The sequence below is a fragment of the Canis aureus genome, chromosome 15, assembly GCF_053574225.1.
Source record: "Canis aureus isolate CA01 chromosome 15, VMU_Caureus_v.1.0, whole genome shotgun sequence".
NCBI lineage: Eukaryota > Metazoa > Chordata > Mammalia > Carnivora > Canidae > Canis > Canis aureus.
The window spans coordinates 31,056,132-31,344,489 of record NC_135625.1 but is presented as its reverse complement, the minus strand read 5'-3'; the positions used below and the strand labels follow the sequence as shown (position 1 = coordinate 31,344,489).

The 288,358-nt window shown below is 41.0% G+C and overlaps 2 protein-coding genes and 2 long non-coding RNA genes across 17 annotated transcripts; 1 reads left to right on the top strand and 3 right to left on the bottom strand.

Moving 5' to 3' along the window:
- Positions 1-28,185: 28,185 nt before the first annotated feature.
- Positions 28,186-74,499, bottom strand: ERI1 (exoribonuclease 1). 7 transcript variants are annotated; one of them, XR_013352861.1, is made up of 9 exons: positions 74,201-74,499; positions 69,103-69,281; positions 65,279-65,489; positions 61,069-61,152; positions 59,676-59,785; positions 57,558-57,672; positions 49,026-49,326; positions 31,540-31,603; positions 28,196-28,304 (listed from the first exon to the last, which is right to left on the bottom strand). XR_013352861.1 is itself a non-coding variant. In XM_077848994.1 (9 exons), exons 4-9 carry the CDS (start codon positions 69,153-69,155, stop codon positions 49,084-49,086), a joined length of 816 nt encoding a protein of 271 aa, XP_077705120.1. In that variant the 5' UTR covers positions 69,156-69,281; positions 71,695-71,886; positions 73,476-73,563; positions 74,201-74,498; the 3' UTR covers positions 41,606-49,083. The 7 variants fall into 7 exon arrangements, 5 of the variants coding, with proteins under 5 accessions (XP_077705120.1, XP_077705119.1, XP_077705118.1 ...); XM_077848994.1 differs by lacking the exons at positions 28,196-28,304; positions 31,540-31,603 and adding exons at positions 71,695-71,886; positions 73,476-73,563 and having other exon boundaries at positions 41,606-49,326; positions 74,201-74,498; XR_013352860.1 differs by lacking the exon at positions 31,540-31,603 and having other exon boundaries at positions 28,186-28,304.
- Positions 74,500-125,932: 51,433 nt separating this feature from the next.
- Positions 125,933-155,368, bottom strand: LOC144284450 (uncharacterized). Of its 4 annotated transcripts, XR_013352856.1 has the most exons (6): positions 155,203-155,368; positions 147,557-148,570; positions 147,180-147,475; positions 131,547-131,712; positions 131,285-131,442; positions 125,933-128,483 (listed from the first exon to the last, which is right to left on the bottom strand). It is a non-coding gene; the product is annotated as an uncharacterized LOC144284450 (long non-coding RNA). The 4 variants fall into 4 exon arrangements; XR_013352854.1 differs by lacking the exon at positions 125,933-128,483 and having other exon boundaries at positions 129,905-131,442; XR_013352855.1 differs by lacking the exons at positions 125,933-128,483; positions 131,547-131,712 and having other exon boundaries at positions 129,905-131,442.
- MFHAS1 (multifunctional ROCO family signaling regulator 1) lies at positions 154,547-251,314 on the top strand. 4 transcript variants are annotated; one of them, XR_013352853.1, is made up of 4 exons: positions 154,547-157,542; positions 157,842-157,932; positions 237,820-237,946; positions 243,968-244,074. XR_013352853.1 is itself a non-coding variant. In XM_077848988.1 (3 exons), the coding sequence occupies exons 1-3, from the start codon at positions 154,572-154,574 to the stop codon at positions 248,560-248,562; spliced, it is 3,132 nt and encodes a 1,043-aa protein (XP_077705114.1). In that variant the 5' UTR covers positions 154,557-154,571; the 3' UTR covers positions 248,563-251,314. The 4 variants fall into 4 exon arrangements, 1 of the variants encoding a protein (XP_077705114.1); XR_013352852.1 differs by lacking the exon at positions 243,968-244,074 and adding an exon at positions 248,529-251,314 and having other exon boundaries at positions 154,551-157,542; XR_013352851.1 differs by lacking the exon at positions 157,842-157,932 and adding an exon at positions 248,529-251,314 and having other exon boundaries at positions 154,557-157,542; positions 243,968-244,079.
- Positions 157,750-173,558, bottom strand: LOC144284452 (uncharacterized). Of its 2 annotated transcripts, XR_013352858.1 has the most exons (4): positions 173,285-173,558; positions 172,650-172,729; positions 159,282-159,364; positions 157,750-158,013 (listed from the first exon to the last, which is right to left on the bottom strand). It is a non-coding gene; the product is annotated as an uncharacterized LOC144284452 (long non-coding RNA). The 2 variants fall into 2 exon arrangements; XR_013352859.1 differs by lacking the exons at positions 157,750-158,013; positions 159,282-159,364 and adding an exon at positions 164,236-164,711.
- Positions 251,315-288,358: the final 37,044 nt, after the last annotated feature.

Genomic DNA, 288,358 nt, shown 5'->3' with positions numbered 1-288,358 from the left:
TTTCTACTTGCTTTGAAGAGTATATCAATCTCAGATAATCTGCCCCAGACACCCTCTGCACCCTCTGAACTTATTTGCAAGTTATCTCTATTTTTTGCATTTGTAAAAAATGCCCCAACACCACAGACAAATTTGGATTTGGAAGAAGACTGGAGTTATGTCCCTAATACTAGGGATGAAGTTAGGCTTTGATCTGCTTTTCCTGTGATTGTTCCTGGTTATATGAGAGATTATTTGTCTTCTGCATACGCACACATTTTTAAAAGTATTTTGATCAAATAAAATTCTGTTACATTTAAGTCCTCAGTGGCAAAGATTGCCATCGATAGAAGTTAGAAGTCACCTGCTATTCCGTATTCCACAGACCTCCACTAAATGGTAGAAGATTGCTTTAAAAAATTTTTATATTTATTTATTTGGGAGAGAAAGAGAGAATGTGTGGGGGTTGGGGGAAGGAGGAGGGATAGAGGGAGAGGGAGAAGCAGACTCCCCGCTGAGCAACACTCCATCCCAGGACCCTGAGATCATAACCTGAATTGAAAGCAGACACTTACCTACTGAGCCACTCAGGTGCCCCAGAGGACTGCTTTTTTTATGCAAACCATTTCCAAAAGCCAAACTTTGTTATGAATTAGTGTCAGGTATTCCTGTCCAACTCTTTTTGACTCATCCTCTAACTTTTATTGACTCATTTTTTAGCGTGAATCTAAATCAGAGGTCAATAATTTTCTTTTTTTTCTGCAAAGGACAAGGTAGTAAATATTTTAGGCTTTATAAGCCACATGGTCTCTGTCACCACCATTCAACCTTGCCCTTAGAGCACAAAAGCAGAGACAATACATAAAGGATTGTGGAGGTAGTCCAACAAAACTTTACTTACAAAAACAGGCAGTGGGCAGGATTTGGTCCTCAAGCTGTCATTGCTGATCCCAGATTTAAATCATCTAGCCCAGATCGCTGCACTTCCCTCCACCATCATGGTTTCTGATTTACTAGGTTTTGGGAATTGGCCCAAGAATTTGAATTTACAAGTCTCTAAGTGATATGTCGATGCTGCTGTTTGGAGGCCACACTTGGAGAACTTTTGTTCTAGGATATAGTCCCTTAAGCCTGAAGTGCTCAATAAATTATTAAACTCACACAAATCATCACAATTTCTTCTGAGTGACTACAACACTTGTATGTAGTCTTGTTTTTTTGGAAAATAAGCATGACTAGCTTTTGTACCAGTCAGGCTACCAAGTTAAAGTCAATGGAACCCTCTCCAGTTAGTGCATGAGGGAAGGATGTATTAATGCATGTTATAGTGCTCACAGATTCATTGGAAAAGCTGGAGTAATATCTTCTCGGGTCAGCTTCTGGGAATAGCTCCCAGAACAACACTGCAGAGAACGCGTGTACCACCCATCCCTCCTGATTCCTTTCCCAACTCAAGTCCCAGCTGAAGTCTTGTGCCAGGTTGGTCTGATTTTCAAAACTCAAGTCCCCTCTGAAGGCCCTAGGAGCAAGGGAGGCTGGGAAACACAGATTTAAGGGTTTCTTACTGGGAAAGCTAGCAATAAGATGACTATAAAAATGTGGAGTAGCATTCAGAAGATTTTAGGGTAGCCACTACTCATACAATCCCATTACTAAGAAAGAAAAAGTACCCAAGGAATGGAAAGTTATAAGGCAATAAAGCTCCAGCTCTCTGGGATTTGTTTTAAAATAATGGGGTTGCAGTGAGCAGAAGGGGTGGTTTAGATGAGGTAGTATTGATCATGAGTTGGTGGTTATTGGCCTGGTGATGGGTACACGGAGGTTCCATTGTTCTGTTCTTTCCACTGCAGTGTATGCTTGAATTTTTTGTAATACAAAAGTAAAAATTTAAAAGCCATGAAAGGCAGAAAAAGAATGGACTTAAGGAGCAATGTCTAAAGGCTCGATGGTATGCCCTCTCCAAGAAGCATATACACTGTAATAAAGCCTTTAGATGGGAGTTATTTTCATGGCAGAATCATTGTTTTAACAATATTCCCAAAGGAAAACAATAAGTGCTTTTTTTACTGAAAGTAGGTCAAGGTAAAGCACTATTACTCCAGTCATTGTGTTTGCTTCACCTGGACAAATACACCATAACAGGTTGTTTCATTTCGGGGAAACAAAAAGGGTCAGAATGACTGGGCTACTATATAGGGTCATCAGCAAATGAACATGCAGGACCCTTTTAAATCTGAATTTCAGATAAACAACAAATCCACTTTCTTAATATATGTGTATCCTGTGTAATATTTGAATATGCTTATACTAAACCTGCTCATACTAAAGATGTATTTGTTGTTTATCTGAAATTTCACATTTAAGTGGATATCTCATATTTTATCTTCTATAACTTATAACTTAGGAGATTCCATCCTCCCCTACTCTTCTCCAACCCATGCCACACACCTTACCTCACCCTGAACTAACCAGACTGGACTTCTGTAATTATGACTCTCTGGGTATTTCGCCATTAACTTTCCTTATTTTCCTACAAAGGCACTCTTCCCAACCCTGGATAGGCTCAGGCTGGACTGTTGGCTTGAAGAGGAATAGGTAAGGAGAGAAGCCATTTGCCTAAATGTCCCCAAGCAAATGCCTCCTAAGATGAGGAAGCCAGACTTCACAGCACCATAAATTCTTCGCAATATCCTTTGGACACAACTGAGATTAAGACCCCTGAGATGTGTAGGCCAGTCCTGCTATGGCATCCTTTGTACATCCAGAAGGGCTCCATAGAATCTGGACTCCAAAGGAAACAAAGAAAGAGTGATTCCATGCTCGAAGGCAGGAAGTATCTCGTCATCCAACCTAACTCTGTCTTGGTTTGTCATTGCCAGTTCCAGACTGTTAACACCCAGATAATCAAGTTTTTGCAACAGGGAAGGCACTTTTGTCTTGTCCTGCCTTGGTCACTTGACAACTCATTAGCATCTCCACTGGAAGCAAGCCAGAGGAAGGAAGTGATAAAATATCGTGAGTCAACATGTTACTTGCCAGGAGTTCTGGTAAAAGGGGTAAGATGGTTTAAAGGAAGAGAAATATAGAAATTTCTATTCTTACAGAAATCTCCTTGAAGAAAACAACAATTTCCCAAGATTGTGGGGATTTCTATTTTCCTGCCCCTACTCCAGTGACAAATCAAGGGTCAAGTCTAATAACCTGGATCTCTCCTGATGAAAGTTTCTCTAGACAGGGACTAAATACCCATCCCTGGAATCATAGGAAATATCTACCATTCATACCTTCTGCTTTTGAGGTTAAATGAATTTTAGAGTTCTAATGGGGGAAATATGGTGATTTTTATAGCTGGCTGCAGGTGGACCAGGAGGAAAGCATGAAGAATTCTTCATGAGGTTAGAACTGCTTTTTGTCCATAAAAACAGTATGAATAGGTATGTTTGGTATAAAAGAGAAGGTACTTCCAGTTTGGACTTATGAGAAGCCCCAACAAAGAAGAAGTAATTGTTTGCTTTGTACAGAACAGGATGGTACTAATGGTGATGATGATGGTGATGATGATGATGATCACAATGATGATTTAGCATTTTGCTGAGGTAGGGAAGACAGGGTTTTAGTGGATGATAGAAAGAAAGAGGTGAGGAAATGGGTAACAGAGGGGTAGAGAGATCCAAGCAAACATATCAGTAGGCAGAGAAGGATGGCTAGAGAGAAAATGCCTGTGCCAGGGATGGCTGAGGGACTCTAGGACAGTGGTATCTAGCATCTACTTTCAAAAACTTTATTTTTTATGGATCACTTCAAGCATGTGCAGTAGTAAACAGACTAGTTTAATGAACTTCCATGTGCCATACCCACTTCAACAATTAACTCACAGCCAATCTTATTTCATCTAGAACGCCCCCACCCATTCATTCCCTCCCCTATAAATTATTTTGAAGGAAATTCCAGACATTATATTTCATTGGCAAACTCTCTAGTATAGCAATCAATTTTAAGCAGTAGCCTATCCTGGACTGCACCGTTGTCTCCCTGAATTAGCCAGTGTCCTCACTAAATGCCTGTATAAAGGAAAGACACACTCCTGTGTGTCTCCTTTATTCTCAACACTCTACTACAGCACGGCTGTACTTTGGGCACCAGATGTGTGTGTGGTAGTTTCCCCACACAAAGCAATTCTGTGACAGCAGCTGGGTGTCCTACAACTTAACCCAATTCTGACTCCATCCACCTGGAGATAGTATCAGATCCCACGGGCTAAGGGCTCCACCCCACAAAACTCCATCCCCCCACCAGGCAATGCAGATGCCAAATACAAGTCTGAGTTGTCACCTGTGCTTCTGACAGACTGGCTGTATCTCAGAGGTTCCCACAACACCCCGCTCCCCCGTTAGGTTCAGTTAACTTGCTAGAGTGACTTAGAAAACTCAGGCAAACAGTCTACTTACTAGATTGCTGGTTTATTATAAAAGGCTATAACTGTGAACAACCAGATGGAAGATGTATAGGGCCAGATATGTGAGAAAGGGCTCAGAGTTTCCATGCCTCCTGCTGACGTGTCACCCTCCTAGCACCTCCACAAGTTCACCAACCTGGAAGGTGTCTAAACCCTGACCTTTGGATTTTTATGGAGGCTTCGTTATGTGGGCATGATTGATTAAGTCATTGGCTATCAGTGATTGAACTCAATTTCTAGTCCCTTTCCCCAACCCAGAGGTCAGGGGGTGGTACAGAAACTTCCAACCCTCTAATCATATGGTTGGTTCCCCTGGCCACCAGCTCACCATCCTTAGGAGCTTTCCAGAAGTTACCACATTGGGTTGACTAGGAGAACATGAACCCATGGAAACCTATAGGAAGATCAGGGCAAGAGTGATGGACTTCCCACAATATATGTATGTATGGGTGGTGACCCAAGCCATTCTGTCAGGACATTAAATGAAAGTTCACACTAGAAGACTTCTGGAGACTTGTAGGGCCCATCCGTTCAGACAGCAGACTAGTGGGTTATGTGGTCATTTGAACTTTGGTAAGTTCCTCTTTCTGGCAAGCTAATTCTGTATGCATTACAAATGGGAGTAACAATCAACATTTTGTATTATACAAATAGCTTAAAGAAACCAGAACCTTTTACAGTTTTTTTTTTCTCCTTAGAAAAATGAATTGCTTAGGAAAAATAAAAGTAATCGATAGCTGAACTCACATTAGTGTTTCCAAAACAAAATGGTCACAGGAACTCTATTGCCCAAGTCCATTCTCCAGACTAAGAAGCTAACCTTGCCTTTTAGTACCTCACTATCTCCTCTCAGAACTTGGTGATCCTCCTGGATTGTTCTGCCCTTTTACCAAAAGTCTGCTGTCAGCAGGTTTTAAAAAGCATTTCTTTTTAATGTCATTTGTTCCCAAATTAAAATCCCATAATAAATATTTTTCCCCCCTCCCTGTGAGTTTCACTAACTCTCATGAAGAATTTCCCTTTCAAAGTCCTGTCTTCTTACCTCCTCCACTTAAAGCTCCACTTGACACCTGCCTTCCAGGTAAGACAACACCCTTTAGAGCTCATAATCTTGCCAGTTTTGTCTTTACATTTTTTTTTTTTTAGCCTCCATAAAATTTTTGCTCACTCAGCACTATAAGCCACCCTCTTCTCTGAGAATTGAGGTTTGTGTACTTGTTAATGATCCAATAATGCCCCTGTAGCCTGTGGAGGACAAGGTCCCCACAAGAAAAGGATAATCTTCTTACAGCCCTAGTTCTGAGACTTGAGTACACATCAGAATACTTGGAGGGCTTGTCAGAACAAAGACTGTGGGAGTCTGATGCAGCAGGTCTGGAGTGAGCCTGAGAATGTGCATTTATATGCAAAGAGGACAATGACCTCGTCTCTGGCTTCTAGAATATTTCAGTCTGATGAAAAAAAATCCCTTTGTTTGTGTGCATAGCACTTCAGAATTTTAAAATTGTTCTCATATTTAATTTTTCTTTAACTAAACCTCAGCACAGGAGGGAGGGAAATAGCTCCTGGATTTAGGGTTAGAAAACCCACATTTGAATTCTAGCTTACCAAATATTAGCTCTGTGATTTTGGACAAATTACTTAAGCTCTCAGAGGCCAAATTATCTACAGAATAGGAATAAAAATCTCCCAGGTAGATAATAAGTGTGTTTGTGAAAAGACTTTGCAAGCTGCAAAGTGCTATACAAATATAGAATGTTAGAAAACAAGAGAGCCTGTGGTCAGTGTCAGATAGACTGCCAGAGTACTATGGGAACACAGAGAAAGAAGTGGTGCAGTCAGCTGGGATGAGGAAGGGTTGGATGGAGAAGGCTTCTAGAGAAAGGCCAAGTTTTCACGGGCCCTAAAAGTTTTCAACAGTCAGGGAATTGAATGGGGAAGGTATTCATAGGTGAATGGCACATAGGCAAGAAAGATGACAAATGATACAGCTGGTAAAGGGATTAAAGCCACATTACAGGAAGCTTTGAATAGCAGGAAAAGGAGCTTGAGCATGATTCAGTAGGTGATGGGTAGCCAATTAAATGTTCTGATCAGCAACTCAACATGCTTAGAAAATAATGAACACAGGTCTGCTTACAGGGGTGATTGGAGACAGTGGAGGTAGGGAGATCTATTAGGAGTATTTTCCTTGACAGATTTCCTTACTCTTCCCACCCTGGTTCTATATCCACTTCCCCATATCCCATCGGTGCGGCCTTACAATAAATTCCAATCTTCTCCATTATCGTTATCCTCAGAGAGCCCTCTTCAAAATGCTGGGCAGCTCTGCATTGGTCTTAACCCCACCTTCCGGAGCATTAGAGAACACACTTTCCCTCTTCCTCCTCACATTCCTGACAGCCCTGTGGTTCTCAGCCAGGTTACACTTCTGGTTGCTAAACATGCCTGGGTTTTTCAGCCATTTCTCATTTATTAGAACTTTGGGCCATTCTACCCTTCTCTGGATATAATTTTGTTTCTCCCATATTCAGAAAGAGAAGCACAAGGTCTTGCCAGAGACACTTCGATAATTCAAACTCTTGATGGATGGATAAGAATGTAATTCCCTGCCCCTGCCTCTTTTCCTTGCTGGGTAACTTTATTGGCAATGCTTGAGAAAAGGTTAAGTCCAAGATCCAAACAGGTTCTCCACTTGTCTATGGTGTCACTTATACCTTGGAGCCTTGGTCATAGTTAAATCCTTCATCTCATTCTAACTTGGGTTTGCTCTGATTTATAGTTGAAACTTATATATTGTATATTTTCCCCTTTGGGGAATTTTATGGATGCCAGCCGTGACATTCATACCCCTCGGCTATGCCCTGAAATATGTGTCACATGATTTGCACTTCTTCCTTAAAATTTTCTTCTTTCCTTTTCAAGCAATGATAGTTAACCTTTGGGCAATCATTACACTGCAGTTCCTCACTTTCATTCTCCAAAGCTCAAAGGGTTAACATGTCCATGGCTGAGGTGTGCACACTTTGGAGATCATCTGTGGGTTCACTTAGCCCATTCTAAGTCTCTTTAGCAACAACACAACAGAAATGCACTACCAATAATTTCCCACTTCTAATAATAGGGTCAGTCCTATTCCAAGTTAAGACCATGTTCAATTATTCTGTATAAACAAATCCCATCACCTAACGTTTATGTGAAAGCTCTCAGGAGTTCAAAATACCTTTAGACACTTCATTATTATCGTACACAAAACTCCTCAGTAGCTTATCTTTGGTCCCCAAACCCTGAAAACATTTTCCAATATGTGTCTCCCTCATTTCCTCATATTACATAACATGTGTATCTAAGGAAAAATAAGGACAGATTGGATTTTCACTTTGTGTGGAAACACATTTCACTTTGCTTACCAAAGTGAAAGGTCTATCTGAGCTTGGCTGATGAAACATAATGCTTTAATTTGATAAAGATTTTTCTTTCATGTAGCTTGGTGTGGAGGCATACTCAGATTCATTTGGAAAACAATTTTTATTGACTGTGACTCATTAGAAAGAATGTCATGTGCTGGCATTTCATCACCGAGCAGGGAATCTTTCCCTTATAGGGCCTTTGGCTCTGATGTGACTCAAGGAAGGAAAAATGGACTTCTGTGGGAAACCCACGAACTCAGCCAGGACTACATGAATATATGTAAATATATGGTACCCCTGTCACTCTTTTATGTTACCTCCTGTACTGTTGAAGGAAAAAAATTTGCTCTTATGGGCCTGAAAATTAAGAACATAAGGAAATGGCTGATTTTTCCCTTAGAAGAACTAAAATAAGCCAAGAGGACTACACCCTCGATTAGTTAAAACTTCAAGAATTTAAAAAAAGGTAGTTGTGATGGAGGGAATACTACAGGAAGTGTTCATGTATATAAGGGCACTATAAAAATAAAGTATAGTGTTTACTGAATCATGAAATTTTATTAGATATTATAGGACTTGAATCTTTCATGAAATGAATTATTAAAAAGTGAAAGACCCTAAAACAAAAGTCTTGTGGCATGGATATAATTTCATTCCAGTCTGTCCAGTTCTGATTGCATCAGAAGGAAAGCAGCTGAAGTATGTTTCAGCCTATTTAAGAAATGAGAAGCTTTCTAACACCACAAATTTTTCACAGCAGAAGAATATAATTATTCAGTGACATTTTTAAAAGCCTGATATCTGTGCTTTCAAAATAAAAATTAAATATAGAATGATTAACAGCTTGTAATTTTTCTTATTTTAAAGATTTACATTTATTTGTTTGACAGAGAGAAAGAAAGAGCACAAGCAGGAGGAGCAGGAGAGAGAGAAGCAGGCTTCCCACCAAGCAGGGAGCCTGACGCAGGGCTCCATCCCAGGACCCCGGGATCATGACCTGAGCAGACGCTTAACCGACTAAGCTACCCAGGTGCCCCCAAAGCTTGTAATTTTTGAAAAGCTGAACTGGAAAATCAAAAGAATATTATCAAAATCGTTCTACTTGTTATTTTAGAAATGGCTAGTTTCAATGATTTCTACTATCCTCTGTTTTCTTTCCTGCCCACCAGTACTCACGGGGGCCCTCCTCCTACCTAAATATCCCCATGTATACCTTCTCTCATGCTTACCCTTATTGGAAATATTCAGGGCCATAAGTGGAGATATTTTAATAAGAGAATGGAAAATGCCCTTCAATAGAAAAGAACTCTCAGTTTAGATAATAGAGAATGCCTTGCATCTTTGGGATGATTTGACAGATTAATGCTACTTTAAGGTGGTTAGGATACAGCCTTCAGCGAAGATAAATAATGTTGATTCACTGTTCTTCCCAAACGGAGGACAAAGCTGTGATAAAGTTTATGGCTGAGAAGACAACCAATATCCAAATTGACGGACAGCAAAAGCCAGAGGAAGGATTATTCATAGGTTCCTGGATGAAGGTGTTGGATACAGATGAAAAGTCCCGAAGGTGAGCAGAGTAGAAGGTGAAAATAAACTAAAGGAAACCACAGAGTGACGGGATAGTGAAAAGCTAGACCACAGCATGGTTTTGTACTTCAGAAGAGGCAAAAAGATGAATCCCCTGCAGTCTGAGCTCCATGGAAAGACTTAAGGCTGAGGAGGCTCTCCAAATGCTGGTTTGAGATTTTCAGTTCACCTGAGGACACTCAGCGCTAACCCCAACCCTCAGTTTCTCTCTGGGGTGCTACTTTTGTTGGTAGATCGTTCTGTTCCCTTAGCACACTGGCTCCAACTGAAGGGGAGAACACACATTAAAGTCTGGGGAAGAATGGATCGAAAAGAGTGGAGACTTCTATCAAGTGCTGATTCATGAGGGCTTCAGAGATTAAAGCAACAGCAGCAAATAGATTAGTGGTTTAGGGCTGGAGGGGATGAGGGGACAGAGAGGTGGCAGCTAAAGGATATTCAGTTTCTTCTTGGAGTGATAAAAGTGTTCTAAAACCAGCTGTGGTGATGGCTGCACACGATGAATACACACTGTAAATGAGTGAATGGTATGGTATATGAATGACACAGCAATAAAGATGGTGTGGTTTTTTGTTTTGTTTTGTTTTGTTTTTAAGCCTACAAGAAATTAGAGAGAAGGGTCAATGTGAGGTGAGAGTAAGCCTTAACACAGTAATCTCACAGGGCTAGAAGGTAAAGTCTGGGTATCAATGACCCTGATAAGCAAAAGTATTAATCAAATGCCAAGTAAAGGACCACAGAGAAACTCAAAATCATTATATTCCACATTTCACATCTCTTACGGGAACTGGGTGACTCTCTCATTCTCCAGATACTGCCTTTTCCCAAGTTGAATTACCTTGCCCTGTTGGAGTTCACAACCTATGGGTGTGATAAATGTGTTATACTCCATACACCTGAAAGGAAGGTATTAACCATAGAATGAATCACATGAGAACATTTTCCATGTTTCCCTGTGGAATAGGGACCAATTAAAGAAGCCAATTATGCTGTCCTACCTGGAGAAAGCATTTCTCAGGCAAATGAAATGGGAACTGAAAACTGGAAATGGGTTTTTATTCCTTTATATAATTAGGACACCATTTACAGGACTTGTACTTCTTGGGTGTCCCCCAAAATTCCTCACATAGGCTGACATTATTAGAACTTAAATACTTTCTGCTTTTAATTATATTGAATTCTAAAGAGGAAGCTTAGGCATTCTGTGATGAGTATGCATTCTGCTTCCAAATGTAATAGCTAGACTATAAACTCTAGAAAAGGAAAAGTATTTATCAAACACCAAAGCTCCTTTGAGAAATGACCAAGTCAAGTGTACTGGTTCCCATTAGTTTTATTAAAATGATTAGGAAAAACTGACCTTGCAGATGTCTAGAACCATGAAAGCTTCAGCTTAGAATAATGCCCTGCATTATACTGTGTAAACACCAAAACTTTCCCTTGTGAGTCCAGTAATCTTAGCAACAGCTCCCGTTCCAAACATGCCAAGAAAGATGTTGCTTTGGGTTACGGACACTGGAAAATCAACAGACCAAAACACGCAGAAGAAGTGAGTAGAGAAAGGATTGAGTTGGGTCACCCTGCAGTCTCTGGAGAGCTGCAGAGTAATAGAGCAGATTGCAATGCGCTTGAAAGGTTCTCTTCCCACCCTCTGACTGCCACCACCACCACAGCATCCCTGCTAGGCTCTTCACATGTGGTCTGCCACAATGGCAAGGAAAAGAGAGACTTAAAATGAAGTCAGCCCCAAGATGAGAACATAGCTCACAAACCACAGTTAAAAAAGTTAACTTTGACCTATACGCCTAAGACTGGAGCTAGAGCCCTTCAGATATCAAGGGTTCTCTTTCTATGTGCATTTGCAAGGATGAAATGCATAGGGTAAGTGGGTTAATTGGTCCTTATGAGCATAATTATGAGGATTAATTATGAATGCTCTGTGGGTGAATAAGTAAGTGGTTGGGATAAGGGCCAATCAATTTCTTCCTTTCTGTACATGCTGGTAGTTCTGGTAGTTCTGAACACCACCAATGTCCCACCAAATATAACAAAGTACTTGTACTGTGTTTTATTAAATATGTTATTTCAGTAAAACCATATTGTTCTCTGCATTCCCATCTTGAGTATAACAAATCATTATGATTGTATGACTTGTTTATACTTCTTAAAGTGCCATCATACATGCTTGATCTTCATAACTGAGAGAGGCTGATACAGTAACCTTGATTTACACAACTTCTTCACAAAGATTAACTGAATTTCTTGACCACTAAAGTTTATCCTTTTATGTTACCACAATCAAAAAACAAAATCTTAACTAGTCTGAACAAAATTTCTCAAAAATGCACTTCAAAAAAGAAATGTACATTAAAATTAGGAATAATAAAAATTATTTTAAAAAGATTTTGCCTACTGTAGTAACAAGGACTTCTTATTAAGTTGTGATACCTAGGTTCATAGAGGATGTAAAGGAAAGGATCCTCATAGACATTGCTAATGAGTCTATACATTTTGACATTTTTGAGAGATGACTTGATAATATGGATTCAAAACCTTATAAATGTTCAACTCACTGAGCCCACAATTCTTTTACTCTTTTAATAATAGTTGAGTACCTATCAACTGCTAAATACTCAAGATACACTGATGAACACTCAGACCAGCTTCCTGCTCTCAGAAAGCTTATATTCCCCTGAGGAGAGAGAAAAACAATGAATATGCACACAGGTAAATAGAGAAGATAAAGTCAGATGTGATAAATTCTTTTTTTTAAAAAAGATTTTATTTATTTATTCATGAGAGACACACAGAGAGAGGCAGAGACATAGGCAGAGGGAGACTCCCTGTGGGGAGCTCCATGCAGGACTCAATCCCAGGACCCCAGGATCACGACCAGATCTGAAGGCAGGTGCTCAACCACTGAGTCACCCAGGTGCCCCCAGACATGATAAATTCTAAGAATGAAATTACACCATGGGCATGACAAGGGAGGAAGAAGTTGCTTCTGGTGGTGTCAAGAAAGATCCCTGTGGCAGAGAGGTTCAATGCCCTTACAATATCCAGCTTCCCACTCATCCTTGATAAAAAAGAGCTCTAACTAAAAAATAAAATAAAGCACAAAACCAAACTCATCTTCCCTGGCCTTTTGGAAAATCAGGGTAGCATGTGAGATGTAATGAAAGTCATGAGGTAGACATCCAGAAATAGTTCTTCAAAAGTGAGACAGTATTAGGAGAATCACACATGATAAGATTTCAAAGATATCTGGGGAAAAATTGAATTTCAAAGGAGGTAAATTAATGATAAAGGGAAAAGCAATTCTGGCTTAGCTTTGGCTCTGAAAATATATGTCCTCTGATTCCTCTGCTTTTTTTTAAGCTATAAAGCTTTAAGTTAGATTGTGGACACTTTTTGCTTGGAGGAGAGTGTTGGTGGAGGAATGTTATATAATATAAAGGTGGTATAACATTCTATGCTAAAATGTATAGGAAAATTGTATGATACTTGACAGAAGCAAAATGAGCTAGACCTGGCTTCCAGTACTGATTCTGCTCTAATAAACTATGCATTTGGGGGTATCAACTACATACATCATGGATTCTAGCCTCAATTTAAATCATGGATTCTAGCTTCAATTTAAAATGAAGTAATTGGACTAAGTCATCTGTAAGGCTTCATCCAATTTCTGTAAGGCCTTGTCCACATTTCTTTTTTTTTCCCTCCTCCTATGAACATATCACACACGCACGCACACAGAGTTTAAAGGTTAAATCCCATTATGATCTTTATAAAATGAACAGGTCCATAGAAAGGAAAACATTATGATTATAAAATAATAAACTATTTGAATCCAGAAAACTTAATATAGCTTTTAGGATGATGAAAGAATGTGTCTATGTTCTTTGGGTATAACATATATATTCTCTATGTACAGTAGTTCCCCTTTATCTGTGGAGCAATACATTCTAAGACCCCCAGTGGATAACTGAAACCACAGATGGTATTGAACCCTATATATACTATATTTTTTCCTATATATACATATGTAGCTATGATCAAGTTTAATTTATAAATTAGGAGACTTAACAGCAGTAACTAATAAAAAACAGAACAATTATAACAATATATTGTAATAAAAGTTATATAAATCCATGTCTCTCTCAAATATCTTCTTATGTACTTGCTCTTTTTCTTTTTGTGTTATTAAAATGATAAAATGCCTACATGATAAGATGAAGTGTGGCAAATAACACAGGCATTGTGACAGAGCATTAGGTTACCATCCACCTTCTGATGATCTGATCTGTCAGAAAGAGGATCATCTGCTTCCCAACTGTGGTTGACTAAAGGTAAATAAAATGGCAGAAAGCAAAACCATAGATAAGGGGGGACCACTGTATGAATAATGTCCCTTAAAGGTAAATCAATAACAGAAACCTAAACTCATACAATGCTGTAGTATTTACAAAGCAATTTTATATCATATCACTTACACTTTTTTAAAAATAGGATTTTATTTTAGAGAGAGAACAAGTGCATTTGTGAACAGGGGGTTGAGGCAAGGAGAGAGGGAAAGAATCCCAAGCTGACTCCTCACTGAGTGTGCAGCCTGATGTGGGCCTTGATCTCACCACCCTGGAATCATGACCTGAGCTAAAATCAAGAGTCACACATTTAACCAACTGAGCCACTCAGGCATCCCTTATCACTTTCACTTTTGAGCCTCACAGTGATTTTAAGAAATAGCTAGGGCAATATGAATTATTCCCTTTTGTTAAAATTTTATTTATTTGAGAGAGAGAGCATGAGCAGGAGGAGGGGCAGAGGGAGAGGGAGAAGCAAGCCCCCTGTAGAGCAGGTAGCCCAAAGGGGGGGCTCCATCCCAGGACCTCAGGAACATGACCTGAGCTACAGTCAGAAGCTTAACCAACCGAGCCACCCAGGTGCCTCTGAATTATTTCTTTTTTACAAATGAATAGTCTTGACACTGAAAGTGTTAAATGACTTGCCCTAGTCTACACAGCAGTGGATTGTCCTTGGACCTTTTCCCAGTTAACCAGCACTCATTCCCACCCGCCACAATGCCAAGCCACTACAGTAACTATAGGCTGCAGTGCTTTCCTCATCCCTCATCTCACCTTTCTGTTCTGCTCATTCCATAGCTCAGCTCAAGTCACTGAGAACACCACCATGGTGAGGCAATGCATTTTCTAAACTTTCATAAAATAGAAGCTATTACAGGGATGGATGTTCAACCTGCTGCTTCACTGTCAACCCACAGAACCACATTTATTCTCTGCAGTACGGTCTGCAGAGGGGTCTAAAATTTCTTTTGAATTTTAGATAAGAAAATAAAATACACAATATATGTTAAACCCCTTCATCTAAAAATGATGACTCACATTACACAACCCTCATTTTTGACTAAACACGTGACCCACTTTGAATCTGCCTAACAGTCCAAACACGATGTGAACAGTAAAATAAATCAAATCATTGCAATCACTTATCTGGTGTGTTCACAAGATATCAGGCATAAATCCTATATAAGAACCACAATCAGTTGTCCAGATAGTAAATATTCATTTTAATCCAATTAACTAAAGTTAAGCAGGAATATATGAAGATGGTAAATGATGGACCAATTGCTACAATCTTGTTATCACTTTTGTTTGTCATCTCATTAGAATGGATAAAACCACTGCCCCTTCTGAGTTCTCATGGCCTTAATGCCTGGAGGTCTCTCCATGAGCAAATTTCTTTCTCATTTTAACTCTATAACTTTTTATAACTCTATAAATTCAGAAACATTAATTAAGGTTCTATTGTACATAGAGAGACCTAGGAAGTCTTAAAAAGAACTAGTCCTTGACTCCACCTCATATCGCACTTCATATTTAACCCATCAGAAAGTTTCGTGGCTCTACCAGGGGCCTTCTCACCACCTCCACTGCCAGGAGTGACCCCTGGGTGTTTGCAGCAGTCTCTGAACTAGTCTCCCTGCCTCTGCCCCTGACTCCCTGAAGTCTGTGTTTAATGCAGCACAAGACATATCATGTCACCCCTCTGGCTCAAAACCTTCCAGTGCCTTGAGTCTCACACTGAGGAAGTCCCAAATCCTTACCATGATCCCTAAGACCCTATGGGATCCAATCCTTTGACTCCTGTGACCTCAACTTCTATTCCTCTACATGTTGATCACTCTATTTAGCCAACCTGGCTCCCTTGCTATTCTTGGAACACATCAGGCACATTCATTCGTATCTCAGAACCTTTGTATTGGCTGGTGCCTCTGCCCAAAGCAATTTACTTCCAGACTGTCCTTGGCACCTTGTATCACCTCTTTCAAGTCTCTGCTCAAATGCCACCTCTCAAAAAGGTCTACCCCTATCACCATATTTTAAATTGCCGCATAAAACAGAGAGAGAGGCAAACTAAGAAACAGACTCTTAGCTATAGAGAACAAACTGATGGCTTCCAGAGGGGAGGTCAGTGGGGAGATGGGTGAAATAGGTGATGAGGATCAAGGAGTGTACTTGTGTGATGAGCACTGGGTATTGTATGGAAGTGTTTAATCACTACATTGTGTCCCTGAAAACTAACATTACACTATACAGGAATTTAAATAAAAACTTTTTAAAAAATTGCTGCATATACTCCCATCCTCCCCAGTGCTCTCAACCCCCTTACTCAGCTCTTCTTTTCCCCTAGCACTTACAAAATATCAGACTTTCTGTGTTTAAATAAGAATCCCTCCTTTATATCCTATAAAGGGAGGGATTTTTGTCTTATTTTTCACTGTGTCTAAAACAGTGTTCAGTAAGAGAATGCCCAGAAGAATTATTTGGTGAATAAGCAAATGAATGTAGATGGCCTAATCTTTGTTTTGTAAACCACAAACTAGTTGACAAGTGTGATTATTTTATTAAGATTTATTTATTTATTTTTAGAGAGACAGACTGAGAGAGAATGGGAGCAGGGCCAGGAGCAGAAGGAGAGGGATAAGGAGAGACTGTGCTGAGCAGGGAGCTGGATGCATCCTGTCATGGGAGCTTGATCCCATGACCCCCTGATCAAGACTTGAGCCAAAATCAGAAGTCAGTTGCTTGACTGACTGAAGCACCTCAACAAGTGTGATTTCTAAGTGGGGACCCAAAAAGTTGGTGGATTTCTGAGCTGTTTGCTGGCTCTTCCATGTGGCTGCTGAAGTGTTTCCCAATCCCAGTGAATTCTGCATTCATTGACCTCATTCAGCAATTAGAAGTTATGAGAACAGTCCAGAGCTGAGAAAAGTATATGAAAAGAAGAAATAAGTGGTTAACAAGCACATGAGGGAAGAGTGTTTAACTTCAAGAATAATCAAAGAAATATACATTAAAGCAAAGAGATCATTTTTCAACTATTGTGTTAGCAAAGGTTTTTAAAATTATAATATTCAATGGTGGCAAAGGAACAGAGAAAAATGTACTTTCAGACTGCCCTTTAGAAAATAGAGCCCTTTTGGAAAATTATTTGGTGAATCTGTCAAAAGACTTAAAATATTCAGTATTAATTTGCATATTTTTACCCGAAATGTGGAAAAAAAACTTTATGAGCAAAGATTTTATTACATTTGTATTTACAAAAGCAAAATTTGGAGGCAACCTAAATGACCCACAATAAGAAAATGATTAAGTAAACTATACATGGCTCATCAACTTGATTCCATCTTTAATGACTCATTAATACTTTAACAATATGGAAAAGTCCTAATGTGATGCTATAGAACTCCCTTCCTCCACCAGTCAATTAGGGAAAAAGATGGGAAGGAGGCAGGTGAAATATGGACAGAACTGTGCTGGGTCCCAGGCTGTCTGACCCCATCCTTTGAGTTGCACATCCTCAAAGACTGATGGTGTTTTCTGTTCTCCTGCAGGTGAAGATTGTAGTTCCAATGTCTAGAAACCCTACTATTTCCAAACTCTTATTCACAATCTCTCCTTGCAGTTCCAGGCACCATAAGCATGTAGGCACCCAAAGACTAGTCCTGAGGCTCCATTGTTGCCAAGGGGCATTATGAATTAAGGCCCCAGAGTCATCTCACTCCTAAATACATAAAGAATAAATATAAACAAAAATGTAAGGATAGAAGATAACAAATGTATTTGTAGAACAGTAAAGTTGAATCCTATAAAAAAGTAAATCAGAATCAGGACTAATGGCATATAATGGTATGTCTTGATGGGCATCATTTGGCCCTCAGAGCTGCTTTATGATGAGAGTCGGCCATAGAGATAGTTCAGTCACAGGCTACTGTAAATATACTACAAAATGGCCTTACCACATCAGCTTATATTACTTTTAATACATCTAATCCCACAGCATTGCTTTGACACAGTAAGATAATGGGATCCACTCTGAAAAATTTTGGCAGAATATATCGGAAATTGGATAAGTTTCATCTGTGAATGTAAAAAATGGGAGCTCATGATTGCACCAGGTAGCGTTTTGGGTCTTAGAACTTTGTATGCCACTTGATGTTGTGCACTCATCTTTCACAGATGTATTTTAGAAGGTGACTTTTCCCAAACTAGTGGTGTTCTTCTGGATTCTTTTGGTAGCAAGAGAGAGAAACCTGACTCAAATTTGCTTAGAGATTTATTTTTTAAAAAAAGTAGCTCACAGAATAAAAAGAAGAGCTCTTTGTTCAACCATAGAACCATAGTCAGAAAAGATAGAAAACCAAGAAACTTCTGGGACTCCAGACATGAGAACCATGACTCCAACACCATTAGGTCTCTGTCTCTTTGTCTCTCACTGCCTGTCTCTTTGTCTCTGTTGCTCTCTTTGCCCCTCTCCTCTCAAATACTGTTTACTTTTCTGTGCCAGTTTTCTTTTCTCTTGTTGCTAATTTGCTTCTTCTCTGACACTGTGGAGGGCAAAAGGGTCTTCCCACCACCCCATCTTAAGAGTTCAGTTAGAAATATCCAAGGCTGGGGTGACTGGATGGCTCAGTAGTTTGAGCATCAGACTCTATTTCAGTTCAGGTCATGATCTCAGGGTTGTGAGATCAGGCTGCCTGTTGGGGCTCAAGTCAGGACCCATGTCAGGTTCCTCACTCAGTGCAGACTGCTTGAGATTCCCTCTCTCTCCCTCTCCCTTTGCCCCTCCCCCAGCTCATGCTCTCTCTAAAATAAATAAATAAATCTAAAGAAGGAAGGAAGGAAGGAAGGAAGGAAGGAAGGAAGAAGGAAGGAAGGAAGGAAGGAAAGAAGGATAGCCAAGGTTTACCCTCAGATTCTTACTCCTTGATCAATCATTAGAGCCAAGGAAATGGAAGGAGTCACATAAGCAAAAAAGAATTAAAATATGTAACATTTGTTGAAATTTATTATATGTCAGGTATTTAACACTTTATTTAGCAAACATTTATAAAGCATTTGGTAGGTGCCCTGTTTGGGTACATTATAGACCACTCAATCTTCACAACAACCCTTGGGCAGATGCTGTGTTATTCCCATTTTATTAGTGAGCCAACTGCAGCAGCATGAAGAGCTAAGAAACTTGTCCCAGACCACATGGCTAATAAGTGGTAGAGCTGAAATGTGAACCCAAGTAGTCTGGTCTCTGAGTTTATGCTTTCAACCACACCACAGTACAGTCTCCCCACTTCACGGGGTTTAACCTACACGTGAGGTAAACAGTGTAATTGTCACCATTTTACAAAGAGAGAAATGAGACACAGGATATGTCCATTAAATAGTAGGGTCAGGATTCAAACCCACAGAGTCTGAGCCCAAAGTCCACACTTTGAACCATTCTGCTGTGTTGCAGAGTTGGGGGCCGAGGGGCAGGGTGCCTTGGAGAGGAGGAAGAGGTGTAAGAAGATACTGCATCCATTACATTCAGTACAGTATGCAGAGCCAGTCATGCTGAGAAATCCTGTCTAGCTCCATCCTAACCTGATGAGCCAGGCATGCTAAGCCAGAGAAAGCTGTGCTCAAGGCCAAGAAGAGGTCAAGGTCAAGGAAGAGAAAGCCAACAGAGCCATGGTAGGAGGCCAAGCCTGTAATAAGGGTCTGAGGAAAACTTCCACAAAGAGCGAGTCAGCCTGGGACACTGACCGTTCCCTGCGATGGTGCATGTGAAAGAGTACAGAAAGTTGCATTTAAGAAACAGCTGGAATTCTCTTAGAATTCCTAAGAATCCCTACAGCACTGGTACGTCCTTACCCTAGAAAGTCACAGGACTGTGTCAACTCAGTTTCCCTCAGAAATGCCTTCACTGAGCTATGATTTAACGTCATGCTCTCAGCTTTATCAAGAACTCAGTTAAGTAATGTCCATTTAAGGAACATTCCGTGGTCTTCAGAAAACCTGCAACTGAATACATCGTTCTTACCTTATGTAATGAGCCTAACATTCTGCCCACAATTTAGAGTCAGAGAAATATTTCTCTCTCCAGGCAAACATGTGTGCTTATTTTTATCAGGCAACAGGAGTTATATAGTACAATATGTTTCCCTTTTTGCATGGGCCCCTGTGAACCGTAAGTTAAGTTTTGTGCTTTATTATTCCAATATCATCCTGGGTTCTTGGATGCCTCCTAATGAATCCTGCTTTCTCTTTTTATCCTGAACCATCTTGGTGTTTGGTTTGTTTGTTTTTTTAACTTTTTAATTGTGAAGTAGAGCACAGATGCAAAGGAGTGCACAAAACAAAAACATACAGTATAATGACTATCTCACGATAAATACCCATGTAAGTACCACCCAGGTCATAAACAGGGACTGCCAGCATCCCAAAAGCCTTTTCATCTTCTTTCCAAACACCATGCACCCTTCTCTCCACTCACCCTTCATTTTCCTTCTTCTTCCTTGTTCTAGCAGCTTCAGTTCTTTTTAGATTCCTATTATTTAACCACAGTATACCACTTGATACATGGTTCAGGGCCGCACTTTTTATTTTAATCTTACCTGAATGGAATCATGCACTATGTAAGTCTTCTGTGACTGGCTAATTCCATTCAATATTACATTTGAGTGTATCTACAATCCATGTCATTGTTTATATTTGCAGTTCATCCATTTTCATATCTGTATAGCCTACCATCATATGACTAGATCACCATTTATTTATCTATTTGGCGATTGATCAGCATTGTGTTTAATTTCCCTTGATTGTTAATGTGGTGGAGCATCTTTTTGTATGTTTTTTTCCTTTTCGTATGTTTAGGAGTCATTTGGAAATTCTTTTTTTGAGCCTTCTTTTTGAACCAAAGAGACGGATTCTCACATGGCACCTCCAGAAGGGACATGGCCCTGCCAACACCTTGAGGGGAGCCCAGCAAGACCCATTTTTGACTTCTGACTTCTAGAACTGTGAGGTAATAAATTTAGGTTATCTCAAGCCACTAAGTGTGTGGCAATTTGTTACAGCAACCATATGAAACTAATACGCCAGGAAAGGGAAGATGACCACTTTGATAATAAAAATAGTTTGCATGAAAACAAATGAAATAACACAATGATATTTTTGCATTATGAAGCTATTACTTCACTGCCCATTTTCCATATTTAATAGCCTATCACTTATAATAGAAAAATGATCTTTAAAATTGAAGTAAATATACATGCAGTGATAGCTATAGATCTTTTTTTTTTTTTTAGCTATAGATCTTAAAAGTAGAATTTGATGAGTATTGACAAATGCATATATCTGTGGAACTGACACCCAAATCAAGTTAGAGAACATTTCCATTCCTCCAGAGATGCCTTGTGTCCGTCTCTTAATTCCCCAACACTTCCTTGCCCCCACCATCCAGGCAACCACTGATCTGACTTCTATTCCCATAGGTTAGTTTTGTATCTTTTAGAACATCATACAAAATCTACTCTGCTGTGTCTGGTAAGAATGTTGAATTTGAAGTTAAAGACTCCAGTACAAACTCAGGTTCTTGGATTCATCAACTCTCTGAACTTGACCAAGTATCAGCCTTTTGGAGGCTGAGTTTCTTTCTTTCATTTTTTTTAAAAATAATTTTTTACTTTTTAAAAGATTTTTATTTATTTAAGAGAGAGAGAGAGAGAGAGCAAGAGAGAGAGAGATCACAAGAGAGAAAGATCACAAGCAGGGGGTCAGGGCAGAGGAGGAAGCAGTCTCCCCAGTGAGCAGGGAGCCCAATGCAGTGCAGGGCTCTGATCCCAGGACCCTAGGGTCATGACCTAGCCGAAGGCAGATGGCTAACCGACTGAGCCACCCAGGCACCCGAGGCTGTTTCCATTTAGAATATAAACTGCCCACCTCAGAACTTCTGTCAAGATCACAGAAGATCATCTGATAAAAATGCTTTGTCATTTCCTAAATGATGTACACTTGCAACACTTATTTCCAACTGAGAACAGAAAATGGATGTTAACCATCTTTGGATAATGGGATAATAAGCGATTTTTAAATTTTTCTTAGTATTTTTCTATAGTTCTCAAGTTTGTACATTAACACTCATTTCTTTTAAAATAAAAATGTCATTTTAAAATAAATTAGCACAGGAGTGTTTATCAACTAGGATTTCATATCACACACTCTTTTTTGTTAGATTTTTATTTTAAAATTCTGATTCAATTAATAATTCCGATCTTTAAATATATATAGGTGCAAATCATTGTAGAGTTTTATTCGTTTCTACACAAGAAACAGCAGGAAGTAAGATAATAAGAACCCTACACTATTATTTTTCATTTTATAAGTCTAAGGAAAGCCTGAGACAGCATGAAATACATTGCTGCAATACTATACTTAAGAATAAGCCATATCATTTGGTACAGCATGTGTTACTGTTCAGAATCAAAATCCAGGGGCAAGGTCTATGACCTATTCTTGTTTGCTTCTCCAAACAAGCCAGCACATAGCAGGTGCTCAATGAATACTTGATGGATAAATCTCTTTTCTTTATCAATTATGTCACACTTCTAACTTGATCATCCTGTCATCAGCTACGCCCAAATATCCATGTTCTGATTCACTAGTACTTTACAGCAATTTCTATTTCTCTACTTCTCAAATACAACTTAGAATTGTTTGTTTGTTTGTTTTTTTTTTTTTTTGATAGCAGTACGAATCACTTAGTTTTTATAAAAGTGATTTGGCTTCAAAAAATAGCCTAAATATCTATTTATTAATGATACCAATCAAAGGTCAGCTATTTTATTAGCACTTTATTCTTCATAATTTGAGTGCTATAGCAGATGATTCATCATGGACATAGGACTGCCAAATGATAGACTTGCCAGAGGCTGCAATGAGTGGGTGAAGTGGGAGAGAAGAGGAGACATGATGGATATTCAGTGTCAGGAGGGAAAGACTTCCTGGAATAGCCTGTCTGTATAATCCTTCCTATTGCCACAGTGAAGAAAGGAAGAAAGCAAGGAAACAGGGAGACAACTTTGAAGGAAGTATAATAGGCAACAGTATTTGGAATCACAGGCATTGCCCCATAGAAAAGGTTTAAGTTTCAGACTTGCACGGATTAGTGTAACAGCTCTCACAAACTGAGATCAAAACGATAATGGCAACATTTATTAAGTGTTTACTATTCACTAGGCACCATTTTCAGCACTTTATCAATATTAATTCTTTTATTTCTCACTACCATCCTATGAGATCCGAGCTATGGAGCCCCCATGTAAGAGAGGAAAGGAAGGCCAGTTATTTAGAGGCATACATAGCATAATATCAGAGCTCATGCTATCAGTCCATTACACTCACTCTGTAACAATGCCTGGAAAGTGACTCTGCATTTACAGTTTGAATTGTAAATAATTATAGTCAAAAAGACCAAAAATTCTCATGATTTAGTGTATAGCCTTTGAGAAAAAAAAAGTGATAATTCGAACATATACCCATGGAGAATGTGTAACCACAGTGGATATTTAAGAAGATCAAAATACACAAACTTGGGACAACTGGAGAAGTAGTTGTAGGCAGGGTCAAGGGGGAGACATTTCCCCTAGTCATATTTCTTAAAGTTACCCCCAATGCCCCATAGGAAAGTAATAGAGCTAGCACCAGAGCTAGGTCTAGTCTCTCTACTTGAAGTAAAAATTTAGCAGATAATATATAGTTCACATCATAGTCCAAATTTTGTTCCTCTCAAAACTTTCTGCCATCATTTTAATGTCCTGAATAAAGAATCTACTTTCAAGGCTTATTGAAGTTCAGTATTAGAACCAGGTGAACCAGGCTCATCTCTTGAGCCCACTTCAAGAATTATATCTTAAAGCTTATTTCTACCTGAGTGGCAACTGTGCATCACTTTTGCACCATTATCTCTTTGATCCTCCAAGAGAACAAGAAAGATACCATTAAAATCCTCATTGTAAAGAAGATATGAAGAGGCCCTGAGAAGGGGTATGCCGAAGTCCACATAGCTTGCAAGTCCTACATGTGAGACGAGAACCCAGGCTTCTTCCTGTCTTCTCTAATCCTGACCCATGTTAGTGACAACTGCTCAGATTTTTTTTTTTTTTCAACTGCTCAGATTTACTAACAAGCAACAAACCTGACGGATTTGGCCTACCCCTCTAGTGAGTTATCGGTGAGCAGTGAAATGTTCCAAAAGTGGACTGAGATAAGAAGGTAGAGCTTCTAGAACAGACTTAGAAGATGGAGTTGTCATCTTATGCTAAATGCCATGTTTTAGCGCTTAAAATGTACCAGGCAGCGTGCAAAGTGCTTTGTAGATATTACCTCATCTATCCCCAAAATATCCCTGTGAGGGATATATTATTAGCTCTATTTTACAGATAAGGGATCTGAAGGTTAAACAGGTTAACTGACCAAGGGAACGGTTAGAATCCTGTATGACGGGCCCCTGTGTTCTCCTAGCCAAGTGAGTCAACAGAGACAGGAACAGCAGGCCTGCCCTCAGCACAGAGGCTGACCTTAGCCTCTGTGTGCATGGTTTTCACTCTCCCTCCCTCCTTACCTGCTGGCTTTGAACAATGAGGCTCTTTCTCTGTGGAGTCTTCCTGGTACAGGAAATCCCATCAGGCCTCTGGGAACCTAGTGTTCTTCTGATGCTTTTGTGATATTCCCCTCCCTCAATCCAGAAGGATTTGAACAAGCCAAAAAGAGGTTTACTCCCTTAGCAGGAATGTTTACTGGGACTGACGGTAGGGCAAAAAAATTAAGAAAAATAATGCTTTAACGCAAAAGCTTTAAAAATCAAGATTGATGCCCAAAATAAAGACAGGAGATCCAAGTCTACAATTACTGGCACCACTCACCCCAACCCAACCCTGCCCCATCGAAGCCCTGTTGGATCCTGTCTGTATTAAAATTCTCAACATTTTGTTCATCGTGGATATTTTTTGCATTGATCTTTATTTTTTAAAATATGGCACTAAAACATGATTTATCTTGATGACAGATGAGTTTTTTGTTTTTGTTTTGAGTCCCCTTTAATTTTGTCCTCAAGGCCTCACCCACTTCAGCTTATCCTGGTCCTGGACTGAGTCCAATAAAAACCAGAATCACAGATGATGGGCCCTGATCTCCAGGTGACATTTTTCCCACCTTTCCTTGTCTCCTCCACAGAGCAGCTATCCTCTGTGTCAGCCCCCCAAGTAAGGGACCACTGTGTGCACTCAAGTTCATAGCTGAGCTGCACAGGAGAAGAAAACAGTCTCCTCCACCCTCCTCCAAAGCTGCAGTTTTGCTGTATTTCTTTCTCCTTCTTAAAGGATACTTTTTATGCCATCAGCTGAGTAACTTGCCATGAGGGAAATTCCTATCTTTGACACCCTCCAATCAGTGTTGACGTGTAATTTTAATTATTGAATTCCTATCACTGTTTCTCTAAGGCAGTGGCTCTCAATCTTCAAAAACAAATCCCTATGTCCAGGCTGCTCCCCAGATCCATTAAATCAGTATTTCCAGAGGCAAGAGCCTGGCATTCATAATCGTTAAAGCCTCCTGGGTGATTCCAATGTGTGGGCAAGGTTGAGAATGACTGCTCTAGCAAAAGGGCTCACTTTTTATTTTCCTCCTTCAGATGGCTTTTCCTGTGGTCCATCCCAGAGACAGTATCAGTCAGGGCTCCAGGGTCTGAAGGAGCCGAGCCAGATTCCATTTCTGGCTTTCCCACGTACTAGCTTTGTGACCTTGGACAAGATACTTTTGTTTCCTCAACTATGCTATGGAGATAATAACAGAACCTACCACTTGGACTTATTTGAAGGAATCAAGCTGAGGCATCTGAAACACCCAGCACAGTGTCTGGTGCACATGTGCTTACATGCCCTCATGCACCCACACACTCGGTAGGAACTATTAGTTATGCATCCATCCTGCAGACAAAATGACAAGAAGCCCAGTGAATAAATCAAGGCAGAACTGCTCTGTTGGAAACCAGGGCTGGGAGGAGACTCAGACCCCACTCTCTTTGCCCGGTGTGTTGTGAACCCCTTGGGAATTCTGGGAAAGAATTCGAAGACCACCAGCATGGCATGTAATGACATTCTGAATCCAATTTTACTCTGTGTGGTGGCTTTTTCTGCCTCAGAACCACTCTGGCCCACTTCTTCTTCTTTTTTTTTTTTTTTTAGATTTTTTTTAAAAAATTATTTATTCATGAAAGAGAGAGGCAGAGACATAGGCAGAGGGGAAAAACAGGCTTCCTGTGGGGAGCCTGATGCAGGACTTGATCCCAGGACCCCGGGATCACCATCTGAGCCAAAGGCAGATGCTCAACCACTGAGCCACCCAGGTGCCCCTCTGGCCCATTTCTAATCTCATTTTCAGTGGCAGGCATCTGCTGACTGGGCTCTAGGGCTGCACTGTGGCCACAGGACTTAACAGAGCAGGGCTCCTTGGCCCAAGTAGCCTCGTGGCCTCAGCTTACTAGTGGAGTAAACAGCCACTAAGTGAGAGCACCAACCCTCCCAAAAGATGCTGCTCTAAATTTCCAGTCCCCTGGCTGGATGAATGTCTCTGTTTGGTTTTTATTTTTATTTATTTATTTATTTATTTATTTATTTATTTATTTATTTATTTATTTATTTATTTATTATACTCAGAGAAAGAGAGAGAGAGAGAGAGAGAGGCAGAGACATAGGCAGAGGGAGAAGCAGGCTCCATGCACCGGGAGCCCGACGTGGGATTCGATCCCGGGTCTCCAGGTCTCCCAGGTCTCGCGCCCTGAGCCAAAGGCAGGCGCTAAACCGCTGCGCCACCCAGGGTTCCCGTTTCTGGTTTTTAGGTGTGTGGTGGTGGCCGGAGGGTTGAACCTGTTTCCTGTGCAAGAGTAGAGGTGCCCTGTGCAGGAAGACCCTTAGGGCATCCTGGCTTGGCAAGGATGGCTCCCTTTGGGAAAGAGTAGCTTGCCAGTTTTTTCATTTGAGAGCAACTGTGCTCTATTTGTTTCTTAGAAGTGTTGATTGTTTCAACCCAACTGATCAAAAAATCCCAGCTCGGTTGAGAGACCTCGGCCAGCCTTGGGCTGATCCAGAGAGGGTGAAGCTGAAGTACAGATTGAGATCAGTGTAACTGAGGTTGGCTCTGCCTCAAAAATCATCAGTGCCACAAAATTGGCTATATTTCCTTTTCCCTTAGGGAGGCCCATCTGGGCCCTGCTTGTTCATGTGGCTCTCATTGCTACCTTTCATTTCTGCCAATCAAAATAGCATCTTTTTCTTTTTTTCATAAAGGAGTACTCCTCATACTAAGTTAATCACTGAATAAGCTACTCAACAGTAGGAGTGTTTTGTGTTTTCCTCCCCTGAGCCCATTTCCAGACTCGTTTGGGGAGAAAGTTGAGATAGTGTATATCTCAAGTGTATACACACTAGTGTATAGTGTGTATAAAGTATATGCTTTGATTATTCTTTAGAGAAGCTCTTTTACTTAAGACTTGTGATAGTTGGGCTCTTCAATTGCAAGTAACAGAAACCAACTTGTGGTGGCTTTGCCAGAGAGGGGAATTTATTAGAGTATAAAGGAATACCTCATAGAAGCAAAGACAGGAGGGTGACCAGGCTTCAGAAAGGAATGGGAAACGGAAAGCTCCAGAACACGTCTGCCATTTCTCATCTGTGAAGCTTTGCATGTATGCGGCTTTTCTCTCTCTGCTCACTGGCTTGTACTGCCTTTGTGTACAAGGAGAAATGCTGCTGTCGTCAGAGCACAGTGCTCATCACTTCCATGCAAAATGTGCCCAAAATGTCTCGTGGCTTTCAGTATTGATGCTCAAGAAAAAGAATGTGACTGGTCAGATTCTATCAGCTATGGTCAGTGGACAGATAGCCCAGGGGCTGTCTTCTCAACCAAGGCTCCCAGATCTGGCTGATGACTAGGGTCACTTGTGGGAGTTTATACATATATATAGACCCAGGCCCCACTTTAGAATCTGTAGGAGTAGGGCCTGGGACTCTGCATTAAAAATTCCTCAAGCAATTCTGATGATAAATTAGATTGAGAGCTACTGAGACAAAACTCTCTGATATCCATTAATCTTTCTACGAAGGTCTAATGAAAGACTGCCTCTTAAGCTATCTGCTGTTTGTTGGAGGCTATTACTCTAAGGCTAGAGTGAGCAATTCATTTTAGTGAGAATGTATGTGAGTGGGATGGGGAACTCCCTATCCTATAGAGCACTTGCTGTAGAACCAGTCTAGTGGAAATCTGAGAAGCCAGCTCAGAGTCAGATTTAATATCACTATTCTTAAAGGCTTCATGGTCAGGACTTTTAGACCAAAATTTTAAGAACAATTCTTACCAGGTGAAATCTGGCTCAGTGTTAGCCAAGCAGATGGCACAGGTACTCTGGTCAGTGTGAGAGTCCAGAACAGGTTTAAAAAATCTAGGTCTTCATGCTAGGGAAAAAACAAAACTCCACTGGGGGGAAAAAAAAACCACGTTAGAAAATTAATCTGGGTTTTGGTTCCCATGTATTTGTCTCTTACAACATGCTGTTTCTGCTGCTTGATAAACTATTACCTCTCCTTTTTAATGTCTATTGCTTTGTTCTTTAAGACTTAACTTGTGTTTCCACTTAGAGATGTCTTCTCTGACTCCTAGTCTATTCATCTTTGATTCTTCTCCTTTAATATCCTCTATGTACTGTGATCTTATCATGGATTGTAATAATGTTACTTCTCCAACATCTCCACCTGATGATGGGTAGTTGGCACTTCGGTGACTAAATCTATTTGTATGGGGGTTGGTATGACTGTCCTTCTACTGAACTGATGCAGTGACATGTTTGCTAATCTGGCCCCTGGCTTCCCTTCTGTCCCTCACATCCCCTTTATTTCAAACAGTCAGAGCCACCAATCTCAATGCCATTCTAGGTTCTGGGATCACTCATCCCTTAATCAGAAAATTAAGAAGCCCTAAACCTGTGGCCTTGCATCCAGGATGGCATGCTTGTTAGGACACCCTTTAGCACCGTGATGAGTTCTGAAGATGTTTTATTTGAGTTTTACTCTATGATACTCTAGCTAAATCAGCCACAATTCACTAGGCATGATTCAGGTATTAACTCATTTAGCTCCTACAAGCCTACAAAGAAAGCTTTATAGGGAAAACTGGGAGTACAAAGATGAATCTGCCTAGGCCACACCACCAGTGTCAGAACCAAGATCAAAACCCAGATCTGATCCCAAACCCTTGTGCTTTTAAACACCAGGCTGTACTTTAGGCCCCTTTTGAAACTTACTTCACATAATTAGCTATTTAGCTATGGTTAGAGTAGTTTACATAGTTAGCTATCTTTCCCTGTTTATGCCTTATTTTTTGAATTAGAATGAAATATTCAGTATTTGTTGGTTAAATATATACAATTATGGATAATACATCACTGATCTGAACTAAGTGGCCAACTTCCTATCAGTTATCAAGTACAAAATAATTTTCTAGAAGTATTTATCTGAAAGCTTCCAACAGAACGTGAGACTATGCTTATTTGCATCTCTTCTACTAAACATGGATGAGGAAAAGATTTCTCCACTATTGTCTATAAAACAACTGAACTCCAAGGAAGTCCTACTTCCAAGGTGCTTTTTGTTTTAGGTGTGGCCCCTACATGGTAGGGTCTGAGAACATGCAAGTGCTGTATGAGGACAGAGTGACGGGACCAGCCACAGCCCTTAGAATATTCATAATTGAGTCATCGGAGTCATACAAGCCAAGCCTGAAATTGGGCAGTTAGGGGAGAGCAGTACATACACAGGTCCCCCATACATACCATCCACATATCTGACAGCCCACACAGAACACATTCATCATTCGCCTTAATGGGGGGATTTTTAAGAAGACACAAGAGTTCTAGGGGATATCCAAAATAGGTTGCATTGTTAGTGAGGAAGAAGAAGGGAAATTTAAAATATTAGATTTTTGTACTTCCTCCTTGCTCAAGTATAGTTCAAAGGCTAGAAACCCAATGAGATGCACTTAGACATAAAGCACACTTGAAACTAGTATTGCACACCAGAAACTGTACGTTAACTGGAATATATATATATATATATTTTAATTTTTTATTTATTTATGATAGTCACAGAGAGAGGGAGAGAAAGAGAGACAGGCAGAGGGAGAAGCAGGCTCCATGCACCGGGAGCCCGACGTGGGATTCGATCCCGGGTCTCCAGGATCGCGCCCTGGGCCAAAGGCAGGCGCCAAACCGCTGCGCCACCCAGGGATCCCTGGAATATATATTTTTTAAAGATTTTATTTATTTTTGATAAAGGGAGAGAGAGAGAGTGTGTGTGTGTGTGTGTATGCGCACGCACAAGCTGGGGGAGGGGCAAAAAGGAGGGGAGAGAGAATCTCAAGCCGACTCCCTGTTGAGTACAGAGCCCGACTCTGGGCTCGATTGCACAACTCCTCAAGGATCCTTGAGTCAGATGCTCAACTGACTGAGCCCCCAGGCATCCCTAATTGGAATTTAAAGAAAAACTTTAAAAAAAAAAAAAGGAATAGAAGCAAAGCCCACCTATTCCAACAAATGAGATAAAATGTAGTTGGCAAGGAATCAATAGTCAAATCTTTTCTCTCCAGAGGCTACAGCAAACTAGTGCAGAGCCTTGGAGAGATAACAGATGCACTAGGCAGATATAAGAACCTATGCTTGGGAGCAATAGAGGGAAGGGCTGATTTCAAGCAAGCTCAGGTGTCACCTCCTGAAAGTATAACATTTTCCGCCAGCTTCATTAGCAAACTTTTCATTCTAGATGCAGAGGATAATCACATCTAGACTTCCTCCAAGGGCAGAAAGCCAAAGCACACTGCAATGTGACAAATGAAGCATCCCCATAAGCATAAAGAACAGGGAACTGGCTGCTTTGCCACAGATTTTGAATGTGAGTGATGAGCAGGTGACAGAAGTATAGGCTGGAGGGTAGAGAATGGGGGGGATAACCATATATTATATCTTAATGCATTAAATTTAAGATGCTGGTGACACATTCGTGAAATACCCGACAAGCTGGTAAAGAACTTCTGGAACTCAAAAGAGAGGTCAGGGCAATAGATTTTAGGAACTTTTTGCAGGGAGGTGATAAAATCTTGTGCGTCTCAGGGAGACAGTAAAGCAAGGTGAGGACCAAGGACACAAGCTTAAGGAAATATATACTGTCTGAGACATTCTGGTTATACAATCCCCAAGTTTTTCTTCTTCTTTGTATAGAGATTCCTCTCAGCCTTTAGAAATTCCTAATGCTTATCTTATTCTATTCCTTTCTACCTTGAGCAGAAGTAGTAAATTTTCTCCCCAAACCTGACAGTCAAATAGACCTCTGGAATAAATGCCTTTACTCAGCAAGGCCATAAAAAAATGTTGTAGTACAGTGCAGTGTTTGAACGGATTAATAACCCTTCTCAAGAATAAAGAACTATGGTATCTGAGACAGAAGATTCTTATTGCATTGATCTCTGTAATTTGAGCAAAGTCACTTATAAGAATGTTTTAAATTTTAAGTTGGAACTGTACTACACACTACACCTGATTTTTTAAAACTCTCCTCCTTTCTCTTCTCCCCAAACACTAACCAACAGAACACAGGTTGCCTGCATAAGGAATGCAGGATTTAACACCAATGGTAGGACTTAGGGTTTATTTATTATATTTTACCTGTCTTTCCTGAATTTCTTGAATCACCATCAAGTTAGTGTTTGTAGTTCCCACATTTTTCTCCCTATATACACAGAATGAACAAAAGTCTTGGTCATTGTTCCCTAAGGGGCCCCGTATGCATTTTAAGCAAGCTAGCAGAAGTACAGTGTAATCGCTCAAACACTCAACAGAGAAAGTGATTGGGTTTCAGCTGTCTGCACTGAAAACTGTTTCCTAACATTCCACCTAGTGTGTATGCAGTTTCAACACAGCTTGGGCCTGAATAAGCACTAGACTGAGGTGGGAAGAGCGCTAACCCAGGTGTTCTTGACATTATCTGATAAAGGGAACTCAAAAGGCTTGGTGTTGGCTGGTTGATGGATAAGCTCTATGACATTAATGAGGCAGAAGCAGGCTAGTTTGTTTTACACTCTCCTCCCCTACAAAAGATTAACCCAGTGTTCTCAGTGCTCACTAAGGAAGTCCTAAATAAGAACTTTTATCAAATGTGGACTCAAAAAAAAAAAAACAAAAAAAACCCCACAGTATCACTGATGGAAATGTTTTACAAACACACAGAAATAAGGGTAGAACTTTTCAATGCTCTGGACCAGATGCCTTCATAAGGGGTATATTTAACCCTATGAGGGGTACTTTAAAACCTTTCAAGGGGTCCTTGAGCAAGGATAATTTTAAAGGAATCTTCTTGCACATTTTTACCTTTCATACATAGCCTTCCCTCAAACTGAGCAGTCTGAAAAACAGAACACTGTATTCACAATATTCCTTCCATTCAAAGGCACACTGCTCACCTTCCCAACCTACACCAGATTGTACTGCCTGAGGCATTAAGGTCTAAGTACAGAGTGTTAGTCCTTGGGGCTTCCTGACTTTCCCTATTCTGTATTTCTGTTTAGGGAGATATAGAGATGGGTGTTTGGGGAATTATTAGAATGTGTTCAAAGTCTGGGTATGTGGAGCACCAGGGTGGCTCTGTGGTTGAGCATCTGCCTTTGGCTCTGGTCGTGATCCCAGGGTCCTGGAATTGAATCCCTCATCGGGCTCCCCGCAGGAAGCCTATCTTCTCCCTCTGCTTATGTCTCTGCCTCTGTGCCTCTCATGAATAAATAAATTTAAAAATCTTAAAAAAAAATCTGGATATGTGGTAAAATGGGATACAGCATAAGTAAGAAGGATTTTTATTTAACAAATTGGCCACTTTCTATCTTCAGATTCTTGCCAAGGAAGAACTAGATCCTTCTTGATGGAAGCCCTACCAGCAAAGCAGGAAGTACCTGTAAGAAACACTGAATGCTACAGATTGTCTCATAAGTAACTTTTCCTGCTATTTAAAATACTCTTTAGAATTATCACTGACTGGAAAACAAAGTACCCTTGAGCAGTCAAAACAAGAATAGTTTAGAGATGCTGATCATTTTAATTGTAACTTAAAATATCTTTCAGGATGAATAGAATTTTCATGATGCACTGAATAAGAACTGCAAACAAAACTTTTCATGATCATATCATGAAATACTCATTTCAAATAGTCAATCTCAATTTATTTAATCTCATGAGATGATTTATATTTCCTACCACCATTAAGAGAAAGTAAACTGGATTCTAGTTGCAACATCAGTTAGTTTTTAGCAGCCTATAGTATTTCATAGAAAAGTCTGATCCTATCTAATACATTTAATGTTGTATTTGATTCCTAATTCTACCAAAAGCCAAACACCTTCATTCAATATATGCACACAGCTTTATCGTAAGAATATCTTGCCACCCTACATGCTAGAAGTTATTATAAATAACTTGTAATTTTAGCTTATAGAGAACTGTGATTGTTACAAGTTAAATAATGAGAAGTAGTAAATTGATTTATCTTGTTTCTTAAATTATGTTAAATCTATGTAATTTTAAGCCTTGACTAATTTTAGACAAGAAGTCTTCGGTGATGTTCTTAATGATTTTTATAATATTCTTCAAAATTTCTTAACACAACGTTTGAATTTTCAAGTCAGGCTTCCTGACAGAAGTCTGATTTAGCTATTTAATCATGAGATGGTGGATATTTGATTTGGTTTCATTATATGGTGGACATCTGCCATAAAGTGATTAAATCTGCAGTCCCAAGGTTTTCATGAATTACATATTTAGTGAAATAAATATTATGATGAAAATATATTTAAAGCACTAACTCTATCAAAAGAGTATATCTGAAAGATGTTTTGGAAGTAACAGACTGGATTTCCCAACTGGGTTAAATATGTTAAATCAAATAAAGCTTTTCTAAGTGAAAGAGTAACAGTTACAATTAACAGTCATTTGATTGTCTTGGTAAAGCCCTCTCGGTTTATGTCCCCAAATTTGAGAATAAATACTTCTAAGTAAGAAACTTTGCTAAATGTTAGCTACCAATTTTCTGTTTTCAACAACAACAACAAAAAATGAACAATAAACTAACCATACTGTCAGCTGAAGGATGATTAAAACTACAATACGATTTTTGGCATGGAATTTTAAAAATTGAGGGAAATTGTTTTAATAAAGCTACTTCCATTCCCATCCCTTTATTTAGGGGCTGTTGTCAGGATTTACAAAGATAGAAATGCAAGTTAGATATAGAATTAATGCTGAACCCTCCTTCATTCTAATAATGCCATTTATCCAAGGATATATAAACTAATCAGAAAATAATCTCATTAAAAGTAGACTTAAAAAAAAAGACTTTCAAAAACTTTCCATTTAATAAGTGTCAAATTTTTAAATGTATATTTTGATCAATTACATAAGATAATTTAAACTCAAAATAGAAGAAATTTAGCACAGCTTTAAGATCACAAGAAAATAAAAATTTAAATGTATATATTCATTTTTGTTGCAAAGATGTAGGACAATGTGATCGATAGGACTTTCAAGCATAAAAACACATAGTACAATTTTAAGGCAACCAATTCCAGAAATATGAAAATCGAATCTAATGAACTTGACCCCTTGTCCCTCAAACTAGCCTCCTATTCCCAAATATTGTAAACTTCTCTGGGGAAGGCATGCGCTGGTGGTGGTGGTTAGAAAGTGGTCACCTTGTGATCACTTAGTTTAGCTTAGTGCCTGGTCAGTTTGTACAGTAAGTCTCACTACTTTTACTTTTGTCCTGTGTGACAGTACAGACTAAAACATACACTTTCTCCCTCATTATTATTCTAATAATATGACCTCACGTTTTCACAGTTCCATTTTTTTAGGTCTCATGTAGGTATTATGGTAGGGTTTTGCTGTTGTTACATTAGTATAAAGTCTTGTGAGGGAATTGCAATGAAAATATAATTTCAAGAAAAAACAAATATTTGAAATTTTAAATATTTGTGTTATTTTCTGTAATGGTTAATGGTATTAAATTCTACGATATCTCGACTCTGTTGGGTATACCTGAAAGAGTAATGAACATTTTGTTGTAAAATGTCAATATTTATACTATGCTGGGAATTATATCCCTTTGCCAATATTTAAACGTAGGGACAGCTTTAAGTATAATGTTGATAGTTCCCTTTTAAAACTAGTTTTTAAAAAAGTATTAGGGAGTACTTGCACACAAAAGTTTGAAAAATCACTGCTCCAGACAAAGGAAAAGTAAGCAATGACCTTTTCAAAGCCAAAGATAGTTGGGAGCAGATTTTTTTTAATCAGCATTGCATAGACTGAACTAGGAAGGAGAACTTAGCATTTGTTTGCTTTTCCTGGCACCTAGAGGGAAAGCCAAGTATAGGCAGGGATTAAACAGTACTGCCTGAGTCAGTCTTTAAAAATGTATTTATGGTGCATAGTAACAGGGAAGAGTAGGGAACAGCCCATATCTAGAACTCTGCCCACATAACAACTCCTTTCTCAGAGAGTAGTCAACACTTATGCTCTCCACCCTTTGCAATTTCAGAAAAAGGTACTAATCTTATGGAATGTATTTTACCACCATTAATTACTTTGAATTGAGCATCCCTTATGTGTTAGGTTCTGAGGACACACTATATTAAGAACCTGCACTTGAAGAATTTACAATCTTGTTGGAGAGACATAAAAAACATGGAGATAAATATGAATCTGTGCAATGAGTGAACAAATAGAGGAACGTATTGCCAAAGGTCTGGGTAATCTGGAAGCAAGAAGGCTGGAATCAAAGTTGGTCTTTTAAAAAAACCAATGAGAGCACAAGATTGATAGGCAATTTACTGGGGACTGAAACAGGCTGGTGTAGGTATGATGCAGGTATGACGGTGAGTAGAATAGTGATTAGCCAAGAACAGATGGCTGCTATAAAAGCTGGAAGGTAGCTAGAAACCACACTGTGGAGGGGCCTAAATGCCAGCAGAGATCTGCATTTTACCCTAGGAGAAACAGGGAGGTTTCTGAGATCAATGTGCAACAAGGTAGGGTATTTTATTGTTTTTGTTCTTTAGAAATACCTTCCAGTCTTACCCACATTTCCCGTAAGGAACATGCAAAGCATAGTTTATCCTGCAATATGGTGCCAAAGAAACATAGGGGGTGAGGTCATGGGCTTTGCAGTGAAGCTCTGGGTTTGAATCCTCTCTCTGCCATTTAATTCTACTATTTTGTTCTCTTGTTCAACGGGGGGGGGGGGGGGGGGGATAAGGATTCATATTGTAAATTTGTTATTGAGCATACTATATATGAGTATGCTCAATGTGAGCATGTGAGTCCACAATGATTTTTCAGTTTTCATCCTAAAGAAATTCAAATTTTCCTTGATAACACTTAGAAATTCAAAAGCAGATCTAGCTTAATACCTCAGAATCATCAGCCCTTTACCCAAGTATTAAAATAGGATCCATAAAACAATTACCCCCACCTCTCAGCCTTGTCAGCCTCACTGCAGCCTTCACCTTGAGAACATAGTGAAAAAATTTTATAGCCCTTTCCTTCCCCATTGACTCCATCCCCAACAAGTCTTGCAAACTTGTTACCTTTGATGTTGAGTATTTCATAATTCCATTCAAAAGGAACACCGAATTACTTTCTGACATGTAATATTTAGTACAATCAGATATTGAAAAGTCTAAGCTGCAGCAAGAGAACACTCATCCCATCCAGAATAACCTATTTGTTCTCAGAATATCAAATGAGCTGAGGTCTCTAAGAGGAGGTGGTGTAGCAGAGGAGTAAGGTGCAAAGACTCGAGTTTGACTGCCTAAGTGTGAAATTCATATTAAGTATGGGAATTTCATACTTAATCTTTGCCAAGGTAACCTCTCTATACCTCAATTTTTTCATCTGTAAAATGGAGTTAATGCCTTCCCTACAGGATTCTCATAATAGACTGAAGTGCTTTCACAGTATTCAGTGATAAGCACCTGAACATCTAGCTCTAGGTTATCATGGTACCACAGTTGACTTCTTATTGATGGAGCTTCTACATTTCTATAGACCAAGGAGGTACGAGTAGGCAAACTTTTTCTGCAAAGGGCCAGGCGGTAATGTTTTCAACCTTCCTGGCCAGATGGCCTCTATTCCAACCACTCTGCTACTGCAATCCAAAAACAGCCAGAGAGGACAAGGAAATAAATGAGCATGGTAGCTGTGTTCCAGTAAGACTTTACAGAAACAGAAATTTAATTTCACATTATTTTCATATTACAAAGTAATATTATCCTTTTGACTTTTTTCAACTATTTAAGAATGTAAAAACCAGACTTAGTTCATAGGCTATACAAAAATAGATGGCAGGCTGGATTTGGCCAATGGGTGGTAGTTTACCAGCAGCTCTAGACTCAAAAGTGTATCGGCTTTGGAAGCTTTGTGGGGGCAGGGAAATTTGAAATATGGGTTTGTGGTGCAGAAGAAAGAGGAAACTTCTTAGTATATAATAGAAAAAGAACTACTTAATGCTGCCATTCATTTACTAACACTGGACTCAACCACGTGCAGAACATTCCTGGGATCCCACACTGTTGGCATCAAAGATGTAGAAGTCTCAGTCCCTGCTCTCAAGGAGTTTATATTCTCCACAGTGTCTTAGAAACGAAGTCGGTCTTCAAAATACAACATATCCTATTAGCATTCACAGCATGTAGTTTCTTTGGTGAGCCCGCCTGCAGCCTACACCAAACAGCAGTTATCTTTACTGCTCCCTCTCAATAATTTCACGACCCACTCTTTCCCTCTCCCCCAAATTATTGTTTTGCATGACCATTTGGGGAGTAACATTCATAGTGATGTTACTAAATAAAAAGAACAAGTTGGGACTCCTGCGTGGCTCAGTGATTGAACATCTGCCTTTGGCTCAGGTCGTCATAATCCCAGGGTACTGGGATCCAGTCCCATCATCAGGCTCCTCGCAGGGAGCCTGCTTCTTCCTTAGTCTATGTCTCTACCTCTCTCTGTGTGTCCCTCATGAATAAGTAAATAAAATCTTTAAAAGTATATATATAAAAAAAATTAAAAAGCAGGTCAACTGGTCCTACCTTTATAAAAAATGACCATTTAACCTAGTCTCCAAAGATACATTTTTTTTAAGAGAGATTTTATTTATTTATTCATGAGAGACACACAGAGAGAGGCACAGACATAGGCAGAGGGAATATCAAATTAGAGAGGAGAGTGGAGACTCAACAGAGCAATTACCAATGGTTAGGAAGAAGGTAGACAGAGGGAGAAACAGGCTTCATGCAGGGAGCCCAATGTGGGACTCGACCCCAGGACTCCGGGATCACAGCCTGAGCAGACGCTCAATAGCTGAGGCACCCAGGGGACCCAACATCTCCCTTTTAATAGGTAATTCACTAGAGGCTCCTATGGACTTTCATTTCAATCCAGGTAGAAATCTGTCCCCAGGAGGCAGATTAAACAGGACCATTGTTAGGCAAAAAGGACACTTCAGAAAAACATTTTTTTCACAGCTTATGTTTTGAAGTGCTTTATCCAAAAGAACATGGAACAAACAAAACACAGACAAAGTTGCTCTGGCATATATCTCAGTTCGAAAGATCATTAATTTGAAAATAATACAGCAGAAACCAGTATGCCAATATGTCTTAACAAGTGAATATCAGAAAGCAAAGAAATTAACATAGCTAATGACTAAGAAAAAAACAAAGGGTTGTTTGTAAATAATAATTAATAAATATTAATATCATAATGGTAAATAGTATACATTAAAATGTTAATAGTAAAAAAAATGACAAGAATAAAATATTACTAATATTGCTGATTTTCTGGAATACTAAATGGCATTCGTCTCCTAAGCATTTTTTTTTTGCAAGAATTAGCAATACTGAATACCTCAAGGATAAGAGAACACAACAAAAGTCAAACCACAGAAAGCAGTACTCTTGATGTTTAAGATCATCTCATCAGAACAGGCATGATTAGTCTCAGCAAAATCCAAACACAAAGTCAATCTGATAGAAGGAATATCAAATTAGAGAGGAGGGTGGAGACTCAACAGAGCAATTACCAATGGTTAGGAAAAGGGTGGTGTCTGCAAATGGAGGGGCTAAGAGGTGACTAAGGCTCATCTCCCCCACAAAAATAACAAAAATGATAAACAACTAATTACAAAATGACAAAAACAGGGAAAACTATGTTTCCCTAAAACAGGGAGAACTCTGGAGGACTAAGGAGCAGCAAAAACCCTGCAGAGCTAAAAAAAAAAAAAAAAAAAAAAAACATGGGAAGGGCAGCCCCGGTGGCGCAGCGGTTTAGCGCCGCCTGCAGCCCAGGGTGTGATCCTGGAGACCCTGGATAGAGTCCCACGTCAGGCTCTCTGTATGATGCCTGCTTCTCCCTCTGCCTGTGTCTCTGCCCCTCTCTCTCTCTCTCTCTCTCTATGAATAATTAAATAAAATCTTAAAAAAAAAAAAAAACATGGGAAGCCATCTGGAAAAGCACCGGACTTTTAGCTGTGTCACATTTTAGCTGTGTCACCTCCTCTTGGTACAGAGCAGCTGGGCACCATGAGGGGTTCTCACAGAGATTCACCTCATGGGAAGGAGGAGAGGGAAACCCCAGCAAGCTTCACTGCTGTGGACGTTTTGCAGCCTTTGCTGCTGAAGACCTCACAGTCTTCACCAACACCAATTCTAGCTGCTGTATCTCCTCCTCCCCCAGAGGCCTCAGTTGTGGCTATGCCCTACTCTCAGAGCTCTGGATGCCACAGCACCTTGCCATGTACAGGACCAGAGCTGCTAGTGCTCTGTGCTCTACCCACTGTGTTGCAACTTTGTCTCTGGGACACCTGTTGCTGCTCTGTGCCCTGCTCTCAAAATCCCAGGTCACGCTTTCACTGCCAGCACTGGGGCCAGGCTGTACTACTCAGAGATGGGCCCCCACAGGTCCCAGATCACGGCTCTGAAATCACCATAATGGCTAAGCTTCCACTCTTCTGCAACCTTCCCCCTGGGTCCCAAGATGTGGCTTTAGTGGGCCTCCACTAGGGATGTGCTGCTGTGGCTGCTCTTCCAAGACTGCCTCCTGGGCCCAGAGTTAGAACTCAGACCCACCATCCCTAGGCCATGTTGCTACTGCACTCTACTCCCTTGAGCCCAAGCCACTCACTCCCGCACCCTGTCATTAAGGGCCTGTGCTGCTGTGTCTCCCTCCCCACCACTCCACCTGAGTCACTGAAAGGAGCCCAACTAGCACCCTGGTTTCACAGAAGATCAGCACATACCTGCACCTCAGACACCAGTGCTACTGCCAAGTGCACCCCTGCCCACAGACCCAGTTACTGTGGTGGTTCCATATCCATGATCCCAAGACTCCACTCTACTCCTGCTCAGAGTGCCAGGATGGCAGACCAAGTGCCAGGAGGTATCCCCTCAGCTAGAAAGGACAGCTTCTCCCATGGGCAAAATGGGGGAACTGAAGGACTCCAGGAGCCTTTTCCTCTAAGGATCCCAATAGCCCTCACCACCACTGCCACCCACAGGACCTCTGCAGTCTTGGCCACAGAAGACCCCTTCAGGTCTGTACCAACACTGACCTTGGCTAATAGGGCTGCACAGAGAGTAAGCCACTGTGTTTTCCCAGGAACCAAAGATACTGCACCCCAGCCAGCCAGGGCTCTCACAGCCAGCTTCAGGTGAAAGTTTCCCACCAAAGCCAAAGCCAGGCCAAAAAAAAAGCTGGAAGAGGTCACTGCTCCCACAAAATGTACAGACATCAATGCAAAGCCATCAGAAACATGAAAAAGCATGGAAAGAAGATACCACCAAAGGAACACAATAATTTTCCTGTAACTGAGCACCCAAAATTATAGATCTGAGTTACCTGAAAAAGAATTCAAAATAATCATTTTAAGGAAGCTCAGCAAGATTCAAGAGAACATAAATAGGTAACTCAATGAACTCAGGAAAGCAACACATGAACAAAAGTTTGAAAGAGATGGGAATCATAAAAAAGAACCAAACAGAAACTCTGGAGCTGAAGAATACAGTAGTCACTTGTTTTGCTTTCCACGGTTTCAATTATCTGTGGTGAACTGTAGTCCAAAAATAGGGAACAGAAAATTCCAGAAACAAGTAATTCCTAAGTTTTACATCGTGCCCTGAATGGCATGATGAAATCTCAAGCTGTCCTGCTCCACCCTATTGAAGGCATGAATCATCCCGCTGTCCAGCATATTCACATGGCACAAACTACCCGCCCACTAGTCACCGAGTAGCCACCTCCTTTATCAGATGGGCTGTTGTGGTTTTGAGGTGCTTGTGTCTAAGTAACCCTTATTTTATGAAATAACAGCCCCTAAGGGTAGGACTGGCAAATCAGAGAAGCTAAAGAAAAGCCTTAAGATGCTTCTCGGTGAAAAGTAAAGTTTTCGACTTAACAAGAAAAAAAAATCGTAGGCTGAGGCTGCTAAGATCTCCAGTAAGAATTAATCTTCCACCCATAAATTTGTGAAGAAGGAAAAAGATATCTGTGCTAGTTTTGCTGTTGCACCTCAAACTGCAGAAGTTACAGCCACAGTGTATGATAAGTGCTTAGTTAAGATGGAAAAGGCATCAAATTTATGGGTGGAGGACATGAACACAAAATGTTTTGACTGATGCAGCATGTTGTGCCAGAAAACACTGAGCCTGTAAAGGCTTCAGGAGACCTGGAGGATGAGGAGCCTCTGGCTCTGAGGATCCCAATGGCCCTTGCCACCACTGCCACACCCAGGACCTCTGCAGAGACAGTGGGAGCTTGGCCCCTCCAATGATGGGGGAATCTCCTAAAACAAGTGATGCCAAGCCATTTACCACAAGTAACAGATGGTTATTACATAGATTCAAGAATAAGTTTGGACTAAAAAACATAAAAACTACTGGAAAGACTATGACTAACAATGAAGAAGGTGTTGCTACATGTTTGGTAGAGTTGAAAAAGTTGATTAAAGAGAAAGGATACTTGGGGCACATGGATGGCTCAATAAAGCTCCGACTCCTGATTTTGGCTTAGGTCATGATCTTAGAGTCATGAGATTGAGCCCAGCATCGGGCTCCATGCTGGGTGTAGAGCCTGCTTAAGATTCTTGCTCTTCCTCTCCCTCTGCCCCTACCCTCCCCACCAAAAAAGAGAAAGGATACCACCATCCAAAGCAAGTCTTCAACTGCAATGAAATCAGGCTCTTCTGGAAGAAGATGCCCAATAGAACATACCTTCATAAAAGTGCAAGAGGGGTACCAGGGCAGAAAACATAAGACAAGTTAACTCCTACTATGTGTTAACATTTGTGCAAGGCATAGGATAATCCCACGCAGAGCGTACAAAGCAAAGAACCCGTGCGCTCTCAAAAACGAAAACAAAAATTATCTGCCCATGTTCTGGCAACATAATCAGAAAGCATGGTGACAGCTATCTTTTCTCTGGAATGGTTCCACCAGTGCTTCATCCTGAAAGAGAAAAAATACTTGGAAGAGCAAGGGTTGGAATTTAAAGTCCTATTAATAACAGTGCCAGTACCTGGCCATCTTGAATGTTTGCTATGAAAATGAAAATGTTGAAGTTACATTTTAACCTCCAAATACCTCACTGCTTCAGCCCCATGGCCAGGGCATCATTTGCTTTATGAAAGCCACATACAGGGATCCCTGGGTGGCGCAGCGGTTTAGCGCCTGCCTTTGGCCCAGGGCGTGATCCTGTAGACCCGGGATCGAATCCCACGTCGGGCTCCCGGTGCATGGAGCCTGCTTCTCCCTCTGCCTGTGTCTCTGCCTCTCTCTCTCTCTCTGTGACTATCATAAATAAATAAAAATTAAAAAAAAAAAAAAAAAAGAAAGCCACATACACCTGCCTCGTATTTGATTGCATTCAACCATCAAGTGATGCAGACCCTAATCTGGGCATAACGCAGGGCTGGAAATCATTCACTATGCTGATGCAGTAACATTCATCAAAGCTGCAGTGGATGAATTAAAACCAGGAACTGTAAATGCCTGCTAGAACTTATCAAGTGAAGTCGTGGTTAATTTTCAAGGCTTCCTGGGGACTGATGGAGAAGTTAGGAGAATCCTTCAGCAGCAAGACAAGTTGTTGAAAGAGGAATTACCAACACTCTTGATGAAGTGAAAGAACATACTGAAAGCCATCAACAAGTGTTAACAAATGAAGAATTAGAAGAACTTCTGGAATCACGTGTAGAAGAGAAGATGAGGGGTGCCTGGGTGGCTCAGTGGTTGACCATCTGTCTTTGGCTCAGGTCGAGAGCCTGCTTCTCCCTCTGCCTATGTCTCTGCCTCTCTCTGTGTCTCTCGTGAATAAATAAAATCTTTAAAAAAATAAAAAAGGAAGAGGAATATGAAGAAGAAACTTAAGTAGAACCAGCAATGTAGACAATCCCAAAATTGGCTGATGTGTATCAAATTGCACAAACATTAAAGGACAAAATTATGGAATACAATCCTTAGATGGAATGCAGCATTAAAGTCACCCATATGATCACCAAAGGATTATAACCTCTACATCATACTTTGATGAGTTAGAAAGACAATCATTTCTGATTATAATGTTCTTCTAAAAGATTTCAGCAAAAAAAACCTTCAACTATTGAGGATCCTCAATCATCATTGTCTGTTCCTGATATCCAACCACTGACATCGTTATGGCTCAATGATTCAGGATCATCCAAAACAGATGATCCTCCTTCTGACGTATTGTCAGAAAGACAACAGTGGCTTAGCACTACTACATCACAGCGCTTATATCATTCACCTCACTTCATCTCATCATATAGGCATTGTATCATCTTGTATCATCGCAGGAAGAAAGGTGAATATAGTACACTATTTTGAGACGACATTCACATAACCTTTATTATAGCATATTGTTCTAATTGTTCTATTTCATTATAAGTGACTGTTGTTAATCTTTTACTGTGCCTAACATACAAATTAAACTTCATCATAAGTAAGTGTGCTTAAGAAAAACACAGCATATTTGGGTTCAGAACTATCTGTGTTTTCAGGTATTCACTGGAGGTCTTAGAATGTATCCTCAATGGATAGAGGGGGGACTACAATATGATGAATAAAATAAAAAATGCAAGACAGCTTCAACAGCAGGCTCAAAAAGGCAGAAGAAAAAAATCTGAGCTCTCTTGATACTATCCAGAGGATAAAAAAAAGTAGAGAAAAAAAAGTGTGGATAGACAGCACAGATTCCGGCCAGAGGAGGGACGGTGGCAAGAGGTATGAGCTGGATAGCAGGAGGAAGGAGGAGGAAGGTAGCAAGGACCACCACTGCTGGGAAGAGAGGATGCTTGGTGTTCATGGTTTAAGTAACCCACACCTTCATCTGCAGTGGACATGGCACTGCCCATGGGAGACTAGCCTCCTTGGTGACTCTGCACTCAGCTGGGCACCCAGAACACAGTACTCTGCCACTTCTCAGATCACCATGGGCCAGATGTCCTCCCTTCTTGGCCCCTGAGCTCAGGACAAGGGCCTGATGATCTGCACTGTAAGGGGGGTTGGGAGGTGCAGGACCCTTTGGTGTCCACACTGGTATGCGCACTGTGCTAGGTAGGGACAAGGTACAGAAAGCTGCCTTACTGGGGATTCTCATTTGGGTCTCACTGTCCCACCCCAACATCCTTTGCTAGAGTTGGGCACCAAGGGCTTTGGAGGACTAGGACCCTCTCCTCTGCCCCCAATCTTGGTGTGCAGGTTGCCCTTTTCTTTGAAATCCACAACCAGCAACCATTGGAAGCCCCTGCTCTGGGCCCACAGGACTGGAACTTTTATGTTCTTATAGACCCTAAGACTTAGAAAAGGGGACCTGGATTCTAAGCAGCAGAATATCTTTGGCTCAGCCATTGAATCTGGCTTCACAATTCAGAAAGTAAAATTGTTAATGCCTTCCTCACTAGGCTTCAATGGTGCGCCTTCCCTTTAAAAAGTATCATTCACAGGGGTGCCTGTGTGGCTCATTGGGTTAAGCAGCAAACTCTTGATTTTGGTTTAGGTCATAATCCCAGGGTCCTCGGACCAAGCCCTGCATTGGGTTTCATGCTCAGTGGGGACTCTGGTTAAGATTCTCTCTCTCCCTCGGTTTCTCCCAATTTGTACTCTCTCTCAAATAAATAAATCCTTAAGAAAACTATCATTCATATAAATATTTTTTTAATATTTTTTAAAAAGAGTAAAGAAAGCCTATTTGTACTATGGACATCAACTGAAACAATATTTGCTTTATAGGAGTCTCAGAAGGAGAAAAAAAAAGAAAGGGATAGAAAACTTATTTAAAGAATAATGCCTAAAAACCTCCCAAATCTGGGGAGATATGATCACCCAGGTAAATGACTCATAGATTCCCAAAAACAGTCAACCCAAAGAACTCTTTACTGAGATACATTATAATAAAAAAAATCTCAAAAAACAAAAAAAAAAAAAAAAAGAATTTTGAAAGCAGCAAAAGAAAAAAAGCCTGATACAGCTATCAGCAGATTTCTTAGCAGAAACCTTAGAGGCCAGAAGAGTGTAGGATGATATATTTCTAAGTACTCAAAGAAAAAACTGTCAACTGTCAACCAAGAATACTTTACCTAGCAAAGCTGTCCTTCAAAAATGAAGGAGAGATACAGACTGTTCCAGACAAACAAAAACTGAGAGAATCTATCACCATTTGACCTGCCTTATAAGAAAAGCTAAAGAAATGCTTAACCTTTGAAGTTCAGCTGTTGTCAGCTTGCTTACTTACACAAGACTATCGTAACTGAGATGTACTATGAAAGCCTCATGGTAATCACAAAGCAAAAGCTGCTAAGAAATATACAAATGATAAAAAGAAAGCATAGTACTACAAAAATAATCAACTCACAAAGACAGAGAGGAAGTAAGGAAAAAAGGCACTGAAAAACAATCAGAAATCAATTAACAAAATGAAGATAGTAAGTCCTTACCTATTAATAATTAACCTAAAGGTAAATGGTTTAAATTATCCAATTAAAAGACACAGATTGACTAAATGGATATAAACACAAGACCTAACTATATGTCGCCAATAAGATGCTAACTTAAGCTTTCAGGGCACTCATAAGCTAAAAGTAAAAGGATAGAAAAAGATACTCCATGCCAATGGAAACAAAAGTAGTTATACTTATATGGGACGAAACACACTTTAACTCAAAAGCTGTAACAATAAACAAAGAAGGTTATTATATAACAAATAATGAGGGCCAATTCATCAAGAGGCTATAACAATTATTTATGTACCCAATATTGAACACCTAAATATTAAACAATTATGAATAAATCTGAAAGCAAAAATAAATAGCAATGCAGTAATGGCAGAGGATTTCAATATCTTACTTTTAACAATGGAGAGATCATCTGGACAGAAAATCAGTGAGAAAATAACAGAGTTGAGTGATAATTTAGACCAAATGGACCTAACAGACATATACAGAACATTTTAACCAATAGCAGCAGAATACACATTCTTCTCAAGCACACACAAAATACTCTCCAGGATAGATCATATGTTAAGACACAAAATAAGTCTCAACAAATACAGGAAGACTGAAATCATAATCAACTATCTTTCTGACCACAATAGTATGAAATTACAAATCAATGATAGGAGAGCTGGAAAAGTTTGTAAGTATGTAGAAATTAAACAAAACACTTCTGAGGAGCCAACGGATCAAAAAAGAAATCAAGAGAACTAAAAAAAAAATCTTGAAATGAATGGTACATATACAATGGATTATTATTCAGCCATAAAGAAAAAGGAAATACTATCATTTGCAACAGTGTGGATGAGCCTGGAGAGCTAAGTGAAATTAAGCCTGATGGACAAAAAATACTGCATGGTATCATTTATATGTAGAATTAAAAAAAAAAAAGCTAGTATCATAGAAATATAACCGAATGATGGCTGCCAAGGGCTGGGGATGGAAGAGAGAGGGTAATGTAGATCCAAGAGTACAAACTTTCAGTTAAAAGAGTAAGCTCTGAGGATCTGCTGTATAGCAGTGCTGACTATGGTCAATAACATGGTACCGTATACTTCAAAGCTGCTGAAAGTAGACCTTAAGCATTCTCGCCACCACCAAAAAACAGTTAACTATATGAGGTGATATGATTGTGGTAATGACTCCACAATGTATATCAAATCATCACATTTACATTTTAAATATATACACTTACATTTGTCAAATACTCCTCAATAATTTTAAAAAATGAGAATAAAGCATCACCAAATAAAATATCTGAGTCAAAAGGATACTGACAGCTTATAATGCTAAAGTCTTAAAAAGAAATACAATAGTTTTTCAGTACTTTAGGTTACTTCACAAAAAAGAAAAACTGGCAGAGAAATCAGAAGTCAGACTTAAAAACAAACAAAACAATAGGGCGATGTAATATTTCTTTGCCATTCTCAGATTTCCCAATTGCAATTTCAGTTGCTCATGAGCAACTACAGAAGCTGGCAACAGATAATTATGATTTTTCTATGCCATAAAATTGAATTCTAAGGTAAGGTGGCCATGTGGAAAAAAATCACCTAAAAAATATGCCAGTGGACCTCCTGGCTTCCACATCTCAACAATGATTTGTTGTTCTCTACTACTCTGCCCTGGTCCAGTAACTCAGTAAGGATTTGAAGGAAATCCTTTGAAACTTTCAGTAATACTTTATGGTATATTACATGGTGCTATTTGGGATTCACAAAAATTTCAGCATATATCCATTTCACTACCAAAGTTTACTACATAAACGTAACACATCTAGATTTCCCTGTTTTATTACCTCAGTTTGTCTGAGGGTATCACATTCCCCTGTGCCTTCTGTTACCCACTTTTTATTCTTTATTCTTATTCTACAGCTACCACTCAAAGGCAGAAATTCAATCTTTCTACAGCACTGTGGAGAGAATTCTCAGACGAGGAAAAAGGCCTTTTTTCTATGCAGGGTTAGAAGCCTCTTTAAATTCATTTAATTAATATATAAATCAATAAAATAAAGCAGCATCACAACTACTAATAGAAAGTAAAAGAAAAAAAGCAAATTGTTCCATGAAAGGTATCTGGGGAAACTCAACTGAGAAAATATTTTTAGCTTCTAAATAAGAGTTTTGCTTGCTTTTTCAACTCCATAAACACACGTCTTTAGAATTAGTTAAGAATTATTCAATATTTAGTGGTCACTCCTACATCAACTTATAATAAACACATGATATGTTAAAAAAAGCATTATTTGACTTTATTAACCTTACTTGTAATGTTGAAAACAAATACAAAATTAAATGGTGACCCTTATTTTTAGTCTATTTCAAAGCATGGTCTCTTAGATTTAAGAATTAGAGCAGATAAATGTCAAAAGATGGAGGGGAATCAAAAAATGATGTCAAAAAAACCCCCACTGATATGTTTATGTGTTATAAAGTTTGAGCTACAGAGCTTATATTCCTTTAAATGGTATTTTCTTCTGACTTTCCATTAACCTCACCAGTAACTGAATTTTTAACAAGACCCTATAAGCCACCACAAGTCTTCCAACTATAAATTGAAAAGAAATGTAGGCAGATATGTGTACCAAGTACTTTATGAAATTCACCATGCACCGCTGAACTTCACATACAGAATTCAAAAATCAAAAGGACTATGATATTCTTAAAACCCAAAGGCTAGATAAGGCCTTTCCTGCATTGTAAGAAATGACTTGATCTAATGATGTTAATGTAGAAATACATTATATATTTTAACATCAATAAGATATGACACTCAAGGATGGGGGAAGGCCAATAAGCCTTTACATTTTAAAACCAAAAGGGATACGTTTTGGACACCTTAAATTATAAAATTCAATTCTAAGCAGGAACTGTTACTGTGTAACAAATACTGCTCATATCAAAAGTGCTGGTGACAAAAAATTCAATATGCCCTCCCCACAGATCTGTTCACACACATTTATATAAAGAACTATTAACTGCAGTAAGACTGTAAATGTTTAAGGTGCTTAAAATTTTGCACCGCAGGACTAATTCAGTAAGTATTCATCTGCTACCTCTTTGTAGCAACTCCAGTTAGAGTGAATGATCCATGGGCAAAGGGCAAAAATGCTGTCATTTTCTAGAATGTGGCATTTGTGGAGCTGGAGTGCCCTCTATTGGTAATGAAGAAGACACACTCATTAGCTGTCCTGCGTGCATTTTCTCATTAATTCGGAGTTCACATCCGTCTTGAAGCATACGAACTGCTATTCGGGCAATGTTCTTAGAGTCGTCAAGACCACTGTGAGGCCGCCCATCATAATCCATTCCTAGCTTTTCAAGCATTATTGTCAATTTGGTTTGGCTTCTAGGAACCTGAAAAATAAACAGCTTGGTAAATAATTCTTTCGTATTCTATTAAGTCACTGTGAAAAATAAGAAAATGAAAATTAATGGTAATAGCTAAAGTTAAGCAAAGGGCAGATACTCTTAGTTAAATGAAGCAAATAAATAACTCAAACCCTCAGAGCTTTAAAAAAAACTTAAGTTATAGATGAAAATACAAATAGGTAGAATCATCAAGACATCTAAAGAGTTTGCAGTTTTGTAATGTGACAATCATTTATGAAAGGAAATACTGTTCTGGATTTATAGCAGAAGCTCTACCATTTTTTGTAAGTATATGCTCAATATCCAGCATGGATTCCAACAAAGGGCTTGAACTTATGACCCTGAGATCAAGACCTGAGCAAAGATCAAGAGTCAGACACTTAACCACCTGAACCCAGGTGCCCAAAGCTCTGCCATTTTAACCCAAATATTCTTTTCCATGGTATTTTACTCTAATGTTTTTTTAAAAAAGATTTATTTATTCACAAGAGACACAGACAGAGAGAGGCAGAAACATAGGCAGAGGGAGAAACAGGCTCCCTGCTTGATGTGGGACTCAATCCCAGGGCCCTGAGGATCATGCTCTGAGCACAAGGCAGATGCTCAACCGCTGAGCCACCAGGCGTCCCTTTACTACAATATATTATTTTACTTGACAGAATCCTTAGATAAATACACACACACACACACACACACACACACACACACAAAAGTAACCTTTCTATGACTAAAGATAATGAAGTTCAAGAATGAAAAGAAATTATCATATGGTACTTTTCAACCAATTTAAATACCTGCTCCAATTTGATAAATGTAAAAATCTCACTCCCCGAACTCCAATATGCCCCTCCACTTTTAAGACCACTATTTTATCTTCTGTATATGTTAACTTTTATATTCTATAGTTTGTATAGCTATGTCAACTATACATCTTGGGGCCTCAGCTACTTTTTCTGTAAAATAAAACTAATAGTCATACTGCTTACTCATTAGGTTATTGGGAGAATCACAAATCAAATTATATAAAAGCACCATGATAAACATCAATAATTATCCTAAAACTATAATACTGTAATGCATTCTGGTCCTTTCACTAAATATCATCTAGAAAAAAACTTCCAAAAATAACTTCCAAAATGAACTACTTAGGTGAAATGGACTATTTCTTGATACACAAAATCTACCAAGACTGAATCATGAAGAAAACAGAAAATCTGAACAGATCTACAGTAAGGAGGACTCAACTGGTAATCAAAAACCTCCCAACAAAGAGAGGCCCAGGACTAGATGGTTTCACCAGTGAATTCTACAAAACATTTAAATAAGTCGTAACACTAATCAAACTCTTGCAAAAAATTGAAGAGGAAGGAACACTTCGTAAATTATTTGACAAAGTCAGTATTATCCCCATATCAAGGCCAAAGACACTGTAAGAAAACTACAGACCATTATTATCCCTTATCAATATATATTTTTTAATTTTATTTATTTATCCATGAGATACACACAGAGAGAGGCAGAGACACAGGCAGAGGGAGAAGCAGGCTCCTTGCAGGGAGCCCAACGTGGGACTCGATCCTCGCACCACGGAATCACACCCTGAGCTAAAGGCAGATGCTCAACCACTAAGCCACCCAGGAGCCTCTATCCCCCTTATAAATATTGATGCAAAAATCCTCAACAATACTAGTGAACCAAATTCAGCAGCATATCAAATGGATTACACACCATGACCAAGAGAGATTTATTCTTGGAAAGCAAGGATGGTTCAACATACAAAAAAACAATCAATATAACAAACCACATTAACAGAATGAAGGGAAAAAACACACGATCACCTGAATTGATGCAGAAAAAGCATTGGATAAAATTAAATACCAATTCATGATAAAAAAATACTCAACAAACTAGCAACAGAAGAAAACTACCTCAAAATAAAAAGTCCATATATAAAAAATTTAGAGTGAACATCATCATATTCAATGGTGAGAAGACTGAAATCTTTTCCTCTAACATCAGGACAAGATAGGGATGCTCACTTTCACAACCTCCATTCAAAAGAGTATCAGAAATTCTAACCAGAACAAGTATGAAAAAGAAATAAAAGGGATCTGAATTGGAAAGGAAGAAGTAAAGTGATCTTTGCAGGTGTCATGATCTTATATGTAGAAAATCCTGATGATTCCACCAAAAAACTATCAGAACTAATAAGCAAAGACAGCAAAGTCACAGGACACAAAATCAGCACACAAAAATCAGGTGCATCTCTATACATTAACCATGAAGAATCCAGAGAGGAAATTAAGAAAACAATTCCATTTCAATAGAAAAAAAAAAAAAAATTAACCAAAGAGGTGAAAGACTTGTAAATAAAAAACTACAAAATGTTGCTCAAAGAAATTAAAGACAATACAAATAAATGGGAAGACATCTGTGTTCATAAATTGAAAGATTTAATATTATTCAGCTATCAGTAATACCCAACTTGATTTAAATACAATGCAATCACTAATAAAACATTAACTCAAAATGGATTAAAGACCTAAGCCTAAGAGTCAAAACTATAAAATTCTTACAAGAAAACCAAAGGGAGAAGTTTCATGACATTGGATTTGGCAATGGTTTCTTGGATACAACACCAATAGCAGAGGAAATAAAAGAAAACCTAGAAAAAATAGACTTCATAAAAATTTACAACTTTTGTATATCAAAGGGCATACTATCAAAAGAAAAAGCCCATAGAATGGAAGAAAGTATTTGGAAATCATGGAGTGAAAAAGGACTAATAATCAGAATATATAAAGAATTCCTAAAACTTAACAATACAAAAGACAAACTACTTGATTTCAAAATAGGCAAAGGACTTGAATAAACCTATCTCCAAAGGCATACAACTGGCCAGTAAGCACACAAAAAGCTGCTTAACATCACTCATCATTCTGGAAATACAAATCAAAATCACAATGAGATACTGCTTCACACTCATTAGATGGCCATTATTAAAAAAAAAAAAAAAAAAGAAAGAAAGAAAACAAAACAAAAGAAAAGAAAATAAAAAAGGAAATGAAAAATAAGTGTTGGCAAGGATGCAGAGAAATTGGAACCCTTGTGTGTTGGCTGGGCGAATGTAAAAGGTACAGCCACTGTGCCATGGAATTTCCTCAAAAAATTAAACACAGAATTACCATATGATCCAATTCTACCTTTGGGTATATACCCATAGAAATGAAAGCAGGGACTCAGTTATCTGTACATCTACATTCACTGTAGCATTATTCACAACAGCCATAAGGTGGAAGCAATCCAAGTGTCCATCAATAGATAAATGGATAAACAAAATGTGATATATAAATACAATGAAATATTATTCAGCCTTCAAAAAGAAGGAACTTCTAAAACAATGGAATTATTATTTCGCCTTTTACAAAGGAAGGAAATTCTTACATATGCTACATCATGTATGAATCCTGAAGACACTGGTAAGTGAAAAAAGCCAGTAACAGTAACAGTCTGAGCATACACTAGAGAGATTTACCGACCTGCCTTTAGAATAGCTGTGGATTTCTGCATAAGAACAGGGTCCAGTCATTCATAGAAAAGCAATGAACATTTTGCTGCAGCTTTCAACCTTTTATATGTGTAAGTAAGCATCTACTTATTTAACAATATAAAGAATAAGGGCAGAAGTTGTCTAATTTCAGTGGAAAACAAAATCTGTGTGAGCTTATCTCAAATCCAACCCAGAAGTGAGTATTTGTACAGGAAAAACAAAAACAAAAACAAAAACAAACAGCTTCTGCCTTCTCAAAATATAGTTTATGCTTTACTTTTACTTCAAAAACGACATTTTAATGCACACACAGAACTACAAAGGAAATAAAAAACATGTTTGTATAATTTTGTAAATGCTAAACCTACATTTGAGTATGATCATGCCACACGTAAGTTTATTTTCTAAAATCTTGTCTAAAATTATGTCTGTAACCTGTATCTTTCTTTATTCATATTGTTTTAGCCTACTTATAGAAAACTCAAACCTACTTTAAGTTCAAACCAGCTATTAAACAGAAAAGTATTATGCTTGCCTTATAAATCTCTTAAAATTATGAAAAAGAGATTAATTTTTTAAAAGATTTTATTTGAGAGAGAGAGAGGGAGAGCACAAGCAGGAGGGGAGAAGCAGAGAGAGAGGGAGAAGCAGGCTCCCCACTGAGCAGGGAGCCTTACTCGAGGCTTAAACCCTGGACTCTGAAATCATGACCTAAGCCAACAGTAGATGCTTTACTGACTGAGCTATCCAGGCACCCCTAATTTCAAATGTCATGATCTATCTCCATTCCCAAGAAAGGTTGGGTAAAAAATCATTTTTAGTTTTAAAAAGGAGAAAAGAATACTTTGTACATACCAAAAACTATACATTGTTAGCATCCTATACAGTAAAAATTTGTGATAAGACTTTTAGGTGTCCTTGAATAAGAAAAACAAAACAAAACAAAAGAAGAAAATATTTTAAAAAGAAAAATGTTAAGTTTCCTCAACTTCCACTAATTGGCATTATTGTTGATAACTATTATGAACAGGGGAAAACCACACAGAAAAGAGCAGCCTAATAAATTGGTCAACATCAATAGATCCACAAAAAAATACCATTCTCTACTCAAGAGTGTTGGCAACATTATTGCCTTATGTATCTACAAGTTTCTCAATACTGTAATGTACTGTGAGCTGTGGATATTTTTATGCAGTGTGAAAATTACTTTATGGCTTTATTAATCACAAATAATTATCCTTAGAATAAAGTTAAAGGTTTGAGAAAGACATCCTAATGTAAGGATTCATTGTCACCTGGGAAGTATAGCAAAAAAATTAAAAAATTTTTTAAAAAGCAAACCTAAAGACAACTGCGCCCCTACAAATTTACATGAAACACAGAGAACAGAGGCATATCTGAAATAATATCACAAGACACAATTAGCAAAATGTAGACAGTATGAAAACCTACCAGATAAATGACTTCATTTCTTAATAAAAATAGTAACAATAAATCACTAGAGAGAAAAAGGAGGTGGAAAAGGAATTTAGAAATTAAAAATCTGAGAAAGGAGCACCTGGGTGGCTCAGTGGTTGAGCATCTGTCTGACTTTGGCTCAGGGAGTGATCTCGGGGTTCTGGGATCGAGTCTCGCATCAGGGTTCTCACAAGGAGCCCTGCTTCTCCCTCTGCCTATGTCTCTGCCTTTCTGTGTGTCTCTCATGAATAAATAAATAAAATCTTTAAAAAAAAAAAACAAAAAACAAACTTAAAAGAGATATGTCAACCAACTGGAAATGTGTGGGCCTTATTCTGATCCTGATTCAAAACACAAAAGGTACAAGAAAAAAAAAGATAAGGTGAAGGGGAGTAAGAGGTACAAACTCTCAGTTATAAAATAAGTTACACAGGAATGAAAAGTACAGGACAGCCATAGTCAATAATACTGTAGTAACACTGTATGCTAGTGGATGGTAACACATATCGTGGTGAGCATGGTGTAACATACAGAACTGTCCACTATGCCTGAAACTAATAACACTGATGTCAATTATACTTCAATTTTTAAAATTAACTAATTAAATTTAAAAAGAAAACTCTGACTTTTTTTTTTAATTTTTATTTATGATGGTCACACAGAGAGAGAGAGAAAGAGAGGCAGAGACATAGGCAGAGGAGAAGCAGGCTCCATGCACCAGGAGCCCGACGTGGGATTCGATCCCAGGTCTCCAGGATTGCGCCCTGGGCCAAAGGCAGGAGCCAAACCGCTGCGCCACCCAGGGATCCCGAAAACTCTGACTTTTTGACAACATTAAGGAATTACTGTTGATTTTTTTCTAAGTGTGATAGTGGTATGATGGTTATGTTTTTTAAAACTATTCCTTATTTTTGGGGGTTACTAATGAAATGTTTACAGATCAAATGAAGTAACATTTGAGATCTGCTTCAAAAGAGTAGGGAAAGAAAATAATAATAATAAATATATACTGTCTTAAAATTAAAAAAAAAAAAAGTAAGGAAAGGGGAAAGTGGGTGGAGATACAGATGAAACAAGGCTGGCCATGAGATTATACCTCTTAAACCTGGGTCAAGAGGATTCATTACACCTGTCAACTTTTGTATATATTTGTAATTTTCCATAACAAAAGTTTTTTTTGAGAATTCGCAAAATGAGTGAAAAGATAAATTCACAGAAAAGGAAAAAATTTTACCAAATATAATCAAAGGACTAGTATCCATAATAAATATGTATAAATAATCACAATATGTATAAATAATCACAAATTGTAATCTACAATTACAAAAGGACAGACCACTCAATTTTTTTAAATGGGAAGATTTAAACAGGGACTACACAAAACAAATTCAAATGGCTAATAACCACAGAAAAATAAGTTCAAGCTCAACCTCATGAGTAATCAGGCAAATACAAATTAGAACCTTCATGAGGTGGCATCCCACACCAACCAGATTTATAAACATTTAAAATGTCTGGCAATACCAGATGCTGATGAAGACCTAGAGCAATTATAAATTCACCCACTCTTCTGGGGAGAGTGCAAATTGGTACAACCCCCTCAGAAAACTATTTTTGCATTACCTAACATCAATGATGCAATATCATATGAACCAGCAATTCTACTCACAGGTTTATACTCTAGAGAAATGAGCGCAGAAAGGCACCAGAAATGATGCACAAGAAATGTTTAGAGTACCACTGTTCCTAAAAGCCTCCAAAATGGCCAGCCAAAGTAGGACAGATGAACAAACCCCTGTATATTCACAAAATGAAATTCTCCACAGCAATATAATAAACTACAGCTATATACACAACATCAATGGATCTCAAACACAATGTTGAGGAAAAAAGCAAAATGAACAATATAGCCAGTACAATGCTAATTATACATAGTCAAAAACAAGCAAAAGTAAACCACATGGTATAAGGATACACACATAATATTAAAACTATAAAGAAAAACAAGAGAATGATTTCCATGGAAGTATGGACTATTTGGGAGGGCTCTGGGAGAAAGGAAAGGGATTATGTGAATGGAAGTTATATGAATTTCACTTTAAAACTCCGTTTTTCTGAATGTACATTTCTTAGCTTTAAAAAATGTTAAAAGTACAAAAAATGTTAAGGGAAAGCATCTTTTCTCACAAAACTACTTTAGGATATACTTCACCAAAAAGAGGTTGTAAAGGAAGAAAGCCAACACAAAGTCTAACACATGATAGAAAAGCAAGAAACACATCTCCTAGGATGATTTTAGAAGAAGCCTGAAGAACAAACAGTTCAGATTAGAACAGGATTAAAGGCTCTAGGAAGGTAGTCTCCAAGGAAAAAGGGGGGAAAAAAAAGACAAAAAAAAAAAAAAAGAAAATGGACCGACCACTAAGTGCTTTGAATACTAAGAATGACTTACAGTTTGAATGGAGAGTTAATGGGATAAGAAAACGACTAAAGGCCCTTGTAAAATCTAGGGAGAAGTTGTGAATACTCTCCACTGCTACAAGAACATAAGCAGTAAATAATGATTTGATTATAAAGATAATGTAACTAATTAATTAGGAAGACACACAGAGAGGAAGGACATGCAGATATGGTGGTTTTTTCATAGAACTAAATCTTTATTTATCTTCCATTGCAGGAATTCCACAGATACCTCAGACAAAAAGTTCAAGAAACAGGAAAACAAATCATTTAGAAATACGAAGGTAAATATTAGAAGAAATAGCTAAAAAAAGTTGAAACTGGTTGCCTCAGGAGAATAGGAACCAGTACCAGTGAGGGCCTTAGTGGATGAATGCCACTTTCCATAAACCTTATAACGCTACTTAAAAATTTACACTATGCATATGTACTAACTGATAAAATTCAGTGAGGAATATTTGCTCCATAAACAATTCACATACTGAATATCCCTACAGTTTCAAACCTCTCCTGAAGATCATGTATTTACAGTTAACCTATTCAAATAATAGTAACAGATTGAAAGAAAAATAGCTCAATTTTCCAAATTCATATGATCATCCTCATGTTTGGATTATAAAAAATTACAATTGAAGTATATGGCCTTTTTCTGTGAAAAGCACCCAGTAAATCACAACTTAACATACATACAAAATGTAATAAATTTATCATCAAGGGCAGTATAATCAATAAAATAGAGAAATTTTACCTTGTAAAAGTTTCCATATGACTTTCGAATATTGATCCACTTTTTAGCAAAAGGAGGATATTTGAGCCTGCTTAGCCGGCACTGAATATTCAGGAACTTACTCATATCCCACGAACTTGTAAAATCAAAAACAGGGGTGGAAAAATGGTAAAATAAATGCTGTACTGTTCTTAGTAGTATATTAATTCATTCTATTTATTTTTTATTTACATGTCACCTTTCTTTCTGATATTTATATATATTACCAAGCTTAGAAAAATAACCTCACTAGCTCCAAAATACTAATTCAAAAATAACAAAGAGAAGTAGAAGTCAAGTACATCCGGTTTTTTTTTTTTTTTTCAATTCTTACTAGACTTATCATGATCAATGTCATGGTTCTGATTACTTGGGCAGACTTCTATCTTATTAATTATTTTTTTCATAATCCTGAAATACCTCTGCTAAGTTTACTTTTAATGCCAGGTTTATGGTATTAGGAAGTTCTTTTGGAGTGTGCTTTGAAACAAAACAAAACAAAAAACCAAATGAAAAATGAAAGTAGTTGGTATAAAGTGGTAAGAACACAATTTGTTCTGTTACAGCATATGTTTCTACAACACTAATCAACTTAAATAAGTAGGAAAATACTAATTGTATAATATGGAAATTGTATTGGTTCATACATGGTTTTTCCTAGGGAAAAGAAGGCAATACAACACCTGCACACATTATAACCTACAGCAGGAAAGAAGAAAGCTCTCAACTCAGCTACTGTACTACCAACAGGAGTACTTTCAGGTATATATTAAAAAAATAAAAAATGAGTGCTTGTCCCCAGGATGCTATTGCTTCTGTACATTTATAATATCCTCTGAGGCAACTTCCACTAATTCTGAGCTGCCTGCCCATGCTGTCCAAATTATTTCTGGATGTTTGAGATATGTCCCAGAATGTGAGGTTTTTACAGAATTACATATACTATGTTATGACAGAAACATCTATATACTTTAGCAGGAAACTGCTCATTCACGTTTAAAATTGACAGATTTCTAAAGAGGTCCACCAACATTTCCCCCAATTTCTATTTTTAAACACAATTATAATGTGACTACTTTTCCTATGTAAGGGTCACTAAACCCTTTATGTAAGTGACATCTCAGCTTTAGTGTACAATCTGTCCATAGTTTGAAACAGAAGTTGATTAGGACTTTCTTCAATCTTAATAGTATTATGGTATGGGAGCTGCCTTGGCACAATGCCTATAATCCTTGTTTCAATCTTTCTGATCTTCCCTCTAAGCTTTTCATCTAACAAATGCTTTCTGAGCATACATTCTGAGTTCAGACTACAGTAAGAAGCATTATGGAAGACTATCAAGTAGCAGAAGTCTCTACTCTGAAAGGATTTTTAATCTCTCTGCAAACAAGTCTTACATAAATAAAGTTTAGACATTAGAATACTTAGATGGCCACACAAATGGTATATATAAAAATTGTAAGACATCGAAAAAAAGAAAAAGATAAGTGTGAGTTGTAGTATGTGGAGTAAAACAGAAGAAGGGCTTTGAATAATAATAAAGAAGTAGTAAAGGAAGAGAGCCTTCTAGTAGAGGGAATAAGTGCACAGAGAAAGGAAACACCATGTGATTCATTAGCCAGCATGCACAGAGTGGACAAGAATGACAGGTACATCAGGCTACACAGGTGGGGGTGGGGGGAGTGCGGGGGTTAGATAAGAGAACCTTGAAAGCCATATTGAAGAGTTTGGACTTCTTTGAGCAAGGAAGTGTCATGATAAAAAGTTTCAGTAAAGGCATTTTCGTTTTACATATTAATATTTATCTTTCCCTAGTCCTCCAGTCCTGAATTAGACTATTATCCTTCTTTTCCCTCCTCTTTTGAGCTCTAGGATGCAAAGCTTAAGTAGAAAAAAAAACAAAACAAAAAAACAAAACAAAACAAAAAACCACAAAGTTTAAGCAGAAATAAAAATTTGAAAGGAAAAATATGGTCTCCTGTGGGAGACCCCAGTACTATCAGAAAACAGTTTTTTGTGGTTATCCTAAAAGTTAAATGGATATGAACATCTTTGATCTTAAAAAAGTAGATAAAAAAGATAATTCTCCTAAATACTCACCCATCTGTCAATATGCAATATTTATACTTTGTTCCTAATTCCTTCAATTTCATCCAGTCAATTACTTTTTTTAGTACCTGAGGGAAGGTATCAGCTCTGTCTACCTGATCCTGAGGATATAAAAGTAAAATTTATAAAAATAAGGGTAGCTACATGTAGTCCTACAAATACCCAAATACAAATGTTGAAAGGAAAGAAACAGTAAAAGAAAGCCTCACTATGATATTTTAAATTCTACATGATTTCCTTAGCTGAGATCCACCTAACATTTCGTTTTTAAGATAATTAAAAATTCTTCATAGCCAGGCATTAGGGACACTTTCAAGTGAAGTATATAATCCTCCCAAAATTAAGATTCAAGATCATCCCCAGTGTTTCTCCTTTTTTTTTTTTTTTTTTAAGACCTCAACCCAATGGCTAATTCTCCAGAATGGAGAAAAGGGAAATAGCTGAAAGCTATGGCTCTGTAACGTGGTCTCTCTATCTTAAAGCTCAGATCTTTGCACAACAGATGATATACCAGATTGATCTTCCTAATTTGATCTGTCACATCACTTCCATACTTAAAATCCTCCAAACATTCCCCAAGGCTTTCAGGATAAGACACACAGACTCTTCATGACGTGGCCTCCATCTACCACTTAAGCTTTATTTTCAACCACTTTCTTACTAGCCCATTCACACTTGAATCATCCCTGACTTACAGTTCTGCTGTCCATACCTGAAATGCCCAGTCATTCTTTCCTATTATCATGATTCAGCCCAAGTTCATTAACTTGAGGAAGTCGCGGAACAGCCTTCCATTCCCTCAGTCATAAGCTGCCCATGATACCCAGATAAAACACCAACTTGTCAGTCTTCCTAACCATACTGTGTCACCACTGGTTTAGTCTATCTGTCCTCCTGAATATAAACTGTTGAGTGAGCTGAGGAGACTGATTTGACAATCTCTGTATCCCCAGCACATTGGCAAATAGTGCAGTAGGCACTCATATACTTGTTGGATGAATGAGTAAATGAATAAAGGAACTAAATAAATGAACAAAGAGCCAACCACATTGCACTACAATAAAAAAATTAGAGACCTAAAAAAAATTAAGCTATATATCATGTCAAGTTATAAACAGATAAATTTCAAAACTTACTTTACTAATGATCCAAATTAAACCTTTAGTTTCATCACTACAAGTCCTTAAGAGGAAAGGCTGGGCAAGATTTTACCAGGTACAAAATGTTTTTTTTTACTTTAATATTTTAATATGAAAGATATTTATCAACTAAAAAAAAGTACATTAATTTAATTGCTTACAATAATAATGTTGTTAAACTACTAAATAAACCCTACTTTCAAAACCTCTTTCAAATTCTAGAAAAAGAAACAAAGAATTAGAACCTGAGTAATTCCAGTTAGGTTGATGCAGAAATCAGAAAGTTGTGTGTTAAGCTCTGGTCTCACATACTGCTGGAATGTATCTTCCTACAAAAGAAGGAGAACAAGTTAAAGTATTTTCTATGACTTCAGATACATTATACAAGATACATAATAAAACATTAAGGCACAGAAGGCTGTAATTTTATAGGTGCTCATGGTATAACCCTTTCTAGAATTTTAACAATTTAAGGATAATTCTCCACTCCCGAAGCACTCTAATTTTAATTATGTTTCATAGTTTAAAATTTTTAAAATTATGTTCCATAGTTTAAAACATTTTAACTGCCTGGGTTGCTCAGTCAGTTAAGTGTCCACGACTCTTTGTTTCGGCTCAGGCTGTGACCTCATAGGTCATGACATAGAGCCCTGATTGGGGCCCCCCACTCAGTGGGAAGTCTGCCTGAGATTCTCTCATTTTTTGGCCCTCCCTCAACTTGTGCTCACTCTGTCTAAAATAAATTAATTAATTAAAAAAAAATTTAAGATGGGGCACCTGGGTGGCTCTGTCTTTAGGTGACTGACTTACGATTTCAGCTCAGGACATGATCTCATGAGATTAAGCCCCATGATGTGCTCCATGCTGAGTGCAAAGCCTGCTGTAGAGTCCCTCCCTCTACCCTCCCCACTTGCATGTACACTCTAAAATAAGTAAGTCTTTAAAATTTTTTTTTTAAGATAAAGCAAGTATCTGAAAGCAAGACTTCAAATGAAAGATTAAGTATTTTCTTGAGGATCAAATGTTGATAATTTTGTTTGTAATATCATATGAAACCATAAAGCTTAATAATGCAACCTCAACTTCAATATACTAACAGCTTTTTAAATAATAATAAATTCCTTGAAGAAATGCCAACCTTTAGTTATTACTATTCTCATTTACTCTTGACTACTCCTTATTTATATTGACTCCATTAAACTAAATTCTGAATAATCAAATTGAACTAGTAGTAGTTTAAAGTAGTTAAAAGTAGTTTAAAGGGTGATAATAATATTATATTTTTGTAGCAATTTTAACCTCTTCAAGAAGCTTTCACACTTGCCTTCTCAACTTATAATCACAAGTCTGTGAACTCTTAAGGCCAGTCCTGTTACCATCAAGCTCAGATCTCAAAGTGCTTTTTCCTAGAGCCTAATACTGTCTCCCTAAACAAAACATGCTATCAGTTGTTAAAACTTAAGGACAACCTCAAAGCCTAAAGGCAGCAATCATTAATACCAGGTAGATACAGAGAAAAAGACAAAGAACATTTTTTGTGACAGAAATTCAAATATTAAGAAAAGTAAAGGTTTCATTTCCTAAGAACAAATTCTTACTTCACACTAGTGTATTAACTCAATGACTTATAAAGGTTACTATTGTAAAAGAGTAAAATTAAAGAACAGTAAAGAATGTTTGAACTTTAAAAGTTAGATGCTTTTTACTTACCAGATATATTGCAGAATAAAAAATTATACTTGATTGAATTTCAGATAAATGAAGTATTTTAAGTATCAATATCTTTATAACTTTCAAAGAAAATCTTTCAAAAATATGCTGCAACTTCCCTTACCAAATATTTAGCAATCGCTTAAGTAAATTACATAATAAGTTAACAGGTGATAAGGGGTGCATTGGTAAGCGCGAGCCACTGAAGGGATTTGAGCAAAGAAGGGAAATGATTTGACTTGTATTTTATAAGGATCACTCTAGGGGATCCCTGGGTGGCTCAACGGTTTAGCCCCTGCCTTTGGCCAGGGCATGATCCTGGGGTCCTGGGATCAAGTCCCACATTGGGCTTCCTGAATAGAGCCTGCTTCTTCCTCTGCCTGTGTCTCTGCCTCTCTGTGTGTCTCTCATGAATAAATAAATAAAATCTTAAAAGATATATACATTTAAGGATCACTCTGGCCACTATGTTGAGAATTGGCTGTAGAAGACAAGAAACAGATACTGGTCTGATGGTGAATGCAGTAAATCCAGACAAGAAATTACTGGGGTTCAGACTAGAGTCATAGCAGTGCAGTTAAGTGGCTGGGGTTCTGGATGTATTCAGAAGGCAGAGCAAACAGGAGCTGCTGCTCGCCAGGATACGTGTTGGGAGAGAAACAGGAATCAAGGATGACTCCAAGGTTTCTGAACTGAGTAATTAGAAAGACAGAGCTGCCATCACTCAGAAGGCTGAACATTTAACAGGTTGAGGGTAAATTCCATTTGGGACATGTTAAGAGGTCTATTTAAATATCCAAGTAGAAATGATAAATAAGCAGCCTGGATTTGGGATGGAGGTCCAGGTTGGAAATATAGATTTGGAAGTCATTAGCAAACAGTTTCTAAAAGCTATGGAAGTAGATGAGATTAAGGGAGACGATCTATATAGAGAAGAGGACCTAGGATTAAATCCTGGAGCATCCAATACTAGGAATTATGAAGAAAAGGAGGAACCAGCAAAGGAAACTAGAAAGGGGAACCCAATGAGGTCAAAGACAAAACAAGAGAATGAGGTGTACTGATAGTAACTTGCAGAAGATATTTCAAGGACAGAGTAGTCTAGACCAGGATTAGGTAAAGGTGATACAAATGAGTAATTTTAGTAGAGTGCTGGGACTGAAGACAGTGTGAGTTTAAGAGAGAATGGGAGGAAACAGAGATTTGTAACCTTTTTCAAAGAGCTAAAAAATAGAGTAGCTGGCAGAGAAGGGGGATAGGGTGAAGGTTTATAATAATGTGAAAAATAGCATGTCTGTATGTGATGAGAACAATACAGTAGAAAGTAATAAATCATTAATGTCTAAACAAAAGAGAAGAATTGTGGGCAGCCCAGGTGGCTCAGAGGTTTAGCCCCTGCTTTCAGCCCAGGGCGCGATCCTAGAGACCTGGGATAGAGTCCCATGTCGGGCTCCTTGCATGGAGCCTACTTCTCCCTCTGCCTGTGCCTCTGCCTCTCTGTCTTTCTCTCTGTGTTGCATGAATAAATAAATAAAATTAAAAAAAAAAGAAAAGAAGAATTGCTAGAGCAATGTCCTTAAGAAAGAGAATGTGGAATCTAGTAAAAGTGGAACCTAGTGAATTATACAAACTTATTACCTTCATAGCTGTCAACTTTCCTTTTAATTTACTGACTTTAATCTTCTTTGGACAAGGAAATTATTTAAAATAGTCTAATTATAACTAAAAGATGCTCTGAACAACACTAAGAAAAAAAAAACTATGCATTTTAATACAAAAGCCTTTTCGGAGCACCTGGGTGGCTCAGTCGGTTAAGTGTCTGCCTTCAGCTCAGGTCATGATCTCAGTCCTGGAATTGAGCCCTCATTTGGCTCCCTGCTCTGTGAGGAGCCTGCTTCTCCCTCTGCCTCTGCCTCTTGTGAATAAATAAATAAAATCTTAAAAAAAAAAACACACACACAAGCCTTTTTATACTTGCTCTTAACACGTTGGTGGCAACTGTTGGTGGCACAGAAGTAATTTCTGGATAGATGAGATGTTGATATACCTTGCTCAGATTTTACAAGGCAAACAGTAGTGTTTAGAGAACTCCTGCTGACTTCCTGAACTAATAACACAGTGACCACAAATATCTAAAGCACATGTATTATATGGCTTGAAACCAAGGTTAGGAGTGTCATTTCCACCCTAAACTTTTTACTAGAAAGATGGTCAGTTCTTTTTTTTTTTTTTTTTTTAAGATGGTCAGTTCTAAGTTGATTTCCATAATTTGCCATTTTTAGAGATCACAGCATACAGCAGTCTATAGCAGTGGTTCTCAACCCTGACTGCATGTCAACTGAGAAGCTTTAAAAACATGGTGATGTCAGGGGTTCCACCACAGAACAACTAAATCAGAATCTCTGGGATAAGGGTCAGGCATCTTTTTTTTTTTTTTTTTCCTCACTCCCTAGGAGATTCTGATGTCCAGCCAGATAAGTGTTCCAAGCAAACAGGGGAAAAAAAAAAAAAAAAAAAAAAAACCAACAAAAAAACACTATAATTTTAGCTACTGGAAAAGAAGAGAAATAACCTGAAATTACTTCATTATAGCTTTCCTATTAATCACGTTGATACAAAATACAGAAGAGCAAACAGCCCATTTCTGAATTCTCATTCTAGCTTTAAACCGGCAGATGAGATCCTGCTGAGAGCCCCAGAATAGTTGCTGCTAAGAATAAAACTGAAATATAATAATTTACTTACTATTTCTAAGGTATGGGTATTCAGTAAAACCACAGGAAATTCAATTATTTCATGTATAAACTCAGGTGGGTTACCCTCTTCACAAGTGGCTTCGAAATCAATGATACAAATGTAGTCGTAGTAACTGTCAACACAATTGCCTTCTTTCAACATGAGCTTCTGCTTCTTGTAATAGTTTTTCAGTCTTTTCTTTAGCACATCCTTTACTCCTCTAAGGAAAGAAGAAGAAAATTAACTCCTAGGTGAATTTTGCAATTAAGAATCTGAACTCTTTACATGCTGGAACTTGGATGAACATGAGCAGTCACAGCGTAATTTAGCAGATATCAGCTTAAGCATAAAGAAAGATTTAAAGCTAAAATAGCAAAGAATTAATATCAAGTGTAACACAGCATCAATATTTTCCTTCAGAAGTAACTTTTTGTTTTTGAAGTACTTAAGAACATTTCTCCTATACTGGGATTTCAAACCGTTAAGCCTTGTTAGCATACATCACCTCCACTGCCATACTGCTTTATATACCAAGATGACATTTATGTACTATAAAAACTGAAATTAATGTTCTACATTAATTATTAACTATTAATAGTTAATTAACTATTCTACAGACCAAACACAAATTTCAGAGTAAGACAATTCAGGTAAATGGAACATTTATGCTGTCTCTTTCCTTTCTTTTGGTTTCTATAGGTCAGATAACTAAAATATCTCTATGAATATGAAAACATTATGAGCCTAGCATATAAAGTTGAAAGTCTATTAGCTACTTACCTAAGAAAATTCATTTAGAAGATACCCTAGTGTAAACTACATCCAAAAGAACACTGTCATACTTAGTAGGTTCTCAATGGGAAGGAGGTTTCTTAATTTACCATGGGTAGAATTTAATTCAGGAGATATAAGTATTTCAAAATATATATTCCACAAATGTTGGTTGGAAAAAGGGTTGTTCTAAGTAGATAATGATGGCTGGCAATTGCACTCACGTTTTCAAACATATGTGCTTCTAAAGATTAAAAATCACAAGTGCTCAGATTTCCTTCAGTGTTAAACTTGAGTCCTATTAATGGTTAACAAATACAAAATGCCAGTAAAAATAAAAGGACTTAAATTGTAATTAGTGTGCACTAGACAACTCAGGCATTTTGGTCACATCAGTGATAACTATTAAAAAAAATTTAACCTTTTATTTTCCTTTCTAAACTACCAATGAAAAGGAATCCTATTCATAAGAAATTAACCAAGTTGTTTTAACCAAAAAGTTGTAATGTTTATTTGTGGGCAGCCCCAGTGGCTCAGTGGTTTAGAGCCGCCTTCAGCCCAGAGCGTGATCCTGGAGACCTAGGATCAAGTTTCACATCAGTCTTCCTGCATGGAGCCTGCTTCTCCCTCTGCCTATGTCCCCGCTTCTCTCTGTGTCTCTCATGAATAAATAAATAAAATCTTTAATAATAATATGTTTACTTGCTTGAAATTTTCTAAATTACCAAAATCTAGGACAGAAATCCCTTAACTCCCTTCATACTATTGTGAGTGACTTCTGTGTCATGGGACAGCTCTTGATTACTTTGTCTTAATTTCTCTCTTTCTTGGAGAAGCTATGCTTACTTAAAGGGGTGCCTGCAAACCTCGTGGCAACACAAAAATAACCAAGTGCTCCAGAGAGAAACTTGTCATCTTTAACATTTCCTTTGCTAATATACATGTAAATAATCCCTACTTTTGCCAGTTCTAACTCAGAAAAAGATTCAGAATCTGGTTCTTCTGAATTGTCTCTGGTATGGAGCCCATGAGCTCCATTTGCGGACTCTGGCAAATACCTCTAATGCACAACCCTCCTCTTCATTCTTTATCCTACTTGAGAACTACCCATTAATGCCAATTTCCTGCTAAAATACCTGCAGTGACTCCCTTGTACTTAGAAGTTACAAAGACGTCAACATACAGTTCCTTCACAACTTGGCTACAACCTATCATTTCTGTATCATCTTCAGATGGTCCCACTCCCCCATAGTACAACTAACACTGCATATAAAACACTGTATGAGCTGCTGCCTAATATGTGATATGCTTTCTTGTTTTGTGACTTTGCTTGTACAGCAGCTGATGAAAAAGCAAGATTACTTAGCAGAAAGCATACCTACAGAAATTAGAAAAGTTCTGAGTTCTTTCTGCCTGAATTGGACCTTTATCCCTTTTCTGTTTGGCCTATCAATTGTCACTCCTGATTTCCTAAGACAGACTCTATTCTTTATTTGCATGCTGTGCTTGGCCATACTTCCCAACACAGCACTGGTCACACTGTATTGTGATTGTGTGCCTTACCAAAAGACGGTCTACTTTCCAAAGTGGGGAATATACATATCTATTTTACTTTTATAACTTTAGTCCCTAGTCTGCTGCTTAGAAATCAGTAAGTGCTTGTTGAAAAAATGTACAAACATACAGTTAGATCTCTAACTGCCATGCAAGTCACAAGTAAGCAACTGATCTTCACTCCTAGGAAAGACAAAAATTTTGCTCAGAAAATCCTCACAGGCTCTATCTTCGTGATAGAGTCAGAGGGGGGCAGCCCAGATGGCTCAGCAGTTTAAGCGCTGCCTTCGGCCCAGGGTGTGATCCTGGAGACCCGGGATCAAGTCCCATGTTGGGCTCCCTGCATGGAGCCTGCTTCTCCCTCTGCCTCTCTTGCTTGCTCGCTCTGTGTCTCTCATGAATAAATATATAAAATCTTTAAAAAAAAAAAAAAAAAAGTCAAAGGGAAATGAGGTAAAATTTTTCTTCACAAGTTATCATGCAGACAATCTAGAAGGGACAAAAGTCCACATATGTTCTTTTGAAAAGCAGAGAAGCTCTATTTCAAAGCAAAGGAGGAATATTGCTGAAAAGAGAAAAACGATATAGGGAGACCCAAAAGTAGTAATAGATTTCATCTACTATAGGCAGTCAACTTTTTTCTTGATGCCTAGCAATTCAATTGTCTACCAAAAATATTCATGCTTTGGGACGCCTGGGTGGCTCAGTGGTTGAGCACCTGCCTTTGGCTCAGGGCATGATCCTGGAGTTCCAGAATCGAGTCCCACATCAGGTTTCCTGTGTGGAGCTTGCTTTTCTCTGTGTCTGTGTCTGTGTCTCTGCCTCTCTCTCTCTCTCTCTCTCTCTCATGAATAAATAAATAAAATCTTAAAAAAAATATATGTATACCTTTCTGGATTCCAAAGGTCATTCTTGCCCATGCCCCAAGTTGAAATAAAGTATTTGTTTTGCAAAAAATTACTAAAAAGTTAGGATGTATATATCTCATTGAAGATACACACATACCCACACAAAGTTGGCTAAGCTACATTGTTTTCTCATTCAATATACAGTTACACATAATACAGACTATCATTCTGCATACTCTTAGAAACTAACATGGAAAAAAATATTTCCCTGTAGGTGATTTTTTAAAGAATTACTTGGTTTCAAAGAAACCCACTTTATAAAAATAACACAAATGGACAAAATAAAAAATATATATATATCCAATCTCATTAATAAGGTATAATTGACCATCAATCAAATGAGCAACTAAAAATATTCAAAACACATGTAGTACAAGATAGCTACTCCTATACATTGTCGGTAGATTGTCAAAATATTCAGACTTCAACTCAGCAATCTTAGTCTGTCATCTAAGAGACTGTCAGAAATAATCAGTTACATATAAATATTCATTTACAAGAATATAAATTATAGCTCTATCCGAATGGTTAATAATAGTTATCTCTTTACAGCAGGATTACAGGCAATGGTCAATTTTTTTAAAAGTTATTTTTGATTACCTGGTTTCAAGCTTGAATTCTGAAAGTTTAGCTCTGAGTTCTTCTTTACTCATTCTATTAATGCATCCATTCGTAATAGCAATCTCTTTGTAAACTGGGTCACTGAAATCACTTGCACTGGAGGTAATGAACTTAGATCCTTTTGTTTCTTGACCATCAAATCTACATCGTTGCTTTTTCTAAAAAAAAAAAAAAAAAAAAAAAAAAAAAGATACAGCTTAAAATTAATACAAACATCTTAAAGATTCAAACTCCTGAGGCCTATTCATGATACATGTTCAATGAAAAGTGCATAGAAAGAAGAAAGACGTTTCTAATATAATGTACCCTGCTGCTCTGAGTCATGAGATTTCTTAAAGGAAATGAAGCTAAGTAAAAATAGCACTGGTGTTGGGAGCACATCAAAACAGAGCCCCAGCTGACCATTTACTAGCAGCATGACCTTAGATAATTACTTTTAGCCTCTGATCTTCAGTTTCCTTATCTATAAAATAAAGAATAATAACTGTTCCAAGTGGCATTTGGTATTTGATAATGGTAAATAGTATTTAAGCAAGGTTATTGTAGGGGTGCCTGGGTGGCTCAGTTGGTTAAGCGTCTGACTTCAGCTCAGGTCATGATCTCAGGGTACTTCGAAAGAGCCCCTCACCCTGCTTCCTGCTCAATAGGAGGGAGTGGGTAGGTGTCTGCTTGTCCTTGTCCTTGTCCCTCTCCCTCTGCCCTCCCTAACCCCCACTCATGCTCTGCCTCAAATACATAAAATCTTTTTTTTTTAATTTATTTTTTATTGGTGTTCAATTTACTAACATACAGAATAACCCCCCAGTGCCCGTCACCCATTCACTCCCACCCCCCGCCCACATAAAATCTTTTTAAAAAATTTTTAAAAAACAAAGTTATTAGAAGGATTAAGTGAGATTATGTATATCAGGCTCTAGACACCATACCCACTGTGCCTATTAAAGGAAATTTTACTACTATCATAGACTGGGGAACAGACCTTTTCACAAATGACATTCTAAAATTTACAAACAAACCAATTTTTAAGTGAACTTTTACAACATTATGCGTGTCTGTCCATGACTTCCTTAGAATTTTTTCTTAGATTTTATTTATGGAGAGAGGGGGGAGTGGGAAGAGAGAGGGAGAGAGGGGGAGAGAGAGAGTTTGTAAGGGTGGGGTAGGGGAAGAAGGAGAGAGAATCTCAAGTAAAGTCCCCATGAGCACAGAGAATTATGCGGGGCTTGTTCCCAGGACCCTGAGAGATCATGACCTGAGCCAAAAATCAAGAGTTGGACACTTAACTGACTGAGCCACGTAGGCGTCCCCTTAGAATTTTTTAACCTGATTTCATTTCACGAAGTTAACAGAAATTGCCCAATATAAGGACAAAATGGACTAGATAGAAATCTAGTTCAAAACTTCCTAGAACTCAAAGCAAAGGAGGAAATGTATTTGGTTTTAAAACACACAATTTCTAAAACTCATATGTATACAATTATTCAGAAGAACTACAATTACTGTATCATAAATCTTTCCTCTTTCCTTAAATCAAAATCCGTGTTAAGAAAAAACATGACTCAATTGGTAGTCCAGAATTATTAATTTGCTAATATTAAAGTTTGTAAGTTAATTATTTTCCATATGCAATGTCACAAATATTAGGTATGTTCCAGAATTTTCAAAAAGACTTTGGAACTTCCCATTAATCCATATTAAAATTTGTTAACCTAGTCATAATTTTTCACATTGTCCCCATGTGAACTTTAATGACAGATTAAGAAGGGATAACCAAAAAAAAAAAAAAAAAGAAGGGATAACCAGGGACATGCCAAAGACCCTGACTTAGCACTAATCCTAATGGTTCAGGAACTATTTCTTTTCTCAAAGTTCTCAATTTATTATTTTTTAAAAGACTTTATTTATTCATGAGAGACACAAAGAGAGAGAGAGAGAGAGAGAGAGAGAGAGAGAGAGAGAGGCAGGCAGAGACACAGGCAGAGGGAGAAGCAGGCTCCATGCAGGAAGCCCGATGTGGGACTCGATCCCAGGCCTCCAGGATCACGCCCTGCGCCAAAGGCACGTGCTAAACCGCTGAGCCACCCAAGGATCCCCATCAAAGCTCTCAATTTAATACAACACATGCTTACTAGAAATGTAACACTAGGTATCATACTAGAGCACTCAAGAATTACTCCTGTCTCCTCAGAGGAAAAGATCAGCAATCCCACTGTGTGAACTGTCCATAAACTGAAGAGTAACTATATTGAAGCTTCTTGTTGACAAATGTTTTAATAACTTTATTACACTGATCCTTGACTCAAGCTAAGAAAATAACTAGCTTTCAGTAAGACATTAAATTTATACCATTAAATTTATCACTAGAACTTACTCAGGATAATTTCTCTTTTGTCTTTAAATTGAACTTCATCTTCAGTCAGGTTAAAATTTAGGTCAGCAATGAATAACAGTTTTTCTACCAAAACAGATGGCTCAGTCAATTAAGTAAATTTACTCTTTGACTAAGTCCTCTCTCTCTCTGATTCACTTGCTTAATTCTTATCTAAAACTGTAGCTATAAAAATTACCCACAAATAACACTAAGGCCTATTTTAAATCTGCTGTGAATCTTGATTTCTGTAAAGGAAGATCTGCTTCCTCTCTCAGATCCAACTCAAGCTCTTTCAGGGAAGCTCAGGGCAGTCAAGGTCCGATTTTCTTTGATCAGCCTCTTCTCCCAAATTTAAGGTCTACACCAATGGTTTCCGAATTGGAATCAATCCACTAAGGAAAAGAAGGAAAATATTAGAAACCCCACAGTACTATTAATCTACTAAAATGCTGCCTAGCTGACTAATAATACATAGATTGACAATGGCACCTTCCACATGTCTATGTCCACCTGTCACACCTCACAAAAAGTACCGGACATACAATGAGGAAAGGGTAGACAGATTCCATAGTATGAAAATTCACAGTATTGTGACATTCTGCAATCTTCCTGTGTTCACGTAAATGACTATCTGATTTTTGTTACCCTAAATAAGAAGATATTGGAAATGACCATAAAAATCTTTTACATCAAAAAGAGGCTTACTATCTTGCCTTAAGTACTTAGAAATGGTTTTGGTCTTCAAGTTGAGTTATGTACTTTCATTTACAAGACAGGTATTACAAAACTGCTGTCATTTCGGTAATGAGAAAGGGAATAATAGCTTGAAATTTAGGTTTCTTTTAACAAACACAACTTGTCATTTCAACCTGAAAGAAAATATGTTTCAACAATAAGATAAAAAGGTAAATACTTATCAAAAGAAATGTTTCTCTGTAGCAAGAACATTTTAAAAATAGTTATTTTGGAAATGTCTTCATTATTTTATTGCCAAAAATTGCATTACTTACAAAATAACCCCTGCAACTACATATGAAAAAAAAAAAAAGCCTGAGAAGTGTAATTTAGCTTGATTAAAATTCTTCCAAAAGAATAGTTCTGATGAAATTGGAACCTACTTGCTGAAAAATAAAAATGCAACACCTATTAGTTTACAAAAACAACTGACTTTAGGGATAATGAAAATGTACTTAGCTGAGTTCCAACAGAATACTCTGCTTGATTGAGAATGAAAAAGAAAACTGTATCACCATTTATTAATAGTATCCAACAGTAAGTTTTTAACAAATTCACTAAAACCAATTTGGAACATAGACTTAAGTCCCTAGATCTCAAAGCTTGAAGACTTTCAAATATAATGAAGTATACTCAACTATTTTTTTAAACCAACTTACAGGATGATGTTATTGACAGTATCTCAGACTGAAGAAGAAAGGTGAGTAAAAAAGTGGTTCTTTAGCGAGAAGGGGCATGGAAGGCTTCTTGGAAAGCAGCATCTTTAAGAGAATGCAATAACTATGCAAAGATCCAAAAGAAGAGCATGCATGGCAAAGGGAGCATACAAAGACCCTTAATAGGAAAGACTATCCACATTAAAACAAACAAACAAAAAAACACAAGAGCAGAAAAGTGAAGCCAGGGGCTCTTATAGCAAAAGGAAAGCAATCGTGTGATATGAAGTCAGCAATGGAAGCAGGAGCCAGGTTCTGCAGGGCAGCAAACCGCAGACTAGGAAGGGAAGAAACACACACTTAATGTTATTAAGAGATTATTCTACGGGCAGCCCTGGGTGGCTCAGCGGTTTAGCGCCGCCTTGGGCCCAGGGCGAGAACCTGGAGACCCGGGATCGAGTCCCGCATCGGGGTCCCTGCAGGGAGCCTGCTTCTCCCTCTGCCTGTGTCTCTGCCTCTCTCTCTCTCTCTCTCTCTCTCTCTGTGTCTGTCATGAATAAATAAATAAAATCTTAAAAAAATTATTCTACCTGCTATGTGGAGACCTCACTGTGGATGCAAGACCAAGAGCAGCGAAGCCTCCCGCAAGTACCCATTATTAAGTTGCTCAGCACGTTCCTGAAATGCAATGACCGGTTTTAGCCTTCGGTTATTTACAATCGGCCTCGCTGGTCAACAATGATTTCTGTCAGACAAGATGAATAAATGAGTTTTAAGGCCGTCTTTACACTTTTGCTCGGTAACCAGGATCTACCACGGAGCTGTCAAAATCACCACCGAGAGGAAGTCACGGGATAGGTCCACATGAAAAAGTAGCAAATGGGCAAAAAGTTCCGACCCATGGGCGCGACCACCTTCTGTTAGGGCTGAGAGGTCAGGGGCTTCGGGTCTTAGGAGCGCAGGGCGCGATTTTTAAAACGTACGCTGCCGATTACCTCTACGGGCTCGGCCGGGGGACCGCGGCAACAGCGCGCACAGAAGAGCTGGGGCAGAATTCCCACCAGAACTTATAAAAGCACAGTTCACCCGCTTCTGGTCTTGACTCTACTTCCTCAGGACCAGCGGGCAACCCGCGCGAGAGGCGCCCCAGTGACAACCAAGGCATCGCAGCCGGGGCCGGGGGAGGGCGCGGCCGGGCGCGCGCAGGCTGCGGTTTCTGAGGAGCACCCCAGAGGAGCGGGGCGCGGGCGGGCGGGCTAGTGCGGGCGTCTGGAAGCGCCGGGCACCCACGGCGGGGCGCGGGCGGCCGACTCACCTCGGGATTCGGGTGCTGCGGCTCCTCCCCACACTCCGGCCGGGGCGACTCCAGCCGCGCGGGAGCCACGGCCTCGCCGCCAGGCTGTGTGCTCCGCTCCTGCTCCATGCCGGCTGTCACGTTCAGAAGAGAGCTGCGGGCGCCCCACACTTCCTCTCACTCTCACTCGGCCAAGCCCGAAAGCCTCGCCTTTCTCCGTTGAAAAATTACCGGGCTCGCGTTCCCGCGGCGGCGGCCACACAAACTCGAGGGGACACCTCCCACTTCCGGGAGCGTGTGGCGTCCACACGCCGCGCAGGCGCAGTGCGCGGGTGCGCGCGGCACGCTGGCGCCTCAGCCGCCGCGGGGCGGGGAGGGGGGGGCGGAGGCCCGCGCGGGAGAGTCCGGGCTGACGTGGCGCGGCGCGGCGCGGCGAGCGTGCGGCCGTCGTGTTGCCTTCACGCAGGAGTCTAGTCCCTGGAAGCCCCCGCCGCGGTGCCCCGGCTCGTCGCGGTATCACCAGGGAAGAGGAACGAGGCGTGCGGTGGCTGGAGAGGGGAACTTGGACCGCGGCGGGCGGGGAACAGCCGTAAGACCGTTGGCATTTTCCAGGAGGAGGTTGAGACACGTCCGCTCCTGGGCAAGAGCAAGCGGGTCTGGACTTACTAAAAACTCACCAGAATAGAGGGAACCGCTGTTTTCAGACGCGGAGCGGGAGGCAGCTCTGAGAAACTGCCTGAGAGAAAAGGAGGAACTCCGAGGCCCGCGGGTCTCGCCGAGAAGACCGAGGCCTCACAGCGTGGAGGGGACAGCGATTGGCCTTTAGGGGGCCTGGCGGGCCGAGCTGTTGGAGTCGGTGAAGCGGGCTTCGTGGGGGAAGAGCTTCAGAGTCACGCGGGGGTGCTCTTGCGCCTGTGACTGGACACGTCAGTGGATAAAGGGCCTGTGAAATTCCGCAAGGCGCAGAAAGAGCAGTCGGGAGGAGCGGGAAGCCGGGGCGGCCGGGTGGCTCCGCTCAGGGCGTGACCCCGGGGCCTCGGGTCGAGTTGTTCCCCGCACGGGGCCTGCGTCTCCCTCTGCCTGTGTCTCTGCCTCTCTCTGTGTGTCTCTCATAAATGAATAAATACAATCTTAAAAATAAAAAAATAAAAAGGAACAGTAAGCCAAACAATTCTCAGAGCCTCACACACGAGGAGGCCCCACAGCCAGAGGGGAGGAAGGGTTGAAGACGTGGAATATGCTGTAGAGACACCAGAGGTGTCCTGCATAAGTTGTGAGGTAAACCAGCCCGAGACTGGGGGGGGGGGGGGTGTCTAGAGTAAAGGCTACTGTAGACCCCTCAAACCTTAAAACCCTGAGAGGATCAAGCTGCTCCAGTAACTCACCTGACTGCCTACCAGAGCAAAGGCTACAACAAAACTCAAGAGTCACCATTAAGTTGAAAATATCAGGCATCCACTAGTTAAAAATGAATAGACCTGCCACGTAAGTATAAGAAAGTACCTGAAAATCTCTCAGGCGATAGAAACATATCCAGGAATGACACAACACAAATGGTGGTTTTAGCAGGCAAAGACTTTAAACATCTATTATAAATGCACTCAATATGCTCAGTGATTTAAAGGAGGAAATGATGGGAGAGGAATGAGATTTAAACAAAAAAAAGAAAAAGCGAATAGAATTTCTGGAAATAAAAAATATCTGAGATGTTTTAAGTTTGATCTTTAAAAAAAAAAAAAATCTCTAAAGGGGATGGATAGCACATTTAGCACCGTAGGAAAAAAGAAGTAATGGGGGGATCCCTGGGTGGCGTAGCGGTTTGGCGCCTGCCTTTGGCCCAGGGCGCGATCCTGGAGACCCCGGATCTAATCCCACGTCGGGGTCCCAGTGCAGGAGCCTGCTTCTCCCTCTGCCTATGTCTCTGCCTCTCTCTCTCTCTCTCTATCATAAAAATAAAAAAATAAAAAAAATTAAAAAAAAAAATAATGGGGCATCGGGGTGGCTCAGTGGTTGAGCATCTGCCTTGGCTCAGGTGGTGGTCCTGGGGTCCTGAGATCAGTCATGATACAGAGTTCCACATCGGGCTCCCTGCATGGAGCCTGCTTCTCCCTCTGCCTATGTCTCTGCCTCTCTCTGTCTCTCATGAATAAATAAATAAAATATTTAAAAAAAAAAAAAGGAAGTAATGAATTTGAAGACCAAGCACCAGAAGCAATCCAAAATGACACAATACAGCTTCTGTGACCTATGGACTATTACATAAAGAAACTGTTTATGTACGTTTGGAAGAGGACTTCAAAAGCCTCCATTGTGACCTCAAACTTTCTAATTAAGTACTTCCCAGCTTATGGCAACTCAAGTGGGGAAACCCTGAGGGCAAAGTGTTCCCTGATGGAAACCAAAACTACCCTCTCAAGTAATAGGGACAGCCCTGAGCCAGCAAGACCCCACCCATGATTGACCCCAAGACAATGATTGACTTGACCTTCACTGCCCACCTGTAAATACTCACAGACCTTTGTCCCGCATTTTCCTTACATAAACCTAGAAGTATTTTAAGCACGTTGGAGACCTCTTTGAGATACTAGTCCACTGTCTTCTCAGTGTTGGCCTCACTGAAATTTCCTTCTTGTTTGACCACACTAGTTCCTCTGCCTTTGGCTTTTGTCAGCAGTGAGTGGCCTAACCTGGTCTGTTTGGGAACCCTGCCTATCCCCAGCCAGGTGCTGATAAATATAAAGAAACTACGTCAGGCCACATCATAATCACACTGGTGAAAACAGTGATAAAGAGAAAAATCTTGGGGTGCCTGAGTGGCTCATTTGGTTAAGCATCTGCCTTCAGCTCAGGTCACAATCCCTGGGTTGGAGTCCTGCATTGGGCTCCTTGCTCCGCAAGGGGTCTGCTTCTCCCTCTCCCCCATATGGGCGCGCTCTCTCTCTCTCTCTCTCTCCCTCAAATAAGTAAATAAATCTTAAAAAAAAAAAAAATCTTAAAAGCAGCTAGAGAAAAAAAGGCACAGAGCACATAAGAATTTTCATAGACTTCTCATTAGAAGCTCTGCAAGCCAAAAGAAACGATAACTTTAAAGTGCAAAAACAAAACCAACTGTTAGCTTGGAATTCTATACTAAGCAGCAGGGTGAAAAAAAGGCTTCTTCAAACAAAGAAGCCCAGGAAAGCCACATCCTGAAGTACAGTCATCCCAACTGATTTGAAGACCTGTGAGGAAGAAAAATAAATGCTTATTGTTAAGCCACTGGGGTGTTTTGTTATTCAGTATTATAATAAAAATAGTTTAAAAGTACAGGATCATTTCAAGTTAAATGGCCTTGGGTGAAGACATATAATTCCCTAACAGAGAAAAAAACACACTTGGAAATCTGCCACAGGTATTTTACTTCTGATACCACCTGCTTCCTCCTTAGTGGACGACTATGTTTTCCCTCATAACTACAGATTTACCTTTGTGTTTTTAAGCTAAGTTTTAAGCTTTTTAATTTATAGACTCAAAAATTATAAAGATATCTAAGATACAAGAGAACCAATACTTTCTTTTTGGTCAGATTTATTCATTTTTTTCTTTAAATTATGACTTTGAGTCCTGACACACAACTGCAGAGAACTTGGTGAAATACTAATCTCATCTCTCTGTCACCTAAAAGATGCTGTTTCTCTCTCAAAGGATAAGAAAGTGACCCAGTGGACACTGTCAGGAGGCCATATTATATGAACAACAAGCACTAGTTACGAACTGTTCCAGTTGAGCTTTTTGATATATGTGTCAACTGTTAAGTAAAGATTCATTATCAAGGAGTGATAATTTATCTACATTGCAAGTAAGGTGCTTGTACCTTAGTACAGATGCCTGTGTCTATGGGAATAGGATACAACAACCATTCATTCATTCAACAACTATTTATCGAGCACCTGTTATGTGTCAGGAATGAGCATTGAATAAAATAACAAAAATTCTTTGCCCTAGTGGAATTTACGTCCAAAAACTGGAATTAGACAATAAACAAAAGAAATGAGTACAATATTTACACTACGGAGAAAAATTAGGGAGGTAAGGGGAATGGCGAAATGGTCATGGGGGCCTCAGGAGGTGGTTGCAATTTTAAATAGAGTGGTTATGGGAGGTCTCTCTGATAATGTACTATCTGAGCAAAGACCTGAAGGAGGTGACAAGTGAAGGAGCTAACTGTGAAGATATTGGGTAAAAGAATTTCAGGCAGAACAAGTAATAAGTAAAATGGACCTGAGCTGAGAACATGCCTGGAATGTTCAAGAAATACCAGTGTCCCATATTTTCCTTTGATTGTATGATATCTGCATGTTGGAAACACAAATGTTTTTAAATGTTGACTTTGCTTTTACTTTCCACATAACACTGAGGGAGAAATGTCAATGATCCTAGTGTCTTCTGCCTAAGAAAATATCCCTAGTTGGACAGCTAAAGAAGAAAGCCTCCCTGAATGTTTCAGATATATGACACAAGCCTAAAAAGAGAGGTTTTAAAATTGGTTATTGTCTTACTAACCCCGGTTTAAAAAAAAAAATGTACCTGTCTTTCATTTAGCTACAGTGTCCCTGGATTAACCACTGTCAGTAATAGATCCACATAGGGGTATTGTTAGATACTGGAGTTTGTAAATTGTTTTAGGCTAAATTGAATATGTAACCTTTGCAGGACTGAATTTGTGTGTAAGTCATTTGCCCATTGTTACCTGATACCACAAGTTGTATTTCTTGTTCTATATTTAGGTTTGTATTTGAGGGCCCGTCTCTGTTCCATTGGTCTGTGGTGTCTGTTCTTATACCTTTTCCCATGCTATTTTTATTGCTTGGCTCTGCTATGTGTCTTAATATCTTCAAAAAAAAAAAAAAAAAAGTTCCTCCTCTTTCTCTTCTTTCTCAAGACTGTCTTAGCTATTTACAGATTTTTCGTCTTTCGCATACATTGTGGGACAAGTTTATTGCTTCTCAAAAACCCAACAAAAATTTCTTATTAAAATTGAATTCAGACACTTGTGTGGCTCAGTGGTTGAGTGTCTGCCTTTGGTTCAGGTCATGATCCCTGGGTCCTGTCCTGCACTGGGCTCCTCACAGGAAGCCTGCTTCTCCCTCTGCCTATGTCTCTGCCTCTCTCTATATCTCTCAAAAATAAATAAACAAAATCTTTAAAAGTAAATAAATAAAAAATAAAATTGAATTCACTAGATTAATTTGGGGAAAACTGACATATTAATATTAAGTCATCCTATTAAAAATATAACTATTCAGATAATTTTATATGTCTTTAGAATTTTATGATTTTGTCCATAAAAGTCATATTCTTGGTTAAATCAATTCCTAGATATACTATGATTTTTGTTGCTATTATTAATGGTATACTATTTTTAGCTTAAGTTGGTTATTTATGGTGGAAAAAATACTACAGATTTTTTTTTTAAGATTTTATTTATTTATTAATGACAGACACAGGGAGAAAGAGACAGAGACACAGGCAGGGGGAGAAGCAGGCTCCATACAGTGAGTCTGATGTGAGACATGATCCTGGGACTCCAGGATCATGCCCCGAGCTCAAGGCAGATGTTCAACCACTGAACTACCCAGGCATCCTAATACTACTGATTTTTATAATTCCTAAACTTTCGTGTGTATTTTAATCTTTTTAAATATTCTGTTGGTTTTGGATGACTATTTCTGCAAATAATGTTTTAGCTTTGCTTTTCCTACACTTGGACCACTTTTATCTCTTTCTTTCTTATGCATTGGCCAGGAGGCTTGATAATTTGTCAACAAGAAGGGTACAGGTGCTGATCTCATAGGAATTGCATGTAAATTTTCTCTATTTAGCATAATGTTTTCTGCAGGTTCCAAGGTCTTTACCTTCAGTATTTTAAATGTAATACTTCATTGTCTTCTTGCATGTAATATTGCCTTGAAAATCTGATATCAATATAATTCTTACTCGTTTTTAAATGATCTATTCTTTCTCTCTAGAAGCTTCACGTATTTTGCTTTTGTCAACCAATGTTCTTAAATTTCATCATAATGAGGGTACTTGGGTGGCTCAGTCACTTAAGCTTCCAACTCTTGATTTCGGCTCAGGCTGTGAAATGGAACCTCACATTAGGCTCAGCACTGGGTATAGACACTCTTTGAGAGTTTCACCTTTAATTTGTTAAGAAGAAATATCTTTGAGAGATCAACCCCCCCAGTTCATAATCCATCAGCTCTGGGATTTGGGGTACAAGTAAAGGGTGAAGAAGTCAATGTCTGAACTGAGCTGGACAGCTTATTTTTGTTTTCATCTATTCCTCTCCCCTGCCAGGTGCCCAAATGCTTCTACCCTAATATAAGACATGGGCAGGCTTACAATGGTGCTGCTGGTGACCTCCAGGCATTCCATGGCTGCTCCCAGTTGCCTGCTATTCCAGGCTGAGCCCAACACCCCACCACCACCCAACAAATAAACACATGTCCATCCCACATCATTTCAAAACTACCTTCAGACTCCCAAGGAGTTTCTCTGTTTGTTGTAGGTGTGGTTGTTCATTTCTCAAATCCATGCATTTTTCTTAATTCTAGATTTTTTTTTAGGTTCATGGGAAAGGAAGGAAGCAAATGAGTTATGAAGCAACTTCATTAAATATATGGTATATTAGTTTCCTAGGTCCACCATAGCAAAGTATCCCAGACTGGGTGGCTTATACAACAGTAATTTAACTTCTTATAATTCTGAAGCCTAAGAAGTCCAAGATCAAGGTGTGTGCAAGGTTGGTTTCTTCTGAGGATTCTTGCCTTGGCTTGTAGATGCTGTCTTCTCCCTATACTTTCACATGGTCTTTCCTCTGTAACTGTCTATGTCCACATTTCCTCTTCTTGTAAGCCCACCAAATATATTGGGTTAGGGCCTACTCTAGTGACCTTCTTTTAACTTAATTACCTCTTTAAAGACCCCGGTCTTCTAATACAGTTACATTTTGAAATACAGCAGTTAGGACTTCAGTGTATGAATTTTGGGGGCACACAATTCAGCCCATAATATAGGCATTTAATTTCTATTTTGGAGCTGTAATTTCACATTTGATTTAGCTTACTTCTAATGCTTTGACCTTCTTTCTCACCACCTAAGGTTCTATGGTCCATTATCATGATTAAATCTCTTTGCAGCATCTTAAATTTATTTCCCTAACAAAACTCCCATGATGATAAATCTGTCTACCTTCTGCGTACTTGCTCTGAGTTTTGAAAGATGCCTTAGAGATCACACAACAGTAGGTCAGTGTTATGATAAGTTAAGGGTCACCATGTCATCTGAGTGTTAATACTCCCTGGCAAACCCTAGCATGTTTCTCACCTCATCTTGCCTTTGCTCTTCACAACTCATACTGGAAACCTCTGCTCTCACCTCCAACTTCCAATCTACTTCTTGCTTATGCTCACCTCCTGCTTCATAAAGAAGGTAGAAACCTTCTGCAGAAATCTTAGCTTTCCACCTCCAAATCTTCACCTACCCATATATGATCTTGCTTTATTTAAAATTTTGATATTTTGTTCATCATAGAGTTTTTGCATCAATTTTTGTTACACTAAAATAATATTTATCTTAATTACTGAGTTTTTGGAGCTTCCTTCAATTTTTTGAGTGTCTTATTTGCTTCACCCTAGTTCTAGCCCTGATCCATCCATCCATTCTGCCCTTCTTCAATATCTGAGTGAATACCACTACATGTTCTCTGAATTTTCTTCCTCTCCTACTTGCTCAGGAAGCTTGAATTTTGTATTAACCATTCTTTCTTATGTATTTTCTATCTTTTCCTTGCAAGTAGACCTTTCCTTTCTGTATTTAGATGGGCTCAACTCAAAATTTTCCAACTTAAAAAGGCAAACCAAACCAAACACTTTCCTCAACCTCAGAAGCCTTACAGCTACTGCCCTTTCACTCTCTCCTTCCCCCTTTAGAGTTAACCTCTTGAAAGAAGTGTCTCTCTTTACACACCATCCACTCACTATATAATCTTCCAGAGTTTGGATTCCACCCTTATAGTTCAGGGCCTTTACTTCTTGGGGCCATCAGTTATCTCCCTGTGGTTAAATTAAATCCAGTAGGCTCTTTTCTGAACTCATCCTACACGAGCTTTCAACAGCATCCAACACTGTTGGCTATTATTTATTTGCTGAAACACTTTCTTACCTTGTCTCCATGACAACACACTTGCCTGGCTCCCTTCCTTTCTCTGTCCATTCCTTCTCAATCTCCCTAGTCAGTTCCCCCTCTTGTATTCCATTGTTTAAAGCAAGAATTTTGTCAGGGCTGGATCTTAGACCCTCTTCCTTTCTCTTATATTCCTTTATCAGTATAAACTCTCGCTCTAAGTGTTTTTATCCGTTCCTCTAGCTTTGTTTACAATCCACTTACCAATAATTCCCAAACTTATGTTTCTACCTGAGATCTTATTTCTGAGTACCAGATTCACATAACTAATTACCTACTCACAAACACCTCAAACTCAACATTTCCAAAAGTGAACTCATCATCTTCCAACCAAAAACTACCACTCCTCTGTCATTTCTTTTCTCAGTAAATGGTTCTATAAGTCCCACAGTTGATCAGACCAGAAATATGAGATTCACTTTTTACTTTTCATCTTCCACAGCTTCCTTAATCAAGATGGTTACAAAGCTCAGAATGACCTGGGTTGTTCTTACCTCTCCAGGTTGTTCTTATCTCTCTGTCCTTCCATCCTTAACTTCTTTCAGTAGCTCAGCATTCTATGCTGGTTCTCATCTCAGGGCTTTTCCAGCTAATTTCTCTCATTCTTTAGGTTAGCAGTTAAATTTCACTTCTCCAGAATGTTTCCTACAAGTTCCTAGATTTTGTTAGATTCTGCCTTTTATAAGATCTACTTCCTTCTTTGGCATATTAGAATAAAGATTTGACTCTATAAGGAAAAGATCTTAAATAGCAGCAGGTTAAATGACATAGAATTTTATTTCTCTCAAAAGTTCAAGCTTGGCTCTGTAATGTAAAGATGTCAAGGGCCCAGAGTCCTTCTATCTTGTTACTCCACCATTCATAGTATGTTGAGCTCATCCCCATGTTCCAGGCAGCGTGGCATTCTATATGCATTCCAGCCAGTGGAAAAAGAGAAATTGAAAGGGAGAATGTGCATTTCCTTTTAAAGTCACACCCAGAAGTCATGCATATTGTTTATGCTTAGATCCCATCTATTGAAACTTATTCACATAACCACACACTAGTCACAGAACAGGCTGGCAAAAATATTGTCTTAGTTCTGTGAACAGTTAACTGTGAATAGTTGTCTCAGTTCTGTGAACAGTTAACTGTGAATAGTTGTGAATAGAACAACAACAAATAGTTGTTTCTATTGTTGAAAAGGGAAGATCAAATATTTGGTCACCTGATAGTCTCTGCCACAATCCTGGTGAATACATATATCCATGCACACCTTTCTTTGCACATAGAGCACACTTATCTTTTCTTCAATGGAGATAACCTCCAGATCCTACTGAGCTGGTACATTCAGCTTACAATCTCTGGGTAATGTGCGGTCCTTTCCATCAGGCTCAGATGGGGCTCTTCTTGGTTCAACCACTTAAAACCCAAAAGATAAGTTATCTGCTCTGACTATATCCAATATAAAATAGTAGGAGTAAGACCAGGATAACAGGAATAAGAATGTTTATTTGGAAAAAATAAGAAAAATGGAAAACATAGTCACTGGGCCATAGAAATGACCAATTCTGACTGAGCAGGAACTGAAAAGACTGGGCCCAGATTGATTAAACTCATGGCAAATGCTGTTTCTGCTCTTAGAGAAATAAAGGGGGTTGTCTCTCTCATCTTTATCTTCTGTGGCTCCTATCTGATAATATCCATTTCTCTTATTTTTGCCTGACCACTCCTTAGCTATGTAAAACATTTGAAAGTTTGAATAATTTTATTCAGTTTAGATGGATATGTATGCATATATAGTGTATCATATACAAAGGAAATTACATTTTATCTATACATTATTTAAATGTAATATATATTATTGCACACAGTTATATAATTTATTAGACGATTATTTTTTTTAAGATTCTGTCTTTAAGTAATCTCTAAATCCAACATGGGGATTGAACTCACAAACCTTAGACCAAGAGTTGCATGCTCTCCCAACTGAGCCAGCCACGTGCCCCAAAATATACTTACTTTATATAATATATAAACCATATATAATTTTATACTCATAAATGTATTTTATTTTTATCTATCTGTATGCATGTATGTATTATATTAATTTGTAGGTTAATTCCTTGTTCTAATTGCTTATTCCTTTTTTCTTGCATAATATAATGTAATTGCTTAGAAACATTTGTGTGACGTGGTATAAATCATGTCCTGTCTCATTTTGAAGACAAAACAGAGTCTTCTGCTCTACCCACAGCATGGGGATGTATAGTCTTGCTGACAAGCACTGATGCGCGTGACAAGCCAATGACAGGTGAGGTATGTACAAATTTTGACACTTTTGTTAAATAGACCATCCAAGAAAGCTTATTTTACTATTTTTTATGTCTTTGTTATCTTTAAGATTTTACTTATTTATTTAAGAAAGAGACAGAGAGAGAGAGCATGAGGAAGGGCTGAGGGCGATGGAGAGGGGATCTCCAGTAGACTTTGCTGAGCACAGAGCCTGATGTGGGGCTCAATCTCAAGACCCTGAGACCACGACTTGAGCCAAAATCAAGAGTTGGATGCTCAACTGACTGAGCCATCCAAGTCCCCCTATATGTCGTGGTTTAAATAAACACATCTAAGCCTGCATATTAAAGATTTCAGATTTATTTTGAAATTTGAATTTGCAGAAGGAAATCAATTTGGGGTTTGGTATATAAAATAAAATAGATTTTCTATTACAAAGAACTTCAGATATTTATTTACCATTTGAATTATAAATAATTCATTTGAGAGTTATCATAATCCAATTGAGTCAGATTGGGAAATAATAAAAATACAGTAAATATTAGAAATAAATTGTATTCTAAAAACACATATAATTTATATTTGTATTTTTGTTAACTTCCTAGTATTCTTATATTGTATCAGCCTGGGTGGCTCAGTGGTTGAGTGTGTACCTTCAGCTCAGGCCGTGATCCCAAGGATGGAGTCCTGCATCGGGCTCCCTGGCAGAGCCTGCTTCACCCTCTGCCTATGTCTCTGCCTCTCTCTGTGTCTCTCATGAATAAATAAAATCTAACACACACACACACACACACACACACACAAAACCTCATCAAATTATTTTGAAAATTGTATATTTTCTATTATTACAAAAACAATATATGTTCAGTTAGGAAAATTAAGAAAATAAGAGTCATGGATTCCATTGAGATGTCAAAGCAACAGTACCAAATATCCTCCCTCTTTCTTGACGATGACCCACACTGTACAAGAAGCTAGTTTCTTGAAGCACCACCAGAGGGCGATCAATCCAAAAATTACTCTCATGTATAACCTCGCTTCCATGCTGTGGAGATGCTAATAGGTTTTCAGTTTCAGTTTGGGAAGACAGCAGAATAGAAGAGGAATTGAAATATTTCTGTTTGGTAGAATAATTGTTTAATTTTTTTAAAAGTTTCATCACGACCCTCTCTGGAATCTAATTATACATTCCTGAATATAGCAAACATTTATTGACTGCTTACTGTTGTGATAGGTGCAATTGATAAAACTGGGGCCTAACATTTTATATTTCATACTTTCTCTGGAGAAAGAGGCATACATAAACAAATGTATTAGGATCCAATTTGTTGTGTAACACACAAAATATTTAAATGCAGTGAAGGACAGGATGAATTCTGCTAAAGACAAATAAATGAGAGGAATGTTTCACAGAAGAACTGAACCTTAGAAAATGAGTAGACACATTGAATTGCCAGATTAAAGAAGTGGATTGAACATGTGCATTTAATTTTCTTTCCTCTTGAGCAAACATTAAAAATAGGAAGTATTTTGTTTTAAGACCTAAATCCACAAGGGTTAAGCAAGTAGGAGAGGAAACAATAGCACAAGTTTTGGAAGCTGAAGAACTTATGGATCATTGGTAAGTGATTTAACAGACCTGAGGAAACAAAATCCCAAGCTGCCAGTGGGAAAGCTGAGAAACCAACTATATTTACACAGCAAAATCTGCAAAGGGCACAATTCCTAGGCCCTTTAAGTTAGACTGACAAGTCTAGGACTGGAGGTAAAAGGGAGAGAATACCTAATATCAGGAAGACCGAAGTGAAAGCTGTTTAAGAAGAAATTAGAGCCCTGCACCTTAGCAAAGTCTGGATGCTTATTTTCATTGATGGGGATTAAAGATTTCTTCCCCAACTTGGTCCCCAGGAAACAGCAGTTAGACCTTTACCCTGTAGGTGGGAGATTAGTAGACTCTTTCCTGGAGGAATCGGACTATCTAAAAAGAAAATATTTAAAGATACTGACATTAAGATTTTCCCAATAGCCTCCCCACCAATATCTCTTTATAGTGAACATACAAGCTCACTCTTCCTTTTGACTAGACCACCAAAGATGACCAGAAATCTGATGAAAGTCTGTTATACAAAAGATAGAGACCAAAACAAATAAGTTCAAGCAGAAGAAGCATCTTGGAGGAAACAATTTATTCAAGACTAACAATCACCAATTATAATCAAATCCTCAGAGAGATAAGAAGGGACATTGTATCCATTGAACTAAAACCAAGGCTATGGACAATTTAAGAAAACAAAAAACTAAAATGAGCTCTTGGAAATTAAAAACATGGCAGCAGAAAGACAAATAAGTACTTGTACTATCTTGTGGTAACTACTAGTCTCTAGATTAAAATTCAAATTACCTTATATTTTTTTAAGATTTAAGATTATTTATTTATTCCTGAGAGACAAACAGAGAGAGAGGCAGAGCCACAGGCAGAGGAGAAGCAGGAGCCCGATGTGGGATCACGCCCTGAGCCAAAGGTAGACGCTCAACCACTGAGCCACCCAGGCGTCCCAAAATTCAAATTACTTTAAAATTAAAAACTCAACTCTTTATTTGCAATAGTTGCATTTCAGATGCCCAAAAGCCACATGTGACTAGTTGCTAAATATTGGACATGTCCAATATAGAACATTCCCTGTCACTGCAGAAAGTTCCATTGATAGCACTTGAGAAGGTATGTTTGAGGACTTCTCTCAAAAAGTGGAAGAGGATGACACAGAAAAGGTGAAAACAATCAAAGGAACAACCAAGAGATCAAAAAATTGAATAGTAGAAGTACCAGAAAGAAAAAAACTAGAGGGAAGAAAATAATCAAAGAAAAAAAAACTCAAGAAAATTTCTTGGGGCCAAATAATGTAAATTGTCAGATTAAAAGAGTCCAATAAGTGTTTAGCTCAATAGATACACTCTGAGGCATATTCTTGTGAAATATTAGAATATTAGGGGTAAAAAGAAGATATTACACATTTACAGACAGGAAAAAATAGTAGCATACCTATTAGTAGGAAACAGAAGAGCTTCTAATTTCTGAAGGCCAACAAGTGGAAGCAAGAAAACATTGTAATATCTTCTAAAATCTGAAAGAAAATTATTTGTAATTTACAATTCTATATCTAATCAACTATTTATGGAGCATAAGAGTAGGACAAAACTATATTCAGACATACAAGGTCTCAAAATCTTATCTTCCATGCATCCTTTTTCTACTGAGAATATGCTCCACAAAACATGAGACTAAGCCAAGAAAGAAGAAAACAGAGGATTCAGGAGATCTAACACAGTACTAAGCAAAGGGAATCCCCAGGATGATGGAGAAAGAAGATCCCAGGATGCCAGTATGAGTGAAGGTGAAGAGGAATGAAGGAAATTATCCTATACTGAAAAATTTTTTAGTATTATAGTATATTAGCATTATATATTCTTAATAATATAAGAGGTAAGACCAATAGCACATCTTGGCAAGTTTTTAAATTAAAAAATAAAAAAAAATTATAGATACTAGAGCTCTAAAAACAGAACAAATATTAGGCCATCCTCAGATTTCTCTGAATATTAAATTCCAGAAGTCAGATTATAATATCTACAGCATTTTGAGGGGAAAACTTTATGCTCCAAGAGTTTTTCACTCAACCAAGTTTCCTGTCATGTGTGATGCAAAGAGAAATTTTCAAGTATGCAAGGGCCCATAAAAAAAAATACTTGAATAAGTATCCCAAACAATTGAAAAACAATTAGATTTATTTTATTTTAAGATTTTATTTGTTTATTCATGAGAGACACAGAGAGAGGTAGAGACATAGGGAGAGGGAGAAGCAGGCTCCCTGTGGGGAGCCTGATATGGGACTTGATCCCAGGACCCCAGGATCACGACCTGAGCTGAAGACAGATGCTCAACCACTGAGCCACCCAGGTGCCCCCAAAGTAATTAGATTTAAAATGAGCATTTCATAATGTAATTTTGTTTGTCTTAAAGGCATTTTTTTAGACACCCTCAAAATTACTAAACTCAACACTGTGGAAACCATGTGACAAGAGCTCTTAAATCTTAGCCTGCATAAGATCACTCAAGGAGCTTGGTAATAATGTAGATTTCTGGTCCTTATTACAATTTTTTTACTTCATCAATCTGGGCAGCCTCAGAATCTTCATTTTTACCTAACACTTCAGAGATTCCAAGTAGGTATTAACATTGTCCATATGTTGTACTGGAAATAAGACAAGATAAACTACTCAGTTTCAGACTTGGCTACAAAACAACTGATATTAAAATAAGGAATAGAAATTTAAGTTATATTTAAACTCTGTAATCTGAGGAGTAGTGTGGTTCTAGAAAATTGTTGAGATTAGATAGATGCTAAAATTAAGTTATTTTTAAATAATTCCAAATGTATTGAAAAGTTGCAAATACAGTTTAAAGAATTCTCATATCCACTTCATCTAGATTCCCCGGTTTCACTTCCTTTGCTCCTGCTTCCTTTATCTTCCCTTGCCTTCAATCTTTAGTCTGTGTTTGAGCTAGTGAGTACAAGCTTCAGATGAGGTGCTACGGCACTTCCATGTTCATAAATGTGTACCCAAACAAGGACACTCTCAGATATCTCCTTAAAATAGTGAGTTCATTTCTTTTGGATATATACCCAGGAGTAGGATTGCTTGGTTATATGACAATCCTATTTTTAATTTTTTGAGGAGCCTCTATACCCTGTTACTATTTTCCATGACTGTACCAAACCAATGTATTTGTTTATTTATATCAGTGTGAACTCATGGCTTCCTATTTTATTCAAGGGGTTGTAATCCATTCCTATCGATTTTTTAATATTCAAATTGACCCACATTTGCCCAAGGGATTCCCTTTAAGCCAGTTCCTGTGTCCTTTTTGGCATGTTTCCATTGTTTTTAAAGTCCTTCCCAACTGTGTGCAGCAAAATGTTCCAAGTGCTCCATGTATTTACCTGCCCTGGCCCTGGAATCAGCCATTTCTCTAAGGAGTCCTGGTTCATTTTATTTTTTTAGATTTTACTTATTTATTCATGAAAGACACACAGAGAGAGAGAGAGGCAGAGACATAGGCAGACAGAGAAACAGGCTCCCTGTAGGGAGTGCGATGAGGGACTTGGTACCAGGACCCTGGAATCGTGCTCTGAGCCAAAGGCAGATGCTCAACCACTGAGCCACCCAGGTGCCCCAGTCCTGGTTCATTTTAATAAAGAATAATATTTGGAAACCATGTACTCATTTCTACTGGGATGCCATTGCATGAGCCCTGTCATGAACAGAGCTAGAAGATATATACATAATCTATATAACAATTTCTGTATTTACCTATCTTTATCACTATAAACTATGAATTCATATCAATACCACCAGTTTCATCCCAGGCACCTCAGAATTCACCTCCCCCTCATATTTGTAATCTCTTCTCCTATGGTAAAAACCCAGTTCCCATTATTCTCAATATAGTTGTTTACTTATTTATGTATCCCATCATGGTGTTTCAATTTCCATGAGCCCTACTGTCTCCTCCCTTAGCTATCTTATTTAAGTTTATATCTATGCAGGATCTATCACTTGATTTATTGAGAAAAGACAAGCTCCTCAAAATAATTCATGGGAAACTTAACTTTTAAAAACTTAGCTGTCATTCAATCGCCTGGAAATGTGATTTTCAGTCACAAAATAAGTGATGACCACACCACTATAAAAACATTGAATTAATTTTTTGTTCTAAGTATTATATTGACTAAAGAAACTGGAATTTGCTTACTTAAGTAAATGAACTCCCCAGGCACATGTTAACTGACTGATTATATTCTTATGTAGGTTCTTCTATTAGTTAGAAAACTCTAGGCTCTCTGAGGCTTCGCTTTCTTTTTTAGCCTGTTCAATATAAAATATATCTCTAGCAAATTCAATCCAAACATAACAGGAAAACTAGTTCCTTTGATGTACTCCTTTGATGTACTTATGAAGTACTTCCATTAACAATGAAATAGTACTATTGATATTTTTTGTATGTATTGCCAGTCAAATCCTTTAAAGATTTTTAAATTTATTTATTTGTGAGACACACACACACACACACACACACACACACACAGAGGGGCAGAGACATAGGCAGAGGGAGAAACAGGCTCCCTGCGGGAAGCCTGATGTGGAACTTGATCCCAGGACCCCCCGGGACCCCGGAGTCACACCCTCAGCTGAAGGCGGATGCTCAGCCACTGAGCCACTCAGGCGTCCCCAGTCAAATCCTTTAAAACAGCTCTGAAATAAGTCTGTCAGAGAAGGACAAACATTATATGGTCTCATTCATTTGGAGAATATAAAAAATAGTGAAAGGGAATAAAGGGGAAAGGAGAAAAAAATAAGTGGGAAATATCGGAAAGGGAGACGGAACATGAAAGACTCCTAACTCTGGGAAACAACTAGGGGTGGTGGAAGGGGAGGTGGGCGGGGGGTGGGGGTGACTGGGTGGTGGGCACTGAGGTGGGCACTTGATGGGATGAGCACTGGTGTTATTCTATATGTTGACAAATTGAACACCAATAAAAAATAAATTTATTTTAAAAATTTTTTTAAAAAATAAAACAGCTCTGTGAGTTAGGGCAGGTCTATGGTCCCAGTTGATAGAGTAGGAAGGTTAAGTGCCAAGAGATTCAGAAAGCATTCCTCTCAGGCTTTCACAGCTGGGAATTGACTCCTCCAATGAGAACTATATCCCCTACTCCAAATCTAATAAACTTTTCATTATTCTTTGGAAAAGAAAATATAAAAAAGAAACTGCAGTTATATAACCAAAAAAATTATGTCTGTCCCAATCTATGAAAATATTTCAATTTTAAAAAACAGTAAACTGGGCAGCCCTGGTGGCGCAGCGGTTTAGCGCCGCCTGTAGCCCAGGGCGTGATCCTGGAGACCCAGGATCGAGTCCCGCATCTGGCTCCCTGCGTGGAGCCTGCTTCTCCCTCTGCCCCCCTCTCTCTCTCTCTGCATCCCCCACCCCCGGGTCTCTCATGAATAAATAAAATCTTAAAAAAAATAAAAAATAAAAAACAGTAACCCTTTTCCCCTAGAAAAGTCAACCATGAGGGAATCATTCCAAGAGTGTAGACAGCACCATCCAATTTCCCTCCTATATCTGCCAAAGTGATAATCACTATTCTATATTGCCAAAGGAGTTACATGCCAATCTTTTCACCATCTTCATTGCATGAATACCATAGCCCTGTACACTTGCTTATCCTGTACTGGCTACAGTTTCAGCCACACACACCTTTCCTTAGTGTGGCTCAGTTTGAAAGTATCACTACCTGGAAGTAAGAGATCACAAGCCCATTGCTCTGCTTAAGTTGAACTGTAGTTAATTCATTCCAAATAGAGGAAAATTTATTCTATCTGAAAATAAACTGGAAAAGATGCTCCACAACACCAAATTGATTATCCAAGGTTATTTGTTAGAGAAGGACAATATGAGTAATTCTTTTGTTTTGGTTCTACGTACTTATTTTACACTATCCACGTGTCTTGTTTTCCATCCAGGATAGTTGTAATAACCAATATTTATTAAGCATGATCATAAATGTTCTTCACATACACATATAAAGGATATAAAAATGGGTTTCTTCTATTCCCAGTTTTGGCTAAGCATGAAGACCATAGATACTAAATATCAAAGTGAGTTTGACAGACCACCCCAGAGGGCTCTCAAAACAGAATTCAGCTGAAAACTAGTTATACAGTTCTTGACTACTTCAGCCAAAACTAATACATAAAAGGGTTGAAATTGAGAGAAAAATTCTGAAGAAAATGTATTTGAAGAGAGGTAGTTTCTGGATCCTTTTCCATGTGTATCACAGGAGTATGGTGGGGATGCTTCCTTCTTCATCTCAAGTCAAGAAGGGTTTCCCATGGGAACATCCAAGCTTCGTGTGTGTTCCGTGCAATGAGGAAGCACAGTGGATGGTTGTCTGACTTATATCTGGAGCATTTGGAGGGTAAGAGAGAAGGATGGATTAGAAGCATCATTAACAGAATAGAGTTGCTGCTGTATTAAAATCAGCTTGCACTCCCAGAATGTCAGGGCAAAGGATCCATGGGTGGACCAGGAAGGAGAAAAGGCTGGCTTGGGGTGTTCTTAAATTCTGGCAAAGGGAATGCCTGAAGGAGGAATGAGATCCTATGTGGAGTGAGCAACTGAAAACACACACACAGATACACACACAGACATACACACGTCCATGGTTGAGGGGGCAGCAACCAGGAGAAAATATATTTGCCTCAACATGGGAAGTACGTTGAATTGTCATGGTAGGGCACTCTGAAACACCAAGGGAAAAAAGTCACCTTTAACATTTCCCAAGCTCAGAAAGGAGAAAATCCTCTTCCAAAAATACCAGTTAAATAAGATTTTTTTTCTGCCCACTCCCTTACCTTTCCTCCGCCTTCAACTGATGAGAAACCTTAGTTATCAAATTGGAAGGGGTAACGTGAGGAAATAGAGGAGACTTGTGCCCGGTATCCAGTTTCTCAGTAGAGGACTCCAGCTGGGGGTACTTGGATGAAACCAAAGTCTTTATTATTATATGGAACATGACTTCCTAAGCATCAAAAAGAGGTTATGTTTTGCAACTTAATGAGGTTGGGGAACTTTTTATCATCCAAGGATAGTCAGAAACATTAAGGAACTGCCTGCTTTTTCATTCAAGAAAGACCTCCCACTGAATAAATTTTTTTAAGTAGACAATAAGAAACAAAATAAAGGTTCTTTCTGATTACATCATGCAAAAATTATCCAACATCTTGGTCACGTATGAATTATTACATTGAGTTCTCACAGCAACCCAGTGAAGTAAATCTGTTGTTCTCATTTTACAGATGTGGAAATAAGGCACAGAGAAGTTAAGTAACTTGCCTAAGGCCATACAGCAATAAAGGGTGGAGCTGGGATTTGACTATAAAGCTTAACCTCTTTTTTTTTTTAACTTATTTATTTATTTGAGAGAGATAAAACATGAACTGGAAGGGCAGAGGGAAAGGGAGAGAGAATCTCAAACAGACTCTGCACTAAGCACAGAACCTGACATAGGGCTCAGTGTTACCACCCTGAGATCACGAACCTGAGTTCATGACCTGAGCCAAAACCAAGAGTCAGATGCCTAACCAATTGTACCACCCAGGCACTCCAAAGCTTAAGCTCTTAATAGCCATCCTAATCAGAGTACAAATGATGCTGATGACAGAGCATAGATACACGTAAAGATACAACAGCCTGGTCTGATAGAATACAGAATGATATAGTAAGCTTTGAAAAAAAATCTTTGTTCTATGATCTCATTACTCAATATGTTGCCTTGTGAGAATATGCGTGATCATAATAGTTTGCAATTAGACAGTTCTTTAATAACCTTAAACCCCGGCACCCCCAGGCCTCCCCTCACAGCATCTCCCAGGGGAGATGTGCCTGGAATACAAGATGTGCCTGGGTCAGAGGCAAGGATATTTACATCCACTGTCATGGGAGTGGGGTCTCTCTTTGGACATTCCATCATTGGGGGAATAGCTTTCTCTTCCACCAGGCCACCCAGCATAGTAGCCTCAAACTGCTTCCATCTGGGGTCACTTCAAGAACCAGGATGGTGGCGAAACCATCTACAGGTGTATGGGGTAGCTGAGGGAGCAAAGTTAAAGTCAAGTGTCCAAAAATGGCAGTGATGCCTGTGGCGGTACGCACTATCTCATGCCCGCATCAGTAGTGGGCGACGGGCGACAGTAGCAGTGGTATCCTCATGGTACTGGCTTGTGGTTCCACCAGCTGCCCTGTTTCTTTTGACTCTTGTCTCTAAGCCTGCTCTTGCATTTTTCTCATGTGAATGTGAGCTTTCCCAAATAGCCTTCCAGTAATGTGCTTCCTTCCTAAATTAGTGAAGTTCTATTCTGTTGCTTGCAAGCAAGATCCTGGCTGATGCAAATTAGGGGTATTAGGGGGCCATCTGACCTAGATCTCAGGAGGGAAGACATTCCTCTTTTTCACCCCTTAGATTTGGTTCTTCATATCAAACTGCTCAGAAGGCTGCAAACTGGACTGGGCTCAGAGGGAAGGAGTCCAAGAGGCTGCTCATCCCACTGTTAGGGGCAGTCTCTGGAACTTGTCTCTGGCCCAGGCCAAATGAATCCTTCCCATCATTTAGTCCAGTTCACAGCTTGAAACACTTAAAGTAAAAGCCTCTTCCCATTATCTTCCCTCTCCCTCCCTCTTTCCCCCTTCTCCTCCCCACCAACCTATCTGTCTATCATCTATCTGTGTATCTCTTTCTCTCTCTCTCTTCCTGATTGTAAGAAAGGACAGAAGTGATAAGGAGCCTGACTCTCCCACCCTGTTCTTTTAATCTCAATACCACAGATGATCTTATCACTTTATACCAACCCAGTAAGCTATATCCTAGCCTACTTTGTGGAGTCCTTCAGGCCAGGAAAGCGCTGGCTATACATGCCTGGGATTGGCATTTACAGAACATAGATGGACAGAAATGAGAGGTTCAAGGCTGAGAATGCCAAGAAGACTGGGAACCGATTCATTTATGGACACTGAAAATCCATTAAATCCCCCTCCATGTTCAAAGGAAATGATTTAAAGATTTTTTTTGCTTACATTTTGGAATGTCCACTTCTTCATGGAGGCAAATATATTGTATATGAATTTTAAATCTAATATGTTTTATATTTTATTCCATTCAATAATAAGATGATAATATTAAATAGCAGTTATTTATCAAACACTTTCTATCAAACATGGTGCTGTATCATTTACACATATTATCTCATTTAAGCCTCACACTGCATCAGGCAGGCGCTATAATCTTCTTTGACAGAGGACATTGAGTCTTGGAGAAATTAACTAACCCAAGGTCATACCACTACATAATATTTCAGGATGAATATAACATGGCCCAAGCCTCCTTTGTAGACTTTTACAAAGTATTTAATTACTTTGTAAAAACTCCAGACTGACAAAAGGGACAAGTATTCACTCTTTCATTTCCAGTTGCCAGATTTGTGTTCTCACCCTGACTGCACAGGAGAATTACCCGATGAGCTTCTAAAATTGATGCTAAGGTCCCACTCCAGCCAATGAAGTAAAAACGCCGGGAGTAGATAACACTGTAGAACAAGTTAAGCTAACTGCATAGATTCAGATGGAAAAAAGGAAAGAAGATCACCAATGCATTGAAAATGTGACTGTAAATTCATGATTAGGAGAATGTGAACTAGAGAGAGAAGGGGATAGGGCTACTTAGTCAGTGTTTGGCTTTGATGAGTGGGAGGTTACGTGGTTCAGGAAGCAGATAAGTAAACAAATGTAGAGTCACTGGTTTTCAATTAAAATTTTTTTATTTAAATATTTCATTAAGTATTTTCTACATCCAACATGGAGCTCAAACTTACAACCCTGAGATCAAGAGTCACATCCTCTACCGCCTGAGCCAGCCAGGCACCCTTGGTTTTTGATTTTATAACAAAATGTATTACACGTATCCTAAGCCATGAATTCAGAAGGAGAAAACTGTTGAAACGATAGTTAATTCTCAGAAATAATCTCATTGGGGATAAACAGTATATAAAATAAGACATAACACCAGTAACATTTAACAGCATTTACTGAAAAAAGCCCCACAATGATGAAGGACCAAGTCTCCTCCCAAGGAGAACCCAATGTGCAGGCAGGATTGAGGATGATTGCCTTGCCGCCTTCTTCTCAGTCCAGTCTTCCTGCCCTGCACACCTCCACTTTGCTGTTTGGTATATGGCATATAGGACCTGCCTGTGATATACATCATTTCCAGATGTGCCAAAGGCACCTAGCCTTGTAGAAGGGATGCTGCGCTCGAGCCAGCTTGATGTGGTTTCTACAGAAGGCAGCCGTTCGGAGATGGAGAAGCTGAGACTTGTGTATCTCATGCCCCTCCATTTCATTCAGCTCATCACTGGTCACATATTTGCTACAGCATTATTCCCCATGACTGATCTTCAAAGGCATCACCTGGCCTTCGGGCCAGCTGCACTTCTAAAATGCTTAGAAAAGCTCTTGGAGAGATCTAACCTTTTTTTGTTTGTTTGTTTATGAATAAGCCAGTCATTTCAGTCCCTCCCAGAAGTGGCAAGCATTAGGAAGAGACTCCTCATTGTGATCAATTTACTACACGTGATTTTGAGACAGTTTGGTTTTCAGCAACTTTGGCTTCCATTCTTTAACTCACATTTCAAGTCAATGAATAAAATACATCATATTCCTGTCGGAGTCAGAGGTCTGTCTTTTAGAACAGTGGTTTAAAAGGTAGAGCGGTTTGAAATTATACTCCAGGGAATGTTTTGGAAATCCGTGTGGGAGGGAGGATTAGTTATCACAATATGTGGGTACCCTTGCTGGCATGGGACAGTTCTGTCAACTTTTGAATATCCCATCAGATGTCTGTGTAAGAAAATCCAACAACTCCACACCCTATTTATGATTATCTGAGCCCAGAATCCAACTCCGTTTTACATATAAACACAACATATATTATGCGTGGTTTCAATATACACTGAATTCCATGAATGTAACTACAGTGTAAAAAGAGGGAAGATCATATGTATTTTGTTTGCTTTACCAAGAGTTGCTTGCTATCTCAGAAAATCCTATCACTGATTTGAAATCTTCTACTTGCTAATATGAAACACCTGCATTAGCTTTCATTTGTAGCTGTCACTTTTGTATGGGACTATTTCACTATGTCTTCTCCATTTGTGCCTTTGTATTATGTTGTTATTACTTTCCTTTTATTTCTTTTTTATTTTATTGTGTTTGTTTTTTAAAAATTATGTTATAGGTAAATGATATTAACTATGAATGCATTTTTTAAAAGATTTTATTTATTTAACAGAGAGAGAGAGAGCACAAGCAAGGGGAGCTGCAGGTGGAGGGAGAGGGAAAGGCAGGCTTCCCATGGAGCCAGGAGCCCAACACAGGGCTGGATCCCAGGACCCTGGAATCATGATCTGAGCTGAAGGCAGATGCTTAACCAACGGAACCACCCAGGAGCCCCTATGAATGTATTTTAGAAAAGGAGGTGTTATAAAATATTTGTTATAAACTAGTGAGTAATGGGTCTAATAGGGTTGAGAACTCTTCCTTTAGAAGGCTTGTTTTTTTAGGCTGGTTCCAGAGGAATCTTTAAAAAAAATTTTTTTTTAATGATAGTCACACACACAGAGAGAGAGAGAGAGAGGCAGAGACATAGGCAGAGGGAGAAGCAGGCTCCCTGCACCAGGAGCCCGACGTGGGATTTGATCCCATGTCTCCAGGATCGCGCCCTGGGCCAAAGGCAGGCGCTAAACCGCTGTGCCACCCAGGGATCCTGGTTCCCAAGGAATCTTGAACCTCCACTCTGTATTTACTATAAGAACTTAAGATAAACTTTAGGGTATAAAATGTCAAGTTGTTTTCCAAACTATCTGCTTGGAAATATCAAGTTTCAGAAAGTTTCAAAATAAAGAGAATATTATATAATTACATCATATACTACATGTTAAATATAACTATATATGCAATATACAGTATGCACTAGATGTGCATAATATGTATGTATGTTTATATATAAAATACCAAGAATAATGCATGCAATCATATAAATATGGGCTGAGGTGTAACACTTTCTCTTCGTGTAACTGTTTGAAATAAGCATTAACTCTGAATTCCAATAGTTCTAACCCAAAAGGAAGGACATCCTTTTAAATTTTTTCAGCTTACTTAACACAATGCATGCAGGTCTTGATCATGAAAACGTCTTTGCCATACTGCCTTTTCTTCAGTGCCTGCCCACCAAGCCCTTCCTTCCCAACCAGATCCTAAAAGAGCGAGAGATCCACACCCATGACCTGCAGCGCCTGGCTTTCTTGGGAGGTTTCTTTTCCCAGCTCTGGTGGAAGCCGGGTCTTGTTTTGCTGCAGTTGCTATAGGAGCAGCCCGCGTTGCAGGGGGGACACCATCACCAAAACAAATACACGCGAAAAGCTGAGAAGCAGACTTCGGCCTTCGAGACTTCAAGCACGGAGGAACGAAAACAATCTGTGCAATTCAAATAGAATAGATCCCAATGCCCCCGAGGGAAGTGGGTGTTTATTTTTAGGCTGTAAGCACCACCAGCCAGGCTTCACCCACCGCGGGCTGCGCGTCCGGAGCCGGGAGAGAGCGCGCCGGTGCGCCGCGGGGGTGTGGCCCGAGCCGGGCCGGAGGAGGGGAAGCGCGAACCAGCGGGGCGGGGGTCAGCAGCCCCGCAGCCTCGTGGGAACCGGAGCGAGTCCGGCCTTCCGCGCTGCAGGCGAGCGGGTGGCGAGGCCGCGCGGGCCGAGGGGGCGCGGGGCCGGGGCGGCCGGGGGCGGGGGCGCAGGGCGGTCGGGAGCCGCTGAGCCGCGGACAGAAGCAACAGCCTCCCGCGCGCGCCCGGGAATCGTGGCTCCAAGCGTCACCGCGCTCGCTCGGCTTCAGGACGCTGCCTTTCAACCGTGCTCTTCCCGCCTTGTTATTAATACACTTTGGAAGACAGAATTAAGTTATTAAAATTAAGTTCTTGGGCAGCCCGGGTGGCGCAGCGGTTGAGCACCACCTTCGGCCCAGGGCGGGATCCTGGGGGCCCGGGATCGAGTCCCCCGTCGGGTTCCCTGCGTGGAGCCTGTTCTCCCTCTGCCTGCGTCTCTGCTTCTCTCTCTTTCTGTGTGTCTCATGAATAAATAAATAGAATCTTTAAAAAAAAATAAGTTCTTAAACATCGTCGCTAGAGTTGTGCAGAAAAATAGAGCGAAAAAGTACAAAGAATTCCCAGGCGCTCCCGTTCCCTCCCAACCGTTTCCCTGTTACTAACATCTTGCAGCAGAGTAGTACATTTCTTACAATGGACCAATCAATATAGACACATTATTATTAACTGGAGTTCATAGTTTACATTAGGGTTCACTCCTTTATTTTTTAAGATTTTATTTATTCATGAGAGACAGAGAGGTAGAGACACAGGCAGAGGGAGAAGCAGGCTCCGTGCAGGGAGCCCGACGCGGGACTCGATTCCGGGTCTCCAGGATCACACCCTGGCTGAAGGTGGCGCTAAACCGCTGAGCCACCCGGGCTGCCCCTTGCGTTCACTCCTTGTATTGTACAATTCCATGGGTTTTGACAAATGCATGTCATATATCGATCATTATATTCATACAGAATAGTCCCTCTGCCCAGACAATCCCCTGTGCTCCACCTCTTCATCCCTCTCTTCTTCTTCCCCCAACCGCGGCAACCATTGTTCTTTCTTACTGTGGCCCTAGTTTTGCCTTTTCTGAAATGTTATGTAGTAGGAATTACATAGTAGGTAGCCTTTTCAGATTGGCTTCTTTCACTTAGCAAGATGCACTTAAATCTGCTCCATTTATCTTCATGACTTGATAGATCTTTTCTTTTTTTTTAATCACGGAATAATATTGGGGCACCTGGGTGGCCCAGTCTGCTAAGCGTCTGGCTTCGGCTCAGGTCATGATCCCAGGGTTCTGCAATCGAGCCTCTGGTTGGGCAACGGATTCAGTGGGGAATCTGCCTCTCTCTCTGGCCCTCCTCCTGTCTGCTGTCTCAAACAAATAATATCATAAAAAAAAAAGATTTATCCCTGAATAATATTCTATTGTATGGGTGTTCTACATTGTTTATCCATTCACCTATTGAAGGACATCTTGGTTGCTTCCAATTTTTGGCAGTTACTGGCTCTTTTTATGTAACTGTAGTTAAGAGATTACAAAATCAAAAGTAATCTTAATACCAGTGTTTATTAACCAAACATGATTATTAATAACTTTCAGCATCCAAACACGTTTGGGCACTCTGATGTTGCTTGCACATCGTTCTAACACCTCATCTGCACACTGTCCTTGTGCAGATAAAGTACACAGTGATATATCTTAACTATTATAAAAATGATACCCACTTCAGGTGAACATTTTCCAAACATGAAATATATAAAGTGAGAAGTAAAAACCCTATTTTCACACCAGTCCCCAATTCCATTCCCACTGTTCAGAGGTAACCCCTCTTAATATTTTTATATGTATCCTACTAGCCATTGACTTTTCATATACAAGCATGTGTGTATATTATCTTTTGGGGGTAGGGTAAGAAAATATGCCTTTTGGAATATATATGTGAAAATAATTTCTAAAGAAGGTGTCCTGCTTTTGCTTTAAGAAAGTGCATTTGAAAATGAAGCCAAATGAAACACTTATTTTAAATCCACTTTTTGTGGGGTGCCTGGGTCACTCAATTGGTTAAGCCTCTGCCGTAGGCTCAGGTCATTATCTCAAGGTTATGGGATTGAGCCCCATGTTGGACTCCCTGCTCAGTGAGGAGTCTGCTTGTCTCCTCTTCCGCTGCCCCACCCACCATTCATGCTCTATTTCAAATAAATAAATAATCTTTAAAAATGAATAAAAAGTAAATAAATAAGTAAATCCACTTTTTGGCATCTTCAACAAGAGAGAGGTTTTTGGTTTCTTCTCTCCAAAATGTTACCCTGTTCCCTGGCAAATGTGTAAGACATTGTATCATTCCTGAGCAGTACAAGAGTTTGGAAAGTGACTTCATCTGTCTAACCTCCAACTGAAAATTCTTAGATCAGCCATTATTTGTATTCTCTTATTCTCACTAGATTCTTGGTGATGACACTGCTACCCCGGGAAATGATTTGTCTCTTCCCTGGTAACCAAAGTTCTACTCAGCATTTCTCATATAGTTCTAGTAGAATAAGCCCTTGAGGTGGGGGAAGGTTTCCCTTCAATCTTCCTGAGTATTCATACACAAAAGTGTTTTTTTTAAAAGCATAGCTTCCCTCAGACATCTGTCCTGCCAAGCACATCTGCAATTCTTTGGAAAATGAGAATAGGAAATAGTACAAGTCCCAAAAACTCTGTTACAGAAAATAATAACCATAGTAGAGGTTCAGAGTTAACCAAATATTCATAATTTCCATATAAAAAAGTCCTGGTCACAAAAACCCCTCCCTCTTGCCCTTGCCTTTGCAATGATCATTTACAATTGAAAAATCTTTTTATAGGATAAAATATTAGTGATTTTTACATTGGATCTTTGGGCCTCTCGGAAGATTTTTTTTCCCTTTTAGCAGTATCTTGATTACTCAGGTTTGAACATCGCTGTATTATTAGACTATGTTGGGAAAGGAGCCTTGTCTCAATGTGTGCTATAAGTGAATGAATGAGGACACCCTTTGGCGCTTGGGTTGGTTCCATGGACAGACCTCTTTCACAGAGAGGGATTTACTCTTTTTAAGTTTAGTATATGAGCAAAGCCATAGGTCAGTGAGAGAGTGCTTTATATAAGAAATTCCTCCCTGGGAATTTCACTCAGTTCTTTTTCTATCTAGTCTATTTCAGTAGGCTTTTGAGTATCAACCAAATAGAAAAGTAGAAACAAGACTGGAAAGAAGTAAAAAAATGGGCATCAAGAAATACAAACTATCCAGGAATTTAACAGTAAGAGACAAATAATGGGTTTCATCTGATGCATAGGGAATATTAATATTTCGCTTATCTAAATTATACAGATAAATGTGTGTAAATAGGAAAGATTAGGAGTAATCTATTTTTCGAAGTTATGTGGCACTGTTACTAGCAAAAATGGTCACATTTATTCTATTTCTGACCAGTAAATATGTCATGTAAGGAAACTAGAGTGGGAGAAAATACTGAGATGATTTATCTTCTATTGGTAAAATCCCTAAATCCACATGTGCCACAAAGATTAAGGCATATGGAAGTGGTGGGTGATAGAGGAGTAAAGCCAACCCAATACAGAATCACATGGTCTTCTTAGGGTCCTAAGTCCCTAAAATCAGGTAGGTTAAAGGGTACCATTTCCTGGGGACAAGTCTTCCTTAGAGAAGTTGCTGAATACCACGAATCACTTGGCTAAATACTGTATCACTATTTAGATTATGCTTTGAAATAATAATTAAACAACTTAGTCACTGAATAGCTTTTTTATAAGTATGTGCAGGCTATTCACTAGTATAGAAGACATTCTCCAGCCTTAAGAGTCCATGATACTCTTGAGTTTTCCCACAATTCCACCTATTTGGTTGTCCAAAGAGAACAACCAGACGACTGCTCTGACAGCTCACTAGCTCACTAGCTCAGGGTAACACAGCAATTCAGGCTAACAAGCATGAGTGACCTAAAGATTTACTGCTACTTCTTAGTTTGAAGTATGTTCAGATTCAAGAACTCTAGCACTCCTGATTTCACACAAGGTCACATAAGTAAAATCAAACTCCTCCCTGTAGTTAAACAGATCTAGAGGCTGCTACACCCAAATGCATGTTAAATTTTTTTGTGTCCATCGGAAGGACACAGACCAGTAGGTAGAGAAAATTTCTAGTTTTTTTTTTATTATTTATTTATGATAATCACACAGAGAGAGAGAGAGAGGCAGAGACACAGGCAGAGGGAGAAGCAGGCTCCATGCACCGGGAGCCTGACGTGGGATTCGATCCCGGGTCTCCAGGATTGCGCCCTGGGCCAAAGGCAGGCGCTAAACCACTGCGCCACCCAGGGATCCCGAAAATTTCTAGTTTTGTTTTATTTTTAAATTTTATTTTTCCTAGGCTTTTCTTTTTTTTCTTGGTCAGGAGAGAAAATTGGTTAAAAAGCAGTTTTGCTTTGAGTTTTTTTCTTTTGCATCTGTCAAGTACACTTTGCAGTCTTTGTTATGACAATAAGCTATTCTTCATAAAAGTCATTTGTATTTTTGGTGTAGCTCTTTATTTATTTATTTATTTATTTTAATATTTAACATTCAATTGAACATTAGAGATGTGACACATACCATCCTAATTAAATTCAGATATCATTTCTGATTATCCTATTTCAACCGCTTAATTCTTTTATTGAACAGTTTACAGACCCATTTGTTCACTTTAATATTCTATATACTAATCTGATAATTTTCCTTTCAATTTGGCTAATAATGCAGGAGGGGGCTAGATATTTACAGAAAATATTTCAAGTAATTGGGAACAATTGGTGCTTTCACATTTGCACACTTTCCATTTGCAGAGAGGGTAATAAAACCCTAAGTAATTACAGTCAAAGAGCCCTCCAGCTGTGCCATTCTGAGCATATAAATCACATACTGTCAATATTCCATCAGTCAGGGGGGCCAAACAGCAGTCATATATTTATGAATTCTGCATAACTATTAATAGAATATGAACAAACAAATCTGAAAGGTTCTATCTAGAATGGGGCCTATTTTCATAAAAGGAAAGGAGAATTCCTATTTGAGATATAATGAGTTTATTTCTTGCCATCCAGTCTGTTGATAATAGAGAGATTGTCTGTTGTAGAAGAGAGATTGATTTCTGTTTCCTTTTGATTGGGTAGGAAGACACTACGCCCCACCCCAGGCCTCCTCCATGCTGCCCATACCATATTTTCTTCTGCGGCATAAGGAAGAGGGTCCATGGTTTATTCTTGGCAGAATCAGAGCCTGTGTCGAGTCATCAGGGCACAGGCAAAGCAAGAGAATAGATCACCCACTACCAGGCTAGGGGCCTTTAGTCAGGCTAGCTTTCATTTCCTCAACTGTAAATTAAGATATATGCCAGAAGAGGGTGCCTGGGTGGCTCAGTTGATTAAGCATCTGCCCTCAGCTCAGGTCATGATCTCAGAGTCTTGGGATAGAGCCCCACGTTGGGCTTCCTGCTCAGGGGGGAGCCTGCTTCTCCCACTCCTCATGCTCTCTCTGACTCTCAAATAAATAATTATTTTTTAAAATGAGATACATGCGAGAAGAAAAGAAAAAAAAATACATTTCAGTAATGTGAGTGTCCACAGGTATGATAGGTCTATGGCTGCAAGCAAGTTCTTGTTGGTATTAGTGTCTGAACTCTGTTAACTTGTTAGTTCCAACCTGCATAGCTGTGAGCCTAAGTCTCCACATCTAAAATTCTCTGAATTGTCGACAGATAAACAGGTAAAATGTGGCATATACATATAGACGGAACATTATTCAGCTTTAAAACAGGAGGAAATTCTGACACATGCTGTAACATGGATGAACCTTCAAGATGTTAGGCTAAGTGAAATAAGCCAAACGTAGAAAGACAAATACTGTCTAATCCCACTTAGATGAGGCACCTAAAGTAGTCAAATCCCTAGAGGCAGAAAGTAGGGTACAGGTTACCAAGGACTGACTGGGGGAAGGGAGGAATGGGGAGGTAGTGTCCAATGGTTTTGATGAGTACAGAGTTTCAATTCAGAGTGATGAAAAAGTTCTGGAGTTGATGGTTGTTCCATAGTGTAAACATACTTAGTGCCACTGAAGTGAATACTTAAAAATGATAAAAATGTTAAATTTCATATGATGTATGTTTTACTACAGTAAAAAAAACAGCTGGCATTGAAAAAAATTTAAAAATGGTTCTGTTAGTTGTTCCTAAGATGCCCCGGCATTGTCTCACATTTACTCAGAAGCAAATTGGGTCTTGTTCACCATTTTGGTTTTCTTCTATACGTCCTCTGCCCAGATGTTTTCAAGGGAGGGTCACTAATTCACTGCCACTGCTACCAGTGTCTCCCACCAAAAAAAAAAAAGAAGCCACTTCCCTTCCCGCTGAATTCCCTACACTACACATCCCCTCATGGTTCCCATTTTCCAATCCTCCCTGCTCCCTGTTCCACAGCTGAGCTGTGTTCCACAGAAAAATGGAGAGAGCACCCCCTCTCCCTGGTGCTCTGAGCTACATCCTGGGCCTCAAAACAAAACTCATGTGCCTTGACGCTCCCAGCCCATTCTAGAACAGCTTCTGCCTCTAATCCAATTAACCACAGGGGTTCAAAACTGGCCCAAGAACAGGCAAGAGAACCATACCAGGCCAGCCCCCTCTATCATCTTAACTTCTCCCCCAGGCTTCAGCACAAAAAACACTGCCTAGGGGATCCCTGGGTGGCTCAGCAGTTTAGTGCCTGCCTTTGGCCCAGGGCGCAATCCTGGAGTCCCGGGATCGAGTCCCATGTCAGGCTCCCGGGCATGGAGCCTGCTTCTCCCTCCTCCTGTGTCTCTGCCTCTCTCTCTCTATCATAAAAAAAAAAAAAAAAAAAAAAAATGCTGCCTAAACTACTTATGTTATCTAAAACTTGAGAAGCAAACATCGCAGTTTACTTGAACAGCAACCCAGAGTGAGGAAGGAGATGGTGAGGTTCTCCTCCAAAATCTTGCTTGGACTCAGCCAGAATGACCTGGTTGCAATTCTAAACCTGGGGTTTTTCCAGGGAACTGTGGCTCTCAATAGGCATTCATAGTATTTTTTCTATCTCTTCTACAAAGAACTGGTTGATCTGATGACTGTTAGTGATTAATACTTCTCAGAGTCATCCAGAACAATTTGTCAGAATGTGACAGACATCCCGGCAGTCAGGGAGTCTGCATGGGGTGGTGGGCTGCAAAGGAGCAGAACGTGGGAGGGATTGGGAACTCACAGAACAGCTGCAGAAGGTACAAATGCTTCCTCTACATCCCTCAGGGTTGGATATATATATATATATATATATATATATATATATATATATATATAGAGAGAGAGAGAGAGAGAGAGAGAGAGAGAAAGAGAAAGAGAAAGAGAAAGAGAAAGAGAAAGAGAGAGAGATAGAGTGTAAGGGAGATCTATACTGAGATGAATTGTGTCCTCCAAAAGGATATGCTCAAGATCTAACCCCTGGTATGTGTAAATGTGATCTTATTTGGAAAATAGGGTCTTTGCAGATGGAATCAAGTTAAGATGAGGCCAAACTGGATTCAGGGTGGGCCCGAAATCCAAGAACTGGTATCTTTATAAAGAAAGGAGAAGGAAATATGGATATAGGGACATAGACACACGGAGTAGAAGGCCATGTGATGACAGGCAGAATTTGGAGTGATACAGCTACAAGCCAAGGAACACCAAGGATGGCTGGCAGATACCAGAAGCTAGGAGAAAGGCCTGGAGCATATTCTCCTCAGAGTCCCCAGAAAGAACCATCTCTGCCAAGACTTTGATTTCATACTTCCATCCTCTTGAATTATAGAAGAACACATTTTTATTGTTCTAAGCTCCCCCAGTTTATAATAATCTTGTTATGGAAGTCTTAGGAAACTAGTAAGACCCATGGGAGAAGGTTTTCTCAGAGCAAGTTTGTAGAGAAGGTTTTATGTCAGGTTGCTATTGTCTCATGAACAATGTGAGTTTAGTAACTAATGAGGTTTTCTTTTCTGCTTGGGCCACCAGAAAGTTCTGCATAGACTTCATGACCCAACTATAGGCCATTATGGAATAAATTCATACATGATCATCTCTTGTCTTCCTCTGGTTCTAAAATCTCACTGTACGGATCCACCATTCCAGAGTCAAACCCTGGTCCCTGTCAACAGGGCCTGAGGAACGAAAATCCCTCTGTGAACCCAGAAAGGACCTCAAACTAGTCTTGTAGGGACAAGACAGAGATAAGCCTCTTCAATGTAATTTTCCCCTCTGTCCCAAAAAAATCATAATCCTTATTGCATTCCTTTCACCTGCCCTCTCCTCACAGTATGTGAGGATTTCACTAAAACATCCTCCATCTCTTGCCGAACCCTTGGCTGTACTTGGTCTTGCATTGGGCTTTGGGCCTTGCCTCCTAAATGCCCTAACCCATCTTCTAGCTTCTAGAATCAAGGTCTTCAAACTCCAAAGGGTGGTAGTTCAGATGGAGTCTCACATGGAGGTCAAACCAGACATCTATGGAGGCTGCTTGATAGCTTGGCATGAGAGGAACCCTGATCACCACCACATCCAATGCCCCTGAGCAGCAGGAAGTAGCTAAGATCAGTCAAAGCCTTTTTTCCCTAACAGCAGTCAGGGTTGCCTCTTCAGAGAAGGGAATGATGAATCATGGTTGGAAGGCAGGCAGGCACTGACAAGTGGCCCCCCACCCTCAGAGGAAACCTCCCTGAAAAGGATTTTATACCACCCTGGAAGGAGCCCTCCACCCTTTCCCATGTGATAGATAGGTGATGAAAACCTGATTGAATGACAGGCACAAAGAGGATTAACCAGATTAAAACAGCCCATAAAAACCCGTAGACTTGGAAACTCTGGTGGCAATCCTCTCAGGTCCCCTCCTTCCTCGGGAACTTTCTAGTGTCATTTTGCTATCACTCAATAAACCTTGCTTTGCAGCCCCTCAAAAGAAAAAGAAAAAAAAAGGAATTTAAATAAATAATAAAATCCCAGTGTATTTTTCTATGTTATGTTACTCACTTATTTGGTACAAAGCCTTTCTTAACTTTTGGACTAAGGGGAGAAAAAAAAGTAGGAACAGGATAAACCTGTCTTTCTCCCCACATCCCCAGGGAAGAGAGTTTACTATTATTAGCTCAGTTGATTAGGTCTGAAAGAAGCTAGACTACTTTTTGAACTGAAACGACCTTCTCATTTCAGAGTTCAGAGTTCAACCTTCTTATTTCAGACCTGAGAAAATGGAAGCGTAAGGTTATATGATTAGATACTAGTAGACGTTACCATCTGGGTCTTCGATTATTCAAAACACTTTTGCCAGTTGGGTGTCAAGTGTCCAATAGGGAGACAATAGTAACTGGAATTTCGTACAGTGTTACAGACTAATGATGCCAATTGAAATTATTTATGTGGTTGAAGATTAATAAGAAACATTTTATCCTTTAGTAAAATCAAGTGGCTACTCACCTGCATTTTTACTGTCAGATCCCCAAAGGGAAAAAAAAAAGATCTCTGAGTTATTCTACTTTTCGTTAATTACAACAACAACAATAACAACAACAACAACAACAAACTTCTAGCAGAAGACCTGTTTCTAGCAATGGAGGACTGGATTATTTGGATCACCTTAAAACAATTGGAAAGTTGAAAATTGACAAGAGTGACTGGCTAGTTTTATAAAAGGCTGTTTTCAGAATAATTTATAAAATGGGAGAGGAGAAAGGGGAAGGAGGGACCATCAAAGCTGCATATGCCTTGAGGGTACTGAAGGCAACAACCAGTTGGGTAAATCGGTTTGCCCTGTGGTGTAAGGAGGACAGAGTAGTCCAAGTTCAGCATGGTGGGTAGTTCTAGATGCAACTCCATCTTGGCATTGTGAGTTCGAGCCTCATATTGGGTGTAGAGATTACTCTAAAAATAATCTTTAAAAAAAAGAGTTAAAAAGAATTAAACATGCTCTTCTACCTCACAACCACAAGAGATTAGAAAATGTTACCTTGGAGCTGCAGAAGGGAGAAAAAAAGGAAAAGGAAAGATTGATCCCATGGAAAATGGGCCACAGATCAGGCCTCACATGCACATTCATTCTGGGCACATATAGTCTAAGGGAGCCACACACCTTAAATGTGATTTGAGGTGGTTCCCAAGTAGTAGCTGGTGAGGAGAACAAAGGAAAATAAATGTAGATAAAACTAAATATCCTTACAGTGTGCAGCCCAAAGCTAAGTACTTGAAACAGGCAGAGGGACCTACATCAAGGAACTCAACTGCCTTGGTGCTAATACTTTGCTAGAGGCAAAAAGCAACCTTAGCTTAACATTAGCTGGACCTTTAGGATCTGTACATCTTCTTGAACATACAAAAATGCCTTTGGAAACTTCCTTCATCTCAACCCCCCAAGATATATGTTAGCAATCATCCTTCAAACATTTGCTCCACTGATATATATCTGAAAGGTCTCATGACTAAGGTTTTACTAGACAGTAGTAAATAACCTCATTTTAATGACAGCTAACCCCTCAAGGTTCTGGAAGGCTTGCTTCCAAATTCCTTAGAGATTTATGCTATCCCTAACCCCTACTAACTAAAAAGTATACAATCAGCCACTCCTCACAATCTTAGTGCAGCTTTCTTCCCAAAGGGTCCTGTCCCCGCACTTTAATAAAATCACCCTTTTAGCACCGAAGACATCTCAAGAGTTCTTTCTCACCGTTTGCACCCAGACCTCACATCACCCCAACATCACATGGGTAGTGTTTCTGAGACTCTCATGGCAGCTGATGCAAAGCCTCACAGGCAGAGATACAGTCAGCCTAGGCCTTAGCAAAACCTCCCAAGCAGTTGTCAAGGCCAATGGCAAACGTGAAATTTACAGGTAACCAGGTGTACAAGAGAGCAAGACCACATGAGAAACAACAGTAGAAAAAGACTGCACAGACTTCAGGCATCAGAATTCTCAGATTCGTTATAAAACTGCTTCACTTATCCAGTTTAAATACATAAGTAACAAAATTGAAAATATTTGCAGGAGACTATAAAAATAACATGCATTGGTTAAGGAACCAACGAACATATATGTATTGTAAAAATCTCTATGTTTATTATAAATCATATTCATAAATATCTGAATGAACATCTTTGACAGTAGATTGGATACAACAGAAGATTAGTGAACTGAAAGGAGCTCAGGATATATTATCAACAATTTAGAATAGGGAATAAAAAATATGGACAACACACAGCAGAGGGAAGAGACCTGGAAGAGACAGAGAGAAGATGTAACACATCACATTTGAAAATTGTATGTCTTGCAACACCTGTGTCACTCAATTGGTTAAACCTCCAACTCTTGATCTCACCTTAGGTCTTCATCTCAGGGTTGTTAGTTCAAGCCCTGAGAGTAGAGCCTACTTAAAAAAAAAAAAAAAAAAAAATGTCTTCTCTTTCCTAAAGATGGCCCTGAAAGCAAAGGAAGTCCCTGACAAAGAACCCAGAGCAAAAGTCTCAAAGACCAAGAAAGTGGTCCTGGAAGATATCCATAGTCACACACACACACAAAAAGATCCACATGTCATCTACCCTCTAAGAGCTCAAGACTCCGTCTGCGAAGGGAGCCCAAATATCCTCAAAAGAGCACCCCCAGGAGAAACAAGCTTGGCCGTTATGCCATCAAGTTCCCCCTGACTATGGAGTCAGCCATGAAGAAAATAGAAGACAACACACTTGTGTTCATTGTGCATCTCAAGCTTAACAAGCACCAGATCAAACAGGCTGTGAGGGAGCTCAGTGATGTGGACTTGGCCAAAGTCAACACCCAGATCAGGCCCCATGGAGAGAAGTCATATGTTGGATTGTTTCCTGACTATGATGCTTTGGATGTTGCCAACAAAATTGGGATCATCTAAACTGAGTCCAGCTGGCTATATCAAGATATAAATTTTTTCACCAAAAATAAATTGTCTTTTTTAAAAAGACTTTTATTTATTTGAGGGAGAGAGGGCACAAAGGGAGAGGGAAAAGGAGAAGCAGACTCCCCACTGAGCGGAGAGCCCAACTCAGAGCTCCATCCCAGGATCCTGAGATCATTACCCTGGCTGAAGGCAGACGCTTAACCCACTGAGCCCCCAAGGTTCCCCTATATGTCTTTTTTTTTTTTTAAGATTTTATTTATTTATTCATGAGAGACACACAGAGAGAGGCAGAGACACAGGCAGAGGGAGAAGCAGGCTCCCTGGGGAGATCCTGATGCCAGACTCCATCCCAGGACCCTGGGATCTTGCCCTGAGCTGAAGGCATGCTCAACCGCTGAGCCACTCAGGTGCCCCACCCCTATATGTCTTTTAACAATAAAGATTCTTGGGGATCCTTGGGTGGCTCAGCGGTTTAACGCCTGCCTTCGGCTCAGGGTGTGACCCTAGGTCCTAGGATCGAGTCCTGCGTCGGGCTCCCTGCATGGAGCCTGCTTCTCCCACTGCCTGTGTCTCTGCCTCTCTCTCTCTCTCTCTCTCTTTCTCTATCATGAATAAAAAACAAAAACATTTCTTTTTAAATAAAGATTCTTAAAATAACCACAATGTCATTATTACACCTACAAATGTATAATAATCCCTTAATATTATCAAACATCTAGCTAACATGCATTCAATCAAAATCCTAGAAGTTAAGGACAGAGAGAATTCAAAAGATGTGATATTTAAAGAAATAATGATTTAGACTTTTCCAGAGCTAATGAAAGACACTTTCCAGACTTACTAGTCCCATTAGTACCAAGAAGGATAATTTAAAAATCCATACACACAGCAGAGTGAAACTGAAGAAAACTAGAGACAAAGTGGTGGTTGGAGGAGAGAAGAATAGCCAGAGGAAAAGTCAGATTACCTTTGTAAGAAGTGCAATTGGACTTTGAGTTGAGTTCTGAGCAGCCAGTGTGGTAGCCAGAAACCAGTGGTATGATATTTTCAATATGCTAATAGGAAACAAATGCCAGCTGAAGATCTTATATCCATGACCTCCAAGATGCAGTCTGTACATGCATTTTGCAGTCCTAAAGTTTTGTATCTTATTTTACTTTTTTAAAGATTTTATTTAGGGAAGCCTAAAAATAGGCTTCCTGCAGGGAGCCTGATGCGAGAACTGACCCCAGGACCCCAGGATCATGACCCAAGCTAAAGGCAGATGCTCAACCACTGAGCCACCTAGGCGTCCCTCCACAAATATTTGTTTAGCCCTGCTTAGGTACCAGACACTATTAGGTACATCAGTGTATTAGGTTACATCAGTGAACAAAACAGATTAGGTTCCAACATTCAGGGAACTTATGTCCTAATAGGAATAAATAGTTCAAAGACATGCTTAGATGCTACTTCTAAGCCCTGCCTGCTTATACATTCCACCATCCTACCTGTATATACCTGTATATGGATGACCCTTAAACAACACAGGTTTGAACTGTGTATGTCCACTTACATATAGATTTTTTTGATAAATATAGTACATACTGTAAATGTATTTTCTCTTCCTTATGATTTTCTTAATAGTATTTCCTTTTCTGTAGCTTACTTTATTGTAAGAATACAGTATATCATACATCTAACAGATAGAGTATGTTTTAATTGACTATGTTATTGGTAAGGTTTTGGCCAATAGTAGGTTATTTGTAGTAAAGTTCTAGAAGAGTCAAAAATTACATGGGGATTTTTTTTTAAGATTTTATTTATTTGAGCGAGAGAGAGAGAGAGAGAGAGAGAGAGAGAGAGAAAGCATGAGCAGGGTTAGGGGCAGAAGGAGAAGCAGGCTCTCTGCTCAGCAGGAAGCCTGACACTGGGCTTGATCCCAGGACCCCAGGATCACGACCTGAGCCCAAGGCAGACGCTCAACCAACTGAGGCACCCAGGTGCCCCGCTATGGGGATTTTGACTGCACTGAGAGGCTCAGCACTCCTAAGCTCTGCATTGTTCGTCAGCTGTTCATCCCTCCACCCATCAGATTCTGGCATTTCCTGCCGCATGTTTTATGTTCAAATAATATTCAGCTTTTTGTGGCCCATTTAGTCATCATTTCCCCCCTGAAAGCCTTTATGAGCATCATCTTGGGCTAAGTGCCTTCTCTGTGCCTCGTGGCACCATATAATTCTGTTACAGCACTTTCTATATTTTATTAAAATTGTATGTATATGTGTCTCCTTCATGAGGTACAAGTACTTTGAGGAAGGAGATTTTGTCTTAGTCATGTTCATACTTCCAATGCTCAGTGCAAATGGAAGCAAAAAGGATGGCAGGCAGAGTTAAAAAGAAGGGGCTGTGATCTTGGTTTAAGGTATCTGGACTGATGGAACAAGTGGCACAGGAAGGCTTCCTTAATGTGGGACAGTAGAAATGTGAGAAGAAAGGCTGGTGCAAGAAGAAAAGAGTTTGTGGGACACCTGGGTGACTCAGTTGGTTAACCATCCGACTCTTGATTTTGGCTCAGGTCATGATCTCAGGTTGTGAGATGGAGCCCCGTGTGGGGCTCCGTGCTCAGCGTGGAGCCTGCTTAAGATTCTCTCTCTCTTTGCCTCTCTGTCCCCTCCCCCCAACTCATGCTCTCTCTCTCTCTCTCTCTCTCTAAAAAAAAGAAAAAAAAAAGAGTTTACTGGTGGTTAAGTTTGGCACTTGGGCAACATTGGTTTGCTTACGAATATGGATGTGACAAGGCCGTGACCTTTTATATTAACCAAGGAAGCTATTTTAGACAAAGGACAAAGGACAAAATCTGCAAAGGACAAAATCTAAGCACTTGATTGTTCCACTGACCCTTGTCATTTGACTCCCAGGTCTCTTGGTCCCTGTGAAAACTGTGGGAATAGGGAACATGGATGCTTTGATCTGGTCATAGAGAACTATAAGCCCCCTGCAAGCAAGGATGAGATGCTCCCGTCCAAATTTACATTTTGTTTTCTTACCTTGTGCTATTCTTTAAACTATCTGGCTGCTGGGTTCTTAGGAAGTAATTAGGAAGCATTAAGTAATTAACCAGGAGCGGCAGAAAGCCAGTGATGATTATCCCTAATCCCTAAATGGAGAGAAAATTGCAGTAAAAAAAAAAGTAAAAGACTTATTTTAGTCATGAATGAATGAAGAAAATAGGCAGAGCACCTAACCATAATTGCTAGTTAAGTTATTAACCAAAAAAGACTCTGCTTAGTCTAGATAACACTGAATACCAGAAATAGGAACACTTGGGTGGTTCAGTGGTTGTGCGTCTGCCTTTGGCTCAGGTCTTGATCCTGGGGTCCCGGGATCGAGTCCTGCATTAGGTTCCCCACAGAGAGCCTAATTCTCCCTATGTCTCTACTACTCTCTCCATGTCTCTCATGAATAAATAAATAAAATCTTTTTTTTTAAAGAATACCAGAAATAAACTGAATCAAATAAGCAATAACAACACAACCAGAAAGCCACAGTGCCACCATGAGATGGGGAGCAAGGCAACATCTCTATCAGCTACCATGTTCTAAGTAGTAATAGAAAAACCCAATCTAAACGTTTTGACCAAAAAAAGGATTTCTGGGATAAGATTTAGAGGTAAGGAAGTGAACCAATCAGGGAAGGTCAACGCTACCATTGATAACTTAAAAATTCTGGTGACTTAGTATAAATTTGTATCTCCATGCAGTTGCTCAGTCCAATGTTCCTCAGCAAGCAACCATGCTGGGAAGCTATCCTGCAAGTGCTTACTCAGGCTCCTTCCATTGTGGTTCTCCATTCAGTGAGAACATTGGAAAAGCAAATGGACCCCCCACCCATGAGGGGTCAGGGCTGAAAGGGGAGGTGTCAATTTGGCTACCTTCCATTGGCTAGAACTCAGTCATGTGGCCACACCTGACTGTAAGGGAGCCAGGAAATGTTAGTTGAGCCATAGGTCCTGAAAAATGGTAAATGTTTAACTAGTTTTTGCCAGCTGCAATGGGAGCTGAGTGTTCTCTAGCTTGTATTCAATGAGATAGAAAACCTCAGCCCATAGCTTACAGGAAGAGACTGAGGTTCACCTTTAAGGGATTGCTGAGTCTCAGGTACATCCCTGAACAGATGAACTGATCAAAGGTTTGCCATGGGCTGGTGGTGCACCTCTTGAGCTGCAGGTGGGGTCTGCTTTCCTGAAACTTTAGGACTTCATAGGAAAGAGGTAAATATCAGAAAGGGAGTATAAGTCGTATTAGGAAAAGAGAATAAATCGGTGGTTCTATCTACGTCCACCAAGGGTCCTAGCTCCAGAGAAACCGGGAATATCAAAAAGAGATGCCCAGGTAGCTCAAGGATCTAGAGAAAGCTATGGGAGAGATGTGTGACCCAGTATGAAACCTGTGCTTGACAGCCACGTGGGCACCATAATGGAAGCGAGAACCTTCTCTCAGCAAACCTGTGTAAAGCCGAGAGAGTAGAAAGGAGCAATAGGAACTGTCCTTTAGCTGAGTGCTTGTCTTTGGATCCCTTAGAGTCTCCAAGCCTGGGGATATGACTGAATCCATAGGGAAGAGCAGTCCCAGTTTGTGATAGAAGATCATATGGCTGGAAATCAGAGAAATTGATAGTGGAAAATATTCCACTGTCCTCATGAATCACATAGGGATTTATTCAAGGAAATGGGCATACAAACTTTCTGCATTAAAAAGACTAAAATTCTATGCATTATTTGGGAATGATAGATTTTAAACCCATTGCTTCAGTCTCATTATTTCCAGAGAGTATCTCTAAAAACAAATGAACTGATGATGCCTTTTGAACCAGCTAGAGTCAAATATTCTATCACATAAGACTACAAACAGAACCTTATTTCTAGAGCCCCATGCTCCTTGACCTTGTGAAATTCTTAATTCACTTTTAAAATTCTTTGTTTTCCCAATTCATAACAGCCTAATGTGCTCAAGACCCTCAGATTGCCATTGTCTTTCAAGTTTTAGGTTTGGGACTTTGCTGTCTTTAATCCAGAGAATGAATGTCCAGGAACCCTCCCCCCCCCCATAAAGTTAAAAGGGGTTTGAAACCCAGAGCATATATATTCCTGAAACAACAACCTGCGTCCTGGCCCAACCTGTTCAGTGAGGTCTACCCTCCTTCTCTAAGAGCTGGGCTGGGTGTTGACAGCCAGGGGAAGTAGGAACAGGAAGGCCACACGGGGGGGATCCCTGGATGGCTCAGTGGTTTAGCACCTGCCTTTGGCCCTGGCCCTGATCCTGGAGACCCAGGATCGAGTCTCGCATTGGGCTCCCTAAATGGAGCCTGCTTCTCCCTCTGCTTGTGTCTCTGCCCCTCTCTCTCTCTCTGTGTGTGTCTCTCATGAATAAATAAATAAAATCTTAAAAAAAAAAAAAAAAGGAAGGCTACACAGGAGGACAGCGGAGGAACAGAAGAATGGGACATTGTTCTCTCTGTCACAACGCCAACCAGGGGCCAGCTTCAAAGTAGAATTCACCATTTTTTTTAACCCTGTCAAACTTGGGTTTGAGACAGGTTTTGAGACCTGTTCTGAGACAACACCACTCAGAACAATTTAGGGCTTATCACACTCTAGGCTCTGTCATGCAAAGCATCCCCCAGTGAGAGGATCAAAGTGTGGAAGTCATTTAAGTATCATTCAGTAAGTATATGATGAATATTGGGACAACCACAAAATTACAAGGTGAACTAAAATCCTATGTATTGGCAGGGAAGGGTACCCAAGATACCTAGTTGAGTGGAAACAAGTTTACACAACAGTATGTATATTTACAGTCCTTGTTTGATTGTTTTTAAAATATAAAATAATGACCCAAGTTGGGATTTACAGTGAAGCTAACAAAGATTATGGCTCAGGGGCTCTTGCTTACATGGATCTCTTTCAAGACCCTGAAATTAATATTGTATTTTTTTGTAGAGTATCTCCAAAACAGCATAAGTGTGAGGTATAAAACCGGAATCATTCATTCTCTGATATTTATATGTGACAAACATTATGACCAACCATGGTCATCTGGGGCTGTTGGAGTGTGGAAACTGTATACTTTTCTATTATTCAAAAGAACTTGCTCCTACTATTCCTTTGTAGGCACCCCTTCCCTCACCCATAACTAGGGCAACCCTCCCTGTGTTTCTACACCTATTCTCTGACTGAGATAATTTGTGGACTTTGTGAATAGAAATCCATTATTCAAGTAGTAGATTTTAGGCCAGTCAGTCAATAGGATACACTCTATCATCACCTTCCTCCACGTTCTATTTTTTCCACTTTTCCTACTGACTGGTGTCATGATCTTCCACTTCTTTCCCTTTAAACTATGTTCCCTTGGTCTACAGGCTCTCTTTCTCTCCTACTTTGTTCACTTTCCAACAACAAACAAAGACAAAGAATGTGTGTTTCTAGGATGAGACTTTATTTCCTACTAGTGATGAAAATTGTCTAGCACAATGAATGTGTCTAAAATCTGTCAAAACTTAAGACAAATAAAAATAGCTCATAAAATCTACAAAGCCAATAGTGATGCTTTTACCTTAAATAGATTGTGGTGCTTCTTTGTTTATGTTTTCCCTAAGGAGAAATCTTTGATGCCCAGAGAAGCTTAGGGCTATTGACTGTTATCAAAAATTGACTTTGAATCAGCCAGTCTTTCTTAAGCATCCTAACCTTTTAAATTTTTTCACTATAAATCAAAATACTATGTTCAGTCAGCAGTTCAGTACAATTACTAGACAATAAATTATGTGATTATTACAAAATCAGTGCATTAATTATCTGTGATTAAATCTCATGCATGTGAATTGAATATGAAAGAAGTATAATTTGGGGCGCCTGGGTGGCAGAGTCAGTTAAGCATCCAACTCTTGGTTTCAGCTTGGGTCATGATCTCAGGCTCCTGAGGTTGAGCCCCGTGTCAGGCTCTAAGCTCAGCGTGGAGTCTGCTTGAGATTCTCTCCCTCTGACCCTCTCACTGATGCTCTCTCTCTTTCTCTCTCAAATAAATAAATAAATCTTCTGAAAAAGAAAGGAAGAGGGATCCCTGGGTGGCGCAGCGGTTTGGCGCCTGCCTTTGGCCCGGGGCGCGATCCTGGAGACCCGGGATCGAATCCCACGTCGGGCTCCCGGTGCATGGAGCCTGCTTCTCCCTCTGCCTGTGTCTCTGCCTCTCTCTCTCTCTCTCTCTCTGTGAGACTCTCATAATAAAAAAAAAAAAAAAAAAAAAAAAAAAAATTTAAAAAAAAGAAAGGAAGAAGATAGAAAATTTAACTGTATCTTGTATTAGTTCAAATTAGGTTCAGCCAGGAGTGCCTGGGTGGCTCAGTCCATTAAGTGTCTGATTCTTGATTTCTGCTCAGGTCATGATCTCAGGGTTGTGAAACGGAGCCCCACGTTGGGTTTATGTGTTTAGTGTGGAGCCTGCTTAAGATTCTCTCTTTTTCTTTCCCTTTCTGTCTGCCCCTCTCCCTAAAAAATGTTTTTAAAAATTAGGTTTAGCTAATACAACAGTTTATATTTAGCATAGAACAGTTGGCCACATTCTCTTTAAAAGAGATTTTACAGGGAATCCCTGGGTGGCTCAGTGGTTTAGCGCCACCTTTGGCCCAGGGCATGATCCTGGAGTCCTGGGATCGAGTCCCATGTCTGGCTCCCCGCATGGAACCTGCTTCTCCCTCTGCCTGTGTCTCTGCCTCTCTCTCTCTGTGTCTTTCATGAATAAATAAATAAAATCTTGAAAAAAAAAGTCATAAAAAGTAAAAGATTTTACAAGTAGGCAGTTTGGGGTTGGTGTGGCAAAGTGCTCCAAATTCATGAACGACTCAGTCTCCTTCTGGCTGTCATTTTACTATGTCTAAGGTGTGGCCCCTGTACTAATGGTCTAAGAAAGTAGCCACCGCTCTAGCCATCTCATCATCCATGTTCCAGGCTAGCAACAGGTGAGAACGAATAAACACCTAGCACTTTATTAAGGAGATTCCTTCAGAATTACTACACAGTAGTACTTTTACTTGCATCTCTATGGCACCTACCTGGTCATGTGACCCAGTCAACAGCAAATGAGGCTAGAAAATGTCATTTTTTAACTGGACTTCAATCCACCAACCCAAAACTTGGGATCTGTTACTAAAGGAAAAGGGGAGATTTGACTGGGGGAAGAAGTTTATATTCTCTGCCATTTGTAAATATAAATAACATCATGAGGATATAAAGATGCTATATTACTTTTTCATAATACTTTGAATTCTATTAAACATTAAAGCACATAAAAATCTGATAAAAAACAATAAAACCTGTTTCAATCAGTATAGCATAAGAGCTTAAATAGATTCGCAGTGTCTGGAGAACCTGGGTGGCTTAGTGGGTTAAGTGTCTTCCTTTGGCTCAGGTCATGATCCTGTGGTCCTGGGATCAAGTCCTGCACTGGGCTCCCTGCTCAGCAAAGAATCCGTTTCCCCTTCATACTCTCTCTCTGTGCTCACTCTCTCTCTCAAATTAAAAAAAAAAAAAAAACTTAAAAAATAGATTTGCAGTATCAGCAGTGCACAGATGGGCTGTATTTGTGGAGAGGTTGTGTGGAAGGATGAAGAATATTCAAGGAGCAACCACTGCTCTCTGTCTGAGCCATTGTGTTTACTGAGATCTGAAAAGTACGAATCAGCTCTGAATGTCTGACTGCAGAGTTCAGTGCTGGAGGGCAGAAAGAACAGAAGGGTTTTGTCTCAAAAGTCATTTCCATCTGGACTTGGAAATAAGTTCAACAGATCTTCACTTTTCATGTGTTCGCTATACAAAGACTCTTGATCTAATGATAGAAGATAATCCACAAGTCAATATGTGATTTTTGCCCCAATCTCTGGCATAGAGAACTAGAAGTCCCTGCCTGTGGTTCTAGTGATGGGCAGTAAGGTGTAACTAAAGGACAAAAGAGAATGGGTAAGGAAATGCAGATTGCAGATTGGGGAGTTAACATTTATTGAGTTGCTGCTCTGGGTCAGGCACTTTACTGGGTGCTTTACATATACTGTAGGATAGATCTTGCTATCCCATTTTCAGATGAAGAAATTGAAGTACAGATAAGTAATTTTCTGTTGCTCTTTCAAAGAAGAAGGAGCAGAATTTGAATGCAGGTCTGTTCTAAAATCTATGCTCATTTCAGTACAGAATTCTCCATGAAGGGTTGCATCAATGCCTTGTTATTCAAGCCTCACAAGCTGGGAAGTTCTGGAGGAGGTCACATTTATATATTCAGATTTCACTAGCTCCAAGTCCCTACTACCCATCTAAGAATTCTAATCTCACCTAGAATCAGTCTGCACTGCTGCCTGTGCTGGCCTCTTCCACCTGGGAAAACTCACCCTGCTGACCTTGACTGCTCCATGCAGACCTCCTCCTACCCCCACCAGCATGATCCTCTCAATCCTGACAGTTCAGCGGTCTCTTTCACAGTCAGAAGACTGCTCCCTTCTTTCTATATCATGGAAGTTCAGTTGGTCTGGGGCCACAGATTTGGGAAGTGATGCAATGCATAGCAGGGTTGATTGGTATGTGTTTCATTAGCTCAAGTATTTATCAGGGGCCTCTGAGAGGGAGAGGTGAGCAAGAGTTATATATACCTGGCTCTTGCACAGATGGAGCTGTTGCTTTAGTGAGAGGAGGCAGACAATAGCATGATAATTGCTAATTGTGGCAAATGCTATTAAGAAAATAAACGGGGCAGGGGATCCCTGGGTGGCTCAGCAGTTTAGCGCCTGCCTTCGGCCCTGGGTGTGATCCTGGAGACCCGGGATTGAGTCCCGCATCAGGCTCCCCCCACGGAGCCTGCTTCTCCCTCTGCCTGTGTCTCTGCCTCAATCTTTCTCTCTCTGTCTCTCTCTCTCTGTCTCCCATGAATAAAAGAAAATAAACAGGGCACTATGATAGGAAGTAGTGACAAGGAATGGGAGAGGAGGTGGTAGGGATTTTTGCATCTAAAGTGTTAGAGCAAAAAAAAAAAAAAAAGTGTTAGAACTTCTAATAAGGTAGCTATTTCTTTCACAAACACAGCTTTGCTGTTTTGTTTTGTTTTAAGATCCCCAGAGTAATCACTCATATCTGGATAACTGGGATGATATAAAATGGAATAGCAGTCACGATGCCTTCTCTGAAGCCATTAGTCCCCTCTAATAGCCACACACTGTGCTCCTCTTTATCCTATTAACCTCTTTCATCTCTCTAGATCAGTGACTCTGAAACAAAGTTATCAGAATCGCTGGGAGATTTTGAGAATACAGATGCCTGGGCCCTGCCTCTAAGGACTAGAGTTAGTTGATTTGGGAGGGGTCTCAGTTGTGTGTGTGTGTGTGTGTGTGTGTGTGTGTATTTTAAGTTCTCAGATGATTCTGGTATGTAGACAGGGGTGCCTATCACTGCTCTAGAGTGGTGATCCTCAAACCTGAGCATGCACCAGAATTGTCTAGAGGGATTTGTCACTGCTCTGCTGGCCGGTTTCCATCCCCTCACCCAAGTAGGTGGCGTGATTACTTCAGTAAACTCACTTGTGGCTCCTGATTTTATTACCTGTGGTTGTCATATTTAGGGCAGTGCTTCTCAGACTTTAATAGGCATATGAGTCACCTGGGGATGCTGTTAAAATGCAAATTCTGGGTGGTTGCCAGAGGGAAATAGGGAGATGTTGTTTTAATAGGTATAGAGTTTTAGTTTTGCAAGAGGAAAAGAGTTTTGGAGATGAGTTGCATAATATCATGAAGGCACTTAACCGACTGAAAGGCACACTTAAAAAAGATTAAAATAGTAAAAAACAAAAACAACCCAAAAAACAAAAAACAAAATGGTACAGATGGTAAATTTTGTGCTATGGGAATTTTAGCACGGTTTTTTAAAGATGCAGATTCAGTAGGTCTGGGGTAGGGCCTAAAGTTCTGCATTTCTTATAAGCTCCCAAGTGAGGCTGATACTACTGCCCAGAGACTGCTCTGGAAGAATCAAGGGTTCAGGTGCATCAGAATTGCGTGGAGGCCTTGATTTACCATCGATTCTCCAGGCCCATTTCAGAGATTGTTTTTGTTTTTTTAAGATTTTATTTACTTATTCATGAGGGACAGAGAGAGAGGCAGAAACATAGGCCAAGAGAGAAGCCTCTGCTTCTTATCAGGCCCCACAGGGAGATTGATGTGGGACTTGATCCCAGAACCCCAGGATCAAGACCTTAGCCAAAGGCAGGTGCTAAACCACTGAGCCACCAAGGTTCCCCCCATTTCAGAGATCCTAACTCAACATGTCTGAGGTGGAGCTCAGGGGTAGCTGCTCAGAATTTCCCACTTTAAGAAAATTTGAGAGATAATCTTCCATGGGCTTCACTTCTGAAAAGGGAGAAAGATTATTTACGGATGCAAAACCGATTCTGGTATTTTATTTTGTGTCAGAAATAAAAGCTTCTGTGTGTTTTACAGCTCTATAAAATGCTATGGCCTTCCCTTTTTGGAGAGCCAGGAATGGAAAAGATTTTCCTCATCAACAAGAAGAGGGAGTAGATCCCTGAATCTATCAGCCAGCACCTCTTTGGGGAGCCTATGGGTCCTGGTTGTCCTGGAGCTCTTGGAACATGGCAGCCCTAGCAGATCACACCCCAGCATTCCATCTTGTTCCATGCCTGACTGAGTATCCCTCAGGCCTCCTGTCCCCATGAGCAAAACCACCTCCCAGTCCACACCGTCTCAGCTGGCAACAAGACCCAATAACCCACCTATCCACACCCACTTCTGGAAAGTCCATGGATCCCTGGAGGCATGCACAAATATAATAGTTATTACTTCTGTGCACCTGCTCTCTGACAACTTTAGCCACAACATTTCATTGAATCCTCTTACGAGTTTATGAGGACTCTACTGCTGTTATCACCATTTTACGGGTGAGAAAATAGAAGCTCTGGTAATTAGACAATTTACCCCAAATCATAGAGCCAGCATGTGACACAGCCAGAGTTTAAAACTAGCCTTGTCTGGCAACGATGCCCAGGCTCTTTACACTATGGAGATTGGCTTTGCACGGGCCAGGAATTTGGGCCAAGAGTGGTTTGCAGCTCAGGAGCACTAATTAGCATTGGAGCTGTGACTCCAGTGCCAGGAAAGAGCTTTCCCATTCGAAGTGCGCTTCTTCACTGCTCACTGTCCCCGATACATAGCTTTCTGGAAGAGGATTTTTATTTAGAGTAAATTGCACTTAACCTTCCTAGAAAGTAATAAAGATTTTAAAAAGTAACTTGTTAACCTAAATGGATTCATGGTTGATAGAAAGGACAAGAGAAATTCATGGGACGGGGTGTTCGGTGGGGTGTTGAGGGAATTTCCTCTTAGGTAAGATTTTTGAAACCCAAAAGGAATCTGTGTCATCTGGTCCCATTTTCCAAACATGGTTTAATATCAATTCCCCCTGTCAGTTTACAAAAATTTTTTGGGCATTTAAAACCCTCCCTCCCACCTTGTCCTAACCAGGAATTGAAGATGAGGTTATTTGAAACACAGGTCTAAATATGCATTCAGCATTTATTAAGCACCCATTTGCCTGATCCTGTGCTCAACATATAAAAACCCAAATAAAATGCATGGCCCCAAGAAACTCAGTGTCCTGTGTGTATACTATTTTCTTGGGCACGGAGGCAGCCCTGAGGAGGAAGCAGCACAATGCCTGGAAGAGATATTTTTGCTGAGTCTTGAAGGATGGCAGGTGTATGCATTTACTACAACTTTAGCCAACAAACAGGGTAAGAGCCTTCTAGGCAGGGATGCCTGGATGGCTCAGTGGATGAGCATCTGCCTTTTCGCTCAGGTCGTGATCCTGGGGTCCTGGGATGGAGTCCCGCATCGAGCTCCCTGAAGGGAGCCTGCTTCTCCCTCTGCCTGTGTCTCTGTCTCTCTCTCTCTCTGTGTCTCTCATGAGTAGATAAATAAAATCTTAAAAAAATAAATAAAGTATTAATGAACCTGAAGTGAAGTTTGCATAAGTTAAAGGTCTTTCCCCTCCCTAGATAATTCTACTGGTTCACCAAGGGATTTCTGAAAGCGCTAATCATGCCAATAAGGCAGCAGCGTTAACTTGGCCCCTGGTACAGGCCACACCCTCGCCTCTTTACACCACTACTTCTTTGCCCTCCTCCTTCTAGCTTCCCCTCAGCTATGCCAAACATGCTGTCTCAGCAGCGCTGGACAGACTTTGCAGGCTTCCTGGCAGTCTCTGTGGGACCATGAGGTCAGGGTGGCCTGATTCCTGTTTGCCCAAACACAGGAGAGCACAGTGTTTTTCGCAACCTGTTTTTCAACTGCTGATACATGGAGAAGTGGAAATCTCTCTTCTCACCCACCCCTCCACCAACACCCACACCTGCACAAATGCACAGCACTCGCAGTGACATGACATTAAGACTTTTCTTAGTTATTTGGCCCCCAAAATTTGACTGTGTCAGGGGGAAAGGCTTTTGCTTCATACGAAATCATAGAATGTTTGTTGGATTCAACTTTGTTGTTGAAGAAACTAAAGCTCAAACAGCTTAAATAGCTTAGATCTGGTCATATAGCTAGTTAGTGGCAAAGCTGAAACCATCCATCATATCTAACTCTTAGCCACTACCCTCCTACTATGCCTCTTTTTTTTTATAGCTTTAAATTTTCTTTTTAAATTTTTATTTATTTATGATAGTCACACAGAAAGAGAGAGGCAGAGACATAGGCAGAGGGAGAAGCAGGCTCCATGCAGGGAGCCCGACGTGGGATTCGATCCCGGGTCTCCAGGATCGCGCCCTGGGCGAAAGGCAGGCGCTAAACCGCTGCGCCACCCAGGGATTTTACTATGCCTCTTCTTAACTCCCTCTCTAGTCTCTTTATTTTTTTTTTTCTAGTCTCTTTAAAAAAGACGTATGTGGAGGAAGAAAATGAGCGCTATAGAGCTAATCATTTAATGATCAATCACATTGGGCCCTTAAGTAATGATGTAAGTATTCCCCTGAAACATCTCATAAGGAAAGTTTTTACTGAACCGTATTAGTGTCTCAGACAGCTCTTCTTTGATTCTTGTAGCCATCCCTAAGAAATGGCCCAGAGGAAAGCAGAATTCCAACTCAAAAAGAAATCTTTAGGCAGAGAGAACTCTTGCCAATCTGAGCATTTAAGCTTCCAAAAATGGCATTAGATAATAGATAGTAAAAGCATTTATATTCAGGAGTCTAGGAATCTGTATATACTTTATAAATATTAAGATAATATTTCCAGAAAATTGGAACAGATCATGAAGAATATATTTTCATATTTTATATACATGCAGCACAGAATTCATCTCCCCAACTTTAACCTAAAATCTGTGTAGCAAATCATCCTTTACCAAAATTACTTTGCTCTGAATCTAAATCAACTGAAAAAAAAAAAAAAAAACAGTGGCTGAGGCCTTGATGGGAAGAAATATATCCTCTAAAAAATGAGGTAACTTGTAAACAGAGGCTGCTAACACTGGACAAGAAGGTTACCGGGTCATGGTCCTTGCACTTCATGCTCTATCCTGCCCCATTCCAAAAAGGATTTGTAGCCACTGGAAGATGTGTTCCAGGATCAGAGGAAACTTAATTATTTGAAAATTATGCTGATGTGGTTCTATATGTGCTGAGTTGTTATCACCGCCAGGTTTAGATTTACTTTCTTAATGCATCTGAATTGTGGTGCATCATAATTAACTTGATTTTTGGAGTTGAAGGTTTTTTTTTTTTTCCTGGACTCAGAAGATGTACATCATCTAAAGAAGAATGTTCCAACTATTTGGACCCAGTTATTCCACTTCCAGGAATTCATCCTAAGGAAATATTTCAGAAGGGAAAAATGCTAATCATGCAGAGATGTTTATAATCAACTTTATTTATGATGGCCAAGAAGCAAGAATGAGAAACAACTGGACAACGGTTAAATAAACTATGACAGTAATTCAGTTAGGATAATATGTGACCATTCAAACTGATACATAGAAAGGAATAGAAGGAGCAGTCACATGTATTACACCTCACAATTTTACACTTCAGAGTTTGTAAATTGTGTTTATGCTACGTTACCTCATTTATTCTTCACAATAACCCTGTGAAATAGAGGAAATTCTCTCCATTTGCTGAGAAGAAAACAGACAAATGAAACTGATGTGGTTTGTCTGAGGTCACTCATGAAATATTCAACACATTGACCACAGCTGTTTGAAAATTGTACATACATAGATCATGATTGGAAAGACCATAACAAGTTGCAAATAGTTGCTCTGTTCAAAGTATTTTTTTCCATGGATGTGTGTGTGTGTGTGTGTGTGTGTGTGTGTGTTTGTAAAACTTTTAAACACTGAATACTTCTAGGATTATTTATCCTAATTATTGAAACTATTTTTAAAGAAGATTTTATTTATTCATTCATGAGAGACACACAGAAAGATAGAGAAGCAGAGGCAGAGGCAGAGGCAGAGGCAGATGCAGCCTCCACACAGGGAGCCGGATGCGGGACTCGATCCTGGGACTCCAGGATCACGTCCTGGGCTGAAGGCAGGTGCTAAACTGCTGAGCCACCCAGGGATCCCCTGAAGCTATGTTCTTTAACTTCCTTATTAAACATCAAAATCTTGAGATTACCTATGAGATAGGGTGTCTTTGCTTTTTGCAGATATATACAAATCCTATTTATGTCCTGCATTCCCATACAGACAGGAAGGTTCTCTGGGGTGGCTAAACAAGTAGCTTTCACAGCCTGCCTGCCTACTATTCCCCCTTTTTCTTTCTTTTTTTTTTAATAACCTCCACACCCAGCATGGAGCCCCATGCCAGGGCTTGAACTCACAACTGTGAGATCAAGACCTAAGCTGAGATCAGGAGTGAGACACTTAACCAACAGAGCCACCCAGGTGCCCCATATCCCCTCTATTTAACACTACTATGGCCAGATGGGGGCCTATCCTGACTCAGTCCTGCTTGAGGCATTTACTTATCTACCCACTAAAGGAATTTCTCTCTGAAAGTTAAGGCCACAAGTCCTTCGTGTTTGGAAGTCTTCAGAGCTGCCTTTAAGAGAGATGTCCTTTAGCAGCCAGGGTGATTTGTTAGATATATATGCTAAGCTTTCAGTTTATGCTTCTTTTTAATAGGACAAATATCTCATCCCAAATATTTTGTTCCCTCTGTTCCTCTTTGTTCTCTCTGGGTCTCAATGTCTTTTCCAGAACATGAGCATTCTCCATTGGAAATGTTCATTCTGATTCAAATATCTCCAAAGCTGGAACAAGCAGAGCATAAGCCAGGATCCTGATTCTCTTTGTCAACACAGAAACGATATTCATTCTCAAGGATATCATCTCTTCTCTCACAGAGTGTGAACAATTTCTATTCAAAATGTATCTTTTTTATTTTTTAAAGATTTGTATTTATTTGCAAGAGACACACACAGAGAGGCAGAGACACAGGAAGAGGGAGAAGCAAGATCCCTGTGGGGAGTCTGATGTGGGACTCGATCCTGGGACCCTGGGATTATGATGTGAGCCAAAGGCAGATGCTCAACCACTAAGCCATCCAAGGTATCCCAGTTCAAAACGTAGCTTTAAACGATTTCTGCCTGGCTGCAACTTGATTGTTGATTGTAAACACAAATATAACCAGAGGAACTGAAATCCTGAAACCCTTTTCATGGGCGTCCAGTGGGCACAATGTGTGTTTGTTAATACTCTCAGGTCTTAGGGATAAAGAACACTTTGAACCATCCCAGTTTGAAAAGCATTGCTCTAACCCCATAACTTTTGGGCGAAAGCCTTCTTTTTCTCCTCCCCTTCAGAATCAAGCTTTTTGAGAGAATTGTTCACACATATTATCTTTTCTTTCTCTGAAGCATTCTGGCTTCAAACCCTGTCACTCCACTAAGACCATTTTTCCGGCAACTCCTTGGGAGCATCACTGTGCAGCTTTTGGACTCTTTACCTTTCTTTGCTTTTCTCTAGTCTTCATGACTCAGTAGAAGGGTCATGAAGCAGCCCTGGCATCTTCATGTGTACTCCCCCTGGACCAGTCTTCTGTCAATGACCTGAAGGGAATTGTTGATAAAGACTCTAACTCCCCACCCCTCAAGCAGACAGCTCACAGGTACACATGCTTTACTGTTGCTAAGATCTGTCCCAACAGATTAAACCTCAACTGTCCATGAGGGTGACTTGTTTGATAATACACCTTTTTGTTTGTTTTCTTTCTCTTCCATGTTTCTTCTTGTCACTTCCATGCCAATGTTTCTTGGGATCACCTCCCAAATGGACTACTTGCATTCAAGTCCTTGTTTCAAGATCTGCTTTTGGAAGAACCTCCCAAAAGACACCATATTTCTTCTGGGAAGTAGTTACTTCTTTGGGACTCTAGAGATGTGGGGCTGCTAGTCCTTCCATTGGCTGAACACACCCAGTAGGCAGGAAACCTAGATAACACAGTACAAGGGTGGACTCTAAGAGATTAGAGGAGCACAGAGAAGGTTGGGGGATGCATCTGTCAGAAATGGGGTGTAGCAGGGGTGCCTGGGTGGCTCAATTGGCTAAGCATCTGCTTTTGGCTCAGGTCATGATCTGGGATCGAGCCTTGCATTGGGCTCCCTGCTTTGCAGGAAGTCTGCTTCTCCCTTTGCCTCTGCCTGAGGCTCCCCACTGCTTGTGCTCTCTCTGTCTGTAAAATAAATAAAATCTTAAAAAAGAAAAAGAAAAAGAAATGGGATGTAGCAAATAGAACAGAGTCAGCATTGCACTGTCAGAGGTGACACACTAGCCTGCCATGCTTCTTTGAAGAATCCCGTGTAGCCATTGGACTATACGGCCCCCTAGGATTTATTAGGCCTACATGTATTTCCTGATTTTCTATAACAGATACACTTTGCTTCTGCAACAAGGAAAAATTAAGAAAATGTATAACAAAAAACAAAACTCATGCTTTTAAATGAAATGAGACTTATTTATAAAAAATACACATTTTGGGGCACCTGGGTGGCTCAGTCAGATAAGCCTCTGCCTTTGGCTCAGGTCATGATTCTGGGGCCCTGAGACCAAGCCTCACATTGGGCTCTCTGCTCAGCAGGGAGTCTGCTTCTCCCTCTCCCTCTGCACTACCCCCACCCGGCTCATGCACTCACTCTCTCTCAAATAAATAAAAAAATGTTTTTAAAAATACACATTGTAAGTTTGTGACTTAGAAGAGCCTCAAAGTCTAATCTAGTCTTCATTTGGGATCAATCATGATTAACTCATGATACTATAATTAAAATAGCAGTTACCGCTGGTCTCAGTTTAGGGCACAGATGGGAAAACAAGCAAAATCCAGTATTGGACTTACACTGCTGAATAGGCTTACTCATAAAAGCCATATATGGTTTACAAAAGTTATGCCTGGAAACAATAACGAAATATAATTTCAAGACTTGCTGGCTTTTAAATGTATTTTATTTAGTTCTTCACGATAGACAAATTTAAGAAATGTCTGGCCATAGAAGGAAAAAGGCCAACAAGAAAAAAACACAATGGATATTTGTTAGAATATATATTGTCAGCCCCTTCTTCTCTCAAAACAGGCATTCTTTCACTCAACAACAACAACAACAAAAAAGGGATCCCTGGGTGGCGCAGCGGTTTGGCGCCTGCCTTTGGCCCAGGGCGCGATCCTGGAGACCCGGGATCGAATCCCACGTCGGGCTCCCGGTGCATGGAGCCTGCTTCTCCCTCTGCCTGTGTCTCTGCCTCTCTCTCTCTCTCTGTGACTATCATAAATAAATAAAAATTAAAAAAAAAAAAAACAACAACAAAAAAGAATTCGATTCAACTGATATTAGGATTTCTCGCAAAAATCAGGGCAAGATTTTGCTCTTTTGATAACATGGTTTATTCTTCTGTACATGGATGCACATTACACAATACCCAGAGCAGATTTTTCTCCTCCTATAATTATGTCCCATTAGGACACTGAAGCACAAGGAAAAAATCAGAGCATTGTTAATATTCAGCCCGATACATTTAATTTTTTTTATTGTGGTACTGAAATTACTGAAATACTGAATAACTGAAATTACTCTTTAACCCTTTCCAGCTTTACTGTTGATCAGCATTAACCACATTTACAATGTTGTGCAACCATTACCACTATCCAACTCCAGAACATTTTCATCTTTCAAAACTGGAACTCTGTACCCCCTGAATAAGAATTCCTCATTCTCCACTCCCCTGACTCTTAGAAACCTCCATTCTACTTTCTGTTTTTACAAATTTGACTATTCTAGGCATCTCATATAGGTGAAATCATATAATATTTGTTATTTTGTGTTTGGCTTATTTCACTTAGCATAACATCTTCAAGGTTTTTCCATGTGGGAGCATGCGCAGAATCTCATCCCTTTTTAAGGCTGGATACTATTCTATTTTTTATATCTGCCATATTTTATTTCTCCATCATCTGTTAATGGACACTTGAGTTGTTCCACTTTTTGGTTATTGTGAATAAAGCTGCTATGAACATTGGAATATAAATATCTATTTGAATCCCCGTGACTTATTTTTTTTAAGATTTTATTTATTTATTTATTTACTTATTTATTTATGAGAGACAGAGAGCATGCGTACAAGTGCATGTGAAAGGAGGAGGAGCAGAGGGAGAAGGAGCGGTAAGAATCTTAAACAGAATTCCACGCTGAGCTGGGAGCCCAATGTGGGGCTTGATCCTGCCACCCTGAGATCACAACCTGAGCCAAAACCAAAAGTCGGACGCTTAACCAGCTGAGTCACCCAGGCACCCCCAATTTCATTTTTAATAGAAATTTCATTTCTAACCCAAACAGAATGTGTGATGAATATCTAAACTCTATTGAGAGAGGTTTTCCTCTTGAGAGGTTAGAGCCCCAAAGAGTTTACAAAGTAATCATATAGATGAATTTTTTTGCGATTTTGAAATACAGAAAGAAAGTAGGCATAAACAAGGCAAGAGGCTGTACGCAAAGGAAATAAAGGTACAGCTTAATGATAGAATATAAATACCAAATACCACAGCCCCTGTAATACATCCTGCATTTCTCTTTTTATAGGTATTTGTCTTGGTTTCCTGGAACTGAACATAAACAGATGAAAACCTGGGAGGCTAGGTTAGAGGGGTCTTAGAATGATAACTTTAGTAAAAGATTTTCAATTTTATACTGATTTAAACTCTTCAAACTTTTTCTGTGTGTTTAAGGAAATTTAATTTTCTTACTTAAAAGTGGACTTTTTTTCCCCCTAAAGCTGTATATTCACAGAGGTGCTATCACTGGCATCTAGGAACTTTAAAAGGGATTCTGTTTTGGCTTCAAAAGCTGTCAGATGTTTTTCACACCACGAGAGGTTTTCTGTAAACACAGCAAGCCCTTCACCCTGTCAGAAGATGAGAGAGGACAAATAAAACAGACAATCAGCTGTGCCTCAGCCCACATAACCCCAAAAGCTGATTCTTATTTTAAAAACCACGCAGACGAGACCGTTAGTAGAGCAAGTCTGTAGCTCAGTAAGCTTTTCCACTCCAAGCCACTGGTATGACTCCTTGTAGCCCCGGCTCCAGCTGTTGCTAGGTAACCATTTTGAAATGGACACGTAGCAACTATGAACTGGCATCTTCCTTTTCTGCTCCATCGTTCTTTGAACAGACTTCCAATTCCCAAGTCCAGTAGAACATCAAAGTCCAGGAGGGAGGGGAGAGAGAGAGAGAGAGATCATAGACTATGACCACCCAACCTTTACATTTTGAAAGGTTACACTTCTTGACACTTCCCCAAATTCAGTAAGTATGTACTTTTGATACAAACGAAACAAAAGCCAAAGGTCTACTCTTTGGCCATTGAAATAACCCCTTTGTGAGGATGTTGAGTTAATACATAGTATGCTCCAATCAGTTATTATCATTGCGTGCAAGGATACAATCTTTTTGTGAGCAAGAGTCTACTTTATGCATCCCTTTCATGGGCTGGAATTAGGTGCTCAAGGATCCCACAGAACATCTTACGAGGGGCTTATATCATGAAAAGTCATGCATTCTCCTTTTTTTTTTTTTTTTTTTTTTTTTTTAGGGATCCAGGAAGTGGTAAAGGGGTAAAAGGCAGGGAGGAAGAGGTATGGAGTAAAATCTTCATTAGTTGGGATTAAAGCTATCTGTGATAGGAAATTCAAATTAAGAGTGAGTTAAACAAGGTGGAAATTTCTTTTTCATTCTAATTTCAGCAGGTGTGGACGCTCTATAATCATAAGAAAAAGACAAGCTATTTCTATCTTCTTGTCATCATCATCCTCAACCCTTGTCTTTCATCTCATGTCCAAGATGGGTGTCCTAACCTGGTAAGGAGTCCTATCCTACCCAGTAGGAAAGAACAAAAGTGAGAAGAGCATGCCCTCCCCTCATTTTTAGGATGCTTATAGAAGGTTTCACATTCCAGTTCCAACCAGAGCACAGTGTGAATGTAGACTTTCTTTTGCCTGTAGTCTGACTGACACACTCCACACATTTCCAAAGTTACTTAGGTTAACACTTTTTCCCCTCACCTCCCACCCAGGGCGTGAGGTTGTTTCACGTAAGTGTGATACAGACATTTCTGTCACATTCTGCATTCCATCCTGGATCCCTCAGCTTCCTAAAGGATTTGTAAATTCGCATACATTAAGGTTCTCTCTTTGTGCTATAAATTCTCCAGGTTTTGTCACATATTTTAAATACTAAGAAAATGTACCATTTTGATATTACTTTACCAATTTATATTTAATAATTTAGTATTTTAATAACAATTTAATATAAATGGCAGCAAATGATTTGGGTTGCACAGCTCTCCAGTGGCAGAGCTAGGATTTGAACCTAGATGAGCAAATCTTCAAAGCTCCCTTTCCTACCGTGTCATTTTCTTTTTTCCAGAATCTTCTCAGGTGATAGGAAAAACTTTAGATTTCCCTGTGTAGAGTTGCTTATTCTTTCCCATATATTGGCATAACGGTCCCCAGCTAGCAGGTCAGGTTTGGAAGGTGGGTATGGAAGAGTTTGTTTTTTAGAATTGTAGACTCTCACTGGATGAAAATAGCACATTGGCAACTGATTTGATAACAGATCAACGAAGGGGCACAGATTAGTCAAAGTTGTCAGGGGGGCCTCACTGATGGTCATTTGGAAAAGCCGTCCCATCATCCACGTTTCTTCCTCCTTATCATATTAATATCTTGGATCAGTCAGCACCCACTTGCAATCTCTGCTACCTTCACTGCCCAACAACCAGTGGATACTTCAATTTATCCATCCTCACCACCTCACTGCCCTGCTGTGCTCTCTCATGGCTCAGTTTACAATGTGCTCAATAGGATTGGTCCCCTTACTTCTGTGAGTGATGGCTGATGGCTGTGGAAGCCCAAAGAAGATAGAGCTGGTGCTGTGGCAACAGAAGGAAATGAGCATCGTGTAGAAAGGTTACAGTCTGAGGAAGGAAACCACTGACTTTCTCATAGAAACTCAGCTAAAATTGAAAAAAAGGCCACTGTATTTTTCTCTTTTGTGACCTGTCACTTCAGTACATTCTATGGTGGAGACCATTAATTGTGTTCCCTTATTTTTTAAAAAGGTTTTGTTTATTCATGAGAGACACAATGAGAGGCAGAGACATAGGCAGAGGGAGAAGCAGGAGAAGCAGGGAGCCCGATGCAGGACTTGATTCCAGCACCCCAGATCACAACCTGAGCCGAAGCAGATGCTCCATCACTGAGCCACCCAGGCATCCCAATTGTGTTCCCTTATCAATTCTCCCCTTCTTCTTTAGTAACAGAATTGTTGTATGATATCAGGCCCATGGCCATCCAGAAAAATGTCTTCCAGACTCCCTGGAAAACTAGTTGATAAAGTTACCTCCCACAGGGGTACATGTTAACAGCAATTTGGGTACTGCTATATAGGAACACTGAAATTGAACAATAGAATAAATGGATGGTGGATGGTAGGAGTCCAGTATCTCACTGTTAGGACAAAAGGAGGAGATTAGAATGATGCAAGTGGTAATGGATTGAAGTTGGAGACATCTCTGTGAACTCACATTTAGCTGAATATAGATACAAATAGTTACATACAGAAATATTCATGCATATGTGCAAATACCTGATTTAATATATGCACAGATAGTCCTTTTCTCTTTCAGCTGAGAAGCAAAGAGACTCCAATAACAATGAGCATGTCTATCATCCAGATCCTGATTTCTAATACCATTCTTCAATAAAAGGACTAGGGTTCCCCAGAAAAATAGCTGGTTCTAGGCCTGGGACATGAAACATACAAGATGAACCTGAGACATCTTGTAAATGCAGAAATTAAGGAAGTGCTTAAAACACACACACACACACACACACACACACACACAATATGAAGGAGCATGTTAAAGGGACAAGGAACCAAGTAAAAGAGCTCTCTCCCCATAGCCAAGCTGGAAAATTTTGAACAAGAAAATAAATAAAGAAGGATTTGGGGGATTATAACTCAAAGTATTATTTTAAAAATCCTTGAATCCATACTGATATAAATAAATGACTGAATTAAAAGGAAGTTCAAATAATTTATACAGATATTCTGCCCTCAAAGAGATGGACCATAATTTTCTACTCTTTAAGTATAACCTGTGCATAGTGACTTCCTTCCAAAGGACACAGGATGAAAAGGGGGAAAACGAGGACAAAGTTACTGTAAACGTACGGCAGAGAAATCTGACAAATACTACCTCAGCCAGGTGAGCAAAGTTAGCATCAACAGTGATAAGTCATGTTGATAATATATGCCCTTGACCTTATGTGATGAAAATGGCATTCTACTTCTGTGGTCTTCCTCTTAAAAATATTTAACCACAGTCTTATGAGAAAAAGATTAGACAAATCACAATTAAGGGACGTTCTGCAAAACACCTGAGCAGTACTCCTCAAAACTGTCCAGTTCGTTAAACAACAACAACAAAAAAATCTGAGAATCTGTCACAGTCAAGAAGAGCCTGAGAAGATATAATAAATGTTGTATTTGGGATGAGATCTTGGAACACCAAAAGGGCATTAGGAAAAAACTAAGGAAATATGAATAAAGCATGACTGTTAGTTAATAATAATGTATCAGTTGATGAATCACTGATACATTATTACATTAATTGTAACAAATATATCATACTAATGTAAGATGCTAATAAAAGGGAAGACTGGGTGTGGGATATATGGCAATTCTACTGTCTATAATTTTTTCTGCAAAATGTAATTTTTCTAGAGCTGCTCTAACAGTAACCGTATTTTAAAACAACCATATATGAAAAGTGCTTTGCATGTTATAAACTTTCATTATGTGTGTGTTGACCTGAATGTTGTATTATCAGTACAATTTCCCAAAATGAGGAAAATTTCCCTGCCCTGGAAATTCTGTATAGTGAGCTAGCACTCTGGGAATTTCTCCAAATTCCTGTGGAGTTAGTTCTACTCCCAAGAGGGAGTATAGAACATGCTTCAAGAATGAAAACAAACGGCCCTTTTTTTTGTAATATTCAGAGTCTGGAACAAATATAGGCTTGAACGTTAGAGTAGGGAGTGACATGTGAGCACAGAGCTAATGTTGAAACTGACTCACTTCACAGAAGATAGAGACACAGTGAACTGACTGATTAGTCACACCAGCCTGCTCTAATTGTGATTACAAAAGCCAAACTTTTCATGGGCAACACCCAATGAGCCAGACTAAACAGGAGGAATTAAGAGAGTGTTTAAATAGGAGTGCTGAAGTGATAACACCAGCCTCATTGCTTCAGAGAAACTTCACCAAATGCAAGCCCAACAGCCTGGAGCAAAGTAGGAAAAAACAATTCTTTCAAAGAGCTTGCTTAAGTAATCCAGTGACAGAAAACCCAGGCCCCACAGCCTATGAAGAGAGGGAGGGACTTAGGGGGACAGGGTTCTGGGAGCACCCAACAGGATGCCAATGATGAGCCACAGATGGAGGCAAGGTTTCTAGTTCCTGCTCTAACATAGCTGAGTTCATGAGTTTTTTTTTTTTTTTTGTACTGATTTTTATGCCCTTTTTTTTTTTTTTTTCCACACTCAGCCTGGAGCCCAACATGGGGCTTGAGCTCATGGCCCTAACATCAAGATCTGAGCTGAGACCAAGAGTTGATTGCTTAACCCACTGACCTGCCCAGGCACCCCTCTTGCTGATTTTTTTTTTTCCTCTTGCTGATTTTTAAAAAGGCATTTCTTTTTCAGTAATTCTTTCCTCATTTGTTGCTATTTGTCTGTGTCACCGTTGTTATCATTCACAGCTAAGCAAGCAAACCGAAGAAGTTCCAAGTGTGAAAACTTGGTAGAAAACAAATGAAAACCATATACGGATCTGACTCTGCCTAATGGTTCTGTTGTGTGGGATCTGAATTGGTTAATGTAAACTAGTGGGTGACAGAAGGGTTCTATTTTCCTTTAAGCTGTAGGTATTAGAATTGGTAGAACTTTCAGGCAGGCATGAAAAACTAAATTCACTATCCTTGCAAATGAGAGGAATTGATGATGAAGGTATAATGTCTCCCAAATAAATGTGGACACACTTTAAGTGAATTTGTTTATTGCTAAGAATTATTTTGAAGGCACTTTATAACATACAAATGGCCTTTGGTCCTGGATGGCTCATGTAGTGTGTCAGCATTTAGATGAACAGTAATTGTATCTCACATTTGTATACCTTGCTACATTTTCAGGAATTTCATACACTTTATTCCAGTTGTTGGGATCCATCTTGACATCCTTTTCATTTTAGCCCAATTTAACTTAAATCATAGATAGTTGGGTCACCTGGGTGGCAGAGTCAGTTAAGGAACCAACTCTTGGTTTCAGCTCAGGTCATGATCTCGGGGTCATGTGATTGAGCCCTGAGTGGGGCTCCATGCTCAGCATGGAGTCTGCTTGAAATACTCTTCCTCTCTCTCTGCCCCTCCCCGTCATGTTCACTCTTTTTTTAAAAAAAAAAATGTTAGGTAGTAAAACCAGATTCTTCCAAGAAACAGCCTCAGGGTGAAGAATATAATAAGATACTAAACATACTAATAGTTTAAAAGATCTGGAATTACAGAGAAATCTAGAAATCTTTATATCCACAGTCCTCTAGCTTTGCTTCTTTCCTGGATTTCATTCTTGGATCATGTCAGGAAACCCCCAAAAGTATCCATCTTGGCTAAACTTCAGAATCCAGGTATCAGTATTTGTAAATATTTCAGGTGATTTCAAAATGCAATCAAATTTGGGAACCACTGTCCCTATTTAAAAAGGGACTTCTTGGGGTGCCTGGGTGGCTCAGTCAGTTAAGCATCTGCCTATAGCTCAGGTCATGATCCTGGGGTCCTGGGATGGAGGCCCACCGTGGGGTCCCTGATCAGTGGGGAGCCTGCTTCTGTCTCTCCCCCTGCCCCTCCCTCTGCCCCTCCCCCTGCTCATGCATGCTCTTTCTCTTTCTCTCTCAAATAAATAAATAAAAACTTTAAAGAAAAAGGGACTTCTCAATAAAAAAAAGTTGTGTGATCCTTCTGACATACTGAATTTTGGGGTCAAATCATCTGTAGCAACATTTGAGGAATCGAAAGTAAAATTAGACTTGAGAAAATCTTTTACAGATACTACATAAAAGGTTTCCCTCATGTTTCCAATAGATTTGGAGTCATAGAATTCATTTAAAATTAAATGGGAGACAAGAATAATGAGATGAATTGGTAAAATACTTACAAACCATGTATTTCTGCTAAGACAGCAACTTTCTTTGTGAATTACTGGATATGGATTAAGGAACAAGTTCTTGAAAGAACATTTACAGTAACTGAGTCATGTACTGTCACAACAAATCAGTTTCTTACCTGAGAGACTTTCAAATTCGGGAATAGTAAATGCTTTTAAATGAATTATAGCACACAATCTGTAGTTAAATGACTTTGGGAGTCAGTTGTTCAAGACTAAATACCTGGGGTGCCTGGGTGGCTCGGTAGGTTGGGCATCTGCCTTCAGCTCAGGTTGTAATCCCAGGACCCTGGAATCCAGTCCCGCATGGGGCTCCCTGCTCAGCAGGGAGTCTGCTTCTCCCTTGTGATCTCTCTCTTTCTCAAATAAATAAATCTTTTAAAAAAAGACTATCCAAAATTCTCTAAATCTATCTAGCTCTAATATTGACTCATGCATTGATCTTTAGGAATTTAGTTTTTTCCTGCTTTAGTTTTCCCATCTGTAAAATGGAGTATTCACATATATTTCATAGAGGAATTGAAAGAATTAACTCTCTATAATGCATGTGGAAAATGAAAAATAGGTGTAACTCAATTCCATGAAAGTTCCTAGAAGGTTGCTGAAGATATGACTGAAGTTCATTGTTCTAGCTAGAAGTTAGTCTCCTTAACCATATGTTCATTTTCAACATTTTGTCCATTCATTGATTCAACAAATAGTAAGAATTGTGACCTAGTGTGTGTCACAGCCTAGGTGGTAAAAAAAAAAAAAAATCCCTGTCCTCATGAAATTATAGTCTTGTATGAGAAAGAGATAACAAACACAGAAACAAAGAAACATATACCAGGTAGTGATAAATGCTTAGGGAAGGGATAGGAGGAGATAGGAGACAGGTAGAGAGTTAAGCAGAGTGGTAGTGGGGATCCAATTTAATAAGGCTGGTTATAGAGGTCTGTAGAAAAGATTACAAGAAAAAGAGCGGGAAGTTGTTTATACAAACATCTTAGGAGATTTCTTTCTTTCTTTCTTTTTTTTTTTTTTAAGGAGAGAGATTTCTAAACAGAAGGAACCATAAAATGAAATGTACTTGGATATTCAAGAATAATACAAAGGCTATTGTATCTAGGTCAGAGTGAGTGAGAGGAGGGTTATTTTTTAAAAAAAATTTATTAAATATTTTATTTATTTATTTGAGAGAGAGAGAGCATGCAAGAGAGTACAAGCCAGAGGGAGGGGCAAAGGGAGAGGGAGAAGCCGACTTCCCACAGAGCAAGGAGCCAGAGGCAGAAGCTTAAGCTTTATGACTGAGCCACCCAGGTGCCCCTAAAGGAGAGTTATTTTAAATTAATGCTAACCCATGCATCCTAAGAGTCAAAGTAATATACCTAGATTTCTGTTCCAAATAGATGGTGATGATTTATAGGCCAGCACATGAATGCCAGAAAGGGAGCATTGGACAACCTTTTCTTAGTCATATATTTATTAGTATTCATTATATTCTAGATTTAAAAAATCTGCACATGTTGTTCTCTGGAAATATATAGTTTAGTTTACTTTATATTTAGTTTAATTAGTTTAAGTCTACCCTCAGTTTGAATGAGCAAACTCAACTATATCAGTATTAAGTTTGTGTTAGTGTTTTTTTTTTTTTAAGATTTTATTTATTTATTCATGAGAGACACAAAAAGAGAGAGAGAGGCAGAAACAGGCAGAGAGAGAAGCAGGCTCCATGCAGGGAGCTTGATGTGGGACTGGATCCCGGGTCTCTAGGATCATGCCCTGGGCTGAAGGCGGTGTTAAACCACTGAGCCACCCAGGGATCCCCTGTGTTAGTGTTTAGGCAGATTCTATGGTGATGCTACATCATTTTTTTTTTTAACCTAGCAAAGTTGCAAAGAAAAATGTGACTCCTAAAAAGTAATGACACTGGAATGAGGGCTCCAAAGGAATAATTTGTATTTTCTCTATGCTCTCAAACAAGTCACTACATTTATTGATTAAGCTGAAGGTTCATTCAAAAGAACACAATGAATTCTTTCTAGATGCTTATATCTTACAGACTGCAGTACTGAAAAAGGAAAACATACTAAGATATTTACAATCAAAATAGGAAGAAAAGTTTTAAAAAATATTAAATATTTCAGGCAAACGAAACAGTACAGAAAATAATATAAATATAATGGAGACACCTGGGTGGCTCAGCAGTTGAGCAACTGCCTTCGGCTAGGTTATGATCCCGGGGTCCTGGGATGGAGTCCTTCCTGGATCTCCCCACAGGGAGCCTGCTTCTCCCTCTTCTTATGTCTCCGCCTCTCTTTCTGTGTCTCATGAATATATAAATAAAATCTTTAAATAATAATAATATAATGGATACTGCATTTTGGTAAAAAATGTAATCTATATCTTTATTTCATGTAACAGCAATATATGCTTATAGCTCTGCTCTTTTTTTCCTTTCTTTTTAAATTTAATTAACACATGGCCAAAATTGTTTCATCAATGCCCGAATGACAGGTGTCATACCATTTTATCTGTAAATATTTTATTATGTCTCTCTCTTTTTTAAAGATTATATTTATTTATTCATGAGAAACACAGGGAGAGAGGCAGAGACAGGCAGAGGGAGAAGCAGGCTCCATGCAGGGAGCCCGATGTGGGACTGGATCCCGGGACTCTGGGATCATGACCTGAGCCGAAGGCAGATGCTCAACCACTGAGCCACCCAGGCGTCCCTATTTTTTTTTTTTTTGAAAAAATATTTTATTTATTTATTCATGAGACACACACACACACACACACACACACAGAGAGAGAGAGAGAGAGAGAGAGAGAGAGAGGGAGAGAGGCAGAGACACAGGCAGAGGGAGAAGCAGGCTCCATGTAGGAAGCCCGTACTATGTCTCTTTAAAGATAGTCTGACAATACAAAGTTAACTATTTTGAAAATAAAAACAAACTGCTCTCCACAGTTTGTGCAGCCAGGCTGTTTTGTTTAGTGGATATGGTATCTGTCATGTGATGAGACAGCTTTGCAGAGAGCAAGGCTGGCTCTGTATGCCCAGTTTGGCTGGTCGGGAAAGAGAACTGTGCTCTGGCATGTTGATTCAGCACCCCTGGCAAAGACACTGCCCATGTTTGTTCTCGGAGAGAATTTCCCAATACACCTGCAAATTGGCTTGTAGGGCAACAAGATGCCATGCGCCTGCATCATCATAAGTCACTTCCAGTGTGGTCTCTTGGAAGAATAGGTAATGTCAGGTAGACCAGTGTGAATAGGTATTTTGCATTATTGATGTCAAGCAGGAAATGAAAAAATCTGAATTCATTAAAGTTAACTATATATTGATGGGCTTAAGGTCTTGCAACTATAGTTTTATGACTTATCCCCACTTTAATCTATTCTTTAAAAATATTATATTACGGTTAACACCAGGATTATATAGAAATGATACTACATAAAATTGCTCTTAACATATATTACTTTTAATATTTATTATTTTAGTTCAAATAGATTAGCTAAATTAGCAAATTGTGTCAATTTCACATAATTGCAAATTGTCCATCATTGATGTGAAATATAATTGATTAACTATTTTAATAAGCTTTTAGCATGTTGTAGCTCTGAGTACATAAACAAACTTCTCCTGTAGCAAAGCTCCAGGTAAATGAGAGAGGAAATAATAGTATTCACTTCACAATCCAATATTACAGGTGGAAGACATAATAATATTCACCAATTTGAAGTGTGAATAAACAGAATGTGGTATAAAATAGAATTCTCCAATCATTAGCTCTCCAATACCATTAAATAAAAGTGCTAACCAAAATATGCATTAATGGAGAATCGTAGAATATTAATGTTGAATGGAATTTAAAGATTACACTACTCAAGGGGCCATAATCACTTTGGATTCATGGATTGAGTATCTGAAAAAATCTTCTCCCTTAAAAATGCATATGATTTTGCTCATAATTTCATATGTTCATAGACCACCTGACACCCCACTTAAGCATCTGAGTAATTCAACTCTCTCCTTTTATGGTTAATGGCAGTGATTGTGGCTGTGTGGTCCACCCACAGCTACAGAGTGAGGTAGGGTAGAGAGTTCACTCTAGTTACAAAGCGATTTTTGCTATCACTTGGTTATAAAATGTCTAAGCAAGAGTCCATCTAAACTTAAACAATTGGTATGAGAGGCCCCATTGGCCTAAACGTCCTGACCTAGCTCCTGATAGTGCTTTAAATTCTCACACGTGATGTCTTCAGGTGGCATATTTGCATTACTGTGGACAAGCCGTTAAGCACTGTCCTCTCTTCAAATGCTGGCTGGAGGCAAACCAGGGTCTGATATAGGTCACTAGCCCAGACTTTTTCTCTCATGCTGAAATCATGCTTTGAGACTCTCGGCCTCCTTATCTGCTGTTGCCTTTGCATCTTTATGCATTTGTCTACTTCTTTGTAGACCAAGGAAGAGGGACTAGAAAAATATGGTGTCAGAAAAGGAGGGGTGGAGGAGAAAACTCTGTTTACCAGGATTAAAGCTAAGCAAAGCAGCATTTTCAGAGCTTCATGTGCTTCAAATGTTTCCTGTAGCTGGACGTGAGGGTTCTGTACTACATGTTTTGTATTGTGATACCAGGCAACCATACTCTTGATATTGTTGAAAGGCATTTAAAAATGCCCCGTTTTAAGAGTCTCATGCAATTAACTTGGAGAAATTGCACATGTTGGATAATGGGTACGTTAAGGCCAAGAAGGAAGCTTAGATTCCAGGTCAGGGAGGGATTTCCTCATGAACATATTTGCTCTCAAATCACAAATTGAAATATAGAAATAAAACATTAAACACAACAAGTGTTCTGATGGCTTGAACAAAATCCATATATGTTTTTGTATGGCTTTCTTTTATTTTTATATTTTTTAAAGACGTTATTTATTTATTGGAGAGAGAGAACATGAACTGGCAGGGAGGAAGGAGGTGCAGAGGGAGAGGGACAAACAGACTCCCCACTACTCACCACTGAACGGGGAGTCTGCCAGGCTAATTCCAGGACCCTGAGATCATGACCTGAGCCAAAGTCAGAGGCTTAACTGATTGAGCCACCCAGATGCCCTTACTTGGCTTTCTTTTAAAATATAACTTAATCTAATGCTAAAGATAATACATATTATAGAAAATTTGGAAAACAGAAAAAGGAAGAAAATAAAATTGTAATTCCAGTAGGCAGAGGTAACAGCTACTGACAATTTGATGCATATATTTTCAGGCTTTTCTCTATTGTGTATTTTTACACACACATGTACATATACATATAGGTATGTACGTATCTGGTTACATCAAAGTCAGGCCTTTTTTTTTAAGATTTTAAATATTTATTCATGAAAGACACACACACAGAGAGAGAGAGAGAGAGAGAGAGAGAGAGGCAGAGACACAGGCAGAGGGAGAAGCATGCTCCATGCAGGGAGCCTGACATGGGACTCGATCCCGGGTCTCCAGGATCACTCCCTGGGCTGAAGGCAGCATTAAACTGCTGAGCCACCAGGGCTGCCCCAGGCCATGTTTTATATGATGAATTATATCTTGATACATTCAACAAATATAATTGGATAGGTATTTTTAAAGTTATTATTACATTTTCTTAGAAAACAATTTCTTATTTATTTATTTAGAGAGCCTGTGGCGGGGGAGGGATGGAGCGGAGGGCAAGGGAGAGAGAATCTTAAGTAGGTTCCATGCCCAGGGCGATCCCATCACAGGTCTTGATCTCAAGACCCTGAGGTCATGACCTGAGCCAAAATCAAGAATCAGATGCTTAACCAACTGAGCCACCCAAGCACCCCCTGGAAAACAATTTTTAATGGCTACATATATTCTATCATATGGGCATGCCAACATTTACTTAATCATTTATTTTATTATTGGAAGTCCAGGTTGCTATTACTGGAAGTCCAGAGTGTTTTCAATTTTCTTCACTGAATATTGTTATACAAAGATCTTTGGGAGCCTCTCTATTTCTTTAGGACAATTCTCAGGAGTAGATTATTTCTTTAGGATTTTGCTGCATGTTATTAAATACCCTAAACAAAATTGTACGAATACTCCTAGCTGTAATTCAATCTCAGAGTGCTCTTTTTCCTTATTCTTCTATTTATATTGCTAATTTTTTCTTCATTTTCTTTTTCTTTTTATTGTATTTGTATGAGATGACAGATATAAATGATTACCGTGGTAATGATTTTATAATATACATAAGTCAAACCATGATGCTTATACAGTGATGTATGTAAATTACACCTCAAAAAATTGGAAGAAAATAAAGTTTAGTATACATACATAAAAAATCTATGGCAATTTGATAGGCTAAATATGGTCTTCTATTTTAATTTTCATTACTTTGATTACAATCAAAATTAAACCACTTTTCCATATACTTGTTTGTATTCTTATAAGCTGTTTTCTTTGCACTTTTTATTATGATAGTCATCATTTGCAAAGTGATTTGTAGAAATTCTTTATATATCTTGAATATAAACCCTATGTTACATGTTTTGAAAATATTTCCTGTTTTTCATTTTCTTTAGCTTATGGTGGCACTTTTTCCCTCTAATGTATTGCAAAATGGTACCCGTATCTCCAGATTTACTTGAGCTGGACTATTTTACAGTGGGGGCAGCCCTCATTGTGTTGATCTGATAGGATGAATGAAGGGGACACACACGGAGGGTTTGAGGAGTTAAAGCTGAAGTTTTAGAAGTCCTCAGCACCTCTTTTTTCTCATCGATATTTCCATTCTAATTGCTGAGATTATACATTTTCTCGATGAACCCAGCACTTTCATTTTCCAAAGCAGTCATAACACAGAATCTGGTTGTATTGATCCATACTTCGTCTTTGTAAATGCTGTTTAGGCTGACTTTGAGCAGTCTGAGATGGCTGGCTACAGTCAGAAGCCTGCTGGTTCATGATTATATTCTTACTCTGCTTTTCTCCAAGCAGTCTTGGCCCAAAGCCTATCTCCTCTTGCTCTCCTTGCACTTCCTTGAAAGGCTGCAAGAACTGAACACACTTTAACATATTCTCCTTTGTTTCCAGGACTATTCACTTCTCACCCCATCTGCTTTGACATGACTGTTTTCTTCAATGGTTTGTAACTTGCAAACTCACTTTCAGATATGAACGTCTATGCTAAGATTCCATTGGTTTCAAAGACAAACCAATTCAAGGTGCTCTAGCAAAAGCAAAGGATTTATTCCAAGTCTTTAGGGCAAGGAATGTAGCTAAGACTCATGAATATCAGACAAGAAACTAAAATTTTGCTGGAAATTCAAGAAATTTTGTTCTCTTTTATATCTGCTATCATTCCATGTCTGCCTTTTTCTTTCTTGGTGGACTGGCTTTGTCCTCCTCCCGGGTCCCTCTGATTGTCTAGGCATAGCATGCTCATGGTTTCCAGTTTCCCATTTGGGCCCATAAAAAAGACTCTCATCCTTACTTTCAGTCCCAAAGGGTAACAGAATATGCTGCCTCAGAATATGCCACTTGAGTACAAGTGGATTATTTTGAGCTGAAGGCAACTGAGAAGCAGATATGAGAAAAGCTGTATCTTCTCCCATTTACCTGAAAGCAGCACATACATAAATTTACAAAAGTATCCCTTTCTACCAGGCAGGATAAAGCTTAGTCCCTGGGGACAACTTCAGACTCTCATCAATAGAGATGGTGCTGATTTAAATGTGCCTATCAATCCTGCTGCCCCTCACTGGCCTTCCCCCACATCTTCCCTTGTTTTTAGCTGAGGATGCTACATAAGCTATAGTTCTAAGTCACCCTTTTGAATTACTCCCTTTTTTTTAATGATTTTATTTTATTTTTTTAATTATGAGAGACACAGAAAGAGAGAGAGGCGAGACATAAGCAGAGGGAGAAGCAGGCTGCCTGTGGGGAGCCCGATGTGGGACTCATCCCAGGACCCTGAGCCAAAGGCAGATGCTCAACCACTGAGCCACCCAGGCATCCCTGAATTACTCATTTTTTCCCCTGGGTATCTCCCATTTTTACATGAGGTATACATGTTAATAAACTTGCGTTAGTCTTTCTCTTGTCAATCTATTATTACAGAGACCTCAGCCAAGAACTCAGAAGGTTACAGGGAAAATTAGTTCTCTGCCCTTACAAACTTAAACTCCCAGGATAAAACTCTTACAGGTTTTCCAGTTAATCTTGAGGCATATTTTTATTTGAGTTGTACATCATGTTAAATTGTTTTTAAAAGGCTTATTTTAAAAAGCCAATGTAAAAAAAAATACAGTTCATCTTCTGTGCTAGAACAAAACCCAAACTCCTAATACATAAACTTTATATTCTTGGTTTTGAGAATGTAAATTACATGTCAATATAATTGTACTCGAGAACCACAAAGACCATGGAACAGTATTATCTTACAGAGGAAGGGAAAAGCTTCCTCAAATTGTTCTGTAACATCTGAAGAGCCAGGGCAGTTTGGGAACAAAGGAATGAAACTTAGCAGTCCACTAGAGTTCCCTCAAATCTGTTCTGAACATTTTAAAAAGGACACTAGCTTTTTAACGTATCAGAGGACCACACTTTTGAAGACTATTTTAATCTACGGTAGATGACACTTTATTTTTCCACCTTGATGAAGACAAGAGGGACAGAAACCTTCTTGAGTTCTCTTGTATTCAGGAACCCTGCACAAAGCCTTATGGAAATATTTGTTGGGTGAATAACGAAGCCATGACCAACTCGCTTGTATTTCAACATGCCAGAGTTCCTTATATTTACATGGCATTATTCCAAGACATTTCACTGTTTCATAGGATACGGTAGGGTAGGTAGGGAATCAGGTTTTGTTGTTCTGTATTACGGAAGAGGAAACAGAAAGTCCTTTTTGCTACAGGAGTAATAAAATATCAGGAAGAACATAAATGGTAACTTTGGCTTCCCTGTTTTTTTAAATAAATACGTTGTTTTATTATAATAACCTAAACTAGAGTTTTTTGGGAAGACTTTGCAGTTCTGATGGCATGCTGTGCTTTATGATATGGGTTCTGTGTCATTGTAGATGTCACTGGAGACGATTTATTTTAGAAATACAACGTTTCACAAGGAGGATGCAATATTCCCGTGTCGTTTATTTAAAAGCTACCAGTTAACTAAATTTGCTTTTAAAAATGAAAAATATTTTTCAAAACTATGCAGAGGCCAAGTCTTAAACCATTTGTCTCACTGTCGCCAAATCCCATGAACAAACTTACCGCATTTCAGACTAGTAACTAAAAGTCTACTGCCAGGGCTGCGTGCAACACTCTTGGGGGGAAGGCCAGGAAGCTGAAACCATCTGATTGTCACTCACCATGCCATGGAGCTGCTAGGTCTGCTGGAATGGTGCCTTGCTCTATCCCACAAGGGCACCCACAGGCACTTTCCACCAAGATGCACCATATAGTGGCTTCCTGTTCATGGCTTATCTTCAGCATTAGGCAGAAAAGGAATGGGAGACATCCTCTCTGCTCCCCATGCTCCCTCTTCCCTCCCGGACATGCTTCATCTCAGAGTGCCAGGTGTGCTACAGTTAGCACCATTTGTCATGACTATTCTACAGGTGTTTTTCATTTGTCTTTTTCTGGAATGATTTTCTTTCTTTTTTCTCTGAAAGAAGATGATTGCAACAGGATTGGGACTGAGAATGATGGAGGGTGGGGTGAGGGGTTCAGGGGCTCTGCTACTTACAGATCCCGAGGACAAGTTCCAGAATTCTAGGTGATGTTGTGGCCAATCCTTTGGCCTTCAGTGAAATAGTCTGTATCCTGCAGAATATCTTCAGCTGAAAGCACTTCCAACGGATGCTAAAAATACATTGCAGTTTATTTTCCTCAGTAGGAGCATATGTGTTCTCGCCTGACCTGGAAACACAAAGAGATCCAATGTTAAATTGAATGCTGCCCATTCCAAGATAAATTTGTTTTCTGTAGCACAGGGGAAAGAAAAAACAACAGACATATTGGTATAATTTTGCCTTTGCTCTCTGGGGGAGTCAGTGTCTTGAACACATTTTTTATGCTCTGTTGGTAGTTAAGTGACCACTCAGACTTCTTAGCCAATGCTGATATAAACTGGCTTGCATTCAAATACAGACAGTGAGTCCAAAGATGGGTAAGGGAAATTGAAGGCTTTTTGTGGTTGTTGTTGTTGTTTGTTTTACCTAAACAAAAGACAAAAGATGCCAGATTCTTTGTACATCTTAATCTTAGCTTAATAATTTGGTTTTCTACCTTTTCCCCCCTTTTCCCCCTTTTTTTCTTTGTTTAATGCTCTTTTCAAAAGATAGAATCTGAAATGCCTTCTAATTGAAGTATAGGTTTTATGGACACTTGTATTAAATCCTTTCTCTCCAAATAGACAAACAAATCAAACACAACTTATCTACAAATGGCAGAGAAATTCCATTTCCTGCTGTGACATTTAACAACAGATGTTAAACCCATTCCTTGTAGTTTGGAGATTCTGTTTGTTTAGAGCTTTTGGCTGCCCAGTATGACATTCTTCAGTAAGTAAGAGCAAAGTTCAATTTTTCCAGCTGGTACAACTTCTCTATAGCTTAAAACACCCAGTCTGCCGACAGTGAATAAGACCCATTCCTCTCCTCAAAGAAATAGCACGGTGATTAAAACATGAGCTTTGGACTCTGCTGTCTTTGGAGTCTGGATTACACCCCTCAATAGTTCTATCTTCATTTTTCTCCATCTGTAAAATGAAGAGAAAAAATGGAACCCGTTATTCAAGGCTACTGTGAAGATCAAATGAAAGCCTGCATGCGAAGCTTACAACGCAGTGCTTCAGCACACAAACTTTAACACACCTTAGCTACTGTTATGGGTGATTATTCTTTGATATCTTGGTTAGTCATGCCCAGTACCAAAGAGATGACATGACTTTCAAGATCTTCTGTGGCTAAACTGTCCTAGTCAGTTCTTAAGGCTTTATTTATAATCCACTTCCTTGGGACAAGCCTAAAATCTTCTTTACCTCTTTCTGTTTTTCCCTTTATTTCCTCCACTTCTATCTCCAACAAAACCAAGCCAAGAACGGTATGCATTGATTAAAATCACAGAGGTGAGATCTTCCTTTACTTACCTTTATATAGGTACAGGGAAGTATTTTTGCTGTTACTGGTTTTTTATTTTTATTTTTTTTAAAGATTTATTTATTCATGAGAGACACAGAGAGAGAGAGAGGCAGAAACACAGGCAGAGGGAGAAGTAGGCCCCATGCAGGGAGCCCAACGTGGGACTCGATCCTGGGACTCCAGGATCACACCCTGGGCTGAAGGCAGGCACTAAACCGCTGAGCCACCCAGGGATCCCTCTGTTATTGGTTTTTTAAAGCAAAATATTAGCTGGATCTAAAATTATAAGAATGGAGAATGTGGGAAACCCTTCCCACTTTTCATGATAAAGGCAGCATATACTGGCCTCTCCAGACTTCAAGACGAGAACTAAGCAAATGCTGTAGCCCACCTCTCTTGGTCTCATTTGCACGGAAGGCTTTTTTAAGGGAGAGAAACATTTCCTTTCAAGACTAGACAGGTAGTTTCCATACTCCAAAGTTAGTTAGAACCTCAAGCTCATGACTATCCTCTTTGATGAGTTAGTAAGCATTTACTAAGCCAATGAAATCAGAACAATTTTGAAAGTCTAAAGCAGCTGAAGCAAGTAAAATGCTGCATTTCTGGGAAGCAGTGCTTTCTAAATTCCTGAAAGGTAAAGAGAGAGCCAGAAAAAGGGTTCTTTTGAAAGACCAAGTAGGTTAACTAATTGTGCTCGTTTCCTAGGATTGCCCTGGTTTTAGGTGCAGAATGTCTCCTATCCTGGGAAACCCCTCAGTCTTGGGCACATTGGGACATTTGGCTACCCTAAAATAAAGACTTGATTATGCTGTGGTTGATAAAATTAAAAGTCACTGGAAAAGGAAACTGACATGATTTTCCAAATTAAGCATTTTTAATATAAACAGAATAATATACATATAAACAGGAAGAGCATAATAGCTAAATATTTTTATAAGAAGCTATCCGTATCTCAGCAAGTCCTGGCAGGTTTGTCCATGGAGTTGTCTTAGTGGATCATTTCATAGCACTCATTCTAGTTGCAAATTAGATTTCTACAAGGAAATAGTCTTTATAAGGTTCTTTGTGAAAACCCAAAACTTGGGGGCACCTGGGTGGCTCAGTCAGTTGGGCATCTGCCTTCGGCTGGGCTCACGATCCCAGGGTCCTGGAATCGAGCACAGTATAGGGCTCCCTGCTCAGTGGGGAGCCTGCTTCTCCCTCTCCTTCTGCCCTCTGCCTGCCGCTCCACCTGCCTATGCTGTTTCTCTCTCTGTGTGTGTATCAAGTAAATAAATAGCATCTTTAAAAATAAATAAATAATCTTTTTTTTAAGAAAAGGAAAAAAGAAAACTCAAAACTTATTGTGACACCAAATATCCTATGGGCCAAGGAGGGAGAAAGTTTTCAAAGGGAGTTGCTTACCATTTTTCACAATGGAAGGAAAAAGGGTGAGTTCACCTTTAGGGAGCAGGGCTGCTGGCACAGTGAGGATGGAAGCCAGATTACTGAGCCCAAGGAGGGAACCAGTTGAGAGGAGCCTGACTGCTGACTCCGGACTGCTTACGTAAGACATGTAACAGGGAAAATATGGAAAGCAATGAGACAATAGCTAGGGGGTTAGTTAGTAAGGTCAAGAGAAAAATCTATCAAGATGGAAGAAACTTGAACATGTTGAAGACAGAGTGAAAGAAACCAGAGCTTCCTTGGAGCTCGCTGCTAGGCTTAGCAGGGAGTAAGAGCAGAGTACCACTGTCACCAGGGCCATTTGGACAGACCTTGACAGACTTTTAAGTCGGAGACTCTTGGGGTGGCTCAGCCGTTGAGCATCTGCCTTTGGCACAGGGTGTGATCCCAGTTCTGGGGATCGAGTCTGGCATCAGGTTCCTGCAGGGAGCCTGCTTCTCCCTCTGCCTGGGTCTCTGCCTCTCTCTCTCTCTGTCTCTCATGAATAAATAAATAAAATCTTTTAAAAAAATAAGTAGAAGGCTGTTGTTGCTTGAGTGCCCAGGATCCTCTCTTCTAGCCAGCCATATCTTTAAGGCCTTGCTTAAGACCCAGCCTCCTCAAGTATGCTCTCCCATTACTTGAAATGACTGGTACCTAAGCAGTCAGCACTGGGAGGAACCCATCTGCATGGAATATTATTACAATCATGGTATCAGTGAAAATGAAAACCATCTCAGATTAAGAAAAATAGGGTCAATTGCCGCTTCCCGATTTGCGAAGTTTATAGATTAGGTCCATAGCATTAGATAAATAAGTCAAAGGCAAGAAATTTTTTAATAATCAGAATCTCTCTTCTCCAAACTGAAATGATTGCTTTTTGCTTTTAGGAAAACCCTAATGTGCAGGGACACCCCTAACTTTTGCAGTGCAAGGGGCAAGAGAATAAACAGAGGTCCATATAACATATGCCTAAATATCTAAATATGCTACATTAGGCTAAAAAGCTTGGCATACTCATGTCCCCTCTCATCCTAACCATGACCCCATCCAGCGCAGGGAGGAGACTGTGGCATACAGGGATGGGTCCTTGAGGCTGTTTGCACCAGGAATTTAGGGTCCTTTCTACCAAATGTGTTCTAGAAGGTTGAGGGGGCATGTCCATCATTCTCTTTGGCCCATCAGGAACTTCTCTATTAGGGGTGGGGTGTGGCAAGAGGAGGACCCGATGCAGTGTGAGGCTGGATGCCAGGGGCACGAGTTTTCTTGCCTGGATTTAAGAGCCAGCTGGACACAGTTTATTTTCCTGGAGTTTTATTTTATCATTGCATTCTCCCGATTTGACTTTCTAGTTTTTAGCATAGTGACTTTCAAAGAGCTCTTGGACCAGACTTTTTACAAGGCTTCCTGCATTACTGACTGCAGCAACACATAGCCTGCAGAGGGCTCAGAAAAAAAGCGTTCCTATTGAGCATTCACACCAGGCTTCAGCATTCCAGTGAAGGCTGAGAGGTCCTAAATGGGGTGTTCTCTAGTCCTATCCAGCTTTTGTTATCAGATAAAGAAAATCTCAGATTATCTCCTGACATAGGAAGGGCAGAGTTTTCAAGGACATTTAAAATGAAAGTATAATTTTCTTTCTCTCTTTTCTTTTCTTTCTTTTTCTTTTCTTTCTTTTTCTTTCTTTCTTTCTTTCTTTCTTCTTTCTTTCTTTCTTTCTTTCTTTCTTTCTTTCTTTCTTTCTTTCTTTCTTTCTTTCTTCTTTTCTTCCTTCCTTCCTTCCTTCCTTTCTTTTCGCAGATGGGGAAGGGTGGAGGGAAGGGACAGGAGGAGAAGAGGGAGAGGGAGAGACTCTCAAGCAGACTCCCTGCTGGCTGCATAGCCCCATGCAGGGCTCTATCTGAGCCCTGAGATCAAAACCTGAGCCAAAATCAAGATTTGGCTCTATCTGAGCCCTGAGATCAAAACCTGAGCCAAAATCAAGATTTGGTTGTCAGATGCTCAACTGACTGAGCCACCCAGGGGCCCCTGGAAGTATAATTTTCTGATAGCTTCCGAAGGGGACCAATTTACCATAGGTCATTTAGATCTTTGGGACTTCAGTGTAGCCATTGAAAGTGGGGTAGGGAGCTGATGTCTTCTCCAATTTCTTTCCTGAGGCTGAGGTTCACATTTGGGTTGGAAGGAGCTAAAGGCGGAGAATTTGGGGACTGACTTAACACCATGAAGGTGATGCACTCAGAGGAATAACCCACGTGGGCAGTTGGCACGCCTGGGTCTGCCCTTTACCTGATAGGCTGATTGAGAAGTCCCTTACTTGGGGCCTGTTTACTCTGTGAAAATAAAAGGTCAGCATAGGTAATCTAGAACTTCTCTTGGGGTGGGAGGCTGGGGGATTCCTTGAGCAATTGGCTCTTCCAAGAAGTTCCTTCAGGACACAGCTCAGCTCTCCCTGATAATTACCCACATCTCACCTGTGGTGTGGGAGCTTGCGGGACCTGCCTGACCCCAGGAGCATCCTCCAGTTACAAGGGTGTAGGACCAAGGCTTGATAACCAACCCGGGGAGGGGGGCAGATTTCCAGACCAAGACAAACTATTACTACCGAAATGACAGCATCCTCAGTGAAGGGAGAGCCAGTGTGCTAAGTGGTGCATTTAACCAATCACCATTAGTCTTGTGTCTCCGAAAACCATTTGCTTCATTGTTAACCAATTCGGAGGCAGTGAGGGAGGTGACATCCAGACACCCAGTAGCTTTGAAGGTTTCGGTATATTCTGAAGAAATTATTTAGTGTAGACGTGATCTTAAGGGGAGGTCCTCCCGGAGGAAAAAGAAACCTTAAAATTGAGTCCTGGACTGTGAATTTTGTCTGAAACAGCCACTATTTTCTTGAAATGAGAGTAAAAGAACTGTACAATGGGAATACGGGATTTGTTTCACGGGGTGGTTGTGAGGGTAACTGGGAGACCCTTGCACAGAAAAGGCCCTTGCAGGGGCACGGTAGGGGGGGCTCAGGGGGTGATCCCGGGGTCTTGGGATCCACATCACGCCCCTCTGCCTGCGTCTGCCTCTCTCGGTGTGCCTCTCATGAATGAATAAATAACATCTTAAAAAAATAAAATAAAATATATGGAAAGCCCTTGGATTGCGTGTCCCCCGCCCCACCCCCACAGTGAAGCCGGCCAGGGGCCTGCTCGAAGCCTTCCCGGGAACGTCGGTCGGTCTCGGTCCGTCTGGCACAAAACAGGGCCTCAGTGAACGTTTGCCGCATGAGCGATGGTCGCCCGCTTTCTCGTCTTCTTTTGTTCGGCCACGCTCCGTGCTGAGCTCCCGCCGCGCGCCGCAGGCCCCGAGCCCGCCGTTCCCCTCGCGGTGGGTGCGGGGCGCGCGGAGGGCGAGGGGCTGCGGGGAGCCGGCGGGGGCCGCGGGGGCTCGGCCCCAGGAGGGAGCCGGGAGGAGGAGGCCCCGAGCGCCGGAGGCCGAGCGCCGGCAGGGGCGGGGGAGGCCCGCGCGGCGCCCGGGACCGGCCCCGGCCCGCAGCCCGCCCCCGGGGCGGTGCCGGGACACGCGGCGCCTCCGCCGGTCACGTGGGGCCGCTCCGCCGGGCGGCGCTGCCGCCTCCCGATCGCGCCCTCCCAGCGCCGGGGACGCGGCCGCCTGGCGCTCCCGCCCGAGCCCGGCAGGAGCGGAGACGAGGAGGCGCCGCCGGCTGCCCCGGCCCTGCGCCCGCAGCATGGTCCGCCCGCGGGAGCTCGCGGGGCCGCGGCTGCGAGGGTAGCGGGGCGGGAGCGGGGGCGGCGCGGGGAGCGGGAGCGGCGGCGGGAGCGTTAGGGGGAGCGGCGGCGGCAGCGGCAGCGGCAGGCATCCTCGGCGGCGCGGCGGGCGGCGGCCCTGCCGGCCCCGCGGCGCGCCCATGGCCCGGGCGCACGGAGAATGCGAGCCGCGCCGCCCGCCCGCCGCCCCCGCCGCCCCCGCCGCCGCCGCCCCCGCCCCCGCCGCGCGCCCCGCGCCCCCCGGAGCTGCTCGCGTCGCCGCCGCCCCCCAGCCGCGGGCGCCCGGCCGCCGGCTGCGCTAGGACCCCGGCCGCGGGCCGCCGAGCGCCGGCGGGGAGGGAGGCCCGAGAGGGCGCGGGGGCCTGGCGCCGCAGGTAGCTGCGGGCGGCCGCGCGTCGCTGTGGGCCGCGGCCGCGCCATGGCCGGGAAGGACGGCGGGGACCTGCGCGCGGCCAGGCTGTGGCGCGACGCCGCCCTGCGCGCCAGGAAGCTGCGGGGCAACCTGCGGCAGCTCACGCTCGGCGCCGAGCCGCCCGCCTCCCCCGACGCGCCCCCGCTCGCGCTGCCCGCCAGCCTCGCCGACGTCGAGGTGCTCAACCTGGGCAACAACGGCCTGGACGAGGTGCCCGACGGGCTGGGCGCGGCGCTGGGCAGCCTGCGCGTCCTGGTGCTGCGCAGGAACCGCTTCGCCCGGCTGCCCGCCGCCGTGGCCGAGCTGGGCCCCCGCCTCACCGAGCTGGACGTGAGCCACAACCGGCTGAGCGCCCTGGGCGCCGAGGCGGTGAGCGCCCTGCGGGAGCTGCGCAAGCTCAACCTCAGCCACAACCAGCTGCCCGCCCTGCCCGCGCAGCTGGGCGCGCTCGCCCACCTGGAGGAGCTGGACGTCAGCTTCAACCGGCTGGCGCACCTGCCCGACTCCCTCTCCTGCCTCCTCCGCCTGCGCACCCTCGACGTGGACCACAACCAGCTCACCGCCTTCCCCCGGCAGCTGCTGCAGCTGGCGGCCCTGGAGGAGCTGGACGTGTCCAGCAACCGGCTGCGCGGCCTACCTGAGGACATCAGCGCCCTGCGCGCCCTCAAGATCCTCTGGCTGAGCGGCGCCGAGCTTGGCACCCTGCCCAGCGGCTTCTGCGAGCTGGCCAGCCTCGAGAGCCTCATGCTGGACAACAACGGGCTGCGGGCTCTGCCCGCCCAGTTCAGCCGCCTGCAGCGACTCAAAATGCTCAACCTCTCCTCCAACCTCTTCGAGGAGTTCCCTGCGGCGCTGCTGCCCCTGGCTGGCCTGGAGGAGCTCTACCTTAGCCGCAACCAGCTCACCTCGGTGCCGTCCCTCATCTCGGGCCTGGGCCGCCTGCTCACCCTCTGGCTGGACAACAACCGCATCCGCTACCTGCCCGACTCCATCGTGGAGCTGACGGGCCTGGAGGAGCTGGTGCTGCAGGGGAACCAGATTGCAGTGCTGCCGGACAACTTTGGCCAGCTGTCCCGGGTGGGCCTGTGGAAGATCAAGGACAACCCACTGATCCAGCCCCCCTACGAGGTCTGCATGAAGGGGATCCCCTACATCGCAGCCTACCAGAAGGAGCTGGCTCACTCACAGCCGGCGGTGCAGCCCCGCCTCAAGCTGCTCCTGATGGGCCACAAGGCGGCGGGAAAGACCTTGCTCCGTCACTGCCTCACCGAGGAGAGAGCGGAAGGGATCCAAGGAGGAGGGGACAAGGAGAAGAGCTCCCCACCTTCAGCTCCTTCTGCGAGCAAAGGCATCGAGGTGACCAGCTGGACAGCCGATGCTTCCCGGGGGCTGCGGTTCATCGTGTATGATTTGGCGGGTGATGAGAGTTACGAGGTGATCCAGCCCTTCTTCCTCTCCCCGGGAGCCCTGTATGTGCTGGTGGTGAACTTGGCCACCTATGAGCCGCACCGCTTTCCCAGCACCGTGGGCTCCTTCCTGCACCGGGTGGGGGCCCGGGTGCCTCATGCCGTGGTGTGCATCGTGGGCACGCACGCAGACTTGTGTGCGGAGCGGGAGCTGGAGGAGAAATGCCTGGACATTCACCGCCAGATCGCCCTGCAGGAGAAGCACGACGCAGAGGGGCTGAGCCGCTTGGCCCGGGTGGTGGACGAGGCCCTGGCCCGGGACTTTGAGCTGCGCTCCGCCAGCCCCCACGCAGCCTACTATGGGGTTTCAGACAAGAACCTGCGGCGGCGCAAGGCCCATTTTCAGTACCTGCTCAACCACCGGCTGCAGATCCTCTCCCCGGTGTTGCCCGTTAGCTGCAGGGACCCTCGCCAGTTACAGCGCCTTCGGGACAAACTGCTCTCGGTAGCCGAGCACAGGGAGATCTTCCCCAACTTACACAGAGTACTGCCTCGATCCTGGCAGGTGCTGGAGGAGCTGCACTTCCAGCCGCCTCAGGCACAGCGACTGTGGCTGAGCTGGTGGGACTCGGCCCGCCTGGGCCTGCAGGCGGGTCTGACCGAGGACCGGCTGCAGAGTGCCCTCTCTTACCTGCACGAGAGCGGCAAGCTGCTCTACTTTGAGGACAGCCCAGCCCTCAAGGAGCACGTCTTCCACAACCTCACCCGCCTCATTGACATCCTCAATGTCTTTTTCCAGAGGGATCCTTCCTTGCTGCTGCACAAGCTGCTCCTCGGGACCAGCGGTGAGGGCGAGGGCGAGGGCGAAGGCTCCCCGCTCGTGGCGGGGCCCGCCCCCGGCCAGGAACTACTCCGGGCCACCCAGCTCCATCATTACGTGGAGGGCTTTCTGCTCCATGGGCTCTTGCCAGCCCATGTCATTCGGCTGCTGCTGAAGCCTCACATCCAGGCCCAGCAGGACTTGCAGCTGCTGCTGGAGCTGCTGGAGAAGATGGGACTCTGTTACTGCCTCAATAAACCCAAGGGCAAGCCTTTGAATGGGTCCACGGCGTGGTACAAGTTCCCGTGCTATGTGCAGAACGAGGTGCCCCATGCAGAGGCCTGGATTAATGGGACCAACCTGGCCGGGCAGTCTTTTGTGGCTGAGCAGCTGCAGATTGAATATAGTTTTCCCTTTACCTTTCCACCCGGCTTGTTTGCCCGCTACAGCGTCCAGATCAACAGCCACGTGGTGCACAGATCGGATGGTAAACTTCAGATCTTTGCATACAGAGGGAAGGTTCCTGTGGTGGTCAGTTACAGACCTGCCAGGGGGGTCCTGCAGCCAGACACTCTGTCCATTGCCAGTCACGCATCGTTACCAAATATATGGACGGCATGGCAAGCCATAACCCCCTTGGTAGAGGAGCTGAATGTCCTGCTTCAGGAATGGCCCGGACTGCACTACACCGTGCACATTCTCTGTTCTAAGTGCCTTAAGAGAGGGTCGCCCAATCCACACGCTTTCCCAGGTGAGTGGAGAGACGGATGTGGCCCTTCTGTGGTGGTAATGTGTTGAGATGCATTTTTTGGGGGGGGGGGGGCTAACTTGTTTTTCATTCACTTGATTATTTGCTTAATCTCACACGTTCCCCAGAAAAGTTTTTCAGGGTAAATATCAGGGGGGTTGGCGGATGAGAAAATGACTAAAGACACAAGCAAAATGAAATAGTCCCCGGTATCATACTCTTCCTGAATAAAAAGACCCAGATGTCAAAAGTGGGTTCCGGTCCCACTTTCGGATTTCGCATCTCCTTTTCCCTTTTCCCAGGTGAGCCTGCCTTCCACGGGAGGAAATTCAGGGAGCCGGACAGGAGACGGGTAGCGTCTGACATTAGCCTTGCGCTGAGCCTCGCACTGAGGTCATTGTGCACAGTAGACCCTCTCTGCAAGGGGTGCTCGCAGCTTGAGATGTCACTGTCATCATCTTTTGTTTGAATTCACTGTAATCGTAAAGTAAAAATTATTGCTCATTTTTCTTAGGAAATTCTAGAGAAGAATGTTTTGTAATCAGGGTGAATGATGCATTAGTGAAGACAAAAATTTCAGTCTGTAACGCAGGACTATGTCCTGGGATCACTGTTGGCCAGTGCGCCAGAAGGCAGGGAAGATGGATAACTGGAATCTCTGAGGGGAGTTTCCTGGGTATTTCCTGCCAGTTTTGTGTCTTATAGACCGCTAAAGGTTTGCTTTTTTGCTATGTGTTAGAGAGTGGAGCTTTTTGGTAATACTTTATAAGAGATGGAAGGGACAAAAGACTGACAAGAGTGTTGTGTGTGTGCGTGTCTGCGTCTGTGTGTGTATGTATGTGTTTTCCTTTCCCTCTTCTGGGGAATGTTTTGCAACAGCCTTTTTTTTCGTTTTACTTTTTTTTACACCATTATAGGTGAGTGGGAGAATTCTAGGACTAATGGTCTGGGATTTTTTGAGCTTGGCTAATTGATAACGCTAGTCTTTAGTTGAACTTGGGAATGTGGCCATTTTTCACACTGGAGCATTCTTTAAAACAACTCTGGTTTGGGGGGGGGGTTGGGTGGGCAGGCAGGGTTAACAACACTCCCAAGTGTCCTGAGGATAAGCCCCAGTGATAACATCATGGCCAGTTTCTCCCCACCATCCCCACCCCCAGGGTGCATCAAGCGATGTTGAAATGGAAGACTGCATGCCCCTCTGATCTTTGTCCTAGTCTGAATGCAACTCGTAATAGTATCAGCAAGCAACTGGACACCAGTATTTCCAAAGGTAACATCTTCCTGTTGCCCTAGATCTAGACTGAGTTTAATTCTTCAGCTTGAAGATTCAGTTACCAGTCAATTGAGCTGTCAATTCTGCATGAATATCTGGTGTTTTGTCATTGTCTGTGACTTGGTAGGCTCATCAGCTTGTTTCTTATTTGCCTTTGTACCTTGCTCACAAAAGCAAATACTTCTTTATTGTGTTACTAGGTTGAATAAAGTGGTTAAGAGTTACATAGTCACAGAGTAGCTCATTGAAGGAGCTTCCTAAAGCTGATTCATAATCCAAAGATGGAGCATTAATAAATCTGTTATTATCAACAAAGGGAAGGACCCAGGTTATTGGACAAGTGAGGATCCACTGTGTAGGGGAATTCCAAGAACTCTGAGAAGTAAACCATGAGTCCAGATTTTTTTTTTCTAACCTCAGCTCTTTATTTTTTTAACAGTCATGAATTCCACAAACAAGTACGTACCACCCTGTAGAAACCGAGAGCCCATTCTCTTGCCATTGTTTTGTCTGTCTTTCAGAGGAGGCACACCTGCTTTGCAATCTAGGCTGGAAGAGAAAGATGATTTTCTCTATGTAAAAAACAAATAAATGGTAGAAGATTGTGGAATTATCTTATATATTAGGCAGGAATAAGTCATTAGTTGTTTTTGTGATAGAGATTACACATTTCTGTCTTATTTATGGTTAGAGAAATAAGTTACCTTTTTTTTGCTCCATTTAGGATCGTATTTCTTTGAAAAGTAGCAAAGGGCACAGAATAGTGGAAAAGATGATTATGGTACTTTCATGACATTAAGAAGATGGAGAAGTAAATATATGGTGACAGATGTTAACTAGACTTACCGTCGTAGTCATTTTGCAATGTACACAGATACTGAATCGTTATGTTATTTATCTGAAACCAATATTGTGTGTTAAATGTACCTCAAAAAATCAGTAGGTGAAGATGAGAAAAAACACATTTTCCTTTTTCAGATTTTTCTGTGACAGTATTGATAGTATTTATCACAATTCTGAAAGATTTGGGAAGTGGTAAAATAATAAACAACTGGAAGGCAACGTAGGAACAGCATTGCAATGTTAGGTGTTCAGTTAGGGCATAACATTTAAAGATATGTTGGAGTCCCTAGGTTATTAAAATATATTCTAAGTCAGCAGAAACCTTTGAACCTATGGGTAGCCTTTTTGTCTTTTTAAGAAGTCATTTTGTATTTTAGAGACTTTGAAACAATCTTACATAGTTTTACATCTAATTAATGTGTCAAGTTCTCCTGTAAATTCTTTTTTTTTTTTTTTAAGATTTAATTTATTTATTTGAGAGAGAGAGCACGCGCATGAGCCTGCACACAGGGGGAAGGGCAGAGAGAGAGGGAGAAGCAGACTCCCTGCCGAGTGGAGAGCCCAATGGTGGTCTCCATCCCAGGGCCCTGAGATCATGACCTGAGCTGAAGCCAGATGCTTGACTGAGTGAGCCACCCAGGCACCGCCTCCCCTGTAAACTCGTAACAATTTTAGATAGGATGGTGTGAAATTGAAAGAGAATGTTTTGTGGACCATTTGCTTTTTTTTTTTAATGTGTGTGTGGCAATTTTAAATTATTGGTTTTTAAAATCAATATTTTTGAATAGAAATGACTCGACCAAAAAACTGTCAGAGGAATTTGAGGCCCATTAAAATAAAGAGGGGGAAACATTCATTTACTTTTTCAAAGGTGAAAGAGTGGATTTTTAATTTTTTCCACTATAGGACATTAGAATAAGGATAAATAGCAAATTACCATCTCCCTTGATTTTATACAGAAGAACTGTAAAGTTGCATTATTATCTTTTAAAGATTTCCAGGGCCGGGGTTGGGGGGAGGGGGCCTGCTTTGGCCCTGTTCAGTGTCAACAGGACACTGCATTTTCTGGCCTGAGCTGCACTAATGCAGTTGGCCTAGGTGGATATGATGCTGGGTTTCTCTTTTTTCGATTTTGGTTTACAAAAGAAATGTGATGTTTTGGAAACACCTCAGCCAACAGACACTTGGTTTTAAAAACTCCAGTGAGGGATCCCTGAGTGGCTTGGGATCCCTGAGTGGCTCAGCGGTTTAGCGCCTGCCTTTGGCCCAGGGCGTGATCCTGGAGTCCCAGGATCGAGTCCCACGTAGGGCTCCCTGCATGGAGCCTGCTTCTCCCTCTGCCTGTGTCTCTGCTTCTCTCTCTCTCTCTCTCTGTATCTCTCATGAATAAATAAAACCTTAAAAAAAAAATTCTGGTGAAAAAAATCTACTTATGTTAGAGAGATTACGTGTTTATCTTATTTAAGACGAAAGGATTGTGCGACAAAGAGGTGCTTTTGGAAACTCAGAAGAGGTTAGACAAAGCCTAAGTGTCAGGCGTGTGTTTGCCTGCGTTCTCCTCCTGACCTCCTGCCAGCATCTGAGAGCCAGGCTTCCTCCTTGTTATTTGTGGGATGTTCTCATCTAGAGTAAGTTTTTCTTCATGTGGAATATTGATTTATGCTTTTTCTTCTTTTCTACCAGTGTGGCATCTAAACCAAAAGAGCTGAATGCTCCTGAGGTTGGGTGATGTGTGACATATTGAGTAAGATGTGGAAGCTCAGATATAGGTCTGAGCAAGCTGCTGGTCCTCCGATACTCCATTCAAGGGGTTGAATGAATGAGATCATGTTTTTAGATCAGAAGAGTGGGTCTTAGGAGTTGAACTTGGCTTGAGTGTGATTTTTCACTAAATATCCCACTCTCCAAATCATTAAAGGTCATTTTTAGGAATAATTAGGAAGCAGCCCAAAGCAATAGACAGAGAATTAGCCTATGGTCACCTTTATATTTGGTCTCTTTCATTCACTCAGTGTCTCCATGCCTTTCCCTGTCTCCTGAAGACCTTTTGCCCTTGATCCATTTCTTGTACAGGGTATGTATACCTCTGAGGCATTCAGCAAATTCAGTCTTGCTCTGTTGGTGTTTCTGGATGTCATAATACCTCTTTGATTAGGTTGTTCACTGGCTTCCTCTGAGCAGGAGACCCGCCCGCCTGAGGCTTTGTGGCTTTTCTAAGAGCTCAGATGTTTGCTGACTGATTGTTTGGTCTTTTGTGAGAAATACCTTTTTTTTTTTCCTTTGTTATTCACGTACTCTGTCAAATTCCCAGGTGGCCCCATCATGATCATCTTTCTTTGTCCTGTGTCCCAACTTCCCTCTTCCCCCCCCCAAATGTCCCTCTGGTTTTCCCATTGTGTTTGTATTCCTGGGTCTTTCCCTTGAATGGGCCCTTCATTTTGACCACTGAAGCAAAGGAGAATTCTTGCCTTATTATAGCTCAGTTTTAGAGTTACTGGAATGTGAGCATGACCCAGTTGTTTGGATTGAATTAGACATTGTTTTTAATTTCACAAAGGTTATTAAATATCTTTTTTACTTTAGCTTTATTAACATTGATGCCTCTTGGCTTTTATTTTGTGAACAGTCCTCTTTGAACTCTCCCGGGCTTTGTTTCATATAAAAATCAAAACCTTAATCATGCAGTAGGAGACAGAAATACCATGCATAATAGAATTCAAAGGCTTGAAGGGCCTTTGGAGTATTCAAATTATTTTAAGTATTAGGTGCGTCTTCTTTAAACTCTAGAATAGAATCATAAGCCCAGCTCCGCACAAGTAGTTTAGAATTTCCTTAGAGAAAGTATTTCTTATTTGTTAGCAGATGTTTTATGTCATGCTCTGCTGCCTGCTTATCTTCCTCCCCAGTAAACCTCCCTGGCTTTGTTCTTGGTCATTTACTTCACTTTAACACCTAAAATGTTGTTGGGGGATTAGGTGAGAGAATGTGTTGAGGAAAACAGTTGTTCTCTGTGTCTCTGAAGACATGGGGAGAGGGGCTTCTGCTCTATAACACAGCAGGGGGTGCAGGCCGGTATTGGGGTGAACATTTCTGCTTGCTTCCTCCATTCACCCATTAACTTTCTTCCCTCCCTGGGAGCCTGTTTTGATTAAGGACCTGGTCATCCATCTATTAGGGTGCTTTTTTTCTTTTTAAAGCCGGGGCAGGTGCTGGCTTTATCTCCTGCTCTCTCTTTGCACTCCTGTGTCTTGGGATGGAGAGGAGAGTTGCTTTGTGTCTCCAGGCTCTGAGGAAAGCACACCAGGGGGCACCTGGGTGGCTCAGCGGTTGAGCTTCTGCCTTTGGCCTAGGGCATGATCCCAGAGTTCCGGGATCGAGTTCCACATCGGGCTTCCCGCATGGCACCTGCTTCTCCCTTTGCCTTTGTCTCTCTCTGTGTCTCTCATGAATAAATAAATAAAATCTAAGAAAGGAAGGAAGGAAGGTAGAAAGGGAAAGAAAGAGAAAAAGAAAACGAAAAAAAAAGAAAGAAAGCAAGCAAGCACACTGGGTAGGGTCTGCGTGGGGCAGGCCCAACCAGATTTCTGCTCTCCCTGGTTCAGCTGCTCTGACCGCAAAACCAGTTGCTGGGTGGTTGTCAGGCTTATATTCCTCTGGGAGCTGGCTACCTTCAGTTTAGTGGGTTGGGATGATGAGGCCTCATTTTGGCCTGCCTTCCCCAGTTCTACTCTGGCACTAAAGAAGCTGTCCCTGATCCCTGCTTGGCTTCTCCTGTCTGTACCACCTGTAGAAGCCAGAGTGATTCACAGGCCTCTCAGACAACCCCAGGACACGTATGATGACATTTTCCATAAAGATTCTCTCCCTTGGGAGGTATGGCAGTGTGATTCTGTGGTTATCTCCTTTCCGCTGATATATCCACACCCCTGGACAGTGCCTGGCATGGGGCTGAGAAGCTTGAAGAGGTTCAGTTGAGATTGGTTATTTTTTTTTTTTTTTAAGATTTTTATTTGTTTATTCATGAGGGACACAGAGAGAGGGAGAGACACAGGCAGAGGGAGAAGCAGGTTCCCTGCGGGGAGCCCTATGCAGGACTCGGTCCCTGGATCCTGGGATCACTACCCAGGCTGAAGGCAGATGCTCAACCACCAAGCTACCCAGGCGTCCCGAGATTGGTTATTATTAAAGAACCCAAGAAATTCTAATGTTTCTTAATTGATTTCCTTTGCTAAGTGCTTCTTGGGGTTGTTTATGATGGTCTTTACCTTAAAGCGTGTCTTGTGAGGTAATCGTCTATAATGTTCCCGTGTGATTTTCCTGGGACCTATATGCCTGCCTCCTGTGTGCGTCTCCTGGCTGGGACAGACACGGCGGCGGGGTGGGCACCGGAGCAGCTTGCTGGGAGGTCAAGGTGAATGAAGGACAGGAGCTGGCTCTGGAAAGGCCTCTTGCACCTGATGTCACATCTGCTCTCCTGGTCAGTGAGCACTGCCACCGCCCCCCAACCTCCTGTTCCATAGCTTCCTCTTCCTTTTTTTTTTTTTTTTTTAAGATTGTATTTATTTATTCATGAGAGACACAGAGAGAGAGGTAGAGACACAGGCAGAGGGAGAAGCAGGATCCATGCAGGGAGCCTGTTGTGGGACTCAATCCCGGGTCCCCAGGATCACGCCCTGGGCCGAAGGCAGTGCTTAACCGCTAAACTGATGAGCCACCGGGGCTGCCCTAGCTTCCTCCTGCTAGCGGTTCACCGATCCCCAGCCCTCCCTTGAGCGGTCCTCTAGGCAGGCAGGTAGGGGTGGAGGCTGCAGGTGTGGTGGTGGTTGGTCCAGGGAAGGTGTTTCCTGTGGTTTGCACCAGCCCTTTGCCTTCTTCCACACGCTGCTGCTTTCCAGAAGCTCTGCAGGGTTGCGGGTGCAAACAGGGTTGCCGGTTTGAGTTCACCGAAGGGGGGAGGGCTGCTGGCTGTCACGAGTGCAGGTGTGTTTCCGCGCATCCCCTGTGCTACAGAGAACAGCTCCCAGACGCCACCACCAGCAGGGCTCACTTATTTCTGGAGAGGGAGGAGGAAGAATTTTCAGTTATTTTTATTTTTGGCACCGAGAGCTTGAAAACAGTTTCCCATTTTTCCTTTCTCCACATCATCTCTTAGCTTAAAATTCTGGCACTTGGTTTCTTAAAGAGGAAATTAGTGAAAAACCATCAACAAACTTTTTTTTCTTTAGCCTTATAATCTACAGAAGGCAAAGAATAATACAGGAGGGGAAGGGAAGTGGGAGCTGGGGGAGGAGGAGTGGGAGAGAGGTACTGGGGCATGGGGGGGGTGTCCTGCATGGCCTGTGAGCCAGAGGCTCTTGCGCCCCCTCCAGAAAGGAACTCCTTGCTCTAGACAGGCAGCCCGGGCACCAGGCTGTTCCAGCTCTTTCCTTTGCTCTTGCAGCTCTGTGCACAAGGGCACTTGGGAGAAGTGCAAGGAGGAGAAACCAGCTGGAGTTCTGTCAGACTGCTCCTGGAGGTTCCCGTTTCACGTGGCTCTTTCTGCCCTTTGAGTGGAGTGGTTTTCTGGTCCTTCTTTCTCCCCCACCCTCTCCTCCTCCTCCTGTTTTATCAAAATCCACATAATGTGAGATTAACTCTTTTTTTTTTTTTAAAGATTTTATTTATTTATTTATTCATGAGAGACACACAGAAAGAGGCAGAGACACAGGCAGAAAGAGAAGCAGGCTCCCCGTGGGGAGCCTGATGCAGGACTCGATCCCAGGACCTCAGGGTCACGATCTGAGTCAAAGACAGACACTCAATCACTGAGCCACCCAGGTGCCCCAAGACTAACTCTTAAAAAACAAAAAACAAAAAACTTTATTTATTTGAGAGGGAGAGTGAGTATGAGAGAGAAAACACGAGCAAGGGGAGAGACAGAGGGAGAAGCCAGCAGGGAGCCTGATGGAGGATTCGATCCCAGGACCCTGAGATCATAACCTAATCTGAAGGCAGATGCTTAATGAACTGAGCCACCCAGGCACCCGAAGTCAACTCTTAAGTAAACAAATCCATACATTCAATGCATCACATTGTCCTCTTTCCCACTCCTTAAGTTCAGTACTTCTTGAGACAAGGAGCAGGTGAGGTTGGCGGCTTCCTTTCTGGTGCAAATGGACTAGAAAAGTCTCCCTCCAGGCTCTTTGTGGCAACTTTCCTTCTTAGGGACAACTTGAGAATAGTAGGGCTTTGGTGCCAGGCCTTGAGATGCATTGATGAACAACCTTTAACATGGCTGCAGTGGGGATCTTCTTCCTTGGTGTCAATGAGAGGATAGAAATGGGCCTTCCAGTCTATTCTGTGGCATTAATGATTTAATGAAGGGCTGACAGTAAAGAACACATAGAAGCACACATAAGTACTGTGTAATCACTTGTCTTCTTGTGTGCAGTGCTGTTTTTCTACAAACATTTTTTTCTACAAACATTTCCAATAAAGCTCTGGAATGATTGGCAAGACCAGAGGCAGGAGAGCGAAGGGGATAGAGCTCCATTGAAACAAAATTAGGTTATTACCAGATTAGACAGACAAATGTACCATAAGTTTATTAGCCGGATTCCGTCATTAATCACTTGAGTACCTGCTGCATTCAGGAGTCTGTACCAAACAAGGAATTGGAGGAGAACAAAAGAAAATAAACAGATGCCATAGGGAGCTGAGTTGGGATTTTGTTTGATGTAATTTTTGATTCTTGTATATCTGGAATCTGACTACATATGGAGAAATTTATTAACAGGAAAAGAAAAGATTTCTCCAGAAAGAAAAATGTGATTGTCCTGAGAAAAATCAGCTACCACTTTGAATTTGCTTGACCTAGAGGAGTAGGTAAAAAGTGATGCTCAAGCCATTCTTTTCAGTTGATTTTCAGTTTGGGTCATTTGTTTGCAAGAAATTTCAGGCAGATCTTGGAGAGGGTGCCAAAAAAATAAAAGAAAGAAAATAAAAGAAAAAGCATTGTAGGTGAGGCTTTCTAAAAACTTTGAAAATGGATCTGCTTCTCTGAGGGGGAAAAAATGCCTTCTGTTCAGGAGCCTTCTCATTCCTCAGAGTCCTTTATGGATTTGCTTCCTTTTGAGAGGGATTGAAGTGATCAGTCATTTCTGACACCAAAGATTTATGAGCACAGCCTCCAAAGAAGGTACAAATTAAATTGGATACTGTTATAATAAAAATATATGGCTGCTGCTTACAGGTTTCTTTGTTGAAGGAAGCTCTGTGGAGGTGGCTTTCTGTTCTCAGTGTGCTAAATGTTGAGAGAATTAAAGAGTTAATTTTCTTAGATCCTCCCCACCCTGAAAATGAAGCACCTGTATTAGTACTGCGTTACAGTAGTGGTGAATTTGGGCGTAGCAGAACAAGCTCTTTCTTCACTTACTTTCTTCTTTTTTTTTCTTCCTTTTTTTTTTTTTTTTTGAAAAAAGAGTTTTTTTAAAAAAAGTAATGGAGAGAGGAAATAAAAAAAATCAGAAAAATGATATTCCTCCCAGATACTGGTGTTTGACTTAGCAACTTTTTTTGTTGTTTCAGTAAGATTTTTATTTTTCATGCCATAGAGGTTATTATTGTATTAATCATCACTCCAGGCTTTCTAAGGGTGTAGGCTTGGGAAGACCGTGGGAGGCAGGGACGCTGTGGACTTCCCACCGTGTTGCAAAGACAATGCTCCGGGCTGCTTATGGATGATCTCATTTATATCATCATGATACTTACCCTATGGATGATCTCATTTATGTCATCATAATACCTATCTCTCAGTGTGGCTGGGAGGTAGGTATTATCACTGTCATCCTGTGGAGGTGGAGAAATTGAGGTTTAGAAAGTTAAGGGACTGCCCCTGAGTGACAACTCTCTGGGATTTCAGCCCTGACCCTCTGGTCCTACCCACAGTGCTGCTGTCCCTCAAGGGTAGGCTGTCCACTGCTTCCTTCCCTCCTCTTTGCTCCCTGTCCATTCTGTAGCGCTGAGTGCTGGGCCTGCAGGCTGAGGGGTCTGCTAATGCATGTGACCTGCCCATGTGGAGACCATCGGGGGTCACAGTCAAGTGCTGGGGAGAAATGGGGTCTCAGAGAGAGGTTCCTGGAAGGACCACAGTGCATCGTTCCAATTTTATTATATGTGCTGCCAAAGGGAGCACTAGGACCGCAGCACGGCAGAGCATTAAAGAATGATTTCCAGCTAACCACATGAAGGAGGTGGAGAGGGTATTTCAAATTAGAACGGGATTTAAAAAGTTGGGGGTGGAGAGTGATATAGAAGGTTCAGTGTGCCATGCCAAAGGGTGGGCATAAGTGCATAAAAACATTTAGCAATTTTTTAAAGAAGATTTTATTTATTCATGAGACACACAGAGGCAGAACATAGACAGAGGGAGAAGCAGGCTCCTTGTGGGGAGCTGGATGTAGGACTCGATTCCAGGACCCTGGGGTCACGCCCTGAGCCGAAGGCAGATGCTCAACTGCTAAGCCAGCCAGGTACCCCACGTTTACCAATCTTACTAAGGAAGAGGCTTTTTTATTTAAGTTATGCTTATGAACTGATAACACTTTGCCAGTGACCGCTGCTGGCCCAGACCCTAGAGTTGGAAGCATCGTCCTGGCCCATTCCTGTTCAGTCAGGCAGGGCTGTGTTGAGACCATGGAAGAGATTTATGGCTGCGAGAATGGAAGAGTCATTTCCAGTGATTCGCTCAGACTCGTAATCAAGTTGTTGCTGGGCCCACAGAACACCTGTCCCATAGACCCACGTCTGAGCCTGCCACTGGCCACTTTGTCCATGCCGGAGAGCCAGGAGAAAAGGCGAGTTGGTTATTCTAACAGCCAGATGGCTGCATGCCTCCGTAATCCCTGGGAATGTATCCGAGAACATCGATTTTCCTTCCTCTAAATCTTACCATAACAGATCTTGCAATAAAGGCGAATTTGTCTGTAACATAATTAGCATTTGACTGTGGACTCAATTTCAGCATCTTTGTGCTTTTTTTGTGACACCGCTGACTGAAAATACTGTGTTTTTTTTTTTTAAATTAATTTTGCAGTCATGGAATGCTGTATTTCATGTGTATCATTTGTTGGGACACCATATCCCACACTCTGACAGCATTTTGTCACATTTCGTTGTATCATTCTACTCTGTCTTTCCTTGCCTCTTAATTGATCAGAATACACTCAGTTACATTTCAACTGAAGTCCTAGGAAGTGCAAGATATTTTAAATATTCACTTTATATTTTGCTCATATTTATTTGATACTTGGATTGAAATACTTGGAACTTCATGTGGCCATTGAAAATAGAAGCATTATGATATGGTGGTTAGGTGCAAGGGCTCTTGAGTGGAGTGCTGGGTTGGAGTCCCTGTCTCCACCGCCCCCCACACACTTGTTAGCACTGTGACTTGGGGTATCATAAATTTCCACGTCATAGGGTGGTCCTGAGGATTGGGTGAATATGTGTGAAATGCTTAGAACAGTGTTCGGTGTATGGCAGCTCAGTAGATATTAGCTGCTGCTGCTGCTCTTGCTATAGTTATTCCAGAAAGCACAAGTCCAAACATATTTTTGAAAACCTGATAAGCTTATGGATAAAATGCCCCCCTTTTTTGTGGAATGAGTATCCAGTACACTGTGATCTCTAGTCATAAACATCTTATGGTCTTTTGAAAATGCCTTTTTCCCCCTTTATAAAAACATACACAGATTTGAGGAGTAAAGGGGAAAAAAATTACATGTGACTGGTATCTAATATAATTACTTGATACAAATTACTCCTTTTTTTTTTTTCAGTTTTCCTCCCCTTAATCTTAAACTCATTAAAATAGGGAGCTGTAATTCCATTGTATAAATAATTTAAATAGTTTTTTTTCTTAGCCTAAGTAAGTTATCATGGATATGGTTTCATATTACTAATATCTCCACAATAATTATAAATGCTTACATAACAATTACATGAAGGATATTTTTTACCTTTATTTAACCGTTGGACTCTTGTTTCAAATTGTTGCTATTATGTGTACTTCTCTGATGGCTATATTTCTTTGTAAAGGCTCTTTCTTATTTGGGCAATAATCTCCAAAAGGCAAGGAATGTCTAAGGTCTGATATATGTCTCCACTGCTTCCCATGACAGGTCATAATTCATATTCATACCTGCTGAGGACGCCAGATTGATTTCATTGTACTTCCTCAGTGTTGGGTATCATCTCCAAAATGCACTAACATTTGATGGGGGAAAAAATCTCACTGATGGTTAAACCTTTTAATTAATGAGTGTGAGTGTTTTCCTCTATGAAAATTTCGTTGCTTCTTTTATGAATTGTTTAATATCTTTTGGCATCATCTTCATGGTCCTTTTCTTTTTCTGTTTTTAATCACAGTGATGTCTTATTTCTTACAACCACAGACTTCAATTTGTATTAACTTTTTGCCAATATTCAAGATAATGAGCTTTTGTCTCTCACACATACGGCATTTATTTTCTAGTGTGCTTCCCCTTTCAAGTGTAAAAAACTTTTGATGTCTTGATGTTTTAAATTTTATTCAGTACAATATATTGATCATTTCTGCATGATCAAATGAAATACCATTGTTATTTTTCTAAACACAGAGAAGTAACAGAAGGACTCACAGGGAACCATAATCTGTCCATCCATACAACCGCTATTGAGAATAAAAAACTATTATCTGTATGTGGATGGTATGTTCAAAAGGCAAATCATATCTCTCATAACCTCACCCCGAGTTTTCTTTGTTTTCTGTAAAATGTTTTTCGTGATATCTTCCAAAGAAAAGAAAGCATATATTCGTATATATTTTAACCTGTAAGAGATAATGCTACACTCCTTGTTTTGCATCTTGCATTTGGCCACTTAAAAATATATTTTGGAGATGCTTTCACATGAGTAGTTATAGATGTACTGTATGTCTGTCTATCAATTATATTTTACTAGTGGCTGTCCTTTTGGTTGGCTGTATACTGAAAAACCTTTGATTCTTTCAAGGTTGTTTTATAAATTTTATGCTAAATAAACTCTCTGGTTTCTAGAATTTTGAGACATACTCAAGTTTTTAAAAAATATTTATTTGAGAAGAAATGGAGCGGGGCGGGTATGTGGCAGAGGGAGAGGGAGTGAGAGAATCTCAAGCTGACTCCCCGCTGACCATGAATCCCGATGCAGGGCTCTATCCCAGGACCCTGAGATGATGACTTGAACCTAAACCATGAGTCCAGTGCTCAACTGACTGAACCACCCAGGCACCCTGAGGAATACCCAATTTTATTTTCTTCAGGGTTGGTAATCCAGCCTTGTGCTTTAGAACACTGTTGAGATGCAATTAGAAAAAGACAAATCTCTGAGTCAAAATGGTGGGACTTAAAAACAGGCCTGGGAATTCTAAAAGTTTAACTTTGTGATTTAAAATAAGGGTGATATTTTAGGGCAGCCCAGGTGGCTCAGCGGTTTAGCACTGCCTTCAGCCCAGGGCCTGATCCTGGAGACCTGGGATCGAGTCCCATGTTGGGCTCCCTGTATGGAGCCTGCTTCTCCCTCTGCCTGTGTCTCTGCCTCTCTGTCTCTGTCTCTGTGTCTCTCATGAATAAATAAGTAAAATCTAAAAAAATAAGGATGATTTTTGAAATTCACTTTTGTGATGCATATTGGAATACCATTGTTTTCAGCATGATTATGCATTTCACAGACTAATTCATCCATTTTATTATTATTATTATTTTTTAAGATTTGATTTTTAAAGTAATCTCTCCACGCATCATGGGGCTTGACTCACAACCCTAAGATCAAGAGTCACATGCTCTGCCAACAGAGCCAGACAGGTGCCCTTGATTTGTTCATTTGAATGTGATGTCATGTTTAGACATAGCAATACTGACAAAGCTTGCATATCTACAAATAAATATGCCACTGGTCAAAATAAGATAGTGTCAGCAAGAATAATGCTGTATCCATGTGAGAAATTAATAAAAAATAATTGCTAATGAACTATATCGCACTGACCCAAAATACTGCTTCTCCTTTCTATCCCAACTGTCACCTAAAGAAAAATCTGTCTGTGCCAGTGTTACAGTTTTCATTTCTATCTATAACCTAGTCCAAGAGTTCCACAACATTGTATTTTCTAGACCTCAGCTTGGTTATGCTCAGGAGATGTGCCCTGGATGTTTTATCCTGATATCAGTAGGGGTTCAGAATTGAAGAGATAATCTGAACTGTTTGCTTTTCTGTGTGTGTGTAATGAATAAAGAATGGGTCTAATCCAGCACACTGAAATGTTTGACCTGTAAAAACAGTAAAGAATTCAATCCTGCTGGAGTTGCTTTTGTGTTTATTATTATTTTTTAAACATTTATTTTTTTTTATTAGAAAGAGACAGTGGAGAGAGGAGCAGAGGAGGAGGGAGAGAGAGAATCTCCAGCAGGCTCTCCACATAGAACCAGAGGTGGGCTCCATCTCAGGACCATGAGATCATGACCTGAGTTGAAGTCAAGAGTTGGAGGCTTGGGTGCCTAGGTGGCTCAGTGGTGGAGTGTCTGCCTTTGGCTCAGGTCGTGATCCCGGGGTCATGGGATCAAGTGCCACATTGGGCTCCCCACAGGGAACCTGCTTCTCCCTCTATGCCTCTGCCTCTCTTTCTGTGTCTCTCATGAATAAATAAATAAAATATTTGGAAAAAAAAAAAAAAGTCAGAGGCTTAACCGGCTAAGCCACCCAGGTGCCCCATGTATTTAAAAGATACATAATTGTATATTTTGTTTAATGCTAACAAAATCTCCATTTTCTTAGAGAAAGATTTTTTAACAGGGCCCCTTGAAGGGTTTGGTCTTAAAAATTCTCCATCTCATATTAAGTGTCCAAATCAATGCAGGCAGTGTGGAGGAAAAGAGTATGCCACATTTTCTGCACATGTTATTAAAAATATATATTTGCTGGGATGCTCTTGACTTACCTTGGCTGCACATTGGCCTGGCATTGCTGTGCTGCCTTTCACTGGGGAGGCTTGTTGCTCATGAATTGCATAGGGAAGAACTGAAAAGAGAAAGATGAATTTTCCAGAAGATCACCGTAATGCCCAGACAGCTCGCTGGTCTGCTGAGAGCTGGGCCATTTTGTGCGCAGGGCACAGTAACAAAAAACGAGATGCAAAGCCCCTGGAGGATGCATCTGTCTCTGTCCTGGATACTGCCCTCCCCCAGCTGGCTGGTGAGTGGCCCAACCCTCTCTAGATTGGGGCAGGTGTTCTTTTGAGTTTATTTCTTTTATTAAGTCTCTGCTACTATGTTTGCATTTTCCCCTCCTTAAGAAAAGCATATGGTGCCCTCTGGTTACTATGTAATATAATGTGCACTCTCCTTGATTACTACATTGTTTCCATCTATTTTTTTTTTCCCTTGGCAAGGAAGAAAAGGAAAATTCACTTGTTTTCTGTTTGGTCATTTCAGGAATTTGCCTCCAAGGCTGTTGGGCCAGGCTTGACTGCAAGCCGGCAGAGCTTATCAGATCTGTTAGCCTCTCAGCTACTTCTTGAAAACTGTTCATGCCTGACCCTGGTCCCTGTGACACAGTACAGCATCAAAAGCTTACCGGGAGAGCAGGGATGGTTGCATCTTGTTGATTACCAGAGCTACTAAAATTCTTTCACTGAGGCAAACAAACAAATAAAACACAATACAGCAACCAGGTGACTGTTTCCAGTCCAGCCAAAAGGCTGTGTACCTGGCCCCAGGTACTCCACGTGCAGATTGGAATATCAGGCCATGACTGTTTACAGTCCATAAATCTTCTGATTTATTGTGCCCTTTGAGATTCGAGACACGTTTATTCATGGGGGGATTTCCATTGAAATCGGAGCCCACTGTAAACTCCGGGCAAGAATCCGGAATTAGAATGGTGCACATTGTTCTTTGTTAGAAGAGAATCCTGGCTCTTCAGTTGTAGACAAATATTTGCTTTTGAAGAATCTGGTGGTGTGTCGGTCGGTGGCTTTGTTCACATCCATGCATAAACACACGCTCTCTCGCCTTCCAAGGATGCAGGCGCATGCATCGTGCAGAGGATATTATAATGCTTGGAATCTCAGTGTGTGCTGCTTCAAGTATGAATAGCTTGTCACCTCTTTCCCTCCCCCTCCAACTTAGCTTGTTTCTGTAGTGGGACAGGTCTGCACCCCAAGGAGTCTGTCTGCAAGGTGTTCTGTGGGGGGTGATCTAGGACAAGCGTCCCATTAGCTATAGCTAGAGACGAATACTGACAGGGAGCTAAGGCAGCATCAGAGAGAGAGGCCTTACATCTTTTATCTTTCCAGGCCAGTGGATTAAGGAGTAAAGAAGCCTGGACCTCTGGGAAGCTGCCCTGAGCCTCAGTTTCTTCGTTGGGTACATGAGGAGAAATAATTCTAACCTTTCCTTAGCACTTGTTCTTGCTCTCTCAGCCTCCTTAGATGTTGTGAGGATTAAATGCATTAACGGGTGCCAAGCATCCAGAGATGGTTTAACCATATAGCAAGTGCTTAATAAATTAATTTAATTAATTTAATTAATAAATGTCGGCTCATGATCCCTGCTTATGGGCGAGGAACACTGAGGTGTGGGTTGGCTGAGTAACTTAGCCAGGTGCATACAGGACATGCCAGGTCCTAGGCTCTCTTCTTCTAGGACATATGCCCTCTGTCACCATCCTGGGCTGCCTTTCAGGAAAATGCTAGCTTTCCACCTGTCAAAAACGGCTGGTTGGTTGAATGAAAAATGGAATAACGTGTGGGAAAAGCAGGAGTGTTCAACTCTGCAGTGCTGGACCAGAAACATTACCTGGCTGTCTGCAATGATGAGGCATCAGGCAGGTTATGGGGAGTTAGGGAGGGGTGAAGAAGGCAGCCCTGATCCCAAGAAGCTGCAGTCTGGGTCGGCAAAGCAAGCAGGAAATGTATAGTTGCAGTGCTGTGTAGTAAGGGCCGAGATGAACAGATCTGGGCCAGGGGGCAGAAGGGGGGATGTGTGGAGGAAGGGAGCTGTCTGGAGCCAGGTGGGTAGGGGTGGAGGCAGGAGGACAGGTCCCCAGCTGAGCAGCAGTGTTGCTAGGGCACTTTCTGCCAACTACCAGGGCCATTGAAGTGTCCTAGAGTAGGCGGTGGGGGAGAAGGTTGTACAAATTATGGGGAGTTAGCTCTTTGACTTAATAGTGCACATGCCCTGTAAATATTTTTTTAGCCTGTCTACCCGATTAGCTAAGGTTCTTGGCAGCTCAATATAGAGCTAAAATATTTTGATTTGATTTGATTGTTCCCTCCCCACTCCAGCGAGAGGGAAATATTGAAGGGCCAAGTGGGAAAGTGTCATGGTCACGCTGGGCTGCAGGGAGGTTGGGCTTGAATGGGAGCAAGAAGGGAGTGGGGTGGAGGCGGGGTGCGCTCCAGGGTAGCTCCCCCAGGAGGTGGTGCCCGCCCTGCGGAATGATGGGTGGGGTCCTGGGCCTCTGGGCCTGGCCCTGTCAAGTCACCGTCCTGGGCTTCTGGACAGGTTTCCTGTCTGTGAGGTGTACAGCATTATCTCTTTGATTTGGGTGAATGGGATGGGGTGGGATGCAGTGGAACCACAACCAGGGCGTTTTTGTTTGCAAACCAGAGAGAAGTGATTCGATAAGATGATTTTCAGCAGGACTGAGTCAGCGTTGCTTGCTGACTTAACTGGTTTATTAGGGTTGTTTAGCCACCCTCCTGTGATGGACACACCGGGTGAGTCCTAGAAGATTTACAGTCTTTGGTTCCTAAGTAATGTCATTTGCAGAAAAAAAGAAAGTTCCCCATTTATTCTTGAATTTGGAAGGGTCCTGTAGAAATAAGAGACTCTATCACTACCTAGTCATCTCTCACGACTTTAAAATATTGAAAGGATAAATGACGCTGGTGGCAGCTTGCTTTGCATCATGAATTATGTATGCCGCGTGCCCTGGAGTTCTTTATGGCCGCGCATAACGAATCATCTTTTGTTCTAGCTTATTTTCAGCCGTGGTGCTTGCAAAAGAAGAGGTCAAAGCAGATGCCCATTACCGAGATCGGTTTGGTGCAGGATGATCGCCTTTTGCATCCTCTTCTGTTTAGTTGCTTTTGTTTGTGCTTTGTTCCTTCTTTATCCAATTGGTCTGCAGTGGGATGGGATTTGGGGAGAGTGGGAGGAGAAGCCTGGGTGTTGACAGCTGCAGGTCGGGCGCCTGGCACGGGCGCACCTCTTGGCTTGCTGCGCTTCTAAAGCGGTTCTCTTCTGGCTCCTCGCTGTGCCCTCTAAATTCATCAGGGCAGTGGGTCCCACTGAGATCTTTGTGCTCTGTGTGAGAGCCGGTTGGGCCTTAATGACGTTTGGACCTAATAACAAATATAATGGAATACATGATTAAGAACATGCCCCTGATCTGTTCTCCCACTAATTTTCTCTAGACTCTAGATGCAATTAGAGAGGATGGAAAACCATGAGACACAGCAGAGAATTAGATCTTTCCTCCCCTTCCACCCCTCCCCTCGCAAAGATTTCTTTAGGAGCTGAGAAAGACATCAGTGGTACTGCTTAAATTTCACACATGAAGTAATGATGACTCAAAAGTGGAAGCCAGCTCTAACGTTGCATAGTTTGGTCATTCATAACTTTTTTCTGTAGTGAAAGCTGCTCCCTGCTTTATGAGGCTGGAGCCTCCCAGGACCCAGGTGTCATACCTGGCTCACCTGGAATTAATTAGAAAGGGCCTGCCTGTGTATTTATTTCTTTGTGGGTTGGTGAGCCATCTCCTTTTCCCTAAGATGATTCCCTCGTGGAGGTGATCCAAGGCAAACATCTGAATAGTTGGGAGTGGCTCCACATTGAGGCAAGCCCGAGGACTGTGGCCACCCCTTGAAGTTTGTGTCTACTGAGGGCTGGTTCCAATGTATTAGTCAGTTCCAATTTATTGTCAGTTGAAAAATGTTGGGCTGGTCATCTCCATGGTTAATTATGGTTTTAGCTCATACTAAATTAAAAAAAAATCTTCCCAAGAAAAATAATTTAACTCTGTTCATCAATAGTCATCAGCATTATTAACCAAAAGCTACAACACAGTGCTCATGTGATATAGAGAAATGAGATAATATCTAGAGTAAACATGTAGGTAGACATTTGTCAAGATATTCATCCGCAGAAATTCACTGTGGCCAGGTGATGTAGGGGTCCCGGGGAGATCTAGTAGGAATCCCGTTAAGAGACGTCCTTCAGGACCTTGGTCTAGAAAGGGAGATCTACTCAGGTATAGTAGATCATAGTGTGAATCTGGACAAAGGGCCTTGGGAGTCAATAGGAGAAAGAGTCTCTTTCCAAGAGTCTCTCTCCAAGACCCAGCGGGTCATAGAGAAACTGGAATTTGACTTAGTCATGGGAAAGGTGCGTTGTGAATAAAGAAGTTACAAATGGTCTTTTTTCTTTTAGAGAGATCATCAGATCCCTGGGCTTTTAACCTATTAATCAAAAGAGTAAAATGACTCATAATTTTTGAATGACTATTAGTCATTCTCATGTAACCATAGTTTGCATTGATTTTAAAATCCCGGGGTCAAATTAATAATAAAAGAGGAGAAATTTTGGTTATTTAAAAAACTTTTTTCTATGTGATGCCTATGAAGTACATATATGTATCTTCTTTTATCTTTATGTCATTTTAGGAAACTCTGTGGGTTATTTTCCTATCTCAGGAACAGCTAAAGGTGTACTTCAGTAGTGTGAGATTAATTTTTAATTTGTGCCATAAAAATATAACAGAAAGTTTATATGGTAAAGAATTCCATGGGTCTGTGTACACTGTTAACCATTGTGATTTTAATAAAACCAAAGTCTATTTAATTGCATTCTTTGCTAGTACAGACTTGAAGAGCTCCATCCATCTGCTTTATTATTTTGTTTCCTTCAATCTGAAGTCCTGTTTTGTTACTCCTCTATTATACTAGTGCATCTTGGCAATATAGTACATAGTGTGACTATATTATGTGCAGCTGAATGGTATGCTAAAAACAGTCCTCTCTCTTGGTTTAGTGTCATCCTCTAAATTTTCAGTTATTTGCAAATGATGGAATTATACTTTTGAAATTTTCTTATATCAGATAAGTCCCTCCCCATTCTCTATGGAAGGCTCATTATGCAAGTAAACTTATATCAAATTTCATATCATGATTTTATTTTAGGATTCCTCGAGGTAATTGCTTAGTAGGGTAGTTCACAAAACCAGAGAGCTCCAATTAGTAACATGAACATTTTCCATCACATTCATGCAGTTCTGTGTTCTGCAGAAAACAAGTGGAGCTGTCACTGTGTGTGAGACCATGTAGGAAATCTGGAGAAGGAAAAGAGAATCAGTGGCCCCTTTGTATCACCGATCCTTCCTACCGGCTCTGAGAATGTTCTTTACTCAGTAACTATACATAGATTCCTCTTCCAAGTCCCCATTAAATGCCCAAGTTTTATCTTCTGCAAAAACAGTGGTCAGTTAGGGAGAGCACTTGAGGTAGGTTAAAGTGGCTAAGATAGGGCAGGTAAAGAGGCTGGTACTCAGTGGGTAAGCTTTTCCAAAATTGCCCTGCCAAGTCCTGAGAGACCCAGCGTTGGAGCCTCTTTGCCATCACCTCCTTTTTTTTTTTTTTTTTTTTTAAAAAAGATTCTTTCCATCCATTTATTTGAGAGAGTAAGTACACAAGCCACGGGAAGGGACAGAGGGAGAGGGAGAAATGGGCTCCCTGCCCCCAACATGGGGCTCAATCCCAGAACCCTGGGATCATGATCTGAGTGGAAGGCAGATGCTCAGCCAACTGAGCTATCCAGACACCCACCCCATAACCTCCTTTTGAGATTGGACAGTGTGGTGCTCTTGTGTGCCTGCATTATCAGGAGAGCAGCCTGAGCAAAGTGAGTGAGGAGTGGTGTGGATGGAAGACCTCTGTTGTGTAGTAGGAATACTTCCTGTCCTAATTGTTCTGCCTTCCCAACTGAAATAGTAGGACACCAATTGTTTTATACAAACCAGACTTCTGACCTTTTTGGGCTATGAAAATTAAATTCTTCTGAGATACTGAATGTCAAATTTGGGAACAAAAAGGAGGGAGGCGTGGGGGCTGTATGGTTTAATATTGGTAAGTCAATTTTTATAATAATTACTAGCAATTCCAGAGAAGCTGTAAGCTGCTCACCCTGAGTAGCCTAAAATTTGACAGTTGAATGATAGAAAATCATACTCATCAGCCACTTTCCGAAATGAAGAGAAGCCATCTGGAGAGGAATGCATGTCATGTGTCATGTGCTGCTTCTCAGTGTGACTCCCCTTTGACAGGGCTTTCCTGCACTGGGTCTGGTGAGTTAGAATGCCACCTGAGTTTGGAGAACTTATAATCTTCCTCTCTGTCTCCCCCATCTGTTGTAAACCATCCATCCAAGTTGTAAACCATTATATCCAAGAGCTTTCCAGCGTTTACCTTTTGATTTTTGTTTCTTAAACAAATGGAGCTAGATTTTTATGAGAAAACGTCTCTAATCTTCTCATTTTGAGGGTGATATATATGTTTTTTAACCTTGGGTAGATCCCTCATTAATTAGTTTGGAAACTGGGTATCCTTTTTTAGTAGATAATCTGTGATTCATGCATAAACCAAAAGAAATCTCAAGTAATCTTTGGGATGAGAAAACTTCAGTCCTATGTTGTATAACTTTATGATATTTTACTTCCTATTTTTCTCTTTCTTTTTCTTCTTTCCTTCATTGTGTCTGTTCATCTGCCTATCTTTCTTTTTTTAAAGCAGTACCTAGAGCCCATAGATGAATTTAAAGGTAAAATGACTGCCAAATGACTCCAGATCCTATAGTTTTTATCCTGGGATGCAGCTGGGGAAATTCATTTTATGTGATAAAGAAAATAAATTTCAAAACCCTCTGTCAGAGAGCTGGTATAAATCACAGGAAGGGAATAAGTAATTTCATGCTTATTGTGGTTCTTAAGAGATAATATAAATATATATTTGACTATTTTAGGAAAAAGAGATTTGAAAGTGATGTACCAAACCAGTTACTTGAACAGTTCTGCATTTTGACCTGCCTGAAACATCAAAGTTAACATTACAGTGTTTAGGGTATGAATTTGGCCCAAGGAACATTAAATATATTTTTACTTGGCAGTTTTTAGTATGAAGACGTTGTATCTACTAATGTGTGAGTGGTGGAGAGGAGCAGAAGTGAAGGGGTGGGGTCAGGGCCATTTTGTTGCACAATTCCATTTGTGTCCGTGGAAACTGTGCACCTGGCCTTGGGCAGTGAACAATCCTCAGGGCCATTAGCGGCCTGTTGGGAATGCAAGTGGAAGTACTTTGTTCATTGGTTTATTCATCTGTAGTTATGGCTGGTTAGGGGTGAAGCCCAAATTCAGAGTAAACCAGGTCACAGTCTGGATTTAGGACCTGCACCCGGGGAAATTAGTCTCTGAGGCAGGCCAAAGGTATAGGAATCAGATGATCAAAACAGAGTTTAGGAACTTTTTGGTAATGTGGTCTGGTAAAATCTAAGGAGTAGAAACCAAGAGTCCAGGAGGTCATGGTTGGTGGAACAAGAAAAGAGTATTAGCAGTAACAGTATAGGTGAGAGCCCATACCTGGTAAGGTCAAGTGGGTAGGGATTCTTTATGCCCCATCTAAGTAGGAAGTACATGAAGGGCTTTGGAGCCCAAACTGATATGAATGGAAGGATTTTTAAAATTTTTAAGAAACAGAGGTGGTGGTGGTGATGGGAAGAGCAAGTAACATGAGTTAGAAGTCTAAGGATATGTCCATTGGGAGTGAACTAACCCGTGGGGAATCAGTCACACATTATAAAATTATTTAAAAATAGGAATTCTGAGTTGAAGGGTTTACACTACCTGATTTCAAGACTTTCTTTGAAGCTAGTAATCAAGACAGTATGGGCTTAGCGTAAGGTTAGACAAATCTATGGAATGCAGTAGACCTATGTATATGGTTAATTGATTTTTCATGGACAAAAGTACAGAGAGAGGGAAGGTAATATTTTTAACAGATAGTGTTGAAATTATTAGACATCTATATTCATAATAATGAGCCTTAACCCATACCTCACACCGGGCACACAAATAAACTTGAAATAAAATCATAGACCTATACCTCACACCAGGCACACAAATAAACTTGAAATAAAATGTGATTTAGATGTGCCATATGGATGGCAAATAAGCAGACTAAAAGATAGCTATATCATTAGTCATTAAGGAAATACAAATTAAAACCACTAGGAGATACCACTACTTACCCCCTAGAATGATGTACAACAGCTCAGGTTCACCTGTATTACTGTTGGGAAGGCAAAATGGTAACATCGCTTTGTGAAACTGTGGTTATTCCTTAAACAGCTAAGTGTTCTTTTATCCATACAACACAGCAACTTGATAACCTGTATTCACTCTAAGGGAAATGAAAATCTATGTTTAAAAAATGATTTATATGCAAATGTTCATAACAGCTTTTTTCTTCCTGGCCAAATACTGGAAACAGCTTGTTTGGTGGATGAATAAACAAATTGTGGGGTATTACTTAGCAATACAAAGAAATGAACTATTAGTAAATGATAGAGATGACTCTCAAGAGCTTTGTGCTAATTGAAGGGAACCAAACACAAAAGAGCACATACTAGGAGCACCTTAGTGGTTCAGTCAGTTGAGCATCTAACTCTTGGTTTCTGCTCAGGTCATGATCTCAGGGTCATAGGATCAAGCCCTGTACCTGGATCTGTGCTCAGCAGGGAGTCTGCTCAAGATTCTCTCTGCCTCTCCCTCTTCCCCGCTCATAAGTGCTTTCTGTTGGTCTGTCTCTCTCTCAAATAAATAAATAAAATCTTTAAAGAAAAGAGCACATACTATGAGTCCAATGCTACAGTGACAGAGACTAGTGGTTTGGGGGAGGAATGTGCTACAAGGGAACCTTTTTTGGTTGATAGAAGTATTCCTCACCATGATTTGTGGTGGAGATCACAAAAGTGGATTCATTGATCAAAACACATCAAATTCTACACTTAGAATCAATGAATTTTATTATATGGAAATTAGGCCTCACTAAAGTGAATAAAAAAAATTAAGTTCTGATTAAAATGATTTCCTTAGATCTCCAGAAACATATCCTCTTTTTTTTTTTCATGTGAATGCATTTATGTGCCTTGTGATCATAAGCTTTGTATGTGAATATTTTGGTAAGTGAGACATGTTACTGAAAATACACCCAGATTTTCACCTTCACTTGTATGATTGATTATATTTTATTAGGTTGAACCTCAGGAAGTCTTGATATCTATTAATTTTTGACCTACAAAAAAGCAGCAATTTCATACAGTTGAACTAATAGAAGACATTTTGTTTGCTTTCTGATTATTTGGAAAGACTTTTGGCAATGGTTTCAGCTCAAGACTATGTACAGTGGTTAAATTCCAAGGGTAAGACAAGAAGCCTCAATTTTTCATTCTATGTTATGCATTTTATTTAACCTCATTGTGCTTTAATTATTTCAGTAGATACTTTATATGTCTTTGCCACTTTCAGGGCCTTTTACTTGGATCACAGTGGATGGTTATACAGATGAATTTGTTGTTCCTGCCCAGAGGAATTTAGGTGATAAAATTAAAAGTCATGTATAGACTTTGCCACATCACGGACAAAAGACTGAAATACATCTCTTTGTTGTCATTGTCTCCATTGTAGCAATTATAAGTAGGTATCTGAGTTTTCTTACTGAAGAAATAAGGGGTTGTAGATTTTTTTTTTTGTGTGTGTGTGTGTGTGTGTATATATGAACCTGAAGAAAAAATGGAAACAAGACTAATAATTCAGTTTGCTTGAAAACTAGAGCACTGCTGAGAGCAAGCCTTTTTTAACCTTTTGCAAGAGTCAGTATAGTTTGCCCTTACTGAGTGAATGACCTCATACCAACTCGTTAGTTATTTGAATGATTAAACCATTGTCTTAGGTGAGATGGTGAATGCTTAATAAGACTTGCTTCTGAGTGTCTTTGTGGTCTTCCATTTGGAGTATAGACGATAGTCAAGTAGCTGTCATGTCATTCTATGACTAAACTTCATTGTTTGTTAAGATGGTGACAGGGGCTACACTCAGCATCCATGAAGAACCCTGGGAAACTCCTAAAGACATATTCTAGAGAACTTAATACAACAGTGACCAGTGTCTGGTCAACTTGAGGTCCTGTTTTCTTTGGAGACCCATCCAAACAAAATGGAAAAGAAGGGCATTATGTATGCTTTCTGTTTCCTAACTATGGTGTATTTTCTCCTCTAATAATTGAATGCAGGGGACTAGGAGGGCAGGTGGTTATTCTTTTTATGTGGAATGGAGTTATCCTAGCAATTAAGAGATGAGATTGTTGACACATAGCACATAGGCTGTTATTTTTGGACATCTGCCACAGAGGAGAGTGTACCCAAGAAACGATGTTATGGAAGTGGGATGGGTTTCCATCTTTTGTTCTGTGCTCTCTTTATAGAATCTCAGGTCTGTGTGTGTGTGTGTGTTCCCTCTGACAATAGCCTTTTGATCAAGGATTTGCAGCTACCAGAAGGGGCAGGCACATCCAAATGAAGTACTTCAATAGGTTTTTTTTGGTGGTATTGTGAACAGTAGAAGAGAGTACAGGGTTTGGAGCCAGCCAAATACGGTTTCAGATCCTACATCCTCTGTGGAAGGCGTTATAATTCTAAGCAAGTTATTTAATTTCAAGCTGCCATTTTCCTCATCTGAAAAATGGGATTAATATCAAGATGTCACTTAAAGTTGTTGAAAAATAGTAAATGCTAATATTCTTTTAAAAATATTTATATTTTTTGAAAGATTTATTTATTTGAGAGAGAGAGAGAAAGAGAGCATGAGCAGGGGGAGAGGCAGAGGAAGAGGGAGAGAGAGTCCTAAGCAGATACCTGCTGAGCACAGAGCCTGACGCTGGGCTCAGTCTCACAACCCTTGAGATCATGACCTGAGCCAAAACCAAGAATTGGATGCTCAACCAACTGTGCCACTCGAGCACTCCATTAAATATTGTTTTTAAAATTATCATACAACTGGGGCACTTGGGTGGCTCAGCAGTTGAGCGTCTGCCTTCGGCTAAGGGCATGATCCCAGGGTCTGGGGATTGAGTCCCGCTTCGGGCTTCCCGCATCGGGCTTCCTGCATCAGGCTCCCCGTGGGGAGCCTGCTTCTCCCTCTGCCTGTGTCTCTGCCTTTCTCTCTTTCTGTGTCTCTCATGAATAAATAAATAAAATCTTTTAAAAAAAGAAATGAACACACTGTCCTTAATAAAAGTGATTTTTAAAAAAAATGACTGTGAGTGTATCGGAGGAAGGGGGGGCGGCTAATGTTTGATGAATTTGATGCCCAGGTGCTGAGGACATCTCCGTGGATGACTTGTGGATGTTTCCTGCTGCTCGTACCACTGTGTGTAGAACCCATCACTTCTTTTATTTGTTTTATTAAATTGGTTTTATTTCTTTATTAAAGATTTTATTTATATTTATTTATATTTATTATATATTTAGCCTGTATCACGACCTAAGCCAAAGGCAAATGCTCAACCACTGAGCCACCCAGGCGTCCCTGAAGTGGTTTTAATCATTACTGTCACCATCTCCCCTCTTCCTTGTTTCTCACCTCACCCCCCTCCCTTTCTCCTCCAGATTCTTCTTTCTCCCCCGTGTGCTTCCTCCGCAGAGCCTGCCTCCTTCCTCCCACTTTGCTGTGTGCACAGGTCTCCTCACTCCTGGCTTCGCAGAGAAGAGGTGAATTGAAGGATCACACACCTTCCTCGAGTCCCCCTTCCCCTGACAGGAGAAAACAATTGGCCAGTACCTAGAGGTGACTGCTTTTTAAGAGATTGTATTTTTGTCCGAGAAAACTCCCCCATCAGATCCCAGCTTGAATTCTAGCTTTGGGGTTTTAAAAAAATGTGATGGAAGATCACCTGTTTAGGGCATATCTGGTTAATTCTTTACAGAATCTACGTACAAATTCTTTGATCCCCTGGGACTTACCCCCCTTACGCTGTCCTCCGCTTCCTCACCCCACCTGCCCACCTCCTTGTCACTCGATCCTTTGATCCTTTTGGTGTTAAGTGTCTGAAGGTAGCTGAAGGCAAACAGCCACACTGACTGGTTTCCCCGAGGATGTGTGACACCACATCTCCCAAGTGTCCCCTGAGGACGTGAGGCAGTCCAGCTGCTGCACCCCCGTCGGTTTACCTTCTCCCTCTCTAGGGTGACCGTTTCTTATTTCTCTTCTCCTGTAGCGTCCAGTGTGTCCCCCTGTCGCTCATGTCTTTGTTTCTTATTTTACTGAGAAAAAAGGAGTAGGACAAGAATGTCCTCATCTTCCTGACACTGTCTTTGCCCACTTTGTGCATCCATACCCACACCCTGCCTGCGCGACAGACGAGCCACCCCTGTCCTTGCCACTAATTCAGGGACACCTTCTACTCTTGTCTCCTCGGAAGCACTTCCTTCTTACAAAGATTGCTCCCCGTTCTCCTCAGCTTTACTCCACCCAATCATTCCAGTCAGCCCATAGCATCTCCTTTCTTAAACAACCATAGCATGTTTTTGACCCGGTGGTCCTCTCTTGTGGCTCTGTCCACCCTGTTTAAAGGGAAGTTCCTCAGAAACATTGTTCATCCTCTATATTTACATCCTTGCTTCCCATTCTTTCTTTGAAGCTCTTCCAGTCACCTTGTCCCCACCACATCTGCAGAGCTGCTCTTGTCCTGGTCTTCAGGGGCACCCCTGTGGTCGGCGGCCTCATCCTCTTCTCACTGGACCATACTCTTGTTCCCTCCATCCTTCTGGAGACACTGCCTTGCCCCTGGCTTCCTGTTTCTTTGCTGCTCTGGGGAACATCAGACGCCCGGTTGTCTTCTTGCCTCACTGCCTGCCTTGCCCAGTCACCTTTGCTGGATGTGCCTCCTCGTCCTGGTGTCCCTGTGTTGCAGGCCACCGGGGATATGTCTCTCCTTAGGCCTCTCCTCTCTCTTTCTGGGAAATCAAACTTTTCTATAAAGGACCACATAACAAATCTTTTGGGCTTTGGGGACCATACTGTCTGGTCACAGCTTCTCAACTTGGATCCTATAGCACAAAAGTGGCCATTGGCCTTATATAAAGTTGAGTGAGTGTAGCCGTGCTCCAGGAATACTGTTATGGACTCTAATATTTTAATTTCATGTAGTTTTTATGTGTTGAAATATTTTGAATTTTTCTATTTCAAAATGTCAAAACCATCCTTAGCTCACAGATCACACAAAAGAAGAGGTGGCCTGTTTGGCTGTAGTTTGCTGACAAGTGCCCTATATTGTGAAGCGATGTCATCCATTCCTTGGTCTTAATATACCGTACATATGCGGATGAACAAGAAACTTGGATCTCTAGCTCCTACCCCCCCTTGAATTTCAGGCTAACATATTTAGCTTCCTATTTTGTACCTCCACTTGAATATCTAATAGGGATCTTATGTCTAAAATAGAGCTTTTGATTTTTTCCCCCCATCTCAAGACGACTTCTTTCCCTGCTGAGTGAATTAAACCTCAGTACAAGTGCAGGGATAATGCAGCCATCCCAGATTTAGAACTACAGTGGGGTGGAGAGGTAGGGTGGGGACTCTGAAGCCAGACTTGGATTCATATCCCAATGCTCAGCTCCTTGCTAGCTCTGTGACCTTGGGAAGGTTACCTGACCTACCCCACTCTCCCCCCTTTAAATATGAAAAACACCGACTTTAATGGGATGTGAGGATGAGGAATATGTGCCCGAATAGGGTGGGCTCAGTAGATCATTAACAGAAACCACAGTAAAAGCTACATATATGTAGATATCAGATGAAGGAAGGATTTGTTATAGTCTATTTGTATGGCAGAATGAGGATAGCACACCAAACCGGAGTATAAATTAGAGTGTCAGAGAACACAGAAGGATATTCAGGTAGATAGCAACATCCATCAGGTTACAACTTCCACGGGTAGGGTATATCTGTAAACTGGAAGTCTCATGAATCTCTTGCCAGTTGAGCACTATCTGAAGGGGTGTTATGGTTTGCATTGTGGCTCCCTCAAATTCCTATGTTGAAGTTCTAAGTCCTGGTACCTCGGAATATGGCCTTATTTGGAGGCAGTCTTTGAAGAGGTAATCAAGTTCAAGAGAATTCATTAGATGGGCTCAATCCAACATGGCTGGCATCCTCATAAAAAGTGGAAACTTGAAGGCAGTCAAGCACATGGGGGGCTTGGGACGGGTTTGCCCTGACAGCCCTTGAGGGGAACCAGCCTTGCACACACTTGGATCTTCTGGCTTCCAGAATTGTGAGACGGTACATTCCTGTTGAAATTTGTGGTACTTTGTTACAGCAGCCCTAGCGCACTAATGGAGAAGGAATCTGGAGGACTTCTGGTGCATGATCTGAGTTAGGGATCTCTACTCACACCCGCTGTATCCTCTAATGCCTCTGAGTGGTAAAGGAAGAGGGGGTTCGTGGGTGAGAGCTGTCGTGACGCTGGGGGCCAAGTTCAGAGAACCCCAACCTCACTGGTCTCTAAATGGTCAGCCAGTATAGACCCCATGAGCCTGTGAGTTAGAGCATCATTTCCCAAAGTGCATTGTGTGGATTAGGCTTCTGATCAAATTAGTTTCAGAAAAGCTGTATGTATTTTACATATATATATATAGATAGATTTAAATTTATATTTAAATTTATATGTATATATTAAGATTTAAGTTTTTTAAAAAGTTTTATTTATTCATGAGAGAGAGAGAGAGAGGCAGAGACACAGGCAGAGGGAGAAGCAGGCTCTTCGAGGGGAGCCGGATGTGGGATTTGATCCTGGGACTCTGGGATCATGCCCTGAGCTGAAGGCAGATGCTCAACTGCTGAGCCACCCAGGCATCCCCAGAAAAGCTCTATTTTTATAGAGCTGTCTTTGAAAAGCACCAAGTATCTCAGCATAAGAGAAAGCCTCTCAGAATTTCCAGTTAAGAAACATGGTGAGTCTTGTTTAGCCAAGCATTTCTCAAACTTAGGTGACCCCAGAACCTGCTTGTGTGTGTGTGTACATGTGTAACACTTGTTAACATCCCTTAGAGCTGGTGTTATATATGATATATTCTGAGACATACTGATAGAGAAATCTTGCTTGTATTCATCTAGCTTTTTTGACTCAGGATAGTTTATCAGTTATGGATATTTTCACTTTCCTTATATTTATTTAGCTCTGATAGATGACATAAACTTTTTTTTTTTTACAGTTTATTGAAGTGCAATTGATATATGATAAACTGCACATATTTCAAGTGTACAATTTGATAAGTCCTTGTTTTTTAAAGTAATCTCTATACCCAATGTAGAGCTTGAACTTAAAACCCCAAGATCAAGAGTCACACACATTACCGACTGAGCCAGCCAGGTGCCCCAATTTGATAAGTTTTGATGTATGTGTATACCCATGAGACCATCACCACAATCAAGATAATGAATATATTTATCACCCCAAAAGGGTTAATCATTTTTAATATAGTAATGGTGATATCACATAATCATTTTACGTAGCAGAGACCTTGTCTGTAGTTCTAGGCCCCAATAAACAGGTCAATACTGAATGCTTTCTTAGCATCCAAAACTAGATGGGCCATTTAGAATTTTCTTATAGGTCAAGGGTAATAAAAAGAGATGTGAAGAAGAGCATTTACTTATGTTTAAATGACATGGAAACATCTGAGTCTGTTTCCTTTGCCATACAAAAGTTAAATCTATTTCATAGAGCTGTTGTAAAGAGTAAATAAGATAATGTGTGTAAAAGCGCATAACAATCCCTGGCACATTGTAGGCGCTTACTAAACCATTTCCTTCTCTCCCTTCCTGGTTCCTTTGTCAACCCTTGACCCCCTTCTAGTTTGTGAGCAACAGATGGCTGTTGCTCTGGGTTGGATCAAAGATTGTCAGGCTTGAAGGTAGGGAAGTGACCCAGAGTAGTATACAGGGGTCATGGTGTTAGAGCATTTTGCTTGGTGCAGCTCATTTGAGTTTGAATCATCTTGTTTTTGTTTTTTTTTTTTTTTTCAATCTGTTTAAAGAATTTTTTACCAAAAGTTGGTGTTGAAAGGTTACTGGTAGCAATGTGTACATATCCATAATCAGGGCAGATGAGCAGATGGAACTGGCTAACTAGAGAGGAAAACTTTAGGTTTTAGATAACTTTTAAAATTAGTTTGAAAATGTCACCTTTTGCTAGATTAACAGAGAGAGTTAAGAGTCGTATATTTGTCGACTTCACAAAACAGAGTATTGATTCACTTTGAACTCGTTTTTTAAATTTGCTTAAATTTTTTCAAAATTATTTATTTATTTGAGAGAGAGAGAGCATAAGCAAGGGGTGGCGGGGAGGGGCAAAGGGAGTGGGAGAAGCAGACTCCCGGCTGAGCAGGGAGCCTGATGTAGGCTCAATCCTAAAACACTGGGATAATTACTTGAGCCGAAGGCAGATGCTTAACCGATTGAGCCATCCAGGTGCCCTTTGAACTCATTTTTTTTAAAAAAAGATTTTATTTTTAAGTAATCTCTATCCCCAATGTGGAACTCGAACCCAAGATCCAGAGTTACATGCTCCACCAAGTGACCTAGCCAGGTGCCCCTGAACTCATTTTTTTTTAAATGTTTTTTTTTTTTTATTTATTTATGATAGTCACAGAGAGAGAGAGGGAGAGAGAGAGAGGCAGAGACACAGGCAGAGGGAGAAGCAGGCTCCACGCACCGGGAGCCCGATGTGGGATTCGATCCCAGGTCTCCAGGATCGCGCCCTGGGCCAAAGGCAGGTGCCAAACTGCTGCGCCACCCAGGGATCCCCCCTGAACTCATTTTTAATTAAAATTATTCACAGAATTAATTTCAGTATTTTAATTAATTTCAATTGACAATTATTCATACTTACTTTTGTTTTTAATTTATATGCATATTATATGTTGTATATATACTTCTTATGTATATATTATATACTAACATGTATACATTTTTATTTGTACATTACTTATTGAATGTGGTTGAGATGACTAGATTATATGTGGCTAAATAATAATAACAAGAAAGTACCTAAGTCCAGGAAGTTCACGTGTTTATTTCAAGTCAGAAAAAGGTGGCATATTTTGACTTAACTTGCAAGGAGTCTCATTATAGAGTCAGAGATCTGAAAGGGATATTAAATTAGAAGCAAACCTAACCTAACCATGAAATTCAGATTGACTGTTTAATAGTTAACTAGTGGGATCATATCTGGAATTAAATCTTTCACAAACTTTCTGTTTAAATCTTTATTGCCTTGAATTGATGCAGTTCCTCCCCTACTTTGTTTTATGGTCTGAATTTGTTTTTGGCTTTTTACTTTCTTTCTTTTTTTTTTTTTTTAAGAATTTGGCAGTGCTTTCCAAAGTGTTTCCTTCTGCAGTGCCTCCAGAACAAAATTATAAACAGGTTGATCTTTTTTTTCTTTTTTTTTGGGGGGGGGGATGCATTATGAAATCGTGTTTTTACTTTTCTGACTTATAAACTGTCTGGTTTTGAGTAAGTTCTAACGTCCAGTCTTGAAAGACAAGAACTTAAATATACTTATTTCTCTTCATCACCAAGAGAATGGTGTCAACTGTTAGGAAAGTATATAAACAGAAGCATGAGCTGCAGAGTTTTCTGTGTGTAGTAATAGACCAACGAGTGCCCATGATCGGGAACCTGGCTCCTAGGGTTGAAACTTCACAGGCGCCATCCATTAATTCATGACTTTATTAAACATCATGGTATACGTGCTACGCATTGTGACAATGCTAAGTGCTGGGGATGCACAGATGAATGGGCTAGGGATAAAAGGCCATTTTATTTTTTTATTTTTTGAAGTGTTAGTATTTTTAACACCAAGACAGGAGACCTTGTGAGTAAAATAATATCAAGCTAATTACCCAATTTTAAGTCTTTGAACTATTGACTTTGATATGAGATATTGTCTGGGTTTTCCACCAGTGGACCCCAAAACCTTACCTAGTGCACCTGGCAGTCATCATGTCCTCTTTTCCATAGTCTAAGGCAATTCTAGCAGGAAATAGGTACATACCACTGTTTTTTTAGCTTTTCAGCTTCTTTTTACTTTTCTTTTTCTTTTTCTTCTGTAATTTGGAAATCAAGGAGGAAATGAAGTAGCCCTTCATAAGAAGGTTCAGGTGACTTTTAGGCTGGAGGCATTTCTGTGCCAGGCTGTGCAGATGATGCCTGCCAGAGCACCATAAAGAGAGAATCACGTGGGACGGGGCAGGTCACTCCAGCACTGTCCTTGCTTAACCCTACCTGACCCGTCCGTCCACTCTGTGCCTTGCCCAACTCCCTTGGCTGCCGGCACAAAAAAAGACCTCAAGATATAAAAGGAGAGTTAGTTTTCCAAATATGGGCCCAAAATCTTACTTTCAGCACTGTGTACATGAGTAGTATGTGGGGAATCCCTCATTTCAACAGAGATGGTAAAGACCATCCTCTAAATTGTATCTGAAGCAGACAAACTCTCAAACCATGTTAACTCTCAAAGCACACAAGTCATGAAGATTATTTGGCATTGTAAACAACTCAGTTATTTTCTCATCTGTCTTTTCAAATCTGTTTTATGCCCAGTATTCATGAACTTTTAGATTACCTCGACACTAACTTGCTTCAGATGCAAATAATGACAGACGACATAATGAATGTTCTTCACAATTGTTGAGGTTTTTGGTTTACACATGAAGATGGTGTGGCATTGGTAGAGTTCAGTTTCCTTTTCCAAATGACCCTTACTGAGTACCTGCTGCATACAAGCCACATTGTTCTGGGCTTTCATGTGGGTTCCTTTGAAGTTAATGACATAGCTCTCAGAATTAAGCAATTCCTGGAAGTTTTGGAAACTTCAATCAGTTTGGGATTATTTCTTATGCTGTAGATGATACTCCTGAAGGAGAAATGGTGGGTGATATCCAGGTAGGGAAGACCACTTGGAACACCTAGCAAGTTCATGAATCAGGATTATAGAATCTGCAGAATATAGAAAATTCTAGAATAAAAAATTTCATATTATGGAAGGGTAGAGAATTTTTTGGTGTGCTAAATTAGGATTTAATGACTCCTTTGCCTAGTTTCTCCAAGCACCTCATAAACGCCTCTAATCCTCCATTTTAACCTGTATTGTTCTTGCTCAGGTCTGATTGTCACCAGACAGTAAGCTCCTGGGGGTCAGACACCATATTTTGCTCATCTTTGTTCTACAGGACCTAGTACAGTGTTAGGGCTGCCAGATAGAATCCAGGACTCAGTTAAATTTGAATTTCAGAGAAACAGGGCACCTGGGTGGCTCAGTGGTTGAGCATCTGCCTTTGGCTCAGGTCATGATCCTGGGCTCCTGGGATGGAATCCTACATCAGACTCCCCACAGGGAGTCTGCTTCTCCCTCTGCCTATGTCTGCTTCTCTCTCTCTGTGTGTGTCTCTCTCATGAATAAATAAATAAAAATCTTAAAAAAAAAAAGAATTTCAGAGAAACAACAACTAGTTTTATTCTAAGTGTGTCCCATATATACATAGATGGGTAAATTTGAGTTTTACATAAATAACAAATAATGTTTTAGTATATGTCCCATGCCATATTTGGATTTAATTGGTAATCCTGTATTTTTATTTGCTGAATCTGGCAACCCTCTGTAATGTCCATTACTTAGAAACTATTTTTTTGAACTGAAGCAGTATAATTCTACAATGACCACGACTAAGGTAAATCAAGGTGTTCCTGGGACTTGGTCTCATCCCTGAAGTGTTGGATGGAAATTGCAAAAAGGAGTAATTACCCTCCTTCACAATTAGTATTAGTGAAGATGGACCATTTCACCTACAACAACTAGATAGCCTTGATTATAGAAATATGTAGCAAGGACCTGATTAATGGGTTTGTTAGTGCTGCTTGCCTTCTGTGAGCAAGGCACTCCTATTCCAAGTTTATGTTCCTAGGCCACCATCTTGGGAGATTGTGCATATTGCCAAATGAAATAGTTGTCTGGGACTCTGGAGAGATCAGAGCAGGGTACAACAATGTTGAGTATTTTAAGCCACCAGATTTTGGTGGGGTGTGTAGGTATGTGTCAGTCAATGTATATAGAGAATATAACTACATAAGCATGAGTGAATGGTAATCTCCCCATTTTCATGGTAGGAGAAAATGGAGCATGTAGGGGTGAGGTCAGGGGCTTCAGAGCTGAGACACAGGCTGATTCAGGCAGTGATTGCTGCTGAGACTAGAATCAGGAACTCTTGCCTCCTTTGGGTAACACTGGTTTTTTAGTCCATCTTCCCATGCACAAAGTAAGACTCTGAAAAATGTTTTTATGGAAATGTAAACAGGCCTGACCTTAAGTATTTAGAAGCAAGGACTCATGCCCTTCTCCCAGAATATAAATTTGACTCCACAGGGCTAAAAACAATTACAGCCTAATATAAGAAACCATTTAGCAGACTTTGTTCAGATGTCAGCCAAATTAGAGCTTTGCATGGTGGGGTGTGCTCTGTTGGCTGTGCTCTATTAGGGAAAGCAAAAATAGAAAGCCTTTTCTCTAGACTTGAGAACCAAATCAATGTATGGTCATTAAGAGCATCAGTGGCAAATGGCCACGGAAGTTGGAATCTCAGCCTTCATGAAGGGTGGGTTGTGCTGGTGTCCTGAGGACACAGGATTTGCAAAGAAGCAAAGGGCTCCTGTTGGTTCTGGAGCCACTGAAAGCAGCAGATGCTAGACATAAAATCTTGTGTAGCATGTTTTAAGTATCATGCTAATAATATGTGCAATGTGCCAAGCACTCCTGCAACCTCAGAGAATATCAGATGGGGGTGGTGCTAGAGCTGGCTCCCTTGAGAGGAGGCTGGCATCCCACCCCCACTTTCTGCGCCCCTGAACCTGGGCTCTGTGGAAGGGTTTCTGAGCAGCATTCAGTCCTTTGTAGGGATGCATTTGGTGACCAGGAATTTACATTTCAGCTTCAACTGTGCCCAGACAAAATATTCTGTATCTCCGAGGCCTTATGAGAAAGGAGGACACGGTGATTGTTCTTAGTCTCCAGTGCCAGAAAACCTTGTTTACGAGAGGTATCGAAACTTCCTATTTTCCGTTTACCTTAGTTTAACATTATTGCCAGTGTTTTGCTCAGATTAACTTCCCGTGTTTGTTTTTAAGTCCATTCTTTAGTTAAAGTGTTACTTAGTGAATGGGAGGAGAAAAATAAAGCAAGGGGAAGGGAAAAATGGAAAAATAGAGTTTTGTTTCTAGTCCTGTTTTGCAACAGTAGATAAGTACTTGAAACTTACTATTCCCTGGTTATAGTACTACAGGGTGTATAGAGTTTGATTCAAGTGCCAAACAAATCCATCATCTTGTCTAGACGGCAACTCCACATGCAGAGTTTGAGAGGCTGTTTTGTGGCATCTAGACCTCACTTTTGAAAAAGATTTTATTTATTTATTTATTTGAGAGAGAAAGAGAGAGAGAGAGAGCACAAGCAGGGGCGGGGGCAGAGGGAAGGGTAGAAGCAGGTTCTGTGCTGAGCAGGGAGCCCGATGTAGGACTTGATCCCAGGACCCTGAGATCGTGGCCTGAGCTAAAGGCAGATGCTTAACTGACTGAGCCCTCAGGTGCCCCCAAACCTTACTTTTAAAAGTGATTTGCATCGATCTGGGCATTCCAGAGCATCGTGTCTGTCTGAGTACTTCTCACTTAAATGACAGATGCTTTGCAAATATTAAGGACCAGAAATATTAAGGATACTAAGCATCAGTATTTGGGCTCAGACACTAAATCTAGTTTCTGTTAATCAGACACCTGTTCTAAATCATAGCACAGACAAAAAGAGCAGCAACTTCTTTTTGAGAGAATTGGGAATCCTGAAAACAAGCAAAGCTTTAATAAAAAGGGAAAATAAACCTTGTACTTGTAATTTTTGTAATTCATCTCACTCTGAAATTTTCTCCTAAAAGCACTTGAGGCATATCTCCATTCATAGCTCTAGGTAAGATTCTGGATTGCAAAGTAGAGGGGGTTTACTCTGAGGAACAGCTGATGGACTGTGTGTAGGTGATGAGTTCCCAGAGCTCTACTAATACCATCCACGGAGCTGTTGGAGTGTATCTGGGACTTGCTAGAAGAGAGCGTGACTAGGTGGGTCTGATGAGGGTTACATGGGTGGCACAGTCGGTTAGCCATCTGACTCTTGATTTCAACTCAAGTCATGATCTTGGGGTCATGAGTTCGAGCATCCCCTGCTTGGGATTCTCTCTTCCTCTGCCCCTCCCACTCATGCTTTCTCTCTCTCTCTCTCTCTCTCTCTCTCTCAAATAAATAAATCTTTAAAAAATAATAATAAAAAAGAAAAGTTCTGCTGAGATTACACTAGTGGTGAAGGTTGGGTGAGTTGATGTGTAGTGTAGGGGTCTAAGAATTCAGGGTCCTTGAATGTTATTTCTATATAGAAACTGTAATTTTGGATATTTCAACTCGCTGGTCCTGCCTGCTAATCTTTAAAATGAGGTGCTGAATTAAGTGACCTCTAAAGTCTCTTCCAGCTTAAAATTCTGCAATCATTTGGAAATACACTGTCAGGAAAATATCAGTGCCAAGGTCTCCCTCTCTAATCTGGGGACTGTTTTCAGGTTCGGAATCAGTGAGAGTTACTTTTGTTGTTAACATTTTATAAAAAGTGGGAGGTCATTTGTGTGTCCTGTCACACCCGCATTAAAGTTGTCTGTGTTTCAGTTAATGAAAGAGAACTTTAAGTGACTTTTAACGTTTACCAAGGGGTATAGCTGGGAGTTGATAGTTTATAATGGCAAACTAGCTTATGGCAAGTAATTGCCACTGGATTGAAAAGTTTACAGCTTGAGGGAAGCCCGAGTGGCTCAGCGGTTGAACTTCTGCCTTTAGCCCAGGGCATGATCCTGGGGTCCTGGGATCGAGTCTCGCATCAGGCTCCCTGCATGGAGCCCGCTTCTCCCTCTGCCTGTGTCTCTGTCTTTCTGTGTCTCTCATGAATAAATAAATAAAATCTTAAGGGGGAAAAAAAGTTTATGATTTGATTTTTTTTGTTTTTGTAGCCTCAAAGCTGGTCAAAAGTGGATGATTCATTGAAGATTATCTTCATTAGGACAGGCATGGTAGGGCCATCAGTGTTGCTCAGGGCAGAGATTTCAAAGTATTGGGTTTAAGTATTTTAATTTCCTTTGATTTTCTAAAAGTTTCTACCTAATCCTGAGAAAGTCTAGTGGCTTCGTCAGAGACCTAACTGCTTTCCGTCTCAGAGTATTTAAGGAAAGTACATTTTCTCAAAATGGAATGTTCCCTGGGTCATACCAGGCAACTAGGGCTTTGAGCTGTAAATTATCTCCCAGGGTTTGGTTCCCTTTGAGAGAAAGGGAAAGGAGATAACTTTTGCTCTTGCTAGAAAGTAAAGCTTATCTACCCCTACCTGTTTGCAATTTGAAGAAAGGAATAGTTTCCTTATACAAAAGCATAGATCCCTTGACCACAATAAAGCAGCTACTTAGATTGCACATTTTGTGTCCAGGAGACAGTGTGTTTTCAGGGCACGGGTGGTGTTTTTGGCGCCAGACTTGGGCTGAGTTCTAAGGGAAGGTACAAATGTGCAACTGAGTAAATACCTTTATAATAACCTCACATTCTTCTCACTGGCACAGTATGTATATTTATAGATATACATAGTTAGGGGTGCCTGGGTGGCTCAGTGGTTGAGCGTCTGCCTTTGGTTCAGGTCATGGTCCTGGGATCGAGTCCCACATCAGGCTCCCCACAGGGAGCCTGCTTCTCCCTCTGCCTATGTCTCTGCCTCTCTCTGTGTGTCATAATAAATAAATAAATAAATAAATTTTAAAGTCCTAATACAAGGGCAAAAAGCTTTTTCATTTTTTTCTCAAATGATTTACTTATTGTTTAAAAGTGATTATCTAGCTGTGTTACTAGTCAGACGGTTGGCCTTGATCTCATGAAGTATTTTAATATTTCAGTTTCAAGTTTAATGATGAGGGGATTTTGAGTTCCCCATGAATTTTGTTTGCTGATATATTTGCGTCTCTTGATATTAACAGCTTCTCCTTTTATCCTTTGCTTGAGATAGAGAAGGAAATGAAATTGGATGACTCTTATTTTTAAGCCTGACTGGCTCTCTTAGAAAATGAGAGGAGAGTCACTCCCTCAAAATGGCCAACATGTTCAGCTGTGTGTAAATTGGGGTCATAATCCTTTCTTTGAAGAATAGGAGGAATGCTATTATGATAAATGTGCTGGAAATCATTAAAGTACCGCAGGACACAAGTGGCCATCCCAGGCTGTTCGCTGTCAGGTGGGACACCCTCTGTGCCCTGTTGAAAGACTAAGAGGCAAAGGGATTAGCCATTGCCACCCTGGGCTGCGTATGTGAAGCAGCAGGCCTAGGTGACTTTCCAAGCGGTCCAGTCGTAGTGGTGTCCAGCTGGTGCTTTGTCTTTTCTCCCCTTCTATCACAGAAGGAAGAAAAACATGCCAGAATAGGAGGGGATATTTGTGTTCCTGTTTGTGCCTACTTATGCCATACCAACTACACTCCCCCTCACAGTGTCTGCAGATATTTTTTCTTAAAGCGTGAATATAGTGGGAAATAAAGGTTATTCAGCTATACAGGCTGTACCAAGTATCAGTTATACTAAGCAGATACTTTGACTTTAGATCATTGCTATTTGAAGTGGTTGAGAATGGAAATACGCCTTCCAGCATTTATAACAAGGCAGAATTTTAGTCAATTCATGTTTTCTGGAAGTCTACAGTGTGTAGGAATTTACTGCAAAGTTGTTTTATACACATGCAATGAGGTATCTTCATTCAGGTAGTTAATACATGACAATTTTAAATGTGGGTTGTTTTTATTTCTTAGTACACAACCATTAGCTTTTTTTATGAAGAATGAATTTATATTCTATTTCATATTTCTACATTTTAAATAAATCCTTTCTACTTCTGAGAATCTTGATCTATTAAGACTTTTCTAACCAGTTTATTGGAAACAGAACCCAAAAACCCTGTGGCTATCCCATTTAGAGACAATAAAGTATATTTATTGTCCATACATTGAAGTAGCAAGGAGAAAATAAAAAGTGCTTATAATCTCACCAACTCCATGAAAGTTGGAAGCCCAGGGATACCTGGATGGCTCAGTGGTTGAGTATCTGCCTTCAGCTCAGGTTGTGATCCTAGGGTCCTGGGATCAAGTCCCACATCAGGCTCTCTGTAGGGAGCTGGAGCCAGCTTCTCCCTTTGCTTATGTATCTGCCTCTATGTGTGTGTCTTTCATGAATAAATAAATAAAATCTTAAAAAAAAAGAAAATTGGAAGGCCAATGGTGGGTTTTGAGTTGAGAAAATTTTAAATTAAATATTTTTAAAAGACCCTAGAGGGTATAAGGGGGTAGGCAAGGGTAAATGCAGGGAAGTGAGGTAGGACTTCTGCAGTAATCCAAGCAAGACACAGTGATACCTTGAACTATATACTGGCAGAGTTGCTGGCAGGATGTCATATTCTAGCTCTGTTTGGAAGATAGAGTGAAAAGATATGTTGATGGGTTGGCTTTGGGTTATAAGAGAAAGCAGTTAAGAGAGACAAAGGTTTTTGGCCTGAGCAACCAGAATAATGGAGTTGCCATTTATTAAGGTGGTAAAGACAGGAGAAGAGGAAATTCTGAGGGAAAAAAAATAAAAAGTTGAGTGTGGAACCTGTTTGGTTCTTTATTATAATAGTTATTAAAAGCTATTATTGGCTCATTTAATCTTCCCAATGCTTTTCTATAAGCATAAGTGTGCTCTTATTAATAAGTCTCAGGGTAATGCTTGGCTTAAGGTATGGAAACATTGAATCAAGGAAAGAAAAATTTAGTATAAAGATCAGAAAAGGCCAGTTAGGAGAAAGCATCCCCAGGAGCATCTCAGCAAGAGGGTCTTATAAAAGGCAATTTAATTAAACTGTAGGCTTCCAATTGAGAACGTTTTTCCAGAAGGAAAAAGATTCTTGTGTCTGGCTCTAACTGGGTGTGCACCAGCTTTGGACTTAATTGCTCCACGTGTTATGCGATGAGGCTAATGCTACTAAAAAGTAATATGGATCTTCTGATACATCATAGATGGATCAATTGCAATCTTGCCAGTATTGGTTTTTGCTATGAAAATAGCTTTGCTCGCCCTTGCTCCCTTCCCTTCCCTTCCCTTCCCTTCCCTTCCCTTCCCTTCCCTTCCCTTCCCTTCCCTTCCCTTCCCTTCCCTTCCCTTTCCTTTCCTTTCCTTTCCTTTCCTTCCTTCTTTCCTTCCAGAATTGTTTCTGACTTTTATGCAAACTAACCTAGGAAACATCCATCATTTGTTTTGCTGTTTACCTAACAAAGAATCACAATTTTGAAGCAGACTGACTGTAAAAAAAAAAAAAAAAAAAAAAAAAAAATCCACTTTATTGTCTGCACATGGATGAAAGCAGGTCAGTTTAAATCTCTGTCCCTAGGTTTAAGGGAAAAAGAACATATGTGCATTCAAAATACTGAAGGAGGTTATAGCTTAGTCCATTTTGAGTATCTTCTTATTCCTCTTATGCAACTGAAATGAGTTCTCATTTTCTTCCTTTTTCATCTTCTGTTGTTCATAACTTCATCCAAGAGTTGCTTTGGGATGCTGACAATATTAGGGGCATCTTCTAAAAATAAAGCAACAGCCTAAGTGACCAGTATTAGAGCTTAAATTTGCTGATTTAGCAATGTTTATGGAGCACCCCTTTGTGCTAGGCACTGTTTGATGGCCTGGGGATGCAGCAGTGACAGCCAGTACCTCTGCTGCCCAGGAGTTGAAAACCTAGTTGGCTGGGGCTGGGGGGCTGGGGTGGCGCAGTAATCCAATATGCAAATATGTGACTTTGTTTGGAGTTTATATACAGAGAGCCAGGATGGCGAGAATGATTGTGCATGGGATGATCTGAGAAAGGAGCATCTGAAACCAGGATCTCACCTTTCATAGCCTCTCAGCTTCTGACTGGCCGGTGGATGGAAGCCAGCCCTGCCTCTGCAAAACCCAAGTATCTTAATTGTGTAGTTTTAGATTCTTCTCAGATAAGAAACTAGTATAAGAATCGTGCTAATTTTAAACAATGACAGGAGTGATGTATGTGCCCATGCGTATTTTATTTGTATTTTTGTAAAGAAACCTGGTTAAGTGTGAATCAAGTCATATTTTGAAGAAGGCTGTACTGTTTTCCAAAGTGAACAAATAACACATTTGAAGCCTGCATCTGGTGAGAATATCTGTGGGCTCTTTTTCCCATTTTTAGGAGAAGTAGTAATGTTGGACCATGATTCTGTGACTTAGAATCTTAGTTGTTTTAGGGCTGAAATGGAGGAACTTTGGGGAGGAATCTAGTTTGATTTCTCCCATTTCTTGGAATGACTAAACTGGTGACAGAGTCACCCTCGGTCTGAGGCTCTCCCCCTCGTCAGGGGAAGGGCTGACATTCCAGTGACGTCTCTTCTCCTCCTCTCCCTCTCTCTGGCTCTTCTAAGTGGTTAGAATTTGCATCTCTATGTCTCTTAGCACAATGCCCTTTCAGTCAGAGTCCCAGAGAAGAGCAGATTTTTAATTACATTAAATTGATCCTTCAATCATTTATAAAACAGGTTTCTACTATCTGAGGTTTGTCCTTTTAGGCAAGAAATTCTGCCCCAGATAATGATAACACGAGATAATTCTTCAGTTTCTACCCTTTCATTTTTGGTTCATTATCACTGTCATTAGAGTAAAAGCTAAATTTAAGATTAATGCCAGTCTTTTGTTTCTAGCCTATAAGATGTTGCTGAATTTCCTAGCATTTGTGGGGTTGGGACACAGAGTGAGGTGTGGGGGACAAATGATCACAGTTGTGCCTTCTTTCTCTCCACTTCTTGTTCTTGGCCTTAGGAATCCACCCCAAACCTATCCACTTTTTCTTTCTCCCTCTCACACAGACCTGTCTCTTTCTCATTTTCTTGCATGCCAACCGGATGCCTGCTTTCTTGTTTTCATATTGGTTAAAGCCATATCAGTTTGCAAGTCAAAATTTCTAGAACATAAGAGGGAAAACTAAAATATAATACGGAATGTCAGGAGCATCCTTATGCCTTAACATGCCAGTTGGGAAGAAATTTGAGGTAATATCCTGGGATTTCTTTGACACAGTGCTGGTGGTTACCAGGATTAAGGCAGTGCTTCTCACCCCCAAACATGCCCACACATCACCTGTGCATCTCATTCAAATGGATGATGCTGATCCAGGCGGTCTGGGGCAAGGCCCAAGGTTCTACTTTCTAACTAACCCCTGGGGGTCCTGATGCTGCTGGTCTGGACCACACTTGTTAGCAGGTTAGCAGGAATATGTCAACCCTGGACTTAGCAGGGTTTATACATTCCTTACAAATCATCTTAAAGTTGAATGATATGTGGGCAGCCCGGGTGGCTCAGCGGTCTAGCGCCGCCTTTAGCCCAGGGCGTGATCCTGAGACCTGGGATTGAGTCCCACGTCAGGCTCCCTACATGGAGCCTGCTTCTCCCTCTGCCTGTGTCTCTGCCTCTCTCTCTCTCTCTCCTCTCTGTGTATTCTCATGAATAAATAAATAAAATCTTAAAAAAAAAAAAAAGTTAAATGATATGCTGTGTACTGAGGTAGTGTCTGTGTCTAAATGAGTTATCTGGAATTACAGTCTCTCAAAAAAGTGTGGAGGAGTGGGCGTGCTTCTTCCAAGGGCTTCCCTTTAAAATCTGCATCAGGAAGTTGATTACTTAGATCAGGTTATTAAAAAGGAAAAGCCTGTTTACACTCAACCTCTCACATTGCTTTCTTTCACTGAAGAATTAGGCCCTGATATTTTTAACTGCCTGCCTTGCTGAGACAGAGGAGGCATTTTTATTTCTAGTACTGAGACAGAACACATACCCCTCTTTCTTTAAATTCAGAAAATCTTACATAAAGTTGCCAAAATAGGATGGCATATTTCCCAAAATTATGCTTCAACATAAGGAGTGACATATTCTGGGGTTGGAGTAGTAAGATCAAGGCTTTTGTATGATCAACACATAACAAATACAGAGTGGTGTGGTATAATTGGGGTCAAGGAGACTTTGTGGAGCAGTGAAGAATAGGGAATAGCCAGGGACACCTGGATGGCTCAGTGGTTGAGTGTCTGCCTTTGGCTCAGGGCGTGATTCCAGGGTCCTGGATTGAGTCCCACATCAGGCTCCCTAGAGAGAGCCTGCTTCTCCCTCTGCCTGTGTCTCTGCCTTTCTCTCTGTGTCTCTCATGAATAAGTAAATAAAATCTTTAAAAAAAAAAATAGTGGGTTGCTTATTCCTGTTCAGTGTCTGTAACTTAGAGTCAGCTCCTTAAAACCCTATGGGAGATTCGTGTTGCCATTTCTAGAGTAAGGATCCTGTACTTGACTATTGACAAGCTCTTGGCGAACTCATACTGCCTCGCATTAAGTGTGCTTGCTTACAGGGAGTTAGTGTTTTGTGTGTGCTGGTTACATTCCCATAAGACAAAAAGAAGTATCTTTATATAGTCTGCCATCAGTATTTTTAGCAAATATCTTTAAAAAGAAAAAAGATTTTATTTGAGAGTACGTGTACACATGCATACAAAAGTAGGGGGAGGGGCAGAGGCAAAGAGAATCTCAAGCAGACTTCACGCTGAGCTCAGAGCCCCACATGGAACTCTCTCTCACTACCCTGAGATCATGACCTGAGCTGAAATTGAGAGTTGGCTGCTTGACCAACTGAGCCACCCAGGTGCTCATAGCCGTACTCTAAGGAGATGTCGTATATGTGGTTTGATGATTTTTATTAGGGAGCTTTGTAATTACCCTTCATTTTATATGTTCTTTAGTTATTTAGGGTTAATTGAAGATATTTTAGATATTAAATGTAAGTATGCTTTTAATGCCTCAGTTTACACACAGTGTTATCTTACATAAAACCAACCCGGTGGGAGAATATACTTTTGTATTATAAGAAGTGGTTAAGTTTACAAAAGGATTTATAATAGATGCAATATGTGTGATATTCCCTTTCAGACCATCTTTTCTGGAGCATACTTATAACACAAAGCAAGGCATATCACTAAATTAGACTCCCAGGCAGATAGAATTACAGTAGACGTGCAGTGATGTGGGATTTGGGGATCAGGGATTCTAAGTATCAGTAGCATCCAACTAATGGAATAGTCCCTACAGGAAAGCTTAAGAAATGGTCATTTGTTCAAGAAGATTGTGCCTTAAAACAATTGGAGGATCACTGTGCTCTCGTATAGTATGGTATGTTCAGTGGTGGCCTTGAGACCAGTGATTTCAGGGCTGCCCAGCCCTTGAGATTTGGACAGGGCAGTGCAGATGGTAATAAGACGTCTTGTTACATCCCCGGATCCTCCCTGATAACAGAGGAATTGGGACAGTTGGGGCTTAGATATATATTATGATGGGTAGCAATCCTTTAAAAACATTGAATACGGTGTACAGATACGTAAGTTCTTTTTTCCATGTACTAGAACTAATTATATACTAGAAGGTATCCAGATACTAATGGGGTTCTATCAAACCTTTATTTCCCCCTCCAATTATTGTGTTCATTTTGAGTTGGTATCAAAAGTCTTGAAAGACTCATCTGGGACAGATCAGGTTCAGACATTGAAGGTACTGGACCTCTACTGTCATTTTAAATGAATTTAGATTATTTTTATTTCTTAGAAACAATTGGATTCAACCAGCTGATTGTTACTCCTTGGGCTCATGTTCCAAGTATATAATGAGAATATTCCATTGATACGTGTGGCCAATAATGGGTTAAAGCGTCCAAACCAAACTGATAAGAATAAATGATACTGCCTTTGATTGAGAAAGTCCTGATGGTCTTAAGAGTTTGTTCATACACAGTCACCAGATTTGCAGAACAATTTTGTTAAGATGACGAGGGTATAGATTGGGTTGGCTTAAGAAAACTGAGGCCAAAGGCAAGTGTAATTACTTGTCCAAGGTCACTTAACTCATAATTTGTAGAGTTGGGACCAGAACAAAGTTATCTAATTTTTAGTTTGGTGTTCTCTCTGATACCATGTTTGATGGTTAATTTTATGTGTCTACTTGACCTTGCCAAGGAATGCACAGATACCTAGATTCAACATAACTTCTGGGTATATTTGTAAGGGTGTTTCTAAAAGAGATTAGCATTTGAATTGGTGAACTGAATAAAGCAAGTGGCCCTCCCTAATGTGGATGGGCATAATCCCTTCCATTTATATGGCAAATAGAACAAAAATGTGGAGGAAGGGGCAGTTTGCTCTCTGCCTCAGTGTTGAGTTGGGACATCAGCCTTCTCCTGTTCTGGATGTTCCTCATTCCCAGGCTTTGAGACATGGGGTAGAATGTGCACCATTGGCTCTTGGCTCTTAGGTCTTTGAACTGCACCGGCTTTCCTGGACCCCCATCTTGCATACAGCGTGGGAATTCTCAGCCTCCATAATTTAAATCTCATTTTACATGTATGTGTGTGTGTGTGTATGTGTGTGTAATACATATATATATTTATATATGTGTAATAATATATACATATATATATAAAATCATATATATGTGTGTGTAATACATATATAATATATATATATAAAATCTCCCCCAACCATTATTGGTTCTGTTTCTTTGGAGAACCCTGACTACTACACTATATTAAAAGGGACAGGTTCATTTATGATAGTACTTTCAAATGTGTATTACTTGAACAATTTGACAAGGTTTTTCCATAGATATCACCTTTTCTTCACAAGTTGAACGATAATATTATCTTTAAAGTACTTAATGTCCCATTAAGGCTTGAGAAGAAACAGTTTTGTTTTCTCTTTCTAGTTAATTTTTGCACAAAATCTTTTTGGATTTTCCATAAAAACTGAGATTTTCCATAAAATCTCAGTTAATTTTGCATAAAATCTTCTAAGCTTAAAATCTTTCACTCTTTTTATTCTCTCTTTCTCCAGGCATGATTTTCTTGAAAAGAGAAGTCACAACGGTAATTACTATGCAGAACAAAGAGTTCCTGTAGGAAATGCACTTACTGATCTCATAAAATTTAGTGCTCTAGTTTATCAATATTATTCTCATTTCTTAATAGCATTTATCTTTTAAAGTAGCAACTTGTAACTGAAGTTAAAGTCTCTGTTTAACATGGATAGAGGTAAGCATCAAACAAGTCCTGTGTGTATCATAATGTATTCCGTTGCTTAATTTTCATTGTGTTAGACCAAAGACAGAAAAAGTCCTCTAAAATAACAACATGATGGATACTCGGGAGGGGAAAAGAGAAAGTTAATAATTTTATATGGATTTTGTGTGTGAGATTTATTAGAAAGACTATGGTGTGGAGGGAAGGACATGCTTTTTGCTTTGCTTTTTAAAAATTTTTGATTTAAAAGCCCAACAGGATAACTTAAAAAAATATTGATATGTAACTTACATAAAATAAAATGCAGCATTTTAAATTTGCTGTTCAATGAGTTGTGGCAAATGTATACACGCGTATCATCACCGCTACACTCAAGATTATGTAGACTCGTAAACATCCCTTTCTGCCTCTTTCCAGTCAATTTTTTGTTGTTCCAGTCTTATCAACCACGAGTGTGCTTTTTGTTACTATAGGTTAGGTTTGCATTTTCTAGAGTTTCATATAAATGGAATCATAAAGGATTATCTTTTGTCTGGCCTTTTTACATAGTGTAATGTTTCTGAAATGCATCTATGTTGTTGAATATATTGGTAGTTGGTCCTTTTTTATTGCTAAGTGTGTTCCATTTGGGACTATACTAGTTTGTTTATTCATTCATCTGCTGAAGACATTTAGCTTGTTCTCAGGTTTGAGTTAGTATAAATAAAGTTATGAGCATCCATGGACAAGTCTGTGTGTGTCGGACATATGTTTTCACTTTTCCTGGGTAAACGTCTAGGAATGGAATTGCTAAGTCACATAGTAAGTATATATTTAACTTACTATAAGAAACTGTCAAACATTTTCCAAATTGGTTGCACAACTTTTTTTCCCCCACTAGTACTAAATGAGTGTGCTTGCTACATTGGGGTATTATCTTTATTTTTAGCCATTCTAATGGGTATAGGATTTTAATTTGCATTTTCTAGACTAATGATGTTGAGTATCTTTTCACGTGTATTGGCTATTCACATGTCTTCTTCTGTGAAGTGTCCATTAAAACCTTACACATATTTTCTCTTAGGTAGTTTGTGTTCTTACTGAGTTCTAAGGACTCTTTATATATTATGGATGCAAACCCTTTCTTGCATTAGTTTTTCCCCGTTTTTTTATTGTGGCAAACTAAACATAACATAATATTTATAAATTTATCCATTTTTAAGTATACAGTTCAGTGGTATTAAGTACATTCATATTATTGTACAACTATCACCACCATCCATCTCCAGAACTTCATCGTGCAAAACTGAAACTCTGTACCCATTAAATAACAACTCCCCATCCTTCCTGCTCCCCAGCCCCTGGCAATCACCATTCTACTTTCTGTCTCTCTGTATTTGACTTCTCTAGGTCCCTCCTAGAAAGGGAATCATAGTATTTATCTGGATTATTTCACTTAGTATAATGTCCTCAAGGTTTATGCATGTTGTAGCATATCAGAATTTCCTTTCTGTGTATGGCTGAATATTATTCCATTTGTGTGTCTACAACACATTTTACGATCCATTCAGTATTAGCGGACACTTGGGTTGCTTCCATGATTTAGCTGTTGTGAATAATGCTGCTATGAATGTGGGTATAGAAATATCATTTTGAGACCCTGCTTTAAATTCTTTTGGGCATTTTGGTTATATTGCTGGATCACATAGTAATTCTGTTTTTAATTTTTTAAGATCAGCCATACTATTTTCCACAGTAGCTCTACTTTCTTACGTTCCCACCAACAGTGCACAAGGGGTCCAGTATCTGTACATCCTCCTTAACACTTAATCTTTTCTGGGTTTTGTTTTGTTGTGTTTTGTTTCATTGGTAGTAGCCAACCCAGTGGGTATGAAGTGGTTTTGATTTGCGTATCTCTAATGATTACTAATGTTGGGCACCTTTGCATGTGCTTATTGGCTATTTATATATCTTCTTTGGAGAAAATCTTGTATTGCCTCATTACTTTTAAAAATCTTTTGTCCTAAAAGCCTAGCAGGATAAATTATTTGGCCATCTGTTTCAGGAAGAGCTTGTCCACCTTAGCAGAACATTTGTATCATCATTTTAAAAATACAGTGATAGGAACATCTAGTTGCTGATTACATATGATAATAGTTCATATTTCATTTTTAAAAGATTTTATTTATTTATTCATGAGAGACACACAGAGAGAGAGGTGGAGACATAGGCAGAGGGAGAAGGAGGCTCCATGCAGGAAGCCCAATGTGGGACTCAATCCCGGGACTCCGGGATCATGACCTGAGCCAAAAGCAGATGCTCAACCACTGAGCCACCCAGGTGTCCCAATAGTTCATATTTCAGAAACATTTCTTTTTTTTTTTTTTTTTATTTATGATAGTCACAGAGAGAGAGAGAGAGAGGCAGAGACATAGGCAGAGGGAGAAGCAGGCTCCATGCACCAGGAGCCCGACGTGGGATTCGATCCTGGGTCTCCAGGATCGCGCCCTGGGCCAAAGGCAGGCGCCAAACCGCTGCGCCACCCAGGGATCCCCCAATAGTTCATATTTCAAATGCTAAATGAATATTTGTAGATATGGAAGGTAGTTATGTTTTGTTTTCTATAACACAGTTGAACTTCTATAAAATACCTAAATTTTTTTCGGTTGATTTTATGTTTTGTTCTTTTTTTTTTTTCCTAAAATGTTTTCACAGGGAACTTTGTTTTAGTCCCTACATTAAAAGATAAAATGAGATTCACATACATGTAAAGAGCTAGTTTAAGTAAACAACAAGATAACTTTTATTGTGGATAGAAAAGAGGAAAGAAAAAAGGTTGGTTCACTTACAGAAAAATGTTGAAATTCAAAGAGGAAAAAAGAGTCCGATTTTTCAGACCCATGTAATGTGAAGGGGGCAAAAGAGAGCCATCTCCACTTCATTGTGCTGTCCTGAATTAATACTGCACCTAAGACCTTGAGTTCATAGATATATGGATCCATTGCCTGGGAAGTGTTTAAAATGGAAAGCTGGGTACTTTTTCTGAAAAGTTTTGTCTGAAATTTGCATTTGAATTAAGATATTTATCTCCTCAATCACAACCTGCCTGTCATCGTTCATTTCAGTGTTTGGTTTTCTCCTGACTTGCATGGTTTATAATGTTTTAGGTCAGATACATCCTAGATCAGGGCTCAGCAAACTTTTATATAAAGAATAAATAGGGATCCCTGGGTGGCGCAGCTGTTTGGCGCCTGCCTTTGGCCCAGGGCGCGATCCTGGAGACCCGGGATCGAATCCCACATCGGGCTTCTGGTGCATGGAGCCTGCTTCTCCCTCTGCCTATGTCTCTGCCCCTCTCTCTTTCTCTCTCTGTGACTATCATAAATAAATAAAAATTAAAAAAAAAAAAGAATAAATAAAATATGTTTACCTTGGTAGGCCATAGAGTTCCTGGCAAGTACGCAGCTTTGCTGTTGCAGCAGAGTTGAAAAGCAGGGTTTTACCATCATCAAAGAAGCCATGGACTGGCAATAAAACTTTATAAATAAGAGCAGACAGCAGGCCCTACTTTGCTGATACCTGTTCGTTCCCTCAGGGGGCCATGCAAAGTTTAATCTCAACACATGGTTAATGAATGCTATCTCTAAATATTGACTCTTCTACATGGTATTACTGGGGTCCCAGAAGTTCTTAGAGGGTTAAATGATTTTTAAAAATTTTAATCTGAAGCTTTACTCAGTGTCTTGAATCTGGGGGGAGCTAGAGAGAAAAGCTTTATAAATATTTATAAATGCTAAAAATTAAATTGCTGAAATAAAAATTGGTTCTTATAAAAAGATAATTGTATAGCAAGTTTAGAATTCAGTTTCGGTTTCATTTCCTTGTGGAAACATCTTCATTGTGAGGAAAATTAGGAAATTAATGAGCAAATGTTTTCCCAAGTGTGAGGTGATGCTTTACCAGGCTCTGAGGGTGGCTACCAGGATGGCTGTCACGCAGTTCTTGCTCTGAGGCATTTACCAATGCCTTGGAAAAGATAATCAAGGCCCATGAGAGAGGATATTTTTGTAAATGTATCTTTTTACTTTTGGAGGGCAATTTATTTTAAAATGAACTTTTTTGAGGTATAATTTGCATACAGTAAAAATGTACCTATTTTAAGTGTATGACAAATTCCATGAGCTTCGACATGCAACCACCATCTCCATCAAGGTAGGAACATTTCCATCTTTCCAAAAGGTGTCTCAACCCTCTCTCTCACCAAACCCCAGACAACCATCGATTTGCTTTCCATCACTGTAGATTAGGATTTCCTGTTCTAGAATTCATATGCATGGAATCATATAGTATATACTCTCTGGTATCGGCTCAGAGATTACTAAACTTTCTTGGTTCATAATACCCTTCGAGAATCAGTGATTTTTTTTCATGGTAAGCCAAAGCAATATCTAATAGTTCCTTTAGGTCCAGAGAACTCAGTTGAAGTACTTTGCATCATATTCAGTTGTTGCTGTGTCATAACTGAAATATTCAGCAATACACCTACCACTGCATTCACTGTGATGCCCTGGGTTGACTCTAGTGCACAGGTTAGGAACACAAATCTGGCTTCTTTAACTCAGCATCATGTTTCTGGGATTTATTCAAGTTGTTAGAAGCATTAGTAGTTCCTTTTTTTTTTTTTTCTGGGCACTTTTCCATTTTTGGAAATATCACAGTATATCTATTCACTTGATGGGGGGCGTTTAAATTGTTTCCAATTTTGGGCTGTTCTGAAAAGGCTGTATAAGCAGTCATGTGTAAGTCCTTGTGTAGGCCATATATTCCCATTTCTCTAATATTAGAATTATTAGCTCATATAATAACCCATGTCTGACTTGAAAAGAAACTGCCAAACTTTTCTGAAGTGATCATACTGTTATACTCCTACTAACAGGGTATGAAAATTCTAGTTGCTTCAATTTTTGCCAATACTTGGTATTGTCAGCTTTTAAACTTTTAGTCATTCTACTACTGGATATATTCTGTATCTTAATATGGTTTCAATTTGCAATTCCCTGATGAATAATGTTAAGCATCTTTGCCTATGCTTATTTGCCAGTGTGTGTGTCTCTGTGTGTGTGTCTGTGTGTGTGTGTCTGTGGTGTGTATGTGTATGTGAGAAGTGTCTGTTCAAATCTTTTGTCTGTTTTTTTTTTTTAATTGAGTTGCTTATCTTCTTCTTACTGCATTATAAGAGTTTTTATATACTCTGGTTGCAAGCCTTTTGCCAGATACACGTATGAAAAGATTTTTCCCCAGCTGGTGGCTTGCTTTTTCATTTCCTTAACTTAGTGTCCTTTGAAGAGCAATGGTTTAAAATTTCACCTTATCAGGTTTTTTTCTGGTTAGTACTTTTTTGTTGTTATTGCTCTCTCAAGATAAAGAAAATCCCCCCCTAAGTTTTCCTCTAGAAAGAATATCATGTTTTAATGTTATAGTGTTAACTTTTACATTTAGGTATAGGTTCCATTTCAAGTTATTTTTGTGTATGCCATGAGATCAGGGTTGAGGTTTTTTCCCCATCCAGATATCTAGTTGTTTCAGTACTGTTTGTTGAAAAAACTGTGCTTTCCCTTTTGAATTAACTAGACCTTTTGTCAAAAAGGACCACGGATGTGTTTATTTCTGAATTCTGTTCTGTCCTATTGCTCTTTCTGTTCATATTACCTTGACCATTGTAGCTTTATGAACAATTTCGAAATCAGGCAGTATGATGGGGAAGGATGTATTTTTTACTTTTGATTTCTTTTATACAACTATTTTTTTCAAATGTATTATTCAGTAACTATACCTCTGAAAACTGAACTAAGCATATTTCTTTTCAGTCAGACATTTAATTGACTTTAAAGGCAGAGAAAGTGTAGTCAGCATAAAGGGCAAGTGATCTTGCTTCAGTGCCAGCTTCAATGACCTTTGGCCTCAGTTTTCTTGGTCATGAAATGAGAAGATGGGTCTAGAGGACTCTAGAATAGTCCTCACCAATGTCCCATTTGAGTCTAGTTACCTGTAATTTTATATGGATCATAAACAATTTTCTCTTTAACTTGTATACTATGCTGTGATTCAAGTTTTAAAATAGCCAAGCAAAAACAATACTGAAAACCAAAGAATTTAATGAAAACAGCGGCCAACATTTAATGATAACTCTGTACCCTTTTATTGGAAATGCTTCAGGAAATCTTGACATATATATAACTGGACTCTCTATTTTAGGAGCTTTTATAGGTTTCCTTCCTTTGGCCTAAATTTTAGCTTGGTGTTTCTAACACCTAACTCTTTAGTTAATAGCTAATAGCTAATAGCTCTTTAGTTAATAGCTCCATGGGCCAGAGGCTCCATGTGGGGCCAGCCACCTCTCAGATCAGAGTCCATGGATAAATCTCAGAATTGGAGAGAAGCAGAGTTCATCTAGCCCCCTGTTCTTCAATGTGTTCCTTGGACCAGCAACTTTGGTATCACTTGGGAACCCATTAGAAATGCAGAATCTCAAGCCATATCCCAAACCTACCAAACCAGGTGTGCACAGCTATGTGTATTAAAGGTTGAGAAGCAGTGTTCAAGTTGGGACAATAAGAATCTTCTTCTTGGCCTTCCCACCAGACCATCTGGCCTCTAGACATCTCTGAGGGTAACCCCACAGAGGCCACCTGTTCCATTTGTAGATAGTTCTGTTCATGTTTATTCTTTTTCTGTTGATTTGAAATGTTTTCCTGTACCCTCTGGTATAACTTGCAGTCATCCTTTGGTACTGCCAACATGCCAGGCACTGAGAATATAGAAATAAATAAGACACAGTCTCATTTCTCAAAGAACTCCATCTAATATAGAAACAGGAACATCCATGGATGGCCCGTAGTGCAGTGTGATAATCTCCATGAAGATCACAGATCAGGTGTTGAGGTAGCATGAAGGAGGGAGTGGTTGATTTTGTTAGGATCAGACTGGGGCAAGGCTTCCAGGGAAGGGTTGAGTTGGAATATGCTAGACATGGGGAAGGGTTCCAGAGAGAGACAAAGGTGGGGTATTTCTGATGCAGAGAGATTTGCAGAGGCCATTGACAAGTTTGATATTACTGATGTCAGGGGACCAGAGATGTGGACAATGACACGTCACAGTGCCCAAGCCATTAACTTTAATCTAGGAGGTTGGAGGAAGATAGATTTGTATTTTAGGAAGGTAAATGCTAGCTGCAAAAAAGGCAGAGGAACCCTGCGGGGATGTGGGTGGGGGGTAGATGGAGGTAGGGAGCACTCTCAACTCCTCAAAGGAAAGATGATGAAAGGCTGACTGGGGGTCAGCAGCTAGGGCTTGGCCCCTAGGGCCATGATGGGTCTGCCTCAGAAAACCAAAGAACAAGTTATTTCTCCTCCATTCCTCACATTTTTTCAATAACTAGTTATTATAGGCCAATTATTTCTAGAGACTTTGCTCAGATTGAGGGATATAGAAATGAAGACAGCATGGGCCTTGCCCCTTACTCCAGAGTTTCACTATTTAGTGGGGGCAGGAGACTTCTCAAGTTGTTTCTTCTTATGTGACATTGTTTTAAAACATGCCTTTCTTTATTGTTTGCTTTCTTCCTCATGGAAATGATCTAATCAATATTCTCCTTAGAGCAGAGTGTCCAGAACAGAATGAAGTGCTTCAGATAATGTGGAATACGTGAGCAATGTAGAATCAGGCCCGGGCTATTACCTCCTTTCTATTAAAATGACCTAAGATATGGACCTGCTTCGTTTAAAGTCCTGTATCCTCACTTTCAGTTTTTTAACAACTATAAATCAGAGCTACTCACAAAATTCCAAAGAAGCCTTGGCATGTTTTTGCCTCCATGTTACTTCCCATTCTGTATTTGATGCCTTTAATTTCACTGCATCTAACTGTGGACACTAACTATATCTCTATTAGATATTCTTTTATTATACATTTCCTGTTGCTCCAAGCTTTTGAGTTTCTGTGTTTTGTTTTGTTTTTTAAATCCCCGGTTTCATCCTGTTAATTTATTCTCTTGCTTATAAGCTAAATAAATGATTTATGAACTCCCTTATATATTTTCATCAACATCATTGAGATGCCTATGAGAATAGGACCTGAATCTGAGTCCTGTCAGATATAGCCTGCTCTGCACTGTGCCTCTAGGTGTGAACAACGGGGCATTTCTAATCAGTGGGGGAAGCAAACTCATCACCGCATGGTGTTTCGGACAGCTGGATGGATACCTGTTAGAAAAAGAGAAAGCTGGAGTCCCTCCTCATTTTTTAGATACAATTTAAAAAATAAATTAGTTGGCTCAAAGATTTAAACTTAATAACGAAGTCATAAACACTATTAGAAACATGAGCAAATTTTAAATATATCTTGGAGACAGAAGACTTTTTTTCTCCCTAAGCATGTCACAGAACATGGAAGCTATAAAGGAAAAGACTAACTTTCCAAAAAGGAACATTTCATATGAAAATTAAAAGGTTCTGTTTGCCAAAAGTTCCATAAATGAAGTCAAATGACAAAGAATATACTTGGAAAAATAATTGCGGCATGTATGTCAGAGGGCCAATTCTTTTCAGATAGAATTCTTTTTTTTTAAGGATTTTTTATTTATTATTTCATGAGACAGAAAGAGAGGCAGAGACATAGGCAGAGGGAGAAGCAGGCTCCCTGTGGGGAGCCTGATAGGGGACTTTATCCTAGGATACCAGGATCACGACCTGAGCCAAAGGTAGATGCTCAACCACTGAGCCACCCAGGAACCCCAGAAAGAATTCTTAAAAATCAATAAGGAAAAAGATGGACACTGGGAAGGCTGAACTTATATTGATAGAAATAAGCATATTAAAACGCCTAATTTTTACTCTGTTTAGAAGTTCAGTTTAAAACAATGAGATCTCACTTTTCTACCTGTGAGATGACCATAACAAAGTTTGGTAATATCTATTATTGATGATGATACAAGGAAACAGACAAAAAATAGTTGATGGGTGGTTTTTGACGGTCATTTGTACAACATCTATCAGAATTTAAAAGGTCATTATCCTCAGACTCAAGAATTCTACTTCTGACCCTGTAAATATTTTCCAGCAAGTATGCAAAAATAGCTACATAGACATTTGTTGTAACAGTGTTTGTAGTAGGAAAAAAAAAATAAAAAGCAAACCATACATCCATCAGTAGGCTTACAGTGGAATGCTATGTGATGATTAAAAATGTTGCAGTTCTCTGGGGCTCAGTCAGTGGAGCATGCAACTCTTAATCCCAGGGTTGTAGGTTCAAGCCCCTTGTTGGTTGAAGAGATTACTTAAAAATTAAAAAAAAAAAAAATTTAAATAAAGTTGCAATTCTCAATGTCCTGATTGTGAAAGAGTCAAGATATTACATGAAAAAACAAATCACCATAGTCTGATATCAAAAGTGTTTTATAAAAAAAAAAAGTTTATCAATCAGGAAGGTATTAGCTACAAATAATAAAAAGCCTGAGTGGGTATATTTATCTTATGCAACGAGAAATCTGCATATGTTGGCAGTGCAGGGTTGGTACAGGGTCCCAAGTATGCCATCTGTGCCTTAGATATAAGGAGAAAAGTAGGAGGAAGGGAAGGCATCTATATCACAAAAGCCAAAATGTTTCCAGAAATCAGCAGACTTCTTACATTTTCTTGGTTAGTGCTGTCCCATGGCTCTCTAGACCTTTAAGGGAATCTACAAAGGCAAGAATTTTATTTAGGCACATATTTCTTTCCCATGTGTAATCCAGGGTTCTGTGATGATGGAAGAAGGGAGAAGGAATATTTAGGTAGGCAGCTAGAAGTGTAGTGCTCTCTCTTTCTCTCTCGCTTGCTCTTTCTCTCTCACACACATACACACACAGTCTGTATTTGCATACAGTATTTCTGGAAGGCACTTGAGAAACAGATCACAGTATAATCTTCCTCGACTTACAGTGGGGTTATGTCCTGATAAACCCATCATCTGTCCTGATAAACCATACAATAAGTTGGAAATGCATTCAGTACACCTAACCCCCCAAACATCATAGTTTAGCCTAGCCGACCTTAAATACTCTCAGAACTCTTTCATTAGCCTGCATTTGGGCAAAATCATCTAACACAGTGCCTGTTTTATGTTAAAGTGTTAGATACCTCCTGTAATTAGTTGACTACTGAAAGTGGAAAAGCAGAGTGCATATATGGGTACAGAAGGTTGTTCGAGTATATGGGTGGTTTACCCTCAAGATGGTGTGGCTGATTGGGAGCTACAGCTCACTGCCAATGCCTGGTATCACGGAGACGATCATACTGCAGGTCGCCAGCCTGGGGAAAGATCCAAATTTGAAATTCAAAGTGTGGTTTCCACCAGATGCATATATATATATATAATCACTTTCACATCCTTGTAAGTCCTGGACCATCTGCAGTTACCTCTGTGGAATCAACTTGTAGTCAGGAGGAAGAGGGACATTTATTTTTCACTTTATATCATCATTTCCCACTGAGATTTTTTTTGGGGGGGTGGGGGGGAGTTCCTTGTGTTTATTCTATACTTGACATTAGTATGAAATGCTTCCCATCAGTAAGGGGCATAAGCCCTTCCTCATGAGCATGGTCTCTGAGAGGGAGGCACGGCAGAGAGGGCCTGGGTGGGCATCCTTTTGAGAGACCAGGCAGGGGCCTTGGATCCACAGGCCCCACAGGGTGAGCAGAAGGCCGCCCAGGCTGGCGGGGATCCTCTCCATGTGGTTGTGACACTCCAAGGGGTCCTTCATTACTGTGTCCTCACATGCCCAGCGGATGTTGTCCTCGCCTGCCACCAGCATGGGCTGCACCGGCTGGGGCTCCCACGGGCTCTTCAGGCAGCTGGGCTGGGGGGTGGCTGGCACAAACGTCACACACTCTGCACGCTTCCGCTGTCCCTGGCTTCCTTCCGGGTTGAGGATGCTCAAGTTGCTGGTGGTGCTCCCAGCAGGTGCCTGGCCAGGGTCAAGGCCTGGGATCTTTTTTTTCTTTTCTTTTCTTTTTTTTGACAATGAATATGTGTTAACTGTAAAGGAAGGAAGTTGATAGGAAGTTGACATCAGTGCATTATCAGAACCCCTTGAGTACAGCTGTCCAGCCAGTTGGTATCTTGGACTCTTTCTAGGTCTGAGCCTTCTCAAGTTATCCAAGTTATAATTTATACAGTCTCCAAGAACTGAAGATTAAGAGTCTACCTCTGGGGTCACAAAAGAAACCTAGCATTTTGAAGATGTTCTTATTTAGTCTTTTTTATGGGCTGAATGGGACCCCCACACACACCCCAAATTCATATGTTGAAGTCCTAGCTTCCACACCCTAGAGTGTGACTCTATGTGGAGGTAGGGTCTTTTTTTTTTTTTAAGATTTTATTGTATTTATTTAGCCACCCAGGCGTCCTGGTGATAGGCTCTTTAAGAAGGAGATTAAAATTAAATGAGGTCATGAGGGAGGGCCCTAACCCCATATGACTGGTCTCCTCATAAGAAGATGAGACTAGGGGCACCTGGGTGGCTTAGTAAGTTAAGTGCCTGCCTTCGGTTCAGGTCAGGATCTCAGGGTCTTGGGATCGAGCTCCAGGTCCGGCTTCCTGTTCAGCGAGGAATCTGCTGCTCCCTTTCCCTCTGCTTCCCCCCAACCTTCTCATGCACACACGCTTTCTCTCTCTTAAATAAATAAATAAAATCATTAAAAAGATGAGATTAGGACCCAGACACACACAGAGGGAAGACCACATGAGGACACAGGGAGAGGACAAGACGGCCATCTGCAAACCGAGGAGAGAAGCTTCAGAAGAAACCAACCCCACTGATGCTTCCATCTCAGACTTCTAGCCTCCAGCATCGTAAGAAAACAAGTTTCTGTTCTTTCAGCTGCCTGGTCTGTGATACTTTGTTATGGCAGCCCTAGCAAACTAATCCATTCTTCCTGCCCTTTACACTTTGGTGAAGAGAGTTCTGTGTTGTGCGGACTCTCCAGGATAGTTGAAGTTGCTCTAGGCTTGGCTACTCCTTGTCGTCTTCTCCCCGGTAAAAGCTGGTCCCCAAAGAGTCTAGCCCGGGAACCTAGAAATACTGAATGTGGGCTGGAACAGATCCTGACAGGCCTTTCTAAAGGACCTTGCTGTGAACACCTCATTCCCGGATTCCTTGGTGTCCTGCCTCAACTTGCTTGCCTGCTCTCTGATCCGTTTTTCTTTCCTTGAACTTCAGGACAAGTGGATGCTCTCTCACTCTAGCCTCTGAAGGCTAACTCCTTCTTGATCACAAACAGTTGTACCTCTTAGAGATGATCTGCACCTGTGCAATTCGGTGAGCTTTGGGAGTAGGATCCTGTATTATGAGTTGCCTTATAGTACATAGAGGCAAGCATTAAATTCCACTTCTGATGGAGCAGGAAAGGGTGTGTATGTGTATGTGTGTATGAGAGAGAGAGCAGGGGGAAAGAGAAAAGAGAGAGAACCTTTGCCCTTGAAGCCTCAGCTTTTAGGGTCTGCACACCTTCAGCTTGGCCTTCCCTGAGCCAGGCCAGAGGACTCTGAAATGGCCTGCAGCGTCCAATTTAAGGGGGACTTGAATTCTTTTGGGGCCAAATAGGGGGGCCCGTTTTCTCTGGTCCAGTGGATCATGACTGCAGGGACACCCATGCTCTGGGTTAGGAGGGGGCCAGGCCTGCATTTCTAGCAGATGGTAGTTGTCTGAGGGTGAGCAGAGATTGGCCTCATGTCATTCTGGTCCCTGCTAAGCCCCTGGAGAGGGAGGCCTCATTTGTGAGGTTTGCCTGTCTGCTTACCAGTGTCTTCTCAGGAAGTATATAGCATGGGCGGTACAGCAGGTCTACCTTGGTGGACAGGCTGGTGTTAGAGCACAGAGCTGCACAGGTGGAAAAATCTCGGTCTGGCTAAATGCATGTAATTGTGAGCTCCTGGAAGGCACTGCTTTTTGCTAAGTGGGGAATGAAAAGTACTTTTATTTCTATAGAAAATTAAACCTTGCTCTTTTTGTACAGTTTATCATTGTTTTTTTCACTCCAGGGAAATATGCTGTCATAGGGAAGAGGAACAGACCTTTTATGTGAGCTCTCAGACTCCTGCATATACTGGGTGGCTGAGTTCTTTGAAGCCTAGGGAGATAGACGAATCTCTGCATAGAGGGCTTTCCTGGCCTTTTCTTTTCTCAGGCCCCTGGCTGTTCTCTGTGCTGAGTGCAAGAGACAGCTCTCGAACACGTCCTTCTGGGTACCAGAGGGATGCACTCTCTTATATGGAAGCCGGAGAGGGGTAAAGTAGGGAAGTAATGAGAGGGTGGCTGAGGAGAGCCCAGGTCACATTTGTTTGGCCTGTTTAAGAGATTGCTCTACTTGATGCTAAATTTTTGAGGCATCTTCACTTGAGAAACCTAGAAAATTCAGTAGAAAATACATTTTCACAGTATTTTAAGCTGGAACAGACTATTTTAAGCTGAACAGACCCCGGAGATAAACCAGTTCAGCTTCTTCCTTTTGCAGCTGAAGGACTGGAGCCCGGAAAAGTCAAGGGTTGTCAGGACCTTGCAGGGTAGTTAGTGCATCCCTGGCAGTAGAAGCCAGGTCTCAATGCCTAGTCCTTGATCTCTCCTTTCCAGCAGCATTGCTCACTGGGCTCTTGCAAAGCATTTTTCTAGATACAGAGAAATACTTTGTTACTTGTAAAGTTTAGGCTTCAAAAGTTGTTTTCATAATGACTTATTAGGGCTTTGTAATTAATTGCAAATAATAACTTGCAGTTAATGAAAGAAATGGTTGTGCTCAATAAAGGCCATTTATTAATTATTATGTTCTAGTCAGCACTTGTGAGTTAATTTAAGAGAAGAAAAGCAGGATTATGTCAAGAGTAGAGCAATCCCAGAATCCAAGGAAAGGAAACAACGTCCAGGCTTTCCTTGTGATTGGGAAGTTGGGACTGGTCTGTGTCATTCTGTCCCTCTGTCCCAGTCACTCTGAGTCCTCTGTCCCACATCCCCTGTCTGATGAGCCCTCCTGTCATTCCGTTTGTCAGTCACCTGACTCCCATGTCCATTCCCCTGACTTGGTCTCCTGTCACCACCAAGGTCCCCTGTCTCCCAGCTTGGCCTCCCTCCCATCTTCTGTCCCTCAGCCTCTCCCTAAGGACTTGCCCCATTTTTTTTCTTCCTTCAGACCAGCAGCTTGTATGGGATGCAGATGACCGCCTCTCTCTGTTTCAGGCACTAATTCTGTCTCTCACCCCAATTTCCAGTTCCCCACGGAGCCATCTGATCCGCCTACTTCAGCTTTTCTCACCAGGCTACCAGTTGCCGCCACGCTTCAGAATTGGCTGCCTGTGGCCAGGTGGCCAGCCCTGGGTGGAGGCCAGCGACCCAGGGGGTAGGGGGAGGCAGCTAGCCTCCAGCTAAACATCATGTGTATGATCTCATTCAGTCCTCACTATAGGCCTACATGGCATGTGGTGTCATCCCCCCAGGGGGATGTGGAAACCTGGGCTGATTGCCCTTAAAGCCATTTGCTCAGGGACCCACTGCTGGGAGGTGGTGCAGGTAGGAACCAGCCTCTGAGGCCAGCACTGCACCCTCCTCCTCCTCCTCAGGCTCAGGCTAGGCCCTCCTGAAGCTAATCAGATGCTTTGATGCTAGGTAGACCCACCTGTCTTTTGCATGAGTTTAGAAGTTACTGTTAAGTCCCCTGGGTTGTCAGTAGACTTGATATCTGTAGAGTCTTATGAAAACCTTGCTTGAGGGGCACCTGGGTGGCTCAGTAGTTGAGCGTCTGCCTTTGGCTCAGGTCATGATCCTAGGGTCCTGGGATCGAGTCCCACATCAGGCTGTGGGGAGTCTACTCCTCCCTCTCTCTATGTCTCTGCCTCTATCTGTGTCTCTCATGAATAAATAAAATTTGGAAGGAAGGAAGGGAGGGAGGGAGGGGGAGAGAGAGAGAGAGAGAGAGAGAAAGAAAGAAGAAAAAACCTTGCTTGAGACCCTGCATGGTACCTACTAACATCTTCAAACTTGAGGTCTGAGGAGGATTTCTCTGATCTAGGTCAAGTCCTCATAGAAATGCCGTGGTGAGGTTTCAACATCACGTGCTGGTTGTCAGGATTTTTAAAAGTGCCCGCCTTCTTTTAAAGAAAATGCAAAGCTCTGTCATAAATCAAATTTTGATTAATCAGTGGAGATCACTTTATACTTTCGTAGCCCCTGGGATTAGTAATGATCTTATACGGATCGAAGCGTATTTGGGAAGGAGGTGATCACCACCCACCTTGCTGAACAAAGATTATAAGTACTTCCTGGCATTCCATGAAATTTGCTGTGATGAAATCTAAGAACCGAGAAATGGAAGGTGGAAATAGGCTTAGTAGTAAGTGGCCTTCCGTTTCCACTCCCTTCTGCCTCGCACAGAAGCTGCTAATCCCCCAGCCTTTCGTTCTGGCTCCATCCGGCAGCTGCTCCCTGTCACCCCAAGGCCAGGCAGAGACCCGCTCAGGCCCCAACAGGGGGGCCAGCTGTGTAACCCAGACCCAGATACCGGCCCCTTTGGACTCACATGCTCTCATTTCTGTGGGCTTGTAAAGGAAGAGGGGTAGTGAAGGATGCTGAAACTAGAAGCCTCTGCTTGCTGGAGAGCTTTTCTCTATCACTTGTGCTATTTTTTCTTAAATGTGTGATTTGGGTTTGTGAAAAGCTTCCAGTGGCTTCTCCTTTTAGATGGTTTAATCCCATGATGCAAATGGCACTTCAGCTGAGTCTGGAATAACACTTCGCACTGGGCCAGAGTCCCTGCTTCAGTGCCTGGCCAGCGGGGTGCAGTTTGCCCCAGTTTGTCCCAGGGTATCCCTGTCTCTGAGATGCCACCAGGGCAGGATCCAGCCCCAGAGGGTGTGGGGAGGGCTCCCTGGGAAGGACTACCAGGTGGGAATGTGGGCAAGCAGATTCACCCTCCAAGGGTAGGGGAGGACCAGGGATGAGAAAGATATTGATATTAGATGAATGAAGAAGTCAGGAACAGATAGTTGTCACTCTGAGGCTACCATAGTCAGATGAAAGAAAAGAACATTGCACTGTACTTATTGTATACGTGATAGAAAAGAAATTAACCAGAAAAATCTCTGGTGTGTAGATAAGTATTCAGTATGTCTGAGCTGAGCAAGGAGAGAGGTAAGCAAGGAGACCTGGATACCTGGGAAGAGGTCAAGGAAGGAAAGTGATTCTAACCTTTCTTTTACACGTTATGTTAATTACTTGTTAATACCAGCACACGTTAACCTTTTTATAATTAAAATAATAAATATAAAGAAATCTTAAAAAAAAAACAAGAAAGCTATTCAAAAGGGAAAAAAATTACACTGGGGTAGAGAAAGGTTTGTCTTTATTTTTTTATTTTAAATGTTCTTTTTTGTTTTTTTCTAAGTAATCTCTATGCCTGACATGGGGCCCACACTTAGAACTCTGAGATCCAGAATCGCATGCTCTACTGACTGAGCCAGCCAGGTGCCACTTAAATTTGATGTTTAATAGGTAGTCTGTGTACTTGGTGGTACCTTTTAAAAAGCAAAAGGCTCTACCAGAAAAAGAAAGTCTTCTCTTTTGTCCATAGACGTCCATTTGCCCCACTGGAGAGAGCCAGGATTGCTGGGTATCCTTGCAGAGATGCTCTGTATTTTTATAAATATATATTTGCATGTATAAATAGGTGAAGAGAGAGGTTTCCCTCTCCCACCCCCCAAAATGGTAGCAGAATAGAAACACTACTTTGGCTCTTTTTTTTTTTTTTTTTAAGTTAAATATATACTCGGGATGTACTGATACATATAGGCTCTCTGGTTCTCTTCTTTTTTTTATTGGTTGTGTGATAATCCATTGTATAAGCTGTTTTTAACCAGGCTTCTCTCAATGAGCATTTGAGTCATTTTTAGTCTTTTACTTTAGAAATCATATTTAAAAAATTCTTTTTTTATTAAACATTTTTTTATTTTTTATTTATGATAGTCACACACAGAGAGAGAGAGGCAGAGACACAGGCAGAGGGAGAAGCAGGCTCCATGCACCGGGAGCCCGACGTGGGATTCGATCCCGGGTCTCCAGGATCGCGCCCTGGGCCAAAGGCAGGCGCCAAACTGCTGCGCCACCCAGGGATCCCTAGAAATCATATTGAGAAAACACTTAGGACTATATCCTTTGACATTTGTGGGTATATTTGTAAATACTTTTTTTTTTAAGGTTTTTATTTATTTGAGAGAGAAAGAGAGAGCACACACAAGGAGGGAGGGGCAGAGGGAGAAGCAGGATACTGGGCAAGCAGGGAGCCCAATGTGGGGCTCAATCCCAGGACCCTAAGATCATAACCTGAGCTGAAGACAGATGCTTAATGGACTGAGCCACCCAGACACCCCTGTAGTACCTTGAAGTAGAATGCTAAATTTCTCTCCAGAGAAGAGGTACACATTTACTCTTCCTCTAGAAATGTACAAAAGTGCTAGATGTTCTCTAGAGGAAATGTGCTGCCTTGGAGGAGGGATATAATATAATGGTAGCAACAGGGATTTGGGGGAAAGTGATAGGAGAGTCAGGCCTTTTTCACTTGCTCCTCTGTTAGGCCTCTTTCCAGAAGTTATTTCTGCATAAACCTTGGTTTCATATTAACAAGGATATGAGGAAGAAGTGAACAGTTAGTGCTACTATATGCCAGGCATAGGATTAGGTCAGTTGAATTCTTGTAGTGCTCCTATGAGGTCATGTTTGGCACTTATTATCTACACTTCACAGATGAGAACAGTGAGGCTCAGAGAGGCTAGATAACTTTGCCAAGGTCACACAGTGGATAAGTGGTAGAGCCATTTTTCAGACTTCGCCAGGGCATTCATGCTCATTTTGAGCCTTCTCCCCTGTCTCCTGGAAAATCAGAAATCTCTGTAGTTCTGCTGTAGCAGAAAATCAGGGGATACACTGGAGCAATGAACAAGGTATAGAAGACCGATGTCACCTATGGTTGACCTATGGCTGCGTGATATTGCTTGTGCCTCAGAAATCCCTTTTAATAGGTTTGTGGGGTAGAAGGACAAAGTTTGTTGTTGGATTATGTGGATTGTCCTTAACCTACAAAGGGCTATGCTCCAAAAATTCTTTTCCGTCTACTGACTCTAAGGGGGAAGACACAGCCCTGAAGTGACAATGCTCTAAATGCAGGTTTGGCTTCCAGGCTGAACCACAAAGCCCATATAACCTACGAAGTTATGAAAGACTATCCGTAGCCATATGTCTTGGCACTCAGTCCATAGTGGAGTGTGCAGGCGAGGATGTATGGATAGATAAGGGCTAGAGCCCGCAGTGAGGATGAAGATACGGAAGGCAAGAGCTCCCACATCTGAGGGCTGGGCTGGGCTTCAGGGCCATGGCTGGCTGCAGTGAGGCTGGAGGCTGGAACCAAGGATTCGGGGTGATAGAGGCTTTTTGGAATCGTTAAAAGCTTTATTAGATTAGTAACCTCTGATGCAAATTTGGTTTCAATTAAAGAATTTGGATATAATTTTGGTATACTTTCTCAGCTCAAGAAATAAAGGAGACTTTTTTTCCCTTCCGTGAAAAGCAGGACAGATTTTCTCATGGATGATGAGATGATTATGGTTGCTTTTTCTAGTGTAATTTCCAGTCTAAGTGGAGAGACAGTACTGTTCTTTTGAGCTGCTTTTATGAGTCAGCCAGTGGATTACTCTGTGCTTCAAGATTGAAAGGAGCCAGTGTCCTGACCCTTAGCCTTGCCTTCTCCTAGAAGTTTGGTGAAATAGTGTTTGATGAACTAAAGCATCTGTCTCACTTCTGTGTGATAATGTTCTTAATCTTGTAATAGGTAGAGAGAAATTTCCTGAAGTGGAAGGGGAAGAAGAGCAGAAAGAAACCCAGCTTCCGTGTCTCTAAGTGATTAGAGATATGTGGGCATTTGACCCCTGGACTTATCCCATATGTCAGCTCTAGCATGTTTGTCTTGTAGAAGCTATCATTGGTTGCTCCCATATTACTGCTCCTCCTCAGAAGTTTACAACCATCAATTATCTTGAACTATTTTGACCTACTAATTTAATAGCCATTGGTAGGTAGCATCACCTACCAATTATTATTAGAGATTAGTTAGTATGTAGTATTTTCTTTTAAGATTTTATTTATTTGAGAGTGAGAAAGTGAGAGAATACAAGCAGGGGGAGGGGCAGAAGGAGAGGGAGAAGCAGGGAACCCCATGGGCTCAATCCCAGGACCCTGAGATCATGACCTGAGCTGATGTGGTGTTTTTAACATTAGAACTTTGTTACAGGATTGAGTAGAGCTTCAGCTTGAATTCACCTAACAAAATGTACTTTTTTCTTTTACAAAAATCACAGTGAAGCACAAATGAAATAATTGTAAATAAAAGCCGAAAAAAGAATCTTGCCCCAAAGATACATGCATATATGGCACTTCTGCCTTCTATACTTTTGATCTATGACATCCTTGATTCTTTAGCAGGGAACTCATGGGATATTATAAATGAAATATGTCCTCCCTGGAATCAAGCACTTCATTTTCTTGGGGAAGGCAGTCATGCCTTGGTGTTTCTTGGTGATGCTTCAGGTTTTTGGTTAATTATAAGGTATGTTTTATTTTTGTTTGTTTTTAATTGAAATATAGTTAGGATATAATTTTCATAGAGTAAAACACACAGTTTGTAAGTGTATAATTTGGGAAGTTTTAACATGTATTATATATTACATAATAATTTTCGTATTGAGTTTTGAGAGCTCTTTATATATTCTAGATACAAGCCCTATTAGATATCTCCTTTGCAAATATTTTCTCCCCATCTGTAATGATATGGGGTGGGGAAATGACTGAGACAAGTCATTTGATTCAATGTTGTTAGAAGTGTTTAAGTTTTTTTTTTAATTTCTTTTTATTTATTTATGATAGTCACACAGAGAGAGAGAGACAGAGAGAGGCAGAGACATAGGCAGAGGGAGAAGCAGGCTCCATGTACCGGGAGCCTGACGTGGGATTCGATCCCAGGTCTCCAGGATCGCACCCTGGGCCAAAGGCAGGTGCCAAACCGCTGCGCCACCCAGGGATCCCAGTGTTTAAGTTTTTAACCTTGATGGCAGGATAACCATTTAGAAAGAAACTGTATCCTTCATAATATAGAAAGTACTTCAAATCCAGTAGCCACACTTCCACTTTCAGTAAAGATAGAGTAACAAAGATTGTCTTTACCCTTGCACTTGAAAATAAAAAACCCAGCAAAACATATAAAATGATGATTTTTTTCAAGACCCCTTGTATCAGGCAACAAAGGACAATGGTCCTGAGGGACTGAAGTGACTGCCCCAGCTTAGCACCCTCGGCTGGGGTACAGGGAGGGCACTGAGGCATCCTGGCAGGCTCCCTGAGTTAAGGAGACCAAGGTAAGTAGAGCTTTTAGCATTAGAGGGACAGAGGACTGGTAAAGAGAGAGAACTCCAGAGATCTGCAGAGTCCCCTGGAGAACCCAGCAGAGTGCTGGTCAGCGCCTGTGTGAGAGGAAGCTAGGTAACTGGAAAGGAAGTGGGGGGGGGGGGGTGCGCACTAAGATCTCCTTTCAGAGGGGATCCCTGGGTGGCTCAGTGGTTTAGCACCTGCCTTCAGCCCAGGACGTGATTCTGGAGTCCTGGGATCGAGTCCCATGTCAGGCTCCCTACATGGAGCCTGCTTCTCCCTCTCTCTCTCTCTCTCTCTCTGTCTCTCATGAATAAATAAATAAAATCTTAAAAAAAAAAAAAGATCTCCTTTCAGCTGTAGTCTCCCCTACCCCACACCCAGAGCACTAAATAATTTGTGGCACCTCGACTCTCCCCTCCCTGCCCCCCTCACCCTACTTCTCTCAAAAATAGCCCATTTTCAGCTACAGTTCAGAAGATGGTGTTTTTAGCTACATGTGCAGGTTTCCCTAAAGATGGTTTAGGGAAGATGGTTTCAGAGTCTCTGAACTATGTAATTCTTAACATTTAGAAAATATGTTAAGATGTTGGCATTAGAATCTCCCCAAATGGATTTCAACATTGTCATGGCTTTCTCTTAAGTTTGAAAAAGATGGCAGGATCAAGTAAGACCGAAATGTAGGGTGATGTCCCAGAGCACTTCTGGTTATTGCACCCTGCCGTGGTGTGTGGAGGAGGCAGTGCTGTTGTAAGGCTTGGAAACCGGCCCTGGCTGGGCATTTGTCTACCCTCTGGAAGTAAAGGCTGCCGCCTTTGACTCTAAGGGCTTGACCATGCACTGACCAGTGTCAGATTTGGAACCACAGACCTGAGGGAACCTGAGAGGCTGCCTTGGATATGCCCTCCATCTATGGATTCGGCCATTCGTTGATTCAGGTTTTCACCATGTGCTGAGGGCCTGCTGTGTGTACCAGGCACTGTTCTTCTGGATGCTTGGCATCCAACAGTGAGCAAGGGAAATCTCCACACCTGTGGAGCTTACATGACAAGAGACACATCATCAGCCAATCTATGTCGGGTAGACAGAAGTACTGTGAAGAAAAATGAATCAGGTAGTGGAATGGAGAGTGACTAGAAGGGGAGGATGCTATCTCATACCAGGGGGTCAGGGAAGATTTTTTTCTTTTTTGAGATGGGGACTTTAACAGAGACCTGAATGAAGTGAGTATGGGGGACAAGGAGAAGGTGGGGAGCAAAGTGGTCAGGACAGGGAGCAGGATGAAGGAACAGGGGCAGGAGGTAGACAGGAGCAGGTCACATGGGACCTTGTAGACCTTTGTGATGCTTAGGCTTTGTTCTCAGTGACAGAGGAGTGGGGGAGGGTTCTGAGCCAAGTGACATGACCTGGTCTGTCTGCATTCTAAAAGAACCCATCTGGCTTCAGTTGGGAAATGGACTGCGAGGCCAGAGATGGGCTAGAAGAGCACCACAGTAGTCCAGATGGATGGTGGTGTGGAGAAGGGAGCTGACGAAGTGTTCAGATAGGTTGGGTGGGATTGGAGCAGAGCAACAGGTTGTGTTGATGCTGTGGGTGTGAGGAAAGGGTAGGATAAGGGTGGTTCTACATCTTTTGCCCAAAGTAGCTGGAAGAGAGGAATGGACATTAATGGACATGGGGAAGCCTTGGAAAAGAGTAACTTAGAAGAGTTTGATTTTGGACATGTCAGTATCCAAGTGACAATGTTTAATACGTAGTTGGATCTTGGTCCAATATCCAGTGAAGAGCTCAAGACAAGGTAAATGCAAGCCTAGTTGAGTGGTGGGTTCTACATAGAATGAGCCACTCAGAGAATTGGCTCCTCCTCAGCACTACCCTTTCCCTAGGTGAAGCTAGGCCTATTTGGTAAGCCCTTTTTTCCTCCCTCCCTCCCTCCCTCCCTTCCTTCCTTTCTCATCCCATACTTTCTAATTGGTTTTAATACTTTCATGATTATGTTCTTTTCCTTCTCTATCTGTATTTAGCTTTCATTCTGGAAGCCAGCTATATCTGCTTCAAGATGAGGTGCCATTGAAATATAAAGAATTCTTTCTTGTTTGTAATTCCAACTTGTAAGAAGTTAGAGAGGCCACAGAGTTCTGTTTTTTTTTTTTAAGATTTATTTATTTATTCAGAGAGAGAGAGAGAGAGAGAGAGAGAGGCAGAGACTCAGGCAGAGGGAGAAGCAGGCTCCATGCAGGGAGCCTGATGTGGGACTCGATCCCGGATCTCCAGGATCACACCCTGGGCTGCAGGCGGCGCTAAACCACTGCGCCAACGGGGCTGCCCCAGATTTCTGGTTTTGCACCATTACTGGATGCTTGTTGTTTGTTTCTAATGGCCCCAAGTCCAGTCTGGATCTTCTGGGAGTGAAACTCGGCAGGGAGAGTAGGTAAAGGGAAGCTCACATTATGGAGTGAAGGAAGGGGGTGGGCCCTGCAGTAGATTCTCCTGTAGTGTTTGTTTATGTGTGTGGGAGTTATCAATCCTGTGCAAAATAAGCAAGCTGGACCATCTCAGGGATCTTTCCAGACTTAAGTGTGTAGGTGTCTCTGGTCCCCCAGGAAGGGGCTCCTTGGCTCCCCTGACCCAGCCCGACACTCATTCCTTTTGCCTACGAGAACAATGAATTTGTAGAGATCTTGTCATCTTCCCTGTTAGGAGACAAGCAAACATATGGCCTCTGATCATCCTTGTACTTCCAAATCGGGTCGATTTTGATAAGGCTTTTGGGTCAGTGTCTCAAATTTCAGTTCAAGTCATAAAAGTTCCTCCCATTTTCAGTTGAAAGGAGAGCTAGGGTTGGAGAGAGACCATTTTAGTTGGAATGCTTTCATGCTGTCTGTGTTAACTTCTCTGAGCCTGGAACCGTTTCCAGTAAGAAGTAGGTGACAGGCTATCCAAATAAAGAGTAACCTTTTGAAAGCACTTTAGTCCAGCAGCGTGGGCTTTTTATAATCCTCACTTGCATTTTGAGAGAGGGAAGGCCGAGTTGGGTTTGGGCTCTGCTTCCCCCGGCCACCTTCCCCCATACACTCTTTGATCTGTGAAGCATGTCTAATCCTTAGCCAAGTCTGTTGGAACTTTATCCAGAGCAGGAAAAAAGGAAATATTTTTCCTTTCTTGGGTGGATTTGTATTTATATAAACCCTTAGCAATGAAAATGGAGCCAAGTGGCAAGCATACGCGTCTGCAGAAAGGCAAGTTGAGTCAATGGTGGAAGAGGCAGGAGCCGTGGGCCCTCTTCGACAGGCCAGCTTTGATTTGGGTCAGACCCTGGCAGACCTTCTAAGGGTCAGTGAGGACAGGTTGGGGTAAGTCCTCGTGGACATTTTCTGGGGGACGTGTATATCTGTGAGGCCATTACCAAACTGCTTGGCTGAGCTAGCAGCCGACCGGTTCATTTCAGCTCCTAACCCCAGTGGGGTATGTGTACGTATGGAATGGATTCATTCACTTCATGTTTGTGGTCACTGCTAAGAGAATAGTGTCGTCGAGGGCCTTAGCTGTCCTCTGGAACTTCAACTCTGGAAGCTTTACCTTCTCACAGTGTGTCCATTCATTATTGACTTTCTTGCATGAATTTGTCAATATTTTTTGCACCAGCCCTTGGCACTTCCTGTGGGTAGTGAGTTTTTAAAATGTGCTTATCATGGTATGAATGCTTTCCTGTCAGAAAGCCACTTCATCAGGGGCGCCTGGGTGGCTCAGTGGTTGAGCATCTGCCTTTGGCTCAGGGCATGATCATGGGGTCCTGGGATCAACTCCCACATCAAACTCCCCACAGGGAGCCTGCTTCTCCCTCTGCCTTGTCTCTGCCTCTCTGTGTCTCTTGTGAATAAATAAATGAAATCTTAAAAAAAAAAAAATAGAAAGAAAGAAAACCACCTCATCTGACCCTCAAGTGGTACCTCATGGTTCTGCATTTCTAAGATGCAAGGTGGTTTATTTTTAGACATTCTAGAGAAATCTCATATATTATCTAAAGACAGGAGAACTTGTTTTTGTGTTATTGAAATTTGTATGTTATCTGGGCTTATCTGGGACTGAGGAAGACTCTGAGACCAGAAAGTATAAAGAACCTTGAGATAATCTTTTCTTTTGCTCATGTTTAGTCTTTTAGATCCAAAGACAAAGGCCTTCCTAGTAGGCTCCCGAACTTCCTGCAACTTCCCTGGAATCATTTCTCCTCCATGTAATAAATGCCACCACAGCCAGGTTCAGCTGCTGTCCTGGATGTTTATTCTGGCCCCTAGGGATATTTCTTTTGTGTCTGCTGCAACCTCACAGTTAAAAGTGGAATCTTCATGAAGTTTCTACATGGTATCTCATCCTGGTGCCATGATGAACACTTGAGGAGGAGACTGTAAATTCAGAGACTCCTGCTTTTTAGCAGGTGGGGAATCTAGGCAGAAGAGCAGCCTGGAGGAGGCAGCAATGGGGTTCTTCTTCCACTGTGAATAATGGAAGTGGGGGGCTGTAGGAGAGGCGATGTCAGTGAGCCAAGTGTGAGGAAGTGGTAGGAAAGAAGGGTAAGAAGATTGGATGTGTGGAAAAAAAACCAAAAAAGAAAAGCAGACTTGAGGACAGGGAAGTGTAAGCTTGTGATGTGAAGGAAGTGACAAAACTCAGGTGGGGGTTTGAAAAGAAATCATGTTAAGCAGTGTTTTTTCTCCCCCTGGTTGAACATTGGTCAGATGCTTTGGGAGGGGCGCTGTGATCTTAGGTCACAACTCTTTTGGTCCAAAAGAGACCAGAGTACTTCTCCATCAGGGAGGGGCTGAATGCAGCCCTGCTTGGCGTAGTGTGTCTGAGAAACCTAGTCACCTCCTTCTCTCCCTCACACAAACAAACAAGCAAAGCTTCGTGTAATTGGCAAGCAGACATTACTATAGGACCATCATCTCTTAGCATCTATTAGGGCAAAACAGGTGGGGCTCCGTCTGGAGGGAACACGCTCAGCTTTTCATGAGCTTGTTCCTTCCAGACAGAGCCCCTTCCATAAAAGGAAAAAATTACAGGGATCAGTCATTTCTGCCCAGGCTGGGGTTCCTACTTGACTTGGCTTCTATTATTCATTAGAAGAGTCTGAGGACTTCAGAGGTTAGAATCATTGTGTGAGTCAGAGAAGTAATCAAGAGTGTGATCTCTGTTTTTCCTTCTGCCTGTAACTGTCCCCACTGCCACCACCTTGGGGGATGTTGGGTAGAAGTTGAAGCAAGTGTTGAAATTTAGTTTGTTTAGTGCAGTCTGACAAGCAGGCCATGAAAACTCACTGAAGATAGGAACTGAGTTGAACCTTTAGTTCCAGGGCATGTCCAAGAACCCCGGTTGACCTGCTCCTGTTTGGCTTGTAGATTATAATCTCTTTCTGATAAAACTTTACATATTGTCCCCAAAGCATCGAGGCATTTGATTTTTTTTTTTTTTCTTAAGAAATCTCAGCTTTCAGAATCAAAACTGGTCTCAAGAGATCAACAAATGGCTGGAGGCAGAAAATAGACTCTGCCTTTTGAAGAATTACAGGGCTATATCGTGGAAATGAAAATACAATTTTACAAGAAATTCATGATTTCTGATGGTGTGGGTTTTTGCAGCTGCCTTTGGAATTCGTACCTTAGGATGTATCCAGTTACTAAGTGGTCCATCATTGACTCATTTCCAAGGGGAACTAATTGAGCCAAAAGCAAACTCTGTTCACAGGAAGAAGGCAGCATCCTTGCAGTTTTGGGGACTCTTCTTGGAGTTCCAGAACTCTCCAAAGCTGGACATTGTCTATAGGCGTCCCAGCTCTCTTACCAGCAGGAAGATCCCTGCTGAATCTCCGGGCACTCCAGCCGGTTTCCTGGCAAGTTCAGTAGCAGTTCTGGTGGGTACCTCCCAGGGGGTTTTGAGGGTGTCCCAGCGGGCTTCCCCATGAATTCAGCAGCACCCATGGAAGTAGCTTTCCAAGGACTCCAGCCGGTGCCCCCCCCCCAGCTCCTGAGTGAGTTTGGCAGCATCCCCACGCCCACCCCCAGTTTCCCAGGGAATTTTGTCAGCACCCAGAGGATAGGTCCCTGCTTATCCTCTGCTGGCTCCGGCAAGCTGACAGGTGACTCATCCCACCTGGGGCAACCCAGCAGGCTTCTCCACCCTCCAGGGGGCTGCATCATACCCTGTCTTGAAAAGGTGACAAAGGTGACTGCCAGAGATGGGCACAGTGCTGGGCTGCGAAACGGAAGACCCAGATCTGCTTATTTACAGGGCATCTTCAGCTGTTTCAGCTTTTTTTTTTTATTATTTTTTTTATTGGAGTTCAATTTGCCAACATATAGCATATCACCCAGTGCTCATCCCATCAAGTGCCCCCCTCAGTGCCCATCACCCAGTCACCCCATCCCCCTGCCCACCTCCCTTTCCACCACCCCTTGTTCGTTTCCCAGAGTGAGGAGTCTCTCATGTTCTCTCACCCTCTCTGATATTTCCCACGCATTTTCTCTCCTTTCAGGTTTTTACAAACACTTGGCTACACTCCTTCCTGCACGTTACTTTCTCTCCCCCCACCACCAAAAAAAGTTCAAAGGGCCGAGACCAAGGCTGCTTAACAAAATGGAATTTCTTTGAAAGTTAGGATTAGCAAAACATACAACCTGGTCAATTTATTTTATTTCTTCTGAGCGGTGGCCAATCAAGAGGCACACAGCCGTGGACCTGAGAGAGGCTCTGTGGTGTGTCCCAGGGAGGGGGGTGGGGGGTACAGGCATGGGGGACTTTCCTCTGAAATGGCAGCCAGGTCTACAAATGGTTGGTTATATTGGATCCAGCCAGTATTGGGAGGTCTCTTCTGCCTTTTCTCACACCCGTAAGCGTGCAGGGTGGCATGTTTTTAAATTGGACATTTTAATGTTGAATGTGTACTTCTCCTGTGTATATTACTTTCTGGGCTTTATTTGGTCTTAAGACAAGGTGTCTTGGTATCTCTCTCTGGCTCTCCTCTTCCATATAAAGTGACCCTGGAGTTCTCCAGTCTTTGCTGTTTCTGATAGCTTGATGGGCCTACAGAGTGGAGAACCTTCCTGCTCACAGGTTTCAGATGATGTTGCCTTTGCCCTGAGGGGAGGTGGGAAACCATGCACTCGTGTATCTCACAGCAGCTACTCGAGAATCACACTTAATTAAAATACAGCAGTGGACTTTGGGGGGCGAGGGGTGTGAATTTTAGGGTAGTAGAGCTGAAGACACTCTGCAGAAGTCTAGAGAATTCCTTACTTAATAGACCCTATATGATTATTTGTTTTAGTATCTAAGACCACTTTGGCTGTTTTGAGGGATGTTCATAACTTAGATCTTTATCACTCATCAGGAAGTGGGTTTTATTTGCACTGAAAAGAAATGGTTGTGGTGTTTAATATTGTGATTTGAGTCATTAGTATGATCAATTCGTAGTATTTTGAGTAATGTGCCTCATATTTGAGGATTCTGATGCTTAGTGGGAAAAGATGAAAAGGAGGTGCCTGGGTGGCTCAGTCCGTTAAGTGTCTGCCTTTGGCTCAGGTCATCCCTGGGATTGCCTCACATCGGGCTCCCTGCTCAGGGGGGAGCCCGCTTCTCCCTCCCCCTCTGCCTGCCGCTCCCCCTGCTTGTGCTCTCTCTCTCTCTGTGTCGAGTAAATAAAATCATTTTAAAATGAAAGAAAGAAGGAAAAAGATGAAAAAGAGTTCATCCCACTTAACTTCTGTTGATTTTGTTAAAAAATCATAATAAAACTTTGTGTTCTGTTTTTCCACGGAAGCGGGGGTGGGGGGCAGGGGGAAAAATTAATATGGTAGTTTTTAATGCCAGAAATCTTGAGCCCGAGTAATTAAGAACAGAATGGACACAAGGAGACCGTGTAGTGGCCTACTACAGCTTCAGTGAATGCAGTGCTCTGTTCATCAGGCCAAATTTCTGCTTCTTCAAGAGGAAGACTGATGGCCTGTGTCCTGCACACGAATAGAAAATCTCCAACAGAAGAGCAAGCATTAGCATTTAAAGCTGGCTTTTCCCTTCAGTTGTGAAACATGCTTTCGTCTTGTTTTAGCATGGACTCAAACATAAAAATAAATAAGTAACCTCGGGACCATTCAGTCTTGAATGACCCATTTCACTCTAAATTCATTTCTGTTCTTTGTCGGTTGATGTTTCTAATTAGAATGTAGTTTTAAGTTTACGTTGCCACACAGAAATGCCAGTCTCGTGATTTTTAATGACTACAGAGGATCTTGTCTTCTTAGTTTGTCATAGTTTTTAATCATTTCCGCATTGTCGGACATTTGAGAGGGTTACCAAGTCTTCACTGTTTTATAAATAGTGTTGCTACGAGCAATCATTGTATAGTTTTTGTTAGAGAGAAAGCCTACTCCCTTGAAGCAAGTTCCTGAAAATGGAGATATACCAGGCCACATGTATATGTGTCCTCTCTCTGCTGCTGACATATTTTCTGTAAATGTAGCTCCTTTTTTTTTCTTCTTTTTTTTACAACTGCCACCAACTTTGGAATTTATTTCTTGTTTGCTTTTGCTAGTGATGATAGATGTGTAATGAATCTAATTTTTTTTTTCATTTGACATTTTCAAATCTCTGGTGATGTGGTGTTTTGCAGGCAGGTAAGTTACGGTCTATTGCTTTACTATAAAGAATCTGGTTACCCATCATATATTTGCATATGAATTCTTTATCTATTTAGAAAAGCTTTTCAAAAAGAATCTTATCACTATAGTGATAGTATCAAGAACTTACTAGAGGCCAGACACAACATTTAGTACTTCTTGTGTTATCTAATTTAAATAATCACAATTATCCCGTGCCCAGGACAGTACAGTGTGGTGGTGAAGAGTGGAGTCATAGCGTTCAGGGTCCAGATTTTGGCACTGCTACTTCTTTGTGAATGTTGGTGAACACTTAACCCCTCTGAGGCTCACTCTCCTGAGGATAAAAATTGTACCTACTTTGTAGGGTTGTCATGAGGACTAAGTGACATTATACATTTATAGCATCAGCACATAATAAATACTCAATAAATGTAAGCTGCTGGATCATCATTTTTTCTTCTGGGGTTGATGTGTGCTGTTCACCCTGAAGTATATAACAGCATAATGATAAGGTACATTGTATTGAATATTACCAGGTCTTCTGAGATCGTGTTCTCCATTCTTTGAGGCCTTTTCTGGCCTTGCAAATCAGCATTAGTCTGTCCTTCTCATTGTTCCTCTAACATTTCATAAGTGCTCAGGATCACACAGGACTATAGTTCTTTTTATGCATGTTTTGCTCTCTCGGTTGCTGGGACCCTCCATATCAGAGGCCTTGCCTCAGATTCCTGTATCCCCTGCATCTCCTCACACACTGTAAGATCTCCCTATTTAGATACTCAGTGAGTGGCTGTATTTTGTTTGGTGGTTTTTTTTGAAGATTTTATTTATTCATTTGAGACAGAAAGAGAGTGTGTGCATGAGCAAGGGGGAGAGGCAGAGGAGAGGGAGAAGCAGACTCCTCAGTGAAATGGGAGCCTGATGTGGGATTCGATCTCAGGACCCAGAGATCATGACCTGAGCCCAAAGCACATGTTCAACTGTCTGAGCCACCCAGCGCCCCTTTGGTTTGAAAATCAAGTTTATGTTAAAGAAATTTGAGACAACTATCTTCCATACTAGTAGACAACACTAGTGATGAAACCATTTGTTGTAACGTGATACATTTTTTGAGAAGAAAAGGCTATTTTTCTTATTTTCTTAGTCTAACAACAGAAATCTTAGCCATTTCTTCAACCCTAAGAATACTGGCACCACGCAGTAGCTTGTTGGAGTGTGTGGACAGTGAGGCTTACTGTTCAGTTTTCTGCAGCATCAAGTGAATTTTCTATATGTGTGAGACTGCTCAGTGCCGAGAGCTTTCATGCTGCTTTGTGGTTGGCAGTGCCACTGGGAGTTGGACCCAAACAAAACCAGTTAGACCTGGTTCGGTGTGATACTAGGAAGCTGGGCTGGTTGGGGGTGGGGGGCACTAAAGCTGTTAGTTTAGTAAAGATTGGTAATGGATGCTTAATAGTCTACTACAAATTATTTCAATTCTGCCAAACTGGTCTGCTCACTAAAACTGGCCAGGGAGCCAGCTGTGCCAGGGATGGGTGCCTGAGTGAGGGCTTGACACCTGCAGTTCTGTCCTGGGCACCCAGGCAGCTGAAAGAGGCCTGTGTGAATTTCCAACCAGGAGAGCATACTCAGGGGAAACCAGACAAGCCTAGTGTATGTTCAGGCCTTGGCAGTGATCTTGGGACAGAAAGTACAAATTGAAACTGTCACATAAGGAACCAGGGGAGAGCAGTCCAGGACCAGGGCATTAATAGGCCTGGGGTGTTAAGTGCACCATCTTGTTCCAGTCCCAGTCTCATGATGTATGGAGGTGGGGTTGGTTTAAAGATGCTCAGTTATCTGTGGGACTTGAAGCAAATCCATTAAACTCAAGGAGTTTCTGACTGATAAAGTGGTGTTTGGACCAGACAACTTCCAACTTTTCATCCAGCTCTAACGTGCTGTTTCTTTGGTTCGTTTTATTGCTTGGATAGCATTTAGTGTTTACATTTTTAACTTGCATTTTTATATTTTGGAATCTTTTCCTAGCTGTGTCAGAGTATAGCTCTGATACCCACGTATCCATGATATAAGCTAATCATGCTAAATTAACTTTTGCAGTAATTGGGTGTTGACAGTTGTTTGGTTAAGAACTTCAAAGTATATTCAGTCCATATTGTCCAAAACCATATGAAAATTCTCAAAGCAGGAAATGAATGTCTTATCATAAAACTACAAATATGTCAATGCTTGGTTCCTTATTTAAAAACTGTTTTTAAATTGCTCCTCTAGGAGACATAAAGAAGCAGTTCCCACTCTAGGAGGTCTCAGACAGTGGTGGCAAAGAGTAAGCCCCCCAAAGATGACTTCCCAAGGTCACATCCCAGGTCTGCCACTTGGTAGCCCTTGACTCAGGGTACACCACATAACTTCTCTGACAATTATTATCCTATTTTTAAAATGAGGATAACCCTTAGAGAGACATTACACAGAAGAAATAAGATGTACATTTAAAGCTCTCAGTTCAAGTGCTGGCACATGGGCCTCCTTTATCACTGTGAGTTCTGCTGAAAGTGAGGCATTTAGAAATGGTATTTTGAGGCAAAGGATTTTTTTTTTATTATCCTTTGTCAGCTTCACTTTGGAGTCACTGGAATTTCAACGGTTATACAAGTGGTGGCTGCCAAAGAGTTGACGTTTTATTTTCAGTAGCATCTTTCCCTAGTTGGCATACGTTTTACGTCCTTGGTTTGGTTTATTTAATTTCTAGATTTAAGTAGGGGGATATGGGCAATAACGGGTACCATCCTCAGCTAGAAGCTAGCGATTGCCTTTTCTCTGAGCGAGAATAGGGAGCTGCCAGTTAGTAGCCGAGGTGAAGGGGACACTAAGGAATGGAAGTCATCCCTGCTCTTAGGGATTTAATGATCTACTTGGAGAGAGAGTGTATCCGGGACATGCAGAGCACACAGATTTCCTTTGGGTATTGTGGTAATCCATTAGGTTAATTGTCTGTTTTTACTAGACCCCATTACTCATAACATAGTATTAGGCTGGTGCTTTCAAATCCCCACACATACCTACGTAGGAAATCCTCCTCTTGCCAGTGTGAAGCTGGGCTGTTTACCTTGCTGACAGCTTTAGTCGGCTGCATTTCGAGATCATTTTTGCAGGGCTTTGTTGAAAGGCTGCTACATCTGCCCGAATCCCGTCTGCCCTGAATGCTAATTACGAACACCTCCTTGGCAGGCCTTGCTTCTCGGGCCTCTAGGGATCCTGGCTCAATTTGCCAGGACATCTAGATAAAGATCTCTGGAGTCAGTCTGTGAAAGGAAGGTGAGGAAAATGCTGGTAGAGGCTGTCTTTGTCTGGAACGATGGCCTTTTCGCCACAACCACGAGAACGTTCTCCACGGTGATGCAGATGAGAATTTAGGCAGTGGAGTGGGAGCAGCAGGGCCAGTTTTGTGATTCTGGGGTGTGTATTTGTTCTCTGACTCCATGTCTGGAGACCCTTTGCTTCCTCACTACCTGGCCCTCTCCCTGCTGACCCCCAGCCCTGAGCCCTGAGCGAGCGCTGTATTACTCTGTCACAGGGTCCCACTGGTAAGGTACGTCTCACGAATGCATTTTCTCTCTCTTCCTGCAGGGGAGTTGCTGAGTCAGCCCAGACCCGAAGGAGTGGCAGAGATCATTTGCCCTAAGAACGGCAGCGAGCGAGTGAATGTTGCCTTGGTTTACCCACCAACACCGACTGTGATCAGCCCCTGTTCTAAGTGAGTGTCACACACGGTAGCCCCTGCCTCTCACTCCCAATCCTGCCTCAGGAGTGGTGATAACAAAAAGCGAAGTTAAATTAAGTACCTTCCAGCAAACCTTGAACACTCCCCCAGGGCATACCTAGATATCTAGGGGACCACGGACACCATGATTTATGTAGCAAACTAGGAATTATTTTTTTCTTGTTTATGATTTTTTTTTTTTTTGCTTTGCTGGTAAAAGAGCATTTAACAGCCTTATTGAGCTATCGGTCATTCACATACAATACAGTTCATGCATTTAAAGTATGTAATTAATTGGGTTTTAGCATATTTGTAGGTATCTGCCTCCAAAAAGAGCATTTTTTTAATGGATAGTGAGAACAATGAGGGCCCATTAAGTAAGAAAAGCCTAAAGAAAATCTGTAGTGGATTATTTTTCTCCATAGGTCTCTGATTCTCAGGCCTTAATAATCAGTAGCTGTGCAGATCGCTTCCCCTAAATGGACTTAAACACAGAAAATGTACATGCCTGAACTAACTTTTGGATATAGTGTTAGCTTAGCATTATACATCTAACTCATCCTGGGTTGGGTTTTTTTTCTTTTTGTAGTATTAAGAACCAAATAGGCCACTGCTGAACTGAGATGAAATACCTTTTCACCACAAATCTTGAAAAGTAGAGGCCACAGTTTTCTTGGAGCAGATCCTGTTATCTGGGTGATAGGGGCGACATGACGCAGACAGCAAAGTATTCAGGGAGCAGACTTCCATTTTTTTTCCTACTTGACCACATAGAATTTTTTTCCATATATATATATATATATATATATATATATATATATGGAAAAATATATTTTTCTATATTTTTATATTTTATATATAAATATATATAATTTTTATTTTCTATATTTTTATATTTTATATACATATTATATAAATGCTTTTATATATATGTGTATATATATAAACATTTTATAGGGAGTTTCTGAAGTTTGCATTTGAAAATGGTGACTCGTCCTCCTCATCTTGAGACACTTGCCATGAGGCTGCATTGCAGAAAGTCTTGTGCAGGAGGAGCTCCTGCCTCTATCCTGAAGTGTCCATTTTCCTGACTTTGGTGTGTCATCTGCAGGGCGAGGGATTCAGTGGGTGCTCATTCCTTAGCCACTGCAGAAGTGTGCTGCTCCATTCCTCAAACCGGATGACTCATTAGAACATCCTTACTTCATCTTTGCTGGAACATATCTCTGAATGCCCAAGGGAGAGTCTTATGCACCGCTGCATATTCAGAATGCTGTTTTAGCAAACCTGCACATGGTCTAATTCATCACTAATATGACCGTAAGACATTGTGAAATCTCAAAGCACTTCTTAGGATTAGATAGTAACTTCATATTAACCAGAGCATCCTCTGTCCCAAACACAGCACAGGACAGAAATGTTACTGTTTTTTGGTGTCCATTGGTCTCTTTTTTCAGGTACACGTAGGGAAAGGATAAGGGGATTTACAGAAGTGGCAGGCAATGACGTGGAGAGAAACAATTTGCAATATGCTTTGCATTGGGGTAGATTTTCCTGAGCCAGCACAGATGTTAACCTCTTATTTTGCCATGCCATTTAAGAGGTGAGATAGAGGTAGAGGTTAAAATATCCATTTGCACAAGAAGCCACTGTGGCACCGAGCCAGCTTTATCAGTGTTTTCCCATGGGCTTCTCTCTGTACTGCCACAGAAAGACATTTATACCACCCTGGAAAAAAATGCTATCAGCCCCTCTGTCACACTTTATTATACCTCAATGAATAAGCAGCTTGAAGGTCTTGGGTAATCAAAGCCACGTAGCCTCAAACATCTAGATGCTGGAGAGAATACCTTTAGGGATTGAACTATTTTTGACCTAGCTGTGAATAGTTTTATTTTTAAAATGGATTGTGTTTTTTTTTTAAGTCTCATACAATGGACAGCAGGTCTGGAGTGTAGTCTTAATTCTAAATGAGAGAATATCCATGAAAACAAACATACGTGCAGGCCAGCCCTGCCTGGTAGAGGTCTGATTTATATGCTGATGACAGGGTATTGAAAGTAAGGAGATTTGGGGGACTGATGAGGAAAACTGTCACAGTGGGTGGTTATCATGTTGTCACAGCTTGGATCTGACTCTGACAGTTAGGCTAGCAGGTGCCAGCAGGCAGGAGGAATTGGGAGGCTGGGCTATTATTGCACTGGCTTCTCAACTCCAACCAAGTTATCTTCAGCAAGTCATGGTAAAGTGATCTTTTACTTCTCTATCACCCCATAAAAGGCAGGGTAGATGGTGGAGATGAGTCTTTCTTAATCAGAGATATATATATATCAGGATTTCCAGGGGGACCAGGCAGGCACTGGTCTGGAAATGGTAGTCCACCTGCTGATTGTAATGTATGTATGCTGGACTTCCTGAACTCTGGGGTCCCCTCCAGGACTCTAAAAGTGGACTCCCTCGCCATTGGGCTTTATCTTTGGCTATAGAGCCTCACTCCAGTCAGTAACCAGTTGTCAGCACCAAGGCAAAGCTAATCCATGCTACATGGATCAGTATTTTATTGCACAAATCAAGAAAGGATTGAGGATCACAGGAGCGCTCTTAATAATTATGTCAGGACAACAGACATCAGCCTGAAAACTCTTCCAGGCCTAACAGAATAATCACCCTCTATTCCTATGTCATTGATCTAGATCTCATGGTGTTTTTTGAAAAAGACAATCCAAATTCCTTAACTCCTCTCATTTACAGGTCAAATCAGAGACTTGTCATTTAACTTTAAGCCTGCCTCTGACCGTGTATAAAATAATGGTGCTGCCATATCCTTTATAAAGAAAAACCACCAACAACTGTTACTTGATTGGATCTTCCTTATAAATCTCAAGCTTTTCTATTTCTCATTTAAAATTTTTCTGTGTTTTATTTCCCTATGGGGAGACACAGAGAATAATAGTAGTGATTTTTTTTTAAATTTTTATTTATTTATGATAGTCACAGAGAGAGAGAGAGAGAGAGGCAGAGACATAGGCAGAGGGAGAAGCAGGCTCCATGCACCGGAGCCTGATGTGGGATTCGATCCCTGGTCTCCAGGATTGCGCCCTGGGCCAAAGGCAGGCGCCAAACCGCTGCGCCACCCAGGGATCCCTTTTTTTTTTTTTTTTTTTAAAGAAGATGATTTACTTTGATCATTTGTTTTGGTGATTGGCGATTAGGGTCACCACCAGCTTTCCATTGGGAAGTGGTTAGAGGTCACATGAATGAGATGCCTCACCTCTGTCTCACCCTCTAGGAGGATACTGAGGAGCTGAGTGGCTTTTTGTTCTCTTTGCTGACTACCAGATAGAAATGTGAGTCATTCCATACTTGGGTTCTCCTGGGCTGATTTTCAAGGACATTTGCTTTTGAGATGAGATGAAAATTCACCTAGTAGCACATCTGCTAGATAGCTCCAAAAAATTCTGACCTCCTTAAGGATACACATTCTGTTTGGTACATTTTAAAAATAATTCAGTGATTTCTTTATGACATATTTATTATGTGGTCCATAGCCATCACCACTATCTAATTCTAGAACATTTTCACCTCTCTTAAAGGAAACGTGTGCCCGTTTGCAGCTACTTAACATCTAATACAACACCTAGTTCCATGCAGTCAAGAAATTTTTTTGTGTCCCTTTCAGGAATGGCTTTGCCGCCTGGTTGCACTGGTATGAAGCAGATTTGTGAGTTTCAAAGAAATTCTTATAAAGTGTTCTTCTTGGCTATGAAGCAGATTTGTGAGTTTCAAAGAAACTCTTATAAAGTGCTCTTCTTGACCTAATTCCGTCTAAAGGCAGTGAATTGCTTGTACCCACTGCCAGCCCACCATTTATTGGACAGTGAAGGTAAGGGAAGGAAGATCAGCCTCCTTCAGACCTTTTTGTCTTTTTTTTTTTTTTTTTTTTTAGTATAGGTACCAATTTTTTAAAACATAAACTTTATTTTATAGAGCCATTTTAGATTCACAACAAAATTAAGCAGAAGGTACAGAGATGCCCCCTGACCCCCTAGCCCCCACACACCGCAGCTCCCCCACATTGACAGCTGTCACCAGAGTGGTGCATATGAAACACTTGATGAGGACACACTGACACATCGTCGTCACTCAGAGGCCACAGTTTACTTCACACTCCATGTGCTTGTGTATCCTCCATTATAGTATCAAAACCAATTTTTGGGGCACCGGGTGGCTCAGTTAAGCATCTGCCTTTGGCTTAGGTCATCATCTCGGGGTCCTGGGATCGAGACCCACAGCAGGCTCTTCACTCAGCAGGGAGTCTGCTTCTCCCTCTCCCTCTGTGATCTGTCTCGCTCCTGCTCCCTCTCAGATAAATGAATAAAATCTTAAAAAAAAATAAATAAATAAACACCAATATTTCCATTGCCCTAAAAGTCCTCTGTGCTCCATCTGTTCATTCCTCCCTTCCTCCTTAACCCTGGCAACCACTGATCTTTTTTTTTCCAGCTTTAGTGACATATCATTGACAAATAAAATTGTAAGATATTTACAATGTTCATCATGGTGACTTGATACACAATACATTGTGAAAGGGTTCCCGCCATCCAGTAATTAATCACCCCATCCAACATCTCACATACTCATCCTTCAGAAATTCTGAATGGTCAGCCTAACTGAAGTCTCGACATCAAAGGGATACTGAGTCTTGGACATTACAAATCATTAAGAGGCAAAACTATACTTTCAATGGGGAAAGTAAAGAAAGTAGATTCATTTTAACTTTTTTTTTTTACACTTTTAGTTGTGAAATCCTGTCTTTATCCTGCTGCTCTGCATGTTGAGACACTTAAAATTCCAGTTCAGTAGGGAAGCGTGAACCTCTTTAGACGAATGGCAGCTCACTGGTTGCTCTGTATTCTTAGGTATCCTATAGAACGTTCCTCTCTCTCATTTCCAAAGAGGAGTAGACCAACCCCACTTCTACCAAGTAATGTATAGACTCAGTAAAGAGAAACTGCCAGATGACCCAATTTATCTACTTATTTTCATTTAAGAGACAGAATCCAGTAGGTTAGCATATAAAAATGTTTTACCTAAAGGCATACTGAAATGCAATCCACATTCTTCCATGTGGTTTCTTAATGGACTGACCCTTAAACATACAGGAAATGGGACTCTATCATTTTTATTTCTTGACAACTGCCATTTCTCTGGTGGTGGTACGATGTGTGTCTACGCTCCATGTGGAGTGGCCGACCTGACGACGGAGGTAAATCCAGATTGGGGCAGTTCGTGTGTTACAGATTTGGAAAACATGAGCTGGTTTGAAAATTGTTGAGCTAATAAGCTTTCTGCTTTTCCAGAAAGTACGACTAAGGATGAAAGGCAGGGCCGAGACACTGCCTTTCAGAACTACCTTTTAAACTTGGGTTATTGCATAAATACCGTAGTGTCCCCAGTCAAGCAAGACCCCAGTAAATTCAGTTCCGTACTGTTTATCAGTAGTCCCAAAGATAGAATGATTACTTCCATAGGAATTTTGGCAGTTACATTGTTATGACAGAAGGATATTTAAGACCAATTGAAATTGCCTTTTATAAAAAGTAGTATGAAGAATCTTTATCCTTTATCTCATCAGATAAACAGGGAAAATATGTTTAACTGCACTTGACATTTTCTTTCTTTCTTTCTCTTTCTTTTTCTTTCTTTTTTTAATTTTTAAAAAAAATTTTTAATGAAAGCAATGGAGCAACACGAATCTGGCTTTACAACGATGAAGGATCTTTCACTGACCACGGAGCTGTAGAACATGAAGGGTGGGGATGGTATTTCAGGAGAAAAGGAGCTCAATGTGGAGGTGGCCTGTGGAGGGTATCACAGTGATTTGCTTTGTTTTTGGAAGGAGTGAGACAGCTCATTGCCTCACTACCTTCACAGGCCAGGAGAAATAGTGTCTCTTGGATTATTTAGTGCCCCGCCAGCCACACTGATACTAGAATTTGTTCCCTCTCTGCTTAGGTATCTCCATACTTTCTTGGAAAATTAAGTGGAAAAGATAGTGCTTCTTCCCCTTATGTCATCATTTTTTACTGTATCCAATCTGTGACTTTAGGAGCACCATTTATTAAGGGTAAGTCTCTGGGAAGCAGAGAGGGTTTCTTAAATAGATAAGGGCTTCCTGAAGACCCAAAAGTTTAGGGGAAAATAAGGGTGGGGTGGGGTTTGGGATGAAGAGATCCTACACAGCAGTGCATTTCAAGTGTGTGAATCCTTTGCTTATCCAGAAGCCTTTGGGAAATTAGAATAAGGAAACTGCTTGATTCTTTTGCCTAAACTTACTGTGATATTATCACATGTATTAGTCATCTTTGTTCCTTGCTGGAAAAAAGTCATTTAAAAAAATATATTATGCACGGACATCCCATTAGGAAAATCTCGAATGGAGCAACACAACAAATTGCTTTTAAAGGTAGTGTTCACATTTATTTTCTCAAGGCAGTTCGGGCTCTGGAGTTAAACTACCTGAGTTCGAATCTTTGCGATTTGTTGGTGCTGTGACTATAGAACTGTGTCCGATGCAGATTCCAGAAAACGGTTGTCCCCGTGGGGTGGTTGTGAGCATTTAGAGAGATCATTGCAAGGGGAGCAGTTGACATGATTCTTTACATGGAGTACACAGCGCTCAATAAACTTCGGCTGCTCTTTTCTCTACCAAGAATGTTAGTGGTGTACGCTGTGGGTGGCATATCAAGGTAATCCTAAAAAACAAAATTCCACAATACACATCTGGATCCTAGAATGAAACAGGCTCACTAACTTGCCTCGGAGCATTTAGTTTATTAACTGAGGTGCCTGCCCAAGGAAGGTCAACATGTGTGCTGGAGGGACGCCTGGGTGGCTCAGTGGTTGAGCGTCTGCCTTCAGCCCAGGATGTGATCCTGGATACCTGGGATCAAGTCTCGCATCAGGCTCACTGTATGGAGCCTGCTTCTCCTCTGCCTGTGTCTCTGCCTCTGTGTCTCTCAAGAATAAATAAATAAAATCTTAAAAAAAAAAAAAAAAAGTGCTGGATAGGTAGGAAAGAATGTTGGCCCACCCTCTCCTTCACCCAGTGAGGATCTGTGTGTAAGGCCACCTGCAGTGTCCTAACTGCATCTTCATGGGAGAAAGAGGAGATGAGTGGTATTGTTTCTTTCCTATCATGATCACAAATGCCTGTGGTGTGGTGCCCCTCAGAGCAGAGCCCCCTCACTCATTTGCTCCTAACAGCCCCATGGGGCACACAGGGCAGGGAGCTCTGGGCTCCAGACCAAGCTACGTGCTGATAATCGCAGTTACTGAGCGGCACAGCACAGCCTAAAACTCACATCGTGGCTCCCAGATCCCGTGCTATTTTCACACCAAGTTCTTACTTACATGCTTGTTTTAAAATGCAGGGGAATAATAGAGTGTTGCAGGTATGGTAAGGCCAACAGACCAGGAAACGAGTGCCATTGAATAGATAGTTTATGACGGACTGTGCCCAAGAGGAGGGTGGGTGTCAGGCCATGGGTGGGGGGCTCCTGGGGAATTGCTGGGTGGGGCATGAGGCAGAGGGGCAGGAACTGGGCAGAAGCCTGTACTGTGTTCTCCAAGGGAAGGTGCTAGCCGGGCTGAGCCAGCATGAGTAGTTTCAGCAGGCTGTGGGACGGAGGGCAGACCCTGGGTGTCTGGCAGGTGACCCTGGAGTGAGGAGGGCGGAGAGCCAGTGGCCTGCTCTGTCAGAGCCTGATAGAGGGAGTGGCTGGGGTGTATGGGGCGTTGGTCTTATTGAGAAGTGCACTCACATTGGAGCTGTTGACTATCTCCGGGAACTGGCCATTGTGGGGAGGACAGGCCCTCTAGGGCCAGCAAGGGCCCAGACGTCAAGCAACAGCCTAGGCCTCTGAATACCTTGAAGAGTCATGCTGTGTCCCAGGAAGAGCAGGTTCAGTACCCCGAGAGGATTCTGGGTCTGGGCCCTCACTCTGACCTCTCCTTCAGCTCCAGAATTCTCTACCTGGCGTCCCACTGCAACTCCCTGGGATGTCCATAGGCTTCATAGGTGTGAGTTGCTGTCTTTCCCCTCAGTGCTCAGCCTCGGTCTGTGCTTCCCGCCTCAGGGAGTGGCCGTGCCATGTACCCACTGGCCAGACCAGGAGTCGGCCAGCCGTCACGCTTCCCTCTCCTTCCTCCACCCCTGCAGCCTTCCACTGACACCTGTTCTCCCACTTTTGCAGTGTGCCTTGACATGGGCACGTTTGTTCAGACATCTTTCTCCTCGGCCTGTGCTGTCATCTAGATGCGCCTGTCCCTACCAAGATACCTGTGATTGAGTCTCAGCTGGCCTCCGTCTCTCTAATCTTTTTTTCCCTTCAAACCAATATTATCTTTTAATGACGGACCCTGCCATTTCTCTAAAAGCCTGTTGGTGCTTCCTGGTGATTATAGGCTTGAGTTCAAACCCCTGGGCATGAATCACAGACCCCAGGCACCCTGCTGACATGTGTGACCCACCCTGACTTTGGGGGAGGTCAACCATACTGCAGGCCTGGCTGGCTCTCAGCCCATGGCTACCTGTGCCCCCTCCACACACACACACACACATCTGGTGAAGACCCATTGTCCCTACGGCCAAGGTCATGTGTCAGCTCCTCTGAGACGCCATCTGCAACCCTTCTACCTGTAAGCATTCATTGCTTCACTCCTTATATTCCGCTGTGACGATAACAGTCTCGCAGTGTCCTGGCTATTTCACCTGTGACTTTTTCATCACATCTTATTCACTATTCCTGCAGCAGGGCTTAGCTAAGGATTTGCCCTCCACCAGGCATCGCGCCAGGTGCTGAGGCTGCAGAAATAGCCAGACAGACCCTGCCCTCACGAATCTAATAGTCTCTTTGGGGAGAATGGGAATCAGAGACATAACCAGACAAACTCGTGAGTGTCTAATTACAATGAAAATATGATCCCTGCCACAGTGAGTGTATCAGCAAAGTCCCCTGAGAAGAAAGAACTCTACCAAGAAGGATCTGGAAAAGTGCGAGGAAGTAGCATTTGAGGTAGACCTTCTGGGATGGAGAAGCAGTGTGAGGTGAGGAACGTTGGTGATCTGATGGCTCTTTCCTTCCCTAAGAGCCTATACACACAAAGTGGTACCAATGTGGAAATATACTCAAAGTGGTTTCCCTTTTCCCTCTGGGTGCTCTCGCTTAGACATTCTCGCGTTTCTGTCTTACGTGTGGCTCAGGGGACAGCCAGCCAGATACGACTGCCTGCATTTCCGAAAGCTTGTTAGATTCACTGAGAAAAACATTTGCACGGCGCCTCTCCCTCCCAAGCCCAGAGCTCAAACCGCCAGAGGTAACTGCTTGGTGGAGGCAGGAGTTTTCACACTGCCATCCTCTCTACAGTTAGAGTTATTATACTATTACTTGAATTTGAGGCACTTTTCAAGACTTTCTCTACTGGGCAGTTTACTAGAGTAATAGGCCTGCAAAAAGCCCTCCTGGCTGAGTGCCAGAGAAACAGGAAACTCTCCTAGGGCCCCCAACGTCCCAACCCCGCTCTGAGCTGTCAAGCGTGCTTTGGAGTCAAATAACCCTCGTTAAAGGCTGGCCCTGCTGCCCACTGATGTGTACCCACAGGGAAGTTCCTTAACCTCTTGGAACCTTAATTTCCTTCTTGGTGAATGCCGAGTAGGATGGAGCTTACTTCATGGGTGCGTGACGCATTGAGGATTAATCAAATAATGCACTGCAGTGAGTGGTGTGATTCCTGGGGTGTAGTAAATAGTCAGTACCTGGAAGGTACATGTTTTTGGTCATGTAACTAAAATACTCTCCATAAAATCAAGTGGCACCGAGAGAGATGGAGGGGGGAGGATATGCATGTCATCATAGGAAAGCCCGTATAAGGGAGGGGGACCTTTGACATTTACCCCCTAACCATTTGTCTGAATCGGATGCCACCCTGTTTAATTCAATGACGATGCAAGAGTTTCTTCATTTTCTATTGATCTAATACCAGTTTTTAGTTTGACCATCTTGCCTCTAACACTTTAAGGGAAATCATGCCTTTTAGGCCAGATCAACATCCTAAACTCAAAGTTCTCACTTTTCAGTATAGAGTGCTACTCCTGGGGGGTTATTCAGCGTGTGTGTGTGTGTGTGTGTGTCCCCATGGATGTTTCTTGAAAGGACCCAGGGCTATGGGTAGAGTTTGGGGTTCCTGATTACATATCTAATTCAGCTATGAAATGACAATGGATTAGGTGAGTTTTACTGATTACTGTAGTTCCTCTCTTTGTCTGCACGTCACGTCACAAACAGAAGTATTTGACCAGCTTTCCAGTGAAAAGACACTTTCCTCTGTAGGCTTATTAGTTGCCCGACATTTACATTGTTTTTTTATAAGGAGTTCCAGAAGTAGAACTTAAAATCTGCCAAAAAAAAAAAAAAAAAAAACAGTTCCTATGATCACTTCCAGGTCTTATAGTTGAGAATATCGTTCTCTGTCCCCTTTTGTCATTTCTCTGCTTTCTTCTCGTCCACCCATATAGGAAGAACGTTGGTGAAAAGCACAGAAACCAATGACTTCTATGGCTATGGAATTTCCGTGGAGAAAAGAGAGCATCAGAACTCACCTGGATCATCTTTCATACCTGGGAAACCCTCCACACTCCCACGCGTGTTCCGTGAACTTGAGTGAATAGATGTTCAGGGTGCTTGCAGAGGAGAGAGCACACCTGGCGCATAGATGAAGTGGGGAGGGGCAGGGGGACGAAGGGAGAGAACATGGAGCAAATGTTTTACAACCTGAACCTCAGAACTGTGATCCTCCAAGGAGAGCGCTACTTGAAGAAAAGAAAAAAAAGTCGAATGGCTTCTCAGGGATTTTGTTTTCTGTGCACATAAAAGCCATAGTTCAGTACAGGTGGCCGTGTTTTGAGCACTCAGATTTCAGTTCTGTTAAATGTGAAAGAGGGATCGACTGACCGTTCATTGCTGTTCCGTAACTAGTGTAAAATATGTATATGTTTATCTTTATTTTTATAATATGCAAATACATTTAAATTTATACAGTTTGATGCTTCTAGCGTTAGTTAACACTGGGTGCAATATTCTGCATGAGAACTGTGCCAAGATGGGGCTGATTTCTTATTTTAGCGTAAGACCTTTTTCATTCTTTATTCGTTAATCCTTCTGAGATTAAAAAAAAATCTCTCTGCCCGTGGATTAAGTGTTGCGGTCATAGAGGTTGCCGATAATCAGCAAGAACCTTCAACGTGCATATCAGGCAGTGTGTCCTCTCCATCTTTTAAATAATGGTCCCAGCCTGTAAGCCCGTTTGTTGGTGGTGGGCAGGCTGGTGGGATTCCTGTTTTGCTTTGCCCGCACATCTGCTCATGCCAGGTGGAACCTTCCCTCTCCGGCCTGGGATTCGCCTGGGCTGCGTGTTGACAGCAAGTTGTCCCTGAGCAATGTGGTGACGGAAGCCTGGTGTTAGGATGCTTCAGGGGAAGGGGACAGAAGAGTCAACAAACGAGTCCATGGAAAACCTGAGTCTTTCATAGCTTAAGATAATCAGGAGTCGGTTGTGAATGGTGCAAAGAGCTTTGCTAATGAGTACTTTTTTCTCCCTGCTACAACAACAGTCTGTGAAATTTAGCAGAGCCCTTTGCAAGCCCTCCACATCTGGCTGTCAGACCTTAAGATAGTGAGTTGCCTAACTGGAGAGCACAATCCCACATTGGTTATTTATAAATATAGAGCCTCTGACTGGATGGTCTACTGGCAAGAACTAGTAACACCATTGTTTTTCAATCTCCACAAAGTAAAACGTGCAAAGCAAAGCAAATTGCTCTCTCATCTACTTGGAATTGGGGCCAAACGGTATCTGCTGCTGCAGTAGTAACACGTTCTTTGGAGGATGTAAAGGACTCTGTTTGCAGCTGCCTCCCTGTGTGTTGACGGGAAAATGTGTAAAACACACTGTTTCTCGCCAGTGTAAGGCATGAAAAGTGAGTCAGCCGGTAGTATTCTTTTACTTCTTTTATAAAGTATTGACTCTTGCAATGCCAGTATACAAAGTCTCAATGTATTTTTAAAAGGAATGACAAACTAGCAAGCGGCTGCATTGTGAAAAATCCTAAGCTGATTTTTGTAGATTTTTCTGCCCCAGGAGTCGACTTCACTAACTCCAGAATCTCAGTTAAACAAATGTGATTTCTCATGGTCATAAAATCAAATGGGATCAGACTATTTCTGCATTTTTGGATACTTGAATATGGACACCTCAGTTTTGAAATTTCATTTCCTTTTAGAACACAGTCACAAGATCACCGGCTTAATCCTTTTGTCACAGTTCTTGTGTGAGTGTGTGCGCGTGTGCGTGTGTGCGTGTAAGCCGAATGGTAACATTTCATTGCTTTATGGACCATTGAATTGTTGGGCATAGGAGTTTTGTAATTGGCACGAGACGGTTCTCAAACTGTCAAATTAACTGACTTTGACTAGTCTTTTGCAAGGACTCTTAAGGATGTGACTTTGGGCTAACTCCCCAGGGGACCATATTAAATGGAAAAAAAAAAGAAAAAAAATGCTCCTTTGGGTGACATACCCTGCAAAATGTTTGTTATTACTATGAACACAAATGCCCACATTCTTAATATCTGCTATTTTTTGACAAGTGATGTTTTGTGCTGTCATCTGAACCCTAGAGAAGCAGTTAAGAAGAAATTTCAGTGTCACATGTGTTTTGGCAAAAAGGTCATCATGATTGAGGGTCATGTGACCAGAAGAAGCTCCAGAAAAGCTCGAGCCCTTGCTTCAGGGTGGAGGGAGGGTTGGAGATACAGAAAATACTCTGCTCCACAGGAAATTTCAGTGTCTATGCAGACAGTTCCATACCTGGGAAGGGAGACTCAGCCGGCAGAGGCCGACAGGCAGTTCACTAAAGCACAAGGGGAGTCTTTTCAGACCAAGTTGTCCCTTGCCTCCCAAACAAACGCCCTTCGAGTTTGTTATGGTTTCTATTCCTGCATCTTGTGGTATCAAAACCACTTCCTGGAATTGTAAAAGTGCTGCCAGAATAAATGTTTTTTTTTCCCTCTTCCGAGAAAAAAAAATGACAGTGCTCATATTTGACATTTGTGCATTGGACTCTTTTGAATGAATAAAAAGGAAAGGGTTTGGTATAATTCCTGCTGGGGCGTGTGTGTGTGTTCTTTGTCATGCCACACTTTGTAAATTGTGATTGTGGTCTCCCCTTTGTCTTTACTGGGCAGAAATTTTAAAAAAATCAAAAAAATTCAATAAAAATACAAAGAAATGGTTAAGCAATTTATACTTGCAGAGTTTAGTTATTTTTGTTTCTTGGTTTCTTTAGTTTCAGGTATAAGAATAACTTTTATATATATATTTTAAAGATTTTATTTATTCATGAGAGGCACAGAGAGAGACATAGAGGAGGAGCAGGCTCCCTGCAGGGACCCCGACGCAGGGACCCCGGGATCACCACCTGAGCTGAAGGCTGCCGCTCCACTGCTGAGCCACCCAGGCACCCCTGACTTTTACATTCCTAAGTCACTTTTGAGCTGCAGGAGATGGACGGTGGCTGCACTGTTTGGGGAAAGTCTTCATTTTGAAAATGATGAAAACCCTGCTTCTTCTCAGACCAGAGATTCAGTGCCCGACTAGCGGCTCTCTCTTTAACCAAATCCTTTATCAGGGATCTGCGATCCTCTTAAACCTAGGAGTCCACCACACGTTGCAGGTTCCCCTTTCCTGATCTTTCTTTGCGGAGGGAGCGGAGCCGGGGGGCGGGGTTCTCAGCAGAAGGCCTGGCCACCCCTGCTGCATGACTACTGTCCTGGGCATGGGGAGGCGTCTATATTCGCAGACCTGCCAGTGCTGGGTCAGAGGCTCCATTCCCTGTCCCAGCAGACAAGCTGACACTGTGGTGGGCCATCAGAATTTTCCAAAGGACAGCGGAGCTGGCCGTGGGCCCCATAGCCTGTCCTCCAGCCCTCCCTCCTGCTAGAGAGTAGTACAGGGAGCAGAACTCATCCTTTGGGGCCTAGTGGGTTTTTTGGTTGTTTTTCTGTTTTGGGGGTTTTTTGTTTTGACCAAGAAACTCAGAGTTCTCAGCCTCGCTGAGCACAGCACAGGTACGCAGGTGTCCATGGCAACTACGCTGTATGATTCATCACCTCTGTCTGTCATTCCCTGTTCCCTTGCAAGCAGTTCCTCCTACCTGTGAGGTTTTTTTTTTTGAAGATTGTATTTATTCCTGAGACACAGGCAGAGGGAGAAGCAGGCCCCCAGGATCAGGCTCTGGGCCGAAGGCAGCGCTGAGCCGCCCGGGCTGCCCACTGTGAACTTTTGGAAGTTGATTCCCAGATTTGCTTTGAATACACAGCGCTCCCGAGGTGGGGGCTGCTCTGGCAGTTAAATTCAAAAGCCCAGGGGTTCCCTTGCTCCTGGCCCCGGCACCCAGTGGTAGAGGGAGGAAGGGCCTCAACCGCTGGGACAGGACGTTCCTACACGGAGTAGAGCGGGGATGCTGAGTTGCTGCAAGAGGCTTTATCAAGCAGATGATTCTTGCAAGTTATTAGGGATGGCAGGCAGGGGACCGTGCACTGGGCAACAGAAACCCTGTTTGAATGTTTCAGCTCAAGAAGTGTCTTTTTCATCTTTAGATACAAGAAATGTCCTTGGAATGTCTTTGAATGATTTCACTCTAAACACTGGGACTAATTCAGTGTTTCTCCAACTGCTCCATGCAGCATCCTATCTCCCGAGCTATCATGCATGTTCCCCTGTAAAGGAGTTCTGAGGTCAAATATGTTTGAGAAATGCGGCATCAAATACTGAGCTTTTGCTGCAGGCCTAGGAGGAGCTCTCAGGGGCAGATACACAGCGAGAGCGGCCGAGGGGGGAGCAGACCTCCACGCAGCATTTCTCCGTGTAAGAGTGCGGAAGGGGGCCTTTCCTGAGTCGTCTGCAGATCCCCTCTGCAACCAGGTTTTCCAGGGTTCGGGGTGCGCCCCGACAGTGCTAGGTGAGGCGGGGGTGTGGGCCCTGTGGACTTAGCATCAGAGGAGCAGCACTTCTCCAGCGGCCTTGATGTTAGTAGGAGGCCGGATGCAGAGTGATGAAGAGCGCTGACCCGACCGCCTCCATGGGCATCCTGGCTCTGCGGCCTACGCTCCTGGTGCCCGTTTCCTCGTGCGCAGAATGGGCCAAGCCATCCACGTCATCCAGTCGTTATAAACATCAAATGAGGGACATTTGGTGGCTCCATGGTTGAGTGTCTGCCTTCAGCTCAGGGCATGATTCGAGGGTGCTGGGATTGAGTCCCGCATCAGGTTCCCTGCAGGGAGCCTGCTTCTCCCGAAGCCTGTGTCTCTGCCTCTCTCTGTGTGTCTCTCATGAAGAAATAAATAAAATCTTTAAAAATAAAAGTAAATAAATGTCAAATGAGATTCTGTAAAAGGACTTATGACAGTGCTGGGCGCTGGTGAACACTAATCAAATACAACTAAGCTCATTCTCTTTCCTTCCATGGTTCCCCTTTTTACCAAGAAAGCAGACCTGAAGTCTAAAGACTGAGTCTTTAATAGTACCTACCTGGGGGGGCTTGGCATGGGGGGGGGGGGGGTGGAGAAAAGAAAGAAACAGTACCTACCTAGAATTTTTCATAATTCTTGGTTTTATCATATTGGCAAATTGGTTATTGGCCCTAGTGATAAAAATGTCTGCTTTAAAAGGAAGTGCATTTAGAAAGGAATACTTTAATATATATTAGAAAAATATTAAGTGCATAAATGCAAGGGGGATACAGACAAAAAGTGGTGAAAATATGGCAGAAAAATTAAGAAAATGGTATGTGAATGTCTGGGTAATGCCATGGAGAGACACAATCTAACACAACCCATGGAGAGACCAGGAAATTGCCTCGTGAGTCTGGAAGACCCCAAAGCCTTTTTATTTATTTTATTTATTATTATTATTTTATTAGAGAGAGAGAGTGCACATGAGCAGGGGGAAGGGCAGAGGGAGAGGGAGAAAGAGAATCTCTAGCAGACTCCTTGCTGACTGCAGGGCTTTATCTCAGGACCCTGAGATCATGACCTGAGCTGAAACCAAAAGTCGATGCTTAACCAACTGAGCCACCCAAGCGCCCAGGGAAGACCCCAGAGCTTTGATTTTTTAATTTAAAGATTTTATTTATTATTTGACCATGGTGGGAAGGGGCAGGGAGTAGGGCAGAAGGAGAGGGAGAAGCAGGTTCCCTGCTCCGGAAGCCCTATGCGTGGCTCCATCCCAGGACCCTGAGATCACGACCTGAGCTGAAGGCAGATGCTTAAGCAACTGAGCCACCAGGTGCCCCAGAAGACCCTAAAGCTTTTAAAGACACTTCCACAGTTTTAAATTTTCCACCAGAAAAATCTACTGAAAGATTACAGAAGAATTATATTGTTAGAAAATCAATTTTTTCATCTGAAATTTAAAAGAAACATCTTAAATGTTTCAGTGCAGCCAAAAGCTTTGCATATAAACGCAACTGAAATTTGGGAAAGTTGATTTGATTTGTGAAAACTTTAGTGCCGTTTTAGAAGACCTTTATAGATGGAACACTTTTTCTCTGAATATTGCACTGAAGCCAGCGAAAAATTAACTACTGTTTTCACTCATCAGAAATAAAAGCAGAATCTCACTAACCAATTTGATGCACATAGAACAGAACAAATCTCTTGGATTTACTTTATAGTCACTCGGTACTTGAGAAATCATGGCATGAAATTAAGTTGGGTACAGGCCACACGCCCAGGGTGTGTCAAGGGCTAGATGAAATGTCCAGCAAGCCAGCGATACATTCCTCTTTTCCTACTCCAAAAAGTATGCCAATGTGGCAGCTGAGGAGGACGTCCAGAGCGACAGAGTAAGGAGCTCAGTGTAAATTCTCCCCAGCAAAATAAAATAGGGGAAATTAAAAAACAAAAAACAAAAAACAAAAAAAAACACAAAGCAGGGCAGCTGGGTGGTTCCTCAGTAGGTTAAGCATCTGCCTTTGGCTCAGGTCATGATCCCAAGGTCTTAGGATTGAGCCCCGCGTCAGGCTCTCTGTTCAGCAGGAAGCCTGTTTCTCCCTCTCCCACTGCCCCTGCTTGTTCTCTCTCTCTCTCTCTCTCTCTCTCTCTCTCTATCAAATAAATAAACAAAATCTGTATTTAAAAAACACACACAAAGCCATGGTCATTTCAAATCTCCAGAAATTGTCCTTAGGACATACAACAAATGGAAAAAATATTCATTCAAGAAAATCTCCCAAATACAAAATCAGCCAGGGTCTGTGACTTTTAAGCCATGACCTTCCTAACCCCTCCTCCCCCATAGCTCCATGTTCCAGAAGTGGCTCCCTGGACCCTCTACTTTGGACAGACGTGGCCAAGAAGATAGAGATTCTCTCGCCCCTCACTTCCCTGCCACCAGGGGCTATGGTTTCATTTTGGGAAAGATAGGCTGCTTGCATTTCTCAACCTCCCCAGCCCTTTGTTGCAGAAGCTCTATTCCAGGCAAGAGTAGCCGAGAGGACCCGGGCCTCCAACTGCTTATAGGCGAAGCTCTATGGCAGGCAGGGTGGGAAAGCATCCTGAGGGCCCAGTCATCCCTGCCCTCCCCACCCCGGGAGAGGCAAGCCAAGAAGACTGGGGGCTATACTTCCTCCTCCTTCGGTGCCCACTTGTAGAACAGGGGTGTCCATATCAGGAAAAGCAGCTCCTTACCCTCAGTTCCAGCACAGAGGCACAGAGCTTTGTCCAGAGGAAAGGCAGGCCATGAGGATGAAGATCTCCATGGCTCTGCCCTAGAAGGCTGACTTTATCTGGAACAGAGCCCAGAGAATGCCATGCCTAAGGGTGTTGTCAAAAGCAATGGATATCTTGGGCGAACACTAAAGGAGGCTGGGAGCGCCCCAAGACACGTAAAATAGCAGAGGAGCCAGAAACCTGGTTTAATAGAACCAGGGAAAAGGCCAGGATCCCAGACAATTCTGTGGGTGCTCTAGGCTGCACCCACTCAGGAATAATCAGAGCAGGTCATGGGGCAGACTTCAAAGCATCCCCAAGCACACCCAGCCCCATCATCACAGGGCAGAAGCCTCCCTGGCACAAGGGGCTCGCACATAACCTCCTAGCAAACACCAACTGAACAATAAGCTACTCCCACTAAGGGGCTACTTCTACGAAGGTAGACGTGCAATGAAAATCATACTCATTCCTGGGAACCCAGAAGATTGTGCATGTCCAAGACTGAGCTCTCTCGAGAGTGATCAGAGAAGAACTCCATGCTACTAATCTCTGGCTGAATGTGGAGCCAAAAAAATGTAAATTCCCTGAAGTGTGATAGCAACCTGCAAGCTACCTGCACATCCAATAGTAGAGGGTAAAAAATCTAACTGCTGGCTGAAGCACAACTTTTGACCAGTAAGTGACCTATGTAGAACCAGGGACAACTCCTAGGTTGTGGGGCTCAAAGATAAAAATAAGGGGGGATATCTCAGCAGGGACATCAGAGAGCCCCAATAAAGGAAACTACAGAGATGATGATGAAAACTGTATGATTGCACAGGTCTTCTTTCTTCTCTTAACTGATTTAAAGCAATTGGAAAAAACAATCCATATGAAACAGAATATACACAAACATAATATATATTTGACAACATGAGCACAACAGAAACAAGTAGAACTAAGCAGTGATGGAGTAAGGAAATGACGTCAGATGGTGATTGAAACCCAAAGGAAGAAATGAGTGAATCAATGGGTAAATAAGAAAACTATTACGAGGGGCGCCTGAGTGGCTCAGTGGTTGAGTGTCTGCCTTTGGCTCAGGTCATGATTCCCGGGTCTTGGGATCGAGTCCCACATCAGGCTCCCTGCAGAGAGTCTGCTTCTCCCTCTGCCTGTGTCTCTGCCTCTCTCTGTGTGTCTCTCATAAATAAACAAAATCTTTAAAAAAAGAAAAATTATAATGACAAATGTGATAGTATATACTTCCTCTTCTTCTCCCCTCAGCATCTTTAAAAGATGTTATATAAAGCAGTAATTATAACAATGTACTGTTTTTTATAAGATGTACATGTAACATATATGATGGTAATAGCACAAAAAAGCATGGGGGAAATGGAGTTACGTAGGAACAAAAAAATACAGAAACTATTTTCTATATTTCCTTGGAACTAAGCCAGTATAAATCTGACGTAGATTCTGGTAAGTTAAGATGTAGAACACCCCTTCAGAAAATAATTCAAAAATATATTTAAGAAATTAATGGAATTAAAAATGTTACACTAGAAAATACCCACTTCATGTGAAAGTGGATGGTAAAGGAAGAATAGAAGAACAAAAGAGGTATGAGACGTATACAGGACGAAAATCAATATGGCAGATGTGAATCTAACCATATTAATAACATGGGAAGAGATTAAACAAGTCAATTAAAAGACAAAGATTGCCTATTTGGATTTAAAAAAATTATGTTCTGCACAGGAGGCAGATTTTAATGTAAAGAAACGAATAGGTGGAAAGTAATCAGATGGAAAAAGATATGCCAGGCAAAAAACAGCCATGTCAGAGCTGAAGTGGCTATGCCAATATCAGGTAAAATAGACATTAAAGCACACACTCAGGCGTCCTGGGTGGCTCAGCGGTTTAGCGTCGCCTTCAGCCCAGGGCCTGATCCTGGGGACCTGGGATTGAGTCCCACATCGGGCTCCCTGCGTGGAGCCTGCTTCTCCCTCTGCCTGTGTCTCTGCCTCTCTCTCTCTGTGTCTCTCATGACTAAATAACAAATAAAATCTTTAAAACAAATAAAGCACACACACATACAAAAATGTTATTAGAGATAAAGAGGGGTATTTCATTGTGAAAAAAGTCAATCTATCAGAAGGAAAGGAAATTTGGAACACAGACAAAAATGTAGCAACACAGTGCTGAGTATTCAATAGATCAAAGAAGAAAATGAGAAATTAGAAAATGCTTTGAGGGCTGCCTGGGTGGCTCAATGGGTTAAGCCTCTGACTCTTGACTTTGGCTCACATCATGATCTCGGAGTCATGAGATCAAACTCCATGTCAGCCTCCATGCTGAACCTAGAACCCGCTTGAGATTCTTTCTGCCCCTGCCCCCAACTCATGCTATCTCTCTCTCTATCTCAAAAAAAAAAAAAAAAGTAAGAAAAAAGAAAAGAAAGGAAAATACTTTGAAATGAATGAAAATGAACACATAACATAGCAAAACTTGTAGGATATAGCTAAGGCAGTCTGCATAAAGACATGCCTATATTAAAAAGAAAACCTCAGATCAATAATTCTGATAGCGTAGGCAAAGAGGACAGTTTCCCAGAGACAAACTGACTCAAGAAGAAATAGAAAATCTGACTCAACCTATACCAAGAAAAGAGATTGAATTGGTAGCTTTAAAACTTCCCAGAAAGAGTAGGACCAGATGGCTTTCATGGTGAGGTATACCAAATCTTAAAAGTACTGATAGTAGTCTTTCTCAACTTCTTCCTGAAAAATAGAAGGGCTCTCTTCTTCAGGACACATATGAGCTATTAAAACTCAATAAGAAAAAGATAAAGAACCCAACTTTAAAATGGGCAGAGGATTTGAATAGATATTTCTCTGAAGAATATATACAAGTGGTCAATAAACACATAAAAAGATACTTGAAGCCATTAGCTCTGAGAGAAATGCAAAGCAAAACCTTGGTGAGATACTACTTTGCACCCACTATGATGGCTACCAATAAAAGATAGACAATAACAAATGTTGACAAGGATGTGAAGAAACTGGAACTCAGTGCATTATTGGTGATACGGTAAAGACACTTTGGCAAACAGTTTGGCACGTCTTCAAAATGTCAAACATAGAGTTACCTACGACTAGGCAATGCCACTCTCTCACTCCAAATTTATACCCAAAAGAAATAAAAGCACACATTCATCCAAAAACCTGTCAACAAATGCTTATGGCAGAACAATTCTTTATAGCCAAAAAGTAGAAACAATCCAAATGACATCTACTGATGAGCAGAAAACTAATATGCAGTATATTCATATAGTTGAACATTATCTGGCAATAAAAGGACACGAAGTACTGATACATGCTAACACATGGAGGCACCTTAAAAATATAATGCTAACAAAAGAAGCCAATCCCAGAAGACCACACATTGTACAAATTGCATTTATATGAAATATCCAGTATAGGCCCAGGTAATAGTTGGTTGGGACTAGAAGGAGGAGAGGTAGGGAATGACTATTAATGGGGTAATGGGATTCTTTTAGAGCAGCGTGGTAGTCAGGATGCTCCAGGGAAACAGAATCAATGGCATGTATTGGAAAGAGATTAATGATAGGAATTGGCTCACACAATTATGGAGGCTGGCAAGTCCAAAATCTGTAGAGTTGATGTCTCAGTTTGAAGGCCATCTGGCGGGAGAATTCTCTCTTAGGGGAGGTTCAGCCTTTGTTCTGTTCAGGTATTTAACTGATTAGATGAGGCCCACTCATGGGGGGCCATTTGCTGTGGGCACCGGCTTCTATGAGAAAGACTCAGAGAACAAAGGGAGTGATGGAGCCAAATTGAGAATGGAGTGATAAGGATCGCAAGTGAAGACACAAAACTGAAATAAAAGAAAATATTTTATGGCAATGAGTTGTTAGACTGCTGGCCCGCAGCACAGTAGAGTCTAAGGACACGAAGGGATATGGAGCCAGCAGGCCCTGGCCTGACAGAATCCTTCTACAACATTGTGCCTCCTGAACACAGTTCAGATTCCTTGTCAATTGGCACAAACCTAACTCCATTCTATTTCCTCTGCAGGTGTACCCGAGACTATCAGAGGCACCACACCCCAGTTCTAAGGGAGATACCTTTGTCCGCAGCTCTTACTGGCCCTCAGCCAGTCCAGCATCGCTGGTTGAAGTAGGCAGGGGCATCTGGTGGCCTGGTATGCAAAAATTGTCCAGGCCAGCAAGTGTCCTGCTCCTAGCACTAGACATGGAAGAGACTGAGCCAACCAGCATAGGACCTGGGGGAATGTTGTGACACTGAGAGACGGATCGGAGTGGTGACTGGAACAACTTCCATACCAAAGTGAAGATGGAGCAGAGGACTGGCTGAAGCAGAGGAAGCTGGCTGGGAGAGAGGAGAGCTGACCAATGCAGAGACCAAAGCATTCCAGAGACCATACCTGCTGTGAGTGGGTCTGGAAACTGGGGTCCCTAGAGGTGCCTCCATTGTTCCAACCCAGATATATCATTAAAATGAATCACCCATTGCTAGAGGTAACTTGAATGGGTCTCTGCGTATGCACCAAAAATCCCTGGCTGGAGCAGGACCTCTTTCCCAGGAAACCCTTAGCTCCATTTCCAGGCACTCATTATGCGCTGTGTTGTTTGGCACGCTGGAGATTCGGCACTAGATGAGGCTCACTGGGCCTCCGCAGAGACCGGATTTTCTTGTGGACGGAGATGAAAATGTTCACTACTCGCACTGAATTCCTTAGCCCCCGCCCTGTGCCGTGCACTTGACTCCCCTGGCCGTGTGCCTTTGATTCACCCTGTTCACGGTGATTCCTCTTCATAGAAGTCCCTTTGCCTGCTAAATGCTACCCCTTCCATGCAGCCTTCCAGAATCCCTCAAGCAAGATTAATTTCCCTTTTTCTTGTGCTACACACGAAGCACTTCTGTAGCCATTGTGACACTCCTGCCATTCTGCTTCGAGTTAGAGTTGTTTATATGCCTATCTCATCCTCAGGAACTTAACTCCTTGAGCACAGGAAATGGGCCTGATGCCTTCTCCCTAGGGCCTATCACTGAACCTTCCACCCAGGATCCCTTCACTGCATTTTGGTTCAACTGAATTAAATTCAACCTATGAAGGATGAGGGAGGGAGACAGCGAGGAGGACATTCACCCTTTTCTTTTGTTCCCAGCTTCTACAGCCAAGCAGATGGCCACAAAATGGTGGCATGTATCTGAAGACTTGTCCACCTGCCTTCCTACAAGTCCAAATCATCAGCAGCTCGGACAAGTTAGTTATTATTTTCTTTTTTTTAGCCTTGGCATGTGGTCTGTGTTGCCTAGCTATGAAGAAGGGATAATGAAATACTTCCAAGTGCTTTGAACTGGCAAATCTGTGTTTATACAATTACATGAAAACAAGCTAATGTGATGGCCTTGCTGAGGTTTAATAATGTCGAGGGCAGGAAATTATAGTCCCCTGACTACATGTTTCACTGCAGATTGGTTTGCATCTCATCAGAAAAGAATCTTGATTTGGAGCGGATTATCCCTTCATGGAGAGGGGGTTTGCTATAAATAAGGGGCTAGAGAAATGAATTCTGAAGTCCATTTTATTTTTTCCTTAGAGACACACACAAGGATAAGTGGATGACTGTCAGCTTCTGGGCTGCACCAGAAAATTCCACTAACTATTTGCAGGTGGCAGCAACATAAATAATAAGGGAGGTCTTCTCATGAGTCCAGGCTTCTCTCTCAACCCATCCTGCCAAGCCCCACTGACATTGCCAAGACCTGATAGACATACGCCAGAGTTGCAGCCAATGCAGTACTAGAAAGTGCACTTAGCTTACAATCAGAAGACCTAGTTAAAGACCCAGAGAGCCACCAATTTATTTATTTTTGTTTTGTTTTGTTTTTTTGAGAGCCACCAATTTAGCCATGGGATCTTGGGCATGCCTCTGACTTCTTAAGACTGCTCATCTACATACTCAATAATTGCTTAAGGTCTCTTCCACAGCTTGAGTTACATTTATGCTAGTTCATTAGACTGTTGTTTCACATCTACAAAATTACCCGAGCTGACTCAGCAACATTAGGGTCATTTTTCTAATTTCACTGAACCACACACACGTTCTGACCTGATTCTCCTTGTGACTAGCTCTGCATCTGTCACACAGTGGCCTAAGGTAATGCGATTTGATTGGGCTGTGACACTTTTCCTCTTACCCATACATGGTATGAAGGAATCAGCCTCTTGGACTCACGTCTCCTCGGCAGCAGAGTCTAACAGTTAATGAACCAATTCATGTGGTCACTGGCCTTCAAGGATTTTATCATAGTGTTATTTTTAAACTCAAGTGAAAAGAACTAAATGTTCAAGTTCTTAAGTAGACAGGTTTGATGAGTGATATATTTTCTGTGCAAGGATGATGTAAAAATTCAACACAGTTAAAGGAAAACAGTAAATCTAGCTTCATCAGAAATATTTACACCCAGGGACACCTCTAGGATGCTGTGCTTGAAACCTGTGTTTTTGAAACATGGGCTGACCAGACTATAATGTGAGCCATATCTGAGGCCAAACTCCCCAGATAGAATTTAAACAGACTTGTGTTGCATTGTTGGGATTGTAAAATGTAGATACTAAGAGGGACAGTGTCAGTAAACCCACCCTAGTTTTGACGTCTTGCGCTATCTAGTGTTGTGAACATTCCCAAACAGTGCACCTTTCATGTTTGCTTCTTTTGTACTCATACACTGAGGCAATGGCAGTGGAAGTTGGCATTCTGGAAAGCAATTAGGAATAGCTATCAAAGCCATCAATGTATCCAAATTATACCCTACTCTCAGGAATCTATCCCAGCTTTGCAGAAATATGGTCAAAGCTACATATATAAGACTACTAAGCAAAAATGTAAAGCAAAAGGCATCTGAATCAGTAAGGAAGAAGTAAAACATTTACTATTTGCAGATGACATGATACTATATCCAGGGAACCCTAGAAACTCCACCAAAAAACTTCTAGAACTGATAAACAAGTTCAGTAAAATTGCAAGATATAAAATCAATCTACAGAAATCTGTTATATTTCTATATACCAATAATGAAGCAGGAGAAAGAGAAATTAAGAAAATAATCCCATTTGCAACTGCACCCAAAATAATATGATACTTAGGAATAAATCTAACCAAAGAAGTGAAAGCCTATACTCCAAAAACTGAAACATTGATGGAGGAAATTGAAGATGACACAAAGAAATGGAAAGACATTCCATGTTCACCAGTTGGAAAAACAAATGTTGTTAAAATGTTTACATTAACCAAAGCAATCTACAGATTTAATGCAGTCCCTATCAAAATACCAACAGCATTTTTTCACAGAATTCAAACAAATAATCCTAAAATTTGTATGGAACCATAAAAGACCCTGAATACCCAAAGCAATCTTGAAAAAGAAAGCAAAGCTGGAGACATCACAGTTCCAGACCTCAAGTTACATTACAAAGCTGTAGTGATCAACACAGTATGGGACTGGCACAAAAATAGACACTTAGATCAATAGAACAGAATAGAAAATCCATAACTGAGCCCACAATTATATGGTCAATTAATCTTTAACAAAGCAGAAAAGAATATCCAAAGGGGAAAAGGACAGTCTCTTCAACAAATGATGTTGGAAAAACTGGACAGCAACATGCAAAAGAATAAAACTAGATCACTTTCTTACGCCATACATAAAAATAAATCCAAAATGATATAATGACCTAAATGTAAGGCCTGTAACCATCAAAATCCTAGAAGAGAACAAAGTAAGTAACTTTTCTGACATTGGCCATGGTAACTTCTTTCTAGATAGGTCTCCTGAAGCAAGGGAAACAGAAGCAAAAACAAACTATTGAGACTACATCAAAATAAAAAGCTTCTGCACAGCAAAGGAAACAGTCAACAAAACTAATAGGCAATCTACTGAACGGAAGAAGATATTTGCAAATGACCTATCTGACAAAGCGTTAGCATCCAAATATATAAAGAACTTATAAAACTCAATACCCAAAACCCAAATAATTCAATTAAAAAATGGACAGAAGACATGAACAGATATTTCCCCAATGAAGACATGCAAATGGCTGAAAGACACATGAAAAGATGCTCAACATCACTGATCATCAAGGAAACACAAATCAAAACTACAATGAGATACCACTTCACAACTGTCAGAATGGCTAAAATCAAAAACACAAGAAACAACAGGTGTTGGGGAGAATGTGGAGAAAAAGGAATGCCTGTGCTCTGTTGGTGGGAAGGCAAAGCGGGGTAGACACTGTGGAAAACAATATGGAGGTTCCTCAAAAAGCTAAAAGTACCCTGTGGGGTGCGTGGGTGGCTCAGTCAGTTGTGTCCAACTCTTGGTTTCACCTCCAGTCATGATCTCAGGGTTGTGGGATTGAGCTCCACATGGGGCTCTACATTCAGCACAGAGTCTGTTTGAGATTCTCTCCCTCTCCTTCTCCCTCCCCTTCTGCACCCCCCATGCACATGCACAGGTGCTCTCCCTCTCTTCCTCTCTCTCTCTGTCTCTCAAATAAGTAAGTAAGTAAGTGAGTGAGTGAGTAAGTAAGTATCACTATCCTGTGATCCAGCAATCACACTACTGAATATTTACCCAGAGAATACAAAAACACTGATTCAAAGGGATACATGCCTCCCTATGTATATGAGTAAGGGACAGGCAGGGCTACATAGGGAGAAATAGGTAGGGGGCAATGGAATTGGGGTCACAAAAATCCCAAAAGTGTGGAAGTGAAAGAAAACCAGAGATAAACAAACCAGAGTATCCTATCCTAGTTGGCAGAGGTGGGTTCTTGCTATAACAGCTACTTGTGACCAACAAAAATTACAGGATGGTAAAAAAAAAAAAATTACAGGATGGTAAAAAGGAAGTAAACCATTAAAAGTGTTATTCACTAGTCCTTATTTGATGGGAATATCAATAGACATGCTAAAAGGAGATTCAGGGTCCCTGGTGGGTTTTCAATAAAAGAGCATTCCCACAACCCTCAGTGGCAACCCTGTTGGGACCCCCTCACTCCTGAGAGCCTTCTCTGTATCCCTGCTTAATAAACTTCTATCACTTTATTCACTCTTTCATTCATAAGATTCATTCTTTGACTCTGGGAGACAAAAACTTAGCTCTCCCACTGCATTTTATAGCAGCATTATTTACAACAGCCAAGACATGGAAGCCCATGTCCATCGATTGATGAATGAATAAAGAAGATATGCTACATATATCACGTGTATATTGTGGAATATTATTCAGCCATAAAAAAGAATGAAATCTTACCCTGTGCAATGATATAGATGGGGCTAGAGTGTTATGCTAAGGGAAATAAGTCAAAGACAAAGAATAAATGATTGTTCTTTGAACATATATGTTCTTTGAACTCATATATGGAATTCAAAAAACAAAACAAATGAGCAAAGGAGAAAAAAAGAGAGAGGGACAAATAAAAAAACAGACTTTAACTATAAAGAATAAACTGATGGTTACCAGAGGTGGGTAGGGGGATGGATGAACTAGGTGATGGGGATTAAGGAGTGCACTTGTGTGATGAGCACCAGATGATTAAAATGAAAATTAAAAAAAAATTTAAAGCAGGGCATTTGGGTGGCTCAGTCAGTTGAGCGTCTGACTTCCACTCAAGTCAAGATCTCAAGGTTCTGGGACTGAGCTCCGTGGTGGGGAGTCTGCTTCTCCCTCTGCTCCCCCTGCCCCCGCTCGTGCTCTCCTTCACTCAAGTGAATAAATAAAAATCTTTATAAAAATGTATTTTATTTTTTCTTAAAGATTTTATTTATCCTCCCATGGGGGGAGCCTGATGTGGGACTTAATCCCAGGACCCCAGAATCACAACCTGAGCCAAAGGCAGACGCCCAACCACTGACCCACCCAGATGTCCCTATAAAAAATTTTAAAGCAACAATAGGGAAAGGATTCAGGAAAGTATATAATGGGAAATGGCATTAAAATTATACCTCTGAAAGTTTAATAACAATATACAAAATTTTTGCTACAATTTTCAGTGAAAAAATGAGGTTCCAAGTTTTATATACAATATTTTTTCAATGCTCATGAAGATAAATGCACAGATGAAAAGCAGAAAGACAAAATACTAAGGGGGATTACTTTAGATTTGGGAGGACAGGTGATTATTTTCCCTCCACCTTTCCACTTTACTCTGTTTTCCAAATTACCCACCATAAGCTTGAAATTATAATATCATTACAAAAAACCGATGAGTATCCCACCCTCATCTGAGATTGCCTTGTCTCCCCATTCATCACCACCATCCCTTTATTCCACCCCCGATACCCTGAAAATGAGAAAATCAAAGCCACAAAATTCACTTCTGCTGGTGAGGATTGCAAATGTTAATAGCCCATATAGACAGGTTTAGTGGACAGTGCTAGGACGGGTTGGGGGGCGGGGGGCAATATCCTAATTATTCTCAAATGATTACCTTGAAGACAATAAGAAGAAGCTCAGCAAGATGAGCACCTATGGATGTCTGCTTGTTTCTGAAATCCTAAGCACCAGCCAAGGGCCAGAAGAGAGGGGACTGATGCCAGCACAACACATCCTCCTGGAAGGCCCGATGATCTTCTCTCTTTTTCTTGGAATATAATAAGCTTTTCATTCAGTGAAAGCCTGAGACGTAAGAAGTTTCCAGGAGTTGGCCAATTAAATTAACTCATCATTTAAAAAGTCAAGGTGGTGCTAAGGAAAATCAGAGAGTAGATTCAAGTCTTGGGCCTTTGGGCCACATCCAGCACAGGGGTTTTCCCGCAAGTTCATTTTGAGTGTGCCATGGCACAGAAAGAAATTGCTTACAAAATGCTGGAGCTGGGGGTGGAATCACAGAGGAGGAGGTTATAGAGCATAGACAGGTTTTAAAACATACAAAGACACAGAGTCTGGAGGGAGATCCCCCAGAGTATTGACATCTCTGAATGATGAAATTATTGGTGATGTTGTTTTTCCTGTGATGCTCTTCTGTATTTTTCAAACTTTCTGAGTATGTGTTGCATTTACAATACAAAGAAAAGATCTATTTTTATTTTTAACATCACATTTAAGGGACATGTATAAAAGTACATAGACAAGACCCAGAAGGTGGTGGAGTAAGAGATATATTCTTAATTTTTATGCTTTCTTTGCATTTTTCTAATTGTTTTGCAATGAAACTGCATTCTGTTTCCCATCAGAAAAGAAAAATAAATTTACTTAAATGAGTCCTAAATGGATTCTGGAGAAATGTTTGTTTCCACAGTTAGATGTCTTTTATTGCCAGGGGAAGGGAGAGGTTTTTCTCAGCCATTTATTGTCTCTGGTTCCTTAGAGATCTGCTTTGAGTCTAATGCTGTCAAAAGTATTTACCAAGCGTTTATTAAATAGTTAAGACTGTGCAAGAGTTCATTTGCCTCATTCGTTCATTCACCATTTTTGTTATTCTGTACCTCAAAGGCACTGATAAAAACATTTGTCTCTGCCCTGAAGACACTTTCTGTCCTGAGAATAGAGACAAGCTAACATACCATTACAGGACAGCAGGATTCTTGAAATTTAACATGCTCAGAATCAAGGGCTTCTTATACCACAAGCTGCATGGCTCCACCCCAAGACTTTCTGGATTTAGTCTGGGTATCCCAAGTGCTCTGGTGCTGCTGGCCTGGGTGGCACCTTTGAGAGCCATTGTATCATAAATGCTCGAGAGAGATGCATCGGGGACCTGAGCTTCTCTATCAGATGACATACTCTTGCTGAGGAGTAGAAAAGTGGGGAGGGGAGGAGAGGAAGATAGGCCACAAGGCAGGTTTTAGAATCAGTCCATAGAATCCCCGAACCCTTACTAGGTAGATCTCTGGGTCACCACACCTCCTCTTTCAGGATCTGGCAACAGCCATGAACTCTTTCCCTGCTGCTCTCTAGGACAGAGTTCTCCTAATTCCACTTCTCTTCTACTTCTTCCCCAAACTTTCTCCATGCACTAAAGAAAGCTGAAGTTCCACTCTCCAAAAAGGAAAGGCCCCCACCCTGTAGGTGGCTAAGAATGGGCCTCAAAATAAAAAGGAGTCCACAGCATTAACACTGTTCTGAGGTCATGCTACATACAGACTGAATGTCTGTGTCCCCTCAAAATTCATATGTTGAAATCTAACCCTCATTGTGATGGTATTAGGTGGTGGGTTCTTAGGGGGTGATTAGATCATGAGGGTAGAGCTCTCACGTCTGGGATTAGTGCCTTTATAAAAGAGACCTCAGAGAGCTCCCTTGCCCCTCCACCCTAAGAGGGCTCAGCAAGATGGCCATCTATGGACCAGGAAGCAGGCCTTCACCAGACAAAGAATCTACCAGCACCTTGATCTTCGACTTCTAAGCCTCTGGTCTATGGTATTTTGATATAGCAGATCTAATGGAATTAGACATACCAGTAGACAACATGACCCCACCCCTGGGGAGACACACCACCAAAATACAAGCCCTTCAAGAAGGCTTCACTAATAATACTAGCACAGTTAGGCTCTTCAGAGAATCTTCCAAATGTTTGTGTATGTTTTCCTGGGACAGAAGAAAAAAAAAACAATATCCACAGGCTGGAAATGCTAATATAGCTGACCATGTTTGTAGAATATTTGCTAAGGATGCAGTGTTCCTATTTAGTGACTGTTTTATAAGTGTATAATGCACCCAATGGTTTATCCAAGCCAATGATCATAAAATGTTATAAAGGGTTCCTATATAATTAAAATAGTGAGGTCACTTACAAAATACTTTCTGGATGAAGGTCAAACAGATGATTATAGTGTTTCCCAGGTAGAAGTTCAGCTATAGACCATGTAGACTAAAAGCCAAACAGAAATGGCATGAGCTTAATTTTCTCCACCCACGAACATTGTATTTTGTCAGCTGGGTCAGAATTTAAGTGTACCAGGACAGCTAACTCTTTAAAAGGATTCGTAGAGTTGATAATTCTGGAGTAGCAAACTTACCCTCTAATTTATATTTTTATATAAACTTGAAGTTTCACATATTAGGTGCCAGGAGTTATATCTGCAATGTATAAAAAGTCTGTAAAGGTGAGCGTCAGTCCATCACATCTTTTTTCTTAAACATTTATGTTTAAGGAATAAATATAGGAATAGCATAGAGAGGGGAAAATCTGGAGTCAAATTCATGCAGGTGAAATTAGTTGTAGATTCACTTTTAAGCTAGTGGATTTTACTATCCACTCCTCTTTCCTTCTCCTTGTCTTGAATTTACCTTCCTTTGTGTCTGATGAATGGTCCATAGAGGGGTTGGAAAAAGAGAAAAACAAGAGGCTTATGGATAAGCCTTAAGAAGGCTTATAAGTGGGCAGTTAGAAGTTAAGAAGGCCATCAGTGGGCACATTTCCCCCAAAGTGCTTCATTTTAGCTCTGGATGGATTACAGATGTCATTGATTTAAGCCCTTTTGGGGCATTACTTCAGGGCATCAGGGGGTCATATCCTCCTCTCAAAATGCTTATCATACATATAAGAAGTAGCCAGCCCCGTTCAGCTTAAGCTAATGTTTGCAATGTGTGATACGATGATGGGGTGGAACTACTTTACACATAGGACAACCAGGACAATATAAATAGAAATCCATCGGTTTTTTAAATGGTCATTTATTCTTTAGAAATATCACCAAAATGATCCTTAGTAATAGATTTTACTCCTCGATGGGGGAAAAAAAGTTAGATTTTTTTTTTCTTAGGATACTCTTGAGTAAGTTCCAGAGGGCAATAAGGAGATTAAGTGTAAAAAAAATAAAATTAAACAAACATTAGGAAAATAGAGTCAATTGATTTCAGAATGTGGTTGGATTTTCCAATAAGAGCCAGGAAGGAAATCACCACACTTGACTGTATGCATCTTTTATTTTTATTTTTATTTTTTTTATTTATGATAGTCACAGAGAGAGAGAGAGAGAGGCAGAGACACAGGCAGAGGGAGAAGCAGGCTCCATGCACCGGGAGCCCGACGTGGGATTCGATCCTGGGTCTCCAGGATCGCGCCCTGGGCCAAAGGCAGGCGCCAAACCGCGGCGCCACCCAGGGATCCCTGTATGCATCTTTTAAAAGCTCTGTCCATCTAAAAATATCATAGACAACGTAAGAAAGCAAAAGACAAATTTAGAGAAATATTTGCAACATACAGGAGTGAAGATATGGTATATTATATATATATTAAAATACTTTATCTGTTTATTTGACAGAAAAAGAGCACAAGCAGAGGGAGCAGCAGGCAGAGGGAGAGGGAGAAGCAAGTTCCCCACTGAGCAGAGAGCCTGGCGTGAGGCTCAGTCCCAGGACTTTGAAAAAGTCTATGATTGTTTCTTTAGAATAAATGTCTAGAAAAATAAAATGGATAATTTTATGCCATTAGGCAAGTGAGTCCATCAATAAATGATGGTACACCCATACCATGGAATACTACTCAGCAATGGAAAGGAAAAATCAGATGCACGCAACAACATGGATAAGTCTCACAGTCCTTATGTTAAGTGAATAAATAGAGACTAAAGGAAATAGGAGAATGTGACATATTATGTATTTATATAAAACTCTTAAAGACTTAATCTACAGCAACAGCAAGAACAGTGCTGGTTACTTGTGGAAGGAGTAAAAAGAGCACTATATTATAAAGAAATAGATTAAAATGGATTATAAAGGGAACAGATATTATATAGAAACGTTTGGGGAACACTTTCTTGATTGATGATAGCTTCATGGGTGTATATGTATGTCAAACTCATCAAATTATGTCCTTTAAATAAGTGCAGTTTATTGTATGCCAATTATAGCTCATTATAATTGTAAACAAAAAGGATACCGGGCCAAATGGACCAGAAGAAAAAAGATAACAGGCACTTCAAAGGCCCTTAAGAGTTACTGCCGGTTCCCAACCATCTTATGCTTTATAGAGTAGATGTGTATAGTGACTTCTCCACAGTCAGTAGCAGCAATTAAAAAGCAGATGCATCTTTAAAAATCTTTGTTTTTTACGAACAAATATCAAAGCAATCTAAGGTGCATTTCATTAATAATACCGTCCAATGGGACTTATATTTCCTCTTTTGTGAATTGTATAGATTGACCATTTTGTTAAATTTTCATTGATTTTTAAGATTTCTTTTTATAATAAACCATATCTGGGACACCTGGATAGCTCAGTTGGCTAAGCATCTGCCTTCAGCTCAGGTCTTGATCCCAGAGTCCCGAGCCACCCAGACGCCTGTCACAGATTCTCATTTTAGTCTCTATTTATTCTGATGCTTATATCAGCTGGATGGAACAGGGTAGAATGGATGAGAGAAGTAACCATTTGTTGAGTAAGTTTTTTGTATAGTTTGACTTTTAGAACCATGTTTATTCTCACATACTCAAAGAATAAATAGATAAACAAACATACTAGTAAATTGAATCAATTTGGATATGAGATAAAAACTGCAAATAAAACATGAACAGAAATAAATAATCCTAATAGTATTTAAAACAAACGACAACCATACAGAAAGGGAGCAGAGGGAATCAATTAAGGAATTTTTGAACATAGTAATTTGATTTTATACCCTCAGTCTTAAGACAAAAATTATTGACAATTATTGTAGTTAGTGGGGGGCTTGGTTTTTTCCCCCCCCACAGGGGTATATGTTAGCAATTCTAAAACTATGTTATGGAGACTCTTAGATTGAGCATATAATGGGATCCAGATTTTTCACCATCAGAGAATAAAATTACAAAAACATGAAAGGAGAAGTCTAGAATGTACTCTGTGGAGTACATTGGGTATTGGAATTGGAGGTGTTAGTATAAATACAGTTATTAAATATATAGATTCAGAAATGAACATGAATCTCAGGACACAAACATATTCCTGGTTCTGTTTGTTGAGAACGTCTATAAACAATGACACCCCAGGAGCAATGAAAACATTTAGTGCCCATATCTGGTTTTCAAATGTCATTCTGTACTAAAAGGACCTAGAGTCCTTGGAGAACTGGCTGATTCCAGGGCTGGAACTTCTCACTGTGCAGATAAGTAAGGATGTACCCGAAGGATGTTGAGCACGTGTCAAAAAGGCATGGGAGCCACATTCGAGGGACTCCCACTGACCAAGTCTGAAAACATGTAAGCATCAGAATAAATAGAGACTAAATGAGAATCTGTGAGGGGCACCTGGGTGGCTCAGTCAGTTAAGCATCTGCTTTTGGCTCAGGTAATGATCCCAGGGTCCTGGGATCAAGCCCCATATGGGGCTCCCTCCTCATCAGGGAGTCTGCTTCTCCCTCTCTCTCTGCCCCTCTCCCTGCTTGTGCTCTTTCTCATTTTCTCTGTCAAATAAATAAATAAAATCTTAAAAAAATAAAATGAGAAGCCATGAGTACTGATATTGAATAAATAAGTGAATAAATAAATAAATGAGGTAGAGAGAAAGCAAGAATGTAAGCTAATAAATGAGGAATGATGGCATTAAAGAACTATCAACATTTATAGCCATCATTATGATAATGAATTCAAGCAAAAATCAGCCAGGATGGTAAAAATAGTAAGTAAAAGTAATGCAAGTGTCATAGGATATTTACATAGTATTAAAGTTATCTCTCCACAGTTTTTAATTACAAACGGTAAAATAGTATCATTTACAATAGAACATGTTGGCAGACCCCACCTTAAATGACCAGCTGACGTCAAACTGGATGTCACCAGTAATGGGTCAACACCACAGCATGTGCCCTCCATCTGATGCCCTGAGAATGAAACTGCCTCGCTTCTGTGGCATTCCTGCTGAAGATGTGTATGTGGATCTAATTATGAGGAAACAGCAACAAACTTCAAACTCTCTTACAAGGTAACTGGCTGTACTCTTCAAAACTGTCCAGCAAGAAAATCTTAAAGAACCAATCAAGACAGGCTGAACAATGGCCCATATGAGACCCCAAAGAAACTAAATTCTGTAAGTTATGTTGGACTGGATCCTGTGCCAGAGTTTTTTTTTTTTTTTTCTCTGCTTAAAGAAGAAAAAATGAGGGATGCCTGGGTGACTCAGTGGTTGAGTGTCTGCCTTTGGCTCAGGGCGTGGTCCCAGAGTCATGGGATTGAGTCCCACATCGGGCTCCCTCCATGGAGCCTGCTTCTCCCTCTGCCTATGTCTCTGCCTCTCTCTGTGTGTCTCTCATGAAAAAATAAATAAAAACTTTTTAAAAAGAAGAAAAAATAAGACAATTGGTGAAATTTAGTGATGAAATCCTGTAGATCATATAGTACGGTAGTCTTGCTGTTAATTTTCCGATTTTGTTATGTCTGTGTGGGTATGTATAAGACTGGTCTTGTTTTTAGGAAATACATGAAGAAGTATTTAGAAGCCAGGGGACAATTTACAATTTTCCATCATCTGGTTCAGAAAAATATACTATATGATGGAGGGGGGGGAGACAGAAGGCAAATATGATGAAATATTAATATCTTAAAGAATCTGGGTGAAAAGCACACTTGAATTCTTTATACCACTTTTGGAAATTTTCTGTAAACCTGAAACTATTTCAAAATAAATGGCAGAGCTAGTAAGGGGAGAAAAGAAAAAAATATCTTTCTTCTTTCTTCCCTTAGGGCCTCTCACCCTTCTTCCCTCTCTCCCTTTCTCTCCACACAAACACACAGGAACATGTCTGAAATTTTTTTTTTTTTTGCAAAAGTGTGAATAGTATTTATATCTAGATGGTGGGACATTACATTCAAAATTAATCTTCTTGCAAAGGAAACAAAATTGAAAATAAACAAATGGGACTCATCAATCTAAAAAGCTTCTGCATAGAAAAAGAAACCATCAACAAAATGAAAGGCAACCTATGGAATGGGAGAAAATATTTGAAAATTATATATTTGATAAGGGGTTCATATCCAAAATGTATGAAGAACTCACACAATTCAATAGCAAAAAAGCAATCTAATTTAAAAATGGGTAGACATTTTTCCAAAAAGACAGATACATGGCCAACAGGTACATGAAAAGATAACCAACATCATTCATCATCAGGGAAATGCAAATCCAAACCACAATGAGAGATCACCTCATACCTGCTAGAATGGCTTATACCAAAAAGACAAGAAATAGCAAGTGGTGGTGAGGATGTGGAGCAGAAACAACCCTGGTTCACTGTTGGTGGGAACGGGAATTGATGTAGTCACTATTAAAAAAAAAAAAAAAAATGAAGATTCCTCAAAAACTTAAAAATAGAACCGCCATACGATCTAGCAATTCCACTTCTGGGTATTTATCCAAAAGGAATGAAAACACCAACTCAAAATGATATCTGCCCATGTTCATTGCAGTATTTTTTACACTAGCCAAGACATAGAAGCAATCTAAGTATCCATTGATAGATGAATGGATAAAGACAATGTGACGTATCCACAGTAAAATATTATTTCTCCTTAAAGAGGAAGGAAATCCTGCCATTCTTGACAACTCGGAATGACCTCTGTGTTGAGATAAGTGAAATAAGTCAGGCAGAGAAAGACAAATACTGTATGTTCTCACTTAGATGTGGAATCTGAAAAAAAAAACTGAACTTATAGAAACAGAGAGCAGAAGAGTGGTCGCCAGTGGGTGGGGAAACTGGGGACATGTTGGTGGAAGAGGACAACCTCTGGTTGTAAGGTGAGCGAGTTCTGGCAATCTAACGTACGGCACGCTAACTGTGATTAGCAACACTCTACTGCATACTTGAAAGTTGCTGAGAGTAGATCTTCTATGTTCTCACCATAACAACAACAGCAGCAACAGCAACAAAGATAATTGTGTGAGATGAAGGATGCGCTAACAAATCTAACTGTGGGAAACATTTTACAGTCTCTACTTGTATCAAAGCATCACATTGCACACCTTAAATGCATACTATATTGCGTGTCAACTATATCTCAATAAAGCTGGGGGAAAATTAAAGAAGAGTAATTTTCTTCATGCTTTTATATTGTATACATATTCGACCATGGGTATGTATCTATTTTTATAACGTATACATATATTTAAGGTTTTAAAAAGCACTAGCAAGGGCTGTGGCCCTTACTGTCATGATGGCACTTTGTCAGTTCAGCTGTCTTTTCCATATCACTACTCTTACGCGTGGTTACACCCACCCATCTGGGCCCTACCAGCAGCTGTGGGAGTGCCAAAATAGTTCTGAATGGGATCGTGACAGTAAGACAGCTGTAGTCTCAAGTGACTTAGAGTGGCACATATTTGTCCCCTGAGGCCATGAGTATATCATATAACAGAAGGAATCCTAAGAATGGCAACGTGCATACTCTGATGCAAAAACACCCTGTCATTTCTGGTGGCATAAGAGTTCCAGAGGGAGGGCCTCGGAGCGTGTCTGCATTGTTAAAGTGTCATTGATTTTTAGAGCAAATTGTTATTTGTTACGGATTTATGGAGCCTGCCTTCTTAATCTTTGCATGTCTGGGAAAAGTATAATCTTTTTCCTTTAGATATAGTTCTAAAAATAAATTCTAGGGACGCCTGGGTGGCTCAGTGGTTGAGTGTCTGCCTTCAGCTCAGGTTGTGATCCCAGGGTCCTGGGATTGAGTTCCGAGTCAGGATCCCCACAGGGAGCCTGCTTCTCCTTCTGCCTATGTTTCTGCCTTTCCCTCTGTGTCTCTCATGAATAAATAAATAAAATCCTTAAAATAAATAAATTCTAAAACTATACTTCTCACAACTGTGGGACATAAATAATAGGGAGCCAATGAATACTAGTTTGATTAGCTAACCAAAAAATAAATCAAAAAAGTATGAAGGACTGGCGTGAGGGGAACAGTCTGCAGTGAGTTTTAAAGTATGGATTAATGCAATGGATTTGATGGATTCTGACTCTCTCTTTAAAAAAAAAAAAAAAAAGGCTTTTCAGACCCAAAGGCCATTTAATACAATAAATCCTACGTGGGTAGTTTAGCAAACATTTTTTAAAACCCACATTCAACAGACTGGTTAATATTGGATATACAGATTTGGTTCAAAGCTGAAATTCCCCTGGCTTAATAGACTCTCTCATGAAATTCAGTTATTTTATATTACACCATAAAAAAATAGGGACACATATCTATTGACAACTTAAACATTAACTCAATAGGCTTTCCAGTGTCTGCTAGTTGGAGGTGACTTTGGGTGGTCACTGAGTTTCCTTTGGCTTCAAGCAACAGAGTGTTAAGACTTCGGGATCTCAGAGGATAGGCAGTGCTCTGACATTCTCCAAAACTTCCAGAAAGGGCTTTCACAACTACATGCAAGCAGACATCCTAATTTTATATCATTCAAAATTCAGCTTGATCCTCACTGATCAAGCTCCTCACATCACTAAGCTGGGTCTTTAATTTGTGATTTTGGAAGGAGGGTCACATGTCTAATTCTAAATTCTTCTCATTCCTCTCTGTCACTATGAGAGCTCATTCCCTAAATGTATTCTCAAAGGCTGCTGTCATTCAGACATGGAGAAGAATCTTAACCCCTGCTTAGAGGCATTTGACATGGAGTTTCTTTAACCCTACTTTCTGAGTATATGACTCCAACAATATAAAATACGCTCCAGTTAAATGGCATGCTCTTTGGGAAAACCCAACCGATTCTCTGATGTTTACAAGATATTTAAGAAATTAGGATTAAAGCTTTTAGTACAAAACCCTGGACATTTAAAGTTTACTTCCCAAATATTAAGATGGGAATGTACGATAGTAACCATGTATTATTCTGTCCTGAAATTTGACCTTGGGTTTAGTCTCCTTCCAGAAAATAAATTGAAATCATGATGTGACATTAAACATTAAAATATAATAAGATTGATAGATGGCCTTCGGATTTTAGAATTCAAGTGTGTTTCTGCTGTTCGCATCATCATTACTTTTGTAGCAGGCGTTAATAATTCATCATCTTCTAGCGATAGCAATAGCCAACACATGTAGCTATTTCAGGTGATTTATATATGTATGAATTCATGGAATCCTTACAACAACCTTATGAAGTGGGTACTATTATGTCCTTTTTACAGAGAAAAAGACACTGAGACTCAGTAGCTGAAGGTATACAGCTAACCAGCGGCACGGCACAGTCCTGATTCCAGAGTGCAAACCTTTAGCTACACATTGTACTGTGTCTGAGTTATTATTGGAGGCAAGTTCTAATGAGAAATCCCTTTCCTTCTGTCTCCAGGCACTGTTTATTTTTTATTTTTATTATTTTTTTTACAAGAACTGTTTATGTATACCTCCCCTCTTCCTTGCCCACCGGTGTTTGGAAAATATTTAACAACCAGCCCTCTTGAAAGAGCTGATCTGTAATATTTGCCAATTTTCAGGGCCAATTTCCAAGTGGCCAATTCCAAATGACCCACTTGATGACACTGGACATAGAATTGGGAGAAGACGGACGTAGCACTCCCTGTTACATAGTATTTATATCATGTGTGCCCCATTTTATACTGTTTGTATCCTACAGCTATTATGGATGTATATAACCTCAAGAGCACAGAAAACAGTAACATGTAATAAAAGAATGAGGAAACAATAAATTCTGAGTGTTTATTACTTTTGTTTGAAGTATAATCCAGTTCATTGTAAATTTACAGAATCTAATTCTAATATTAAGATTTAGCGATTGGCTCTCAAGAGTCAGTGCTATCAGATAATGTACTTTCTGGAAATTGTTTTTAGTGTAAAATTGGGAGAAGGATGAAATGAAGGTATTGGGTTACAGTCTCAGTGGTGTCTGACTCTGAGCACTCCTCCAGACAAATTTCCGTTTCCAAACCTTTTCTTTGGGGAGAAGAGCCAAAGAAATGGGTTGGCCTGGAGCTGCTCAGTTTGGAGTTCTGCTGCGCCACCCGCTGGTTAAAGTGAGCAATTGCTATATTCTCCGGTGCTCAGGGTCTTGGGCTCATGCTTCAGGGCTCTTCTCACTGACATTCCTTACCCACTAGCATTTTCAGCCATTAATTAGGCTTCTGGTGGTGGAGGGTGAGTGGGGGAGGTTAGGTTACATTTTAGTTTAGTTTACAATCTCCTATATGAAGGCCTCAAAGATAAATTCTCAGATGTTGGGCCAAAGGGCACTTGACTAACAACTTAGCAGGTTTTTGTCCTTCTCTGAGGTTATCACCCCAATTCCAGAGTAGTAGAGAGCATTTCCAGGCTTGGCTTCGAAATATTAATCAGAATGACAAGTTTCCAAAGTTATCATCACTAATTTCTAAAAAGATCAGAGGATCCTCAGCAAATAGATGTTCATGCATTCCATTTAGATAGCACACCTTTCCAAAAACTGAAGGTGTGACCCTATCCCCTATCCCATTATCCTGCCCTTTCCACCATGGACCCCATCTCAGGACATTATTTTAAGATAATAAAAAACATATGTCATCAGACATGATCTGGAGGCTACTTTTTGGTTGTGAAAATCCCATCATGGATCTATTTAGTGTATGCAGTTAAGCACTAATCTTATATGGCAGTGGGGGGGGGGGGGTCCTCAACTATTCCTTCCATCTTCATTTTTGTATTTTCCACTTATTATTATTATTATTTTAAGATTTATTTATTCATGAGAGACACAGAGAGAGGCAGAGACATAGGCAGAGGGAGAAGTAGGCTCTTCTCCAAAGGAAACCCAATGTGGGACTTGATCCCAGGACCCCAGGATCACGACCTGAGCCAAAGGCAGATGCTCACCGCTGAGTCACCCAGGTGTCCCTCCACTTACTATTAATTCATTAATACAACAAATATCTCTTGAGCGTAAATATGCTGGCTCCTTGGCTAGGAGTTGTGGACATAAAGAAGAAGAAGACAGATCTTGCCCTGAGGGCTCCCCAGGGTTGCAGTAGAGGCAAAGGAAAGCATTTGCAGGCATTAGGAAAGCAAGATTCTGTGCGTGCTAATGACAAGAGCAACTGACTCTTAAGCAAAAGGGCAGGCTTTTTGGAGGAGCAGGAAAACTGATGTGGAAGTCTGTGTAGAATTTAGACAGAGGGAACTATAGGGCCAGGCGAATCAAGGGATGAGATCACAGACTGAGAGAATTTTCAGCAGAACCAGTCATGCACTTAGGCTGGAGCCAGAACAGTGTGCTCATGAGGCGCAATTAATGAGCCATAATGCCAGAAAGTAGGGAGGGAAGAGCTCTCGATGGTCTTGATCACCCTGCAAAAATGTGGACTTCCTCCAGGTAGTAATAATACATTAACCTTTCAACATGTTTAAGTAAAGAAGTAAAAGAGTCAGATCCATGATTAATGAAGCTATCTGTCCAAGCTTTCCTGGACACATATGCCACACATGGGCTTTTTTTTCATCCTAGGGACACAGGGCATTCAAGGTCCTCCCCTAATAAAGGTAAGGACTTGGACATTTTTAATAAGAGATAAGAATGTTGCTCCCTACTCTAGCCACTTTCTGGAAAGTTCTGTTTTATGGAATGAAAAACTCTTCACTCATAAAAGAGGGAGAAAAGCTAATTTGAGCAAAGGGAAAACAAAATACTAAAAAGAAAAAGCATCTCAATTGAAAAGGGTAAGGAGGAGGCGATAGAGTAGAGGAAGAGGGTTAGGAGGAGAGGAAGGAGGAGGAACAGGAAATGAATCAGAGATAGACCTGTGAGTGGGGAGGATTCCCGACAGCCCAGGTGAGAGATGGTGGGACCGGAACTAGGGCACCAGGAATGGATAAAAGAAATTTGTGGAAGGAGAATTAATGGATTTTACCTGATATGGAGTTTGGGTAGCTAGAGAATTAAACAAATTTCAGAGAGCATTTCTAGAAAGTGAATTTGCAGAACACCACAAAAGACTTCTATGTTCCTACCCATTGATCTAGTCATTTTACCTCTAGAAGCCAATCTCAAAATGATCACAGGTGAACATAAAACACGTGTATCATATGCTTATCACTGGCTGGTATAGCAGTAGATAATAGAAGCAACCAGAGGGCACCTATGTATTTTGATATATCCAGAAAAAGGGATTAAGTACAAGGTTAAGTTTCTCAAGAACATTTAATGACATGGTTAAATGCTTTTGTAGATATAATCATGTTAAATTTTTTTTAAAGTCAGGGTTCGCAGTGTAAGGTGTGATTCCAGTTTTGTAAAAACAAAAAACAAACCAAAAAACCCTAAAAACTCTGCCTATATACAGAAAAGGAAGAAAAGAAAATCAAGAAAATGATAACTGACTATTTCTGACTGATAAGATTGTGGATCAATTACACTTTTAGCAGGCTTTCTAAAATTGTATATAATTAACCTGTATTATTCTAATAAACAAAAAAATAACAACTGTAACAAATAGAAAGAGAAAATAACTAAACCTTCTGGCCTGTTACTTGCAGAAAGTCTTGTCAAATATTTTGATCTGAGGGGTGCCTGGCTGGCTTCATCAGAAGAGCTAGCCATTCTTGATCTCGGAGGTTGTGAGTTCAAGCCACACGTGGGGTGTAGAGGTAGCTTAAATAAATAAAACTTTAAAAAATTATATTTGAATATAATTTATTACAAAAGCACAGATGATGACTTTTTAAAAAATGATGTGAAGATTCAGATTCGATAACAAAGAATATCCCTTTTAAAATTATGATATTCAACATAATTGGAGTGATTAAACTTTAAATTAACTTATGAGCTTCAGGCAGTTAGGGCAAAAAGAAAAAACTGGGTCAGCACATTTTCATTACAATGTTGCATCTCATGCCAGACCAGCAAGGGGAAATATTGTATTTCCAAGCACTGCTTTCTAAATTAAATTCTTTAATGAGTGATAGAGACATGGATGTGCACTATGACAATGTAATAAGCTGATGTGACAGTGCCGTACATATATGTATTTGTGACTTTTACAAACTCTTTGCAGGTAAAAGATGAAATTCAGTAAAGTCAGCTGTGGGCAAAAGATACAGCCAAGTATATACCCTCTGGTGCTTCAGCTAGATCCAAAAAAAAAAAAGAAAAAAGAAACTAGATTGCCAAGAGAATATTTTCCAGCTTTATTGAGCCTAAGAAACACAAGCCTTGCTCATTAAAGAAAACAGCTTCCCAGCTCTCTCTTCCTAAAGATTCCAATTCAGTTGGCCTGGAGCGGAGTCTGGAACATATTAAAGAAACGCCCAGGTCCTGTTGGATGCGGGTGATCCAGGAAGCCCATTGGAGAAACAGGGACCCTAGAGAAGTGGATTGCCAAGCTGCTTCTGCATTTTGTCTAACTAGTGCGTTTCTTAGCTGCACTCTTAGCAAGATCCTGTAGTCCTGGAGTTCTGAATCGGTGGTGTTCCAACAGGGTATGGGTAGCCCTGAGCTTGCACAGAAACTTTACACGGGTTTCCTGCAAGGTCGTAGTTGGGCATTTGTTTACAGGTAAGTCACTTCCCCTTGTACTCTTGTCCTTCTGCATTGAAGGTGCTTTGTCACCAGGGGGTGGGGAGGAAGCCTCTTCCCAAACAGCCCTTTTCATTCTCACTCCCTCAATCTCTACTCCCAGCTTGCCCCCAAGCCTGTCCACTGCCCTGGAGTGGAAAAAGGCCTGTGGTAAGTGGCAAAAGAACAGCTTTATATATTGGTGTCTGATGGACTCTAATGTGTGGGTAACAAACACTTTTGCAAGTCAGGAACAAACTGGAAGGAGAGATTTGTCAGCAATGATGATTGGCAATGAGGATATGATAGATCATGACAGATCATGGTGTAGTTCTCCATGTATCACTGCAGAGGAACTCAAAGACATGGATAACACTGTGGTCACAGCATACCTGCCATTTCCACTAATTTATTGATATGAATAACCTCTCTTTGCTTAAGTGTTTTTTTTTTTTTAAGATTTTTATGTTTGTATAACCTTTACACCCAAAATGGGGCACCGACTTGCAAGCCTCAGATCAAGAGTCTACCCTTTCAAAGACTGAGCCAGCCAAGCGCCCCTCGATTAAGTCTTTATTTTTTTTTTTTATTTTATTTTTTATTTATTTATGATAGTCACAGAGAGAGAGAGAGGCGCAGAGACACAGGCAGAGGGAGAAGCAGGCTCCATGCACCGGGAGCCCGATGTGGGATTCGATCCCGGATCTCCAGGATCGTGCCCTGGGCCAAAGGCAGGCGCCAAACCGCTGCGCCACCCAGGGATCCCGATTAAGTCTTTAATAAGGAAAAATAGTAGGAGATTGGATGCTGAAGCTTATTTTGCTTGAACTAATTTTAATCTATGGATACCTGAAATTAGCAATAAAAGAGACACATTCATTTAATTAAATGATGTACTTTCAATGCATCTTCACTTTTTATGTTGAATATTTATCACAATTTGAAAGAAACTGATGTTGCTTTGATTAAAATTATGTATTACTAGTCATAAAGATAATCAATCCAAAAGGGAAAAATTGTAACACTTGGAGTTCTATGATGATAGGAAACAAAAAATTTCAAATTTCTATTTAGATACATATATTCTGATGGCCAAGAAATACGAAGCGTGGTTGAAAAAAGACTCCCGAGCTTAAAAAAGTGCTGTCAAAGGATATAATTCTGGAAGAAATGAAATGGGAGTCGAGGAGGAAAAGAAATAATGTCAAACATCTTACTGTGAAGAGAGCTCATGCATATTTAAAGTGGATCGTGGTGGTTATTAAATCTCTAGAGTTATCGGATTCTATTAAATATATTAGAAGACTGAAAGTTTTATTTCTAAATGTCAGCTTTTACAAATATATCAGAAATGGCATTTCTTGTAGTGACTTAAATGGGATGAGGAAATATCTTTATCAGCTTAACCATGTGCAAGGAGGTGTATGTAGCTTTTACCAAATTCTGCTCTAGAAGTGAAAAAGTTTGAGGTCATTCTCTGAATGTGCGCAGCCATAGAGTCCCTCTCTGGGAGGGCTTGGCTGCAGCCTGAGCCTGGCCTGGGGCTGTGCTGGAAAGCTGCATTTATTTGTGTAAGAATTTTGCCTTTTGGGGATCCCTGGGTGGCTCAGCGGTTTAGTGCCTGCCTTTGGCCCAGGGCGCGATCCTGGAGTCCCGGGATCGAGTCCCACGTCGGGTTACCCGCATGGAGCTTGCTTCTCCCTCCTCCTGTGTCTCTGCCTCTCCCTCTCTGTGTCTATCATAAATAAATTAAAAAAAAAGAATTTTGCCTTTTTTAAAAAAAAATTCATGAGAGACACACAGAGAGAGGCAGGGACATAGGCAGAGGGAGAAGCAGGCTCTCCACAGAGAGCCTGATGCAGGACCTCAACCCAGGACCCCGGGATCACGACCTGAGCCAAAGGCAGACGCTCAACCACTGAGCCACCCAGGTGCCCCGAGAATTTTATCTTTATATTGTATAGTACAGATCACCGAAAAAGAGCAAAGCTTTTTTAAATTTCATTTCTTTTTAAAATTTTTATTTAAATTCAATTTGCCAGCATACAGTATAACATCATATGCCCTCCTTAACACCCATCACCCGGTTACCCCATCTCTGCACCCGCCACCCCTTCTATAACCCTTTGTTCGTTTCCCAGAGTTAGGAGTCTCTCATGGTTTGTCTTCTTTAATTTTTCTCCAATCAGTCCCCTTCGCCTTCTCTTATGTTCCCTTTCACTGTTTCTTGTATTGCATGCAAAGCTTTCTGATAGCTGCTTTCATTCTTGCTATTCGCATCTTCCAAATGGGTAAAAAAAAAGCATCAATTGGCCATATCCTAAGAATGGAATTAAAAATTTTATCGTAGATTTGTGGGGGCTGGAAGTTGATTAAGGAGAGGCACTATGTAAATTTTTCTCAGGAGGCTTCTATTGATTTATTCCAATAAATAAACATATCACTCAATGGAGCTCGAGCCTTCTCACTATAAGAATTGTTTTGTTTTTATTTTTTTTTAATTTTTTTTTTTCATGAGAGATACAGAGAGAGAGAGAGAAAGGCAGAGACACAGGAAGAGGGAGAAGCAGGCTCCACGCAGGGAGCCGGACGCGGGACTTGATCCCGGGACTCCAAGATCAAGCCCTGGGCCAAAGGCAGGAGCCAAACCGCTGAGCCACCCAGGGATCTTCTACTATAAGAATTGTTGAAACATTTCTCACGAGTCCCTACCAGTCGCTCAGGTCCTGACATGACCTCAGTGAGGCCCCCATAGACCAGCTGATTTGGAGCAAGAGGAAGGAGCTTCCAAAGGGGTCTCGTCCCTCACCAAGCAAGCTAATGTCCCATATGGTTATTTGACAGACACGGATTGGTTTTTGAGAATTCTGCAGCGTGTTGGAACTGCGTGGTTGAAATTCAAGGAAGTTGTGGCCGGAGATTGCGAACTCATCCATGGGAAGGTGCTGGTGGGTACCATGGGATGTTTTATGGTCTCCATGTCATTCTTCAGGGCTCCAGACTCACCCCAAAATAGAAAGTGGAAATTCACTTAAAAGTCTGATTTTAGATTATTTGTTGGAATTTCTAGTCTTCTCACACTCTCTCTTTCTTCTGCTTTTTGAAGACCATGTCTTTATTTTTTCAATTTCTCAGTACCTTTTGGTTTTGAACATATACCCCAGAGGGCAGTGCCTGCCCACACAGGGGATGTCCTGCCTGCCCCCGGCCCCATTTCTCAGAATTATGCTGCACCAAAAGCGGAAAAGAGGCACATTGGGGTTTACTGCAAGATGGTATTAGCTGTACGATAATAGAAGCTGAGTACTGGGGCCCCTGGGTGGCTGGGGTTGAGCATCTGCCTTCGGCTCAGGTTGTGATCCCGGGTTCCTGGGATCGAGTCCCGCATCTCCCTCTGCCTGTGTCTCTGCCTCTCTGTGTGTGTCTACAATAAATAAATAAATTCATACATACATAAATTCTTTTAAAAAAAAGAAGCTGAGTATTATGAAAACCTGCAGCTCTCCCTTTCCCTCGCCTCATTTACTACTTTCAGGGAGCACTTTGCTTCTGACACCTCTGGTCACCAAATATATGAGGTCTTTCCCCACACTAAGCAATTTGCTGTGACACCAGCTGGGCATCCTCCGATTTAACCCAATTCTGCTACTGTCTACCTTGGAGAGTGTCAGATCCCACAGGCTCATGCTGACCGCCCCCTCCCTCAGATGCCAGTCACAAAGAGTAGGTCCCCAGGTCACCCACAGCTTCTCTGTGATTTGGCCACAAATCAAACCTGAGAAGGTTTGAGTGATCAGCCAAAGCAGCTCACAGAACCCAGGGAAAAGCTTCCTTCTGCTTATAGTTTATTATGATACAGGATGCAGAGAGACACCCAGCTGAAGAGATGCATAGGGTGGTGTCTGGGTGGGTCCCGGGCGCAGGAGTCGGGGTTACCTTCCCCACATGTGGATGTGTCTGCCAGCCTGGAAGTTCCCTGCAACTCATACTTTTGAGACTTTTATGGAAGCTTTATCACATAAACATGATTAATCGTTAACTTCATTATCAGCCCCTCTCCTTTCTCAAGAGACTGGAGGCCGAAAATTCCAAGAATCTAATCGAAAATTCCAAGCAAATAATCATGGAGCTTTCTGGTGACCAGTCCCTATCCAGGAACCATCTAGAGTCCCCTCATTAGAACAAAGACACTCTTGTCACCCAGGAAATCACAAAGGTTACAGGACCTTTGTGCCAGAAACCAGGGGCACAGATCGATATATATATATATATATATATATATATATATATAAAATTATTATTATTATTGTATCTCACAGGGACTTATAGTCCTAACTGGCCAGAACTTTACAGAAATAATTATGCCCATGATATTTGGCAAGATCTTCAACATCTCTGCACAGCACATTTAAAAAATAGCTTACTTTTTTGACGGTAAAAGTAATGATAACAGGACAAATGATTTCTTTTTTTTTTTTTAAGATTATTTATTTATTTAAGAGAGAGAGCAGGAGCAAGGAGGGAGGAGCAGAGGAAGAAGGAGAAGCAGACTCCCTGCTAGATGAGGAGGGAGCCCGACTGGGGCGGCAGGCTCCATCCCAGGACCCTAAGATCCTGACCTGAGCTGAAAGCAGATGTTTAACCTACTGAGCCACCCAGGTGCCCCAGGCAAATGATTTCTGATTGTGCCAGCATCATGTCCACTGTGCTCAGTGCTTCCCCTGCTCTGTCCAATGCCTGCTGACTGCAGGGCCTTTAACAAGTATTGAAAAAGCAATAGAGCCAAATCAAAACAACACGAACCAAAGAAACTACAAAAACCTACTTGTAATCCCTACCACTAAAAGGCAGCTACGATGAATACTTGATCCTATTTTCTTCTAGTCCCAGTCTTCCATATTTCGAATATTTGAGACCATCGACTATATGGATGTGTGATAGCGGCTTCAAGTCAACACAGTTTGAGAACTGGCCAAGGAGCAAGGGATGGAATCGGAGCAGAGGTGGGTGGTGGGGACAGGCTTCCTGCGACAGGGGAGAGTAGCACGTAGAGACATGACTCCGGACCCTCTAGGTACAGCCTTTACCTGCTACCTGAAAGAGGACTCAGCCGTGTGGCTGTGGAGTCAGGTTCAAGGGCAAGGAAAGGCCAATATTCCATAGTCTTTCTTCAAAAGGAAGTGTTTAGAGGATAGGTACACATTATGGCGGGTTGCTGATGCTCACCTCAGCATGAGAGCATGATAACTCTGCAAAGATTTAGCTGTTTTCTCAACCTTGACGGGGTCACCTGGACAGAGAGTGACACCAGCTTCTTCAGCTGGAAGCCAAGGGTGCGGACAAAGCCCTAGTTACCCACCTACTCTCTAGTTACCCACCTGCTCCCCCGGGGAGCAACTGCATTCCTGCTTATTTCTCTCTTTTTGGTTAATTAAATTGGGAAATATAGCAGGTGTATGGGTGTGTGTAGGATGTCACTTCCTACACACCTGTGACTCTCCTTCAATGCTGCAGCATTATAGCAGGAACACTCGCCCAGGCCAAATAAATACACAATATTCTATTTCACAGCTATGTTCTTTTTTTTTTTCTCTAATGCAGTATTATATATATTAAGTTTCCAAATTATTATTATATATAATGTGCCACATGTTTCAACATTTAGAAAGTCTTTCTACAACTCTTATGTATTTGTTCTTCATTGATACCTACTAGGTGTATGTCACGGGCCTGGGCAATTTGGAGGCTCCAACGAAGATTAGACACTGCCCCAGAATTTATGACTTACAAGGGAATTAATACTCCGTGGATAGAAGCCATGTTTGGTTTCATGGCTTAGCATGGACTCTGTGAGATGGGCAAGGCAGGTGTAACTTCTCCATTTGATAGGTGGGAACGATGGAAGAGCAGAGAGGTTATGACACTTGCTTCCAGTTACACAGAATGTGTCTCGAGCCTCACACTTGATTTTTTGGCTGGGCCTGGATTTCTGGGTTGGAAGAGTCATTTTCATTCAGAACTTTATTTTTTATTTTTATTTTTTTAAAGATTTTATTTATTTGAGAGAGACAGAGCTCACAAGTGTAGGCGGGGGGAAGGAGAAGCAGACTCCCCACTGAGCAGGGAGCCCGATGCAGGACTTGATTCCAGGCCCCCGGGATCATGGCCTGAGCTGAAGGCAGATGCTTAACCAACTGAGCCACCCAGGCATCCCTCATTCAGAATCTTAAAGGCATTCTTCCAGTATATTCTTACTGAAAGATTGCCATTCAGAAGTCTGATACCGTTCGGATTCCTATTTTTTATTATTATAAAAATTTTGTTATTCCCGTGTCCTGGCTCTTCTAGAAATGTTTAGACATTTCTTCTCACTTCTAGTTCTGAAGTTTATAAGCAATGTGTCATGTTCTGAGTCTTTATTTATAGTCATAGGCAATCACAGGGTCTAGAATCTGGAGAACTATGTTTTTAGTTTGGGGAAGTTTTCTTCTATTTGTCTTTGATAATTTTCTCTGCACTATCTTCTCTGTTCCCTCTTCTTGGAATTCTGATTATTTTGTCGTTGTGCTTCCTGCGATGATCCTCTGATTCGTTACCTTTTGCATCCTTTTGTCTTTTTAAAAAACTACCTGAGAGATTTATTTTCAATACTTATACTGATTTTTTAAAAACACTGGCTGCCAGATTTTTTATTTCCAAGGCTTTTCTTGGTCTTTGTTCTTTTTAAAGATTTTTGCTTACCTTGATTCATAAATGCCACATTAGCTTATTTCTCTGAACGTATTCATCATTTCCATGGAATTTTCTTTCACTCTCTATGTCTTCTGAATTTCTGATTTCCGTTTGTTTATTTTTGTCTCTTTTGCTTTATTTTTACTTTTGTTTTAGGTCTTCTCCTTAAATACTTGGCAAGTTGTACCAGGCCATTTAGGGGAGAGGCAGATTTCTGAGCTGATTGTAAGTTGTGTGTCTTCTGAGGTTGGTGTCTGGTGGGCTTTATTGTAATGTGGCTCAGAAGGGACCTGGATGCTTTACTGCTTTGCTGGACAACATCTCAGTGTTAATAGCTCCCCGAGGAGGACACATGTGCCCCGTTTCCT

Bases quoted from the DNA above. Each gene is read 5' to 3' on its own strand.
- ERI1 (XM_077848992.1), bottom strand. From the start codon at position 74,308: ATGGAGCAGGAGCGGAGCACACAGCCTGGCGGCGAGGCCGTGGCTCCC. The intron at 65,490-69,102 runs GTAATCAAAAAT...TTCTTTCCTTAG, and splicing joins GAATTCAAGCTTGAAACCAG to AGGAGTAAAGGATGTGCTAA. The intron at 59,786-61,068 runs GTTCTAATTCTT...TTATATCCTCAG, and splicing joins ACCTAACTGGAATTACTCAG to GATCAGGTAGACAGAGCTGA.
- MFHAS1 (XM_077848988.1), top strand. From the start codon at position 154,572: ATGGCCGGGAAGGACGGCGGGGACCTGCGCGCGGCCAGGCTGTGGCGC. The intron at 157,543-237,819 runs GTGAGTGGAGAG...CTCTTCCTGCAG, and splicing joins CAATCCACACGCTTTCCCAG to GGGAGTTGCTGAGTCAGCCC. The intron at 237,947-248,528 runs GTGAGTGTCACA...CCACCCATATAG, and splicing joins GTGATCAGCCCCTGTTCTAA to GAAGAACGTTGGTGAAAAGC.